The sequence below is a fragment of the Chiloscyllium punctatum genome, chromosome 6, assembly GCF_047496795.1.
Source record: "Chiloscyllium punctatum isolate Juve2018m chromosome 6, sChiPun1.3, whole genome shotgun sequence".
Taxonomy (NCBI): domain Eukaryota; kingdom Metazoa; phylum Chordata; class Chondrichthyes; order Orectolobiformes; family Hemiscylliidae; genus Chiloscyllium; species Chiloscyllium punctatum.
In genome coordinates, this window is record NC_092744.1 from 35325614 (window position 1) to 35613971 (window position 288358).

Genomic DNA, 288358 nt, shown 5'->3' on the forward strand with positions numbered 1-288358 from the left:
TGCCAATTTTTCTATCATATCATACCAGTTCAGTTAACTTGCATTTCCCTTCACCACTCAATGGTTATGTTCATAACATCACACGCTGTGTAATAAATGCACTGCAAATAGTCAAAGAAAACCATCAGCAACAAGCAAAGTGACCCTGAGTAGTTGAGTCCAAGATTCAAACAGGCAGAAGTGGGGAAAGGAAGGCTGAAAACAAAGTCACAAATGAGTTAACAGATTCAGATATCCCAGGTACATACATATGTAAAAATAGTGATGTAGTTAAGTGCGTTTTGGCTGGTTTCAATGTTCAGAAATACCATAGATGACCTGCAAAGTTCAAATTGACACTGAAAAGATAAAACACATGTTTATTGATGTTTGAAACTAGCCATTTGGATACAAAACTGGCTTAAAGGTAGAAGATAGAGGGTGGTGATGGAGGGTTGTTTTTCAGACTGGAGCCTGTGACTAGTGGAATGCTACAAGGATCTGTGCTGGGTCCTCTATTTTTGTCATTTACATAAATGATTTGGATGCCAACATAAGAGGTACAGTTAGTAAGTTTGCAGATAACACCAAAATTGGAGGTGTCGTGGACAGCGAAGAAGGTTATCTCAGATTATGACAGCATCTTGATCCAGATGGGCCAATTTGCTGAGAAGTGGCAGATGGAGTTTAATTCCGATAAATGAGAGGTGCTGCATTTTGGGAAAGCAAATCTCAGCAGAACTCATACACTTAATGGTAAGGTCCTAGGGAGTGTTGCTGAACAAAGACCTTGGAGTGCAGCTTCATAGCTCTTGAAAGTATAAGGAGAGTCTGAACAGACTAGGGCTTTTTTCCCTGGAGTGTCAGAGGCTGAGGGGTGACCTTAGAGGTTTACAAAATTGAGGGGCATGGATAGGGTAAATAGACAACGTCTTTTCCCTGGGGGTCACGGAGTCCAGAACTAGAGGGCATAGGTTAGGGTGAGCGGGGAAAGATATAAAAGAGACCTAAGGGGCAACTTTTTCACAAGAGGGTGGTACGTGTATGGAATGAGCTGCCAGAGGAAGTGATGGAGGCTGGTACAATTGCAACATTTAAAAGGCATTTGGATGGGTATATGAATAGGAAGGGTTTGGAGGGATATGGGCCGGGTGCTGGCAGGTGATACTAGATTGGGTTGGGATATTTGGTCAGCATGGATGGGTTGGACCGAAGGGTCTGTTTCCATGCTGTACATCTCTATGATTATGTATTCTGTGATAGGAATTTAGTGTGCCACTTACAATATCTCCTCACGATATGTGCACAGTATCTCCTTCTCATGAACAATGTCCATTCCCTGACTACAGGTCGACGAGGATGAGGGTGGCTGTACTTTCTAATTAGAACTCTGTAGTTAACATATTAACGTTCCACAACTCCCTTAGCTTCAGTGTGAGCTAACTCTGTTGACTTGCTTATCTCTGGATCTGCTTGCTGTGCCTCAATGAACAAAGAATGTTAAACACGTTATTCATTTCCTTAAAGAAAGTGTTGGCTACTCTAACATCTGATTGTGGTATTGCTTTGACCAATGGACTTTGTTTTTAGCCATTGCTCTGGTTTCCACAGAAAGTGCTCCTATTACTGTTCCATTCTTTAACCTCATTCAAACGTTCTATGAAAATAAACAACGCTATAACTTTCACTCTAGCCACATCATCAGCCAGGAGTGAGTCAAATCCGTTCACAGGTAATTTTTGGAAAACAAGTCACACTCTGATTGTACTTTGTAAAATGGAACCCGGATACACCCTTCACTTATACTGTCTATTAACACTAGCTTTCAATGTACTCTCTTGAAGAAATTCGATGCCTCCAGCAAAAGTTTTTACAGCTGCTGTGTCTCTTCATATCATTATGGATTTTGCTGCATCACTTGAAGACAAAGGAGTTATTTTTCCTTTTGATAATCCTTTATATATCCCTCAATAACCTTATTCACCTCTCCTGCACTGTCAGCAGTTTCCCTCCAGTTGCCTGGTTGTAGTTAAAGCTATAATTTTATTTGTGGTATTTATTTTGTTAGTTCCTCTTTAGATTCACTTTTACAAACGCCAAGAAGTCTCATGAAACTTTCAGTATTCAAAACAAATTATTATTACAATGGGAACAAATAGGTATTCACTTTAGATTTACTTTTACAAACCCCAATAAGTCTGGGTGTAGGTTTGCTCGCTGAGCTGGAAGGTTCATTTCCAGACATTTTGTCACCCTACTAAGTAACATCTTCAGTGGGTCTCAGGCAAAGCACTGCTGATAATTCCTGCTTTCTACTTATATATTTGGGTTTCTTTGGTTGGTGATGTCATTTCCTGTGGTGAAGTTACTTCCTGTTCCTTTTCTCAGAGGGTGGTAGATGGGGTCTAACTCGATGTGTTTGTTGATAGAGTTCTGATTGGAATGCCATGATTCTAGGAATTATCATGCATATCTTTGTTTGGCTTTTCCTCGGATGGCTGTGTTGTCCCAGTTGAAGTGGTGTCCTTCCTTATCTGTATTTAAGGATATTAGTGAGAAATGACATCACCAACCCAAACATATAAGTAGAAAGCAAGGATTAGCAGCAGTGCTTTGCCTGAAAATGTTACCCAGTAGGGTGACGAAATGTCTAGAAATGAACCTTCCAGCTCAGCGAGCAAACCTACATCCAGAAACTCAACCTGAGCTACAAATCTTCTGAAAACCCCAAAACGTCTCATGGGCTTCCCATGCAACTTTCAGTATTCTAAACAAAGTTGTCTCCCATTATTACAATGGGAACAAATAGACATTCAATTTTCAACTCTATCCTCAGTCCCTTCATTTCTAATCTGAGGGGGATATCTTGAGGTGGTCATACTTGTCCTTCTTTGCCCTGGATACTTGCCTTCCTTTCACTCTCCCAAACTCTCTACTTCTCAGGTTATTGGAGATGATGGAAAAATGGTTTAGATTTGTGGATGAGGTCAGCCATTCTGACAGTTGCAACACTCTCACTTTCAACGTTGGTACTAATTACAAAGGGTTCTCAAGTTTGTCTCTTTAAATGTAATTGAATCCCTGTTAATTCAAATAGACCTAGTACGCCTTGCATTTCCACTGAACACATGCTTTACCAATATTTTTACTACCTCTGCTGTTTTGCTCTGGCAGGGAGTTCCACCTTTAATTTATTTGCAACTGCTATTAAACTGGCTTTTGTCAATTCCTGTAAATTCACCAGGGTGAGGTAAAGGTAAAGTCACCTTACACAGGTGCTCTCTCATAATAAAAAGACAACTGGTGGTGAGTTTAATTTGAGGGTTCACCACACCTCAGGCGAAGTTGAGAAAGTGGAACTTTCAGTGGTAACCTCAGCGAGTGCAGGAATTGAACCTGCGCTCTTGGCACCACTCAGCATTATGAATGAGCTGGAACTGTCATGTAGACAGGAAGTAGCAAATTGGATGAGGTAATGCAGCAACTGCAAACTTCCCTCCAAACTGTACACTATCATAACTTGGAAAAATATCACCATTCCATCACTCTTACTTGGTCAAATACATGGAACTTCCTTCCTGATGGCACTGTGGACGTTCACTGTATGAACTGCAGATTTTCAAGAAGATTACTGGTCAACTTCTCGAGGGAAATTAGCAATGGGCAACAAGCACTGGCTTTGCCAGTGATATTTACATCCCATGAAAGAATAGAATAAAAGATGTAAAAAAATTATGGAATACAATAAATGGTGCAAACGCTAAACAATTTCTATATCTTTCAAGCCTCATGACGATGAAGAGAGATATTAACAATGAAATTCAACATTGTCTACAGTAGTTGAGATTATGTTGCTGGAAAAGCACAGGAGGTCAGGCAGTTTCCGAGGAGCAGGAAAAGCGATGTTTTGGCCTGGAGCCCTTCATCAGGAATGATTCCTGATGAAGTGCTCCAGTCCGAAACGTTGCTTTTCCTACTCCTCGGATGCTGCCTGACCTGCTGTGCTTTTCCAGCAATAGACTCTCAACTCTGATCTCCAGCATCTGCAGACCTCACTGTCTCCCATTATGTACGGTATACCAGCCCAGCCTTTGGCCTTCTGAGTAACGGAATGTTTGATGACATAGACCTCAAATTCAACACCAAAGTCATGGTCTATGTGGTAATAGTGTTACCAGCCCTTCTGTATGCATTGGAAACTGGGACAATGAATAGTAGACATCCTAAATCCCTAGAGAACTTTGTATGTGCAAAAACCTGCAAATCCACTTTCAGGATAAGTGTTCCAATACCCATGTTCTCTCTCAGACCAATATTGTTTCTGGTTAAAGTCAATCAATCAGCTGTGTCGGTTTGCCACATCATCGTGTGCCTGACACTCGGCTTCCAAAACAAGTTCTCTACCGTGTGATCTGTATGGCTAGCATTTATTAGAAGGACAGAGGAAACACTTCAAGGATGATCTCAAAGTCTCCCTGAGAGGAGAGGGATACTACAATATTTCCTACCCCCCCCCCCCCCCCCCCCCCCGACCCTGATTCAGAGGAATCTCAAGCCCAAGACCACCAACTTAGACTAACATTGCAAAAGTGCCAACAATGATAAATATGTATAACATATTATTAACATTCCTGGATGTGGATTTTTTTTTAAAATAAGGCAGGTAGATTTTCATTAGTTTCTGAAGGCTTTGTTTTAAAAAAGGTCAAGAATTTTGCACTGTCCCAAGTACAACATTTCTAAGAGGTCATGCGATTTCAGTCAACAGTCTGGGAGAACCATAGAATCCTGACAATGCAGAAAGAGGCCATTTAGCCCATCAAGTCTTCACCAACCCTCCAAAGAGCATCCCACCCAATCCTGTAACTCCACATTTACCGAGGCAAATCTACCTAACTTGAACATCCTTAGGCACTATGGGGCACTTTAGTATGGCCAATCCACCTAACCTGCGCAACTTTGGACTGTGGAAGGAAACCAAAGAACCTGGCAGAAACGTGCAGACACGAGGAAAATGTGTAAACTGCACACAGGCAGTCACCCAAGGCTGGAGTTGAACGTGCGTCCCTGGCATTTTGTGACAGAGAAACATATTTAAGATAATTAGTTCAGTTTTGAATTTAGAACTGAAGTTTCAAAAACTCAGTTCAGAAGAACCTGGAGTTCATTTCAGAAGAGAACAGATTTTATCCTGCTATGGGAATCAAGATTTTATTTGAGTTGAATCAGTCACCTCTCGCAGTCACGGTTTCTAGTTTCTGGAGCATCTAAGATAGAGAATTTGGATAAAAATCTTCAACTTGTGAGAACTGAAAAAAATTAGACCATCAAATATGAGAAGCTCATACTCACGTATCTGGAAAGAAATTGTAGAACTGTCAACACAGTCCAAGTAAAAGAAACTGAGGAAAGACCAAGAAAGGCTTAAAAAGCTGAGATAGAAATGATAATTCTCTGGGATTTAGACTGTAATGGATAACTTTGGAAAACTGGGTGAAATTTTGTTTTGATGTTCATATTAAGGCTTTTCTGTTTTCTAGCTTTATTTTTAATGTAATAAACTTGTGTTCTGTTGTCAAAGAACATTTGCAGCCTTGGTTGAATATGTTCAGTGACTAACTACCAAGCTGACCAACTTCAGAACATAAACATATAATCTATCATAGTCTTTCCAGGGCACTTAGCTTGGAGCAGCAGTCAGGAAGCCCCACAGCAGCTTCTGGGAGGCGTGGAGGGAAACAGTAGCGGGTAAGCTGCAGAAAGACTGCTAGAATTGAAAAGGTGAGAGATTTAACAAACAATCCAAGTCTTTTTTGATATATCATTTCAGTTGCATCGCACTAAACTTTTGCTATAAATTTTGTGTCTTATGATCTTATACTCCACAAACACTTGATGAAGGAGCAGCGCTCTGAAAGCTCGTGTTTCCAAATAAACCTGTTGGACTATAACCTGGTGTTGTGTGATTTTTAACTTTGTACACCCCAGTCCAACACCGGCACCTCCAAATCATGTTAGAATCTTCAGTGCGGATCCTCTTGACATCATAACTTAAAAAGGGGAGAAACGCTCTGGATTGGTGAATACTGGGCACCTGACAATTACTGGTTAACCCTTTCTTATCCTACAGATTTAGAGCAGTGGGAACTGAGTTACAGTTAACCATTTCATAATTTTAGCGATAGGGTAGGAAATCTAACAAAATAAGTCTAACAATTCTAGTCTAAGGCATTAATTGTAAATTTGAGATAGCAAGAGAGACTAGCCAAGTGGAATATGCAGCTTGTCAGCTGTTGGTGAGTCCTCGACTCTGCCAGTGTCCTAGATGACCACATGTGCAAGAAGTGCTCCCAGCTGCAGAAGCTGGAGCTCCAGGACTTGCAGCATGACCAGCAGTTGGAGACACTGTGCCACAGTGAGGTGGTCACACCACAGCTCAATGTACTAGAGGAAAAAAAGGGAATTGATGACCATCAGACAATCCAGAAAAAACAGGCATGTGTAGGAATCTGCTGGGGTCCCACTCACTAACCGAAATTCCATTTTAACAGAATATTGATGAAACAGAGACACTGAATATCGATGAAACAGAGACATGTCATGCTATAGGAAAGGAAACAAGTCACTGTGAGTTCAGTTGTGTTGAGTGTCAAGAAAGTAAGGCAAGGCTGGATGGTCTTTACATTAATGCGAGGTACAGGTTCTTTAGACGAGACGGGGGGTGTAGAAAGGGTGGTGGTATAGCACTATTAATTAAGGATTCAATTACTGCCATAAGGAGAAATGCTATCTTGGAAGGATCCTCAAATGAGGCTTGTTAAAAGGCAGAGTTGAAAAATGTGGTGCTGGAAAAACACAGCTGGCCAGGCAGCATCTGAGGAGCAGGAGAATCGACGTTTCGGGCATAAGCCCTTCTTCAGCAGTCCTCACTTTCTCCTTGTTAAGAGGGCAGACACTTTACTGGGAGTGTATTATCAGTTCCCAAAGAGTCAGTGGGAAATAGGGGAGTAAATATGCAGACAATTCAGAGAGATATGTAAGAGTAATAATCAGATAATCATACAAGGTGATTTAAAATTTCCCAACATAAATTGGGATTATCATCATGTTAAGGGATTAAAGGGGGCTGATTTCTTGAAATGTATCAAGGGGAATTTTTTTTGTATCAATACATAGAAGACCCAACAAGAAACAGCACAGTGCTGGATCTGATTCTAAGAAAAGAAACCAGACAAGTACTTGATGTGACAGTGGAGAAATATTTTAGCGATAGCAACTGTAGCACAGTACAGTTCAAATTTGTTCTGGACAAGGAACAGACGGCCTGCAAAAGATGGGGGAAGGCATATTTTATTAAAATAAAACAGGATCTGGCCACAGTTGACAGGGAACAGCTCCGATGAGTAAGTCTACAGTGCAGCAACTGTAGGGAGCATTCAAAAAGGAGCTGGGGAGAGTACAATTCCAACGTATACCCATTAGAAGGAAATGTAGGAGTAATAGTTTCAGAGAACCCTGGGTGTCCAAGACAATTCAGGGCTGGTTTAGGAAGAAGAGAAGGGCTTTTTTCAAATCCAAAGGGAGCGATTTAGCTGCAGCCTGAGAGAAATACAAGAAGCGCAGGAGGGAATGTAAGAAAGTATTTGGAAGACCAAAAAGAGGACATGAGAAAGGACTTATGAACAGGATTAGGTAGAATTCTAAAATATTCCACAAATATGTTAAAGGGAAGAGATTAACCAGGGAAAGAATAGGGTCTCATAGAGACCAAGGGGCGTACCTGTGTGTGAAGTTGCAGGATATTGGAAGGATATTAAATTAAATTACATTAATACTTCTTTTCAGTTTTCATTCTAGAGAAGGAAACATAGGGATGGAATTCACGAAAAAGCACTGTGAGGATCTTGTACAGTTTGACATAAGAAATGGGGAGGTATTCAAGGCTCTGTTGGGATTAAAAACGGACAAATCTCCTAGTCCAGATGAATTGCATCCCAAACAGCTGTGGGAGGGAAGGCTGAAATATTTAGGGCTCTGACACAAATTTTTCATTCCTCTCTGGCCACGGGGCAAGTGCCAAAAGACAGGATGGCTAATATGGTTCTACTTTTCTGGAATGGTGATAGAGATGAACCAGGAAATTACAAAGCAGTGAGTCTCACATCAGTGGTAGAGAAACTATTGGAGAAAACTCTGAAGGAGTGTATTAATACCCACTTGGTAAGGCATGGGTTAATTAGGGCTAGTCAGCATGGCTTTGCCAGAGGGAAGTTATGCCTAGCAAATTTGTTAAACGTTAATGAAAATGTGATCAAGTGTGTGGATGAAGGAAGTTCAGTTGATGTAATTTATATGGATTTTAGCAAAGCTTTTGACAAGGTCCCACAAGGAGACTGATTGAGAAGGTTAAAGCACATGAAATTGATGGAAACCTGGTGAGATGGTTCAGAAACTGGCTTAGTATTAAGACACAAAGGGTAGTGGAAGAAGGCTGTTTGAGTGACAAGAGACTTGTGACCAGAAGTGTTCCACAAGAATTAGTACTTGGATCCTTATTGTGTGTTAAATATATAAATGATATAGATTAAAATGTGGGGGTAATGTTAAACAAATTTGCAGACGCACAGTTATCGGCTTTGCTGTTTGAATTCATGTATCGCTGGACATCGGAGTGCATCTGGGAAAATTAACAAACAGTGAAATTCACAACTAATCTTGGAGGAACTGTTGGGCGAAGTTCACAGCACAGAATCAGATAAGTTAATTGTTGTTTTAAGTCTGTCCAAGAGAAAGGCTGCAGTAGTGGGTACAGTGGATTCTTTCTTGATTATATGTTTTTGGAGATAAGTCTCTTGATTAAACTTAAAATATAAGCCATAGCTATTAATTTATCCTGGGGCAGTGTTTGTAAAGGAATAAGACTGTGTTATTTTCTTGGTCTCCTTCACAAAAATAGATTGAGGTTATGAGTTGGGAGTAATGCTGTGGCTATACAGGACATTGGTTAGGCCACTTTTAGAATACTGTGTGTCATTCTGGTCTCCCTCCTATTGGAAGGATCTTGTGAAACTTGAAAGGGTTCAGAAAAGATTTACAAGGATTTTGCCAGGGTTGAAGGATCTGAGCTACAGGGAGAGGCTGAACAGGCTGGATGGTTTTCCCTGGAGTGTCGGAGGTTGAGGGGTGACTTTATAGAGGTTTACAAAATTATGAGGAGCATGGATAGGATAAATAGACAAAGTCTTTTCCCTGGGGCTGGGGAGTCCAGAACTAGAGGGCATAGGTTTAGGGTGAGAGGGGAAAGATATAAAAGAGACTTAAGAGGCAACTTTTTCACGCAGAGGGTGTTACGTGTATGGAATGAGCTACCAGAGGATGTGGTGGAGGCTGGTACAATTGCAACATTTAAGAGGCATTTGGATGGGTATATGAATAGGAAGGGTTTGGAGGATATGGGCCGGTTGCTGGCAGGTGGGACTAGATTGGGTTGGGATATCTGGTCGGCATGGACGGGTTGGACCGAAGGGTCTGTTTCCATGCTGTACATCTCTATGACTCTATGACTAAACCAAAATTGATTGGTTAATAATGAAGAAAATGTTTGTAGTTTAGAAGAAGATATAGTTGGGTTGTTCAGATCAGCAGACAAGTGGCAGATGGTATTGAACCCTGATAAGTGTGAGGTGATGCATTTCGAAAGAAGAAACAAGATGAGGGAGTATCTGATGAATGACAGGATACTGGGTAGCTTAGAGGAACAGAGTGATCTTGGGGTATTTATTCACAGATCCCTGAATTGGCAGAGCAAGTGAAGAGGATAGCTAAGGAGGAATAAAGCACACTTGCTTTCATCAATTGTGGCATGAAGTGTAAGAGTAAGGAGGTAATGTTGGAGTTGTACAGAACTTTGACTAGGCCACAGCTGGAGTACTGTGTGCAGTTCTGATCACCTCACTAGAGGAAGGATGAGACAGCACTGGAGGGGGTATAGAGGAGGTTCATCAGGATGTTGCCTGGAATGTAAAACTTGAGCCTTAACTTCAGTAAGGCTTAACTGGGCCTAGCAAGTTTTGAGAAGATTTGTAGCTCAGGTTGATGTTCTGGATGTAGGTTTGCTCGCTGAGCTGAAAGGTTCGGTTTCAGACATTTCGCCACGATACTGAGTAACATATTCAGCAAGCCTCCGGATGAAGCATTGGTGGTATGGTCCGTTTTTTTAATGTGTTTTGGTTTCCTTGGGTCGGTGATGTCATTTCCCGTGGTGATGATGACATCACCACTGGAAATGACATCACCACTGGAAATGACATCACCAACACAAGGAAATCCTTCCATAAATAAAAAGCGGGCTCACTGATGATGTTACCTAGTATGGTGAAGAAACTAGTAAACCGACATCCATAATCTAGTCCCATTTGCCAGCAATTGGCCCGTATTCCTCAAAAACCTTTCTATTCATATACTAATCCAGATACCTTTTAAATGTTGGAATTGTACCAGCTTCCACCACTTCCTCTGGCAGCTCATTCCATACACACCATCCTCTCTGTGAAAAAGTTACCCCTGAGGACCCTTTCAAATCTTTTCCCTCCCACCCCAAACCTATGCTCTCTAGTTCTGGACTCTCCCACCCAAGGGAAAAGACCTTTTCTATTTACCCTATCCACGCCCCTCATGATTTTATAAACCTCTATAAGGTCACCCCCGGCCTCTGACACTCCAGGGAAAACAATCCCAGCCTATTCAGCCTCTACTTATAGTTCAGACCCTCCAACCCTGGCAACATGCTTGTAAATCTTTTCTGAAACCTTTCAAGTTTCACAACATCCTTCCTATGAGAGAGAGACCAGAATTGCACATCCAAAAGTAATCTAACCAATGTTTTATACAGCTGCAACATGACCTCCCAGCTCCTATACTCAATGCACTGGCCAATAAAGGAAAGTAGAAAAGACCGAGGGGACATGATTGAGGTGTATAAAATTATGAGTATAGATAGGGTGCAAAAGGGGCAGTTGTGATCCCTCTGGTTGAGGGGTCAATCACGAGAGAGCACAGTTTTATGTTAAGGGGCAGGAGTTTCAAAGGGTATTCAGTAAAAACCTTTTTCACTCAGCGGCTGGTGGGAATGTGGAATGGTCTGCTTGAGAAGGTAGTAGAGGTTGGAAATCTTACAACCTTTAAAAATACTTGGATGTGCACTTGAAACATTCAAGGATATGGGACAAATGTAGGAAATTAGGATTAGTGCACTTTTACTGGTGGTTATGGTGGTGCAGACTTGATGTATGGAACAAGTCAGGTTTCATTCTGGGATCTAGCTTGCTCAGTATTGTCATCAGTTGAGATTTAACAAAGCTGGGCTAAAGTGAGTACTGCAGATGCTGGAGATTAGAGTCAATAGTGTGGTGCTGGAAACGCACAGCCAGTCAGGCGGCATCCAAGGAGCAGGAAAATCAATGTCAGGATGCTGCCTGACCTACTGTGCTTTTTCAGCACCACACTCTTAACTATAACACAACTGTTTTAAGTGTATTCTCCAAGCACAGTAAGTGCAAGGTGCTGTGAAAATGCAAATAACCCATCCATTTTTGCAAATATCACCTGCCCATCTGTTGCAGTGTTTGTGGGTCCAGTATTGGACCTTAGTCACAACAGTGGAATAGCAGAAAGTCATCTTGATCCCAAGAGACTACCTAAGAAGAAGACTAAGAATTTGAGAAGACCAGAGGAATTTTTAAGCACACATTGACAGGTTGACAAGGTGGTTTAGAATACAGATAGGATACTTTCCCTCATTAGTCCTTCCTGAAACACTCTTATCCCCCATTATCTTCTCTAACTCATGAACTTGGAATCAGTCCTTGGAATCAGCGGAAAGGTAACACCTACTCCGACATTCCTGATGAACCCGTTCAGATCAGTTTTCCCTCGTGTGAATCCAAGGAAAGCGATGGGACTAGACAGAGTACCAGGCTGTGCACTCAGAGCATGCGCAGATCAACTGGCAGAGGTCTTCTCGGACATCTTCACCCTCTCCCTGCAGCAGGCCACTGTCCCTGCCTGATTCAAGAGGGTCGACATCATCCCTGTGCCTAAGAAGGCTCGTGCAGCATGTCTCAATGATTATTGTCCAGTGGCCCTAACCTCAATGGTCATGAAGTGCTTTGAAAAGCTGGTCATGGCATTAATCAACTCCAGCCTCCCCACTACTCTTGACCACTCCAATTTGCCTATCGGACTAACAGATCCACGTCAGATGCCATATCACTTACCCTTCACTCCTCCCTAGAACATCTTGACACTAAGAACAGCTATGTAAGAAGCCTACTCATTGACTACAGTTCAGCCTTCAACACTATTATCCCCTTGAGACTGATTAGTAAACTTAGTTATCTCAGACCAAGCCCCACTCTCACAATCAGTGAAGACAAGGGACAATATTTCATTGTCACGAACACTCAACACTGGAGCCCTCCCAAGGGTGCGTACTTAGCCCTCTACTGTACTCACTGTATAGCCAGGATTGCGTCGCCAAATACCAGACTAATGCCATTTACAAATTCGCTGATGACATCACCATAGTCAGTCAAATCTCAGATGGCGACAAAACAGACTACAGACAAGAGGTGGAAGACCTGAAAAAATGGTGCACTGAGAACAACTTAGTTCTAATTGCCGGCAAAACCAAGGAACTCATTATTGACTTTCAGCGGGATGTTCCTCATGCCCCTCCTGCACATTAACAGCACAGAGCTGGAACAAGTGGAGAGTGTCAACCACCTGGGAGCGGTCATCCACAACAAGCTTTCTTGGACTCTTCATGTGGATGCACAAAGGCCCAACAATGTCTCTTCTTCCTCAGGCAGCTGACACATAACGGCGAATACCCTTGCCAACTTTTATAGGTGTGCTAATGAGAGCATTCTGTCTGGATGTATCACTACTTGGTATGGCAACTATACCATTCAAGATCAGAGACGCTCAGAGAGTGGTGAACTTGGCCCAGACAATCACAAAGGCCAACCTCTCATCTACAGAATCTTCTAACAGCAGTAGGGTAGAAACTGTTTCGAAACCGGCTGGTGCGTGCTCAAGTTTCTGTACCTTCTTCCCGATGGTACAGGTTGTAGAAAAACATTGCCAGGGTGGGATGGATCTTTAAGAATGCTGGTGGCCTTTCCTTGACAGTGGGCCTGATAAATATACTGAATGGACTCACAAACTCTTAACATTCGCCTGTACCTGTATTTTTGTTTTTGCTGCTGTTTACATATTATTTACTATCTATGCTACTTAACTATGTGATCTGCCTGTATTGCTTGCAAGACAAAGCTTTTCACTGTGCCTCAGTACACGTGACAATAAGTTCAATTCAAATTCAAATTCAGTTTGTGCGTTCAAGTCCCACTTCATGACTTGAGCGTTGAAAAACGAAACCTAGCCTGACATCCTAGTGCAGTCCTGAGGGAGAACTGCATTGTCAGAAGTGGAAGTCCTTGTGTTGGATCACACACAAATGCAAGTTTCCCTCCAAGTCACACACTATCCTACGTAGCCATTCCTTCATTATTATCAGTTTAACATCCTGGAACCCTTCCTAACAGCAATAACTGAAACATATGGCCTGTAGATGTTTAAGAAAGCGTCTTACTCTGTAACAGACAAAAAATATACATCCGAGAATGGAGGCCTGGGAGAGAAGTTCATTGTGCGCAAACTCAGAAGGAGCTCGCAGCCGGGAGGAAATGCGCATGCGGCGACTGGAGGCTAATGGTGGCCATTGCGCAGGCGTGTGTTGTGCCTCTGACACTGGATGAAATGTCTGCCGGGCTTCACCTGTCTGTTCAATGTGGTAACTCTCACTTCATCTCAACTAACTTCTGGAGGCAGTATGCCAGTGAGTCTGGTCAGCGGGAATTGAATTGCTCCTGAATATGAACAAGGATCTCATTCGCCAGTCGGTGGGTTATCACGGGCCTGCCTTGTTATCCCTTTTGAAAAGTGAACAATACGAGAACCCAGACATCCAGAGCATTTCGACCGAGTTCCTGAAAACAGCGATTCATCACAGGTATACGGTCACGGTTTAATTAACCTTCACCATCCCCTCTCCTACTTCAGCCAGCAGTGTTGCAGGGAATCCTTTGCTGTCAATCATAACTCAACTGCAACATAAAGTGCTAATCATCCAAAATGAACCCCTGTAGGCCTGAGTCTGTTTATTTTGTCCCTGTTTGTTGGAAGGAGTTATCATGGTCGCGCAGCATCAATTTTACTTCGCGAACGTCTTTGCGATCGTCCACAGCAGTTCATTTATCCCCTAGTCCTGTTGGATTAATGACATTTTAAAATTTTTTACAATATTACCTATTATAGTGAATGACAGACTACTGGAATAGGTTTCGAGTCAATACTATATCATCATAAACTTAGCTCTCGGTATTTGGCCGCTGCGTTTTTGCCGTGAAGTTGGCCCGCATGTAGGAAAATTTGTAGTTTTTTTTCCCCTCGGGCTGAACTAATATATAAGGAAAAAAAACGCATCGTCCGGAAAGGGCTGTGTGACTCAATTGGAAGGTTGACGTGTGTCAGGAAGCGTGTTCCAGAGATGTTATGGCACACCTCTGGAACAGATAGGAATTGAACCTGGGCCTCCTGTCTCGAACGTAGGAACTTTAGCACCATGTATTCTTTGTGATTATTTGAGACCTCTTGCTTTAATCAAGTACATAAACAGACTCCGTAAACCAGAAACTGACGATAATATGTTTAGGAAGTGAAATAATGTTGATATTTGACCAGAGCTATCAATAATACATACTGATTTGGTAAGTTCAAAGTTGCCCAAGCTGTGTCAGAACATAATGCTACTCTCTCATTAGGTGGACAAAAGGTGGCGATTTAACCTAAGAATCACTATGCCTCAATAGGTGGGAATTGAGAGGGATAGTACTTGAGGGTAACCTCAGTTGGGGTGGGAATTGAACCTGGAGAAAGTGAGGACTGCAGATGGTGGAGATCAGAGTCGAGAGTATGGTGCTGGGAAAGCACAGCAGGTCGGGCAGCATCCGAGGAGCAGGAAAATCGATGTTTTGGCCATAAGCCCTTCATCAGGAATGGTGGGCATAAGCCCTTCATTAAGAATTCTGATGAAGGGCGTATGCGCGAAACATCAATTCTTCGGCTCCTTGGATACTGCTTGACCTGCTGTGCTTTTCCAGCACCACACTTGGCTGGGAATTGAACCTATGCTGTTGGCTTCATTACATTGTAAACCAGCGGTCTAGCTAAGTGGCCCCTCTGTCTTTCTTTCTCTTGCACTCAGTAGTTAAATTCTATTTTATTCTTAAGATTTAAAATGGCAGAGGAACTAGTGGTTGGGTTAATAACATGTATATGACAAAGGAGATACTTTTTTTTTAATCAAAACACATTGGGATGGCAGGCCAAGTGATGGTGTCACAATTGCAGCATGTGGGATCTCCTGGATACGTGTGTGATCCAGGGCACAAACAGCTATAGTTTGCAGCTTGAGTGGCTTTAGCTCGGAGTTTGAGCCAAAGTGGCAAAATTACGGAGCAGTTGTTTCGGTCAAGGAAAAGAGTGTGACAATAAGTGAGGCAGATAAAGGGATCTGGTGTGTGGGAACTTCATCCTTTGCAATTATCCAACATGTTTGAGGTTCTTGGATGAGTAAAGGCTGCAGAGTGGTTGAGCTAACTGACCATGGCGCTGTGCTACAACGATCAATTGAAGTGGGGGTGTAAAAAGGAATGTATGTTTGTGGCAGACTGCATTGTAAGGTGGATTGACCGCTACTGTTTTCTGCAATAAGGAGAAAAGTAGAGGATAATCATATGATTTTATTCTGTATATGGACTAGAAATATCAGCAAAAGAGTCTTGTGAGGCGTTCATAGATTTTGGGATATGTTCTGGAATCAAACAGAGCCACTATTCTTGACCAGGTATCGTACAAGATATGATTAATTAATGTTCTTGTAGTGAAGGTGCTCTAAAGCAGCAGCAATCATAACATGATTGAATTATACATTCAGTTTAAGTGAGAAGATTGGATGCAATGACTCATATTTCAACCTTAAAGGCAAACGTAGGAATATGAAAGCAGAGCTAGCTAAAATTAACCAGCAAATTGGGTTAATGTTCAAACCAGTGCAGGAGCAGGTATTTAAGGGGCTATTTCAGAATTCACAGAACAGTTATCGTGAATGAGAAAAAATCGTAAGGGAAGGACCCACCATTCTTTATTCTAGTCTCCCATTTCTGCCTGTCTCTGCACACAATCTTTAGAGCACTCATTAATCTAAGGTTGTGGATGTGAATTGGAAGAAATCTAATATTTGCTCATGCTTGGGGTAATGTTCCTTCTCTGGTCCAGATGTTTGATTTGTGTTTGCATCTAGGACAAGAAATACACAACTGTTGTCATTACAGCACGAGAGTTGCTTCAAGTCCTCTTTCTAACATCACACTGCACAGTCATTTTGTTAACATTGTAGTACCTAAGCATTAGTTATCGGTAGTTTGAGAGTGAAAGCTGCATCTTGTTCTGCACCCCAATATCACTGAACATTTTTTGCATCTTTACACTATTTTCATGTGTGTTGATCGGTGCATCTCTGCTGCAGCTCATCTTATCAGGATCTGGTTGAAGTCTTTTTATAGTCAGTATATTCAATTGTAATTTTTTTTGCCATTGAACTTCAAGTTCATGTGATGAGCTGTCCCTATGAGTCACATTAGATTCTGTTTGTGGCTTGCGATGGCTTCTTTCTCAAATTTCCAATTTAATAAATTATTAGATTATTTACAATCACTAACACTCCAGGAGGGTCATTGACTATTTCATTCTGTCTGCATTGTTACTCTCGAAGCACTAGAAATACCAAATGAAATGTGCAATATTTTCCTTTAGTTATTCAGACTGGGTTTCTTGCAGTTGGAGCATCACTGCTCTCATGCTGAACATGTTTCATTTGTAAGCCTGTACTTTAGCGTTGATTTTCCTGTTGGACCTTTTGGAAATTATTCTTGTTAGGCCTGGACTTCCTTCATCATAATGCAAAGCCTTATTCATTCTTACATTAATACAATCTTGCTGATGCTTGACAAGCTCCTGTATGTATCATAAGTTTTCTTGTGTGTTTCTCTTGTTGCAGCAGATATTCTCTTCTGGTTGGAACCCAGAATCATGACTATTATATCACTAAGATCATAGGGTCATAGAGCATGGAAACAGATCGTTTGGTCCAACCAGTCCATTGCCAAACATAATCCCAAACTTATCTAGTCCCACCTGCATGCTCCTGACCCATATTCCTCCAACTCTTTCCTTTTCATGTACTTATCCAAATGTCTTTTAAAAATTGTAATTGTGTCTACATCCATCACTTCCTTAGGAAGTTCACTCCACAGGCAAACCACCCTCTGTGTAAGAACAAAATTGCCCCATGTCTTTTTAAAATCTCTGTCCTCACCTTAAAAATCTTTCAATTGCCAAACTTTGCAACACTCCTCTAGATGTCTGTGCAGTCAATGTTCTCCCTTTCTGCCTCAACTCTTGTGTTAAATATGAACAGTTCGTAAGTAACATGAGTAGAGCATTCAAAATTGGACAAAAGAGCTCAAACTCAGAGTGGCACTAGGCTACGCTATTAAAGAAAAAACACTTCCAAACAAATCTTATGACCCTTGATATTAAAAGGTCCATTACCTTACTGACATTAAAGTGAAAGCATTAAAGGGAGTAAAATTTTGGTATGCAGTTCAGATGGAGAAGTGTGATTGACATTTGGGGAAAAATCCTTGACTTTGTGTTCTTGCAAATTCCCTTTCCTCTTAAAAAATCCTTGCACATGTTATCTCCCAAATGTGTCACAAGCCACATCCTTTGACTTTGACTATGACGACTTAAGCGTCCTAATCTTTGACAGCATTCGCTGACACAGTTGATCTCATGATCTTTCTGTAAAACTGTGTCTGGTCCCATTCTCATGATTACATTCATCGCCACAAAATTACCTGTAATGAGTTCTTTCTTTTGATTCCCCCAAAATCCATCTTTTACCCCCTCCTGTTTTTCACCTGTATGCTACCTATCATCCAAAGGCATGGTTTCAGTCACCAGATGAGTGCTTGCAACAGCTAACACCTCTGTCATTCTGCGGACATGCAACCTTGCATGAGTTGATGCTTCCACTAATAATGCACCAGAAACAATCATAGAGTCAGAGGGATGTACAGCACGGAAACAGACCCTTCAGTCAAACTTGTCCATGCCAACCAGATATCCTAAATTAATCTAGTCCCATTTTTCAGTAATTGGCCCATATCCTTCTAAACCCTTCCTATTCATATAGCCATCCAGATGCCTCTTAAATGTTATAATTGTACCAACCTATGCCCTCTAGTTCTGGACTAACCCAACATGGGAAAAATACCTTGTCTATTGACCCTGTCCAATCCCCTCATAATTTTATAAACCTCCATAAGGTCACCCCTCAGCTTCCGACTCTCCAGGGGAAATAGCCGCAGCCTATTCAGCCTTCTCACTATAGCTCAAACCTTCCAACCCTGGCAACATCCTTGTAAATCTTTTCTGAACCCTTTCAAGTTTACAACATCCTTCTGATAGGAGGGAGACCAGAACTGCATACAGAATTCCAAAAGTGGCCTATCCAATGTTCTGTACAGCTGCAATGTGACTTCCCAACTCCTGTACTCAATACACTGACCAATAAAGGAAAGCATAATAAATACCTTATTCACTACCCTATCTACCTGCGACTCCACTTTTAAAGAACGATGATTCTGCACTCCAAGGTCTATTTGTTCAGCAAGACTTCCCAGGACCTTACCGTTAAGTGTATAACTCCTGCCCTGACTTGCGTTTCCAAACCACAGCACCTCATACCTATCTAAATTAAACTCCTTCTGCCGATCTTCGGTCAGGTGACCCATCTGATCAAGATCCTATTGTACTCTGAGGTAACCTTCTTCGCTGTCTATTACACCTCCAATTTTGGTGTCATCTGCAAACTTACTTAGTATACTTACTATGTACATATCCAACTCATTTACATAAATGACGAAAAGCAGTGGACCGAACACCGATCCTTGTGGCACACCGCTGGTCACAAGCCTCCAGTGCGAAAGGCAACCCTCCACCACCACACTCTGTCTTATACCTTCAAAGCAGTTCTGTATCCAAATCATTAGCTCTCCCTGTATCTCATCTGATCTAACCTTGCTAACCAATCTATTATGAGGAACCTTGTCGAGCTCCTGACTGAAGTCAATGTAGATCATGTTCATCCCCCTGCCTTCATCAATCCTCTTTGTTGCTTCTTCGATAAACTCAATCAAGTTAGTTAGACGTGATTTCCCATGCGCAAAGCCATGTTGACTATCCGTAATCAGTCCTTGCCTTTCCAACTACATGTAAATCCTGTCCCTCAGGGTTCCCTTCAACAACCTGCCCACCCTCAATGTCAAGCTCACCGGCCTGTAGTTCCTTGTGTTTTCCTTACCATCTTTCCTAAATAATGGCACCACATTAGCCAACCGCCAGTCTTCAGGCACCACACCTGTGACTATCAGTGATACAAATATCTCAGCTAGGGGCCCAACAATCACTTCCCTAGCTTCCCACAGAGTTCTCAGGTACACCTGACTAGGTCCCAAGGATTTATCCACCTTTATGCATTTTATGACATTCAGCACCACCAGCTTGTAATATGAACATTTTTCACATCGATTTCCCCACATTCTATATCTTCCATGTCTTTCTCTACAGTAAACACTGTTGCAAAATACTCATTTAGTATCCCCATCTCCTGCGGTTCCACACAAAGGCTGTCTTTGAGGGGCCTTAATCTCTCCTGAGGTACCCTTTTGTCCTTAATGTATTTATAAAATCCCTTTGGATTCTCCTTTACCCTATTTGTCAAAGCTATCTCCTGTCTCCTTTTTGCCCCCCACCCCCCTCGATTCCCCTCTTAAGTATCTTCCTACTGCCTTTATACACTTCGAAGGATTCACTCGATCTATCCTGTCTATACCAGACATATGCTTCCTTTTCTTTCTTAACTGAAACCTCAATTTCTCTAGTCATCCAGCCTTCCCTACACCTACCAGCCTTGCCTGTCGCCCTAACAGAAATGTACTGTCTCTGGACTCTCATTATCCTATTTTTGAAGGCCTTCCATTTTCCAGCTATCTCTTTACCTGTGAACATCTGCCTCCAATCAACCTTTGAAAGTTCTTGATTAATACTGTCAAAATTGGCCTTCCTCCTGTTTAGAACTTTGACTTTTAGATCTGGTCTATCCTTTTCCATCAATATTTTAAAACTAATAGAATTATGATCACTGGCAAAGTGCTCCCCCACTGACATCTCAGTCACTTGCCTTGCCTTATTTCCAAAAGTAGGTCAGGTTTTGCAATTTCTGTAGTAGGTACAACCACATACTGAATCAGAAAATCTTCTTGTACATACCTAACAAATTCCTTTCCATCTGAATCCTTAACATTGTGGCAGTCCCAATCTTTGTTTGGACAGTTAAAATCCCCTACCATAACCGCCCTATTTTTACAGCTAACTGAGGTCTCTTTACAAACTTGTTTTTCAATCTCCCACTGACTGCTGAGGGGGTCTATAGTGAGGACAGCATGGAACAGGCTGATATGTTTGAACAGTTTGATGTTAAGAAGGAGGATATGCTGAAAAGTTTGGAAAACATAAGAATAGGTAAGTCCCCTGGGCAAGAGGGGATTTGCTGAAGGTTATGACAGGAAGTGAGAGAAGAGATTGCTGTGCCTTTGGTGATGATCTTTGCATCCGCACTGTCCACTGAAATAGCGCCAGATGATTGGAGGGTGGCAAATGTTATTTATTCCCTTATTCACGAAAGGGAATTGGAATAATCCTGGGAATTACAGACCTGTCAGTTTATGTCTGTGGTGGGCAAATTATTAGAGAGGATTCCGACAGACAGGATTTATGTTTACTTGGAAAACCATAGTTTGATAAGAGATAGTCAATATGGCTTTGTGAGGGGTAGGTAATGCCTCACAAGCCTTATTGAATTCTTTGAAGATGTGACAAAACAGATTGACGTAGATAAACTGAGAGAGTGTGTGGGTGTGAGTATAAAGGGGCATAAGTCTTTGTGAGGGTGCATGTGAGAGTGTGGGAGTTCATGTGTGAGCATATAAAAGAAAGATTGTCTATAACAGAGGGTCTGCAGTGACTGTATGGTGTGTGTGTGTGTGTGTGTCCGTCCGGCGCTATTCCAGTGGACAGTGTGGATGCAAAGATCATCACCAAAGGCACAGCAATCTCTTCTCTCACTTCCTGTCATAACCTTCAGCAAATCCCCTCTTGCCCAAGGGACTTACCTATTCTTATGTTTTCCAAACTTTTCAGCATATCCTCCTCCTTAACATCAAAGACACTCTCTCACAGATACTCATACTCCCTGCGTGCACACGCACACATGGAACAGATGTAGCGTGACTTTGATAGGTATGTCCCTGTCGGGCAGGGGAGAAGTGATAAGGTAAGGTATGGGAACCGTGGTTTACTAAAGAAATTGTATCTCTTGTTCAGTGGAAGAGGGAGGCCTATGCGATGTTGAGACGCGATAGTTCAGATGAGGTGGACAGTTACAGATTAACTAGGAAGAATTTAAAGAGTTAAGATGAGCAAGGAGGGGACGTGGGCAGTCTTTAGCAGGTAGAATAAAGGAGAGCCCTAAAGCTTTCTATAGGCATGTGAGGAATAAAAGGATGATGAGGGTAGGAATAGGCCCAGTCAAAGACAGAAGTGGGAAGTTGTATGTGAACCCTGTGGAGATCGGAGAGGTGAGAAACTAATATTTCTCATCTGTTTTCACTCAGGAAAAGGAGAATATTGTAGAGAAGAAGACTGAGATACGGGCTATTAGACTAGAAAGGATTGAGGTTAGTAAGGAGGAGGTGTTATCAATTCTAGAAGGTGTGAAAGTAGATCAGTCACCTGGGCTGGATTCTGGGAAGCTAGGGAGGAGATGGCAGAGTCTTTGGCCTTGATCTTTGAGTCGTCATTGTCTACAGGGTTAGTTCTAGAGGACTGGAGGATTGGAAATGTTGTGCCCTTGTTCAAGAAGGTCAGTAGAGATGACCCAGGTAATTATAGACCAGTGAGCCTTACGTCTGTTGTAGGAAAGGTTTTGGAAAGGATTATAAGAGACAGGATTTATAATCATCTAGCAAGCAACAATTTGATTGGAGATAGTTAACATGGTTTCGTCAAGGGAAAATCGTGTCTCACAGACCTAATTGAGTTTTTTGAGAAGGTGACCAAACATATGGATGAGGTTAAAGCAGTTGATGTGGTGTATGTAGACTTCAGTAAAGACTTTGATAAGGTTCCACATAGTAGGCTATTAGAGAAAATGAGGATGCATAGGATTGAGGGTGATTTGCTGTTTATCATTTTTATAAATGACTTGGACGCAGGCATAGGTGGATGGCTTAGTAAGTTTGCAGATGATACTGAAGTCATTGGAGTGGTTGACAGTGTGGAATAATGTTGCAGGTTGCAGGAGGACTTGGGTAAGCTGCAGAATTGGGCTGAGAGGTGGCAAATGGAATTCAATGCAGATAAATGTGAGGTGATTCACTTTGGGAAGAATAACAGGAAGGACGAATACTGGGTCAATGGAAAGATTCTTGGTTGAGTGGATATGCAGAGGGATCTTGATGTCCATGTACGTAGATTCCTCTGGAATATTGTGTACAGTTCTGGTCACCCCGTTACAGGAAGGATGTGGAAACATTGGAAAAGGTGCAGAGGAGATTTACCAGGGTGTTGCCTGGTCCGGAAGGAAGGTCTTATGAGGAAAGGCTGAGGGACTTGGGTCTGTTCTCATTGGCGAGAAGAAGGCTAAGAGGAGATTTAATAGAGACATATAAGATGATCAGAGAATTAAATAGGGTGGACAGTGAGAGTCTTTTTCCTAGGATGATGACGTCGGCTTGTATGAGGAGGCATAGCCTGCAAATTGAGGGGTGATAGATTTAAGACAGATGTCAGAGGCAGGTTCTGACAAAACAATGCAACAGCTTATAAAACAGTAATTACTGCTCCTGGAATTTGAGGTAATCACCTCCAACACTTAAAATACCTCAAAAAAAGGAGCAGCTCTTGGTGCCACAATTTTTTTCTGTCCTCCATCTTGGATTACCCAGAATCCTCAAGCCATTATCTTCATTCATTTCACCAACTTTATTCCCTAGTCACCATTTAGATCTTCCTCCCCTGCTATTCTCTCAGATGAGACCAGAATATTCAAAATGTTGGTATTCTATTTGACCCTGAGCAGAGTTTCCATTCATCCCTGTGCTTGCTTATCAATTTCACTGCTAGTTTGCCAAAAGTCCAGTCTAAAAATTCTCATCCTCATGTTCAAGTCCCTGTATTGACTTGTGCCCCTCTAACCTTATAATCTTCTTAGGCCCCTCTCTGTTCCCTCAACCATGGCATCTTGTATAGTACCCATTTCCTTTGCTCCACTACTAGTTGCTTGCCTTTACAATCAAAGCCTTTGGCTCATGAATTCCTTCCAAAAATCAGTCTAACTCCCAGCTTTTCAAAATGGTTTTTAAAAGACTGACTGTTTTACCAAACAGTTTCCTCAAGTATTGATGTGTTACATTGTGCACTCGAAGCACCATAGCATACAACACCACAGGCCAAGTAGTTACGTGCTTGACAACCAGCAACACAATGGCCAGTGGGCCTCCTTCCATGCTGGTGAAACTGTGAATTTAATCAAGCATCCTAATATTTCCTTGACTTTGTGTCAATTCACCACAGTAGAGGTACAATGTAAATGCAGCATCCTAATTACGAACTGCAAACTAAACTATGCTGTGGGCAATGTGATGAAAATAGTTTCCATTCCATTTTTACCTTAGCACCATGTAATGCAATTTATTATTGTGATTCTAATATTTTTTGCACAAATTGTATGCTTTTGTAAGTGCAAAAGCTGGGAACAGTTATCACAACTATGTCTACTTTCAACTATTCCAATATATTAATTTTAATTATGTTGTCCCTCTGAGCCCAGATCCGTCATTGGATGATGCTTTACTAAAGGCTGTTGGAGATTGACTTCATCAAAAGTTTACTTTCATCTATCAAAATGTGTTTGCTATAAATATTTTTAGTTTTTATTTAACATTACCAAAGTTAGTACATCATCTTTCAATTGTAGTTACACATTTTGGTGGTTAATTTGTTTTCTGTGACCCTATTTATTCAAACTTAGACACAGATACCCATCGCCACCAACTAATCAACAGTTCTCTGACCTTGCACAAATTGACAAAGGTAAACATCAATGTATAACACCCATTTACTGTAACTGACTCCAATCCATGACAGGGGCCCAATCTAAAGTGGACACCAATCCAAAACAAGGATATGGTTAGAAGGAATAAATGAAAGATTAATCTGAGTTGTATTTTAAGGAACATCGTAAATGAGAAGAACAAATATTCGAATTTAGAAAAGGAATGTTAGTACATGAAATCTGAACAATGATTATCAGCAGAATGATGCAAAGATTTAATAGAATTTAAACTTTTGAAATATTGTGTGCAATTCTGGTCTTCCTCCTATCGGAAGGATGTTGTGAAACTTGAAAGGGTTCAGAAAAAATTTACAAGGATGTTGCTAGGGTTGGAGGATTTGAGCTATGGGGAGAGGCTGAACAGGCTGGGGCTGTTTTCCCTGGAGCGAATGGCGGCTGAGGGGTGACCTTATTGAGGTTTACAAAATTATGAGGGGCATGGATAGAGTAAAGAGGCAAAGTCTTTTCCTCTTTGGGTTTGGGGAGTGCAGAACTAGAGCACATAAGTTTAGGGTGAGAGGGGAAAAGATATAAAAGAGATCTACGGGGCAACTTTTTCAGAGGGTGGTACGTGTTTGGAATGAGCTGCCAGAGGATGTGGTGGAGGCTGGTACAATTGCGACATTTAAAAGGCATCTGGCTGGGTATATGAATAGGAAGAGTTTGGAGGGATATGGGCTGGGTGCTGTCAAGTGGGACTAGATTGGGTTGGGATATCTGGTTGGCATGGATGGGTTGGACTGAAGGGTTTGTTTCCATTCTGTACATCTCTGTGACTTTATGACTGTATAAAATCATGAGGGGCATGGATAGGATAGGATAGATAGATAGATAAAGTCTTTTCCCTAGGGTGGGGGAGCCCAGAACTAAAGGGCATAGGCCTAGGGTGAGAGAGGGATGATATAAAAGGGACCTAAGGAGCAACTTTTTCATGCAGAGGATGGTGCATGTACGAAATGAGCTGCCAGAGGAAGTGGTGGAGGCTGGTACAATTGCAACATTTAAAAGGCATCTGGATGGGTATATAAATAGGAAAGGTTTGGAGGGATTTGGACCAAGTGCTGGCAAATGGGAGTAGGTTAGGTTGGGATATCTGGTCGGCATGGACAAGTTGGATCAAAGCGTTTGTTTCCGTGCTGTACATCTCTTTTGAGGCCCTGTACACTGACTAAATCACAATTATAGGCTGTGTTTCAGAACTGGGAAACTAGGAGTCTACGTGGTGCTTTTGATCCTTAACCTTGTGAATATTTCTGCATTTTTTTATGTGCATGTTATCTTTGCATACTAATGGAAGCAGATTCATTGAAAGTGCTATTTCCCTTTGAGTGGTTGCTGATGTCAGAGGTTAGATCGGTAAGTATCAATATTTACAAGATGTTCCACAGAGCACAAGATTGAACAAAATTGTAAATTAGACTTTGAAAAACAAATATCGCAGGTGCGAGAAACCTCTGTAATAAAAGTAAACAGTTTTGAAAGTATTCAGGTTGGACAACGGTTATGGAGAGAAAAACAGGATTATTGTTTGGATTGAATGTTTTTTTAATCCGAGCTGGGAACAGTCAAAAATGTCCTAGTTTTTGAGTAAGTGGTGGATGAGACAAGGTTAAAATCGGCATGGCTGATCAAACACAAAGGGAGTTGAAAGTAATAACAATCTGTAGGTTGAGAGAAATCTTGGAGAAAAGAAAAGTAGACCTTCAAAATAGGCATCCGTAGGCTGTGAATTAGATGCTAATCAAAAAGGACGTGTTGGAAATCATTGTTTAGAAAGTTCAGCTGTACTTGAAAGGAAACATCTATATTTGAATAATTTAATAAATACATCAACAAACTTTACCAATGACTTGTTTGTAGTTTCATTTATGTGTGAATATAAAAGGATCAACTAAGCTAGTGCACCCTTGTAATTGTAAAACAGTTTATTTTGGCCTGATAATAGATGATATCTTCCATATTGAAATGCCTAGAGTCATAGAATTGTTCAGTGTGGAAACAAAACTCTTTGGTCCAACTCATCCATGCCAACTAGATATCCTGAATTAATCTAGTCCCATTTTCCAGTTTTTGGTCCATATACTTCTAAACCTTTCCTATTTGTGTACCCATCCAGATGCCTTTTAAATGCTGTAATTGTACCAATCTCCACCACTTCCTCTGGCAGCTCATTTCATATACACACTATCCTCTGCATGAAAAGGTTGCCCCTTAGGTTCCTTTTAACTCTTTCCTCTCACCTTAAACCTTTGCCCTCTAATACGGGACTCCCCTGCCTCAAATAAAACAACCTTGGCTATTCACCCTATCCATGCCCCTCATGATTTTTTTTAAACATCTGTAAGGTCACTCTTCAGCCTCTGATGCTCCAGGAAAATAGCCTCAGCCCATTCAGTCTTCCCTATAGCTCGAACCCTCCAATTCCGGCAACATCCTTGTCAATCTTTTCTGAACCTTTTCAAGTTTACAACATCCTTGTCAATCTTTTCTGAACCTTTTCAAGTTTACAACATCCTTTCAATAGGAGGGAGACTAGAATTGCAAACAGTATTTCAATAGTGGCATAACCAATATCCTGAACAGCCACAACATGATCTCCCAACTCTTGTATTTGATGCACTGACTGACAAAGGCAAGCATTCTGAATGTCGCCTTCACTACCTGTCTACCTGCAACTCCATTTTCAAGGAGCTGTGAATCTGTACCCCAACTCTCTTTGGTTGGCAACACTCCCCAGGACCCCATCACTAAATATATAAATATTACCTGGTTTGCCTTACCAAATGTTACACCTCACATTTATCTAAATTGAATTTCATCTGCCAATCCTCAGTCCATTGGCCCATCTGATGAAAGTCCTGTTGTAGTCTGAAGTAACCTTCGCTGTCGACTACACTTCTAGTTTTGGTGTCGTCTGTAAACTTACTAACCACACCTCCTATGCTCACATCCAAGTTACTAATATCAATGACAAAAAGCAGTAGACCCAAGACCGACCCTTGAAGCATACCGCTGGTCACACACCTCCAGTCTGAAAAGTGATTCTCCACCATCATCCATCTTCAAGCCAATTTTTTATTGAAATGGCTACCTCCACCAGGATTCCATGTGATCTAACCTTACTAATCACTCTACCATGCAGAATCTTGTTGAATGTCTTGCTGAAGTACACGTAGAGGATCATCACTGTGCCTTCATCAATCATCTAGTCAGTTCTTCAAAAAAACCCAAGTTAGTGAGACACTATTTCCCATGCACAAAGCCACATTGACTATCCCTAATCAGTACTTGCCTTTCTAAGTAAGTCCTGTCCCTCAGAATCCCTTCTAAAAACTTGCCTATCACTGACGACAAGCTCATCAGTCTATCGTGCCTTGGCTTTCCTTTACTACCTTTCATAAATAATGGTACCATATTAGCCAACCTCCAGTCTTCTAGCACCTCACCTGTGGCTATGGATGATATAAATATTTCAGCAAAGGACCTGCAATCAATTCCCTCGCTTCCCACATAGTTCTGGATACACCTGATCAGGTCTGGCGGATTTATCTAGTTTTGTCTTTTAAGACCTCCTCCACCACCTCTCTTTAATCTGGACAGTTTTCAAGATACTACTGTTTATTTTTCCAAATTCCCTAGCCTCCATATCCTTCTCCACAGAAAAATACTAATGCGAAATATTCCTTTACTATCTCACCCATCTCCTGCGGTTCCACCATTAGATGGCTGTGTTGATCTTTAAGGTGCCCTATCCTTTACCTAGTTACTCTTTTCTTCATCATGTATCTGTAGAATCTCTCTGGATTCTCCTTAACCTTATTTACCAAAGCTATCTCACGTCTCCTTTCTGCCCTGTTGATTTCCTTTTTGAATATATACATACTGCCCTTCCTCCCCTTCAGGATTTATTCAATCCCAGCAATTTATACCTGACGTGCATCCTTCTTTTTCCTTGATCAGAGCCTCAATTTCTCTAATCGTACAGCATTCCCTACACCTTCCAGCCTTTCCCTTCCCCTAACAGGAACATACTGTCTTTGGACTCTTATTATCTCATTTTTAAAGGCCTCCCACTTTCCACACGGCCCATTACCTCCGAACAGCCCCTCCAAATCAAGTTTTGAAGGTTCTTGCCCAATACTGTTAAAAATTGGCCTTACTCCAATTTAGAACTTGAACTTTTAGATTAGATCTATCCTTTTTATAACTATTTTAAAAATAATTGAATTATGATCACATGCTGAAGTATTATTTAATGCAGTTTAAGGGTACATGTGGAATTGTTTTTATATTTTGTATTATTGTGCTCCGGTTACTTTTTCAAATGAAATTGTTGATCTCAATCAGTTTGAATTTTATGGTACACCAATTATAAATCTTTTAGAAGCAGTACATTATGGATAATTGGACCACATCTCAATATTGAGAATAATTGTTTTTAATGTCCTGTACTATTTTTTTGCAGAAAGGATAGAAGAATTGATAACATTGCTATACAGCAATTTGTTGCAAGAAAAGCAGACCTTCTCTTTGCCCCATCATGGAAGTCAGTGGCCAGAACTGATTTGAATGATGAAGACACTGAAGGTGGTGATCATGTAGCAAGTACATGATGTTGTCTAGAGCAGTGTCCTTTTTCATATTTCTTGAATTTTTCTTAAAGTTTAAACATTTGGAATATTTCTTCCAATTTTGTATAAGAAATGCATACCAATTAGATTAATATCTTAATTACTAATCTTTTCCACTTAAATTTTCTGTAGGATTGTTATTCTTTGTTCTTTCTTTAGCTCTCCTCCTTCCAGGTTCTACAAGTCTTTTTATTTGAAGAAAGTTATACCTCTGCCTTTATTGTCTTGAGGCAAATGGCAGGTTGTTGTAATAATATTCTAAAACCATCTCTGAGAGCAAGTTCTAGATTCAAGATCCATCTCAGAAAGTTGAGCACAGAATCTAGGCTAGCACTTTAGAGGTACAAACTTTCAAAAGAGACAATTGCCACATCAGTTGGACATAAAAGATCACATTGGCAATAGGGGAGGCACTGGCTTAGTGGTACTATTGCTGGACTGTTAATCCCATGCGATTCACTAATGCCTTGGAGGGAAAGAAATGTCATCCTTACCTGGCCTACATGTGACTCTTAATTAGGGATGGGCACTAAATGCTGCCTAGCCAGTGATACCTTCATCCCGTGAATGAATTTTAAAAAAACTTCAAGAAGACTAGGGAAGCCATGGTCAACATTTGTTCCTCAGCCAACACTTAAAAACAGATAATCAAGTCATTTATTTGGTTACTGGTTTTGGACTCTTCTATGTGCAAACTAGCTGGCATATTTTCTACATTTGGCTGTAAATTGCAGCCAAACGTACAGTTGTGTGAAAAGGAAATGTTGAGGTTGTGAAAGATGCAATATAAGAGATATTTGTTTATTTCCTTTCTCAAGTAGTTTGAATGGAAAATACTCTTGGATTTATTGCTAAGATTAAGGCAATACAACTTGCTCTAAAACACTATGATTTAGGGCAGCACAGTGACTCAGTGGTTAGCACTGCTGCCTCACAACGCCAGGGACCCGGGTTCGAATCGCACCTCGGATGACTGTCTGTATGGAGTTTGCATATTTTCCCCGTGTCTGCGTGGGTTTCCTCCAGGTATTCCAGTTTCCTCCCACAATACAAAGGTGTGCAGGTTAGGTGCATTGGCGGTGCTAAATTGCCCATAGTGTTAGCTGCATAAGTCAGAGGGAAATGGGTCTGGGTGAGTAACTCTTCGGAGGGTCGGTGTGGACTTGTTGGGCCAAATTGCCTGTTTCCACACTGCAGATAGTCTAGTCGAGTCTAGTCTAATCTAATCTAGACTTAAAATGGCCCCTTCTAGAGGAAGATATGCAAAAGACACAATTGCATTTGTCATTCTTGGGTAACCTGAAGAGAAGTGAAACAAGGATGGATTGAGCAGTTACTGTAATAGTTCAGATTTAGAATGTTAACCAAAATTTGAATTCCAACATTTGAAATAAATGTTGGGCTCATTATCACCTAAAACGGTTGGCATTCTACTATGGTTAAGTATGTATTATGATAGAACCCCAATCTCTGTATATCCTGAAATCCTTTTTTATCTTTTATAGACTATTATGCAATTATGCCTCCTATAGAGCAGCTGATGGAAGTATCAAGTGATGACAAAAGACAATACTTTTTCCGTGATATTGAACGTGGGGATGTAGTGATTGGACGAGTTACATCCATTCGTGATTTTGGGTTCTTCGTAATATTGATTAGCCTTGGAGGAGACCTTGTACGGGACATCGAATCATTGGAAATAACAGTACGATATTGTAACATGGGTTATTGTTAGAAATAATTAACATTTTTGGAAATTATACAAATTAATAAGTTGTAACTATACATAGAACAATACAGCGCAGAACAGTCTCTTTGGCCCTCGATGTTGCGCCGACCTGTGAACTAATTGAAGCCCATCACCCTACACTATCCATCATCATCTATATGCTTATCCATGGACTTTTTAAATGCCCCTAATGTGGCTGAGTTAACTACATTGGCAGGCAGGGCATTCCAGACCCTTACTACTCTCTGAGTAAAGAACGTGCCTCTGACATCTGTTTTAAATCCTCTCAATTTGCAGCTATGCCCTCTCGTACAAGCCGATGTCATCATCCTAGGAAAAAGACTCGCACTGTTCACCCTATCTAATCCTCTGTGTATGACTCTATTAAATCCCCTCTTAGCCGCCTTCTCTCCAATGAGAACAGACCCAAGTCCCTCAGCCTTTCCACATAAGACCTTCCCTGCAGACCAGGCAACATCCTTATAAATCTCCTCTGCATCTTTTCCAATGTTTCCACATCCTTCCTGTAATGGGGCGACCAGAACTGTACTCAATATTCCAAGTGAGGCCACACTAGCGTTTTATACAATTGCAGCATGACATCATGGCTCCAGAACTCAATCCCTCTACCAAACAAACGTAACACACCGTATGCCTTCTTAACAAAACTATCAACCTGGGTGGCAACTTTCAGGATCAGTGTACATGGACACTAAGATCCCTCTGCACATCCACACTACCAAGAATTTTTGCATTGACCCAGTATTCTGTCTTCCTGTTATTCTTCCCAAAGTGAATCACCTCACATTTAGCCGCATTGAACTCATTTGCCACCTTTCAGCCCAATTCTGCAGTTTATCCAGGTCCCCCTGCAACATTTCTCCACACTGTCCACACATCCACTGACTTTAGTGTCATCTGCAAACTTACTAACCCATCCACCTATGCCTGCATCCAAGTCGTTTATAAAAATGACAAACCACATTGGTCCCAAAATAGATCCTTGTGGCACCCCTCTAGTAACTGCACTCCAGGCTGAATATTTTCCAACGACCACCACTCGGTGCCTTCATACAGAAAGACAGTTCTTAATCCAAACTGCTAAATCACCTTTAATTCCATGCCTCTGCATTTCTTCAATAGCCTACCGTATGGAACCTTATCAAAGGCTTTGCTGAAGTCCATGTACACCACGTCAACTACCCTACCCTCATCGACCTGCTTAGTTACTTTCTCAAAAAGAGACATGTCCTGCCGTTGGCGAAACCATGTTGACTATCTCTAATCAAATTGTTGCATGCTAGATGATTATAAATCCTGTCTCTTATAATCCTTTCAAAACCTTTCCTACAACAGACGTAAGGCACACTGGTCTATAATTACCTGGGTCATCTTTACTGCCCTTCTTGAACAAGGGCACAATATGTGCAATCCTCCAGTCCACTGGTACTAAACATGTAGACAATGACCATTCAAAGGTCAAGGCTAAAGGCTCCACCACCACCTCCCTAGCTTCCTAGAGAATTCTCGGAAAAATCCCATCCAGCCCAGGTGACTGATCTACTTTCACACCTTTGAGAATTGATAACACCTCCTCCTTACTAACCTCAATCCTTTCTAATCTAATAGCCCCTGTCTCAGTCTTCTCCTCTACAATATTCTCCTTTTCCTGAGTGAAAACAGATGGGAAATATTTGTTTAGCCCCTCTCCGATCTTCACAGGGTTCACACACAACTTCCCACTTCTGGCTTTGACTAGCCCTAGCCCTATTCCTAACCAAGTCATCCTTTTATTCCTCACATATCTATAAGAAATGTTCTAACTTGAGTATGTCGGATGGATCAGTTTTTGTCCAAGGCGTGCAGGAGGTTTTCCTGACACAGTGTGTTGAAGGGATGACAAGAGGAGAGGTCACAGTGGATCTGGTACTGAACCAGGCCAGGTGTTTGATTTAGTGGTAGTTGAGCAATTTGGAGAGAGTGACCATAATTCGGTTTGACTGGCCCTATTCCTAACCTAGTCATCCTTTTATTCCTCCCATATCTATAAAGCCTTAAGGTTCTCCTTTATTCTACCTGCTAAAGGCTGCTCATGTCCCCTATTTGCTCTTCTAACTCTCTCTTAAAATCCTTCCTAGCTAGTCTGTACCTCTCCATCGCCTCATCTGAACCATCTTGCCTCAACGTCACATAAGCCTAGGTGAGTGAGTTTTGCAGATGCTGGAGATTAGAATTGAGAGTGTGATGCTAGCAAAGCACAGCAGGTCAGGCAGTATCTGAGGAGCAGGAAAATCGACATTTCGGGCATAAGCCCTTAAGCATCCCTCTTCCGCTTAACAAGAGATACAATTTTTTTAGTAAACCATAGTTTCCTTACCATATCACTTCCTCCCTGCCTGACAGGGGCATATCTATTAAAGACACGCAATGCCTATTTCTTAAACCAGCTCCACATTTTTAATTGTCCCCATCCTCTGCATTTTGCTGCCCTATTCTATGCCTCCTAAGTCTTGCCTAATTGCATTATAATTGCCATTCCCCCATCTATAACTCTTGCCTTGTGGCATATAACTATCTCTTACCATCGCTAAACTAAACATAACCGAATTATGGTCACTCTCTCCAAATTGCTCAACTACCATTAAATCAAACACCTGGCCTGGTTCAGTACCAGATCCACTGTGGCCTCCCCTCTTGTCCCCTCTTCGACACACTGTGTCAGGAAACCCTCCTGCATGCCTTGGACAAAAACTGATCCATCCGACGTACTCGAGTTACAACATTTCCAGTCAATGCGAGGGAAGTTAGTGTCCCATAATGACCACCCTGTTCCTTTCACTCTTGCCCAGAATTGATTTGCCAATCCTCTCGTCCACATCTCTGGAACTTTGCAGAGGCCTATAAAAAAAAAATCTCCCAACAGTCTGATTGCTCCTCTCTTGTTTTTAACCTCAGCTCATACCACCTCAGTAGACGAGTTCTTGTCAAAAGTTCTTTCAGCCACTGCTATACCGTCCTTGACTAACAAAGTCACACCTCCCCTCTTTTACCACCTTTCCTGATCTTAATGAAAGATCTAAACCCTGAAGTCTGCAACATCCATTCCTGACCTTGCTCTATCCATATCACAGAAATGGCTACAACATCAAAGTCCCAGGTGCCTATCAATGCAGCAAGCTCACCCATACTATTCTGGATACTCCTGGCATTGAAGTAGACACACTACAAACCAACTTGCTGTCTGCCAGGTCACTCCTGTGACCATGAAATCCCCTCCATGTCTTCCCTACTCTTATCCTCCTGTGTACTGGAACTATAACACAGGTTCCCATCCTCCTACTGAGCTAGTTTAAACCCTCCCAAATAGCACTAGCAAATTTCCCTCCCAGGATATTAGTACCCCTCTGGTTCAAGTGAAGACCGTCCTATTTGTTGAGGTCCCACCTTCCCCAGAATGGGCTCTAATTATCCATAAACCTGAAACCCTCCCTCTTGCATCATCCCTGCAGCCACGTGTTCAGCTGATATCTCTCCCTGTTCTTCGCCTTGCTATCATGTGACATAAGTAACAAACTAGAGATAACAACTCTGTTTGTTCTAGCTCTCAGCTTCCACCCTAGCTCGCTGAAATCCTGCCTTACACCCCTATCCCTCTTTCTACCCATGTTGTTGGTACCTATGTGGACCATGATTTGGGGCTGCTCACCCTCTCCCTTCAGGACCCCAAAGACACGATCCAAGACATCATGGACCTTGGCAGCTGGGAGGCAACACACCAACCATGAGTCTGTTTCATTCCCAACAAACCTTCCATCTGACCCTCTAAGTATTGAGTCCCCAGTGACTAATACTCTCCTCCTTTTCCCCCTTTCCCTTCTGTGCAACAGGAGCAGACTCTGTACCAGTAGAGGGATAAGAGAAATTTTGAAACATACTTGAGGGATAAGAGAATTTTCACAAAGACGTTACCAAAATTGCTGCCTGAGAAAATAATAAAACTTGCGTTGAAAATGAATCGGTTTCTTATCTTGTAAGCAACTGGAAATATAAAAGAAAGTTTGATAAAGAAACAAATCTTTTTTTTTCTTATTTATGTTTACCTCAGCTTGTGAGCAGCACAATCCAAATTGAATTACCCAAGTCATGCAGAGGCTTCTCATTTTTATCTGTTGTATAATGTCCATCCAAAATTCATTACTCTTTGGCCTACAATTAATTGAGTTTTCTTTACAAAGATTCAAATGTTTGAAGCCTCAGGACTGATCTTTAAGTTAACGAAACAAGCTTTTAATTTGCCCCCCAAAATTTTAAACATATGCAAAGAAAATTGCACGATGTATTAATTAGGTGTTAAATTATTACAGGCGCTTTGTCCCTTAAGAGATGTTCCTTCACATGGAAAACATGAAGATCCTATGTCTTACTTTCAAGTAGGAGATCTCATAAGAGGTAATGAAAGTCTTTCTTTTTTCGGGAAGTTGATGTTGACTTAAATGTGTTTCCAGTTTCCTCCATGTATTCTCTCTTTCTTTAATTTTTTTCAGCTGCCTTAAAAGATGTTGATCGTTATCATGAAAGGCTTGCAATAACTTTGCATCCTTCAGCACTTCCAACTCATCTTTCTCATTGGAAATTAGGTGTCATTAGTAGGGAAGATCTTCCTACTTATTACAGGTACAGATGTTCAATATCTAACTTCACAGTAAATGATAGTTAAGAGTGCTGATAACTAATGTTCCTATATACGTGTGTATGAGAGTTTATCATCTTAGTGAGATTTTACTTGGGTTGTTGTTACTGTGAAACTCTCTAATTGTCATTAGAATTCCAGTATTAAAATTTTAAACATGTTGTAAATAATGAAAATTGAGATACTTCATTATTAGCGAGTTTTGAGAAGATTTGTAGCTCAGGTTGAGGTTTTGGATGTAGGTTTGCTCGCTGAGCTGAAAGGTTTATTTCCAGATGTTTCGTTACCTTACTAGGTAACATCTTCAGTGGACCTCACGCGAAGCAATGCTGAAAATTCCTGCTTTCTCTTTATATGTTTGGGTTCCTTTGGGTTGGTGATGTCATTTCCTGTGGTGATGTTATTTCCGGTGGTGAAGCCTCTCCATCCACTCTACCCAAGAATTCCTGAAGACCATCAAAGACACTAAGATCGAAGAGGGTGAAATAATGGTCTCCTTTGATGTAACAACCCTGTTTACTTCAAACAACATTAACCTGGCCAAGCAAACACTGACTACACTATTAGAAGACCCAAAGACACATACAGCAAACACAACTAACTTCATCAACAAGAAGAATATCATGAAGCTAGTGGACCTATACCTTACCATCCACTTCACCTTCAATGCCAAAACTTACAGACAAACCAATGGAACACCCATGGGATCTCCGATATCAGGGTTCTTAGCAGAGGCAGTAATGCAGAGACTTGAAGAAACAGCTCTGCCAACTATCCAACCCAAACTCTGGGTCCGCTTCGTGGATGACACCTTTGTCATCATTAAGCGAAACAAGTTAGAGGAAACCTTCAAGACCATCAATATTACCTTTACTGGCATAAAATTCATTACAGAGGAGGAAAACAACAACAAACTGCTATTCCTAGGTGTCACAGTAGAGCAAACAGCCAATAGGGAGCTTCAAACCAGTATCTACAGAAAAACAGCACATTACAGACCAAATATTGAACTACAGAAGCAATCATCCCAACATCCACAAACGAAGCTGCATCAGAACATTATTTCAACGAGCCAACACACACCGCAGCACAGAGCAGAGGCAAATCACCTATAACGTGTATTCAAAAGAATGGGTACCCAATGAACACAATCTGCCGATTTCTCAGCAACAAACCCAAACAAGCAGACAAAACACGTCCAGAAACCCTAGCTACTCTCCCCTACATCAAAGACATTTCGGAAATGACTGCCAGACTACTCGGACCCCTTGGCACCATGGTAGCCCACAAACCCACCAACACACTAAAAGAGCAGCTAATGAATTTGAAGGACCCTATACTGACAATAAGCAAAACTAACGTCATTTACAAAATACCATGCAAGGACTGTAACAAGCACTACATTGGACAAACAAGCAGAAAACTAGCCACCAGGATACATGAACACCAACTAGCCACAAAAAGACATGACCCTCTCTCACTAGTATCCTCACATACAGATGAGGAAGGACACTACCTTGACTGGGACAATACATCTATCCTAGGACAAGCCAAACAAAAACATGCATGAGAATTCCTAAAAGTATGGCATTCCAACTGGAACTCTATCAACAAACACATTGAGTTAGACCCCATCTACCACCCCCTTTGAAAAGGAACATGAAGTGACTTCACCACAGGAAATGACATCACCAACCCAAAGAAACCCAAACATATAAATAAAAAGCAGGAATTTTCAGCATTGCTTTGCATGAAGTCCACTGAAGATGTTACCTAGTAAGCTAACGAAACATCTGGAAATGAACCTTTCAGCTCAGCGAGCAAACCTACATCCAATACTTCATTATTAATTTTGAGATTTCATATTTACAAGCTTGTGGACAATGGCTAACTTGAAGAACTGAACAAATACCTAGACTTTTATTTTTAAAAGGACATTGGTCCTATTTATAACTTAGGGATGTAACATGACTTTAGTACTTGCCTGGACTTGTTTACTGGAAAGCACAACTGGTTTGAATATTATTTGGACTCCTGTTGGGATGCTGTCTTCTGAGTGAGAAGCTACCCAGCTCATTCCCTATCTTTCTTTTGGAGGTGGATGGGGGGAGCAAAAAAAACCTTTTGGAGATTCCGGTGTGAGAACTGAAAAGCCAATGCAGCTGTATCCTGAAAGACCTCTGAATTCTTGACAATTTCTGGATGAACTGTATCTGCAGAGGTCCCAGTGACAACTGCTTGTGTTTAGTGTTGCTTGTCTGCTGTGTGAGGACACGAACTGAGAATCATGTTGAATATTTCATACTTTATACATTTTTTTACAAGCACTAATTTATTGGCCAAAGTGTCTCTTTTCCCCAAAATTAATCTCTGAAGTGAAAGCTCTTTGTTTTTCCTTCTAGTTGGCTTGTCATTTGGTGTGCACAAAGTAGATTATAGGGTAAATATTAAAGCTTTCATATTTCAAACTGTGTTTATCAACTTTATATTTTTGCCAAATAAGCTCTGTTTTCACATGAAATTAACCTAGTTGATGGACCATTATTTTGGTCTGAATCTCATATAAAGTATGTGATTGGACATTTTGGTTACTGGGCAAAACATTTATATTTATGTTGTGACTAGTAGAATAGTGGGATGAAAGAGAGAGAGAAAACTGCACTTCTCCATTTGGAGACAGAAACCTCATGTTATTGTTACTCAAATAGTAACACTGAGACCCAGGTAACTTCCAAGGTTCGAAACACACCATGGCAAATGGTGGAATTTGAAATTGATGATAAATTTGGAATTAGAAATTCAGTGATGACTATTGTCAATTTACCTGATTGACTAATATCCTTCAGGAAAGGGAACTGACATCTGGTCTGGCTACATCCAACTTTAGATCAACAGAAACATGGTTGACTCTTAACTGCCCTTGTCGCAACATATTCCCTTTCTCCAAGGGCATCTTAGGATGACTATGTACACTAGCCCAGCCAGAGACAGCCACATCCCAAGAGTGAATAAAAGAAATCCTCAGTTGTGACATAAAACTTGGGACTTGAGGGATAACCCAGGACCAGAATTATGTAATTGGAAGTAGGGTAATAATTGAAAAGGATAAAATTCATGTTGCCAGATTTGTGTGGGTCAAAGTAAAACTTGTGCTACTTGCATGCAATTGAGTATGTACAGCAGCCTGGAATAGATGTTTTTTACTTTTTGAAGGAATTGACTGCTGCGCAACTGCTGAGTGTGACGAAACACTCACAGTTAAAGATTCCACCTAGGAAACTTGAAATTCAGAAACTATTAGATGGAAATTTGAAGATTTGCAGTGACAAAGCTAGAACAACAAGTAGAATCCATAGAAAAGTTTGCACTGGCACCAATTGGAAAGGAAGAAGCTAGAGTGAGCGTTTGAGAGGAAAAGGAGTATATATTTCAGTAAGTGGAAAAAGAGGCAGCATATTTTGAGCTGAAACTTGAATTGCAGAGAGAAAGAAAAGGGAGAGGAAATGTTTTCCACGTTTTTTTTTAAAAAGGCTGTTTCTGACTCCAAAGAAAATTTTAATCAAGAAAGAACTGACTCAAGCCCAAGACTTAGTGGAGAGCATCAGCAAGCCCGCCTCAGATTTGATGAAAGGGGACACTGAGGCATTTTTAAAAAAGATGATTTGAAACAAATGTCATGGCAAAAAGAAAACTTGATACTGACTGGCAAACTTTGAGATTTATGGCATACTTTGCAAAGAAACTTAGGTAGATTGAGTCAAAAATCACACAACACCAGGTTATAGTCCAACAGGTTTAATTGGAAGCACACTAGCTTTCGGATAGCATCAGGTGATAGTGGAGGGCTCGATCGTAACACAGAATTTATAGCAAAAATTTGCAGTGTGATGTAACTGAAATTATACATTGAAGAATTGATTGTCTGTTAAGCCTTTCATCTGTTAGAATACAGTGATAGTTTCACTTCTTTCATTTGTAAATCACAAAACCCTTTTTTTTAAAGTTGCATTCTCGGGTTAGCTGTTAACAATGGTGACAGCTAGACAATATGTTGAAGGTAAAAAGTGTTAGCCCCGTGTGTTCTCTGTCTATGACCTGATGTTTAGATTGATTCCAATCTAAAAAGTGAGAAACAGAGTTTTACATAAATTCATACAGTTTTTGAGCTCAGAGTTCTACATGAATATGTAGTTTTTAAGCAAAGTGCAATGTAACTCTGCAAGTACAAAAAAGTTCACCCCACAATATATATGTGTGCATGTGGTTCTTCGTCTGTCTGGGGTGGGGTGTGTGTGTGTGTGTGTGTGTGTGTGTGTGGAGAGACACACATGCTTTCATTATTAGAGGCAGAATGATGAGATCTAATGAAGTTAATTGCAGAATTTAAAGAAGTGTATAGGGGCAACTCTGGGTATGACTTTATCCACATTTAATGTAGGTGTAAGAGAATCCTCTCCCTTTAAACAGCATCTTTATCACTTCAGTCCAGAAACTATTCAAAGGAGGCATAGTATTCCGGTCATATTAATACACAAGCCTGCATTCAGTAACAAATGCAATCTCCTGATAGAGGAATTGGGTGGAAGACCATTGATAAGTTGGCAGTGCCAGACTTTTTTACCAAAACACATTTATCATGGTATTCTGGCAGGTTTCCTTTAACCCCTGGAGCTAAAAAAAATTGTGTCTTTTGACACCCAGATAATCTTTTCTAATACTAGGTGTTTCCATTTGAGCAGAAAAATGCCAAAGCAACTTTGCAGAAAAAATGAATCAATTGTTAGGTCATGCTCCCAATCACATGATTGACCTTAATGTGCTGGTGTGTGATGACATTTAGAAGTACCACTTGGTACATTGGAAGCATTATTGATAGAAATTTGCAATTGTTTTAATATAAAGGTTACCAAAGTGAACTTTAAAAAAAATGTAAAAAAAACCATACCTAAGCCTTTGTTCAAAGACAGCAAAAGTACAAACATGAATTGATTTCCCTGCCCCTAAGACAAAGTGAGATGTTATAAGCTTTTTGGGGGTGTGTGGTGACTAATGGAATTTAGTATCAATTAAGGAATAGCTGTATGGTGTGGCTGCAAAGGAAAGCCAAGGTATTGTGGTCAGGGAGTGCCAACCATCTTTTGAGAGGGCGTAAGCAATATTGATTTTTTTAAAAGCTGTTAGTTGTTGCAAATTTGACAAAGACTTTCAAGTTTGTGGTTGATGCTCATGGCTTAGGATTAGGTGCAGTCCTACATAAGGTGGGTTGGGCATAGAGAAGTGTGATACTTTTCCAAAAATCTAAATCTGCATTAAAGATAGTCCACAGTGTAAAAAGAAATGAGAGTTTGGTCAGGTTCTTAAACATTTTGAAGCATATGTCCATCATAACAACAGAGAGACATTGGTGTATACCGATCATAATCTTGCAGTCTTTGTGAGAAAAATTCAAAAACCAGAATGCTGAACTATTTCAGCATAGTTCACATTTGCAGTCTTAGGTTAATAGAATCATGCATTATAGCCCTTTCAGTCCATTAAGTCTACTGCCAAAAGTCCTATCAATTAAAAATGATCAACGTTGCAAGGAGACCATGTAATTGCTGAGGCTGTATATTGACTTAGTTTGCTTTGAATTAAGAGTACCATAGGTTGTACTGGATAAAACGAGTATAGTTAGGTGTAAAGAATGAAAGAAAATGTGTGAATATATATTTCTTTAAAATTTGTTTTCTTTACATCTAAAAGTGACATTTCATTTATTTCATGGATGGACTCATGAAAATACTCCATAATTAATTTTCCTGAGGCTTCATGTTTAAAAATTATGGACTGTAGTTCATTTGAAGTGTTGAGGAGATTCCTGAACTTTTTTAAAATAAAAAGGATATTGGAACCTTTTGTTTTCTGAAGGATACTTCTTGACACTCACATGTCTTTAGCTAATTGTCTGGACTTGTTTACTGGAAATCATAAGCTTGGATTCATGGTTTTATTCTGAATATTGCTTGGGTCTCAATTTGGTTGCTTGCTGATGAGAAGCAACTGAACTCTCACTCTACCTTTTCTGAATAAACCTTTTAGGACTGTTCAGTGTAGGACTTGCAAAATAAATGCATCTGTTCGTTTGAAAAGCTATTGAACTGCCTATGATTTCTGGGCAAATTGCCTGCAAAAATCCCAGTGACAACTGAATGTGTTATGTGACCTGCACATGTGCCAGGATGCTGACTGAAAACCATCTAGAAAGCTTCCTATGTTATCAATCTTTTTCTTCAAGAGCAAAATTAATCTTTAGAGAGGAAGTGTTTTAGTTTTTCTTGAATTGTTGTGTCCATGCTTACGGTGGTTTTGGCCGGGGTGGGGGGGGGGGGGGGGTCCATTTAAAACTCGAAATAATTTTATTTTATTGTATCAAACTGTTAATCAGCTTTACATATTTGCTAAGTAAGTCCTAACATCATAATAGATCAGTTTTATTTATTAAAGAAACTTGGTTGATTGATTTTTAAAAAAATTCTAATCCTAATGTAGCTAAGGTATATAACTAGCCTTATTGATAATTGTGAGTAATGGGATGTGAAAGAGAGAATACACTCCTCCAACCTTGGAGTAATGGATGTGTCATTACTCAAGTACAGAATGTGTCATAATTTCCCAGGATGTATCGTATCTTGCCTTACAATTCTTTTGTCGATTGATTCTTTCCGAAAAGAAAAGACTTTGCACAAAGTAAATGGAAAGAAAATTGCAGGGTATGATTTCACCATTTACTGTAACAAACCAACCAAAGTCAACATAATTCAACAATAAATGGGTGACAAATATTTAAACTAAAAAGGTATATTTTTGTATAATTCGTTGATGCAACTCAGATATGGCCCTCCAGTTACAAGTGCTGTCATTATTTCTCACACAAAACTTGTGACAGAGTCATAGAGATGTATAGCATGGAAACAGACCCTTCGGTCCAACCCATCCATACCGACCAGATATCCCAACCCAATCTATACCCACCTGACAGCACTCGGCCTATATCCCTCCAAACCCTTCCTATTCATATACTCATCCAAATGGCTCTTAAATGTTGCAATCGTACCAGCCTCCACCACATCCTCTGGCAGCTCATTCCATACTCGTACCACCCTCTGTGTGAAAAAGTTGCCCCATAGATCTCTTTTATATCTTTCCCCTTTCACCCTAAACCTATGCCAGGTAGTTCTGGACTCCCCGGCCCTGGGGGAAAGACTTTGTCTATTTACCCTATCCATTCCCCTCATAATTTTGTAACCCTCTATAAGGTCACCCCTCAGCCTCCGACACTCCAGGGAAAACAGCCCCAGCCTGTTCAGCCTCTCCCTATAGCTCAAATCCTCCAACCCTGGCAACATCCTTGTAAATATTTTCTGAGCCCTTTCAAGTTTCGCAACATCTTTCTAATAAGAAGGAGACCAGAATTATTGCAATATTCCAACAGTGGCCTAACCAATGTACTGTACAGCCGCAACATGACCTCCCAACTCCTGTACTCAATACTCTGACCAATAAAGGAGCGCATACCAAACCCCTTCTTCACTATCCTACCTACCTGCGACTCCGATTTCAAGGAGCTATGAACCTGTACTCCAAGGTCTCTTTGTTCAGCAACATTCCCTAGGACCTTACCATTAAGCGTATAAGTCTTGCTAAGATTTGCTTTCCAAAAATGCAGCACCTCTCATTTATCTGAATTAAACTCCATCTGCCACTTCTCAGCCCATTGGCCCATCTGGTCCAGATCCTGTTGTAATCTGAGGTAACCCTCTTCGCTGTCCACGACACCTCCAATTTTGGTGTCATCTGCAAACTTACTAACTGTACCTGTTACGCTTGCATCCAAACCATTTGTGTAAATGATAAAACATAGAGGACCCAGCACTGATCCTTGTGGCACTCCACTGGTCACAGGCCTCCAGTCTGAAAAACAACCCTCCACCACCACCCTCTGTCTTCTACCTTTGAGCCAGTTCTGTATCCAAATGGCTAGTCCTCCTTGCATTCCATGAGATCTAACCTTGCTAATCAGTCTCCCATGGAGAACCTTGTCGAATGCCTTTCTGAAGTCCATGTAGATCACATCTACCGCTCTGCGCTCACCAATCCTCTTTGTTACTTCCTCAAAAAACTCAATCAAGTTTGTGAGACATGATTTCCCATGCACAAAACCATGTTGACAATCCCTAATCAGTCCTTGCCTTTCCAAATACATGTACATCCTGTCCCTCAGGATTCCCTCCAACAACTTGCCCACCATCAAGGTCAGGCTCACTGGTCTATAGTTCCCTCGCTTGTCCTTACCATCCTTCTTAAACAGTGGCACCACGTTAGCCAAATGGTTAATCTGTGTTTCTAACCCTGCCTCCATTGTGTTGGATTTCATATTTCCCATTCAATTAATTCAGCCCTTGACTGAATTGACCAGTAGATATATTCTGTCTGAATTCCTATAATACAGTGAATACCAGCAAGGTGCACATCAATAAACTCACTTTGGATGGCACAAAATTTCTAAAAACGATCATCCTTGCCATGTTTTAAGTGGATTGGTAAACCCTGGTCCCACCTTAACAGTGGCAGTGGATATTGTCAATTCCCCAATCCTTCTCGTCAGTGCCTTCTCGTTCCCAGCTAGTAATGGCAATCTCTGAGAACAGAATAGAGACATGCTTTATAGTCAGGATCTTTTCAAAGATTGCGAAACCAGAGGACTGTTTTTGCAGAGAGCATTGCTTGTTTCTACCTTGCACGAAGTTCCAGTATTCTGAACTGCCAAATTAAAAAAAAACATGCTGACCCCCAATCTGCTGCACTTAACTTTGTTTACCCCTTGTTTCATGGCTGTTAATCCTCAGAGCAATTTCAGGTCATATAGGCCCTTAATGAAACCTAATAATGTCTTAACAGATTAATTGTCTTTCCAAATTCTCCGAGCCCACTTTCTTGTTTGGAAGATTGCTCAAAAGGGAATAGAGAGTTTCCCAGCACATGGATCATTATGCATTTACTTAGTTGAACTGGATTGGAGTTTTAATTTATCTTTTAGTTCCTGCTCAGAATTCTTCCTATGGTCTTCACAGAGGCCTAAATTTTCACTTGCCATATTTTAAATTGCAATCCTCCACTGTAATAGCAGGATGGTGATGAAAAACATCATTGTATGGCTTTTTAAAAAGAGATCTAGATAACTTTATTTTGACTAGAAAAACTATCTCTTTGTTTGACTGGCTTTTCCATCATCATTCAATCCCTTCAAAGCATTCAGTTGAGTTTTGCAGAATAAACATTTGATACCTAATATTTAGAGATTTGCAAAAGACAATCTCAATTATTCAGCACTGTTAATCAGAGACTACTAAACACATTGTACTCTTCACAGCGTACATCACTATTATAAAATAGCAAATTCTCCAAATTGGCATGAAGTTGCCAAGGGAAGTATGTTACTATGGCATTAACTCTTCATTATTCTCAAAACCAAGTCTGCACTTTGTACCTCAGTTACATGAAAAAAGATTTGGTATTTTCGGTAAACGTTCCTGACTCTTTGGACAATGCATGAAAATCTGCTAATCTGTTGTTGTTACAGGGCTAATGAAATGCAGCTATGGTTCAAGGTAACTGCACTTGAATATTTCCCATAGTTCAACTAATGACTAAATACTCTGATCTGGCCTGTTATGACAGACTCAATAGTACTTTATACGTAGTTTCTCCAATCAATCCACGTAACTTGAAATCCATCACAAAGTCTTTTCCCTGGCTGGGAGAGCCTGAAACTAGAGGGTATTGGTTTAAGGTGAGGGGGTGAGATTTAAAAGGGATCCAAGGGGCAACTTTTTCACATCGAGGATGGTATGAGTATGGAATGAACTGCCAGAGGAAGTGGTGCAGGCTGGTTAAATTCTAACATTTAAAAGGAATCTGGATGGGTACATGAATAGGAAAGGTTTAGAAGGATATGGGCCAAATGCTGACAAATGGGACTAAATTAATTTAGGATATCTGGTCGGCATGGATGAGTTGGACCAAAGGGCCTGTTTCTGTGCTGTACATCTATATGACTCTAATTAGGAAATCGTTTTCATAAATCTTTTCTGCAACCTTGTGAGAGCCTTCACATCATTTTTAACTTGTGTTACTCAGCTGAAACCAAAGAAATGCTGGAGAAACTAGCAGGTCTGGCACCTATGGAGAGACGAATCGAGTTTACGTTTCAAGTCCATATGACTGTTATCCAGAAATTCTTCAGATCACTGTTCTCTACCTCTACTGAGGCCTCATCCATTTGACTCACCTGATTCTCCATAACCAGACCAAGCAATATCATCATCCTTGTTGGGTTTTATTTCTATATAGCAGTAGCTTTCACAACTTTGAGAGATTAAAAGTGCTACAAAACCAATTAAGTTACTTTAAGTGTACTCACTGATATGATGTAGGAAATATTGCAAACAATTAAATTTGACTGTGACAGGAGTACTTGCATTGAATACGTCATTTGCTTCCCTTGTTTTGACGTTTAATGGGCACTTGATATGCTTTTCTGCTTATTTATTCTCTGTCAAATGAATATGTCAGTATTGATGACCATGTTTTGTGCTGAATTCCTACCACTGCATTTACATTTTTAAAATATTTTGCTCTCTGTCTGCAGGCGTCTTTCAATGCTAGGCAATCATGTTGCTGAAACATATGATACAATTTTACACCAAACACTTGGATTTGCTAATCCATCAACTGTTGAATATTTGCTGGGCAAACTTGGAATTAGTGAAATTGAATCGCCATCTTTGATGAGAGGGTTGCAGAGGTGAGATTTTGAGTTTTAGGAGTGACAATGTCTCTTCTAACTTGATCAGTTTAGAATTAGAGCTTTTTATAGTCTCTGCTGTTTAATGATCTTTGATCTTTAAGTTCAACTTGACTGAAATCTTAATTTTGCCTCTTTATCAGTGTCTAAAGACAAAGTGGTTGATTGTTTAGATTTTTATTTATTTGAGAAAACACTTTAATGTTAAAGATGCGATGTAAGGATCATCCAAGGTGCTTCCCATACTTGATGTAAGGAAATTAACAAAAGCCCATGGAAGCAAAATTGAACAGATGGGTTTTCATAGCATCATAAAATCATAGATGACAGAGAAGGTCCTTCAATCCACAATTCTGCACTGCCAAAAATATACTACTAACTATACTAGTCATTCTTTTTCTGCACTAAACCCATAGCCTTGAATGTTATAACATTTCAAATATTCATCCAAGTACTTTTATGAAGGTTAAAAAAATCACACAACACCAGATTATAGTCCAACAGGTTTAATTGAAAGCACACTGGCTTTCGGAGCACCGCTCCATTATCAGGCAGTTCCAAACCATTTATAGAGGTTGTGAGACTTTCCACCACCACTATCCTTCCAGGCAGTGTCTTCCAGATCCCTAGTGCCCTCTGAGCGAAAATATGTTTTCCTCAATTCCACCCTCAACCTCCTGCTTTTAATTTTAAAATTATGCCTTCTTGATATTGACCCTTCCAATAAGGGGAACAGCTGATTCCTATTTGCCCTGCCTAAGGCCCTCATAATCTTGTACACCTCTATCTGATTTCCCATGCAGCACCCTGCCATCCTTCTGTGCTCAAGAAAAGCATTCAAACTTATTCAGCTACCCTTCTTAGCTGAAATACTCCAACCCAGGCAACATCCTGATGAATCTCCTCTGTACCCCCTCCAGTGCAATCACATCCTTCCTATCGTGTGGTGACCAAAACTGTCCACTGTACTCTGCTATGACCTAATCAAAGTTCTGTACAGCTCAAATCTAACCTTCTTGCTCTTATAATCTGTGGCATGAATGATAAAGGTTAGTGTTCCATATGCATTCTTAATTATCCCCATTAACCTATTCTGCTACCTTTAGGGATGTGTGGACAAGCACCTAAATATCCCTCTGTTCCTCTGAGTTTTATAGTGTCTTGCCATTCATTGAGTATTCCCTTGCCATGTTCTTTCTTCCAAAATGCATGACCTCCCATTAATCAGGGTTAAATTCCATCTGCCACCGGTGTGCCTAGTTGACCAATTTTGCCAAGATTTTAAATAAAGCTTAGGCTGGAGTTTCAGGGAATAAGACCGTAGCAATAGGTGAAGCTGGTGCCATTCTTGCAGAAAACTATAGGAGAGAGGGTGGAAATGTCAGTTGATATAAGCTTGTTGGAGTTGCAGAACAAAAATTGGAGAACATCATGGAGAACTTTGCAGAGTAAGGTTTTAAATGTAATGTGCTGAATGACAGAGAGAAAATGTATGTCAGTGAGAGCAGTGGTCAGTGCCAGGGACCCGGGTTTGATTCCAGCCATGGGTGACAATGTGGAGTTTGCATGTTCTCCCAGTGTCACCTGGGTTTCTGCCAGGTGTTCTGGTTTCCCCTCAGTCCAAAGATCAGGTAGATTGTTCATGGTAAATCTCCCTGTAGTGTCCAGGAATGTGCAGGCTAGATGCGTTAGCCATGGTAAATGTGGGGTTATAAGGATAGGGTGTGAGGGCGGATGCTCTTCAGACTGTTGGTGCAGACTCAGTAGGCCAAATGGCTGCCTCCTGTACAGTAGGGATTTGATGGTTCTATGAATGTGAGAACAGAATGCACTTGATGTAATTTAGGGCACCGTGATGTATATGGATAATGTATTCAGCAAGGATAGGATTAAAGTTAGGTCTGTGAACTAGCAAGTTATTTCAAAAGTGAGAAGATTTATTGTAGTATTGATAAGCTTTTTTACATTTTTCAAAATTATTTTTAATCAATTTCCTTTTGGTGACAAGTTCCCTAGCCCAATTACTCTGAAGTGTTTAATGTGTGCTTTATTTGTACTTAATTTTAACACTTAATTAAACACTTGTAACACTTAATTTTAATTGTACACTTTAGCCTAGCACCAATGAAATGTTTTGTCAAACAGCCAATGTAATGCAATAGCAAGCTGTCTGATTTTAGGGTTTTTTGCTAGTATGGGATTGTGTTCAATGGTGACCGAGTTTAGTGGGTGGTGAAAATAGCCTGTTTATTGAGCATCCGCAGTAGCACAGTTCTAGGCAGCAATGCAGTCCAAAGTATTGTTTAACAGTAGCACAGGTTTTACATTTATTAAAAGTTTAGCACTATGGTATCACATAATTGTATCTATTGTACACAAGTTTTTGTGACATCTGTCGTAGGGAAGCAGGAGATGGCTTAAGCACTTGCTAAATGCTCGCTGTTATTCCTAATGGGATTTGAATGATTGTCTGGTCTGACCTTGCATAATTAAGAGGTGTTAGTCTTTTTGTCTTTAAAGTTAGCAATATTAGTAAAAATACTAGATCAAAATGATCTAAATGAATGAAATTATGCATGTACTGAATAAAAATATAGAGGATATTAAACTGATCTCCCATAGCTGGGTCATGAGATTTTATTTACTGTTGCTGGTTTTGACATTCTTACACATTCTTCCATGCAGATTCATGGAAGTGTTGTTTTGATAATATGTTTCTTAAAGGGGGTAGCAGCCCTATTTAATATGTATTTAAAAAGTACATACTTGTGGAGGAAACTATTAGATGTTCTGCAACCTATTCAGGTCCCGAGAGGCAGTTACTCAGGGCTAATGAATATTAAAATCTTTTCATAGTTTTGAGTTATGGAGTCATGATTGCGGCGATAGTATTGTTCTATGTAGGTTACAATAGTAACACTTATTCAGGGCTAAGACCGACAGAAACAGATCTAAACACTGCTTGCAACATTGGGCCGATAAGAATTGAAAGATGTAGAGAAACATTAATGAGTTGGAATGGATGTTTAATTTAGTTTATCTTCTAAGATTAAAATGTACTACAAAACCGTGGTTTTATGAATGAGTGAATGGACATGCGAAGTAGTAAACATAGTGTGCTTGTGAATGAGTTAGTTAAGAGAATCATCATAATAGCTCAAATCAAGAATATTGAATTTAGTGGGGACAAACATTGGGGTTTGTCCTGTTGATCTCTCTTTGGAAATCTAGCCAAATTCCTCTGAAAGAATAGCACTATATTACAGTCCTTGATATCATGAACAATAATTTCTGTTTAAGGAAGTGACCAATCAAAGATAGTCAAGTATGTTTTTCTATATTAAAACCATACACCATTTACTTGAATGGTCAGCTGTAGTTCTGCATCTTCCTATTTGTCTCCATTTTGAGAGTTAATGTCCAAGATTTAATGGTATTAATGATGGACAAGCTGTTAGCGTTTGTCACTGTTATTCATCTGAATCTGACAGTATGTAGCTTGTACATGCACAGTTAAGTGTGGAAATCCAAACGTTGCTGTCATTAGCTCAGATTTCTAATAGTAATGATGGCAAAGCTCAGTGTTTGCTAATCTTTACTGGAACTGTCAGTCACTTCTATGGTTGCACATTTGCAGAATTACTTAAAGATGCAGAATTTGTTGTCAGATTGTACACATCTATGGTGGTAGTGCTGATTAGTTCCTGCTCAGACTGTAATTAATGAAAATCAATTAAATTAATTGATAAGAGTTTGCACTGTTAATCTAATTTCAAAATAAAACTTCTGAAAACTATGTACTTTGTTGAATGAGCTTAGCTGGGTTTGAATGGTGTGTGAATATAATTATAGCAGAAAACACCCTTGATAGAGTTAAAAAGCCGGTTTTATATTTGAAGAATGTCATTTACAGGTACATTATTTCATATTTTTAAAACAATTTTTATTCCTGCATAACTGTTCTGCAGGCAATCTCTTTGGTTGAATTGACACTTAATAAATGGTAATTATTCTTCCTTTTTGCTTGTTTATGTCTAGAGATAAATTTGAAACTTCTACTGATTTATACCTCAGTTATTTTAGAAGCATTTAGGTTCACGCAATGGTGTAGCTTCTGACAAAATGTTGCTGTGTTATAAAATAATATGGCCATTGCTCTCAAATATAAAATTTATTGATCCTTTTCTTTTAACAGTAAAAACTTTAGAGGGGATGATTATGCTGCAGCCTTAAGGAAAAGACAGTCTGCATCTTGGGCATTAAAGTGGTAAGTACTTTGGACAAATAATAAGCATTTGGAAAAATGGGGTGGGGAGAGAACACTTTCAGAGCCTCTCCCAATTTATTTTATGAATATTTCTTCAATCATTCTTAGTCGAAGACACTCATTCAGATTTTATTTGTGGGTTGGGTCTTTTGTCAGTTCTAGGGTCCATTATCTGCAGTAAGCTCTGCTACCAGTGACATTAGTGGGTAATAGAGTTCTCTGATTTACTTCTTGGGCAGATTGGGATGGGATTTCTGCATCTACCCTGTCAAGTCTCCTAAGAATCTTGTATATTTTAATAGGTCTCCTCTTATTCTTATCCCTTGGAAGCGGCCTTGGGTTTGGAAAGTGCTGTCTGAGGATCTTTGGTGTGTTTCTGCAGTGCATCTTGCATATGGTATCCACTGCTGTGACTGACTGTCAGTAGTGGAGGCAGTTACCTAATGTTGTGGATGTGGTGCTAATCAGGTGGTTCCGTGCAATCGAGTGGTTTCCTCTGCCATTTCTGGGAGATGGCTAAGAGTGTGCTACATCACTGTGGATCTGGAGTCACATAGAGACTAGACCCCAGAAAGTCTGCAAACCTGGATGGTTTTACTAATTATATAGTGACTGCTAACTTTTTATTCCAGACTTATTTAACAATATAAATGTAGAGTTACTATGGTGTGATTTGAAGCCATCTCTCTGGAACAGTAGTCAAGAAGTCTGGATTACTAGCCCAGTAAAATAATGATAGCACCGCCCATTCAGGGATTTGAGCCCATAATCTAATCTGACAATCCAGTTCTGAGCTGAGGGAGTTCTGTACTCTGAGCAATGTTGTCTTTTGAGTGAAATGTTTAACTTTGTTCAGGTGTCGGAAAAGATTCTGTGCCACAAGCTTGCAGAACAGCAGGCAGTTTCTCCTAGACTTTTAAGAAGGTTGAATTGGTGTTGAAATGGAAGCAGTGGAGATTAATGAGAATGATATTGGGCCTTAAAGAGTTAAATTGCAAGGATGAATTGCATCATCTTAGTTTGTAGAGGCTAATAAAATCATGAGGGGCATGGATAGGGTAAATAGATAAGGTCTTTTCCCTGGGATGGGAGAGTCCAGAACTAGAGGACATAGGTTTAGGGTGAGAGGGGAAAGATTTAAAATGGCAGGAAGGGCAACCTTTTCACGCAGAGGGTAGTGTGTGTAAGGAATGAGCTGCCAGAGGAAGTGGTGGAAGTTGGTACAATTAAAACTTTCAAAAGGCTTCTGGATTGTTACATGAATCGGAAGTTTCAAGGGATCTGAACCAAGTGCTGGCAAATGGTGACTAGATTAGATTAGGATATCTGGTTGGCATGGACAAGTTGAACCAAAGTGTCTGTTTCTGTGCTGTACATCTCTATGACTCTATTCAACCTGTCCTCATAAGGCAGTGCCTCCATACTTGGTATCAGCCTAGTGAATGTTCTCTGGACTACTTCAGTTACCAATATGTCTTTTCTTGGATAAGGGTCCCCAAACTATTCACAATATTCCAGTTGTTGTCTGAGAGTATACAGTCCTCTCTTGGTTTATGATGTTTTTCTTTTACAAAAAGAATTATCTAACAGTTGGAACTAGACAAAGTTATGAAACAAAATCATAACACAACAGAGATTCTTATAAAACATTGAAACATAAGTTTAAGAGCTTCTGACATAAACTTGAGTCAAAAGTCACACAACATCAGGCTGTAGTCCAACAGGTTTATTTAAAATCACAAGCATTTGGAGTGGTGCCCTTTGTCGGGTGAAGTGACAAGAGCACCCAGGCACAGACTTGATAATCAGAAAGATCAAACAATCATACAAATGGTATGAGTGGAATGTTGACAGGCCGAATAATAGATCTCTGCAGATGATCAAGAGTGTCAGATGGCATGAGTAAATGTCAGCAGCTGAATAACAAATGAACAAATAATTACAAAAGATTAAAAATAAGGTGGTGCTGGAGATAAATCAAATGACTGGAATAACATGCTAGGTGTAGGAGATCATTCTGAAGGTCTAACCAAAGGAAAAAGTCATCCAAAACAGTACACACTAGTTAAGATAGAGAGATCAGAACAAGTTATAAAGCTAATGATGTCAATACAGGATAGTAAGGAAGATTTTACAGAACACTATGGTGGGTCAAATGTAGTGTGACATGAACCCAAGATCACAGTTCACGCCATCTTTGTGCATACGGAACTTAGCTATCAGTTTCTGCTTGGCGATTCTGCGTTGTTGCGTATCTTGAAGACCAACTTGGAGGATGCTTCCCTGAAGATCGGAGGCTGACTGATCTTGTGCACCCCAGTCCAACATTGACACATCCACATCTAAACTTGAGTGATTCACGAGCTGTGCAATGTAAAGTTGTCATTTTGCAAAATACAATAAGTATTATTTGACTCCTGCCAGTACAATTATTTACAAATTATTTAGCATCTTGTGAAGTTTTAAGGGTAGTTGACCATTTACTTGGTGATGGCATACATTCCAGAAACAATTGCAGCACTGCACAAACTTTAATGCTTTTGAAATTGACAGTAAGAAAATTACTAGTTAGTGCTTATGCCAGAACTGTTGTTCTGATATTTAGAGTTAGTATTCATGTAGATATTCAAAATGCCCATGAAATGCATTAGCATCATTGGTGTCAAGTTACTTGAATTATGTGAAATGGTTTGTGGAAATAATAAATATTTGATTCCCTACTGACTTAGATTTGTCCTTCTTTCCCTATAGTGTCAAGACTGGGGTGGACCATTTTAAAGCGGGACGCCATGTTGATGCTATGAATGAGTACAACAAAGCCCTAGAAATTGACAGTAATAATGTTGAAGCTCTTGTGGCTCGTGGTGCTCTGTAAGTTTGTGATAGACTGTACGCTACTACAGTAACATTAGTTTGTCTGTACTAACATTAATATTGTCCAGTTTTTTTTTGTTAGGAGACATCAGATACAGATCCTTATGGTGGTTCAAAGAATAAATGTACCATGTAGTGTTGTGCCAAGCCACACAGTACCATATTTAATCAGTCGTCTGTCTTAAGTCAGCTAATCTTGGTCAGAATGACACAAGTGGGAATTTTGCAGTTAGAAATGATGCCTCTGCTTTAACTGGGCCAGATTTCTGCTTTTATTTGCTATCTAATTAGTTTGTTTGAAGTATGTACATAAGTAGAAATGAGATTTGGGTCAGCTGAAATGATTTCACCATTCAGTCTGTTGGCATTGCTGCCCATGCTTTTACTCCAATGGTAATCTAATAGTAGTATTGTAGGGTTACTGGAAAATGTACAGCCTTGCCTAGCCAAGGCAGGGTAGAAGTAAGAAAGAGAAACTATTACAATTTTTCTCATAGCTTGTTTCTAATATTTCTATCTGTGACGTGAAAACATATCTTGCTATGAATAACCTTGGAATTTCCCTCACAATGTTTACAATCTCTCCAGAATAAGTTTGATTTATGCGTGGTGTGTATAATATCATGCATGATATCAAACTATCATAGAATCCCTACAGTGCAGAAAGAGGCCAATTGGCCCATCAAGTCTGCACAGACCCTCTGAAGAGCATCCCACCCAGAAACCATCCCCCCCCGCCCCCCCCGACTCTATCTCTGCAACCCCACATTTACCGTGACTAATGTACCTAAATTGCACACCCCTGGATACTACAGCCAATTTAGCTTGGCCAATATACCTAACCCACACACCTTTGAACTGTGGGAGGAAACTGTGGCACCAGATGGAAACCCACATGGACACAGAAAGCATGCAAACTCCATGCACAGTGACCCCAAGACTGGAATCAAATCCGGGTCCCTGGTGCTGATGAGGCAGCAGTGCTCATCACTGAGCCACCGTGCCGCCTTTGGTGTTAGGATTTTGTCATTTGGCGAAATAGCTTTGATTAAAACTCTAGCCAGTTGAAATTGGTGCTGTGTCACTAATGTTAATTGGAAGGTCCAAAAATGTAGAGACTCTGCTTTTCTTAAAAAAAAAAGCAATGTTAGCAATGTGAGAATAGTCAATAATTTACTCAGTAATAACCATTAAACTGTATTTTGTTAACATTTCTTTGCCATTTTATTTTAGTTATGCAACAAAAGGAAGTCTAAACAAAGCTATTTCTGACTTTGACATGGCTTTGGAGACGTGCCCAACACACAGGAATGCAAAGAAATATCTCTGTCAAACTCTGGTGGAAAGAGGAGGCCAGTAAGTGAAATACTTTGAAATAAAACAAAACATACTAGTTAATTTCTCGTGGCATTATACTTAAGAAGTCAAAATCTAGAGTAGGTTTTTCTGCGAATCAGTCTATACGGCTGGAAGGATTAATTTGACTGCAGCATGGATTTAAAATGAGACTGTGGTATAGTAATAATATCACTGGACTAATATTCTTAGGATGCAAGCTAATGTTCCACCATGACAACTGGTGTAATTTGATTTCAGTGCGTACATTTTGGAATTAAAAAACTAGTCTGTTAGTGATCACCAAGCATTTGATGATCATCATAAACGTAAAATCTGATTCACCATGTCCTTTAGGGAAGGAAATCTGCCATTTTCACCTGGTCTGACCTACATGTGACAGTATAGTTGACTCTTAACTACCCTCTGAAATGGCCCAGGAAACCAATCTGTTCAAGGGCAGTTAAGATGGGAAATAAATGCTGGCCTTGTCAGTTATACCCACATGTTGTGAAATAAAAAAGATGTTTCCATTTTGAACATCCGTGCAATTTTAAAAGTTTATTGCTTCAATTTTATATGCTTTAGAGTTAAGTAAATCAGCTAGTTTGACAAATCTAGAAGTGGAATTAATTTCCGCTTTGGAGCTTTTCTGTGGTGGACCCTGAGTACATGGTAGCTATGTTTTTAAGAAACTATGTGTTCCAGTGCACCATGACTGGCAAGTATAATTAAGATGAAACAAATTTCTCTGGCAGTTTCCATTATAAATGGAGGTTTTTAAATTTATGATAGTTGGCAGTGGACAATGTTAACATTTGTATTTAGCTTTTTGCATAGTTAAGATAATTTTGATTTGAATAATTAGCAAAGAGACTAATTTCTTCTCAGACCATTTGTTGGTCACTGAAACTCTGATATAGTGACGATAGAACAGTTCGAGTAAATGATTTTGTTGCAGTATTCCTTGCTAATGGTAACTCAGCTGACGTTTTTCTTCAACACATTGATAAAATGTGTCAATATAATCTGTTGCCAGTTTCACTTTGATGTCATTTGTAACAGACTTTCTCTTCTGTGGTCTGTTTGCATACATGAGCTTTTCCTGCCTCTTTTCAGATGTTCCCCCCCTTTCTCCCCTTGCTGGCACAGTTGCTTCCAGGTATTTCCTTCCACCCTATGTCCCTGGCATTGAAGTGACACAGTCTTGCCCCTGCCTTCTGTTCTTGCCTTGGGACGGGTAGCTGTTGTTCAGATGCTCATCACTCTTAGTGCCCCTTCTGAGCTCTCTGAGGTCCTTAGCTCAATCTAATAAGGGGTTAATGAGTACAAGTAGCCCTGAGACTTAAACTGCTATTTGCACTGACGATATCTAGCACTCAGTGGTATTCGTTCTCCTGCATAGGGAAACAATGTCTTTTGCGTCTACCCTGTCAAGTTCTGCAAGAACCTTCAATAAGGCTGGCTCCCATTCTTCTTAACACCAATGAGTACAGGCCCAATTTCCTCATCTGTCCTCAAAAATAAGCCCTCCAAGCCCAAAATCAACCTGGTGAACCTTCTCTGAACTTATTGTTACAATATGCATTTAAATGCTTTGTAAATATTCCTCAGTATTTTTCATGATCTAAAGTGTTCAAAGATGCAATGTGTACCATAAGTTTCTTAAGGTGGTGGCAGATATTTTTTAAATTTTGAAATAATAATTGTTATTTATTTACATGTTAGCTTGTAGGAAAATATAGAAACCAAATGCTTTGCATTATACTGAGAGAAGCTCACCTGTGCTCCAGCTCCATGGAGTTTCTAGCTTGCATTTAGTGCCTCTTATGAGGTCTGAAATATTTTTGACCAACAACAAAGATTCTCTCTTGTAGAATCTTGCCACAGGTCCTTCTCATATAGGGTTCTCCAATGTGAGGAGGTGATGGCCTAGTATTATCACTGGACTGTTATTCCAAAGACCTAGAGCAAGTTCTGGGGACCAATGTTTGAATCCTAACATGGAATTTGAGTTCAATAGAAATCTGGAATTAAGAATCTAGTGATAACCATGAATCCATAGCTGATAGTCAGAAAAACCTATCTGGTTCACTCATGCCCTTGAAGGAGGGAAACTGCCCTTCTTACCTGGTTTGGCCTTCATGTGACTTCAGACCCATAGCAATGTGGTTGACTCTTAATTGCCCTCTGGACCATTAAGGGGGTGGCAATGAATGCTGGCCTAGCCAGCAACTCCCTAATGAATAAAACAAATCTTTGGCTCTTTCATTTGTTGACTGTCTCTTTGAGCTACCTTCTTGAAGCTGTGCTTGGAGTCTTGTTCCAAGCTGACTAGAATCTGCACTGTCCTTAATATGTTGTTTGATAGATTTGTGCCACAGTCACCTTGTGAAAGATACATCAGTCACAATGCTGCTGCTTTTCTCCTTTGGAATCTGAAGGACCTGACTGACTGGTTCAGTTTGGTAATAGATAAGAGTCCAACAGGAACGGGTTTTGCTTAACAAGATGTAGTTATTTACATAGTAATAATCAGACACAAATATATAAATTAGGAGCAGGAGTAGGCTATTCAATCTTTCAAGCTTGCTGTGCTGTTAATATGATCATGGCCGATCATCCAACTCAGTATCTTGTTCCTGCTTTTGATCCCTTTAACTGTAAGAACTATATCTGATTCCTTTTGAGAACATTCAGTGTTTTGTCTTCAAACTGCAATTTTCTTGAGTTCATCCATCGCTTCCAGTTTCTGATTTACAAGTGTTTCTGGAATATTACCTGTGTCACCTACAATGAAAATTGTTGTAAAGTATTATTCCTTTCACATGCCATATCCTTTATTTCCCATTATTAATTCGTCAGGCTCACTTTTCATAGGACCAAAGTTCATATTCTTAACTCTTTATCATCTAAATATCTAGATACTCTTACTTTCTTTTCTATTTCGAGCAAATGTTCTCTCATTCACTAATAATTCCTTGTTTTCGTCATCGCTGTTTTTTATTTCTGTTGTCTCAATTTTTCCAGTCTACTATCCATCTTTGAGTGTTTTATGCTGCACCTTTAAATTTCTTAACTGTTTAATTAACCACAGATGGTGGTTCCTCTGCTTGGACATTTTCTTCCACATTGGATTATATCTGTTCTGTGTATTCAGAAATGTTCCTTTAAATGTTTGCATCTCAGTTGACAATCTTTTTATCTCACTTCTGAGTTCACTTGGCTGTATCCATTTTCATACACTCATAATAACCTTATTTAAGTTTGAAATTCCATCTTGGGGCTCGCTTTTCTCTCTCTCAAAGTAAATGTAAACTATTATAATCCTGCTACCTGCGGGTACCTTCTTGACAAGATTGTTAATTCTTTTGATGTGCCAAACCAGATTCACGATAATTTGATTTCCAGTTGGCTCCTGAATATGCTGTTTTAAATTCCCCATCTGTACTACCTTTCTACATCTAATTTTTGTAGTCTCTATTTGAACCTCCCATGATTATCACTGCACCTTTGTGAAAAGCCTCCTTTATCTCTGTTTAAACCCCATCCAGCTTTATGTTTGCTATTAAGTGACCTTTGTACGACTCCCACAAGTGGCTTCTTGCCTTTAATTTTTCTACGGAACTGACTAGTTGATTTTAATTTTTCTTTTCCATATCCAAACCTCCATCCTACTACTTGGGTATTCTTCTCTGTTGTACTAAACCATAATTAACACAGCAATCTTTCTATCTTGCCCTAATGTTCCAAACGTTTCAGTATTTAGGTCTGTGTTATTCTGCAACCATGTCTTTGTAATGGCTATCTGATTACACTGAATTATTTATATTTCTTCTGAGCTCATTTGTTTTATTTTGAGTGTCTCCTGCATTCTATTCTGAACTTTTATTTCTATGCTTTTACTTTTGTACCTCTCGCCTTAATTGTTGATTTAGTGTGAGATTTGTACTCTCCAGGTGCATTCTGTTTATTATTTCCTATGTTAACACAGTTTTCTCTGGCCTTGGCTCTTAACTCATTTGAGATGTGGGTGTCACTAGTTGGGCCTGCAATAATTGCCCATCCGTCGTTGCTGTCGAGAAATGACAGTGAGTTGCCTCCTTGAAACGCAGCAGTCCACATGCTGTAGGTAGACCAATAATGCAGCAAAAACAGTTGTTCCAGGATTTTCACTGTGTGACTTTTAATGAATGACTATATAGTTCCAATCAGGATGGTTTAGAGTGGAGCTTGAAGGTGATGGTGTTTCCATGTATCTTCTACCCTTGTCCTTCCAAATGGTATTGGTTGTAGATTTGAAAGGTACTGGTGAATTTCTACAGTGCATCTTGCAGATGGTTTGCTTTATTGCCACTAAACATTGGACGTTAAGGGAATGAATGTTTGTGGATATGGTACCAATCAAATTGGCTATTTTGGCATGGATAGTCGCTTGCTTCCTGGGTATTGTTGACGCTGCAATTATCCAGATAAGTCCAGGGAGTATTGCATTACACTCTTGACTTATGCCTTGTAAAATGTGGACAGCTTTGGGGAATAAGGAGGAGAGCTACTCACTGTTGGATTCCTAGCCTCTGAACTGTTCTTGTGGACACAGTATTTATATATATATGTATATATATATATATATATATATAGTATTTATATAGAACATCCAGTTGAGTTTCTGGTCAATGGGAGTGACCAGGACATTTATAGAGGGTTTTTCTGTGATTGGATAGACTGAGTTCTGTAGGGGTTCTTTATTCTGTTTTTTGTGTTTCTTTGTGTAATTTGTGAATTAATTTTGTCTGTTTTAAAACCTGACAGCTACCTCACTCCGGGTAATGTTCACTGTATATTTACTGAAACAGCTTGCAAAGTTATGGTCTGGATTGCCTGTTTAAGAATGTTTTGAGTAGTCTTGCCAAGTCAATAACACCTGGCATTTGTATGGCATGAATGTTACTTGGCAGTTGTCAGCCCAAACCTGGGTAGTGTCCAGGTCTTGCTACATTTGGACATGGACTGCTTTAGTTACACATCTTTTCAACTTTGATTCCTTGCCTCCAGGATTTATTTCAAAACTCTTTCTACTTCCCTAGTTATGTGGCTCACTAGAATGATTGCTGTGTAATCTCCAACAGTACAGCCCACTTTACCCATTTTTGATGCCAGTGACCCACAAAGTGGAGCCAATTTCTGACAGCAGTCTGTGAGAAACATATTCAGTTCTCTGATCTTTCTTGCCCTATGACAATTTGCTCATGTTTAAGTAATAATGCAACGATTAGTACCATTTGAGGTCCTGCTTTTTAATTTGGTGACTAACTCCTCATACAGATTATACATAACCTCTTTCTATACCATGTCTATGTTGTCTGTACCAACATGGACTGCACAACTAGATTCCATCCCTCTCATTGTGAGTTCCTTTATGTCCTAAACCCTGCCACCAGGCAAGCCATTCAGCCTCTGGACTCTTGTTCCTTTAAGCAGAGAGCAGTGTCAAACCCCTCACTCCATTGTCTCTGACTATCATCAAATTCCTTTTTTTCTCCTTTTCATTGGTATGATAAACATATTTATTGTATAAGGCATTGGCCTGAAAGGGGTAACTCACAAACGTTTGGAAAAGCTCTATGCACTGATAGGTAAAGTATTTGTGTCTGGAAGGAGCAAGTTAGCTTTAAGTAGTTGTTCAAGGTTATAGTTCAAAGTTAGTGCTTCTGTAGTGTACATCCAGGAAGCACAGAATTGTTTGCTATCTCTTTTAAGATAATATTGTTTCTTACTTAGTATTAATGTAGTTGACCAGATTGAAGTTATGTAATGTGTTATTTTACAATTATTTACTCCAGCTTCTGCCAAAGACTTGATAGCAGTTACTCCTTTACCACCTAATACTAATAAGCTCCATAGACTAGAGTTATAAGCAAGTTGGTGGCATTAAATCCACCAAAGGAGGTCCTAGCAGAACCAGGTGCTGGCTGCAGGCATCTCTTAAACAATTGTAACTGAGAAAGAGGGAGAGCGAGATGGTATGTCCTTCTCCTTTGATATCTAGAACTGTTCTCTCACCCAAGTTGAGATAACATCATCATATTGGGCAGTATTTCTTGGACTCCTCAGCATTAACTGTTGTCTTAAATACTTTTTATTTCGTGATGTATTTTATTCTGCAAGTTATTTCAGAAAGCACAATGCTGTACATTTGTAGTACAACATTTCAACTTGCATATTAGATTTTTCTCAACCAGGGACAACAGAGGATCCCAGCTTGGGGTTAAAATCGATTCCTCTGGAATCTGATTCATTAAAGTCACAGTTTTTGGTAATGCAACCATAAACTTATGTAATGACTATCTGTGCCAAGAACGTAATGTGCACTTGAACTAATGATTCAAATTCCCCAGCCTTCTGGGTTTTGTATAATTGCAGCATAATGTCTGTATTCTTATACTCCAGCTCTTCAGATATGAAGGCCAGCATTTAATTAGCATTCTGAACTATTTTCTGCACCTGTTCATGGCATTTTAAAGAGCTGTGCACCTGAACCATTACATCTTGATGGACATGCGCTGTATTTAACTTTGTGCCTTTTTAAAAAAAAACTCTGATCTGTCCTTTTTCAGTTCGAAATGGATAATGTCACACTTGTATTAAAAATCCATTTGCCACAACTTTTCCAATTTACCTAATCTGATGATAACCTGTTGTAACTTTATGTTGTCAACAACATAATGCAGTGCTACACAATTTAGTATTGTCACCAAATTTGAACGTTTACTATTGTATCAGTATCTAAGTCATTAATGATTGTTGTGAATAATTGACCCAATACAGATCCCTGTGGGACACCACTAGTTGCCTCCTGTCAATTTGAGTACTTAACCATTATTTGAACTCTGTTTTCAGCCACTCAACAATTTCCTGTCAGTAAATTATCCTCAATTCCATGGGTTTTCACCTTAGCTGGCAGTCTTCTATGTGGGACTTTATCAACAGCTTCTGGAAGTCCACATAAACAACATCCATTGACCTATCTCTGTCCACCACCTTTGCATTCCCTTTTTAAAAAAAAACTAGAGGTTTGACAGGCATAATCTGCCCTTCAGATTGATTGGACTAACTAAACTGATAGTAATGTGACCGGAGGAGGATTTCCTTGAATGTATGAGGGTGGTTTCCTCAACCAATACATCGAGGAACCAACTAGTCAGCAAGCCATCCTAGACTGGGTATTGTGTAATGAGAGAGGATTAATTAGCAACATTGTAGTGTGAGATTATTTGGGAAATATGATATAATTCTTCATTAATATGAAGAATGACACATAGTTTTGTTGGTATGAGGCATGCATTGCTGAGAATATGTTGGCCGAGGATACTTAAGAGGTTGATGGAGGATAGGCAATGGCAGACATTTAAAGAACACATGAATGAACTTCAACAACTTTACATTCTCATCTGGCCTAAGAGTAAAACGGGAAGGTAACTCAACCATGGCTAACAAGGGAAATGAGGGATCATGTTAAAGCCAAATAGGAGGCATATAAATTGGCCAGAAAAGCAGCAAACATGAGGATTGGGTGAAATTCAAAATTCAGCAGAGGAGGACAAAGGGTTTAATTCGGACTAGAATATGAAAGCAACTTGCGGAAAACATAAAAATATAAAACATAAAAACTGACTCCGAGAGCTTCCATAGATATGTAAAGGGAAAAAGACTAATGAAGACAAATGTAACTCCCTTGCAGTTAGAATCAGGTGAATTCATCATGCACAGCAAAGAGATTACAGACCTGTTGAAAAAAAATACCTTGGATTTGTCTTAACTAAAGAGGACACAAATAACTTTCTCAAAATGCTAGAGGGCAGAAGGTCAAGCATGAAGGAGGAACTGTTGGAAATCCTATTAGTCAGGAAATGGTATTAGGAAATTGATGGGATTAAAACCTGATAAATCCCCAGGGCCTGATGCTCTGCATCCCAGGGTACTTAAAGAAATGGCCTTTGAAATAATGGACACATTGATCATTTTCCAGCATTCTGCAGACTCTGGAAGAGTTCCAGTGGACTGGAGGGTAGCCAATGTAACCCCACTCTTCCTTCTTTTTAAAAAGAAGCAAGGAGAAAGAAAATGGGGAATTATGGCTGGTTAGCCTGACATCGATGGTGGGGAAGATGCTGGAGTCAATTATTAAGGATGCAATAACTAAGCATTTGGAAAGTGGTGACCGAATTGGCCCAAGTCAGCATGTATTAATGAAAGGAAAATCATTCCTGACAAACCTTCTGGAATTTTGTGAGGATGTGACCAATAGAATGGACAAGGGAGAATCAGTGGATGTTGTGTGTCAGGCCTTTCGAAAGGCTTTTCACAAGGTTCCACATGAGATTAGTCAGGAAAATTAAAGACTATGGTATCAGTGGTAATGCATTTTCATGGATAGAGAACTGGTTGGTAGATAGGAAGCAGAGAGTTAGAATAAACAGGTTATTTTCACAGTGGCAGGCAGTGACAAATGGGGGTGCCACAGGGTTCAGAGCTCCAGCTGTTGACAGTATACATTAACAATTTGGACAAAAGAATTAAATGCAATATCTCTGAATTTGCAGATGACACTGTATGCTGTGAGAAGGATGTTAAGAGGCTGCAGGGTGACTTGGACAGGTTGGTTGAATAGGAAAATACTTGACAAATGCAATATAATGTGGATAAATGTGAGGTTATCAACTATAGTGGCAAAAACTGGAAGGGAGACTATTATCTGAATGGTGTCAGTTTAGGAAAAAGTGAGGTGCACTGACAGGTGCAGTAGGTGGTGAGGAAAATTACTGCCATGCTGGCCTTCATAGCATGAGGATTTGAGTATAGAAGTAGGGATGTCTTGCTTGAGTATTGTGTGCAGTTTTGGTCTCCCTAGTCTGAAGAAGGACATCCTTGCTCCAGCGAAGGTTCAGTAGACTGATTCCCAGGATAGGAAGATTGACATATGAGAAAAGCCTGATTGACTGAGCTCGTACTCACTGGAATTCAGAAAAATGAGGGGGGATCTTGTAGAAACACAGAACATCCCGATAGAACTGGACAAGCTAGATGCTGAAAGAATGTTCACGATGTTGGGCAAGTCCAGCACTAGGGGTCACAGTCTAAGAATCAGGGGGAAGCCATTCAGGACTGAGATGGGGAAGAATTTCTTTGCTCAGAATTCCAAAAATTCACATCTCCATCCCACAGAAAGCTGTTGGGTTCAGTTGGTTACATGTATTCAAGAGGGAGCTGGAAGTGGCACTTGTGGCGAAAGGAATCAAGGGGTGTGGAGAGAAAGCGAGAGTGGGATACTGAAAATGCATGATAAGCCATGATTATACTGAATGGTGGTGCAGGCTTAAAGGGCCAAATGGCCTACTTCACTTATTTTCAGCGTTTCTTGAATCCAAGTGATCAGTTATCCTATCCTTGATGATGGACTCCAACAATTTCCACACCACAGATGTCAGAATAACTAGTCTGTAATACTTTGGTTTCCCTCTGTCATCTTTCTTAAAGAGTGGAGTGACATGAGGAAATTTCCAATCCAGAGGTATAATTCCTAAATTTAGGGAACTCTGAAAGAGAATGGTTAGGGCATTGGCAATGTGCTCTCCTACCTCCTCTAACACCTGTACAAAAGAAAATCTTGATCCTCGCCTCATCGTCATCTTCTGTAGAGAGAGAAAAGAAACAGAATGCAGATGTACAGCAAGCGGTCAAACTAACTATATTTACATCAAATAGGGAATGCTGGAGGAACTCCTTTCTGACTGTATCTGTGGTTAGCGAAATAGTTTATCATTTTGAGAACTTTATTCCGCATCTTTACCTGCACAATACCACTCTAAATACATCAGTGTTTACTAACATTTTGTGATCAGGAAAGAATTTGAATGTGATCACTTCTGATGGCCCTTAAAATAATCTTTCAACAGATTAGAAGAAGAAGAAATGCTGGCAAATGCTGAAAATTGCTATAAAAAAGCCTTGAAGCTGGATCAGACTTTTGGTGAGGCAGAGGAAGCTTTACAGAAATTAAGAAAGCACATGCAGGTGATTTACTAGGTTCAGTATGAAAACAATTTTGCTATTGATTTTTACCTCACTCGTACATGAGAAAGCTACAGGATATTCCTTTATTAACTAGAAGAAGTGATACACATACATGGGCGATGTGCTCATGTGCTGGTAATGAGCACTGATAGGCCAATACCCACAACACTAGTGAATTCCAGAATTCCTCTTGGGCCATTTGTGGTGGTGAGTTTTCACTTAATGATACAGGAATATGGTACAATGTCTGTTAATATTGTTCTTGAGCAGTTTTTCAAAATAAGCTTTAGTTGGGGTTTTCTTTTTAAAGTGATGTTCGGATTGCTATATAATGACTCTTTAATGCAAGCCCCAATCTTTAAAGTCAGATGTCAAACTGTGGAGACTGCGCTAACGTTTTCTGAAATATTCTGCCTCATTTGGGGGCATTTTTTTTTCAATTTAAAGGACATGATTTAATGTTATAATCTTAAAATAACTATTTAACAGACTAAATACCTTGGTGATTTTCTTAATCTTTGTTCAGCACTTCCTTTTTCTTTCTTAAAATCGATATTTGTTATTTTCCTGTGTGCTTCCTTTGTTCGGGATTGTGATCAAATGTTTTCTTCGTGTTTGTTTTCGAAGTTTCTCTGGGGTTTCCTCTTCAGAGTAGTGGTCTTTTCCCTATTGTCTCAATCAGTGATAACCATTGGCACAAATCAAACTAATATTTATGAAATGAAATAACTGCTATTTAGTCAGAAATGAATGATTTCTATTTCCTTCCCTTATCCATACAACATTTTCTTTTTACAACTTGAGGATTTGTGTGATTCAGCAGAAATTTGGTTGAGAATATTCTGACCTAGACATGTTCCTAACAAATCTCTGGAAAAGGTGAAATTTATTGATTACAGAGATTAGCACTATTTCCTTTTTTTATACAGAAAACTTTGACGTTATTCTGTGGTGTACTACAACAAACAACATGTTTTTGGTTAAAACCATAAAACTAAATTATGTAGATGCTGTTTATCCCAAATTAATACTTTAATGGCATTTAAGAATATTTTAAGTGCCATTAACTTAATATATAATTAATTATCTATACAGCAATTATTTTAAGATTTATGAAAAATTAACTTTATTTTCTAGGAGAGATTTTTTTTTGCAGCTCCATTGGTTCTCTTGTGAGCTACAGATGTGCTAGTGTTGCTGCAAAGTAGTTTGTATCACCCAGCTATTGGTTTAGAAATTGACAATCCTGACCTTTATAAAATTTGGGTTGCTATTTCACGGAGCAAAGCCAAATTTGAGGACAAATGGTGAAAATTAACCCTGGTCATTGGGTAAAATGCATGGCCTGAGTCTAAAATGCCTACTTACTCTTGGTAGAATGAGGTGGACTAACTAAAAGAAATTGAAAAAGTGGTATTTTACTTTGGGAGAAGTGTGATCAATTATGGTTAATATAATCTATGCCAGAGTTCAGATTAGTTTAAGAATTACTCAACATCTCGCATTAATGCAGGTTTTATACTTTGTATTGAAATTCACAAGTTTTCATCTTGAATGCGTCTAAAGATCTATTGAATGTATTTTTTTTTCAGAAGTTAATTGAAGGCTGAACCAGTCAGGTTTATAAAATTGAGATCTCATGTTGTAGAATTTCCAATTTAATGCCTATGCCGTTATAGATACACATCATATTTCTTAATGTACAAGTATCTTGCAAAATTGTGAAATTATCTATTTAAAAATTCCCTTTTCAAAATTGTATTTCTAGTTTTTGTTTGTTAACAATGAGTTTCAAGATGGGTATGCTACTGTTCCTTGAATGTTGTGAGGCCTCTGTATTGCTGTTTGCTGTTTGTTCTTCTGTCTCTTGACCTATTCTTTGTGTTTCTAAACCTATTTAGCTCCAGACTGCAGTAACTTCCTCCTCTTGAATATTACTTTTAATGTGCATGATTTATAAAAAATATTTAATTTCAATGAAATCAAAGAACATAAACTGAATACTATAGTTTGCACTATTGTCAGCATTTCTGTGAACATTATTGGTGGTTATAGCTTAATAGCACTTTTATTTTATATGACCTGCTTTCTGTTTACAATATGCTCAGTAAGAATTTTCTTGCATTACTGATTTTTTTTTTCTTTCTTGTTTTGTTTTTATATGCATCTCCTTTTTGGGGCCTCGGCTGCTGAAATTCATTACATACCACACCTGACCTGAACTGGATTCTGCTGCACAATCCTGGTTTGTACTTTGGTCATTGGGGAACAACTGGTAATGCATGGTGACTTTGACGGTTTCAAAAAAAACATATCTTTTGATAAATTGTATAAAACCTTTGAATTGGTCTTAACTAAATTTGTGAATATCCAATAATTCTGTTGCTTTGCTACTTTAATTAAATTTTGTTATTCCAACCTTGTGTTTATTATTTCCGTTTCTTTTGGATTTACCAAATTGGTTGTCTCTATGTTTCTGTTTTGGCTATACATGCTAATATGCTGTTTTGTTTTTTTCTATTGAAAAATAATCCTGACATACTGCTGTCTCCTTATCCATGATTTGTCCTGATCTCTCTGCCTTCTAATTTAATTTTTTTCTGATATTGCAACCACTTTAATTGAAATCAATCATCTTTTTACCATTTCTTGTGTTCCCGATTGTTGACAAAACTTAACCAAATTTTACACAACATGCATTTGTTTTTTGATTCTAAACATGACAAACTTTTTTAATCTTTTAAAACTGCTCATGCCACATGGTTTTCTGGATAAAAACGTGATCAATGGTGTTGCTGACTGAAAACGCAATGTAATTTTTGCCGTAATTTCCTGATGTCTGTGTATAAAAGAAATCAATTGAAAAGAAAGAAAAGGAAATTAGAGAAGAGAAAAAAGTCGAGGTGTCAAGTGCAGAGAAATTGCGTAAGCTGTTAAAAGAAGAAAAGAGGTAATTTTCTCAACAGACCAGAAGTGCAGTTGTGTGATGCCATGCGGGAAATTGAGGTAAACTGTCACCTTGCTGGATCAATAAAGGTGGGGTTTAAAATCTACAAAATACCGACATTTCAATTTCAGTTTAGTAACTCAGATAATTGCGATAACTGATAGATGTATTTTGTGGGGTTAAATATAAATGTTTACAGAAGTGACCACATGGCTGCAATGAAAAGATTGGGTGTTGGAGTAGATACTGCTGTAGTTCAGAAATTCTTAAACCTTTGCTTGGTTGTCTTGCAAGAATTTGAATTCCAAAGTGCTTCTACTAGTTTAGTTTAGAAGGAGGGAAATCGGAATAATTCAGTTTGCTGTTTGTTCTTCTGTCTCTTGACCTATTCTTTGTGTTTCTAAACCTATTTAGCTCCAGACTGCAGTATCCTAGACTTTTATTTTCAAACCAGCTTTACAATATATTTTCTGTCCTTGGTGCATATTTGATCTTGAACAAAATTGGATATCTTTCTCCTTTTGTTTTGGGACTAATGAATCTTCTTTGTTTTCTGTATCCCAAAAATGAAATTATATTGATTATTTCCTGTATATCACGATACATTGAATAATTGTAGAATTATCAATTTTACCGATGGTGGCTTGGCTTTCAGATTTGTTGGAGGTGATTCTTTTTTAACCAGGTCTTGCCATCTTGAAGTCTATCTTACATGGTTCCGCATTACAGAAATGATACAATTCTTCGAAAGTCCAACTTGTTTGGTGAACATCATCTCAGTTTAGTAGCAGCTACTTTTTTTTAATACTACTTTCTTTTATCTAATGAAAGTATTTTCTATCTTTGAAACAGTAACATATATTGAATGAAAATTAATCTTGATCTTAACATTGCTTTTTAAAGACAGCAATTTTATAACCTATATATTTCTTTCAAGAATGAAGAAAAGAAGAAAAAGGTCAACTTCTTCATCTTCAAATAATTCATCAGAATCTTCTTGGTCTACTTCTTCATCCTCGCCCGAACGTTTTAGGAAACACAGATCAACAAAGAAGCGACGAAGAAAATGTTCGGATTCCTCACGCAGTCTGAAGAGGCACTTAAGTAAGAGTTCCTGTGATGAGAAAATTCATCATTCTTATAGCAATAAGAAGGAATGGTATACTCCTCCAGCTGACACTTCAGCTTCCTTTCTGAATCAGAAACAGGAAGTGGCAAAGTTGCTGGAGAAAAATGACAGGTCAGTAGACCACTGGTCAGACTTCACGGAGAAAAGAAGGTGCTGTTCAATTTCTTCATCATCAGTTGAAGTTTTAGATCATCTTGGAGGTAGGTCTGAAGAAAGCAGAGATTCTTTATATCGTTCACAAACTCATGATAGTTGTAGCCAATATGATAAATGGCACAAAGCAGATAAAGGCAGAGAATTGTGTGAAAAAATATCAAATGAGCAAGACAAACTTGGGAAACGGGTTCAACAAGGTGAGTTTGAAAATGAATATGGGAGGAAAACATATGATAAAAACAATAGGAATGATTGTGGATGTTCAGGGTTAGAATATTCACATTTGTCAGCTGACAACCACCATGAAAGGAACAATTCCTGGTTAAGTAATTCTAAAAATAAAGATAAAAGACATGATTTTGGAAGAAGTGGAGATGGTAGACAGGACTATGTACATGAAGGTGGAACTAGCTACAAGGACTGGAAAGGTACAAGTGAAAGTAGACATTATAGGGATAACAAAAGGGAGAACTCCAATGTTAATACTCTTAATCATAATTCTACTCCAGGAAAGGCAGTGAAAAATATGCCACAAAATCTGCTGGAAATATTCAATCAGATTGCAGAGTTTGAGAAAGGGAAGGAACACAGCGGGAAATGTAAACAGAAAAACAAATAAGTTGCCGTTGTGAAAGATATTTCATAAGTCCATTGTCTGTTATCCCTATGTAAGAAAGAAGATTGGATATGTTTTAATAAAAGTAGGAACTATAAATCCACCTAGTTTTTAAGATCTTACATAAAGCATGAAGTATTTGAATCCTTTGCATTGCATACATATGTTTTCTCATTCATTGTGTTTTCTTAGTCCATTATGTATTCTTTAAGTTGCTTAATAATTTCTTTACGTATTTATGTTGTCAGCTATTGCAGTGATCATTAGGAAAAGGTTAGTATTTGTTCTAATTATACATCTGCATGCTTTCCTTTTCAATTGATTTTAAATGTGCTATGTTTGTGTTGAATTGAGTTCTCAGGTTAGTACAGGGTATTGTTAAAATGTAGCTATTATGCAATGACTGACTGGCATATGTGGGGGATGTAAAGTGCAAGAGATGAGCAGCAATTATGGCAAGTCAACTGCAGCTGTGAATATTTTATATAAGATTATTAAGCATTATCCAAATGCAAGCTGTACTGGGAATTCCCTTGAAATTCAAGAAGCCAGGTGACAAATCAATTTTTGTGGGGATAAGGTGGGTGATATTCTAGGTTATGAAAGGAAGGTATATCTGTTACTGCTTATTTTTTAGAATTGGGTAGTGCGAAATTGTAATTGTACTGTGTGTAATTCAGATTGGAATAATTGGCATGATGCACTTTTAAAGTCTACTACTTATTTGTGTTCAGTTCACTCTGCAAAAACATGGGATGGAAAAATCTCCATCATGGTTGGGCTATCTATGCTGGGATGAATGAAAAGGGAGTTGACAGAAAAGGGAGAGGAAATTTAAAAACAGGCTGATGTCTTAAACATGTTTTGTCATTTTCTATTGACATGCCACCAGTTTTGATTATGATTTTGCACCTGTAACATGAAACTGTTATGCTGCATTCTGTTAAGTAAATACCTTAAAATTACTAAACCTTGTATTAGTACATATACTTCAAAATATATCAGTCATAATTTATCATTAAGTTACAGGTGTTTTTTTCATTGCCCTGCAATGTCATACTTCACTTTGGGTGGATTAACTTTATTGTATTAAATTATAACAGTCTTGAGATGCAGACCATACTCTGCCATTGTTAAAACTTTACTTGCCAAAATGGAGTGTTAAATCAAAGTAACACTTAATGTGTGCTAATAACAACAACCATATAAAATAAATGATCAAAATGTCTATTTGTCTTTCATTTGCTGTTCATTAGTATCTTGATTTTTAGGACCACTTGAATGATGTATACCATGGTATTGTCATTTGGAATATTTTGAAGTACGTAATAAAACCAGTAACATTGAAATAAATAATCGTGCCAAAGAACACAAGGGCTATTATTTTCTATGTTCCTTGTTAACCGTAGAAATTCACTTCACTGTTTTTCAGTTGTGATATTACTGGTGATTGCAAACCGAATAACACTTTTACAATTTTTTTTCATAATGAGCCAGAATGTGATCAGTGTTTACCAGGTAGTTGTAATACAAACAGGCCATTCATCCCATCAACCCCATGCTAGTGTTTCTGCAACATGTGATCCTCTTCATCCCTTCCACCTGAACTCATTGAGATTTCCTTCTGCTCCTTTCTCCCCTGCACCTACCTGAATATATCTGTTATTCTTTTTAACCAACCCTTGCAGTAGCAAGTTCCACGTTCAACCCACTCTCTGGATAAAGATGTTTCTCCTGAATTTCCTGATAGATCATTAATCGTCATCTTAATACAAGATCGCTAGTTCTGGTCTTGCCCACAAATGGAAATATTTTTGCCATATCCAAAATTTCAGATCATTTCATTAACTTAAAGACCTTTGTCATACCATGCAATCATGAAGAAAGCAGCTTGTCGTAAGTTCAGCCAGATCTTGGTGCAGTGAGGAAAAGAATGCTGTTGCGTTACACAAATAGACTAAGCTAGAGAGGGAACCAGAGGCCAGCAACAGGATGTGAGAGCTGAAGCCTGGAAGCATGAATCACTTGGGCAGATAAATGAGTAAATGGTGAGTTTTACTTTTTTGTTTGATAAAGTGAACCAGTAGTTTGAATTGTTACTGGGCAAGGTATAAGTATGCTTTAAATTTATAGCTGAACTAAATAAGGCAATTAATGTAACTGCAGATAATCATTGAGTGTTATTAACTAAACTTAGCTAAATTAAATGCAATGAAGATGGTAGAGCAGGTGATGTAGTACTGCAGTTGTAAATATATGAAAGTTTGTGGACATTAGTGTGATTCACAGCAATCTAATTTGGAGCAAGTTTCTTCAGCTTAAGAAACTTTGTCTCGGAGTTGACAAGCTGGAGGCTGAACTTCAGACACTCCTTCAGGGAAGGGAGAAACTATCTGAATGCTTAGTTCCAGAGATAGTACCACCACTTGTCCTGATGCCATCTTTAGTCAAGAACAGGAGGGTGTGACTGAGAGTCAGATAGGTACGGAGACTGAGAAGATAGAAATGGAGGAGCATCAACTCTTGCAAGTGTTAAACAAGCTGTTCAAGGTTCTTGAAATCACGGTATTATGACAGGGGATGAAGTTAATAGGGAATGTAGTTTATGGTAAGGAGCAATATAGTCAGGGAGAAAGGTATGGTGCTTTGTAGCCAAGAATGAGAGTCCTGAAGGCAATGTTGATTGTGGTACCAGGGTTCCGGACATCTACTGTGAATTGGAGAGGAGCCTGCAGTGGGAGGTGGAGGACCTAATTGTTATTGACGTAATGACATAACCAGGAATGAGCTTGGGGAATATAAGCAAGATAAAATAAAAAGCAAAGCCTTCAAAATAATCTCTGGATTTTTACCTGAGCCATGAGCAAATTGGCATGGATTAAAGAGATGAATGCATGGCTCAAAGACGCGTGTAGGAGACAAAAACAGAAATTGCTGGAAGAATGAGCAGGTTTGGCAGTATCTGTGGAGAGAAAGCAAAGTTAATGTTTTGGGTCCAGTGACCCTTTTTCAGAACTAATATTAGCTAGGGAAAAGTTGGTGTATGTGTTGAAAATGGGGTGGGGGGAGTATGGAAGGAGTAAACGATAGATGGAGATGAAGCCCAGAGACAGAGTAAAATAATTGAGCAGACAAAAGAATGGGTAAAGGGCAGCTTGGGAGAATCAATAGCTGTTAATTCAGACCCTAAAATTATTGAACTCAATATCAAGTCTGGGAGGCTGCAGCATCCCCAAGTTGAAAATGAGATGGTGTTCTTCCAGCTTACCCTAAGCTTTGCTGGAGTACAGCAGCAAGCCTGAGGCAGAGATGTTGGCCAAGGTGTGTTGAAGTGGCAGGTGACAGGAAGAAATACTATACAAATCTGCAAAGACTAATGGTTGGTCAAAGGCTTGAATATACTTTAAGAACCAGCAAAAAATGACTAAAAAGGTAATAGATACAGATAACAGAGAGAACGCTGGCTAGTAATATGAAGACAATTCCACACACAAATGACCCTCAAAATATTTTTCCTCCATTTCAAGAGCAAGCTGTTTTATCCATAAATTGCCCTCTATTTCTGGAATACTCGACAAGGAAAAACATTCATCTATAGTATCTACATATCTTGTCCATTCAGGATCTTGTATATTACCTATCTTCTAAATTCCAATGAGTACATGCTCAATTTTTTCAATCTTTCATAAGGTAAGCCAAGTCCCAGAAAATGGAATGAGAATACATGGGTGCTTGAGGATGCATGTGAAAATGATGGATCAAAGGACCCCTCTCTCTGCTGTAAAATTATAAGTTTACTTTTTTAAATGAACTAAAATTGTTTTGTACCATGTTAGCACAACATGGAGTTAAAAACCAAACTTAAAGCTATTTTTGGTTCTGTCCACTTTAGAAACACAGCTTCCCAACAATAGTAGAGTCATAGAGACGTAGAGATGTACAGCATGGAAACAGACCTTTCAGTCCAACCCATCCATGCAGACCAGATATCCCAACCCGATCTAGTCCCACCTGCCAGCACCCGGCCCATATCCCTCCAAACCCTTTCTATTCATATACCCATCCAAATGCCTCTTAAATGTTGCAATTGTACCAGCCTCCACCACTTCCTCTGGCTGTTCATTCCATACCCGTACCACCCTCTGTGTGAAAAAGTTGTCCCTTGGGTCTCTTTTATATCTTTCCCCTCTCACCCTAAACCTATGCCCTCCGGTTCTGGATTCCCCAACCCCAGGGAAAAGACTTTGTTTATTTATCCTATCTATGCCCCTCATAATTTTGTAAACCTCTATAAGGTCACCCCTCAGCCTCCGACGCTCCAGGGAAAACAGCCCCAGCCTGTTCAGCCTCTTCCCCTTAGCTCAAATCCTCCAACCCTGGCAACACCCTTGTAAATCTTTTCTGAACTCTTTCAAGTTTCACAACATCTTTCTGATAGGAAGGAGACCAGAATTGCACGCAATATTCCAACAGTGGCCTAACCAATGTTCTGTACAGGCGCAACATGACCTCCCAACTCCTGTACTCATTACTCTGTCCAATAAAAGAAAGCATACCAAACGCTGCCTTCACTATCATATCTACCTGCGACTCCATTTTCAAGGAGCTATGAACCTGTGTTCCAAGGTTTCTTTGTACAGCAACACTCCCTAGGACTTTACCATTAAGTGTATAAGTCCTGCTAAGATTTGCTTTCCCAAAATGCAGCACCTCACATTTATCTGAATTAAACTCCATCTGCCATTTCTCAGCCATTGGCCCATTTGTTCAAGATTCTCTTGTAATCTGAGGTAACCCTCTTCGCTGTTCACTACACCTCCAATTTTGGTGTCATCTGCAAACTTACTAACTGTACCTCTTATGCTCGCATCCAAATCATTTATGTAAATAAAAAGTAGAGGACCCAGCACCAATCCTTGTGGCACTCCACTGGTCACAGGACTCCAGTCTGAAAAATAACCCTCGACCTTTGAGCCAGTTCTGTATCCAAATGGCAAAGTCCACGTAGATCACATCTACTGCTCTGCCCTCATCAATCCTCTTTGTTACTTCTTCAAAAATCTCAATCAAGTTTGTGAGACATGATTTCCCATGCACAAAGCCATGTTGACTATCCCTAATCAATCCTTGCCTTTCCAAATACATGTACATCCTGTCCCTCAGTATTCCCTCCAACAACTTGCCCACCACCGAGGTCAGGCTCACCGGTCTATAGTTCACTGGCTTGTCTTTACTGCCCTTCTTAAACAGTGGCACCATGTTTGCCAACCTCCAGTCTTCCGGCACCTCACCTGTGACTATTGATGATACAAATATTTCAGCAAGAGGCCCAGCAATCACTTCTCTAGCTTCCCACAGAGTTCTCGGGTACACCTGATCAGGTCCTGGGGATTTACCCACCTTTAACCGTTTCAAGACATCCAGCACTTCCTCCTCCATAATCTGGACATTTTGCAAGATGTCACAATCTATCTCTCTACAGTCTATATCTTCCATATCCTTTGCCACAGTAAATACTGATGCAAAATATTCATTTAGTATCTCCCCCTGCGGCTCCACACAAAGGCCGCCTTGCTGATCTTTGAGGGGCCCTATTCTCTCCCTAGTTACCCTTTTGTCTTTAATGTATTTGTAAAAACCCTTTGGATTCTCCTTAATTTTATTTGCTAAAGCTATCTCATATCCCCTTTTTGCCCTCCTGACTTCCCTCTTAAGTATACTCCTACTTCCTTTATATTCTTCTAAGGATTCACTCGATCTATCCGACATATGCTTCCGTCTTTTTCTTAACCAAACCCTCAATTTCTTTAGTCATCCAGCATTCCCTACACCTACCAGCCTTTCCTTTCACCCTGACAGGGATATATTTTCTCTGGATTCTCGTTATCTCATTTCTGAAGGCTTCCCATTTTTTAGCTGTCCCTTTCCCTGCAAAAATCTGCCCCCAATCAGCTTTCGAAAGTTCTTACCGTCAAAATTGGCCTTTCTCCAATTTAGAACTTCAACTTTTAGATCTGGTCTATCCTTTTAGAGTCATAGAGATGTACAGCATAGAAACCGACCCTTCAGTCCAACCCTTCCATGCCGACTAGATATCCCAATCCAATCTAGTCCCACCTGCCAGCGCCCAGCCCGTATCCCTCCAAACCCTTCCTATTCATATACCCATCCAAATGCTTCTTAAATGTTGCAATTGTACCAGCCTCCACCACATCCTCTGGCAGCTCATTCCATCCACATACCACCCTCTGTGTGAAAAAGTTGTCCCTTAGGTCTCTTTTATATCTTTCCCCTCTCACCCTAAACCTATGCCCTCTAGTTCTGGACTCCCCGACACAAGGGAAAAGACTTTGTCTATTTATCCTATCCAGGCCCCTCATAATTTTGTAAATCTATATAAGGTCACCCTCAGCCTCCGACGCTCCAGGGAAAACAGCCCCAGCCTGTTCAGCCTCACCCTGTAGCTCCAATCCTCCAACCCTGGCAACATCCTTGTAAATCTTTTCTGAACCCTTTCAAGTTTCACAACATCTTTCCGATAGGAAGGAGACCAGAATTGCACGCAATATTCCAACAGTGGCCTAACCAATGTCCTGTACAGCTGCAACATGACCTCCCAACTCCTGTACTCAATACTCTGACCAATAAAGGAAAGCATACCAAACACCTTCTTCACTATCCTATCTACTTGCGACTCCACTTTCAAGGAGCTATGAACCTGCACTCCAAGGTTTCTTTGTTCAGCAACGCTCCCTAGGACCTTACCATTAAGTGTATAAATCCTGCTAAGATTTGCTTTCCCAAAATGCAGCACCTCGCATTTATCTGAATTAAACTCCATCTGCCACTTCTCAGCCCATTGGCCCATCTGGTCCAGATCCTGTTGTAATCTGAGGTAACCCTCTTCGCTGTCCTCTAAACCTCCAATTTTGATGTCATCTGCAAACTTACTAACTGTACCTGTTATGCTCGCATCCAAATCATTTATGTAAATGACAAAAAGTAGAGGGCCCAGCACCGATCCTTGTGGCACTCCACTGTTCACAGGCCTCCAGTCTGAAAAACAACCCTCCACCACCACCCTTTGTCTTTTATCTTTGAGCCAGTTCTGTATCCAAATAACTAATTCTCCCTGTATTCCATGAGATCTAACCTTGCTAATCAGTTCCCCAATGGGAACCTTGTCGAAAACCTTACTGAAGTCCATATAGGTCACATCTACTGCTCTGCCCTCATCAATCTTCTTTGTTACTTAAAAAAACTCAATCAAGTTTGTGAGACATGATTTCCTACGCACAAAGCCATGTTGACTATCCCTAATCAGTCCTTGCCTTTCCAAATACATGTACATCCTGTCCCTCAGTATTCCCTCCACATACTTGCCCACCACCGAGATCAGGCTCACCGGTCTATAGTTCCCTGGCTTGTCTTTACTGCCCTTCTTAAACAGTGGCACCATGTTTGCCAACCTCCAGTCTTCCGGCACCTCACCTGTGATTAACGATGATACAAATATCTCAGCAAGAGGCCCAGCAATCACTTCTCTAGCTTCCCACAGAGTTATGGGGTACACCTGATCAGGTCCTGGGGATTTATCCATCTTTAACCGTTTTCCATCACTATTTTAAAACTAATAGAATTATGATCGCTGACCCCAAAGTGCTCCCCCACTGACACCACAGTCACCTGCCTTGCCTTATTTCCCAAGAGTAGGTCAAGTTTTGCATCTTCTCTAGTAGATACATCCATATATGGAATCAGAAAATTGTCTTGTACGCATTTAATAAATTCTTCTCCATCTAAACCTTTAACACTATGGCAGTCCCAGTCTCTGTTGGAAATTTAAAATCCCCTACCATAAGCACCCTATTATTCTTACAGATAGCTGAGATCTCCTTACAAGTTTGTCTCTCAATTTCCTTCTGACTATTTGAGGGTCTATAATACAATTGCAGTAAGGTGATCATCCCTTTCTTATTTCTCAGTTCCACCCAAATAAGTTCCCTGGATGTATTTCCGGGAATATCCTCCCTCAGCACAGCTGTCATGCTATCCTTTTTCAAAAATGCCACTTCCCCCTCCTCTCTTGCCTTCCTACCTCGCCATTTGTATCCTGGAACATTAAGCTACCAGTCCTGCCCATCCCTGAGCCATGTTTCTGTAATTGCTGTGATATCCCAGTCCCATGTTCCTAACTATGCCCTGAATTCATCTGCCTCCCATTGAAATAAATGCAGTTTAATTTATTAGTCCTACCTTGTCCCTGCTTGCCCTAGATCCTTCACCAGGAACTTTCATCACAAAATGTACGGTGTTTAATTTTCTAAAATGCATCTTTTTTCATATTTTTCTGTGTTGTAGTTCTACTTCATATAACTGTTTGAAAGTTTAGTTGAGTACTTGTTATTAAGTCACTTGGTTTGTGTATGAGATAAGATGAGAGAAGGGTCATATGTGTGTTTTTGCCAGTGTTCAATTATCAAAACTAAATTTTGAAATTATTGAATGAGAATGCTTAAAAGTTCAAATGTGAAACTAGTTTTAATTAAGTTTTGGACATGAGGGAGGTTCTAAGAAAGACAACAGTGTTTCTTTGCTAACATTTTGAGTCTCGACGACCCATCATCAGATCTTCAGCTCTGATGAGTCATGTGGACTCAAAGCTAGCTTGCTTTCTCTTCTTCGATGTTGCTGGACCCACTGAGATCTCCAGAATTTTTTTATTTTCAGTACAGATTTCAGCATCTGCAGAAATTTGCTCCAAGTGTTTCTTTTCTCAGTCTATTTTATAAAAAGTTGATTCCAAAACTAATAACCTTTGAGAAAAACAGTCAATAATGAAGTTGAGGTGGGAATTTGAAAGAAGAAGTGAGAAGTGGAAGAGTTTGATTGATTACAGACAGGACTGGGTAGGAATGCTTGAAGGAATCTACACAATGTGATGATTTTGCAGTACAAAGACAGTGTTCAGCTTCTACCACAGCAGGGTAAAAGTCATATGAAATAAGACAGACCAGTGGCATGCTTGTGTGGGCCTTGGGAGTGGTGGCAATGAGGTTTAATGGAGCAGCAACAGCAGAGAGGTCATTGGAGCAGACAGACAGTGGAGGATTTATTGCTTCAACAAAATCAATGTGTGATATCACAGGACAGCAAGTAGACATAAGTGACTGGATATTACTTTAAGTCCATACGTAAGCTTGAAAATGTTACATAGATAGTCAATAGCTTAAACTTCAAAACTAATTATCTACAATATCAGCACCGTTAGTAGAGCAGACTTTATTAACATCAGATCAAACAGCCAAATGATTGCAAATCTTTCAATTGTGGTTATTTGTGCATTCAAGGTGTATTAATAATCGGGGTAACCAAGTGAATCCCTTCCCCCACATGGAGCAAGTGAATGGCATTCCCCCCAGTGTGTACTCGCTGGTGTTCGTAGACCTGCTGACTAAGTGAGTCCTTTCCCCCAGACAGAGCAGATGAATGGTCTCTCTCCAGTGCGAACTTACTGATGGCTCTGCAGTTTGGATGACTGAATTAGTGCCTTTCAGCATAGTGGTTCAGTGTTTAACACAACGGCAGGGGCCTGGGTTCAATTCCAGCCTCGTGCAACTGTTTGTGTGGAGTTTGCACATTCTGCCCATGTCTGCTTGGGTTTCTTCTGGATGCTATGGTTTAGGTGGATTGGATGTGCTAAATTGCCTCTTCGTGTGTAGGGTTGTGCAGGCTGGGTGGATTAGCCTTGGAAAATGCAGGGTTACAGGGATAAGAAAGGAGTGGGTCTAGGTGGGATGCTCTTTGAGGGGCAGTGTGAACTTGATGGACTGAATGACTGACTTCCACACTGTAGGAATTCTATTCTAGTCTATGATTCTATTGTATTCTAATTTGTTTTGACTTGATCGAGTTAGTGGCTTCTGGATGTTTGTCTGACAAGAGGAATAGCATTTTTTCTAGTAGAAGTAATGGTTAAATAAAAGCAAGGATCTGAATTCTGTTCAGCTAAGGTATACCTAGAGAAGTCAGACTCATAGTTTGCACATCCTGCATTATGTGGAAAATCCTAGATACCCCAAGCAGTTTGACCATTTGCAGGAGGTGTCTCCAGCTGGAACAGCCCAATCTTTGGTTCGATCATGACCAGTAGCTGGGGTCATTATGATGTATTCACGAGGTTGAGAGGTAACGGGCACTGCCAGGCAAAGGGAACCTGACAGCAGGTAATTAGGGAATCTTGCGAGTGACTTCAAAATTACCATTCTCCAAATTACTCTCTGTGCTACACAGTGTAGGAGTGGAAGTATAAAACAGACCAATGTGTGACTGGAAAGATGGTGCAGGAGGGTGGGTGGAAAGACTGGGACCATTCTTGGGGAGGTGGACCTGTACAAATTTGGAGGGATTGTATCAAAATGAAATTAACATCCTCATGGGATGATTTGTGGTGGATCTAAACTAGATTGATGGGGGCTGGGTTCCTGACAAGTGGTTCAGAGAGAACAGGTGCTGAGATGAAATTAAAAGTTAAAATGCTCATGAATGAAGACAGAGGAAACATTAGGCTAGGTAAGAAATCAGTTTAGTCAGATGTAACAGGCTTGAAAGGCTAAATGACCTACTCCTGTTTGTCGTCTGGAACTCTGCACCAAACCAGATTCAACATCAAAATGAATATACCAGGAAGACAGATTAATCTTTCTTTGATGTAACTAATAAGAAAGAGCCTGGTATGTCTATGATAACTATGTTTAGGAGTATTTAGTTTAATGTACAACAAATAGTTTGAAGTGGAAATCTCGACTTTGCGTAGACTGGTTAAGGAGAAGGCAAACTTAACATGGTCTTGAACTATGTGATTAAAAACTCATCAGATCAACCTTTCCACAAATTTTGTCTTTCTGCATTTACAAAAATACATGTAAACAAAGGTTGCAAGTCTGTCTTTGCTGTTCCAGTTCATGCGTACTCTCATCTGAAGGTAATGATTCTTCACTTGGATTTATTTCTAAAGGAACTGTTTCTACTTGATATTTCATGCAAGTGGCCACACTGCATGCTAGTCTAAATAGTAAATGGAGATATGCCGGTCAGCAGAGGGACACTATAACTGATAATTCTGTCCTCCTCTGAAGTTAATTTTTGGTTTTCCAGAAGGATCAACTCAAGAGGAATTGGGAGGAGATTTTTTTTTCCCCTGTTTCTTATCACCACCCAGGTCACCATAGGCTGGGGGATAATTCTGAGTGGACTCAGAAGGAGTAGGATTCCATCTTTGCAGTACAATATGACAGTAGATTAACCTTCCACATAAAGTTTGTAATCGTGTCACCAAGAAAATATCAGTTTATTTCCGGTTTCCACAAGCTATGATATGTCATTTGTAATATACGTTTCTCTTCGGAGATCATGTTCTTTGAAACTTGAGTCCCCTTTGTGAATCATTCCTACTTGGGTTATAATGGTAGTAGCATTGAAAGGAATTTCTGGACTGATCCCTTCATAAATCCAGCTCACAAACTAATTGAAAGTTGCAATTATACCCCTAATCTTTCTTTGAAAGTATATTTGTGACCATACAATTGATTTGCTATTTCCTGTTCTAGGGTAGTTTATAGCTATTTACTGATAATGAATTGGTTTCTAAAATAGAAAAGAATAAGACCATAAGATGAAAGAGCAGAAGTAAGTTATTGAGCCTGCTCTACCATTCAGTGACATCACAGCTGATCTGATGGTCTCTAACTCAACATTCCTGCCTTTTCCGCATACCCTTGATTCCTTTACTGATTAAAAAGCTGTCGATCTCAGCTGTGAATATACTTAACAGCACCACCTCGACAGCCCTCTGGGGTAAAGAATTCCACACATTCAATACCTTCAGAAGAAATTCCTCTTCCCTGTCATAAATGTGTGAGCCCTTATTCTGAGATTATGTCCTCTGGTCAACTCCCACAAAGGGAAACAAACTCTCCGCATCTATCCTGTGAAATCCCTTAAAAAGCTTGTATGTCTCAAGACGTTGCCTCTAGTCCTTATAAATTCCAATGAGTTCCAGCCTAAACTACTCAGTCTCTCCTCATAAGACCGTCCCTACAATCCCTGTGTTAGCCTAGTGAACTTCAGGACTGCCTGCATTTTTACTATACCTTTCTTTGGATAAGGAGCCCAAAACAGTTTACTGTATTCTAATGCCATTTTTTGTTCATAAAACCTCCCTATTTTTCTACTCTGTTCCCTTTGAAACACAGGCTAACATTCCATTTGGCTTCCCTATTGCCCACTGAGCTTGGATGCTAGCTTTTTGTGATTCATACACTAGGATTCCTTTTGTAGCTTTCTGCAGTCTTTCTCCATTTAAATAATATTCAGCTGCTCTTTCCAAATACATAACCTCACATTTTACCACGTTATTCCGTCTGCCCTGTTTTAGCTAACTAATGTAATTTGTTTCTATCCCCTTGTGAACTCTTGGTGTCATCTTCACCAATTGCCTTTCCACCAATTTTTGTCATCAACAAACTTGGCCATTTTACATTCACTTTCCTCATCCATTAACTTGTATTGTAAACAAGATCCCTGTGGCACTCCACTAGTGGCAGGTTTCCATTTCTGAAAATGCTCCCCTTGTCTCCTCTTAGTTAGTCAATCTTCTAATATATTACTTCCAACGCAATGGACTCTTAACTTATGTAATGTGTTGTAGCTTATCAAACACCATCTGAAAATCCAAATATCTTCAATCTATTGCTTGCACTTTACCAATCCTGCTAGTTCCCCCCTCAAAGAAGTTTAGTAAAGTTACCAGGCATAATTTCCCCTTCATGAAGCTGTGATGACTGTGCTTGATCGTATATATTTTTGAATGCTATGCTGTTACGTTCTTTGGGAAAATGCCAAAGGTATATTACAATGTCAGATGTTATGCTAACTAGCCTCTGGTTAAACATTTCCTCCTTTTAAGTCAAGTTGTAATGGATTAAGAATTGTTGCTATTAAATAAAATTGAAAACCAGTTTTGAACATTTATTTTAAATCTCTAAACATACTACACGTTACTATAGTTCTAATGCACACTGTGGACTTTTGAAGTGTAATATTCAATTCTGTGTATAGGATATTGAAAATGCACCATTTAATTAATGCACCATTTAATGCACCAATGTGTCGCATTTAATTTAAGATCTCTTGGTAAATCATAACTTCTCAACTTTGGAATCAGTTATTGGCTCTTCTGGCTGTGGCTGCTAGAAGATCTGCTTTTTACACTACTCAATCGACTTCTTGTGGATGATGCACTATGCTTTGGTGAAGGTACAGATAGATTTAGATCCAGATTAACTGTAGCTACAGTATTTTGGCTTAGTGAGCTTCGAGAAGAGCCAAGGGTTCTGAAAAACAGAAAAGAAATGCATTTATCCATTGATTACCTCTATGTCCATATTAATCTAGTGCTAACTATATAAGTCACTTTCAATGGTCCAAATGTTTTTCAAAATATAAATACATAGCTATGTCCTTTGGGATCCAAATCTTCTTCTGAATCAATAAGTGAAATTAAGACTTTGTTTTATTGTACATCAATATAATTTGAATTGTATATGGCATCAATCTTTGTACTGGGCGTCCTATTTCAAAATAATGAGCATATGTTCTGCAGAAAGAATATTTTTTAGGAAGATGTGTTTGTCAGTATTATTGAGACAGTAACAAAGGACCCAGGTTCCTTTGCATCAAATTCAGTTCAGACTAGTTTTGCTCATCAACTTGTCTTCACTGTTTCAGAGTCTACACCATCAAACATTTCCATAAATAGTCTTGCACGAAGCAACCCTCCAAGAGGATGTTTGGTTCAGGAAATGAAACGGGAAGTTCTTCTGAGTTTATATTAATATAAAGGCAGCTTTGTTTGCATTTAACCTGATATATCATTATGTGAACTGCACAAATTCATCAAACACAAAAATCCTGGCAACGAACAAATACTGGCACATATTGGAGAAGTGCAATCTGGGAAGGGGATTGGATGCTTTTCTTTACAATAACTAACATTTTGGCTACCAAGTCATTTTACTTATTCATGTTACAGCCTGCAATCATGAATTTGTTTTTTTTTGAACAAGCTGCTTTCTTCCTTGGATGTAAAATCATGGAAGTCTCAAGGTTTGGCAAGCAATCTTATTGAAATTATATTGTGGATAACTTAAGTTTAGGATTGTTGTGACTTCTGAATCAAAAATTACGGCTTCAAGACTTAAATCTGGATGACACAGTATTGGGAGAATGTGGCATTGTTGGAGCTGTAGCCTTTTCACGAGGTGTTAAATTGAGGTTTCACTTTGGATGGATGCTTCAGTGATTGAGGAACAAGTTGTCCAAGCTGTAATTAACCAAAAGCCTGCTGGAAGGAGAGTTTGTGGAGTTCTCTCAATTTTCCCTTTACTTTTTTCACAGACAACAACATTTTTGTTTTATTCAGCTTTGACATATAAATACCAAACTACTACTAAGTGTTATGTGGAATACTAACCAGTTCAATTCTTCATGCCTGCAATGCAAATGTCATTTTTCCTGTTGATAACAGTTCAGGACACAGTAGAAAGTATTCCTGCACTTTACAGAAAACTTGAATACTTTTGCAATTTTTAGTGAATTATTTTGATAAAATCTTTAATTTTTTCAGTACATTTTTCAGACAAATCTTCTAGAAGTCAGATGATCTCTGGCTTTAAAAATTTGGTTCTGCAGCTGACTACCAAGGTACAGGGAGTGCTCAGAATATTCCAGAGTTCGTCCTTCAGGATGTGGGAGGTGGAATATTTGGCTGATCAGATTTTGGCAACATTCAAGTTCAGACAGAGCCTCTGTTGTATCCTCTGGATTGAATGGGAAGATCAGTATATAAATGCTAGCATTCTTTTGAAGTCAGATCCAGAACGGTTCAGAGAAAATCCTATAATAATGACTGACTGACTGAACATTGCCTAAGACACTGAAAATGGAGGACGATGTGCTCAAATTTCTAATGACCAGTGTTCTGGGGATGACGAAGAATGCACTTCAGAGACTCTCTGAAGCTCTCCCTGAAATACTACAGTATTGACATTAATGGCTGAGAAACCTGTTACCAGTTGCTGAGGATGGTTACAAGTTGTCCGTCAAGCTACATTATGCTTTCAGTCTCAGCATCTTAAGGAAGCAATCTGACTTTGGATAAAAGAAAACAAATCTTGCACTCTGGAGCTTGCGACCTAATGGGATGTCCTGCCGTGTGTGCCCAAGAATCAGCTTGTTTAATCCCATGAAGACCACTGGCAGAAAATCTCAAACCCGACCATACAATCCTCATGTATGTAGAGCATAGAACGTTACAGCGCAGTACAGGCCCTTCGCCCCTCGATGTTGCGCTGACCTGTGAAATTAATCTGATGCCCATCGAACCTACGCCCTTCCATTATTATCCATATGTATGTCCAAAGCCTGTTTAAAGGCTGTTAACATCGGCGAGTCTATTACTATTGCAGGCAGGCCGTTCCACCCCCTACTACTGAGTAAAGAAACTACCTCTAATATCTGTCCTAAATCTATCACCCCTCAATTGAAAGCTATGTCCCTTCATGTCAGCATCACCATCTGAAGAAAAAGGCTCTCACTGTCCACCCTGTGTAACCCTCTGATTATCATATATGTATCAATTAAGTCGCCTCTGAACCTTCATCTCTCCAATGAAAACAGCCTCAGTTCCCTCAGCCTTTCCTCGTAAGACCTTCCTTCCATACCAGATAACATTCTCGTAAATCTCCTCTGAACCCTTTCCAAAGCTTCCATATCCTTCCTATAATGCGGTGACCAGAACTGCATGCAATACTCCAGGTGTAGTCTTACCAGTGTCTTGTACAGCTGAAGCATGACTTCGTGGCTCTGAAACTTAATCCCCCTATCAATAAACACCAACACACCATATATGACTTACTAACAACCTGGGTGACAACTTTATGCATCTGGGCACAGAGATCTCTCTGATCATCTACACTGCTAAGAATTTTACCATTAGGTCAGTACTCTGCATTGCTGTTACTTCTTCTGAAGTGAACTGCCTCTCACTTTTCCTCATTAAACTCCATTTGCCACTTCTCACCCCAGCTCTGCATCTTATCTATGTCCTCTGTAACCCATAAAATCCTTCAGCACCATCCACAACTCTGCCTACCTTCATGTCATCTGCAAAATTACTAACCTATCCTTCTATGCCCACATCCAGATTATTTATAAAAATGACAAACAGCAGTGGCCCCAAAACAGATCCTTGTGTTGCATCACTGCTAACTGAGCTCCAGGATGAACATTTCCCATTAACCATCAACTTCTGTCTTCTTTCAGCCAGCCAATTTCTAATCCAAACCGCTAAATCACCTTTAATCCTGAAACTCCATATTTTGTGCAATAGCCTAGCGTGCAGAACCTTACCAAATGCCTTACTAAAGTCCATATATACTACATCAACCACCTTCTCTTCATCCACCAGTTTTGTCACCTTCTCGAAGAACTCAATAAGGTTAATGAGGCATAATCTACACTATACAAAACCATGTTGACTATCCGTAATCAAATTATTCCTTTTCAGATGATTATAAATCCTTTCTTAGCGAGTTTTGAGAAGATGTGTAGCTCAGGTTGGGGTTCTGGATGTGGGTTTGCTCGCTGAGCTAGAAGGTTCATTTTCAGGTGTTTCGTCACCATACTAGGTAATGTCTTCAGTGAGCCTCCGGATAAAGCACTGCTCGTGTTTCCTGCTTTCTGTTTATGTCTGGGGTTCCTTGGGTTGGTGATGTTATTTCCTATGGTGATGTCATTTACTGTTCTTTTTCTCAGGGGGTGGTAAATGGGATCCAAGTCAAGGTGTTTGTTGTTAGAGTTCCAATTGGAATGCCATGCTTCTAGAAATTCTCATGCCTGTCTCTGGCTTATACTAGGATGGATGTGTTGTCCCAGTCGAAGTGGTGTCCTTCCTTATCTGTATGTAAGGATACTAGTGAGAATGAGTCATGTCGTTTTGTGGCTAGCTGATGTTTGTGTATCCTGGTGGCTAGTTTTCCGCCAGTTTGTCCAGTTACAGTTCTTGTAGTTTTTTATAAATGATATTAGTTTTGCATGTTGTATCTTCTCATGTCCCCTCCTGACTCTTCTTAGCACTCTCTTCAGATCTTTTCAGGCTAATTTATAACTCTCAAGACCCTGAATTGAGCCTTCACGCCTCATCCTCACATAAGTCTTGTTCTTCCTCTTGACAAGAGCTTCAACCTCTTTAGTAAACTCTCGACAACTACATCCATGCCTGATAAGTATGTACTTAACAAGGAATCGTAGCTGTTATTTGAATAAGCTCCACATTTCAGAGTGTCCATCACATCCTTCCCCATCCCATGCATTCTAAATCTTGCCTAATCGCATCATAATTGCCTTTCCCCCAGTTATAACTATTTCCCTGCAGTATATACCTTTCCCTGCCCATTAAGGTCACTATCGCCAAAGTGCTCACCTCCCTCCAATCTAACACCTGGCTAGGTTCATTCCCCAGTATCAAATCCAATATGGCCTTGTTGGCCTGTCTACATACTGTCAGAAACCCTCCTGCACACATTAAACAAAAACTGACCCTTCTAATCTACTTGAACTACAGTATTCCCAGTCAATACTGGGGAAGTTCCCCATAACAACAACCCTGTTACTCTCACTCCTATCAAGAATCATCTTTGCTATCCTTTCCTCTACATTTCTGGAACAATTCGGAGGCCGAGAGAAAACTCCCAACCGGGTGACCTCCCCTTTCCTGTTTCTAACCTCAGCCCAAACTCCCTCAATGGATGAGTCCTCAAACGTTATCTCAGCTGCTGTAATACTACCCTTGATTAACAATGCCACATACCTGTCTCTTTCACCATCTTCTCTGTTCCTGCTGAAACACCTAAATCCCGGAATCTGCAAGAACTTTTCCTGTCCCTCCTCTAGCCATGCCTCTGAAATAGCCAAAACATTGAAATCCCAGGTACCAACCCATGCTGCAAGTTCACCCACCTTATTCCGAATGCTCCTGGCATTGAGGTACACACATTTCAAACCAACATCCTGATTGCTGGTGTCCTCATGCGACCTTGTAAACCTATCCCTGATCTCACTCTCCTCAACCTCCTCTACACTGGAACTACAATTCAGGTTTCCATTCCCCGAAAAGCATTAGCAAATTCCCCCTTCCCCAGGATATTGGTTCCCCTTTGGTTCAGGTGAAGACCATCCTGTTTGTAGAGGTCCCACCTTCCCCAGAAAGAGCTCCAGTTATCCAAGAATCCAAAACCCTACCTTGTGCACCATCCCTGCAGCCACTTGTTCAGTTCCGCTCTGTCCCTGTTCCTCATTTCACTAGCATGTGGCATGGGCAACAAACCAGAGATAAAACTCTCTTGGTTCTAGCTCTAAGCTTCCACCCTAGCTCCCTGAATTTCGGCCTTAGATCACCACCTTTTTTCCTACCTATGTCGTTGGTGACTATGTGGACCACGACTTGGGGCTGCTGCCCCTCCCTCTCAAGGATCCCGAAAACACGATCAGTGATATCACTAACCATGGCACCTGGGAGGCACCACACCAATCGTGAGTCTCTCTTGTTCCTACAAAACCTCCTAGCTGTCCCCCTAACTATGTAGTCCCCAAGACTGAAGCTCTGCTCCTCTTCCCCCTTCCCCTCTGAACAACAGAGACAGACTCTGCGCCAGAGACCTGTGCCATATTGATTACCCCTGGTAAGTTCCCCGCCCCCCAAATAGTATCCAGATGGTACATTTGTTGTTGAGGGGAACCACCACAGGAGATCCCTGTACTGCCTGTCGGTTCCCTTTCCTACCCCTGACGGTAACCCATCAACCTTCTTCACATGGCTGTGGAGTAATTACCTCCCTGTAACTCCTCTCAATAACCCCCTTCACTTCCTGAATGATCTGAACTTCATCCAGCTCCAGCTCCAATATCCTAACACAGTTCTCGAGGAGCTGGAGTTGGGTGCACTTCCCACAAATGAAGTCAGCAGGGACACCATACTGCAGGAGGTACGTTCACCTACCCTAACCTCCATTCGCGCTATTCTATATTCTCAAATAGACTGCTGGAAAAAAAAACAAATGAAACAATAAAGAAAACACATGTCACCTTACCAACCGATGCATAGAACGTTTGGTTAGAGGAGGAGGATGGGTGGGAGACTGTACTGAGTAGTGTTTCAGATAAAGCAACCACCCAAATATGTGACCTCTCTGACTGCGTCCAGGAACTGAAGAAAAACTGACGAAAAGAAATTTAAACAGTATACTCACGAATCCCGACAGGCTCCACTGTTCCCTGGAGACCTCGTGATTTAAGTGGTCTTGTGATAGTATCAACACCCTCCCAAAAAGTTAAGGGAGTAATTGGTGGTGCTGGCTTCACTAAGTTAAGAAAATGGTTTGTTTATTTTTCTCTAGTTGGGGTTGTTGATGTCTCGACTTTTATAATTTGAAAATTACCTGAAAATTCAGCCCATGTCTAGGTGACGTCCGTAGCTGCTATTTGCAATGTTGTGCTGCAGCTTTATTGGTAAGTTTTTGAATGGAATGAAACACTAAGCACTCCAACTTATTATTGAAGTAGCTGCACATGGTTGGGTTGAGAGAGTTTTGTCAAGAATGCATGCAGCCATATCCTAGACTGCACAAACAGTTTAATTTTCCTTCAATAGCAACTCAATAGCTTGTTTTGACTGCCAATTAATATCTATATTGCTTGGCCTCTTGTTGCCATATTCAATTGAATGCCATTTTGATGGTGAGGGTGACAATTCGCACCTCTCGGTTGTTTTGGACTTATTTTTCATATTTAAATAAAGACTTGAAGTCCAATCAAATGAATTGATGAATAGGTGTTGCCTGATATAGACATGTATTAGAATACTTGCTAATATTTCTTTATTTTTATTCTATTCTTTCGTCAGCTTTGTTTTGGAGCTGAGAACTGAGATAAGGTGAACTTCGGACTGTAGGAGGTATCAGCTTATGTTGAAAGGAAAATAGACCAAGTAAACTTATGTTTATTTGTGAGGCTAGGCCTGGAAGTTAATTGCAGATTAGTTCCTGATCAAAAGTTTCTGCTGATGTTTCATCACCAAGGAAGAGCATTGTGTTTAAACAGATAGTAGAAGTTGACTACAGAGGAACTTCGATTATCTGAATTTTGGATTATCTGGCAAGTTCACAAGCTCCAGATGCTTGGCTAAACTGTGTTATCCGGCATTCAATTATCTGAAAAAGATACTCCCCACCTGTGTTGTTCGGATAATTGAAGCACCTCTGTCTTATCAAGATGGGTACTTGGGAATTGGTTGCAGTAAATCTAGAAAGAAATGGTAACTAGGACCTCTAGAAGAGACGGTCAGTCTGTCAGGATAGGGTCAGAGTTTGCTTTGGTTTTGGACTGTGTTTTTTGTGAGATGGAATGTGTCTATTGATGCTACAGCATGAATATTTGAAAGTTCCGTGATTAACCTCTCTATCAGCTCTTGGAAGTTCATAAAATAGAAAATTAAGTTATAAGTATTCCTACTCTTATCTGTGAGGTGGAGCTACCAGTGTTGAACTGGGGTGTACAAAGTCAGAAGTCATGTGACACCAGGTTATAGGCCAACAGTTTATTTGAAGTCACAAGCTTTCAGAGTGCTGCTCCTTCATTAAGTGAAGTCACTTCTCCTGATGAAGGAGCAGTGCTCTGAAAGTTTGTGATTTCAGATGAACCTGTTGGACTATAACCTGGTGTTGTGTGATTTCTGACTTTGCAATTGAGTGAACTGGAAAGGTGACCCTGATTGACATTTTCATGAAAAAGTCAACCAAGAAGCTATCATCTGTCTTTGTGGAACAATGCATTGTGAAAGCCACTTAAGTACTGGCTGGGCATTCTGTGCCAGTTTCATTATTTTCTTTTATTCCTGAATTTATTTTTGCCTTTTATATGAAAGGGGCTAAAAATAAAGACGTTTGAGCTTATAACATAGACCAGTTAGATTGCCTTGTTTAATTTTGTTTGGCTGAAGTTACAATATTGCTAAGAAATTGCCAAGTTTTCTTTAAAATACAAACCACTGTTGGAATTGGTTATTCAGAGTCTGTTTAGGAAGCATTAAAATCAATTGTGAGGGTGTTTGAAGGTCTTAATTTGACTGTGCTGTGAATACACAGGTAGAAAGGCTGATTTGGTTCAGCTATCTGCCTCCATGTTGTAACACTTAGCAAAATTTTAAAGATTGTACAGGCACAGAGGAACATGGGAGTGTATGAGCATCTACCTTTGAAGGTGACAGGCAGGAAGGTTGAGAGTGGTCAGCAAAGTTTAGGCTTCATCAGTAGAGATATTGAATATAAAAGGAAATGAGATATGCTGAGTCTTGGTTGGTGCCTAATCGACAGCTTTATTGAGCATTATGTTCCGTTTTGATTAAAGCATCTTTGGAAAGACCTCAAGGTCCTTGAGAGGGTATTGAGGAGATTTTACCAGAATGATTCCAGGGACATAAGGAGTTTTTAGTCACAAACTTAGGCTGGATAGGCTTGATTCTTTTGGAACAAAGGATAATAAGGGAGATTTTATAAAAATGTACAAGATTATAGCAGGGTTAGATATGATCCCAATAGCTTGGTCTAAAGGGAAACTGACTTAAGATTTTGGACAAGATGTGCAGGAGGACATTCGGAGGAACCTTTTTTAGCAAGTGGTAACAACCTGGAAGTTGCTGTCCCTAATGTGTTGGATGCAAAAACAGTGATTTGAAGAGAGTGTTGGATGAGCAACTGGGGACATAACGTTGCAGAGCTTTAGGGATTCCCTGGGGGAATTGGACTGCATTGTGCTGTGGTGAGCTGCATGGACTGGATAGATGTCCTGTGCCATAAATGATTCTCTTTAAATCACTGCCAAAGTAGATTCCTTGTTCCATTGGTACTGATTATTAAGAGAAAGCTGTTAGGTTGTATTGCTTTCCTGTTCTTCATGTGTCTCGGCAGCTTTAATTTCTGCCACAATAAATAGGATTTGATGGGAAGTTGGGGGACTTCCTCAAAGATGTCCTCATTGACAATTGGTTTAGGAGTTCTTTGAAGTTTTCTTTAGTGGAGGCTCATGTTTTCTTTCTCTCCAAAGGGTTCCATCTTTATTGTGCACTAGTTTGAAGCCAAGGATGTTGGGTTAAGTTTATATTGCCTTGGTGACAGTGAGACCATTGGTGTCATGCAGTTCATTGGCTCTTTCAGTTCTCCACTGGTTCTCTATTTCCCTTGTTCTTGTTTCTAACTCTGCCTTTGATGATGTCTTCGATAATTAGTCATTCTCGATTAGCCATTCTTGTGTTTCCTGGTCTTGCAGCCAATGGCTTATTCACGGAGTGAGATGATGGCTCTCTTCAGTTTTCTGCAGAGTTCCTCCACTCCATGAAAATGAACTCTTTGGAGATTTTGGTGAAGGCATTGTTGAAAGCTTGCTGGTCTTGAAGTTGATCATCATCGAGCTTTTTTCTGAAGTATTTGTGCATCTTCAGCTGCTTCTCATGGCATTTGACGGACATTGAGGAGTGAATGAGCCAGTACTTTGTCCAGCAGTTAGCTGCATTGTTCATTGGTTTGAGAAAGAAGATATCCCTTTGGTTTCGGGATTGAACAATGACTGAGTTGATCATGTGCTCTGATTGTGGATGCCTCAAGGAAGCCTTCAACTTATCTTTTTGAGAGAACAGTGTGTTGAACACCACGTGGTGTTCTGCACATTTGGTGAGCAGGAGAATCTATGTGAGTTGTGCTCTTGATTCTTCGTTTTCCACTGGTTCCTTTCTACAGTTGGGCATCTTTGCTAACCCTAGCATTGAAGTCCCAAAGGAGGGTGATTTTATCATCATGATGTTGGTGAGTATGGTATCCAAAGTGGAGTAGAAGCTTTCCTCAGACTAATCCAAGTCGTGAAGGGTTGGAGCATAGGTTCTCACGATTGTTGCCTGCTAGTTTTTGACAAATTATAGATGGTGAGAGGTATTATGAGGCAATTGCTGATGTCAACAGGGAGCTCCAAAAGTTGGTTGACAAGTTTGTTCTTGATAGTGAATCCAATTCCATGGGCCCTGGGGTTAATGTTAAGAGTTTTTGTCTGCAGAAGGTATAACCACCACCTTCATCCCTCAGCTACCCTTTACCAGCTCTGAGTTTCCTGCAGGGCAGCAATATCAAATCTGAAGTGCCTGGGTTCATAGGCAACAAGGGCAGTTCTTCATTTTGAATGAATGCTTTTCTCATTATCCACTCCAGGTTCTGAAATTGAGTTTGATTTTCTCCATATAGAAACCCAGTGTGGAATATCTTTTCATGCGGAAATGCTGTTGCATATCTGCAGATGCACAGTTCTTGTCAAAAGAAAGATTGACTTCCAGTGGCAAGGAAACCTTGACAACTAGGGATCTCCCTACAGCTGCAGACTTCAACTGCCGTTGCAGCTGTTGATTTCACACTAATACCTTTTGCTTGGAGCACCTTTGAGGACTAAGTTTTGCTTAGCATTTTGTCTGATTCCTCCCTTCCGACCTTATTGTCATGGAGTTGAAAACTCCTGATTGATTCTGAGAGCAACACAATGAAACACTTGAGCCTCTCTATCACATCAATGTGGCAATCCTCAGATTGGAGCTACACTTATGTAGACAAGTAGAGAGTATTCCATAATTTTGCTGACTTGGATCTTTTAGATGGTGGACAGGCATTGTGAGACAGGAGGTGAGACATGTTGCACATAGAACATAGAACAATACAGCACAGAACAGGCCCTGTAGCCCTCGATGTTGCGCCGACCTGTGAATTAATCTAAGCCCATCCCCCTACACTATTACATCATCACCCATCTACGGACTGTGTAAATGCCCCTAATGTGGCTGAGTTAATTACATTGGCAGGCAGGGCACTCTGAGTAAAGAACCTGCATCTGACACCTGTCTTAAATCTACCACCCCTCACTTTGCAGTTATGCCCCCTTGTACAAGTTGATGTCATCATCCTCAGAAAAAGACTCTCACTGTCAACCCTATCTAATCCTCTGATCACCTTGTTCATCTCTATTAAATACCCTCTTAGCTGCCTTCTCTCCAGTGAGAACAGACCTAGGTCCTTCAGCCTTTGCTCATAAGACCTTCGATCCAGACCAGGCAACATCCTGGTAAATCTTCTCTGCACCTTTTCCAGTGCTTCCACATCCTTCCTATAATGGGCAACCAGAACTGTACACAGTATTCCAAGTGAGGCCACACTACTGTTTTGTACAGTTGCAGCATGACATCACTGCTCCGGAACTCAATTCCTCTACCAATAAAACCCAACACACCTTATGTCTTCTTAACAGCACTATCAACCTGGGTGGCAACTTTCAGGAATCTTTGCACATGGACACCAAGATCCCTCTGCACATTCACACAACCAAGAATCTTTCCATTGACCCAGTATTCTGCCTTCCTGTTATTCTTCCCAAAGTGAATCACCTCACATTTATCTGCAATGAACTCCATTTGCCACCTCTCAGCCCAATCCTGCAGTTTACCCAAGTCCCCTTGCAACATTCTTCCATATTGTCCACTACTTCACCGACTTTAGTGTAATCTGCAAACTTACTAACCCATCCACCCATGCATGTGTTTAAGTCATTTATAAAAAGGACAAACAGCAGTGGTCCCAAAACAAATCCTTGTGGCATACCACTAGTAATTGGACTCCAGGTTGAATATTTTCCATCAACCACCACTTGCTGCCTTCTTACAGAAAGCCAGTTCCTAACCCAAACTGCTAAATCAGCCTCAATCTCATGCCTCCGCATTTTCTCCAAAAGCTTACCATGTGGAACCTTATCAAAGGCTTTACTGAAGTCCATGTACACCACGTCAACTGCCGTTCCCTCATCCACATGCTTGGTCACCTTCTCAAAAAATTCAGTGAGGTTTATGAGACACGAGCTGCCCTTGATGAAACCATGTTGATTATCTCCAATCAAATTGCTGCTTGCTCGATGATTATAAATCCGATCATAATCCTTTCCAAAACTTTTCTTACAACAGACGCAAGGCTCATTGGTCTGTAATTACCTGGGTCATCTCTACTGCCCATCTTGAACAAGGGCACATTTGCAATTTCCAGTCCTCTAGTATTAAACCTGTAAACAATCATGACTCAAAGATCAAGGCCAAAGGCTCCACCATCTCCTCCCTAGCTTACCAGCGAATCCTCAGAAAAATCCCATCCGGCCCAGGGGACTTATCAATTCTAGGTGTGAAAGTAGACACTACCTCCTTACTAACCTCAATCCTTTCAAGTCTAATAGCCCATATTGCAGTCTTCTCTACAATATTCTCCTTTTCCCTGAGTGGAATCAGATGAGAAATATTCATTTAGCACCTTTTCTGATCTCCACGGGGTCTACACACAACTTCCCATGTCTGTCTTTGACTGGCCCTATTCCTCCCCTAGTCATCAAATATTCCTCACATACCTATAGAAAGCTTTAGGGTTCTCCTTTATTCTACCTGCTAAAGGCTGCTCACAAAATCTCCTTGCTCTTCTTAACTGTCTCTTTAAATCCTTCCGAGCTAATCTGTAACTGTCTATCGCTTCATCTGAACTATCTCGTTTCAACATCACATAAGCCTCCCTCTTCCGCTGAACAAGAGATACAATTTCTGTAGTAAACCACAGTTCTCTTACCTTATCATTTCCTCCCTGCCTGACAGGGACATACCTATCAAGGACACGCAATATCTGTTCCTTAAACCAGCACCATGTTTCGATTGTTGCCATCCCCTACATTTTGCTTCCACATTCTATGCCTCCTAAGTCTTTCCTAATCGCATTATAATTGCCCTTGCCCCGTTGGTAACTCTTGCCCTGTGGCATGCACCCATCCGTTTACATCGCTAAACTAAACATAACTGAATTATGGTCACTCTCTCCAAAGTGCTCAACGACCACTAAATCAAACACCTGGCCTAGTTCATTACTAAGTACCAGATCCAGTATGGCCTCCCCTCTTGTTGGCCCTTCGACATACTGTATCAGGAAACCCTCCTGCATATGTGGAAAAATACTGATCCATGTGACATACTAGAGTTATAGCGTGAAGGGCTTTGCCCGAAATGTCAATCTTCCTGCTCCTCAGATGCTGCCTGACCTGCTGTGCTTTTCCAGCACCACTCTAATCTAAACTCTGGTTTCCAGCATCTGCAGTCCTCACTTTTGCCTTATAGCGTTTACAGTCAATGTTGGGAAAGTTAAAGTCACCCATAATGACCACCCTGTTCCTTTCACTTGTAGTATGTAAAAGGCTGTGATCGACAGATTTTTAAGCAGTAAGAGCTTCCAGAGTTATAAGGAAAAGGCAGGAAAGTGGAGTCGATTATCAGATCTCATTGAGTGGTGGAGCAGATTTAGGCTGAATACCCTATATCTGCTCCTATATTCCATGGTTTCACTATAACCTTTGGCCTGCTGTTGTAATCAGAGTATTTATATTTTAATTTTTGGTTATGATGATACCAATAATACAGACAGGATAATAAAAAGTTCTGCAAATCAGTATGTGGAACTTGAAACCAAATTAAATAGTAGTACCTCCAATGTAGTAATATCTGTATTGTTACCTTAGCTAAGTGCACAATGGCATGGGAAAATAAGATTAAATAAATTATAGTGTATCTCAAAGACTAGTGTGGGAGAAGTGGCACCAGTATTGGAGAAAGTGAGAGGATGGGGCTATACAGAGGGGACTATCTACACCTGATCAGCATTCCAGCAAATGGCATAACTAGGAAAGTATAGAGGATTCAAAATAAATACTGAGGGCAAGTGATCAAATTTGGGAAGATATGAGAAACCAAAGAGTAGAGTCAAGAAAAAAGAAATGAAAATGATAAACAAACTGACAGGCGTAAAGACCATTTAAAAAAAATTTCTTCATTTTGGATTGTGGATCAAAATGAAAAAAAGAGTACTGCTTTAAACCAAGGACTGTGGAAAGAGTTGCTGCACCTTTAAAAAGTTAACTGGTCCTACAGTTATCTTGACTAGAGATCCTCACACTGTTTTGGTTTCCACATTTAAGAAAGTGTATAAAGTCACCATAGTCCCAAAGGTCCATAAGCCTACTGTCTCATGAGAGAGAGAGGTGACTGGTGGTTTAACTCAAGGCTTGACATGCCTTGTGCAAGATTGAGAAGATGGAATCTTCATGGCAATATCAACTGGTATGGAATTGAACACATGCTGTTGTTGAACCAGCTGCCCAGCCAACTGAATTAACTGACTCTCATGCACTTAATGTATATGCTAGTATTGAAGGCAGTCCAAAAATGGTTTACTTGGATGAATAGGTGACATTCAAGAATTGTTAAACAGGTTAGGACTTCATGCATTAGAGTTTATAAGAATAAGGAGGTTTATTGTAGCATAAAAGATTGAGATCGTTTTATTCATTCACGGGATGACAGCATCACTGGCTAGGCCAGCCTTTATTGTCCATCCCTAATTGCCCTAGGGCAGTTGGGAAGCAGGCACATTATCCTTCACTACTAGAGGGATGGAGTTTAAAAATAGGGAGGTTATGTTGCAGCTCTATAGGGTGCTGGTAAGGCCACAGTTGGAGTACTGTCTACAATTTTGGTCTCCTGACTTGAGAACTGATGTACTGGCACTGGAGGGGCTGCAGGGGAGGTTCAGTAGGTTGATTCTGGAGTTGAGAAAGTTGGCGATTGAGTAGACTGGGATTATACTTAGTGGAATTTCGAAAAACATGGGGGGGGGATCTTAAAGAAACATATCAAATTATGAAGGGAATTGATAAGACAGAAGTTGGAAGGCTGTTTCCACTGACAGGAAACTAGAACTGGAGAGCAGAATCTCAAAATAAGGGGGAGCAGATTTAGGACTGAGTTGAAGAGCAACTTCTTCACCCAAAGGGTTGTGAATCTGTGGAATTCCCTGCCCAATGAAGTAGTCGAACATTCCTCATTGAATGTTTTAAAGGCAAAGGTAGATTTTTGAACAATAAATGAGTTAAGGGTGAGTGGGTGGACAAGTGGAGCTGAGTCCACGAAAGGATCATCCCTGATCTTACTGGATCAAGGGTTACAGGGAGAAAATGGTAGAATGGGATTGAGAAACTTATCAGCTTTGATTGAATGGCATAGCAGACACAATGGGCTGAATGGCCTAATTTCTCCTGTGTTTTATGGTCTTATGAATGGCTGAACAGGCCAGATGGCTTACCCCTGCTCCTATTTCTTATGTTCTTAGGTTACATTGCTATGAGTGTGGAGTCGCATGTTCCTCAAACCAGGTAAGGACAGCAGAATCCCTTTTCTAAAGGACATTAGTGAACCAGATGGTTTTATTGTCATCATTAGATTATTATTGAATTCAAATTCCACAATCTGCCATGGAGGGATTTGAGCCTAAGTTCCCAGATTCATAGTCTAGGCCATTGCCTACCATACCCTGAACTCCCTTTGGGGTTAATATTGAGAAGCTTTTTCCACTAGAAGGGAATTGCAATTTTTGAGACATAACTACATAACATGGGTATGCTATTGATGGAAAGGAATTTCTTCTTCCAGAGGATAGAGCATATCTGGAATTCTGTTCCCCAGAGAGTTGTACAGACTAAATTGAGAGATCCTCAATATTTCTTGCGTTTGTCTGAATTTATTTTGGCGGATCTAAGAATTGACCTTTACGACAGCTGCATGTTTTTAAAAATGAAAAGAAAACAAAAGCAGTTGTTCACTGTTGGTGATTGGCTGGGAAAATAGTCTAATTTAGTTACTAATCGAAGGAACACTGGATGATTTAGTACTGCATGTGTTGCAGCTGGTTGGATGTTGGATTGCTCAATCAAGTGAGGGCTAGTGCTATCCAGCCAAGCTCTGAGATTGTTAATTAAAAAAGGATAAGGAGGGAGAAAGTGGATTCTGACTGGTCCTGGACTGGTGCAGAGTGATTTTGGATCTGGCTTTCTATTCAGTTTAAAAGAAACAATTTTGAATGTCCTGAAAAAAAATCCCAGTCTGCAAGAAATAGTTGAATAATTCTACAAGTCTACTGAATCTATTCATATTCACTGGAAGGATTGGCATGAATCGTTTGAAACTCTAAGTTGAACCGGCAAATAATTCCTTTTAATTCCCTTTATAATTTATCCCTTAACTATGTCTGCCTGTCTATCAATGCGTGAGTGCAAGTTATTAAAGAAGGTTGGGTTGAAATTATAGATATTAATTAGTGCCTTTTTTGTTCAGCTTTGCCCTGCTAAAGTTATATTAATAATAGATTTTTTTGGTTTGTTATAAACTTTGTATCCAAGTTCTGTTTTTGTAAAATTTAGTTAAGAGCAATTGGACAAACTTAGAAAGTATTGTGAATCCAGTGTTGGCAAAAGTGAGGAATGCAGGTGCTGGAAATAAGAGTCTATATTAGAGTGGTGCTGGAAAAGCACAGTAGGTCAGGCAGCATCCAAGGAGCAGGAAAATCGACATTTCGGGCAAAAGCCCTTCATCCTAATGAAGGGCTTCTGCCTGAAATGTCGATTGTCTTGCTGTGCTTGGCCCTAATACTAGATCATTGAAAATATTTAAAGAGGTGGTGGATGACCCTCAACTCCCCTGATATTTCAAAATCCTATGAGCAGTGGTACAAAAGAGGGGTTGAGGCATTGGAAAGATCAGCCGTGACCTAATAAATGATGCAGCAGGCTCAAGTGGCTGAATAACCTAATCCTGATCCTATTTCTTGTATTCTAAAACTTGAAGACTCTGTGTCTGAATGCACATAACTTTCAAAACAAAATGAACTGATAACACAAACAAAACAATCAGATGGCTATTACAGGGACATTGATATGGTTTGGAACTTGAATGTTAAAGGGTGCAGAATATTTAGTAAGGACCGGATTCAAGGAATAAGTGGGTGACTCTATTAGCTCATGATGCTATTAGTACACTAGTGAGGAATAACCTATGTTCAGGAAACCAGGAGGTAGAAGTAGCTTGGATAAAAATGAGAATTGAGAAAGGTAAGAAGTCATTTGTGCAAGTGGTGTCCAGGCTCCCTAACACAGTAGGCTAAGAATTGAATGATAGAAGTAATAGGAGCTTGTCAGCAATGGCAGTGATAATTATGAGAGAACTTAAATCTGTGTACAGACTTGAACAATCAGCCTAGATAAGGCATTCATTGAATTACTTGAGGTGAGCTTGTTAGCATATTTTTGGATCAAAACCGAGTAGTCTTTCCTTTACTTTTAAGTTTTGGAACAAGCCAGGGTTCATTAATCATTCCCCTTCCTCCGTAACAGCGAACCTCACTTCTCTTGGGTGGACAATACAACCAAGACAAACTGAATATGGAAGGTGAGTGAGGGGGAGTTAAAAACACAAATGTGCGAAGAAAAGGTTGTGATCTTCCTCCGAAGGAAGAATTAATGCAGAATTAATAGTAGGTGTGATGACTTGATCGAGTGAGACTGCACAAATCAGATCTTCATTGTCAAGTTAAACTTGAGAATTTAATCCTTCCTATCTCAGAAGGTGAGTTGGCCTTCTCTCCAAATATGCACAAATTTGCATTTCATTGCCACAACTTGCTGGAATCTTCCACTTGACCCACCTACCTTCTCTCCCACTTATACAACCTCACCTGCCTGGTACTCTACCCTCTTACCCACAAACCTGTCACCTTATATTCTCAACAATTTACGGTACACTCGTTTCTTTCAGTGGTCATCAAAGTTGCTTTAGGATTTTTTAATATTTTATTTAGCTGTTACTGTAAAAAGTGGGCAGGAGGAGGCGTATCTGCACTTCTAATGCTGAACCTACACAAAGTAGATTCTGGCGAGTTTAGTTATGATGGAGACACTGAGCAAGGCCAGACTCAAGATATCTGGCCATAAAAGTCACTGATAAATGAGCAGTCTCTAACTGGACCATTTTTTGGTTGGATCCACAAGATGTCTGTCCTAAATTGAAGTGAAGTATAGAAGTAAAGGAATCTTGAGGGAACAGATACAGAAACCCCTATAAAGGTAGTGATAAGTTAATACAGCTTTCCTTTTTATTAAATAAAGCACAGCAAGGATTTCAATTCATTTCTGGAGGAATAACATTGAAAAACTGGAAAGGCATTTGAGGCTTCTGTATTGTGTAATGCAAAGAATATAATGCAAAGAATACCACAAATGTTGGAGGTGTAAGATGCAGAAGGATGTGATCAGAACTAATACAACTATCAAAGACTAGCCAGTTTTTTTTTCTCAAAAGAGAAGACTAAGTAAAAAAATAAGGGCCAATATAGAAAAGATGTTTTAACTTGTAAGGGATTCATTAACGATGGAGCTATAAACACAGGTAGCCAGAAATAAATTTTGGGTAAAATTTATTTATCGATAGGGTGGAAAGAATATTGAATATGTTACTACAGTTGAGGTAAAGAACATAAATGCTTTGTAGGGATACCAGATAAGCACATAATGATTTAAAAAAAAGCAGAAGGCTATGCTGATGGTTTTAGAACAAGGGTAGTGAGAGGAAACTCCTATGTAACATAAATGCTATTACAGATCAATTGGGCCAAAGGTCCAGTCAGTTTCTTGGCTGTAGATGTAGAGCAACATCATGTGCTTGAAGAATTTCCACCTCTTCCCTCATTCCCTCCCTCCCCACTCAAAAAAAAACCTTAATTGCAATCATGGACTTGATATAACAAACTAGTATTTACTATAAAATTAGTAAAACTACTAAAATTAGTATTTAAATAGAATTTTTTTTGGTTACAGCATGTTTGCCTAATGTTTCACTAGACATGCTTATTTGTATAACACTAACCTTGTTGATGATGCAGAACTGTGAACAGATGGTGATCTTGAACTGTAATGACTACTTGGTGATGTTGGTGCACTTGGTAATGGTAAACCAGCCTAATAAAATAATTGGCAGTTAGGCTTCATTAACCTCAGATGTATCTTAATGGTAGATTTTTTTTGTGAACAGACTTTCTATCACATTGTACAGTTTAAAACTTGTATATTGTGACAAATAATTACCAAACCAAATTATATTATGGTCAGAAGAACTGACTTGTGATGTTGGAAATAGAAAAAGCCATAGCTGTAATAGTTTGGAGTCGTCTCTTAACTGCTACATTTGAATTTCAAAGGGAAATTATTTCATAATTAATAATTAAAGTGCACATCTGTATGGTGTTAATACATTTAAAACAGATTTAAGCCCCAGTCTTAAACGCAACTGAGAAACATAAGGATTCATACCACTTGCTCTCAAAATCCGACATGATGGATTAACTTGTCTTACCTGGTCAAAATAAAGTTGAAGATCTGAAGCCAAGCTCGGACAAGCGTCCATTGCATTAGCCAATAGCTTATTCAATGACTTGTTAAAGTCTCGTAGTTCACGAAGATCAATATCTTGCTCCTCTTGGGTTTGTCCTGGGCTTTTCTTGGCAGAACGGATATCTCTGACTACTTTAGAGCACTGGTATGAAAATTGATTCAACATCAGATGTTTTTAATCTGACAAATGTATTGTCTTGAATACATAGCTACAAAAAACTTTGATTTATCATTGGTGGAAAATGTTATTACAATTACTTAGAGTCATGGAGGTGTACAGCACAGAAACAGATCCTTCGGTCCAACTCCTCCATGCTGACTGGATAATCTAAATAAATCTAGTACCATTTGCCTGCATTTGGCCCATATCTCTCAACCCTTCCTATCCATATACCTATCTACATGCCTTTGAAATGTTGTAATTGTACCAGCCTCCTCCACTTCCTTTGGCAGCTTATTTCACACACACCATCCACTACATGAAAATGTTGTCCCTTCAGCCCCTTTTAAATATTTCCCTTCTCACCTTAAACCTATTCCCTTAAGTATTGGACTCCCCTATCCTGGAGAAAAGACTTTGGCTATTCACCCTGTCCATGCCCTTCATGAGTCGAGAGTGTGGTGCTGCCAGGTCAGACAGCATCTGAGGAGCAGAAGAATCAACATTTCGGGCATAAGTCCTTCATCAGGAATGAGGCTATGGGCCAGAGGGCTGAGAGATAAATGGGAGAGGGGTGGGTCTGGGGGGGGGGAAGTGATTGGTCAGAGAGGAGGGTGGAGTGGATGGATGGGAAAGACAATGGACAGGCCAAGAGGGCAGTGATGAATTGGAGGCTTGGGACTGGGAGAAGGTGGGGGGAGGGGAAATGAGAAAACTGGTGAAATCCATGTTAATCCCATGTGGTTGCAGGGTCCCAAGGTGGAAGATGAGGCATTTATCCTCCAGGCATAGGGTGGTTAGGGTTTGGCGATGGAGGCGGCCCAGGACCTAGATGTCCTTGGTGGATTGGGAGGGAGAGTTGAAGTTCAGCCACGGGTTGGTGGGGTTGTTTGGTGTGGGTGTCCCAGAGATGTTCTCTGAAAAGATCTGCAAGTTGGCATCCTGTCTCCCTGATGTAGAGGAGACCGCATTGAGTGTAACAGATACAGTCAATGACATTTGTTAATGTACAGGTAAATTTCGGATGTGGAAGGATCCTTTGGGGCCTTGGATGGAGGTAAGGGAGGAGGTGTGGGCGCAGGTTTTGCATTTCCTGCAGTGGCTGGAAAAGGTGCTGGGAGTGGGAATCATGCCCTTCTTGATTCTATTAACTTATATTAGGTCACCGCCTCAGCCTCTGATGTTCCAGGGAAAATAGCCGCAGTCTATTCAGCCTCTCCCTATGGCTCAAACCTTCCAACCCTGGCAACATTCTTGTAAATCCTTTCTGAACTTTTTCAAATTTCACTGCAGGGAAACCAGAACTGAATGCAGTCTTCCAGAAGTGGCCTAACCAATCTTCTGTAAAGCTGCAACTTGACCTTCCAATTCCACTGAGGATACTCAGTGTACTGACCAATAAAGGCAAGCATGCCAAATGCCACCTTCACTACCCTGTCTACTGCGACTCCACTTCCAAGGAACTATGGAAGGTTCCTATTCCTCAAGGTCTCTTGGTTCAGGAACACACCCCAGGACCTTACCATTCAATGTACAAGTCCTGCCCAGATTTGCCCCATCAAAATGTAGCACCTCACATTTATCTAAATTGAACTTCATCTGCCACTCCTTGGCCGCTTTGCCCATCTGATCAAGGTTCCATTGTACTTCTTCGGTGTTCACTACACCACCCTTTTTGGTGTCACTGCAAACTTACGAACCATACCTCCTATATTCACATCCAAATCATTTATATTAATGACAAAAAGCAAAACTTCCCTGTAGTGAATTAATTATTTTATCAGGAAAAAGTTGAGAGAAAATTAGAGAAAAAAAGAATTGTAGGACAAGCCTTTGTCATATGAAATGTCACAATGAAATGAACAGAGATGGAAATTTTGAAAAGGTTTTGACAGTTGCCTTATTTTTCAATTTGATAAACAGCTAGAATTCTCTTGCTTTCCTTGTCTGTTTAGTGTCTAGAAGCACTGCATTTTCCAATAAAAGATAACCTAAAAAATATTAGTTGAGCTAGTTATTAAATTATTTGATATTTAAATATGTAATCTATTTTCATTTAGTCAGTCTCCAACGTTGCTACTAGATAAATCTGATCATCTGTTGTAAAGTACTATTAATAATTAGCAAGGTTTAAAGAGCCCAAAGAACTACTAATTGTCAAATATAATTGGTTCAGAGCATGGAAGCAATTTAAAGAAATGTGGTATTAATACTATGCTAAAAGTAAAACTTAGATATACATACGTGTTTTGTCACTCTTTCCAACTTGAGTTTCTGATCATCCAGCTCCTTAATGAGATGCTTGGTTTTGTCATGTTGCTCGTCAGCCATTGCATGAAGTGCTGATTGTTCTCTTAATAGATTGTCGAAGGTGTTCATCATGCACTGATAGAGAAGTCAAAAATTAATCTTTTAATTTTGGGGGAGTGGAGGACAATTTACAGAAAATGTTCTCCATATATCCAAAATGTTTATAGCTTTCTTAGTGATAAGGGGATTATGCGTTGTGATTTTTATTCATTAATGACTTGAGCATGATTGACAAAGCTACCATTTATTGACTGTCTCTCGTTTTCCTTGGGATGCGATACCATGCGATTTTGAATACAAGTGAGTGATTTTCTTGGCCACTTCAGAGCACAATTAACATTGGTATGGGTCTGGAATCTCACATTGGTCAGACCAGATGAGGATGGCAGATTTCCTTACCAAACAGATGTGAGCAAACCACATGTGTTTTGAATTTCTCAATTCCACAATCACCATTACTGATACCAGTTTGTTTTTTTTAAAATTCCAGGTGTATTTAAATTTAAATTCGTCAGTTGCCATAGTAGGATTTTAATTCATGATTGTCTCATTCTTGAATCTGAGACATTTGCAAATACAACAAACATGAATAGTTGGTGATCAAAAGTTTGAGTTCCTGAAGAGGTAAAAAGGTTGAATGCAAATTTTCATATTTCTTAATTGATATTGTTCATTAACAATATTGCCTAGAAAAGAATAGTCTGTACTTACTAAGTCCAAAATGAGAGGGCATAGGTTTAGGGTGAGAGGGGAAGGATATAAAAGGCTCCGAAGGGACTTTTTCACGCAGAGGGTAGTGCATGTATGGAATTAGCTGCCAGAGGAAGTGGTGGAGACTAGTACAATTGCAGCATTTAAAAGGTGGAACCTGTACATGAAGGATGGGTTGCACCTGAACTGGAGGGTTACAGATGTCCTGGGTGGGAGATTTACTCATGTGGTTCGGGAGGGTTTAAACTAGTTTAGCAGGGAGATGGGAATCAGAGCCACATATCTGAGAGGGGGACAGTTGGAGATGGGGCAGTGACAGGATGTAGTGAATCTATCAGCAAGGTTTCTCACTCGATGAAACAAAGGGATCGGTTAAAGTGTGTCTGCTTTAACGCAAGGAGTGTCAGAAATAAGAGTGACGAACTTACAGCATGGATTAGTACTTGGGACTATGATGTTGTGGCCATAACAGAGACGTGGGTTTTACAGAGACAGGAATGGTTGCTTGCTTGATGTTTGAGGGTTTAGAACGTTTAAAAAGAACAGGGAGGGTGGAAAAAGAGGAGGGGGTGTAGCATTGCTAATCAGAGAGTGCATCACAGCTACAGAAACAAAGGTTGTTGAGGAAGGTTTGTCTACAGAATCAGTATGGATGGAGTTAGGATCAGCAAGGGAACAGCCACCGCATTGGTGGTTTTCTACAGACCACTTAATAGCAGTAGAGAGATTGGAGAACTCATAGGCGAGCAGATTCTTGAAAAATGCAGATATAGCAGGGTTGTTGTTATGGGCGATTTCAACTTTCCCAATATCGACAGAAACCTCCTAAGTGCAGATGGTTTGGATGGAACCGTTTTTGTCAGGTGTGTTCAGGAGGGCTTCCTTACTCAGTATGTAGACAGACCGATGAGAGGAAAGGCCATTTTAGATTTGGTGCTCGTCAATGAGCCAGGACATGCTGCAATTATATAAAACGCTAGTGTGGCCTCACTTGGAATATTGAGTACAGTTCTGGTCGCCCCTTTACAGGAAGGATGTGGAAGCATTGGAAAAGGTGCAGAGGAGATTTACCAGGAAGTTGCCTGGTCTGGAGGTAAGGTCATTTGAGGAAAGGCTGAGAGACTTGGGTCTGTTCTCATTGGAAAGAAGAAGGTTAAGAGGGATTTAATAGAGAAATACAAGGTGATCAGAGGATTAGATAGGGTAGACAGTGAAAATCTTTTTTCTAGGATGATGACATCAGCTTGTACGAGCGGACATAACTATAAATTGAGGGGTGATAGATTTAAGACAAATGTCAGAGGCAGATTCTTTACTCAGAGAGTGGTAAGGGCGTGAAATGCTCTACCTGCCAATGTAGTCAACTCAGCCACATTAGGGAGATTTAAACAATCCTTGGATAAGCACATGGATGATGATGGGATAGTATAGGGGGATGAGCTGAGAATAGTTCAAGGTCGGTGCAACATCGAGGGCCGAAGGGCCTGTTCTGCGCTGTATTGTTCTATGTTCTAATAAGAGAATGATCAGGGAGAAGGTAGGGCCGATTAGGGATAGCGAAGGGAACTTGTGCGTGGAGTCTGAGCAGATAGGGGAAGCCCTAAATGAGTTTTTTGCTTCGGTTTTCACTAAGGAAAGGGACCTTGTTGTGAATGAAAACTTTGAGGAGCTGGGATACAGGCTTGACCAGATCAAGATTGATGAAGTTGATGTGCTGGAAATTTTGGAAAACATTAAGATTGATAAGTCCTCAGGGCCAGACCAGATTTATCCTAGACTGCTCCGGGAAGCAAGAAAGGAGGTTGCTCAGCCGCTGGTGAGGATCTTGGCCTCCTCACTCTCCATGGGAGTCGTACTGGAGGATTGGAAGGAGGCGAATGTTGTTCCTCTTTTCAAGAAGGGTAATAGAGAAATCCCTGGCAATTACAGACCAGTCAGTCTTGCGTCTGTGGTCAGCCAAGTTTTAGAAAGAATTCTGAGGGAGAGGATTTATGACTATTTGGCAAAGCACAGTGTGATTAAAGGCAATCAGCATGGCTTTGTGAGGGGCAGGTCATGCCTCACAAATCTTATTGAGTTCTTTGAGGAGGTGACAAGACAGGTCGAGCAGCGGACATGATGTTTGTGGACTTAAGCAAAGCATTTGATTAGGTTCCCCATGGTAGGCTCATTCATAAAGTCAGGAAGTATGGGATACAGGGAGATTTGGCTGTCAGGATTCAGAATTGGTTGGATGACAGAAGGCAGAGAGTGGTTGTAGATGGAAAGTATTCTGCCTGGAGGTCAGTGTTGAGTGGGGTCCCGCAGGGCTCTGTTCTTGGGCCTCTGCTCTTTATAAATGACTTGGATGAGGAAGTTGAGGGGTGGGCTAGTAAATTTGCAGATGACTCAAAGGTTGGAGGTGCCGTCGATAGTATCGAGGGCTATTGCAGGCTACAGCGCGACGTAGACAGGATGCAGAGCTGGGCTGAGAAATGTCAGATTGAGTTCAACCTGGATAAGTATGAAGTGATGCATTTTGGAAGGTCAAATTCGAATGCTGAATATAGGATTAAAGACAGGATTCTTGGCAGTGTGGAGGAACAGAGGATATGGGTGTGCAAGTACATAGATCCCTCAAAGTTGCCACCCACGTGGATAGGTTTGTGAAGAAAGCATATGGTGTTTTGGCTTTCATGAACAGGAGGATCGAGTTTGAGCCAAGAGGTTTTGCTACAGCTCTACAAGTCCCTGGTGAGACCACACTTGGAATACTGTGTCCAGTTTTGATCTCCCTACTGTAGGAAAGATACAGAGGCTTTGGAGAGGGTGCAAAGAAGATTTACCAGGATGCTGCCTGGACTGGAGGGCTTGCCTTTTGAAGAATGGTTGAATAAACTCGGACTTTTCTCTCTGGAGAGGAGGAGGAGGAGGAGGAAGAGAAGAGACCTGATAGAGGTGTACAAAGTAATGAGAGGAATAGATAGAGTCAATAGCCAGAGACTTTTCCCCAGGGCAGGATTGATTGGTATGAGGGGTCATAGTTTTAAGATATTAGGAGAAAAGTATAGAGGAGACATCAGAGATAGGTTCTGTACGCAGAGAGTTGTGAAAGCATGGAATGCGTTGCCAGCAGTGGTGGTGGAAGCAGAGTCATTAGGGACATTTAAGCGACTGCTGGACATGCACATTGATAGCAGTGAGTTGAGGGGTGTGTAAGTTAAGTTATATTTTACATATATTTTACATTAGGATTAAACCTTGGCACAAAATTGTGAGCCACAAGGCCTGTTCTGTGATGTACCTTTCTATGTTCTAAAAGACATCTGGATGAGTATATGAATAGGCATGGTTTCGAGGGATATGGGCCAAGTACTGGAAAACACCTGGTCGGCATGGATGAGTTAAACCAAAGGGTCTGTTTCTGTCCTGTACGTCTCTATGATTCTAAAACAAGAACTGCAGATGCTGGAAACCCAATGCCACTCAATCCCTCCCCACAACTCTTTTTCCAGCACAGTAATATGATCATTGGAGCTGATTGCCCCTCTTGTTTGGAAATGGAAGAAGTTATCATTTTGCTTCCAATTTCCACCCTGATCTCACCATATTTGACTCTTCTGTTCCTTGACATCTTAGTTTCTATTTCTGGCAATAGGCTGGTGAATGATATCCATTATAACCCTGCCAATTACCACAGTTACCTGGACTATACATTTCTCACACTTTTATTCTTGTAAGGACTCCATTCCAATCTTCCAGTTTCTCCATCTCATTTGTTCTGATCATACCACCTTCTGCAGGGGCACCTCAATGTCCATCTTCCTAAACCAAGGAATCTCCAGGACCATGGTTGATAGGCTCTTAGTCCAATTTACCTTCTGCAATTCTGCCCTGACCCCTTCTCTTCACTCCCACAACAATGATAGGGTTCACCTGGTCCTCCACATCCTTGGAATTTTAGCTGCTATTTCCGTCACCTCCAGTGGGATGCTGTGACCAGACACAGTTTTCTCTTATTTATCAGCATTCCACAGGGACTGTTCCTTCCAGCCACCCTGGTCCTCAACATTCCCAGCACCACCCACACAGCACCTTCACATGCAATTGCAGAGGGTGTAGCACCTGTCTGTCTTCCTCCTCCCTCCTAATATCCAAGGCCCCAGACATGCAGCAATTTACTTACACTAGACGAGATTTAATGAAGTGCATTTGCTGCTCATAATATCGTTGCATAGAATCACAGAAACCCTACAGTGCATGTGGAGGCCATTCAGCCCATCCAATTTGCACAACCCACTGAAAAACGTTCCAACCTATCCCCATAATCCCATATTTACCATAGTTAAAAATCTAGCCTGCACATTACAGGGCGATTAACCATGGCCATTTCGCCTAACATGCATATCTTTTAGACTGTGGGATGAGAACACACAGGAAACCCAGGCAGAAATGGGGAGACCATGCAAACTACATGCAGACAGTAGTCTGAGGCTGGAATTGAACCAGGTTCCTGGTGCTGTGAGGCAGCAGGTGCTAACTCCTTTGCCACGATGCCACCCTTAACCCTCTACATTGGGGAGACAAAATACAGACAGGGTGACCACTTTGCAGAACACATACTAAAAAAATGACTCCAAGCTTTTGGTTGTCTGCCAATTCCATTGTGTTTCCTGGCCAACATTTCTATTTTTTTCCTAGCTGCGATCAGTTCTGACTAAGAATCATCTGACTTGAAATGTTAACTCTGCTTTCTCCCCACAGACACTGCCAGAACTCCTGTTTCACCAGCAATTTCCATTTTGTTGTTGAGTCTTAAAACTTAAGTTTTCCTTCAACTGACACGTGTTTCACCATATTAAGAGGGGCATTGGGATCATAAACTAGTGTACAAAACCAAAAGTGCATATCTACTGTTTGGAGGTCAGCATGAAACATTCATTTTCCATTTAATAATCAAACCGAAAATAAAAATTCAGCATATTGAAATGAATGTCCAAATACTTAGAATTTTAAGCTTAAGAATAATAATGCCACTTTTCTGCTGTTATGGTCAATACCAGAAACAACTCTCAAATAATTGATTTCATATTGAAATTTTAAATCTGTTTCCTTAACATTCATGGAAATAATAGTTCTGGTTGCTAGTATTACTCATTTTTTAAATGATCTGTTTAATCAACGACATCCTCCAACGGGGAAACCACGAATGTGATCAGTTTTAATAATAATTTGAATATTTTACAAATTTTAATAAGGAATCATTTATCTGTCCAGTATTGTTATGAAAACAATTTATCTGAATTATAAAACAGCACAGTTTAATCTACTTTCTAATGTTTAGAACATAATTATTGTAAATATTTACCTGAATATCCTCTTGAAGCTCTCGTATTTGCCTGCGCTTGTATCTGTACTTGTCATCAATGGCCCTTTTTTGTTCCTCCAACTTTAATTTATTCTCAAATTCTTCACCTATCAAGTTGTAGATAAGAGTACATTTAAATTATTTGAAAGTGTTTGAATTCACTAGATTTTGAACTTTGAATTTTCTGTGTTATAACGCAGTAGATAGAAGAATTTGCTCAATTCTCCATAAAAGACATAAGAGGATGACCTTACGGTACTAATTTACTTGTTTACCAGTAAAAATGGCTGGAAAGGTTAGGACTGATGCACTCGGGAGCAATTAATTTTTTAACTTTGTGATAAATAATGTATTCTTCAAGAAGAGTAGTGTTAGATATTTGAATAATTAAGTTTTTAACTTGTTATGGCTGTCTCTGTTTTGATCGAGAAAGAAAAAAATGTATATTCTTTATTTTCTTTTCAATTTAATTTTCAGTTGCTGCTTCATATTTCCTTTCTTGGGCTCTGCATGTTTCAGTGAGCATAGTTGGTCTGGTTGGTCACAGATGCCATGAATGAAAGGAAATTGGATGAAAGGAAATCTGCACTTAAGGCCCAGTCAAAGCTTTTTTCCAAACTTATCGCACAAGGAATAGCAAACATTTTTCCTTCGTAAGTGAAAAATCTGGTCAATGACTACACTTCAAAATTACTTAATTGGCTCTCCTATAACACTGTAGTTGCATTCCTGTGTGACTCTGTGTTATAGAAAATCATACAATAGGAATAATGGAGCCTATGGGAAAAACAGGATTGGGGCGAACCAGTAAAATTCGAAACAAAAATAGTAGTTAGCCTAACACAAACGATAGCACAGTCTCAGTACATTTTGACCTGTTGTAACTGACCTGTTGTATGGACCTGTATAGAGCAATTCATGAGAATCTTCAACTGATGACTCTCAATTGGCATCTATACCTGCTGGCTGCACTACATTCTAACCAGTTTTCTAATCCCATCCAGTGGTAACAAGTGAAATCCTATAATGAAACTTGCCTTAATAGATCAACAGCTGATTCTTCATTTCTTTTGCTGTCAGTTTCACATTGTGATGCTTGGGGATGTCTGTCACCTTATCTCACAAAATCAGTGTTTTTTTTTTACCTACCCCACCCTTTGGTGCACCTTTTACACATTCTAGCACCATCATATGTGCCATTTCCAAAACAACTCCCCATTCCTGGATATCCCAAAATTGACCAACATCCGTGGTACAGCACTATCTTTAAAAAGATATTGCACCCCAGACGAGCTGTCATTCTGGAGCTGCTGTGCATGATTCCTGACATTGGCCCTGGACCTGGCAAACAATGGAAAATTTGTGCCTCTGTTTGTGGCCAGGGACATGGAGATGCTGCTGATGGGGATGGGGTGATGCAGAAGCAGGACATCCTTTTCTCCCAGGCTACCAGAGGATGCCGTTCTCCTGGAACCTGGACCAAGGTTACCATTCAGACCAGTGCAGTCTCAACTATCTGAAGGAATGCACAGAATGTAGGAAGCTTCACTCTATCAGTGAAAGTGCCACCATCTTCTCGTTGACACCTCATACGCCATCTCTGCTACTGTACCTACATTTCCTGCAACATCTTCCCCCTCTCAACCTTGCTAACAGTTGACCCTGACTAACCCTGAATCTCTTCTGCACAGCCTACCCAGCCCCTCTGGACATATCTGCACATGCACCTAAAGTAACAGTGTGCCACCCACCTTTCTCTCCCTCATCCTGACATTGACCACCCTGAGCAGCTGACTGACCATGTCCCAGCTCCTGTATTGTTTTTTTTTTGTGGTTAGTTACCATAGTGATTAGTCACTGAAACAGATTCACTTGAGTCTGCAGATATTCTTTAATATCTGGACATATTTTTAAACAAAAATAGATTTTTTTATAAAAGCTCTTAATACAAACAACAAAGCCAAGTTTTGAACTGCTCCTCAACGCTGTTCTTTTACTGTTAGTCAATTCCAGTGAAATTTCACTCTTGACTCAACTCTTTTAAGTTTACAAATTAACAGATTGCTCCCAGCTTCTTGTCCTCAGGCTGTAGACATTTTCATGATGCTTTTCCAAGTCCACCAGCACAAATACTTTGCACTACCTTTCATGGAAAAGTGCAGAAGCTGACTGATCACGTGATGCTGATGCGGAATTTAGTCTTCTGTGCATCGTGACACCTAGTGCCGGTGATGAGAATCACGTAACAGCAAATGATAGTTCACTTTATAAAGTTTGTGTTACAGACAAATCACATTTAATAAATGTGCATTATAGGAGAACCACCTGTGCTTTGGGCAACCTAAGATGATAATTGCTATACAAATAAAAATATATATAAATTAAATCCGATGACAACTCTGGGGCTTTTATCCAATTTTTACTATTTGAAATATGACTGTTATCTCTTCCCACAAAGAACAGCAGATTGGATAATTCTGACATGGAGAAAGGCAGTTTTTAAAATTGTCTGTGGAATATTTGTTTTTTGTACGAAGCTAAAATGCACGTGCTTTTTCCAAGTCATGTTATTATACCAAATATTTCTCATCAAGATGGATAACATTAATTTTGTTGCTTTTATGCCATGACAAAAACTTACACATTTTCTATTTTAGTGTGAAATAGATGGCACAACTCATCCTTCTCAACAGGCCATCTGGTTGCCATTACTGGAAGTTGAATTTACGCACCAGATCATTTTGAAGTATAAATGAAGTAGTATTCCTGAATTACTGATAGAATACACACAATGAAGCTCAAGTACTTTCAATAACTACAGGTGGTTCTGGGATAATGTGTGTTCTAGCAGGACAATTTGGCTATGACATCGCTGAAGGATTAGGGAATGGTATTTTCTGGGGCGCTGACCTCTGTTGACAACAGCACGATTCCAGTGGGGATAGGTTTACATGCTTCGTTCTGCATGTACTGAACTCTCTGTGCCATTCTGTGCTTGTGACATCAGTGCTGGTCTTCGTGTCATTCTGCGCATGCGCTGATGTCTGCGCTGAAGTCTCTGCACCATTCTGCATATACGTGGTGTCAGTGCCCATCTTCATGTCATTCTGCGCATGCGCCAATGTCAGCTGCCGACAGAGCAGCTTTCTGTGAGAGGTATTGTACAGAGAACAGTTTTCTTACATTTTTAAAATGTACTGTGTTAAATTTGCACCTATTTTGTTAACAAATATGATTTCAACCTTCATTCAGGGTGAGCTATACTTTGCGTTAAACTTTTGGGTGATTTTTGAGCGATCATGAGTGATATTTTTTGCTAGTCTGCCCCTAACCCCACTTTTTCAATGCAACTGAGGTGTTATAGGAAAATTACCTGTACTGAAGAAATAAAAAAAAATACAATTGCAAGATAGAAATCACTGTAGATTGTGTGTGGATATACTGGTTATGCCCACAGTTGTGTCATGAAACAGATGTCCCATTGGGAGGTCTGAGACTGACCAAACCAGGCCTTGAATCTTATTTAATTAATTCAGATGAACTGCTGATATCTATTGCTCTCCAGTGGCAGAGCACACATTTCCAGTTCCTAACTCTGGATCACAAGTTAAGACCCTCTGGTATGTCATAGGTGTGGAAGACTATCCCAACCTGGTAGCTATACTTGCACATGCTATGGATCTGAAAGGAGCAAATCTTCTAACTACATGTCAAGCTTTAGAAATGTTTTAACTTCTATTTCAGTGTTAGTTTTCCACACCTGCTCAGCTCAAGACAGCCAATTTCTTAAATGGATTCTAAAACAGGAATAAGATCCATCATTTACATATCTAAATTAACCAATCCAGTTTGTGGTTGCCAGAAATACAGCAAACATTTTACTAACCACCACTTACGGGACCAGGAGTGTGTTGGTTGATTAAATATTCTGTATAATCAAAGGGATGCATAACTGCAGTAAACCCTAAGCGAAGTTTCGTGACATCAACATTCCTCAAAAAGTCTATGCGAAAAAATCAACACACCTACTAAAATCTGTTAAAACACACAGTAAGTAATAGAAACATAATGCAGGGATATACTATGGAAATTAATATGACAGCTGTATAATTAAATTAATGGAGCAATGCATAGAATCTTGTGACAGATGAGCACAGGCTGAAAATAATGGTAGCACAGTATGATAGGTTAGTCAAATCATGTGATAAAGGAGCAAATGTTAAAGACAATGATGGCATAATGTGATTGGTCTTCTACTTTACACTTAACCTTTGTGGCAGAAGATGATCAGTTTAGAAAGACAATATAAGCTAATATGATCGGTTATGCTAATGACTCGAGATCCGTGCAGCAACTAGGAAAAAGTATAAAAGTAGTGAGCATCAAGAATCTGGGGCAATCAGGAAGTCATTTTCTGATTGTTACAGCTTTTGTTTGCAAATAAAAGTTTAACTTCTTGAGGAATTCTCTACGTCTCCTGGTGATTCTCACAAAGTATTGGGTACGACCTCTCCACAACAAATTTGGCGCTGCAAGCAGGGTCGGAAAGAGCCCTACCTGAAAAGAGGCGACAGTCACAGGGCACTTCGCAGTCCACTGGGGATCCTCCCGAGCCTGACAGAATAAGGATTGGCCACCCACAAAAGGAGATAAGTGTGTTGCTGATAATTTGGATTAAATTTTAGTGAGTTTTGGGAAGATTTGTAGCTCAGGTTGAGGTTCTGGATGTAAGTCTGCTCACTGAGCTGGAAGGTTCGTTTTCAGACTTTTCATCACCATACTAGGTATCATCATCTGTGAGCATCCAGTGAAGCACTGGTGGTATGGTCCACTTGTTATTTGTGTGTTTAGGTTTCTTTGGGTTGGTGATGTCATTTCCTGTGGTGATGTGGTGGACAAGGAAACCTAAACACAAATAAAAAGTGGGCTATACCACCAGTGCTTTATCAGAGGCTCACTGATGATACCTAGTATGATGACAAAAGGTTTGAAAATGATCCTGCCAGCTTAGCAAATTAACTTACATCTGGATTAAATTCTGTTTAATGAGGGAGGTCCTCTCAGCAGAAAAGCTGCTGAGAGGTCTCTCTGATGCAAAGAATCCAGTAATAAATTGAAATTTGAGGAGACTCGGAGGATTGATCGAGAAAACTGCACAGTGGCAATAAGTAGGAATAGAAAATATAAATTGTCTGAAATAAAATTCCATGTTGTGTTGGTAAGTCCTTCTGGATATTGCCTCACAGATAACAAGGGTCTGAACAGACAAGGCAGGAAAAAAAATCCTCGTAAATACTGTCTCTGAACAAACGAGGTAAGAGACCAAATCCTGCAGATACTGCCCAAGGACAAGTAGGGGTCTGCTTAGGCAGGATAGCAAGTTCTGCAGATACCACCCTAGGTAGGAAATAAAACAGTCCGCTCCTTGCGGTGCCCACCTCTCCCTGAAAATCTCAAGGGTGTTGTTGGATACAGTGTGCTCCTTCTCCAGGAGTGTCCCTTGATAAAGGGAACGGTAGAAATAGAAGGAGAAATTGAATGGGTTGAGGACGAGAATGAGAAAAATAAATTGAACCAGAGAAGGGAGGAAGTGAAGGGGTTAATCAAGGAAAGACAGGACGAGAGATGGAGGAAATGGGAAAAACAAAAATACGAAGAGAGGGTGTGGAGGAGGAACTTTGATTACTGCAGACAGTATGAGAAAAGGAAGAGTACGAGGACTTTCTGAACTCAAAAAGGAATGTCAAAAGGGGTGAGAAGAAGAATGACCCATGGAAGGAACAAAGGGGAGTAGAAAAGCAGGCAAAGAGGAGGGCCCAAATGGGACCAGCAGGGGATGGATGGGAAAAATTTGAGTTTGAATCAGAGTCAGAATCTGAAGAGAACTCAGTATATGGGAATGATAGCAGGGAAAACAAACTCCTGTATGAAAAAAGAATGATGCCATTGCTCATAAAAGGGAGGGAAAGGACTGTGATGGCACTGTGAAGTTTTCACCCAGCAGCATTTAAAGAGCAAAGCTATAAAAATAGGAAAGCAGGGCGTGCCGTTGCAGATTAGAAAGAACAGATTTCTGGAGAAATGGTACAGTATGCCAGGAGCTGCTCCCCCTGTGACGCTGCCAGTAAATGAGGGACATTAATCCAAGGACTTGGAACCCATGGTAAAGCAAGCAGAAATAATTAGTGATTGGCGAATGGCGGCACCAGTGATCTGGAATTCTGGAAATAGTAACTATGTTAGAGTTGCAGTTTGTGTAGACTTGGTGAGAAACCCAAAGGAGGCTGAGGTGACTCCATAGTGGAGAATGCCAATGATAGTTGGACAGGATGACCACCAAAAGGATAAACAGTTGAATGCATTGCCAATTATTTTATGGTCCCGATATGATACAAATGTGGGGAGAATGAAGTCAGAAAGTCCAGAAGAAATAAGATTAAAACAAAAAGCAATTCCACTAGAAGACCACAATATCCCTTAAAACCAGAAGCAGAGGAGGGAATAGCAGCAACGATACAGGAACTGCTGGAAGCAGGAGCGCTGAGGGAAATGAGCAGCCCATGTAATACTCCGCTGTTGCTAGTCCTAAAAGCAGAAAGGTCCAAATGGAGACTTGTGCATGATTTGAGAGCAGTAAATGAGGTGGTGGAAAATTTGGCCGATAGTAGTCCCAAACCCACATACACTATTGATTAACGTGCCTCAACAGGCAGCTTTGGTTTTCGGTTGTTGATTTGTGTTCTGCTTTTTTCAGTATTCCACTGGCAATGCATTGCTGGTACTTGTTTACTTTTACATATAGGGATCAGCAGTACACTTATATTAGAATGCCGCAGGGGTTTAAGCATTTGCCACATGTATTTAACCAAGTTTTGACATCAGATCTAGAGAGTATGCTGTTGGAGAGTACACTAATTCAGTATGTTGATGATCTGTTAGTCTGCTCAGAAAGTCAGGAACTATGTGAGCAAGACACTATTTTCCTTCTAGAAAAATTGGCATGTGGAGGTCACAAGGTGTCCAGGAAGAAGCTACAATTTTACAAACAGTACTTCGAATACTTGGGCAGACTAATTTCTAAAGGAACTAAGCTGATTGCACCAGATCAGATTGAGGCAATTACTAAAGCCCCCAGAGATATTAGGACAAATGATGTATTTTTGGCAATGGCGAGATTTGGTTCAGACTGGATTGGGGAATATGTTAAAATTATGGCTCTACTGAGGAAAACAGTGAAGGAGGCCGGACATTCTAACTTGAGGAATGTTTTGCAGCGGAATGAGGAAGCTGCAACAGCTTTCAACACCCTTAAGTAAGCACTGCAGTCGGCTCCAGTGATAAGCCTTGCCTAATTATGAAAAGCTTTTCCACCTTTTACATGTCCAGCAGATAGGAAGATTATGTTGCCGTAGTACTTACAAATGAGACGGGCGTAGGGAAACCTAAGCAAACTATTGCATATTATTTCACCAGACTGGATGAAGTGGCTCAGGGATATAGTCATCACTGTTATATATTGTGTCGAGATATACGTTTTTTGCCTGTTTATTAAGAGTGCTGGTTGATAAGGTGCTGGTTAAAACAAAGTTTGCTGTACCTGAAAAATCACTTGAACTAAATTAAGGTCAGAACTATTTAGGCATCCTTGGAGACTTAGATTTTAGGTACTGGAGACACCACTTAAAATTTGATGTTTTTGTCTCCTTTCTGTGTTCTAGAATTGGACAAAGTAGGACTTAACTTTTCACCCTATTTTCAGGGAATTGCTGTCTGGGAAAGTAGTTACAAAATAACATATTATCTTGACGATGTTTTCCAACTTCTTGCAATTATTTTCATGAGATACAATATTTGCAAAAGCAAGTGAAAATTTTGCATCTATTCTACAATAGTTTAGTTTAAAGATAACAATCGCCACTGTCTTCAGCTATGGGGAGAAGAAACATACTTGTTTCTGACACCCTGTTGAAAGATTTTTGGTATGTCGCATTTTGATTGTTGAGCAGCTGCAATGTGTTCTCCAGGGCTCTTAGTTCTTTTTCACTTTTGGAAATTTTAGCATCAAGCTCATCCCCCTGACTTTGAAGTTCCTCTTTCTCTTGTGCAGCCTAAATGCATGAAGGTAAAAAGGAATGAAAAATAAACTGACAATATCACATTATTAAATCTCTAAAATGACTTGAATGTTACCATGGGTGTCATTTGTCATGCAGTAATAGCCCACAAACAGCAAGAAGTTTTGACCATTTATTTTGCTTGGTGATATTTGTTGGGGAATGAGTGTTGACAAAGATTTTAGAAAATTTTGGGATTGAAGTAGTTTTGAATATTATCCTGAAACACTGGAAGTGGCAGATAGAGACCTCACCCTATTGCTTTATGGCTGGTATGTCTTATGCTGCTCATTTTCAGAACTACATGAAACTGTCAATCTCCAAATGTCAGAATAGGGATTGGAAACCACGATATTCTACAATCACCGAAACTAACAATAGAATAAGAAGGTAAAGGTAAAGTCTCCATTGTCCTGAAAAAGATGACTGGTAATGAGCTTAACCTGAGTGTCTCTATACCTCAGGCAAAGGGTGAGGTTGAGAAAGTGTGACCAAGACAATAACATTACAACTGCAACAGGAATTGAACCTGTGCTGTTGGCATCACTGCAATTTAAACCAGCCATCCAACCAATTGAATAAAACTGGGTATAGTGTATTTGGATTTTCAAAAAACAGTTAAGATCTCACACATATGGATCATGAGATAAAGTTAAGACTTATGGGATTGTACTGGTATATTAGCATGGATTGAGAACTGGGTAAGGGATGGAGTAAGAATAAACTCGAACAGAAGAGCAGCTTATGTTGAGCAGAATACTGCAAAAATCAGATTTGGGCCTCAGTTCTTTATGATCTATATTAAGAACTTAAATGAGGGGTTAGAGTTATGTATCCAGATTTGCTGATACAAAGTGTGGTGTGGATAACCAGTGACGAGGATGCAAAGAGGCTGTGCAAGGATAAGTATAGATTTGGATGAATAGGAATATGGTAGATAGAATACAGTGTGATGAAGTGTGAAGTTATCCACCTTGGGAGGAAAGATAAAAAAAAACAATGTTTGTTTGTTTGTAAGTGATTGACATGTTTATATTGTGACAGTACTATGGCTTTGAGGTGTATTTTGTCCTGGGTTTGTTTGTGATGAGAGGTTGAGACAGAGATACCAATAAAATAAACAGCTTGTGATGCCTTGGATTTTTGTTTTGTATCCAGAACACAATGCCTTACGCTTGCCTTTAAAAATTAGAAAACATTGGGGCTCAGGCTAATTTCTTCCTATATTTTGATGGGGGTTAATCTGGTCCATAGCAATATTCAAGAGTGACCTAGATGTACTTGTACACGAGCCACAGAAAGTTAACACACAGACCAAGAAATTAGAAAAGCAGATTGTATGCTTATTTGTTATAAAGGGTCCAGGGCTAGATCCTCAACCACTTCAAATCTCTATCAGTGATTTCGATGAGGTCACCAAATAAATGGCAGCTAAATTTGCTGAAATTACCAAGGTAAGAGCATAAGTTGTCAAGAGGAGGTGGAGAGTTTTTCAAGGACTATAAACAGGTTAATGTTTGGTATAACATGGGAAAGTGTGAACTTGTCCATTTTGGCAGGAAGAACAATTAAGCAGCATATGATTTAAATGGAGAGACATTGCAGAACTGAATGATACAGAGGGATTTGTACATGAATTATATGAAGTTAGTAGGCAGGCACAGCAAGTGCTTAGGAAGCAAATGGATTCTTGTCATTTATTGCAGGGGAGTGAAGGATATTCAATAAATGAACCTGGACAGCATCGACGTAGACACTGGAAAACACAATAGCAGAAATAGTCTTGTTGACCCACAATGTTGTCCTCACTGATATTTGGGGGATAGTGCCAAAATTGGGAGAACTGTCTCATAATTGTCAAGCAATGGTCTGACATAATCATACACATGGAATGATAACTTTTTACAAGCAATTTCCCATACTCTACCACCACCAGCCCACTGGCAGGACAGATCCAACAGACGAGGTGGCACAGTGCTGACAGCCAAGCTAGAATTGCCCTGAGCATCCTCAACATTGTTTATAGTCCTCATTAAGTCTTATGGCTTCAGAGTAAACATGGCAAGGAAATCACCACCTGATTTTTAAAAATTCATTAATGGGATGAGGGTGGCACTGGCTAGGCCAGCATTTATTCCCATCCCTAATTTTCCAGAGGGCAGTTAAGAGTCAACCACTTGGCTATGTAAGCCAGACCAGGTAAAGATGGCAGTTTCCTTCTCTAAAGGACATTAATGAACCAGATGGGTTTTTCCAACAATGCATTCATGGTCATCGTTAGACTCAATTCTAGATTTTTGCTGAATTCAAATTGCACAATCTACAGTGGTCCTGGAACATTACTTGGGTCTTTAGATTAACAGTACAGCAATAATATCACTAGGCCCTCGCCTTCCCCCTGTACCACATACTATTTTCCCTTGGCTAATGAATAGGTACTCTGAACAACACTTAGAGGCAGCACTGAGGATGGCAAGGGCATAAAATGTATTCTGGGTGGAAGATTTCAATGTCCACTACTAAGAGTGGCTTGGTAATAGCACTGCAAAATATGTTGCTGGAAAAGTACAGCAGGTCAGGCCGCATCCAAGGAGCAGGAGAATCGACGTTTCGGGCATAAGCCCTTCAGGAATGGGGGTGCAGTGAGAGAGGGACTCACTGAAATCCTTGTAGAGGGAGGAAGAGAACTTCTTTAAGGAAGGCATCCTTGCAAGAGGATTCGCAGTGGGTTAAAATCAACTAGGAGAAAGTGAGGACTGCAGATGCTGGAGATCAGAGCTGAAAAATGTGTTGCTGAAAAGGCGTAGCAGGTCAGGCAGCATCCAAGGAGCAGGAGAATCGACGTTTCGGGCATAAGCCCTTCTTCAGGAATCATTGGTAATAGCACTACTGATCGAGCTGGTTAGGTCCTGCAGGCCAAAGCTGCTAGACTGGATGTGTAGCAGATGGTGAGGGAACCAACAAAAGGGAAAAATCTACTTGATCACATCCCTACGAAATTGCTGGCTACAGATACATTTGGGAGCACGGCATTGACAGTTGAACGTTTGATTTTGGAGGTTCTTATTTTTGTAGGGTGATTGAAACTCCTTTGACCTGATTTCATTTCAAACTGGTCTGTAGTACTCCAAGTGAGATTTTCTTCCTTTCTTTGCCTGCAGTGCAGAGGTGCTTACAATGAGATATCCTGAATGTACCCAGCCTGTTTTCTCTTCTGCAGAGACTAAAATTCAGGATCAATGTTTCAGAATAAGACATCTCACATTTGAAGTTGAGATGAGAATTTTCATTTGAGGCTCATTATGTTCCACAGAAGGTAGTGGAGGACAGGTCCACAAATTTATTTAAGGCTGATTTTGACAGATTTTGGCAAGGCGTGAGAGTTTAGGGATATGGGTTGTGGGTAGGAAAGTGGAGATAGGACTACAAGCAGATCAGTCATGATCTTATTGTGGAGTAGGCGTGAGGGGAAAAACGGCCTATGCCTGCTCTTAAGTTCCCTTCCTAGAAGGGCAGGGATAGCAGTCATGAGGGAGATGATGGCAGAGTGATATTGTTACTGGACTAGTGATCCAGATAATGTTTTAGGGACCTTGGTTTGAATCCCACCCCAGCAGGTTGTGGAATTTGAATCCAATAAATAGTCTTGACTTCAAACTCTAATGATTACTATGAAACCATTGATGAGCATTGTTGATTATTGTTTAAAAAAAACCATTTGGTTCTCTAATGTCCTTTAAACTACCCTCCTTACTTGGGGCAGCCCACATCCACAGCACTGCAGTTGACTCATAAGTGTCCTCTAAAGTGGTTTAGCAAGCCCTCAGTTCTTGTAACCACAAAAAAGAAAAGTTAAAACGACCACCTGGCTTCAATTAAGTCATCAGAAATGACACCAGCAAATGCCACCCTGCAAAGGCCTCATTACTAACAGCTGGAGCCTTTTCTAATGGAGAAAGTGAGGACTGCAGATGATGGAGATCAGAGTCAAGACTGTGGTGCTGGAAAAGTACAGCAGGTCAGGCAGCATCCAATGAGCAGGAGAATCGACGTATCTGGCATAAGCCCATCCTGATGAAGGGCTTTAGCCTGAAACATCAATTCTCCTGCCCCTCGGATGCTGCTTGACCTGCTGTTCTTTTCCAGCACCATACTTTTGACCCTTTTCTAATGGACAGCTGTCAGTGGAGTCAGTGCAATGGCTGCTTGGGCCTGCACTACAGGGAACATTTGCTTGTTGAGATTTGGATCACCTGATGTTCCTAGTTACATCACAGTGATTGCTTGATGGATATTCTCTGGGGGTCTGCAATGCCTTTTCTTGCTGACTATCTCTCTCTCTCTCACTCAATGGGGTTGCTATGGTGAATCAGGCTTGCAGTTGGTAGGCAAATGTTGGGGAGGTTTTGTTAATTGATTCTTGCGATTAAAAGTATGGTATAACATCTACAAAAACTCACTCGCCTTTGAATCTCAGTATGTGCAATTAAGCTCATTTCAACTAGAATTGTGATCAGTTAGCCTTGTTCCCTTGAATAAGGAGGGTAAATTCCAATTTCTGTAGGGATGATAATTGGTACTTTACAGGCACAAATAGTCTTCAGTGCTTATGATTCAATTATCTGAAAGCATTATAGAGGCCATGAAATTGAACTTGAACAAGGAGTCAACAACTTCAGGAAAGAGAAATAACTTTACAAACACAGTAAAGAAAGTAAATTCATCAGAATTGTTTATCATAAATAAATGTTCTTCCTTTTAAAGTGTTTATTTTCTCACTGCATTGAAATGCTAAGATGGGTAACTATGGCAAGATCCATTCAGAAATTAGAGAAGCATGTATGATTTCTTAACAGCAATAATATTAATATTTAATTTTTCCATCTGCTGTAGCTGAAACATATTAAATTACCTTAATGACATAATAAGCTTGAGATCGTTCTTCTTCACCCTCGGCAGGTTTCATTGTAACCATAAGAAGTTCATATCTTTTCTTCATTTTATCAATTTTTGATAACCTTTCATGTAATTCAGCACTGAAAAATACATAAAGTATGAAGCAATATGTGCTAAACACAAATACATTTGACCACTTTAACATTTTTTTATTGCAACTATGTATTTACCCATTTAGTTTGTCAGTACATTTAGAAAGTTTACTGTTTCTGAAGTGACTACTTTTCCAAGTTCACAAAGTATCTAAAACAGATGAATGACTATAGGAATAAAATAGAAAAACTGAGGTATCTAGAATACTTTTTAAAAATTACTTATGGGATGTGGATGAAAAAATTCAGACTCTGGATATTGAAAAAAACATTGTGAAATTTCCTCCTGAAGCTTTAAATGGCAACTTCAGAACCTCATCCTTTAGTGCAGTCAGCTTCTTTCCTTGCAAAATCGGCACTTCATTAAAGCCCCCATTCACCTTATTGATCCATCATTTCCAGTTCTCCTTCTCTGAGGAATGAGATGGTGCAAACATTTAACATCTAAATCAGAGTGGGTACATGGCAGGTCATCAAATGCTTTTCCTGGCTATTATCCAATCGGTGCTTTGCATCAGTATCACTGCATGCTCATTTGCTGTGATCATCCTTAACACTTTGTCATGAAAGTCGACATTGCCAAACCATCAGCCTCTGTATCACTGTGCCTACTCCTGATTTATGCTCCACTTCAACCCTTTGACACTTTACTTTGGAACTCAGGGACATCCATGACTTGCATGCTTCTGCAATATTGCTTTACATGCAGAGACATGTCTTCAGCATCTTATGGCTGTTAGTTTGCTTTTTATTTGAAGGTTGCCAGCATCTACATATCACTCTGCATTTTTAGTGCTCAATAACTATGGCTCACATTGCTTTCTTAGCGTACAGGGTTGTCAGCAGTTTACATAACAAACATACTGTATATGTTTCAACTAAATAACCACATGGTATAAAGAACATGGTATAAAGAACATCTTGTGGCACAGTGGTAGTGTTCCTACCCCTGGATCGAGAGGCCTGTGCTCAAGTCCTACCTGCTCCAAAAGTGTGTAATTACATCTCTGAATAGGTGGATCAGAAAATAGGTCAAATTAGAAAGTTATAAAAAATGTGTATTTTCATTCTTCTGTATTTTGAATTGTAGACTGAAATGAGAAACGAACCATCCTAAAACAAAGGATTGCTGCATGTATTGAAAGCAAGTAACCGGACACTCATTGCAAGCATTGTTTACACAGCTGCTTGTTCAAGTACCATTTAAAGTGGAACTGAGTGATGAGCTGAGGCTGAAGATTGGTTACAATGGAGTTGGCAACAAGAAGCTGATTTCTCTTTGGATTAGTGACTAGCTATTGATGATAAATGTCTTCTGCCTGCTGGTAGCTATGAGATTGGTACTAAGGAAGCTGAACAGTTTGGGCCAATGAACAAGATAGGAAGAATCCATCCGACCTTCACCAGCCGTCTCTGTTCTTTGTAGTAAAAGTCACTTTAAGGTTGAAGAAAACCAGAGTAGCTTCCCTTCAGCAGTTGGTATACGCTGTGACTTTACATTGATATGTCAAGCACCTTTTATAAGTGAACCGCCCACCATGTGCCTCTCGAAAACCAGTGGAAGCATCCAGGTAAGGATAGCTACACAAGCCATATTCTGACCAATATAAGAATCATTGTAGGAACCAATTAACTGCCTTACCAGTCATTCTGTCTGTCCATAACTCCCAGTTTTCTTTTCAATTTCTGTCTGTATGTGAGGGGGTGTTTATAACTAAATTAGTTTTAATTAGTAGAATTACTTGCTAGTGATTCATAATTGTTTAATTGTAAAATCTAATTACTTGTAATAAATTATAATTTCATTAATTTCAGAAACCTAGTTTATACATTCTGTCCACCTCATTCTGAAAGTCATGTAAATTGAAGAATATTTGCATAATTTATTTACCTTTGATGACACTAGGAATAGCAGGGCTTGGATTCTGGCATGCTACCACAGCAAGGCATGACAGTACAGAGATCAAAGGAAAGCATTTCTTAATGGAATTAAGGAATATAATGATTATTATCATCCACTTCATTTGCCTATCACCTTCCAAGCCCTACCCCCTCCCATTTATCTCTCAGCCCCCTTGGCCCCGCTCAACACATGCCTGATGACGGGCTTATGCCCGAAACATCGACTGTACTGCTCCTCGGATGCTGCCTGACTTTGCTGTGCTTTTCTAGTCCAACACATTTTGACTCTGATCTCCAGTATCTGCAGTCCTCACTTTGTTCAAGGGGTTTTATGGTCAGTTGGGAGGTATTGTGACAATTAGTCAAGGGACTCATTTGACTTCAGCCTAAGGGTTTGGAAACTCTGGCTGATCCTGGTAGAGTTCAGCCAGTATCTGACAAAGACACTTACTTGGGATAATCATTTCCCATAATAATTTGCTCTCCTCTACTTAGATATGGTCTCTTCAGGTCCAAAAAGGTTTAAATTCTGGTTGTGATGGCCCTTTGGTTTCCCCCATTACCACCAATTTTGGCAGGACTGGATTTTTCTGTGTCTATAGTCTGATATTATCAGCTGTGACTGGAAGAGTGTCCAGAAAATTCAAAATCATAATGGACTTTTCCAGTGACTATACCACCGAACATCTGATGGCATATCTGCCAGCGGTTGATGGCTCAATGCATCCGCATTTGGTACTTGGCTTCCCTGGTGGTGTTCCAAATTGTAATTATAGAACCCACTGCTGAATTCAGCCTGAAGTTATGAGCAGTACTGCCTTGTCCTCTTTACGTAAACCTAGCAAGGGTTTACAGTCCATTATTATTATAAATTTATGTCTGTAAAGGTATTAGTGGAACTTCCTGACTCCAACTATGACCACCAAACATTCTTTCTCTAACTGGGCGTATTTTTTAGCCAAAGTCCTGTGAGCATAAGTTATCAGGCATTCCTCTCCATTGGGCCATTTAGGAGCGAACACTAATACGATGCCGTACGTTACATGTCAACATCAGATCTCATTTGGGATTGTACACCTTGGAGGGTGATTGCTGTTCCTTTACTTCCCTGAAATCTTCAGCTTGGCTACATGACTATTTCCAAGGCTAATTCTTTCTTAAGAGTGTCAGCAAAGGTGCCAATATGAAGACCAGATTATGTATAAGCTTTCCATAATATTTCACCAGCCTAAGGAAAAATCTAAGCTCTGGTCGAGATATGGGAGCCAGGACACCTTTGATTGCCCTCACTTTATCTTCCAACAAGTGTAACCAGCTCTTTTCAATTTTCTAGCCCAAGAAGGTCACTAGGATTGCCTGGAACTACTACCCTTCAAAGTAGTTTGCCCAACTGGGAGAAATGTCTCAGGACTATGTCCAAGTTCTCTAAGTGCTCCTTATTGGTCTTCCCTGCTGTCAGCATGTTATCTAGATAAAAGGCAACCTGGGGTAGACATTATAAAATTACCGCTGAAAAATTGCACAAGCTGATGATACCCCAAATGACAGTATCTTATAATGGTACAGATCCTTGTGGGTGTTAATTGTAGCATACTTCTGGAAATCCTCATCTAACCAGATTGCAAGTTTGCATGGCTCATGTCCAGCTTTGTGTATAAATCCTCTCTGTGAGTGATTTATCCAGCTGCAAAAAGCAATTTACCGTTTGTTTAAGATCCCCATGAAGATGAACCGACTCATTCGGCTTCACAGTTGGTACGGCTGGTACTGCCATTCCGCAAACTGGATTGGCTTGATGATTCCTCCACTTGAACTATTAGTATCCGAGGATAAATGATGTGGGGGAGAGGATTTTTCTGGGCAGAAGGGCAAATCTCATAGTGACTCACTGGAATAATTCTAACACACCAGTGTAACATGAATGTGGTAATTGTATGACATACATTTGGATAAGGAGACATCCTTCAGATCTCCTTATTGAAGCATATTAATGACCTCCTTGTGAAACTTCCATGCCATACTGTGTCATGGCATAACACGAAAGTTCACTATGATGAATGTAAGCGGCAAGTCATTCCTTCATTAAAGTTTTCCTGACTGCAAGTACATGCTTATGCATTTCATAAGGAGATTGGCATGACTGGAGTCCTTGGTACAACTATGAAAACAATGTAAAAGAAGACAGTAAATACTACTACACCAACAAGCCCAGAAAGAACAACAATTTCCAAAGGTTGTCATATAGCCTCCAAAACAGAAAACAGAAAGTGCAGATCCACCAAAGAAACATAGGAGAATGATGAGACCCAGCATCCTAGTCATTTTCTTCAAATCTCTGAAAGGTGTTGGAGGCACTGATTCAGGATGTTCCACGCTGTCATTTATTAAACTATTTGCGGGAGAAGGACTTGAGCTTAGAAGACTGGGTGGCATCCCATCTCTGCCACAGCTGCTCTGAAACTTTATGCCTGAGGCTTATTTCCAGGAACAACTTGGGACATGTATAGCATCTCACAAACTTTAACACATAAACGCAAAAAGGATGAAGCTGATGCCATTTTGTCCCAATCACAGTTCTTCATATCCTTCCACTATTATGAGGAAAGTTAAGCAGTTCAAGTAGCAGGACTTCCCCGAGGTGCAAAGCACTGCTGACTGCTTTCGTGTTGCACTCAGAGTGCCCTATCACCAAATTGCAGAGTTCACAAACAAAAAAGGCTTCCATGCCATTAATGTTCATATTATTGTTGATTTTGGAAGTCTGAACCAGATATTCTGGGAGTTGTCATGATTCTCACATGCTAGAGAACTAAGTGATTTTTCCTGCCTCCTTCCAAGGTCCTCAGCTTCTACACGGATAACTGCTGGGAGGCAATGGCACATCGCTTCCAAACATGGTTTAGGCACCTTTACAAAACCCTCAAACTGATGCAAAATGAAGATACAATACTGTTCATGCATCCACCAGGGCCATGGAACAGACCATAGATTTCCTTACAATGAGGTTTCACTGCCTGGAATTCTCCAGTCTTGAGCTAGGCTTGGACTTTGTTGAAATGTTTAAGATTCTGTTTGTTGTATGCAAGCAGCTCTTGATTAGTACAAAGAACATGGAGCCATTTCAAGTTCTGCAGTCACTGATCTTTAGTGTTGTTGAATGTGTCTCATTATCCGTCTGAATATACACTTGATATGTTCAGGTGATCCCAGTTGCAAATATCTATACATCACGTCTTATTGACCGGTAGGGAAATGTAGCAGTGAGAGGAGGAACCAACATCACATGATGCTACACTTAGGTAGCTCTTAATGCTTGTGTGAAGATATTATATGTGAGTGTTGTACAATAATTTTTCTCAAGATAACCAGCAGGCTGACACAATTAACATTTGACCATTCCATTATTAGTAACATTTCAATCTTTAAGAATACATGTAAACTGCTGAGTTGCCAAGGAATGCTCATTCATCTTCTAGGACAGCATTGAAAGCTCAAGCACCAATGCTCTGTTTAACTTTCTTGGCAAACCTTTATGCAATGAGGCACAGTAAATGTGAGCTGCTCATTTGTACATCTCCTATGCTTTGATAGCATTGTGCTCCCTTAAAAAGCTGATACACAGAATGAACATTACCCTCATGAGATGTATACATTTACCAATGACTCTGTATCCTCATTCACAAGGCAGGCTAGGCTGAAGCATAATCCCTCCGCATTGTGTTTAGCTTCAGTGTTGTGCATGTTAAAGTATAACACATTGGCTGCAATCCTCAGTGTCACAATTTAAGGATCCTGATATCTGAGGCTATCTGCAATCAAGGAGTCAGTTGCTTGTGAAATATCAGCAATACTTTATCATGACAACTTGCTTTATCCTTCGGATGTATGAGGTGTTTGCTAATTTTTCACATTGGTATGTTTTGATCAGGTCTGACAACATAAAGTATATTACAGTAGACATTTTATCAGTGCAAGTGAAGATGTATTTGCAAAATTGTAATATTATATACAATCAATGATGTTTCACCTGTGCCATCCATGCACCCTCAATGAGTGTTCTTCGTCCACTGCTTCCCATTACATCTAAGTGCAGTCCAAACATCCACAGTGAGATGGAGAGAGCTTGTTCTTTGGTCAGCCTTCTTTGCTTGGAAGACTTGGGCAGTCATCCCAAGTGTCTTTGGGTCGAGAGGACCGAGGTCTGCTGAGAGTTTCCTGACAGCTCATCATCCCTGTTCAGGGTTTGGGATCACAGGCAGGGAGAGGCAGGGTCAGACACTTCTGGAAGGTACAGAGGCTCCTCCTCCCTAAAGATGCCTGCCTGCACCTCCCTGTCATCCTAAGAGGGCCATTTGCAGTGAAATCAAGGTCCCTTATCCCCTTTTTATCTTGCCATTGACGCTAAGCATTAACAGCTGGAATGATGGAGCGGAGGTACTAAAAGTGAGGTAAAAGTTCCTCGTCCCTTTTTTTTGCCTTGTCACTGATGCTGAGCAACTATGGGTAGAGGGATGGAGTACAGGTCTGAGTGCATATCCAGCAGATACTGTTGGAGCCGGTTTTCCATGTCAGTCACCAATCTGTCTGTGGAGGCCGTTAGATGCATGCAAGTCGGAGCCGGCTTAGTACAGATAACATTAGTGGTCCCCTCTGTCCTTCGATTCAACTAGCCAAGTACCTCTGACAAATTTATCGTTTTTGTACCTGTTTGTGAATTTTGACAAAGCAATTAATGACTCAGAATATGAGATTATCTTAAATCTATGGCTAAGCAAATATTGAGTCTTTAGCAGTTCTTGACCAGCTGCAAAGACATGTCAGTGACGTGTTCACCAGATTGTGCACTTGAATCTAGTTTAGAAAGCATAACAGCGATTGGAGGTGCAGGTGAAACCCTTGCCAGTGTATTCTCCTGACAGTTCAGAGGCTTCTTCCTCATGGAAGTTTGTTGGGGTGCCTCTAGTGCCAGGATAAGAGAAGAGAGAGAATTAGTTGTCTCAGATGGATAAAAGCTTGGGTAGAGTAAGAATGAGTGAGGAATGGGTGAGCAGAGTAGGAATGAGTGAGCACCGGAACAGGGCACAATGATATGTGCTAGGCTGATGGCCATGAAGGTTTCCATGTCCACACATTAGCCGTTATGTTCTTCGCTGGTTAGATCATATATCTTCACCTTGCTTTGTATGAGGAGCCTGATTAACCCCTGCCCCCAAGATTACCAATGGATGGAAGAGCAAATTAGTGGTAATGCAGGAGCTGGACTAGTAATGAGGTGTCTCCAGTGAATGAAGTAAGGAAACACAAAGGGCAGGAAAAGTTAATAGGTTGAGAGTCATTGAGTGGAAAAGATGCATGCAACAATGAAAGTTGTAATCCATGAGCCTTGGTGACATGAATGTGCAGTGGCAGAGATTGTGCAAGTAGTGGCTGTATGAGTGTAAAGTAACAGAAAGAAGTTGGTGGCACTTACCCTTATGGACTGAAGATCATTGACCTTTTTCCTGAACTGCTGGATATCCCACTTCATCTGGGACACAAGTAGTAAGTGCAGCTGCAACTTAGGCCCAGGCTGGCCTGATTTAGTGGCATGGCATCCTGTATTGGTCAACAGCAAATAGGAGTGCTCTCCTTGAAACCAACCTATATACCAGCATCTCCAGGTTCCTATCTGCGAAGTGGGGAGCAAGCTTTACTTTTCTATGGACCATGCCCTCAGTAATAATGGTCATGCACCACAGTGTACAGTGTGAGGACTATTTCACAGTCGTAAATGAACTGATGTGCAACTGGCTTTTAATTACAGAGCCATTGGCATGATTGCTGAAGTTTCAAGCAAAGGTGAGCATGTCAACTTTTCCTTTCAAGAAAGGCTTTTGAATCCAGTTGCACAATTAATTAGATGAATAGCAGAAGATTGCATAGCTCATTGGTTCAGTTGAGCAAGATCTTGCTGCATTTCCAGATAACTACATTGACTGTCCACTATACCACCAATCTTGGTGTCATCTGCAAATTTACTAGACATATCTCCTAAATTCTCATCCAAATCATTTACATAAATGACAAATAACAGTGAACCCAGCAGCAATCCCTGTGGCACACCGCTGGTCACAGGCCTCCAGTCTGAAAACAACCCTTCACCAGTGGGCGGCACGGTGGCACTGTGGGACAGTGGTTAGCACTGCTGCCTCACAGCGCCAGAGACCCGGGTTCAATTTCCACCTCAGGCGACTGACTGTGTGGAGTTTGCACATTCTCCCCGTGTCTGCGTGGGTTTCCTCCGGGTGCTCCGGTTTCCTCCCACAGTCCAAAGACGTGCAGGTCAGGTGAATTGGCCCTGCTAAATTACCCGTAGTGTTAGGTGTAGGGGTCTGGGTGGGTTGCGCTTCGGCAGGTCTGTGTGGACTTGTTGGGCCAAAGGGCCTGTTTCCACACTGTAAGCAATCTAATCTAATCTAATCAAACCACCAAGACTGTCTTTGACTGTCAAGCGAATTTTGAATCCAATTGGCCAGCTCTCCCTAGATCCCATGAGATTTAACCTTACTTGAGAACCTACCATGCAATACCTTGTCAAAAACCTTGCTAAAATCCTGTAGAAACATTACCACACTGCCCTCATCTACTTTCTTGCTCATCCCTTCAAAACACTTGCTCTAATTTGTGAGAGACAATTTCCCACAGAAAAAGCCATTCTGACTATCCCAAATGAGTCCTTGTCTCTCCAAATGCCTACAGAACCTGTCTCCCAGAATCTCCTCTGACATCTTACCCACCACAGATGTCAGGCTCACCGCCTACAGTCCCCAGGCATTTTCCTGTAGCCTTTCTGAAATAATGGTACAACATTAGCTATCCTCCAATCTTCTGGCACTTCACCTGTAGCTGTTGATGTATAAACAGCTTATAAGGAGCGACAGAATATGTTGAGACTTTTTCCTCCTGGTGAAGAAGACTGGGGGATTATAGAGGTCTATAAAATCATGACAGGTATAAATAAGGGAGGTAGCTAACATCTTTTCCCAATGGTAGGGGAGTCTAAAACTACAGGACAGAGATTTACGGTGAGAGGGGAAAGATACAGAAGGGTCCGGGGCAATTTTTTTCATACATAGTATGATGAGTGTCTGGAACTGGCATCCAGAGATAGTGGTGGAAGCAAGTACAATTTCCTCATTAAACATTTAGACAGATGCACAAATGGGATAGGTAAGGAGGGATTTGGACCAAACGCAGGCAAATGGGACTAGTTTAATTGTGAAAAGTGGGTGGCATGGACAAGTTGGGCCAAAGGAACTGTTTCCATGCCGTAGACCTCTGTGACTCTGAGAAAAATCGCTTTGAGTCATGCTGGGTGGGATACCTCACTTGAAAAAATACTAACTGAAAATGCAAACATAAGCCATGCTGACTCACTACAACAGCAACTCAGTAAGACACATCACCTTTTCTCAGTAGTCCTATAAACTAACTTCCCTTCAGAAATTCTGAAGATTAGATCAGAAAAATAATCATAAAAGACAGAAAGAGAAAAACACAAGATATTAACAGAACCATAAAAATAAGCAAAGGAAGAGAAAAATTGAGATAACCACAACAAGTCCAAATATCCAGAGAAAATTCTTAACTAGAGAGTATTTAGAATGTATTACATACGACCACATGCAGTAGTTGAGACAACAAGAGTGAATCCATTTAAGAGGAAGGTAGACAAACACAGGGAAAAATTAGTTGCCTTCACGCACCACCCTCTAAGTGAAAAGGTTAAATTAAGTAAGGTGGGAAGGTCATGTGGAGTCTAAGCACCCAAAACGGACCAGGTGGTTGAATGGCCTGTTTCTGCACAGTATCTTTGTAGTCCCAGCTTTGAACTTTGACTTCACCTTTGCTGGTTTTAAAAATGATAACTGTACACAGTGGATGTGTTTATTTTTTAAGTGTGTAATATCTTCAATGCTATTTATTTTGTGAATATTGGTACATCAAGCCAAATTATTACAAGTTGAAAATTCGGTGTGCAGCTCAACTTATTAAAGTGTCAATATCTCTCATGAAATGAATCGAGGATCAGGTGGGAGAAGGAGATAATCAATGAAGGGCTGATAACTTATGGCTTTCAATGAATAGAATGCAGTGTTAAATAATTAATTTCCAAAGACTTGGCAGAACGATCAAACTTCCTGAATATTAGATCAAAACAAATAAGATGTTAACAGTCAGCTGAGAATGCAAAGAAAATAATTAAGTCAAGTGTTGTATCATGTCTGGATTATATATTAAGTAGAGTCATAGAGATATAGAGCACAGAAACCGACCCTTCGGTCCAACTTGTCCATGCCGACCAGATATCCCAACCTAATCTAGTCCCATTTGCCAGCACTTGGCCCATATCCCTCTAAACCCTTCCTATTCATATACCCATCCAGATGTTGCAATTGTACCAGTCTCCACGCACTACCCTCAAAGTGAAAATGTTGCCCCTTAGGTACCTTTTATATCTTTCTCCTCTCACCCTAAACCTATGCCCTCTAGTTCTGGACTCCCTCACCCCAGGGACAAGACTTTGTCTATTTATCATATCCATGCCCCATTAGATTTTATAAACCTCTATGAGGTCATCCCTTAGCCTCCGATACTCCAAGGAAAACAGCCCCAGCCTATTCAACCTCTCTGTACAGCTCAAATTCTCCAACCCTGGCAACATTCTTGTAAATCTTTTCTGAACCCTTCCAAGTTTCACAACATCCTTCCTATAGGAAGGAGACCAGAATTGTATGCGATAGTCCAAAAGTGGCCTAACCAACATCCTGTACAGCCTCAACATGACCTCCTAACTCCTATATTTAATACTCTGACCAATAAAGAAAAACATACCAAACCTCTTCAATATCCTATCTACCTGCGACTCTACTTTCAAGAACCTGCACTTCAAGGTCTCTTTGTTTAGCAACACTCCCTAGGACCTTACCATTTAAGTGTATAAGTCCTGCTAAGATTTGCTTTCCCAAAATACAGCACCTTGCATTTATCTAAATTAAACTCCATCTGCCACCCCTCAGCCCATTGGCCCATCTGATCAAAATCCCGTTGTAATCTCAGGTAACGTTCTTCGCTGTCCACTACACCTCCAATTTTAGTGTCATCTGCAAACTTACTAACTATACCTCTTATGCTCACATCCAAATCATTTATATAAATGACAAAAAGTAGTGGACGCAGCACCGATCCTTGTGGTACTCCGCTGGTCCCGGCCTCTAGTCCGACAAACAACCCTTTACCTCCACCCTCTGTCTTCTACCTTCGAGCCAATTCTGTATCCAAATAGCTCGTTCTCCCTGTATTCCACGAGATCTAACCTTGCTAAGACACCTCCCATGGGGAACCTTGTCGAATGCCTTACTGAAGTCCATATATATCACATCCACTGCTCTGCCCTCATCAATCCTGTTTGTTACTTCTTCAAAAAATTCAATCAAGTTCATGAGACATGATTTTCCACACATAAAGCCATGTCGATTATCCTTAATCAGTCCTTGCCTTTCAAAATAAATATAAATCCTGTCCCTCAGTATTCCCTCCAACAACTTGACCACCATTGACATCAGGTTGACTGATCTATAGTTTCTTGGCTTGTCATTACCACTTTTCTTAAATAGTGGTACCATGTTAGCCAACCTCTTGTCTTCTGGCACCTCACCTATGACTATCGATGACACAAATATCTTAGCAAGAGGCCCAGCAATCACTTTCCTAGCTTCCCACAGAGTTCCAGGGTACTCCTGATCAGGTCCTGGGGATTTATCCACCTTTATGCACTTCAAGACAACCAGCACTTCCTCCTCTGTAATATGGTCATTTTCCAAGATGTCACCATTTGTTTACCTACATTCTATATCTTACTCGTTTTGCAACTCTCCCATCTCCTGCAGCTCCACATAAAGGCAGCTTTGCTGATCTTTGAGGGGCCCTATTCTCTTCCTAGTTACCCTTTTGTCCTTAATGTGTTTCTAAAAACCCTGGATTCTCCTTAACCCAATTTGCCAAAGCTATCTCATGTCATTTTTTTGCCTTCCTGATTTTCCTCTTGTTTACTCCTTATACTTTTCTAAGAATTCACTCGATCTCTCCTGTCTATACCTGACATATGGGCTTTCCACAAAGACCGTTCCGCCTGTGACTACTTGGTCAGATCCACATCCCCAACAACCCACCTTTCCCTGCCACTGCAGGAATGGCAAAACCTGCATCCACACCTCCTCCCTCACCTCCATCCAAGGCCCCAAAGGAGCCTTCCACATCCATCAATGTTTTACCTGCACATCCAACAATATCATTTATTGTATCCGTTGCTCCCGATGCGTTCTCCTCTACACTGGGGAGACTGGATGCCTCCTAGCAGAGCACTTTGGGGAACATCTCCAGGACACCCGCACAAATCAACCCCACCACCCTGTGGCCCAACATTTCAACTCCCCCTCCCACTCTGCTGAGGACATGCAGATCCTGGGCCTCCTGCACTGCCACTCCCTCAGCACTCGATGTCTGGAGGAAGAATGCCTCATCTTCCGCCTTGGAACAAATTCAACCCCAGCGCATCAATGTGGATTTCACAAGTTTCTTCATTTTCCCTTCCCCCATCTCACCCCAGCTCCAACCTTCCAGCTCAGCATCACCCTCATGACCTGGCCTAACGGCCTATTTTCCTTCCCACCTATCCACTCCACCCTCCTCTCTGACCTATCACCTTCATTCCCACCCCCATTCACCTATTGTACTCTATGTTACTTTCTCCCCACACCCACCCCCTCTCATTTATCTATCCACTCTGCAGGCACCCTGCCTCTATTCCTGATGAATGGCTTTTGCCCGAAATGTTGATTTTTCTGCTCCTCGGATGCTACCTGACCTGCTGTGCTTTTCCAGCACCATTCCGCTGGCTCCAAAGTGCTTCTCCACTAATACTTCAGTCACCTGCCCTGCTTTATTTCCCAAGAGTAGGTCAAGTTTTACATCTTCTCTAGTAGGTACATCCACATACTGAATCAGAAGTTTTTTTGTACACACTTAACAAATTCCTGTCCATCTGAACCCTTAACACTATGCCACTCCCAGTCTATGTTTGGAAAGTTAAAATCCCCCACCATAACCACCCTATTATTCTTGCAGATAACTGAAATCTCCTTACAAGTTTGTTTCTCAATTTCCCTCTGACTATTAGGGGGTTTATAATACAATCCCAATGAGGTGATTATCCCTTTCTTATTTCTCAATTCCACCCAAATAACTTCCCTGGATGTATTTCCAGGAATATCCTCCCTAAGTACAGCTGTAATGCTATCAATGATCAAAACACCACTGCCCCTCCTCTCTTGCTCTCCTTTCTATCTTTCCTGTCACATTTGTATCCAGGAACATTAAACTGCCAGTCCTGCCCATCCCTGAGCCATGTTTCTGTAATTGCTACGATATCCCAGTCCCATGTTCCTAACCATGCCCTGAGTTCATCTGCCTTCCCTGCCAGGCCTTCTAGCATTGAAATAAATGCAGTTTAATTTATCAGCCCTACCTTGTTCCCTGCTTTGTCCTGGCCTGCCCTGACTGTTTGACTCGCTTCTTTTCTCAATTGTACCAGTATCAGATTGGTCACTTTCCCCACTATCTCCCTGCCAACCCCCCCCCCCCCCCCCACCAACTTACTAGTTTAAATCCTCCCGAGCAGCTCCAGCAAGTAGTAATAATCAAATTTGTACAAATCACAGGAGTCAAGTGAATGCACTCTTTTTGAAACCAGGAATCCAACACAAATTCTTCCATGTTTTAAACTACTTTTGGATATAAATACAACAGATAGCTGTTATTTATCTTCGTATTGTGAAAGTAAACACTTCAGAAAATTGAATGAAGCATGCAAATTTCAAAGACTACATACCTAATACCTTGCTGTTCTTGCTCAATGTGCTTGATCTGCACTTGAAGTACATCCATGTGAATTTTGATTTCTTCAGTCCTCTCTTTCATTGCTGTCTCAAGTTGAATTTTTCGCTTCTCTAAAGATAATACATCATCTGCTTTGTTATGCAGCATATCGTGCAGACGCTCAACTTCTAACTTTAAAAGGTTATCTTCAATCATTAAATCCTAAAGAACAAGTAGAAAAGTCATCATTGCTGTGAAAACCATTTCATTGTTCATGAGCAGAACAAACATAGCCAAATCAACCCATACAAAATACTTGTTGTCCCATGATTTAAAATTGAGTATTTTATGACAGCAATTTGTTTTTGTCCAACAATATGTAAAACATACTAGTAACTTCAACTCGAGCCACAAAAATAAATACAAAAAGTATTATAAAGTCTAATAGTAGAAGTTTTTATAAATGCTCTAAGTATTGACAAAAAGATATATTTTTAAAGTTTTCTGCTTTGCAAGGATCAGGTCAAATGCAGGAATACCAAATTTCAAACAATCACAGTAATTTATATTACAGGAGATATGGGAACAGACAATTTGACAAGTTATTTGAACTGACAAAGGGAAACCATAGCCTGTACAAATTTTTGCTAATTTAAGAAGGGTGCAAGACTTAAACATATTTCAATCACATACATTCATTCTGTGTATGAATGTATGTGATTGCTTCTGGCAAGCATAAATGAGCCATGTTACAATTTTGACTAATTATTTTAAATTGGTTGTTCGTGGAGCTATTAATATGATCATGATTGTTAAGCAGGTCCGCCCCAATCACAGGATCACATCTAACAACAGCATGATATGTTTTGCATTTTTCAACCTCAGGCTAGTTGATTGTGGTTCATACTCTGCATTGTAAACAACTGAAGCAAGAAACCTTTTGATCCATCATCCAATTTCTTCCATCTTGTGGAAGGATATGGTGACACTGGAGGCAGTTCAGAGGAGGTCCACCACATTGATCCCAGGGATGAAAAGGGTGTCATATGAGCAGTGATTCACAAGGAGGGGGAATCCTATTGAGATATATAAAATGCTAAATGAGATCAATAAGGTGGACACTGAACAGATGTTCGCCCTTGTGGGACAGTCTCAAAAAAGAGGTCATAGATATCAAGTGAGAGGAGGTAGGTTCAAAACTGAAATGAGGAGAAACTACTTCTCTCAGAGGATTGTCAATCTATGGATCTCACTGCCCCACGTGCACTGGAGGCAGAATCAACCAACAGATTCAAGAAAGAAATAGACACGTTTCTGATGAAAAGTGGGAAAAAGGGCTATGGAGAATCAGGGATGAGATGATAAAATCAGGCATGATCGTGTTAAATGGCACAGCAGGCTCAAAGGGCTGATTTTTAAAAATTCACTCACAGGATGAAGGTATTCTTGGCTGGGCCAGCATTTATTGTTCATCCCTAATTTCCAAGAGGACAGATAAGAGTCAATCACATCACTGTAAGTCTGGAGTCACATGTCAGCCAGACCAGGCAAGGACATTAGTGAACCAGATAGGATTTTCCTAATAATCGTCAATGGATTCATGGTCATCATTAGACTCTTAATTCTAGATTTTTATTCCCTTCAAATTCCACCTTCTGTTATAGCGAGATTCGAACCTGGGTCCCCAGAACATTACTCAGGTGTCCAGCTTAACCATCCAGCAATAATGCCATTTGGCCATTACCTCTCCTGAATTGCCTATTCCTGTTTCTAATTCCTATGTTCCTATTGCTGGGGTGTATGACCTACATACCTGACAATTATAGGACATAGAACATTACAGCGCAGTACAGGCCCTTTGGCCGTCGATGTTGCGTCACCCTGTGAAACCAGTCTGAAGCCCATTTAACCTACACTATTCCTTTCTCATTCATATGCCTATCTAATGACCATTTAAATGCCCATAAAGTTGGCGAGTCTACAACTGTTGCAGGCAGTGTGTTCTACGTCCTACTACTCTCTGAGTAAAGAAATACCTCTGACATCTGCCCAATATCTATCACCCCTCAATTTGAAGCTATGGCCCATTGTGCTAGCCATCACCATCCAAGGAAAAAGGCTCTCTGTCCACCCGATCTAACCCTCTGATTATCATATATGTCTCAATTAAGTCACCTCTCAATCTTCTTCTCTCCAACGAAAACAGTCTAAGTTCCTCAGCCTTTCCTTGTAAGACCTTCCCTCCCTACCAGACAACATCCTAGTAAATCTCCTCTGAACCCTTTCCAAAGCTTCCACATCCTTCCTATAATGTGGTGACCAGAACTGCACGCAATATTCCAAGTGCGGCCGCACCAGAGTTTTGTACAGCTGCAGCATGACCTCATGGTTCTGAAACACGATCCCTCTACTGCTAAAAGCTAACACACTGTATGCCTTCTTTACAGCCCTATCAATCTGGGTGGCAACTTTGAGGGATCTATGTACATGGACACAGAGATTTAGATTAGATTACTGACAGTGTGGAAACAGGCCCTTTGGCCCAACAAGTCCACACCGACCCGCCAAAGCGCAATCCACCCAGACCCATTCCCCAATATTTACCCCTTCACCTAACACTATGGGAAATTTAGCATAGCCAATTCACCTAACCTTCACATTTTTGGATTGTGGGAGGGAACCTGGAGGAAACCCACTCAGACATGGGGAGAATGTGCAAACTCCACACAGAGGGTCGCCTGAGGCAGGAACTGAACCCGGGTCTCTGGCGTTGTAAGGCAGCAGTGCTAAACACTGTGCTACTGTACTGCCCAAGATCTCTCTGCTCATCTACATTACCAAGAAACTTACCATTCGCCCATTACTCTGCATTCCTGTTACTCTTTCCAAAATGAATCACCTCACGTTTTTCAACACCTCTCAGCCCCGCTCTGCAGCTTATCTATGTCCCTCTGTAACTTACAACATCCTTTAGCACTATCCACAACTGTACTGACCTTAATGTCATCTGCAAATTTACTAACCCATCCTTCTACGCCTCATCAGGTTGTTTATAAAAATGACAAACAGCAGTGGACCCAAAACAGATCCTTGCGGTACACCACTAGTAACTGAAATTCAGGATGAACATTTCCCATCAACCACCACTCTCTGTCTTCTTTCAGCTAGCCAATTTCTGATCCAAACCACTAAATTGCCCTCAATCTCATGCCTCTGTATTTTGTGCAGTAGCTTACCATGGGGAACTTATTAAATGCCTCACGGAAATCCAATACACCACATCAACTGCTTTACCCTCATCCATCTGTTTTGGTCACCTTCTCAAAGAACCTGATAAGGTTTTTGAGGCACGACTTACCCTGCACAAACCCGTGTTGACTATCCCCAATCAATTTATTCCTATCAAGATGATTATATATCCGATCTCTTATAATCCTCTCCAACACTTTACCCACAACCAAAGTAAGGCATACTGGTCTATAATTACCAGGGTTTTCTCTACTCCCGTCCTTGAATAAGGGAACAACATTTGCTATCCTCCAGTCTTCTGGTACTATTCCTGTAGACAATGCTAACATAAAGATCAAAGCCAAAGGCTCAATAATCTCCTCCTTGGCTTCCCGGAGATTCCTCAGATAAATCACATCTGGCCCAGGGGATTTATCTATTTTCACACTTTCCAGAACTCATTCTTATGCAATATTGTTAATTAGTAGGTCAAACATTTTTTGTACTATTGTCAGCATCCTGTTAATGGAAAATAGCACTTATGTAGTTTCTCTTTTAAACATTCAAATTCACAAGCTATTTAACTACTTGGGAGCCATACACAGGCAGGAGGCCTTTGTCATTGAAAACTGGTCACCATTTCACAGATGAAACAGTTACTTGTTGCCAGATTAATATCCATTTGTATACTGCTGCCTGGCTACAGCTAGGCTTTCCCCACTGCTTGAACTAACAGCTGTGGAAAGAGCATTTATGAGTGTCAAGTAACATGTATTTTTCTAAAAATGGTGCAATAGGTCCTCAATAATGCTTGATTTATTTTCCCATCTCAGTCTACAATCAAAAATACAGAAAAATTAATTTTTAAGAAAGTCTTTACAGTATTTCAAAGCGGTCTTGTTTTTCAGAATTGTGCTGTTAAGTTTAAAAATTACCAATGTCAGAAGACTGTTAAATAGAGAGTAGTGGTTGAACAATTAAGTTTCTGACTCTAGGGAAGTTATGCAGTGATGTTCTCCATAGGTTGTTATTTGGACAGTACTCTTTGATAAATGTTTGGCAAGTCCATATCTCATGCTAATATCTCTTCTGCTACTTAGCCATGTAGGGAGATTGAAATTTCACAATTAGTTTAATTATAATCCCTCAAAGTATATTAATCAATTAACCTAATATTCTATTATTCTGCTGAACTGTAACCTGTGTAGATCTTATTAGTTTAATCTGGTGTGATTCTGCTTTGCCCTACTTGATGAAGAAATGCACCATGGGATTTTGAACAAAGTGAACATAACACACAAATGAGTTAATTATAGGACAAATGCCGAGAAGTTCCTTTTTTGCTTATTTTCATTTCATATTGTAAAACTTCACGGAAATTGAAGTAATTCTTGTCAAACCAGGACAGCAGCTTTGTGAAAGTACTGTGGTTTTTACTTTACAGTTCAGGTTCGGGCACAAGGTCAAAACTCAGTTTCTCTCTCCAACACCTCTGAGTCATCTGCTTCCAACTGAACTAATGTGACTCTTAATTTCAGTTTAAAACTTTGCATACACCTTGCTCACTACAAGCTGCTGCTCCTGAACTCCAAGTCACAACCCACAGTATGCTCAATGATGTTATTACATTCTGAGTAGGTGAGATTCATTTCTAAAACAAAAACAAAATTGCTGGAGAAACTCAGCAGGTCTAGCAGCATCTGTGGAGAAAAACACAGTTAACACTTCAAGTTGATGAATCTTCATAAGAACTGTCAGCAGTTCGGAGGTTAATTTCTAGTTTTTTTAAATTGCAAAAATACACCTTATTCATAGAAATAAATCTTTGGTACCTGTACAGTTACTGGAGCCATTCATATCTATACTCTCTTAACTTACAGAGAACAAATTAAGACTTTGATGTTCACCATTCTCTATATTTGCAGTCAACCTCTTGGCATTTAGCTGTGGCATCAGCCTCAGCTGAAAAGCTGCCCCAAGCTTCAGCAAGTCCCTCAGCACATTGTCCTGGACCATAGAATATGCCAATCTGCAATACTCAGTCAGGGTTAACTCCTTCAAATAGAAGACCAACAAGTTTTGGGCAGACCAAAGAGCAACTTCAGTTGATGGTCGTCTAGGTGTGTGTCCAGGGGAACAGACCATAGAACTCGGCGTCACATGTCACGGAGCTGCTCAGGACGAACCTCGACACACACCACTTCATTCCTCTCCAGACTTTCTTTGCATAGGCACATTCCAGAAGGAAGTGTGTGACAGTCTCATCCTTTCCATATCTGCTTTGAGGGCAGCATACGGTGGCGCAGAGAGTCCGGGCATGCATAAAGGATCTCACAGGAAGTGCCCATCTCACCACCAGCCAAGTAACATCTTGGTGCTTGTTTGAAAGTTCTGGTGATGAGGCATTTTGCCAAATTGCTTTGACAGTCTGCTAGGGGAGCCACTTGACAGGATCCGCCCTCACCTCCCGTTGGGGCTCAAGGATGCTACGTGCTGACCACCTCTTGATGGATGTGTAGTCAAAGGTGTTTTCCTTCACAAATTTCTCCACCAAGGACAGGTGATATGGAACGGTCCAACTACTTGGAGTGTTCAGTGGTAGCGAGGCCAGGCCTATCCGTTGCAACACCGGGGACAGGTAGAACCGCAGTGCATAGTGACACTTGGTGTTTGTGTAGTGGGGATCCATGCACAGCTGATGCAGCCACACACACAAAAGTGGCCATCAGGGTGAGGGTAGCGTTGGATGTGATTTTTACTCCTTTTGTCCGTATATGGTGTCCCATCAGACATGGTCCATCTTCGATCCCTACATGAAGTGAAAGATGGCCCGGGTGACTGCTTCGGGAAATTGGCCAGACTTGTGCCACCTACAACAGAGAATACCTCATACCTGATGACCAGGTTTTTACCCACCATGGAGAGAGACTAGTGCTCCCATCTGCCCAATTTCTGCCTCACCTTAGTGACACACTCTTCCCAAGTCTTGATGCAAGTCCCAGTCCCTCTGAACCAAATACGCAGCACCTTCAGGTGGTCTGTCCTGACAGTGAAGGGGATAGAGGATTGGTCGGCCCGGTTTCCAAAGAGCATGGCCTCACTCTTACCTCGATTTACATTGGCCCCCAAAGCCCTTTCGCACTGGTCACAGATGCACATGAGTCTGTGCACTGACAGCGGATCCGAATAGAGAACAGTGATGTTATCCATATACAGGGAGGCCTTAACCTGTAAGGCCCCGCTGCCAGGAATAGTCACCCTTCTCAGGCTGACATCCTTCCTGATAGACTTGGCAAATGGCTCTGCACAGCATGCAAACAAAGGAGGCGAGAATGGGCAGCCCTGCCTGACTCCATATCTGATTGGAAAGCTTCCTGATTCCCACCTGTTGACTGAAACTGCACTAACCATGTTGGTGTAAAGCAGTCAGATCCAGTTGGAGATTCCCTCCCTGAAGCCCATTTTGGAAAGAACCTCTCTCATGTATGTGTATGATATCCTGTCAAAGGCTTTCTCCTGATCCAGGCTGATGAGGCAGGTATCACTCCTCGGTCCTGCACATAGGTGATTGTATCCCTGAGGGGCATAAAACTCAGCGATCTTTCTATTCTAACTGGTTTGGCTGTGCTTTACCATATTGTGAGAATTTTTGACTTTAAAGGGTTAAATGTGTTCACTCTCAACTTATTAAACCTTTTCAAAGCAATGGTGTATACAATAAAAAAAAGCTATGAGGAGATTTATTGTAGAAAGAGAGGGTAAAAGAAAATAGCAGCTGTATCCTATATTGGCTTTTTAAAAATTCAAGTGTCTTAGAAGAAAAACAATTACATTTGACTAAATGTAATCTTTATAACAGAGTTAACATGTTAAGTGTTTACATTTGCAACTGTATATTCCTTTAGAATTTTATTACTTAAGACTATTTGAATAGATGGTTGAATGTGTCAGAATATCTCACTACTTGACCTTTTAGACACTGTTTATTATGCACATATACTTTATAGATACACTGCTTCACTTTTAAATATGGTCAATTTTGTAATTTGTCTGTATTAGTATCGATGGATTTTTTTTTTGTAGTAGTGTTATTTAGTTTTAAGGTAATATGCAACCTTTCCATTTGGTTCTGAAGAAGACAGACCAGACTTGAAACATTAACTCTGTTTCTCTTTCCATAGATGCTGTCAGATCCACTGCATTTTTCTAGCATTCTGTGCTTGTTTCAGATTTCCAGCATCTGCAGTATTTTGTCTTTTTTTCATTAGAGAGCATGGAGTTGTACAACATGGAAACAGAACTGTTCTTTGTTTTAAAAGTAAAAACAACTCAATCCAAGCATGCACAACCACAGATGGGAAGAAGGAGTCATCTAACAATAGCTTATAAAAAAAACAAAGTCATTGATATGTGCAGTGATTTAATGAGGAACTTGCACTACTAAAGCAAAAAACCTGAGATGATGAGCTCAGAGAATCAATAATGAAGGCCTGCTCCCATTTCTTATGTTCTTATGTAAGTCAAGTTTTGACTTTGTGTACCTTTACTTTGCATTGATTCTGATCTGTGTTTTACATGAAATAACGGACTGTTCAGATAAAAAGGTAAATTTCAATTTAAATAGTTGATCCAAAATGAACATAACTAACATTCTCTGCAAACATATGGGATCATGAAGCAATTGGGTTCTAAAACAAGGATGACTGGACCTAAAACGTTAACTCTGATTTCTCTCCACAGATGCTGCCAAACCTCCTAAGATTTTCCATCAATTTCTGTTTTTGTTTCTGATTTCTAGCATTGCAGTTCTTCTGATTCATTATTTTCTTCAAGAAAACCCCACTGCATGTCAGGAGAATGTTCTTGGAAACCATGCAAACAATGATCTACTTGTAAATGCCAAACTGCATTTGCATATTACAATTCAGTGTGCACTTTCTACTTGTGTAGGTGCTTGCTTTCCATTTGTGTGGTGACACACAGTATTTTAGAAATACATATATACTTATGGATTATGAATATTGGACAGTGGAACTGTGTGCACATTACTGGATTGAGAAGGCATTTATCATGTGATTTCTTGGAAAAAGTCATGAATGTTGAAGAACTATGGGCTATTTGTTGTCACTGGAAAAGCAAATTTTAGAAAAAGAGATAATCTGAAGCTTTCAAAAATAGACAAGAGATTTGTCTTTATGGACATATTGGCTTGATAAACAAATTCAAAGAAGAATCCTAAGGTCTGTGTGACTGCCAACTTGCAACAGCCTCAGGAGTATTGTTTTCTATTTGGCCACAGACTTGGGAACTATTGCCGGTTAGAAGAAAACTAACAGGATGGAAAACTTCTTCCCCCTCTCCCTTTGAGTAAAAGCTAGCTCTGAAAGAAATCATGTGAAGAGATACCTTTGTAAAGTATTTTCTGGAAATCACGGAAAGTTACAAAAATCATTATCTTTGATATCCTCAAACTCTGAAAGCTGAACTGTTAGTCAATCTAAAGACCTGAGTCGAAAAGACCTTCCTCCTTAATTGAAGACTCTGTTCATTCTGTATCTGACAGGAACTTGATCTCATTGACAGGGAACCAAATGAACTAAAATAAACTCATCCTACCCTTTTAATTTGGACCCTAGATCTGCTGGGATGTTGATTCTTTTCCTTTTCCCCCAACCATTATGCTTCTGCAGACCTGTCTTAGCCGATTTGTGTGTATGTGTGTTTAGTAGATATAGTTTAATTCTGTATAGCAGCTTAGTTGATAAAAAATTTTGCATATTTTCTAAATTTTACTTCAAATAAATTATTTTCTGATTTTATTTTCTAGTGAAATTTTCTTTTGTTCCGGGTAACAGTAATAAAGAGAAGGCCATTATTAATTTTTTGCGATTAAATATTTATACTTTTGTAACAACTCATGGAGTAGTAGGGCATAATTACCCAACGCACCCCTCCTGTCAGACCAAACAACAGTGAGAACCACATGAGTGTCTTGGCTCTTTGTTTCCTTGCTCTGAGAACATTTTCTATTTTGTAAGTCAATGTAGCTATTTGGGTACTAGGATCACAATTTACAGGTTTATGCAAACATTACTATTCCCTTTTCCAAGTGCCAAATGTTCACTGCCTTCTAATCCCTTTCTTGATTAAAAGAACCATTACATCTTCATATGGCTTGTGTTCTATGCATGATTACATCTATCGAAAATTCCTGCCATAGTATTTCACTTTCTTGTCATGTCATGCATCATGTTTTGGAATTTTCATTTGTTTCACATTATGTCAAGCCTCCTTTCTATTATTGTATTATAAGTTATAGCTTGTTGAAGTTAATATTTTCTTTTGAAGTTTTGGATTCACATGACTGCTACATGTTGGAATCAAAAGCTATGCGAAACATCTAATCCTGACAATAGAAACATATCGTTAAAAAAATTATTGTGGTAAGCTTTCATGTCTTGGTATTGAGAATATCTCATCCTTCTGAATTAAAAAAAATACAAGGGTTCATACATAGGCATGCACAGTAGCTGTGCTTCTTTCACCCCATGGGAGTCATCCCATAAAGATGCACATGTTACCTCTGTTGTATGGCCTTCTCAAATTACTGTGTTTTATCAGCAGTTGCAGGCCTTAATGTCTAAGCAACATTTCCCTCCAGGCATAGGCATTTTCTGCATTGGCTGCATTCTTCATAGTATTACCATAATGACTAACATTTATAAAAGTCAATTAGCTCTTCACTATTTGACAAGACTGAAAGGACTATAATTATTAGCAGCCTATCATAATGTGCTAATTAAATTGCACTTTTGGAAGCCTTTTCTATTATTTTACTGAAGTTGCAATGATTTTGGAAAATATATGGGTTTATATGACAGCAAAACAGAATGCCAAGCTATGAATTTCCTTTTGCCTTGTAGCACTCTTGAATCACATGGAATAAAGTCAGTGTCATCTCAAGCCTGCATTAATGCTTGACATTGAGTTGGTTGTTCTAAGGTGTAAAAGTAACCTGAGTAACTCAAGATTTTTGTGACTACTTTCTTCAAATAAAATTGGAAATTCTCAATGATGCCAAGTCACAAGCACATCAGTGACGTCTTGTTATACAATTGTACCATGCTATAGTGTTTAAAATGTAAATAAAATTACAATATATGCTGGGAGAGATAAATCTCTCCTTATTGCTCTATGATGAACAATCAACCTGTTATATTTCTGAGGATTGTTAAATAGTGCACCTGATGTGCTCACACAAAAATACCATCAACATGTCTCCTGTCCCACCATGGGGGCTGAACATCCTTGACCATTCCTACACAACCATCAAAGATGTCTACCGCTCCATATCCTGTCTACACATTGGAAAATCAGATCACAGCGCTATGTTCCCCCTCCCAGCCTACAAGCAGAAATTGAAATATGAGGACTCAGTATGGAAAATAATGCAGTGCTGGTCTGAGGCAGCGGAAGAGCTTCTGCTTGGAATTGGTGGACTGATCCACAAACAAGAATTCAGTGGTCAACCAAGGTGAGTATGCTACCATCAACATGGACTTAATTAGCAAGTATGCAGAGGACTGTGTGCCAACGAAGGCCATCCGTATGTTCCCCAACCAGAAACTGTGGATAAACTAGGAAATCCATTGCCTATTGCAGACAAGACGTGCAGTATTAAAGTCAGATTACTTGGTCCTTGACAAGAAATCCAGATACAACCTCTGCAAGTCAATTAGAAATGCCAAGAGGCAATATCGAACTGAGTTAGAGACCCAAACTAACCACAAGGACATCCGACGTCTGTAGTAAGGCCTACATGACATAACGGGCTACAAAATGAAGCAAAACAGAATAGCAGGTGAAAATACATCTGTCAAGCAGAAGGTTAATGAAACAATGTCACTTGCCCCGATAGCCCTGGGTAGACCTGTGCCTTCAGTCACTGCTGCAGACATCAGATTGACATATGGAGAGTGAACTCATGGAAGGGGACTGGCCCAGATGGAGACACCGGCTGCGCGTTCAAATCCTTTGAAGACCTGCTGGCAGGTGTGTGTGCTGATATCTTTAACCTCTCCTTGCTACAATCTGAAGCCCCCAGCTGCTTCAAGAAGACCCGCATCATCCCGTTTCCAAAGAAAATACATGTAACTTGGCTCAATAACTACTGCCCAATGAATCTGACCTCCATAATTATAAAGTGCTTTGAGAGGTTAGTCATGGCCTCTCAGCCTGCTTCAATTCCTTGCAATTTGGCTACCAGTGCAACAGGTCCATGGCAGACGCCATTGCTGTAGCCTTACACTCATCCCTGGAACATCTGGATAATAAGGATATCTACATAAAAGCTTCTACTTATTGACTACAGCTCTGCCTTCAACACCACAATCCCAACCAAACTAATTTCCAAACTGTGAGACCTAGACCTCTGCAATTGGATCATTGACTTCCTGACCCATAGACCGCAATCAGTGAAGGTAGACAACATCTCCTCTTTGACAATCCTTAACACCAAGGCCTGGATGCATACTCGGCCACCTACTTTATTCTCTGTACACTCGTGATTGGATGGGCAAATTCCGTCCGAACTCTATCTGACAACACCACCATTGTCGGCTGGATATTAAAAAAATACAAAGTAGAATACAGGAAAGAGAGAAAATGCTTGGTTACAAGGTACATAGATAATAATCTCTTTCTTAATGCCAGAAAAACTGAAGAGCTGATCATCAACTTCAGGAAGAAAGGAGGAGGACACAACCCTATCTACACAGATGGAGCTGAGGTGGAGGTGGTCGAAAGGGATCTAATTCCTAGGAGTGACAATAACCAACAATCTGTCCTGAACCACCCACATTGACGAGATGGTCAAGAAGGCACAATGCATCTTCTTTCTCAGAAGGAAATTCAGCATATCTGCAAGGACTGTCACCATCTTTACAGGTGCACCATAGCAAGCATTCTATCTGGGTGCATCACAGCTCAGTATGGCAACTGCTGTGCTCAGGACTGTAAGAAACTACAGAAAGTTCTGAACACAGGCCAGGCCATTACGCAAACTAACCATCCAGCCATTGACTCCAACTACACTTGTCATTGCTGCGGAAAGACAGCCAACATCATCAAAGACTCCTCCCACCCTCGTCATAATCTCTTTCAACCTCTTCCATCAGGCAGAAGATAAAAAAGTTTAAACATAGGCACCAAGAGGATCAAGAACAGCTTCTACCCTGCTGTTATTAGACTTCTGATGGGCCTCTCAAATTTCAGATCTGATACTGATCTTGCCTTTTGTACACCTTCTTTGTATTCCAACACTGTTCAATCACCCTGTGAACTTTGTGTCTTTGTATCTTATGATCTGCTGTACTACATGAAAAACAAAACTTTTCACTGTACTTAGGCACATGTGACAATAGTAAATCAGATCAAATCAAATAATTTAACAATGTGAAGCAATATTTTTGCCTACTTACATTGAATCTTTTGTATCCATGAAATCACGAATCTGCCTATCCGTGCCAAAAAACAGTAACAACAAAAATCAACGTCCGTGGGCGAGGGTTGCATATCCATAAATTTTAACCTATTTTAACTTACTTTTAAACAAGTTCCACATTTGCAAATTTTATCATTCACGGGGGTTCTCAGGAATAGAACTCTCATGGATATGGAGGAATGACTGTATATCTTACTTGTTCAGCAAGTTTGTTCTTTTTTAGCTCCTTTTCTCCAGTGTCAATGTGGAGATGGATATCTTCGATTTTACTGGTCAAATCCGTTTTCTCTTCTCTGCATTTGTCCAGCTGTCTTCTCAAATGATGTGTGTCATTCTGCAGGGTGGGAAACAATTGTAAACTGAGAGAAATATGTGCATGTAATGAAAAGTGTTGGGCCAATCTACAACTTTTAAAATTTTCAGTCTTTCAAAAACAATCATTAAACTGGAAAATGACTTTTAAAATTTGCTAAAGTTAATAACTAAAAATGCAACAGGTTTAATTGGAAGCACTAGCTTTTGGAGCGCCGCTCCTTCATCAGGTGGTTGTTGTCAGTGCTAGTGCTTCCAATTAAACCTGTTGGACTATAACCTGGTGTTGTGTGATTTTTAACCTTGTCTAATCAAGTCTTGAGATAACAAAGACACAAATGAAGATTTCAACAGCAGATCAGCTGAGATGAGGTGAAGTCAAGAAATGTTATGGAGATGGAGATGGGTAATGATGAGGAGGATATTTCATGTAAAATTATCTTGAATTAAATATGGAACTGAGGTTGCAAACAGTTTGGTTCAACGGTTGGGGAGAAATCTGGATTTGACAGATAGGCAACAGAGTCATGATGTAATCATATTTGATTTAAATATGTTTTTGATATGGTGACGAATCAGAGGGATTTGTCCTTTAAAAGGTAAGAGACGATTCAGTTGTCTCGTACTCTGTATTGGTTCAGATGCAATTGTCCTTTCTGTAGTGGTTATGTTCTCCTTAATTGTATTTAATAATATGAAAATATTATGAATGCAAGCAGTGGACATTGTGTTGTGATTCTCTCTCTGATCCATAATTTGACATCTGGGATTTTTAGATTATTTTCCTGGTGTATACTGGAAAAGTATGAGTTCATAATGACATCATTTGGAACTCCATCAACAGAAAGGAGAGGTCTTTGATCCCCACCATAAATTCTCTTCCTAGCTGGTTCCTTCATCATTAGTTATCCAATATTCTGGAACTCCCTCTGTAACAGCACTGCAGGAGATTCTTCTTCACATAGTAGTGATTCAAGTAAGTGACTCACCACCACTTTCTTTAGAGCAATTAAGAGATGCTGCCCTTATAAGCAAATCCACCATATTGGATGAATAAAGATACTATATTGATTTTATTACTTGCAACTTCATCTGTTACTGTTCATTCAGTAACAGCACCATCCTGAAGACTGCTTTAGAACAATCAGCAGTCAGGATTTAAATAACTGAAAACAACAAATGCTGGCGATTGCAACAAGTCAGACAGAATTCATGAAGAGAGCAAGTTAATGTTTCGACTCTAGATGGCTCTGATAAAGAATCGTGTAGACTCAAAACATTAGCTTGCCTGGTCTCCATGGATGCTGTCTGACCCATTGTGATCACCAACATTTGTTTTCAGTACAGATTCCAGCATCTACAGTAATTAGCTCCTTCTGGGGTTTGAATTATTTTGTTCTGATCAATTATTCAAAGAATATTGATAAGGTATTCAGCATAGTCTTATGTCACACTTCATGTGTATAAAGGAAATGTTTGACTATGACAAATGGGGGGTCCATTACAAGCAGTGAAAATTTATAACAGGGAATAGGGAAATGGCAGAGAAGCTAAATGATTAATTTGTATATTCCCCTGAAGAAGACATGAAAATCTCCCAGAATTAGAGATGCAAGTATCTCAAGAGAATGAGGAGCTGAAGGAAATTAGAATAACTACAGGAACAGGAAGAGGCCATTTAGCCCTTCAAGTGTGGTTTGCTATTCAATATGATCATGGCTGATTATCCAACTCAGTACCCTATTCTTGCTTTTGCTCTATACACTTTGATCCTTTTAAGCTGAAAAACGGCATTTGGTTGTACTGGAGAAATTAATAGGGCTGAAAGTTGCTAAGTCCCAGGGACCTGATAGCCACATTCCAAAGTGTTCAAGGATGCAGCTATACAAAATGCTGTTGCAGTGATGAGATTTCAAAATTCTATAGATTCTGAATTGCTGCAGATTGAAGCTAGCAAATGTGACTGAACTATTGAAGAAGTGAGTGGGTGATCTGTTTAGCCTTCTATCAGCAACAGTGAAAATGGTACAGTTAAAGGATATGATAAATGGAAACTTAGTAATGATCTGGTTGGGCATAGTCAGCATGGATTTCCAAATAAAAAATGGTGTCTTATCAATTTGAGTTTTTTGAGGATGTTACTATCAAAATGATAAAGGGGAGTTGATGGGTCCTGCACACTTCAATTCTCAGAAACCCTTTTGATAAAGTTCCTCACAGGAGATTGTTTCGTAAAATCAAAAGTACATGGGATGGTGAGTAATGTACTACCATGGATTAAGAATTGGCTAACAGACAGGAAACAGAATGATATAATGAACAGGTCATTCTCACATTGGCATGCTGTGACTACTGGGGTATCGCTAGGATTAGCACTTGCAGCCCCAGCTGTTCACAAGAAATATCAATGATTACGCTGTGGAGACCAAATTAATGTTTCCAAATTTGCAGATGATACAAGGTTAAACAGGAATGTATGTTGTAAGGAAAACATAAAGCAGATTCAGAATGATTTGGACAGGGCTTAGTGAGTAGACAAGAGCAGGGCAGATAGAGTAAAATGTGAGGTTATCTACTTTTGTAGAAGGAGCAAAGCTTGGAAAGTGTGATTTCCAAAGGGATCAAGGTGTCCTTGTCAATAAGTCACTGATGCAGGTGCAGTCATCTAAAATGAAAGCTTTTGGAATATTAGTCTCTGTTGCAAGAGGATTTGGTTACAAAAATAGTGAAGTTTTGCTTCAATTATATATAGATGTGGTTAGATTGCATTTGGAATACTGTGTTCAGTTTTGGTTTCCTTACCTCAAGGATATTATTAATGGAGGGTTAGGGTTAATGTTGAAAATGAAGATCAATGAAGGTTCATCAGAGTTGTTCCTAGGATAGTAGCAATGCCTATGAATAGATCTGGGGTAAACTGGGCTTGTATAAACAAAATTTTAGGAGAATGAGAGGTGATCTCATTGAAACCTACAATATATGTAAAGGGATAGAAAGGGTAGATGCAAATAAGATGTTTCCCCTCAGTGGGAAACCCAGAACTGGGGGGAACAATTTTTATAATAAAGGTGATGCCATTTAAGACTGAGATGAGGAGAGGCTGTCTTCATCAGAGTTGTGAATCTTTGGAATTCTTCACTCCAAACAACTTTGGCAGCTCAGTCTGAGTACTTTTAGAGATTTCTGATTTCCAATGACATATTGGAAATAGTGTGAGTAAAAGGCAGTGAAATGTTTGATCAGCCATGATTGCATTGAATGGCAGCATAAATGGCCTACTCCCATTCTGAAATCCAAATTTCACTGTATAGCATTATTTATCTATGTTTACCAATCCATTCTAATGAAAAACATAATCAAAGCATGATTTATTCAAATAGCAGCACAAATTTAGACACTTAAGGAAAAGGGGAATGAGATAAAAATTTGAAAGATAAAGCATTAAAAAAATCTTATTCAAGTTAAATTTGACAAAATGGGTGACAGTGAACAAACATAGATTAATTACTTGGAGTTTCTTCAGCTGTATATTCAATAGGTTCACTGTGCTTTTCTTTTCTTCCAGATTTTTTGAGAGTTCTGCTGCCTTTTCTCCAAGCAACTCATTTTCATTACTACTCATATTACCTTCTAATTTAGCTAACCTTCGCTCCAGCTGCTGAATTTGAAAATCCTATGAATAGAAAAGATATTTCAGCAATCAGTCAAATGTTAAGTATTTTTCTCCACTAAGTAGACATTCTGTTTTAAAGCTTAAATATTCCTAAAATTTGGAGCAGCCTTTCAATTAATTGCAAGATGATGTGTCAGCCAAAGAGATATGATGATTCATTGGTCTGATTCATAACTGATCCAATTCAATATTTTATATGTGAAATGGAGCAAGGACAGCTGGATGAGAATGTCACTGATGTAAAATAGAACATGCCTGTGCTTTTTGTATTAGCATCAAGCAAACACTATCCCAAGCAAGGCGGATTGCAAGCAAGGCCCACCTTTCACCACTCTTCTATAAAGAAGAGCAAAGTGTACTTTGATGCTATCTGCAGGCCTGAATTTAAACTCTAATCACAGATCAAAAGACAACTTTTGAAATCACTGTACTATCTGATTTATTAATCAGATGTCCAATCATTCACAAAAAAAGGACCTGTGGTTCTGAACAACTCAAGTAAGCTGTGCAATGAATATAAAACTGATTTTATCTTGGTAAGCATGCCTATAATTTACTCAACATTTTAACAGAATGTAAAAGTAAGCTACATTAAAAATTAAGTCCCCATCTCAAATTCAAGTTTACTAGACTATTCATTCTCTGCTACCCTCAGCTTTCATTATCACTTATTCAGCTTTATTTCTTTCCTGATTTGCCACCCATAATCCCCTCATTTATCAATCCATTTCAAAATTCTCTCTCTGAGCTCCTTCTCTATCACTTCTCCTTTACCAACATCCTGGTGAATCTACTCTACCCCTCCTCCAGTGAAATCACATTCATCCTATTGGCTGGTGACCAAAACTGTACACAATACTACACCTGTGGCCCACAGTGCTAACATGACCTCCCTGCTCTTACAATCTATGCCTCAACTGAATGAAGGCAAATGTCCTGTATGCCGCCTTGTAGTGATTGGAACCAGGTGAATCCCGTTAACTATGAGATCCTTGATTTGGGTTATTCATCTGGGCCAATCAGGTCATCCTGGCTGACCAATATAAACAGGGGATTCAGAATCTCCTCAATTCATGGACTGACTCTGAGCTGTCTGGCCACATATAAGTAAAGGGTGATTTAGTGACAGTTATTTCATGCCTCAACTAGCCTATTAACCTGTCCTCCCACCCTCAGGGATCTGGAACAAGATTCTCCCTATACCATTGGTATCACTGTGTACACAATCTCTGTCCTTTGAGTTGCCTTTTGAATCATTGCGATCCTTTCAGGATTGAATCATTTCAGGAACACCGACAATAATGCCGTATTTCTTCTCCTGGCTTACAGGCAAAAGAGCTCAAGCAGGAGACTCGTGGATACAGGTCCACTGTTGGTTGGAGGAGGATAGGATCAATTCTGGTGCTGTCTGAAATCGGCTGACTGGGCCATGTTCAAACAGTTCACAGGTACCTTCGACACGTACACCACCGCTGTCACAGATTGTATCAGCAAGTGTGTGGAGGACTGCATACCGAGGAAGTAAATCCAGGTGTACCCCAACAGGAAACCCTGGATGAATCAGGACATACAGAACCTTCTAAAAACCAGGCATGAGGCCTTCAGATCAGGAGACCCACTGAAATATAAGGAATCCAATTATCACTTTCACAGAGTCTTTAAGACAGCCAAGGACCAATACCGATCCAAACTAGAGACCCAGACAGACACCTATGACTATGGCAAGGACTGAATGACATCACAGGTTCTAAGAAGAGACAGTGCAAGATGGAGGAGGAGAGTTAACACCTATTCCGACAAGTCCTGACAAACCTATCCCAACAGTCACTGCACCAGAGGTCAGGTTGGCTTTCCTTTGTGTTAATCCAAGGAAAGCAATGGGACCAGACGAGTACCAGGCTGTGCATTCAGGTTATGCATAGCTCAACTGGCAGAGGTCTTCCTTGATATGTTCAAACTCTCCCTGCCTGTTTCAAGAGGGCCAACATCATCTCTGTGCCGAAGAAGGCTCACGCAGCATGTCTCAATGACTATGCTCAGTGGCCCTAACTTCGGTGGTCATGAAGTGCTTTGAAAGGCTGGCTATGGCATTAATCAACGCCAGCCTCCCCACTACTCTTGACCCACTCCAATTTGCCTATTGGACCAACAGATCCATGTCAAATGCCATATCACTTGCCCTTCAGTCCTCCCTAAAACATCTTGACATCAAGAATAGCTATGTTAAGAATCCAACTCATTGACTACAGTTCAGCCTACAACACTATTATCCCTTCGAGACTGATTAATAAACCGAGTGATCTCGGACTAAGCCTCACTCTCTGCAACTGGATCCTCAGCTTCCTGACCCACAGGCCACAATCAGTGAAGATTGTGGATAATATTTCATCCTCACTAACACTCAACACTGGAGCCCCCAGTGGTGCGTACTCAGCCCCCTACTGTACTCACTATATAACCATGACTGTGTTGCCAAATACCAATGCCATTTACAAGTTTGCTAATGACACCACCATAGTTGGTCGAATCTCAGATGGTGACGAAACAGACTACAGATGAGAGGTGGAAAACCTGGAAAAATGGTCTAACTTATCTATGCCGCTTAACTCTGTGATCTGCCTGTATTGCTCGCAAGACAAAGCTTTTCACTGTGCCTCAGTACATGTGACAATAAATTTAATTCAATTCAATTCAATCCATGTGGTACGGTAGATCCACAATGCTGTTAAGGAAAGTGTTCCAAGACTTTGACCCAGTGACAATGAAGTAATATGATTGTATATTTCCACTCTGGATGGTGAGTCACTTGGAGAGGAACTTACAGGTGACGGTCTTCCTATAGATCTGCCGTCCTTGTCCTTCTAGATGGTCATGGTTGTAGATTTTGAAGGTGCTGTTTGAAGCCTTGGTGAATTTTCAAAATGTATCTCCTGTTGTGCATTGGAGGTGGAGGAAATGAATGTTTGTGATTGTGGTGCCAGTCAAGCAGACAGCTTTAACTTGAAGAATGTCAGGTTTCTAGTATGTTGTTGGCGCTGCACTCCTCCAGGCAAGTGGGGAGTATTCTAAAGCACTCCTGACTTGTGCCTTGTAGATAATGGACGAGCTTTTCGGAGTCAGGAGATGTGTTATTTGCTGCAGGATTCCTGGATTCCTACTAGGCATACAAACAGGCAGAAAACTAGCCACCAGGATACATGAACATCAACTAGCTACAAAAATACGTGACCCACTCTCACTAGTATCTATACACACAGATGAGGAAGGATATCACTTTGACTGAGATATCACATTTCATCCAAGGACAAGCCAAACAGAGACACGCACTAGAATTCTTAGAAGAATGGCATTCCAACCAGAATGCTATCAACAAATATATCGACTTGGATCCCATTTACCAAATGCGAAAAAAAAAACAGGAAATGACATGACAGAAAATGACCACCACAGGAAATGACATCACGAACCCAAGGAAACCCAAACACATCGATAAAAAGTAGGCCATCTCACCAATGCTTCACTGGAGGCTCACTGATGATGTTGCACAGTATGGTGATGAAATGTCTGGAAATAAACCTTGCAGCTCAGTGAGCATACATACATCCATTCCTCCATGTTCTTGTCGGCACAGTACTTGTATAACAAGTCCGGTGCAGTTTCTGGTCATGGTAACCGCCAAAATGTTAATAGTGGGGGATTTAGTGTTGATCAGGTCATTGTTTAGATTAAATTCTCACTTGTTGGAGATTGTCTCTGCCTGCCATTTGTGACGCCAACTGTTTCTTGGCACTTGTCATCTCAAGCCTGGACATTGTCCAGGTCTTGTTTAAAGTGCACACAGACTGCTTCAGTGTCTGAGGTGTTGCAAGTGATGCTGAACATTGTGCAATCAACAGTGAATATCCTTACTTCTGATCTTAAGGAGGTAAGGTCATTGAAGCAGCTGAAGATGGTTGGGCCTATAAACAGCATCCTGAGAAACTCGGGCTCTTGTGGTATAGTGGTAGTGTGCCTCCCTCTGGGCTAATTGATCTGGGTTCAGATCTACCTGCTCTAGAGGTGTGTAGTAACATGTCTGGGCAGATTAGTTAAAACTTTCTACCCTGAGGAACGAGGGTTCTTTTTGTGTATTGATAGTGTCTCTACCTCTGGACCAAGAGGCCTAAGTTCAAGTCCCACCAGTTCTGGAGCTGTGTCATAACATCTCACTACAGGTTGAATAGAAAATATCTATTTACTATCGTGATATAATTGACAGCTGAGGTGAATGACCTCAAACAATCAACTTCCTACTCCAACATTTTCAAGTGAGCGTTCAGCTGACTTGGCCATGGGGTCTGGAATGTGTTTACTACATCTCATTTCCTCTCTTGTTTTAAGCTGCTGCTTGAAGTCTATCGGTTTGATCAAGCTGTTTGGTCCTATGTCTTAATATCCCCTTCAGTGACTCAGGGTCAAATATTCTGATTGATATTGCTTTTGCTCAGCATCTTGGGACACTTTACAATGTTAAGTGTGAAATATTAATGCCCATTGCTATTAATACACTACAAAACTGTTTGATTTTAGTTAAATAAACATGGTTTTGTTGTACGATATGGATAGAAATGTCATAATAGCATAGTGGGAGAGTATTCCAAAGTTGTAGATTTGCATGTTGCTGGGAGCTTTGTTCTACATTTTAACCATATCATAACTCAATGAACAATATTTGACACAGGCACTGGATGACCCACAGAGGAATGCATTCTATTTTCAATTCCTGACTATTTCATGATTATGGACACAAAATTTAACATGCAATTTTATAAACTTAATGGAACTGATGAAAATTTAAGGTGCAAGTTAAGTTGAGCTAGTATGTAACAATATTTTAGTTTTGAAACTTAGCTCTTACAACAAAAAACAGTATTTTGGAACAAATTTTAATACTTCTTCAAAGAGAAATTGATTAAAGTAATGAGGAGGTAGATTCTTAGAATGTGATAACATGGGTTCAGCCATACTTTACTGGATGTTATTACACAGAGCCATAGAGTTATAGAGTGTACAGATGGAAACAGACCCTTCGGTCCAACTCGTCTGTGCTGACCAGATATCCCAACCCAATCTAGTACCACCTACCAGCACCCGGCCCATATCCCTCCAAACCTTTCCTATTCATATACCCATCCAAATGCCTCTTAAATGTTGCAATTGTACCAGCCTCCACCACATCCTCTGGCAGCTCATTCCAGACACGTACCACCTCTGCGTGAAAAGGTTGCTCCTTAGGTCTCTTTTGTATCTTTGCCCTCTCACCCTAAACCTATGCCCTCTAGTTCTGGACTCCCTGACCCCAGGGAAAAGACTTTGTCTATTTAATCTATCTATGCCCCTCATAGCTAGTTCTCCCTGTATTCCATGAGAACTAACCATGCTAATCAGTCTCTCATGGGGAACCTTGTCAAACGCCTTACTGAAGTCCATATAGATCACATCTACTGCTCTGCCCTCATCAATCTTCTTTGGTTCTTCTTCAAAAAACTCAATCAAGTTTGTAAGACATGATTTCCCACACACAAAGCCATGTTGACTATCCCGAATCAGTCCTTGCCTTTACAAATACATGTATATCCTGTCCCTCAGGATTCCCTCCAACAACTTGCCCACCACCGAGGTCAGGCTCACCGGTCTATAGTTCCCTGGTTTGTCTTTACCGCCCTTCTTAAACAGTGGCACCATGTTTGCCAACCTCCAGTCTTCCGGCACCTCACCTGTGACTATTGATGATACAAATATCTCAGCAAGAGGCCCAGCACTCACTTCTCTAGCTTCCCACAGAGTTCTCGGGTACACCTGATCAGGTTCTGGGGATTTATCCACCTTTAACCGTTTCAAGACATCCAGCACTTCCTCCTCTGTAATCTGGACATTTTGCAAGATGTCACCATCAATTTCCCTACAGTCGATATCTTCCATATTCTTTTCCACAGTAAATACTGATGCAAAATATTCATTTAGTATCTCCCCTATTTTCTGAGGCTCCATACAAAGACTGTCTTGCTGATCTTTGAGGGGCCCTATTGTCTCCCTAGCTACCCTTTTGTCCTTAATATATTTGTAAAGATCCTTTGGATTCTCCTTAATTCTATTTGCCAATGCTCTCTCATGTCCCCGTTTTTCCCTCCTGATTTCCCTCTTAAGTATACTCCTACTTTCTTTATACTCTTCTAAGGATTCACTCGATCTATCCTGTCTGTACCTGACATATGCTTCCTTCTTTTTCTTAACCAAACCCTCAATTTCTTTAGTCATCCAGCATTCCCTATACCTACCAGCATTCCCTTTCACCCTGACAGGAATATACTTTCTCTGGAGGCTTCCCATTTTCCAGCCGTCCCTTTACCTGCGAACATCTGCCTCCAATCTGCTTTCGAAAGTTCTTGCCTAATACTGTCAAAATTGGCCTTTCTCCAATTTAGAACTTCAACTTTTAGATCTGGTCTATCCTTTTCCATCACTATTTTAAAATGAATAGAATTATGGTCGCCGGCCCCAAAGTGCTCCCCCACTGACACCTCAGTCACCTGCGCTGCCTTATTTCCCAAGAGTAGGTCAAGTTTTGCACCTTTTCTAGTAGGTACACCCACATACTGAATCAGAAAATTGTCTTGTACACACTTAAGAAATTCCTCTCCATCTAAACCTTTAACACTATGACAGTCCCAGTCGATGTTTGGAAAGAACTATTAGAAATATATTTCATTGTAACATAAATTGTAGCATTCTTTTGATCCATATTTTCTTTCCAATTATTTTCATCTGCCTTGTACTTCTTAAGCTCTTTAGACTGCACACAAATCACATGATGCATGTATTTTATTTTTCAGTTCTGATTAGTTCGGGCATCAAGTAGAATTTCAATTGCAAATATTTCCAACTATGACAGAACTGTTTTCTAATTACTAATGAATTATGTAGGAGTATTCATCTAAAACAGTAAATAGAGTATCTGTGAAAATAGCTGTAATATTTGGCATCACTAAAGTAGTACATCAAAGTAATAGAGATTGTAGTGTTTCTGTTTACCTGACTGTAAATTACTTCCTGCTGCTTGATGCTTTCATGGTCAAGTTTGTCAATTTGACTTTTGAGGTTTCGGAGTGTTGTCTTATTTCCTGATATTTGGTTTGCAACTGTTCTCACTGTACTATTCAAGGAGTTCAACTCCTCACTCTTCTTAAATTTCTGGTCTTTCAGGTACTTCATCTGATCTTGAAGCTCCTATTAATAAAAAGTGGAACAATTAATACAACACAACAGAAATTATCTGTTAACATTTGTAGGATGACTCACTGCAAGAATGTAATATAAACAGTCTCAAATATTATCATCTCATTTATTCCACAGGCTTCATTCTTGTATACCCCTTTCCAAGTTTATTTAGCTGGACCTAAGGGAACAATATGGCCTACTCTCTCAACCGGTATGACAAAATAGTCCTGGCAAGATGTGATCAGTGATCAGACTCCTGATTGATGCCTATACACTTCTTCCATCATGTTAGCCCTACTTCTTGGATTTGTCACTACTGAGCCAACAGACTGACCATCACTCACTGCCTGGACCCCAAAGGCAGAGGCTTCCTGATCGAGAACAGCCTGACTGGATGCATGATTGTGGCTAATTCCCTTGACCCCAAGAATGAAAAGCAATAACTTGATTTATTGGGCTGGGATCCCCTGACTGATGGGTGCCCCTAAGAACTTCAATGCGGACTACTCTGTAAGATATAATTTGGAAGTGCCGGTGTTGGACTGGGATGCACAAAGTTAAAAATCACACAACAACAGGTTATAGTCCAACGGGTTTATTTGAAAGCACTAGCTTTCGGAACGTTGCTCCTTCATCAGGTGGCTGTGGAGTATAAGATTGTAAAACACAGGATTTATAACCAAAGTTTACAGTGTGATGCAACTGAAATTATATATTGAAAAAGACCTGGATTGTTTGTTAAGTCTCTCATCTTTTAGAATGACCATGTTGGTTTCGGTTCTTTCATTTGTAAATCCCAGAACCTTTTTCAAAGTTTCATTCTCAAATGAATTTAACAATAGGTGCCATGTCAGCTCAGATAATGCATTGAAGGTGTGAGATGCCCTATGGGAGACTGTTCCCCCAATGTTCAGACTGATTTTATTTCTAACAAAGGGATTTACAGAATCTTACATGGATTCATGCAGTTTTTGAGCAAAGTAAAGTGTAATTCTGCAAGTAAAGTTTCACCCCACAAACTTATATGCGTGTGTGTGTGTTTGTTTGTGGGGTGCATGAGTGTCTGTGAGAGAGTGTGTATGTGTGCGAGTGTAAAGGGGGTACAAGTCCATGAAGAGGGTGTATACGAGAGTGTGTGTGTGTGTGTGTGTGAAAGAGAGAAGAGAGAGAGTGTGTCTAGTGCAATGGGGTCACCTGTAATGTGACATGAACACAAGGTACTGGTTGAGGCCATCCCCATGGGTACTGAACTTGGCTATCAGCCTCTGCCCAGCCACTTTGTGTTGTTGCCTGTCCCGAAGTCTGCATTGGAGGATAGTCACCTGAAGGTCCAAGGTCGAATGTCCCGGACCGCTAAAGTGTTCTCTAACTGGGCGGGAACACTCCTGTCTATTGATTGTTGTGTGGTGTTCATTCATCCATTGCTGTAGCCTCTGTTTGGTCTCGCCAATGTACCATGCCTCAGGGCATTCTTTCCTGCTGTGTATGAGATAGATAACATGGTGGGTGGTGTCCCCATCTGTAATGGGGGTATTCCGTGTCGACACTCTGACACGTCTTTCAGTGTCCGCCATGACAGGGTTGCAAAGCGTTGTCCTGAAAGCCGGGAAGTTTGCTGCGAACAATGATCTGTTTGAGATTTGGTGGTTTAAAGGTGAAGCGTGGGAATGGTCTTGGTGAGATGCTCATCCGCATTGATAATGTGTTGCAGGCTGCACTGACACCTGAGGTGACTGGCAGAGAAATTTGCTAGAACTGCTTGGCCGGGGGGGGGGCAGGACGCAGGGAGATAGTGAGGAAAGAGATCAATCTGAGACGGGTACAGCTGAGAACAGAAGTGAGTCAAACAGTCAGGGCAGGCAGGGACAAGGTAGGACTAATAAATTAAACTGCATTTATTTGAATGCAAGGGGCCTAACAGGAAAGGCAGATGAACTCAGGGCATGGATGGCAACATGGGACTGGGATATCATACTATTTACAGAAACATGGCTCAGAGATGGGCAGGACTGGCAGCTTAATGTTCCAGGATACAAATGCTACAGGAAGGATAGAAAGGGAGGCAAGAGAGGAAGGGGAGTGGCATTTTTGATAAGGGATAGCATTACAGCCGTGCTGAGGAAGAATATTCCCGGAAATACATCCAGGGAAGGTATTTGGGTGGAACTGAGAAATAAGAAAGGGATGATCACCTTATTGGGATTGTATTATAGACCCCCAATAGTGAGAGGGAAATTGAGAAACAAACTTGTAAGGAGATCTCAGCTAACTGTAAGGATAATAGGGTAGTTATGGTAGGGGATTTTACCTTTCCAGACATAGACTGGGACTGCCATAGTGTTAAAGGTTTAGATGGAGAGGAATTTCTTAAGTGTGTACAAGACAATTTTCTGATTCAGTACGTGGATGTACCTACTAGAAAAGGTGCAAAACTTGACCTACTCTTGAGAAATGAGGCAGCGCAGGTGACTGAGGTGTCAGTGGGGGAACACTTTGGGGCGAGCGACCATAATTCTATTCGTTTTAAAATAGTGATGGAAAAAGATAGACCAGATCTAAAAGTTGAAATTCTAAATTGGAGGAAGGCCAATTTTGACAGTATTAGGCAAGAACTTTCAAAAGCTGATTGGAGGCAGATGTTCGCAAGTAAAGGGACGTCTGGAAAATGGGAAACCTTCAGAAATGAGATAACAAGAATCCAGATAAAGTATATCCCTGTCCCTTTCACCCTGGTGGATATAGGAAGGCTGGTAGATATAGGGAATGCTGGATGACTAAAGAAATTGAGGGTTTGGTTAAGAAAAAGAAGGAAGTATATGTCAGGCATAGACAGGAGAGATCGAGTGAATCCTTAGAAGAGTATAAAAGAAAATAGGAGTATACTTAAGAGGGAAATCAGGAGGGCATAATGGGGACATGAGCTAGCTTTGGTAAATAGAATTAAGGAGAATCCGAAGGGTTTTTACAAATATATTAAGGAGAAAAGGGTAGCTAGGGAGAGAATAGGGCCCCTCAAAGATCAGCAAGGCGGCCTTTGTGTGGAGCCTCAGAAAATGGGGGAGATACTAAATGAATATTTTGCATCAGTATTTACTGTGGAAAAGGATATGGAAGATATAGAGACTGTAGGGAAATAGATGGTGACATCTTGCAAAATGTCCAGATTACAGAGGAGGAAGTGCTGGATGTCTTGAAACGGTCAAAGGTGGATAAATCCCCAGGACCTGATCAGGTGTACCCGAGACCTCTGTGGGAAGCTAGAGAAGTGATTGCTGGGCCTCTTGCTGAGATATTTGTATCATCGATAGTCACAGGTGAGGTGCCGGAAGACTGGAGGTTGGCAAACATGGTGCCACTGTTTAAGAAGGGCGGTAAAGACAAGACAGGGATCTATAGACCGGTGATCCTGACCTCGGTGATGGGCAAGTTGTTGGAGGGAATCCTAAGGGACAGGATGTACACGTATCTGTAAAGGCAAGGACTGATTCGGGATAGTCAACATGGCTTTGTGCGTGGGAAATCATGTCTCTACAAACTTGATTGAGTTTTTTGAAGAAGTAACAAAGAAGATTGATGAGGGCAGAGCAGTAGATGTGATCTATATGGACTTCAGTAAGGCGGTCGACAAGGTTCCCCATGAGAGACTGATTAGCAAGGTTAGATCTCATGGAATACAGGGAGAATTAGTTATTTGGATACAGAACTGGCTCAAAGGTAGAAGAGAGAGGGTGGTGGTGAAGGGTTGTTTTTCAGACTTGGAGGCCTGTGACCAGTGGAGTGCCACAAGGATCGGTGCTGGGCCCTCTACTTTTTGTCATTTACATCAATGATTTGGATGCGAGCATAACAGGTACAGTTAGTAAGTTTGCAGATGACACCAAAATTGGAGGTGTAGTGGACAGCGAAGAGGGTTACCTCAGATTACAACAGGATCTGGACCAGATGGGCCAATGGGCTGAGAATTGGCTGATGGAGTTTAATTCAGATAAATGTGAGGTGCTGCATTTTGGGAAAGCAAATCTTAGCAGGACATTATACACTTAATGGTAAGGTCCTTGGGAGTGTTGCTGAACAAAGAGACCTTAGAGTGCAGGTTCATAGCTCCTTGAAAGTGGAGTTGCAGGTAGTTAGGATAGTGAAGAAGGCATTTGGTATGCTTTCCTTTATTGGTCAGAGTATTGTGTACAAGAGTTGGGAGGTCATGTTGTGGCTGTACAGGACATTGGTTAGGCCACTGTTGGAATATTGTGTGCAATTCTGGTCTCCTTCCTATCGGAAAGATGTTGTGAAACTTGAAAGGGTTCAGAAAAGATTTACAAGGATGTTGCCAGGGTTGGTGGATCTGAGCTACAGGGAGAGGCTGAACAGGTTGGGGCTGTTTTCCCTGGAAGGTCGGAGGCTGAGGGGTGACCTTTTGAGGTTTACAAAATTATGAGGATCATGGATAGGATAAATAGACAAAGTCTTTTCCTGGGTGTCTGGGAGTCCAGAACTAGAGGGCATAGGTTTAGGGTGAGAGGGCAAAAAATATAAAAGAGACCTCAGGGGCAACTTTTTCACGCAGAGGGTGGTACGTGTATGGAATGAGGTGCCAGAGGATGTGGTGGAGGCTGGTACAATTGCAACATTTAAAAGGCATTTGGATGGGTATATGAATAGGAAGGGTTTGGAGGGATATGGGCCGGGTCCTGGCAGGTGGGACTAGATTGGGTTGGGATATCTGGTTGGCATGGACGTGTTAGACTGAAGGGTTTGTTTCCATGCTGTACACCTTTATGACTATGACTCTATTGTTAAAGTTCACTTGAGAATGAAACTTTAGAAAAAGGTTCTGGGATTTACATATGAAAGAACTGAAACAACATGGCCATTCTAAAAGATGAGAGACATAACAAACAATCCAGGTCTTTTTCAATATATAATTTCAGTTATATCACACTGTAAACTTCTGCGTCTTACGATCTTATACTCCACAACCACCTGATGAAGGAGCAGTGCTACGAAATCGAGTGCTTCCAAATAAACCTGTTGGAGTATAACCTGGTGTTGTCTCAGTTTTAACTCCATTAAGATAGGCTGCTTGATTGCTGCACAAGCAGTGTGTTTGCTGTGCAATTGGTGAATGGAGTAGGTATGTTTTCCCAATGTCTAGCTTGTTCACTAAGACTGGTAAAAAGGTGGGCTGACACTAATAAAGTGAGTTGAGGCATTGACCAAGTGTTAATTCCCGTTGACTGGTATCTCACTGTTGCTTAGTGAAAATTGTGCCATACAAAAAAGATGGGAGGGAAATGATCTTGACTTTGTGGTGAGCCATATTGCACCTCTTGTCTAATCCTCGTCTAAATACTTCCAATGATTTAGATCCACAGTTCTTTTGGGAAGAAAATCCCAGAAATTCAGTACTCTTCAGGAAAAGTTGCTTCTCAACTTTAATTGAGTGTCACCTTCTTCTATAACTATGTCCCATAGTTGGAGATTCCCCCACTAGTGAAAATATCTTTGTAACAGCTACTCTGTCAAACCCATTCAGAATCTTGTATGTTTCAATAAGATCACTACTAAATCTTGTAAACTCCAATGAATAAAGGCTTAAACTTTTTAGCCTGTCTTGATAAATCCATCACTTCATCCCAAGAATCAGCCTACTGGATCTCTTTTGAACTGCCTCCAATGTGAATATGTCCTTCCTTAAACAGTCGGGACCAAAATGGTTTACTGTACTCCAGGTGCAGCCTCACTAATACCCTATACAGTCATAACAAGGCTTCCCTACTATTAAAATCCAACTCCCTATTAAACAAAGTTTAAAATTTCATTCATTACCTTAATTACTTGTTGCATGTGCATGCTAACTTTTTATAATTCATGTACAAGAACACCTGAATTGTCTGTGCACTTCGTTGGAGTCTCTCTTATTTTAGGCTAACTGACCTATGATTTCCTGCTTCTGTCTCCCTTACTTCTTGAACAGGAGTGTCATGTGAGCAGTTTTTCAATTGCTGGAACCCTCCTGGATTTCACTGAGTTCTGGAATATTTCAACAAATGCCTCAGTGTCTTGGCAGCCACTTCCTTTAAATCTCTTGGACACTGGCTATCAGGTCCTGCAATGTGTCTAACTTCAGTACCATTAGTTCAGCAAGTACTTTATCTCTTGTCATAGAGACTTTGCTCTAGGTAGCACCTTATCTATTACCTTTGCGATATTTATAGTGTTCTCCAGTGTTGAGAACACTATGCTAAGCTGCTCATGAACCCTCAACAAAACCTCTTTCCTTATCCTACCTATGTCATTGATACCCACATGGACCACAATAACTGGATCCTTCTTTCTCACTCCAAGTTCCTGCCCAGCCCAGAAGACATTCCCTGATCCTCGGCACTAGGTATGCAACATTGCCTTCAGGACACTACCATTGCTGAAGAGAACAAAATCTCTCAATATAATCATGCCATTCCCAACTACATTCCTGTTTTCTCCCCCCACTTGAAATGCCACTCAGTACTATGATGCTTTTGGTGGGTCTGCGCATCCTCCCTTGAAGTTTGTGACCTCTTCAACACTGGCAATGGCAGGTATTCTTTTAAAGCTAAATTCTATATTCTAATACCTGTTCCCCTCAGTCACACCCTCCTGGGCATGACCACAGATCAATTTGATGACCAGGTTTACGTTGTGACAAAATATTTGGGACTCATTGGTCTGTGCACTTTTGAATGTGGATATAGTGAAAGCAGTCAAGAATAAAAATAGATACCAGGTTTCTTATAATAAGATCGCATTTGAAACAGCTAAAACCACTTCGAGTTTGAAGGAATATCCATAAAAATTTACCAGATCCATCACAGTCTGGGATGTTTTTCCTTTCACTGGCACAGTTTTGAATACAGTTCCACTTCTGAAGGGCTTTGAAACAGGCTGCACAGGTTCCTTGGTGTTCTTTTGGCTCTATCCCATCAGTTAAACCCTCTTCTCTGTTGCAATTAATCTCCCTGAGAATATTGGCTTCAGCTCTGTTCAGATGTAGCTTGTGAAAACTTTTCCCTACCGAAATATTTACCTACCTCATCTAGTTGTTCCTATAATTCTTATTCTACCTAGCTTCTGATTTCTTCCTTACATTATTAATTTGAACATGAATTGTAATATTCAGATGATATCTTTATTCCCCTTACCTTGGCCATTCAAGAGTTAATTTGTTTCACAAAATCAATCATCTTCATTCACTATTAAATTTTTCAACTTACCACTCCATTCCTGCACTCAAATTCCTCTTCCTTAGGAAATTACTTTTGCACAAAGTTAACATGCAAGTACAACAAGCAATTGTAAAAACAAATAGCATTTTAGCCTTAATTAAATAGGGATTGGTTAACACAATTGGTTGGGTCATAGTCATAGAGTCATAGAGATATACAGCATGGAAATGGACCCTGAATTAAATAGGGACTGGTTGAGACAGCTGCTTGGGTCATAGTCATGGAATCATAGAGATGTACAGCATGGAAATAGACCCTTTGGTCTAACTCGTCCACGCTGACCAGATATCCGAAATTAATTGGCATTTGGCTCATATCCCTCTATTCCCTTCTTATTCATATAACCATCCATATGCCTTTTAAATGGTCTGCCAGTTCATTCCAGACACACAGCACATTTTGTGTGAAAAGGTTGCCTCTTAGGTCCCTTTTAAATCTTTTCCCTCTCAACCTAAAGCTATTCCTCTAGTTCTGGACCCTGCGACCCCCACCCCAGGAAAAAGATCTTGTCTATTTATCCCTACCCATGACCCTCATAATTTTATAAACCTCTGTAAGGTCACCCCTCAGCCCTCAACGCTCCAGGGAAAACAGCCCCAGCCTATTCAGCCTATCCCTACAGCAGTCTTTCCGATGTTGTCTTAATAGTGTCTCCAGGTTTTATCAAGATCAGAATAATCAGCAGAGACATGCTTACATCTCTATGACTCTATAATTACATTTCTTGCTTTTTGTTCAGTTTTGTTACAGTTATTCAATATGATTTGTTGGTAGCACAATACAAAATGTATCAGTGGGTTTGTGACAACTGTCTCAGAGTTTTTATATCAGTAGATGGATATACAAGAAAAATATTGAAATTAAATATGATAGCATTTATTAAAAAGTCTAAATCATACACTAAAAACCTTCAAATTGCCCAGAATTTTCTCACCTTTACGTTGTTTTCTTCATTTTTTAATGTTTTCTCCAACCTAGTCACTTGTTCCTCAGCACTCAACATTGTTTCAGTTGCAGTCTTGAGCTTTTCCTGAAGAGCTTTGTTTACTTCTTTACAATTCATTAACCTACAAGTTATATCAAACATTTATGAAATGTGACCTACATAAACAATTTCAACTACTCATATGGTGTTACCTCGTGTACAAATAAAACAGGCAATGGACTTCCGAAGCATTCTTTCTTTTACCGAGGAATAAAACTGAAAATTCAAAATTCTTTACACTGTTATTTCAGATTCAACTTTATTGTATGGTGTTATCACAAGAAAAACAATGTTGCATATTTTATATTTTGTATTTAATAGATAATTCATGATTTTTTTTCTTAAAGCTGTTAACTTGTTTGTTCTAGGTTCTATAAACCTTGAAAATATTTTATAACTCAAGCATGTTTATTATTCATCTTCCAAAGTCAAGCAATTGTCGAGCAAAATATGGTCCACACAATAGGACAAAATGTACTCACAAAAGCATTCTTTTTGACACAGGATTCACTATGGTTGCCTGGAATTTAATTTCTAGTTGGTAGCGTATAAAGAATTGAGAATAAAGGAATGACCTTTGTTGCTGACTTCAAGAAAAATATTCATTGTACAGACTAAAGTTGTAAAATAGAGTGTGTCCTGATGTCAGGCTGTTATTACTGTTAATGTCTAAGGATAAAATCTGTTTTTTGCTTCCAAATGAAGTCATCACCTCAACAATTAAATGTAGTGTGAAGGAATTGGTAGGATAGTATTCTATCTGTATATTGAGACTGGCTTGGAGTTTTGTTAAGATTTTAAAGAAAAGGCAAAATGAACAGTGAACAATTTCAATACATACAATCAGAAATAAGGTAATTTATATCGGGAAGCAAAGAAATGGCTGACCAACCAAGTACTTTGGTTCTGTGTTCACAAAGGAGGAAACAAATAATATACCAGAAATGTTGGGGAACAAAGGGTTTCATGATGTGGAGGAACTGAAGGAAATGAAATTTAGGGAAATGGTATTGGCAAATTGATGGGGATTGAAGATTGATAAATCCCAGGGCCCGACAACCTACATCCCAGAGTATTTAAGGAAGTGGTCCTAGAAATAGTCGATGCATTGGTGGTCACCTTCTATAGACTCTGGATAATTCCTCCAGACTGGAGGACCGCTAATGCAATACATCTATTTAAGAAGGGAGGCAGAGAGAAAACCAGAAACCATGGGGGGGTTGGGGGTTTTGGTGGTGGGCAGATGCCACAGTTCATTATAAAAGATTTAATAGCTGAGCATTTGGAAACCAGGGACAAGATTGGATATAGACAGTGCATATGGATTTAGGAAAGGATAATTATGTTTGACAAATCAACTGGAATCTTTAAGGATGTAACTAGTAGTTGGACTTTTAGAAGGTTTTCAACAAAGTGCCACATAAGAGATTATGTAAAATCAAAGCATATCGAAATGGGGAGAGTAACATAATGAGTTGGGTAGAAAACTTGTTGGCAGGCAAGAATAAGAATAAATGAGTCATTTTTCAAATGGCAAGCAGTGAATATTGGGGTGCCGTAGTAATCAGTTCCAGGACCCCAGCTATTGACAATACATATTGATGATTTGGATGAGGAAACTAAATATAGTATCTCCAAACCTGACAACCACCTGATGAAGGAGTGGCACTCTGAAAGCTAGTGCTTCCAATTAAACCTGTTGGAATTTATTGTGTGATTTTTAACTCCAAACCTCCAGATTACACCATCTGGGTGGAAGTGGATGTAGATTTGCTCGCTGAGCTAGAAGGATTGTTTTCAGATGTTTCGTCACCACACTACGCAATATCTTCAGTGAGTTTCCAGATGAAGCACTGGTGATGTAGCTATCTTTCTATCTATGTATTTGGGTTTCCTTGGTTTGGTGACGTCATTTCCTGTGGTGATATCATTTCCTCTGGTGATGTTATATATCTGGGGATGATATAACACACTAGCTGGGAGGTTGAGCCATGAGGACGATGCAAAGATGCTTCATTTAGAGAAGCTGAGTGAGAGGGAAAATGCTTGGCAGATACAGTATAATGTGGATAAGTGTAAAGTTATCCACTTTTTGGTAGCAACAACAGGAAGGAAGACCATTAGCTAATTGAAAAAATGGAATATTCAGTGTAACCCTGGTGTCCTGATAGACTCGTACCTGCAGGTAAACATGCAGTTGCTACAAGCAGTGAAGAAGGCAAATGGTATTCTGGCCTTCACAGTGAGGATTTGAGTTCAGCAGCTGGGATGTCTTGCTGTAATTATAAGGGGCCTTGGTGAGGCCACACCTGAAATACCATGTGCAGTTTTGGTCTCCTTATCGAGAAAGGATGTTGTAGCTATAGGAGTGCAGCAAAGTTTTGCAAGACTGATCATGGGATAGTGGGGCTGACTTTTGAGGAGAGGTTGAATAAGTTAGGATTATATTTGCTGGAGTTCAAAAGAATGAGGGAGGATCTTATAGAAACTTGTAACATTCCAATAGGATTAGACAGGGTAGATGCAGAAGGGATGTGGAGGAGTCCAGAACCAGGGATCACAGTCTAAGGGCATGGAGTAAACCATCCAGGAATGAAATGTAGAGAAATATCTTCACTTAGAGAGTGGTAAGCCTGTGGAATTTGCTACTACAGCAGGAGTTGGATATTGCACTTGAGGCTAAAGGGATCGAAGGATATGGGAGAAAAATCAGAACAGATTATGAAGTTGGATGATCAGTTGTAATCGTAAAGAAAGGTGGAGCAGGCTCTGAATGGCTAACTCCTACTCCTATTGTCTATGTTTCTATAATATTCTTCAATCCTGTATAATACAAAAATATGAAAGAAATGTCTCTTTCTTTGTTGAAGCAATTAGCTTTGTAATAATTTTGCCTCTTTTTTTCGGAGTTAACTTTTATGCAGTTATTCTACTCAGTTAACAGTGGTCATGGATATAAATTGAAATAGCGTCATTCGTATTGTTAACCTGTGTGATATCAAGAAACTCTGATGGCACAGGATGTAGCAAAATCTATAGCTCTGACAATATCCTATCCCCTGTAGTACGAAAGCCTTTTACTGCAGAATGAGCTGAAACCAAGCTATGCTGCTCTTTGTACATGAATCACACAGCATGCAATAATTAGGAAGACAATTGGAGTGTTAGTCAAGGGGAATAGAACATGAGAATAGGCAATTTCTGAACCGTTGGTGAGACCACACCCAAGGTATTGTGTACAGTTTTTGTTACCTTGCTTATGAATGCAGTTAAGGCAGAATTTACTAAGTTACCTCTTGAGGTGGAGGGGTTGTGTTATGAGGAAATATAGGCATGTTAAGTGTATATTCTTTGGACTTTGGAAGAATGAGAGGTAATCTTACTGAAAAATACAAGATTCTGAGGGAATTTGGTAACATAGATACTGAAAGAATGTTTCCCCTCATTGTATAATTTAGAACTTGTAGCTAGTTTCATAATAGGATGTCTCCCATTTAAGATGAAGTTGAGAAGAAATTTCTTCTCCCATTGATCCTTAATCTTTGTAATAACTATCTGAGAGGGCAATGGAGTTTTAGTTGTTTAATATTCAAGTTTAAGTTAAACGTATTTTTTGGTACTGTGGTTTCAGAAACTGTTTTTGGATGTCAAGGAGAGTTGGTTACATTCTCTACAACAGAATGAAAGGTTATGTGGAGTAGACTGGAAACTGGAGTTACATGTACAATGATTAGCCATGATCTCATCGAGTGACTGAGTATGCTTGAGGGACCAGCTAGGCTATTCATTATCCTATTTTCTTACTTTTTTAGTCCCAGTACAGCTACAGCACAGAAATCTACCTAGATGTGGAAAATTGTGATGGCATACCCTGTTCACAAGAAGCAGGGCAAATCTAAACCAGCTAATTACTGTCCCGTTTGTCTGCTTTTGATCATCAGTAAACTGATGGAAGGTGTGGTCAACAGTCTATCAGCTGGCACTTACACAGAAGTAACCTGGTCACTGATGCTCAGTTTGGATTCCTTCAAGGCCACTTTGTTTCTTACCTTATTATTACCTTGGCTCAAACATGGATGAAAGAGCTTAATTCAAGGCGTAAAGTAAGAATGACTGTTGCTGACATCAAGGCATCATTTGACTGTGTGGCATCAAGGAGAAATTAAAATCAATGGGAATTAGTATAACTCTCCATTGGTTCAAGTTATGCCTAGCATAAATGTAGATGGTTGATGCGTGTCATTACTAGTGGATTTCTCCCAATTAGAGTCCTCGGCCCAATCATGACCTCCCTCCACTACAACCTTCCCTCCATCATAAAGCCACAAAAGAGAATGTAACCAATTCTCCTTGACATCCAGTAACAATTTCTGAAACCCCACTACCAACATCCTGGGAATTACCATTGACCAAAACCTTACCACCCATATGTATAGTATGACAACAACTCAATGTTCACCTCCCTAAAAACTATCCATTATTTACAAGGCAAAAATCAGGAATGTGATTGAATATGCTTCACTTGCCTGCATAACTGCCAAGAAAGATCACCTCAGGCCAATCAATTTGATCAGCACTAATTCTTGCCTCAAAGTTTACTTCCTTCACTGCCAACACACAAAGTCAATAATTTGTACCATTGACAAGATGCAACACGGCATCCCACCAGGGTTCATTTGACACCACCTTCCAAACTCAGAACCTTCATCATTCTAAAGGACAAAGGCGGTAGATAAGTAGGAACAATATGCCCTGCAATTCCCCTTTAAGATACACACCACTCTCACTTGGAAATATACTATTTCGTCACTATGTTTAAATCCTGGAACTCTCTTCCTAACAGTACTAGAGGTGTCCCTATACATTAGGGACTGGTATAACAACACGAGACTGCAATGGTTCAAGAAGGCAAGTCGTTACTCCCTTCTCAAGGGCTATCAGGGTAGCCTGTTAGGGGTGGTAAAAAATACTTGCATTTTGCCAAGGCTTACATTTCATGAATTTTTTTTAAAAACCCTGCATTTATATAGTCGTTTTAACATACAGAATGTGCTTTATATATTGATGTGTTCAATCATATATGACCACAAAGTGAGAGATTAGGAAGAGTAACTGAAAGTTTCTTTGAACTTGTAGAAGTTTATAAAATTATGAGGGGCATAGATTGGGTGAATAGCTGAAAATGTGTTGCTGGAAAAGCGCAGCAGGTCAGGCAGCATTCAAGGAACAGGAGAATCAATGTTTCGGGCATCAGCCCTTCTTCAGGAATCCTCCTGTTCCTTGGATGCTGCCTGACCTGCTGCGCTTTTCCAGCAACACATTTTCAGCTCTGATCTCCAGCATGTGCAGTCCTCACTTTCTCCAAGATAGGATGAATAGCCAAGATCTTTCAGCAGAGTCCAAAACTAAAGGGCACAGGTTGAAGCTGAGAGATGAAAGATTTTAAAAGGGACCTAAGGAGCATCTCTTTCATGCAGAGGGTGTTGCATGTATGGAATTAGCTGCCAGAGGAACTGGTAACAGCTGGTACAATTACAACATTTAAAAGGCATCTGGATGGGTATATGAACAGGAAGGGTTTAGAGGAATATGGGCTGGGTGCTGACAAATCAACTCTCATTTCACAGGCTGCCTTGATCCCCTACAATTTGCCTACTGACACAACAGGTGCACAGATTATGCTATTTCCCTAGCCCTGCACTCATCCCTGGAACATCTGGAAAAGAACACCTTTATCAGACTCCTGCTCATTGACTACAGTTCCACCTTCAACACCATTATCCCCTCCAGCCTGATCTCAAAACTTCGAGACCTTGGTCTCAACTCTGCCTTCTGCAACTGGATCCCCAGCTTTCTGACCCACACATTGCAATCAGTGAAGATAGACAACTACACTTCCTCCATGGCTTCAGAAAGAAAGGAGGAGAACACACCTCCATCTATATCAATGGAGCTGATGTTGAGAGGATGGAGAACAACAGGTTTCTAGCAGGACCAATAACCTACAACCTGGACTGGACTTCGCACATGGATGCGATGGTGAAGAAGACACAACACCTATTCTTCCTCAGAAAATTTGGCATGTCCATAAGGACCTTTACCAACTTTTACAGATGCATCATTGAAAGCATATTGTCCAGCTGCATACCGGCCTGTAATGGGAATTGCTCTGCCCAAAACTACAAAAGGTTGTGTGCACAGCCCAGATCATTATGGAAGTCAATCTTCCATCCATGGATTCCATTTACATGGCTCGTTGCCGTGGAAAGACTACCAATATCATCAAAGTGCCATTGCACCCTGGTCAGGTAGAAGATTCAGAAACTTGAACACACACACCAGCAGGTTCAGGAACAGCTTCTTGGTGAGCTTGCTAATGTTGATCTTAGCGAGCATTATGCCCTGTGTAACAACTTGTATGCCTCGAAATTTTTATTTCACCCTATGATCTGTGAGTCCTTGCCTACTATGATCTGCCTGTACTGCTCTCAAAAAAAGCTTTCCATTGTACTTCCGTACACATGACAATAAATAAATCAAATCAATTCAAATGGGACGAGATTAAGTAAGGATAACTGGTCGGCATGGACAAGTTGACTGAAGGGTCTGTTTTCATGCTGTACAGCTCTATGATTCCAAGTGTTTGAAGTTGTAGCTACATTGACAATGGTGAAGTGACTCAGTGACAGGGCTTCAAGAATAGGTCCAAGATGACTAACTGTTATCACCAGTGGTGGAACAAAGGCCAAAAGCATACAAAAAAATCAAGATTGAAAAAAATGACTTGGAGGATTATAAAGCTGGCACAGATTTCAGAAGCTGTGTGCTCAGTTACAGGTAATGGATGAGGATTTTTAATTAAATATGCCCATTAATTTTAAGAGCACAAAGTCAATGAGTGAGGATTGGTGGATAGCCAGATCAGACCCTCGTCCAGGAAAACATACATACATAGTTTTGGACATTCCGGAGTTGAGAGGGGGTGGAAGATGGGACATGTAAGAAAGCCTTAAATTAGTCAAGTCTGGAGCTGAAAGACATCTTAATCTTTAAATCAAGGTTTTTGAGCTGGGCAAAAGTTAAAACCACTGAGTGTACAAATATATGATTGATGGTATTTACACATTTATTAGGATGAGTTCTATATTCATTTGTACCTCAAGGATCACTGACACTTCCATTTAACAATCAGAAAATGTGATAAGTAATTTAAAAATGCAATAAGCAACATTTTTGAATGAAGAAGTAAATAGATGATTACACCAAGTTAAACACTTACTTGTTGGATTTGTCCACGTTTTGTCGCTTCAGATCTGCTATATGGCTTCTGACAGTTTCCAGATCAGTTGCAGTCCTGTCCACTCTGCTTTTTAGGGTTTCAAGCTGTACATATCATCAAAATAAACTTCAGTCAGAAGATCAGCATCACAATAGACATTTTAAAAATTGCCATTAAGATTACAACGGAGAATAGATACTGAAAATGTGAAAAAAATTATTTGTGTACTCTTCAAAACTTGGATGATGTAGGCTTGATTCCACTGCAGTTTAGAAGAGTATGGGGTGATGTGATTATAGTTTATAAGCTTCTGAATAGCCTTGACAAGATGGATGTTTCCTGTTGTGGATGAGTTCAGAATTAGGAGACACTGTTTTAAAATTGGGGGATTCTCTTGAAGGCAAATGACCAAAATTTAAACTATAGGCATTGAAAATCTGAAATATGAACAGAAAATACTGGAAATTCTCATAAAGGAATATATATGGAGAAGGAAATACAGTTAATTTTTCAGATTGACATTCTGATAGTCTATCATCGATGTTAACTCTGTTTTTCTCTCCTATGATGCCTGAATTGCTGAATATTTCCAATATTTTGTTTATTATTTTAATAAAATTTGGTTAGGTTTTCTCAGAGTTTAAATTGCAATTTTTGCTAGCATATGCACATGCAAATAAGCAGCAGAATTGGGCCATCCAGTTCTTCTAGACCGCTCTACCATTCAATAAGACCATGGCTAATTTGTTTGAATTTCAAATTCCACATTCTTTTCTAACCCAATAACCTATTACAGGTATTTCCATGCCTAACAAGAATCTATATATCTCCACCTTAAAAAATATTCAATGGCCCCACCTCTATCAAAATTGCAAAAGCTCTGAGAAAAAGCACATCCCCTTATTTCTGACCTTAAACAGAGACCCCCTAATCTTAAAACAATGTCCCCTAATTTTGAACTCATCCACAAAAGAAACTGTCCACCTTGTCAAGACCATTCAGAATCTTATAAACTACAATCACATCGCCCCATACTCCTAAACTCCAGTGGAATCAAGCCCAGATCGTCCAATTTTTCCTCTTAAACAAACCATTTATTCCAAGTTTTAATCTGTTAAACCACATCCGAACTACTTCCAATGCATTTACATTCTTTCTTAAAGAAGGTGATCAAAATTGCACATAGTTTTTGATATGTGGTCTCGCTATGTATGCCCTGTGTAACTGAAGCATAACATCCTTACCTTTATGTTCAGCTCTTCTTGTCATAAAGGATAGCATTCAAATAGTCTTCTGAATCACTTATTGTACCTGAATATTGATTTTTTTCACTCATTTATCACAATGCTGAGATCATTCTCTACCTCAACATTCTACACGTTTTACGTGCCAAAATGAGCAACTTCACTTATTCCCACATTCTACTCCATCTTCCAGATTTTTGCCCTTTCACTTAAAATATCTATGTGTGTCTGCATCCTTGTTAACCTTAAGGGTATTGCTAATTTTCGTTTGTATGTTTGCTGTTTCAGTATAAAAGCCCCATTCGGTAAACAATGCCAAATGATGCTTCATTGTACTGAAATATTAAAATTGTTCTTGAAAGGAATATGTTTCACAATATCTTTGTCATCTAAAGCATAGACGTTCTGTTATGGTAAAGCATTTGTATCCTTCCCAAATTCAATGTAATTAATTATAAGTCAACTGCAATCAATAGTATAACTTCTGATTTGCAGCACACACTGAAAATGTTGGACAGATATCTGCAATAAAATATAGAAGGGGCCAACATGGAGAATCACACCAGTATTGGTTATCTGAAAGGGGGATTCATTTGGTTCTGCTCCAACCAATGATGTGAAATAAATGTCTAGTTCTGTCTTTATTCCTTAGCTAATCTTAAATTTATTATCTTCCATATTGACTCACCGATGGTAATTTTTTCTCCCTATTTACTACTTATTATATCAAAAGTCATGATTTTGCACAGAACTATCTAATCTCTTTTTAACCTTATCATAGGATCATTGAATGATTAAACATTCTTTGAACCTGTGTTAGCTCTGTGGAAGAGCAACCTAGCTAGCCACACTCACCTCATTCTGTGGCTCTGCAACATTTTGCCTTATGGTGCTTTTTTAATTCCCTTTTGAAAGCTAATATTGAATCTGTCTCCACCAACCTTTCATGCACGCCATATCATAACATAAAAATAAACTTTTCCTTATGTTGCTTTTGGTTTTTTTAACAATCATATTAAAACTATATTCTCTGGCTCTCTACCCTTCAGCCAGTAGGGATAATTTCTCTGTATCTACTCTGTCTATATCTTTCATGATTTTGAATGCCTCTGTCAAATCACCAACATTTCTTCATAAGAAAAACAACCTATTTTCTGTAGTCTATCCATGTAACTGATGACCCTCATTCCTGGAATCATTGTCATAAGTTTTGTTTGCACCTGCTCTAAAATCTTCACATCCTTCCTAAAATGCAATGTTCAATATTAAACATTGTTAATGATATCAACTGAGATCATAACATTTACAACAGTCTGAGATTATGCCAGTATGCTCGCAACATTTGTAGTTTTTGATCCTGTGATGAGTTTCTGGTCTTGAATTATCACCATCACTAAGATTGCCTATTTCCATGCTCATATATTCCTACCTCAGTTTACCTCCGTTCAGGTCAGAAGATGCAACAGTCGGTGTAAAGGTAGATACAACAAGCAGAGAGACTGTGAGGAAGGGTAGACTAAAATGGCAAGAGAATGGGAGTCCAGGCAGAAAGGCAGAAGGAAGCAATGCAGAGACCAGAACAAAGGTTACAAAAGAGAAAAGTAAAATTGGGCGACAGAATAATTTGCAAAAGACAGGGAGATTGCTAGATTCTAAAGAGACAATGAGCATAAGGACATTTTATCTGAATGTTCATAGTATTCAAAACAAAGTCAATGAACTTGTTGTGCAAATCAGTAAAAATGGGTATGATTCAGTTACCAGTACAGAAGCATGGTTGCAGGATGGTGATGACTGAAAATTAAATATCCAAGGGTATCAGTTAATCAGGAAGGGTAGGCAGGAAGGTAAGGAAGGTGGGGTCGCACTCTTAATTAAGGATGAGATCAGGGCGATAGTGAGAGACAATATAGGATCAAAGAAGCAAATTGCTGAATCCATTTGGGTGGAAATCAGGAATAGTAGAGGGAAGAAGTCATTTGTGAGAGAAGTCGAGAGGCAGTTGAGGAATAGTGGAGAACTTTCAAAGAGATTTTTCACGGTGCTCAAGGAGAATATATTCTGGTCAAAAACAAGGATAGCAAGGGTAGGAAGAGCCAGCCTTAGATAACCAAGGAAATAAAGGAAGGCATCTATTTAAAGGTTAGGCTATAAATGTAGCCAAGAGTAGTGGAAAACAGGAAGATTGGGAAAACTTCAAAAAGCAACAAAGAACCAGAAAGCAAACAATAAAGAAAGGAAAGATGGATTATGAATGTAAACTAGCACAGAATATAAAAACAGAAAGAAAACATTTTTATAAATATAGGTGGCTAAAGTGGATGTAGGTCCTTTTCAAGGTGAGAAAGGGTAATTAATATTGGGTAATGCTGAAACGACCGAGGCCTTGAATAACTATTTTGTGTCAGTCTTCACAGTGGAAGGTGTGTCTCACATGCCAAAGAATGATGTTAAGGATATGATGGGGTGTGAACCTTAATTTAATTGTTATCACTAAGCATGTAGTATTGAGCAAATTTGAGGGTCTAAATGTAGATAAGTCCCCTTGTCCTGATGGAATGTATCCCAGGGTGCTGAAAGAAATTGCAGAAATTATAGTAGATGCATTAGTGGTAATTTACCAAAATTCACTGGATTCTGGGCAGATCCTGGTGGACCGAAGACAACGAATTGTCACACCACTGTTTAAAAAAGGGTGTAGGCAAAATGCAGGTAACTATAGCTCAGTTAGCTTAACATGTGTAGTCAGGAAAATGCTGGAGGCTATCCTTCATGAAGAAATAGTGAGACATCTGGATGAAAAGGGTTCCATCAGGCAGACACAGCATCGATTCAGAATTGGAAGGTCGTTTTAGGCAAACCTACTGAAGTTCTTTGAGAAAGTAATAAGTGTGGTGGATGGAGGGGAACAGATGGATGTTGTTTGCTTGGATTTCCAGAAGGCGTTTGATAAGGTGCTGCATAAAACACTCATTTATAAGTTAAGAATGCATGGAATTGCGGGGAATGTACTAGTATAGACAGAGGACTGTTAACCATAGAAAGCAGAGAGTTGGGATAAATGGTTGTTCATCTGGTTGGAGATCAGTGGTGAGTGGGATGAGGGGTCGGTGTTGGGTCCTCAACTGTTCACAATATATATAAATGATTTGAAAGGGGAGACCGAGTGTAATGTATCCAAGTTTGTTGATGACACTAAATTGAGTGGAAAGGCAACCTATGCAGAGGATGTGCAGGTCTGCAGAGATATTTAGATTGGTTAAGTGAGTGGGCAGTGAAATACAATGTTAGTAGATGTGAGGTTATCCACTTTGGAAGTAAAAACAGTAGGTCAGAGTATTATTTAGATGGTGAAAGATTGCAGCATTCTGTTGTGCAAAAGGATTTAGGAGTGCTCACACATGGATCGTTAAAAGTTGATTTGCAGGTGCTACAGGTAATCAAGAAGGAAAACGGAATATTGGTTTTCATTGCTCGAGGGGGATTGAAGTTAAGAGCAGGGGAGAGGTTCTACTGCAATTGTACAAGGTGTTAATGAAGCTGAACCTAGAGTATTGTGCGCAGTTCTGGTCTCCTTACTTGAGGAAGGATCTACTGGCTTTGGAGGCGGTGAAGAGGAGGTTCACCAGTTGATTCTGAGATGAGCGGGTTATCCTATGAAGAGAGGTTGAGCCACCTGGGCCTGTACTCACGAGAATTTAGAAGAATGAGAGGGGATCTGAGCGAAACATATAAAATTATGAAAGGGATGGCTAAGATAGAGGCAAGCAAGTTGTTTCCATTGGAGCAGGAGAATCAACGTTTCGGACCCGACTAGGGGACATGGCCTCAGGATTAGGGGGAGTAGGTTTTGGACAGATGAGTAGGAACTGTTTTTCCAGAGGGTAGTGAATCTACGGAATTCTCTGCCCAAAGATGCAGTAGAGACAGCTTCATTGAATATATTCAAGCCACAGTTGAATGGGTTTTTGTATGCTAGGGGAATTAAGAGTTATGGGGATAATGGAAGTAGGAGGAGCTGAGACAATGGATAGATCAGTGAATGAATGGCGGAGCAGCCTCGACAGGCCAAATGGCCTACTCCTGCTTCTATTACTATGAAATACCCGCTGAAACCTCATTCACATCTTTATTGCTTCTCAACTCGACTATTCCAATGCACTCCTTGAATACCTCTCACAATCCTCTGTAAATTTAATATCATCCAAAACCTTGCCATCTGTGTTAAATTGCAGCAAGTCACATTCCAATATTATCGCTTTGCTTACTGACCAACATTATCTCTTAGTCAAGAGAGTTGAGTTTAAAATTCTCATCCAAGTTGTCAAATTGTTCTATGACGTTGTTCATCCCTGTCTTGGTACTTTCCCTGAGATAGCTGCACTTCTCTAATTCTTGCCTTTTGTACATTCCAAATTATAATTGATCCACCATCAATGGTCATGACTTTAGTTGCCTGGGTCCCAAGATTTAGAATTCTCTTCCTACACCTCTCTGCCTCCCTACCCCACTTTTCTCCTTTAAGACATTCCTTCAAACATACCTGTATAACTAAGCTTGCTAACATCTGATCCAATACCTCCTTAGGTGGTTCAGTATCATACTTTGTTTTACAATGCTCTGATACACTGAGACATTTCATTATGTTAAAGAAACATTATAAATATGAGTTATATGCCTTAGTGGTCATGAAACTAATTCCTGGGGAATACCTCTGCATTCATTTCTATGTTCTGGTGAAAACAAAATCCTTCATCTTCCCTAATAACCGAAAACTCATTTCTTAAGTCAGCTCGGCAATTTCTTTCTGTATCCTTTGTCATAAAACATTGGAATAGAATTAGCCACCTGGCCTATTGAATCTGCTCCGCCATTCAATCATGGTTGATATATTTCTTAATCCCAATCTCCTGCCTTCTCCCCATAACTTTTGATCCCCTTGCTAATCAAGAACCTATCTATCATTGTCTTAAATACACTCAATGACATGGCCTCCACCACCTTCGCAGCAATAACTTTCAGAGATTCACCACCCTCTGGCTGAGGAAATTCATCCTCATCTCAATTCTAAACGTTCGTCCCTTCACTCTGACGATATGTCCCTAGGTTCTAGTCACTCCTACCAGTGGAAACATCTCCACATCCACTCTATCAGGCCTCTCAGAATTCTACACATCCCTCCTCATCCTTCTGAATTTCACCGAGTACAGGCCTAGGCTTCTCAACCTCTCCTCACGTGACAAGCCCTTCATTCCTGGAATCATTCTTGTGAATTTCTTCTGGAACCTTTCCAAGGCCAGCACATCCTTCCTTAGATACAGGGTCTAAAACTGCTCACAATATAAATGTAGCCTGATCAAAGCCTCTAGTGGTACATTTTGGTTGCAGTATTCTAGTCCTGTCAAAATGAATGTTAACATTGCATTTACATTGCTAATTACCAACTGAACCTGCATGTTAACCTTAAGGGAATCTTAAACTAGGAATCATAAGTCATTTTGTGTTTCAGATTTCCAAAGCCTTTCCCCATTTAGAAAATAATCTATGCTTCTATCCTGCTGACCATAGTGCACAACCTCACAATTTGCCACATTGTATTCCATTTTCCACTTGTTTGCCCAATCTCCAAGTTATTCTGTGCCCTCTCTGCTTCCTCAACACCACTAGTCCCTCATATCTTTACCAATCTTTGTGTCATTTGCAGATATTTGAACAGGTACATGAATAGGAAAGGTTTAAAGGGATATGGATCAAACACAGGCAAATGGGATTAGTTTGGTTTGGGAAACTTGATCGGCAAGTTGGACCGAAGGGTCTGTTTCCATATTGTAAGCCTCTACAATACCCTCAATTTCTTCATCCAAATCATCAGTGTATAATGTCAATAGTTGTGATCCCAATACTGACTCCTAAGGAACTCTACTAGTCACTGGCTGCCATACTGAAAAGGATCTCTTAGTACCCACTTCCTGCCTTTTGCCATTCAGCCAATGCTGTATCCATGCCAGTAACTTATCCCTAACACCATTCGCTATTGTTATTTAGCAGCCTCCTATGTGGGACCTTGTCAAAGGCCTTCTAGAAATCCATATAGATCACGTTCACTGCCTTTCCTTTGTCTAACTTGCTCATTACCTCCTCAAAGAATTCGAATAGACTTGTCAGGCATAATGCTCCCTTGACAAAACCATGATGACTCAACACTATTTTACCATACACTTCCAAGTACTGTGCAATCTCATCTGCTCCGTCATTAGCATTATCAAAGCCAATAAAAAAATTCACATTGTGATTTTCACTATTGAATTATAATTGTCATTATTATGTAACATAATATCATTGAATTGTTATATTACTAAATTTATGCTGTTGTTACAAATTATTCCTATTGCTTAGGGCTCTCATAGAAAGCCCTATGAATGATGCAATTTATGGAGCTATTAAGATATTGAAAGTTGGATGCTCCTAAAGAAACTGTTGAAGCTATAGAGTATCATTCTAGTAGACAGTGAATTGTTCCTATAGTTTCTTGTTATTTGTTGTGACTGTACTTTGATGCCAGTTTCATAATCCAAATGTCTGTTTGTTTCTAAAGGCAATAATTTTCCAAATAAAAAAGATATTTTGATGCTCAATTGCAAACCAGATAAATTTCTTCCAAAATATTTGGAATACAATATATGAGAAATTTGAGATATAACATGAAGAAAGTAGAATACTTAAAAAGGAGAAAGGTGACTTTGGACCTATGGTCCCTAAAGGTCTCCATCATACACGATTCCTTTTGGGTATAGATCTGTTTTAAACTGTTGAAAATTGATTACTACAATGGTAGAAGGGAAACAAGATGAGGCTTAGACTTTCCTCATCTAACAGTCTTTAAACTTCTTTTAAAGTAATATAGGTGTTACAAATGTAAGTTTTTATAAAAACGTTGTGTTTTGGAACTGCAGCTTTAATGTAGGAATTTTCGGTTGACATCAAGAATGAGTGGACCTACAAACTGACCAAAATGGTTCTGCTAATAGTCTCCATGTCATTAGGAGGTGTTAGAATACCTTGTTTCAATGATATTTTGTCTATTTAATTCTAAGATAGAATGGAATGTTAGGGGTTCTAGATGAAAGTTAATTAGCATTTCTATGTGGATTCAAGATCCATGATATTCACAGTAATGTGTTTTGAGAGGAGAAGAGTTTACAGGAAACTACATGGGATTGGGCCCGAGGTTTTCCTAAAAATTTGTCCAAATCTCACAGACAAGTTAGTTTAGTTTGTGTAAGAGACCGACTGAAAGAAAGACAGAGGAGAGCATGTGAGAAAGAGAGGCCTAGACTTTCGGTTTTGAAATCGAAGTATGGTTGCGAGCATCTTAATGCCGTATCAGCTAATGTTTGAGCGCATCCTTGTTTAATCACATGCTTCTAAGTTGATTAACTACACAAGTGACGTTTGCAGAAATTAGTCAGCAAATCACATTTGGAGAGTTAGTTAGAGGTTCTTATCACTGACAGAACCTTCTGGGATGGAAGATTCTGGTGCCATGCTTAAAGGCCACCTGGATGGTACTTGATTTGCTGCAAGCCTGAAAACTCCAAGAAGCCTGTAGTGGTCATCCCCCAGAAGCACAAAAGTGGCTTCAATTAGGAGAATCTGTCTCTCAGGATACTGATGCTGCTTTGCAGATCCTGTTGAACGAAATCAGCAAGATAAAGTATATCCTGTACCTTACACAGATGGCACTAGGATGCTATTCCATCAGATCTGTCAAGCCTGGGACATCACAGTCAAGGTCAGTAGCACTTGTCCAAAAAAAGGTTTGCCAAGCAAACACCACAAGAACATTTATGATCTTCAGTTGTTCACAACGATAAATGGCACCATCTTCCCTATGCTACACTGTACTCAAAGAACAAAGAACAAAGAAAATTTACAACCCAGGAACAGGTCCTTTGGTCCTCCAAGCCTGAGCCAATCCAAATCCACTGTCTAAACCTGTTGCCCAATTCCTAAGTATCTGTATCCCACTGCTCCCCACCTACTCATGCACCTGTTCAGATACATCTTAAATGAATCTACAATGCCTGCCTCTACTACCTCTGCTGGCAATGTGTTCCAGGCACCTACTACCCTCTGTGCAAAGTACTTTCCACGTGTATTCCTCTTAAATTTTTCATCTCTTACCTTGAATGCGTGACCACTCACTATTGAATTCCTCATCCTGGGAAAATGCTTATCTCTATCTACCCTGTTGAGACCATTCATGATTTTGTAGACCTCAATCAGGTCCTCCCTCAATCTCCTTTTATCTAATGAAAACAATCCTAACCTACTCAACCTCTCTTCATAGCTAGCACCTTCCATACCAGGCAACATCCTTGTAAACCTCCTCTGCATCCTCTCCAAAGCATCCACATCCTTTTGGTATCCTAAATGCAACTGAACCAAAGTCTTGTACAATTTTACCATGACCTGCCAGCTCTTATACTCAATACCCTTTCCGATGAAGGCAAGCATACCAAATGCTTTCTTGCCCAATCTATCCACCTGTGCAGCCACCTTCAGGGTACAATGGACCTGAACTCCCAGACCTCTCTGCTTATCAACTTTACCTAAGGTTCTTCTGTTTACAGATTAGCTGGCTCTAGAATTAGACTTCCTAAAATGCATCACCTCACATTTGCCTGGACTGAATTCCATCTGCCACTTCTCTACCTGTCTCTCCAGTCTATCTATATTCTTCTGTAGACTCATGGGAATCACTCAGTCTAATTCTGTCACTGCACACGCATCTCACAAAGAGTCTTATCCTGCGAGCCTCAACGTCATATGCATGATATTCACTCAAGCTCAAACCCACCTCATCTCTAAAATTACTCACCCTTCCTACGTACTGCACTGTTAAACATGCCTGCAACTACTTATGTGCCCATTCTCATCCCACTCAGTACTTACCTTTATCTCAATGCAGGAAAAGCTGATGCTTAAGCATGTGAAGAGGGCCAAGACTAGCAGGGATGGATGCTAGAAGAAATACGTCAGCCCCAACACGGAAATCCTCTCTTGGTACCCTTCACCTTGAGTGAGAGAATTCATCATACTCAATTTGATGGCTTGTAGTCCAAGAACTGTGTGCCTTGGTCAGTGGGAAAGTTAGGTTTTTGGTGCATGTGACTTGCTCCATTGACTCTTGTTAATTGGGACAAAGAAAGATAGCAATCAGGCCACAATGTGGCTAACTGCAGCCTAATTTCTGGAGTGAAAAGGAATTGATTCCTGGACTTGTGCTGGACAAACCACCCAACAGACCGTGGCCACCCCCCCACCGAGACGAGAAATGGCCCAGCTGCTAAACAGACAGTGGCAGTATTCCTGGTCGAATAGTGTCCATACTAACCCCATTATCCCCATCTCCCCTTTCCTCCTCACATATTGGCATCCCCTCCTCACATAGTCGCTCGTGTAAGCTGCAGGTACATGCAACACTTCTGACATTTTCAAAGTACCATGTGTTGCTGTTGTTCATATTGATGTTTCACTGTCTCAGGCAAAAGTGAGAGTAGTAGAGCATGAACCTGTTGAGAAGTGGAGGCAGTAACAGAAATAGACTGAGTGTGAAGTGTCAGAGAGAAGATGGTGACACTTTTACTGGCAGAATGAGGGAGGTCATTGACCTTCATCCTATATTGTTGTGCAATCTTCCAGATCGCTGAGACTTGACTGACCTGGATGGCAACCTCGAATCAGACTAGCATAATATTCTTTACTGCCAGTCCTGGGAGATGAGGATATTCATCAGGACCTCCAGGTCCCCGACCAGAAAGTAGGGTGCCAATTTCCCCTTGTCTACGATGTTAGGAACCATGTAGGACTTATCTGGACTGATAAGTTTTTATCTAGCAGAACAGTAGTCTTCTAAAGATGATGCCACCGCCAGAATATCGCAACAGTGGTAAGTTGTTCAGAGCATGGCGATAAGTAGAATGGGGTTAGAATCAGGCGAGAGAGGTACCATTGGGGAAGGGTAGATAGTTTATGAGATGGGTTTGGCCAGATGTGGAGAGAGATCTCAGTAGACCTCATGGAGAGAAATTTGATGAAATTGACACCTGGCCATAAAAATAAAGATTTAGCCCTCTATTATTTTGACAGCACAAATGCACTTTTACATTATATGCTTTCTGCCCCCTTAAGTGGATGTATCCACCTGCCCTATCCTAATACTAAGTCAGAGGAGATCCAAGCACCAGTCTGGCCCATTCTGTTGCCCTCTGCTATTAAAGGAGTTGGTCGATGGCCTATGCAAAATTGTTCTATAGAAACTCCAAAAATCAGCTGGACTTGCCATATATGTGCTCAGTATAATTTCTAATTCTTCTGCCACAGTTACTGTAGTATGGCTCAGAAGCATACAAGACTTTTAGCATCATAATTTTCTCAACATATCTCTTTTGTACAAACAAGATATATTTTAACTAATCAGACAGCTCCTTGTAGCCAGAATGAAGAAGTTTGCTCATTCCATAAATAGAAACTTTGAAAATGCAGCTTTTTATATTAAATTCACATCTTGGTCCGAGGTTTTCGCTTGTAATTGTAAAATATTACGTAATTACCTCACTTTGTAGTTGAAGCCGATTTGTTTCATGCCCTTGATACTCTAATCGAAGTTTAGCCGAGAGACGTTCATTTATAGAAATCTTTTTTTCAAATTCTTTATTGTTTTCAGTTTCATTCTTGAGAAATTGGATTTTCTCATTGATAGCTGCTTCTTTATCTCGTATTTCTTGCTTCACCTCTGCTAACGACTGTTAAAGATAATTTTGTTTAGTGTTATGCAATCATCAATATATTTTCTAACTAAGTTCAAATCAGTATTATGCAGAGATTTGTTTCTGATATTTTTCATGCTCATGCAATTAAATGAAATTACAGTCAGAGGAACTAACTAGAGAGTCAAGACTGTTTTATCTTACTGAGAGTGGGCTGAACTATTCCTTTGACTATAATGAAGGTTCAGCTGAAAGTGACGAAAAGTGTTTTTTTTGAGGAAGCTCATAATGAAAGTTAAAAGTAAAAACATAATTTTACATAATTGTAAAAGAACAGAGCTTTTTGACTCACATTTTAAAGGAGATAAGTACATCAATATGATACTTGCCATTGGAAAAATATAATGAACAAAGATTTGCTTTATGAACTTTAGATAGAATTGCAAATGCATCAGTTATCAATGGCTTTATAGACATATTGCTGCATTTATTTCATAGGATGAAATGAAAAAAAAATGAACAATATATAGGGGAACCTCAATTATCTGAATACCAATTATCAGAAAATCGGATTGTCCCAAGGAGATATCAAGGTCCCGATAGAAATATTACATCAAAGACGTGTTTCCAACAGTGATTGCGTCTTCTGTTAGTGATTAAACAGGCACCGTCTCCAAGTGACTGACCTCCCACCCTCTCTCTCTCCGAACACTTTCCCTGGAGTTCTACAGAGAGGTGTAACCTAACCTCCCCCCCCATACCCTCCCCCCCAACTTCCCAGGAAAAATCTCTCCAACAATGTCCTGTGCAGGGCAAACATGGAACCTGTCAAAACTTTGCAGTAAAAACTTGTGTATGTGGCTGTGTCTGTGTGCTATTTGGAGACTTACCCCACAAAAGCAACTGCAGCAGTCTTGTTGTTGGTGTGCAGTCCGGATGCCCCGGAGAGGGGGGGTGGGGTGGCGGGGGTCTATGTTGGGGATGGCAGGCTTGCGTGCTTTGTGCTGGGGGGCGGGGATGGACCGGGTTGGGGGGGGCGGGCAGCGGGGTTGGATTGGGTTGGAGCGGAGGTGAGGTTGGACCGGTTTGGGGGTGGGGCGGTGTTGAACAGCATTGGGCGGGGTTGGGGGTGGCGGTGTTGGACGGAGTTTGGGGGCGGGTTGGGCGGTGTTGGATGGGGTTGAATGGTGCGGAGGGCGATGTTGGACAGTGTTGCGGGCGGGGGGGCAGGGTTGGACTGGTTTGGGGGCGGGGTGGATCGTGTTGGGGGTGGGGGGCAGGGTTGGACCATGTTGGGGGTGCGGTGCTGGATGGGGTTGCTGGTGTTGGGGGAGGGTTTCGCACACTGTGTGCTGCTGTTAGTCTCCTGAACGGGGAGCAGACTTTAAAACTCCGAGCCCCAGAGGAAAGGCATTTAATCGACTTTCCGAATAACTGATTATCCGAACAAAATAGTGCCCGCCCATTCATTCGGATAATCGAGTTTCCACTGTATATCATTTCAATGATTATAATTTAGTGTTGCATAGGATAGTTTCTTGAAAATCAGCTCTTAGTACTCATAAAAAATTACAATGAAGGTAAGTATAAATATGAGACAATCTGGTTCATTCTTCTATGGAATGGTACAATACCTCCAAACTGGAAGTATGCCATGATTCTCTACAGGATAAAAATCCTCATGTTGACTATGGGCTCAGCTTTTAAAATATTTCTTAAAATGAAAAATAAACTTTTATAATGTTTAAAAAGTTAAGTGCATTCTTCAAACTTGCTGTTATTAATTTAAAACAAATGGAGAACTTGACACCATCATGTGGCTAAAAGGTATATTGCATTGGACCTTGTTTTTAGATAAACATGTTGAACTACTTATAGCAAGCGTGTTGGCATCATGATTTTCCCAGTATAAGGTGGATAACAAAGGAAAAAAGCATATTACCTGCATAATTTTGAAAAACAGGACATCTTACTTATTGTCTGTTGTCATTTTTAAGAGATGCATCTGGAAGCTCATCTCTGAGGCAGACTCACTTTGTGTAAGTGGCTGACTGAAACAGCTGTACATGACTCGCTGAAATAAGGCCAGCTTTTTAAATGGGTCAGTACCAAGTAAGCATGTGTTAAACTGCTGAAATATTCAGCATACTAAATATGTTATAAGCTGTATTTATGTATTTGATCCTTATGAAAATGGTAAAAGCTAACAGCTCTTAAGGAATTCCAAACAGAAGTTTAAAAGTGATCTATAAATACAGAAAAGTGACATTAGACAACTATTTTGTCATTTGAACCAAGACAATATTGGTTCAAGAGACTGTCCACTGCTTCAATAAGCAGGGAAGATATTTAAATTTAATAATCTGCAAAACCAAGACAATTGACTACATTGGCTAAGGCAGCAAATTTAAATATTTAAACATGATGATCATTTTTACTGACAGCATTGAGCTATTAGCAAAGAGTCTGGTACATGCCACAGCCAGTCTCTGTCTATTTTCCATGTTTCTCTACTGCAAAGACCGGGGAACTTGCCAAACTAATATGGCAACCCCGAGGCTGCAGTCATTTATAAATCATCTTAAAAATTGAGGGAATACTGAACTGTACTAAAAAATCAAATTACAAATGTGGAAATGAAGTTCCTTACCAAAGCACACTGGTCCATCTCCTGATCTCTTTTCTGCATCTGTTCAATAGTATCCTGCCATTGGTGGATTAGTTCTTGCCTCTCACTGTGGGATCTACGAAAATCATGTGCTATTTTGTCCAGTTCCATCTAATTGAAAGAAACAAGTTTTAAAATTTGCTTTCTATAAAAATCTGCTATGTGTAAGTTGCTATTATACATTAATGTGAATGATTCAACTTAATGTAAATGTAATGCAACATTGTATTTAGCATACTCTTAACAGCAAATATACTGCACACGGAATAAGAACAGAACTTGTAATACAGTTCTATGTAGGGTCTCTAACCTGAGCTGCCATGGTTTCAGTCATTTCATTGTCAAGTAATTTACGCTTTTTATTTGCTTCAATAGTCATCCTCTCCATCCGTACTGTAATATCCTGTAATAAACAGAAATAGTACCAAGTAAATTTGTTTTAAATGCAATATTTCTTTCCCTTCTGCTCTGGAATCACTAACTTATATTGGAACATGATGTGCAGATGCTAGTGTTGGACTTGGGTAAACAGACACTGCCTTTTTCCTGATGAAGGGCTTTTGCCCGAAACGTCGATTTCGAAGCTACTTGGATGCTGCCTGAACTGCTGTGCTCTTCCAGCACCACTAATCCAGGAATAAATGAATGACGAGAGTTAAATTAGGGCCAATCAAGGATAACAGTGGGAAGTTGTGTGTGGAGTCAGAGGAGATAGGAGAAGCACTAAATAAATATTTTTCGACAGTGTTCACTATAGAAAATGTAAATGTTGGTGAGGAAGATACAGAGATATTTGCATCTAGACTAGAAGAGATTAAGGTTCACAAGGAAGAGGTATTAGAAATACTGCAGAGTGTGAAATTAGACACGTCCCCTGGGCCAGATGGGATCTATCCTAGGATCCTCTGGGAAGCAAGGGAAGAGATTGCCGAGCCTTTGGCATTGATCTTCAAATCATCCTTGTCTACAGGAATAGTGCCTGAGAACAGGAGGATAAATGTGGTTCCCTTGTTCAAAAAGGGTAGTAGAGACAACCCTGATAAATACAGACCAGTGAGTCTCACTTCAGTTGTTGGTAAAGTGTTGGAAAAGGTTATAAGAGATAGGATTTATAACCATGTACAAAAGAATAATCTGATCAGGGACAGTCAGCACGGTTTTGTGAAGGGTAGGTCGTGCCTAATGAATCTTATTGAGGTTTTTGACAAAGTGACCAAACAGGTAGATGAGAGTAAATGTGGTGTACATGGATTTCAGCAAGGCATTTGATAAGGTTCCCAACAGTAGGCTATTATACAAAATGCGGAGGAATGGGATTGTGGGTGACATAGCAGTTTGGATCAGTATTTTCTTTCAGCAAGCCAATTAGAGGGTTGTAGTTGATGGAACATGTTCATCTTGGTGTCCAGTTACTAATGGCATACCACAAGGGTCGGTGTTAGGTCCACTGCTGTTCGTCATTTTTATAAATGACCTGGATGATTGCTTAGAAGGGTGGGTTAGTAAATTTGCGGATGACACTAAGGTCGGTGGAGTTGTGGATAGTGACGAAGGATGTAGTAGGTTGCAGAGACACATAGATAGGATGCAGAGCTGGGCTGAGAAGTGGCAAATGGAGTTTAATGTGGACAAGTGTGAGGTGATACACTTTGGCCGGACTAATCAGAATGCAAGGTACTGGGGTAATGGTAAGATTCTTGGGAGTGCAGATGAGCAGAGAGATCTCGGTGTCCATGTACACAGATCTCTGAAAGTTGCCACCCAGATTGACAGGGTTGTTAAGAAGGCATACAGTGTTTTGGCCTTTATTAATAGAGGGATTGAGTTCCAGAACCAGGAGGTTATGCTGCAGCTGTACAAAGCTCTGATACGGCCACACTTGGAGTATTGTGTACAGTTCTGGTCACCGCATTATAAGAGGATGTGGAAGCTTTGGAAAGGGTGCAGAGGAGATTTACTGTTATGGAAGGAATGTCTTACATGGAAAGGCTAAGGGCCTTGAGGCTGTTCTCGTTAGAGAGAAGAAGGTTGAGATGTGACTTAATAGAGACGTACAAGATAATCAGAGGGTTAGATAGGGTGGATAGGGAGAGCCTTTTTCCAAGTATGGGGACGGCAAACATGAGGGGACACAACTTTAAAGTGAGGGGAGATAGGTATAAGACAGATGTCAGAGGTAGTTTCTTTACTCAGAGAGTAGTAAGGGTATGGAATGCTTTGCCTGCAACAGTAGTAGATTCGCCAAGTTTAAGTGCATTTAAGTCGTCATTGGACAGGCAAATGGACATACACAGAATAGTGTAGGTGGGCGTATGACAGGGCGGCGCAACATCGAGGGCCAAAGGGCCTGTACTGCGCTGTAATGTTCTATGTTCCATGACTGACCATACCAAAGACAGATTGAAGAAGGAATTGATGGATTCCTTCTTCCTTATGAGAGTCTTTGCAGTTCACAGACATGATGGAGTTAATCAAGAGAAATCCTCCATGAAACTCTCCAAAATTGAGACTTGTCTGATTTCTGGTAAAATTCACCCCTATTTTTTTCATAGCCAGAGAGGGTGTTCAACATTAGTAATGTCATAGTATGCTGTCAAGAAACGAGTTAAAACTCTTTCAACAAGGTGTAACTTTTACGAAGATTTTTACATTGAGAATAAGAGTGTAAAAGTAAAAGATCATGAACATTCAAATAATCTATGAAGATTTCAGTCTCCGGCTCCTAATTTGGCTGGTTGTATGACTTTGACAAAAGAGTGCTATTGAGGAGCAGGAAACTATTGGTAGTAACGTCCAGATTTCAACAATTAACTTCACGTGTGGATGCCAGAAGATGACAATTTCACCATGTTACAGCAGTTATAACTGAAGGAGGAATTAGCTGATTCCTCCCCCTTTCTATTTTTGACTCAGTAAAACTAGTTGTAACACTCTCACCTCCTGTCACAGTCATCATATCATCACCCACTTGGCAGGATATGTTAACTCCCAAGTCTCACTACTCCTGAGATGACCACAAAAGTTACAGAATTAATCAAAGTTGCAAAGTCCCCAAATTTACCTGTTTAATGGTATCAGGTTAATAGAAAACACTATGCAGATTCCTGTTCTAAATAACAATGATTATTTAGAACAAATAAATAAATTTTAGCTACAAGTAAACAAAACAAAGAACTATCATTATATAACATATATTAATTAATTAAAACTCTAACCCTCGTTTTAAACAGCCAACCACACAGACACAGACCAAATGGACCAAAATTGGTGTTATGGTTAGAGGAAAACAAAACACTGGAGAAACCAAGTTCAGTAGCATCAAACCACAGCACTTGATGAGATGTTCATTTTCCTTCTCAAAATGTTTTGTTCTACAATCTCCTCCAGAATCTTTCACTTTTTAGCTAGATGTATATGGGGATAGCGAGACTAATTATAAAGTCTTTTAGTTATGAGTGAAAAGCCGCAGTATACAAGCAACTGATGGGAGAAAATAACTGGCTTTCTTCAGACTTTGGTTACTTTTACTGTATAGATACAGAGACATAGCCTGCTTCTTCATCTTCTCTCCCTCTGAAGTGTTCACACACAACAGTTGTTGAGTTGCCTAGAAACCAATCAGAGTTGGCGGCAAGCTGATGTTCTCTTGCATCCACAACTGCACAAATCAATCAGCACTCTGTTGCTAGCCAAATTTCATTCCACACAATGAACCTGGCACTGCTCTATCATATCTTACTTACCCCACTGCTTGTAAACCAATAGTGAAAACAAAATTTACCCTGAGTTCCAGCAACTTGTTTTCAAAAGTGCAGCAATTCCTTCCAATGTCCTTGGTTTAAACAAAGCTTTTCCCATTTCAGTTCATAATTAAAAATAAAGAAAATATTTTACAATCTGTAAATCGCTCATGTGTTTATTTTAGTTCACAATTACGTTACTTCCTAAGGTTTATGAAAATTGCTATGAGAAAGTATATTGTCGAGTAAATAAACAGAAACAAAACAAAGCATACCCTGATTTTTCCTTCATCTTCTTGTGCATATTTTTGGATGATGATTGCATCTTCATCTGTTTTAGTTGACTCTTCCAGCCAGGCCTCCAAAGCTTGCCTGTCCCAGTTCAATTGGCATTTCAAATCCTCAATTTTCTGTGTGTACCTATAGATGCTATTCTATAAAAACAAATACAATTATACATATTTTCTTCAGTTTCATGCTAATGTGACTTTGCGCTCACAGTAATGACTACTGTTCAAATATGAAGTGGTGCTTAGTTCACAGTATATTAGAAATCTGCAAAGTGATAATTCAACAAATTATCTAATTTGTGTAAAACATAGTTGTGTTGATGATTAAGAAAGAATGAGTCCACCTTCCTGCTTTTCCATTTTTGTCCAATTGGCTCAATTGTTATCTATCAAATAGGAATCAGTGACTCACTAGAAAAAAGCTTCTAATGTTCCACAAAATTTATTCTTGGCCCTTCTTATTTCTCCTCTACATGTTGTCCCTTGATGACGTCATTGAAAAGATCAGCATTAGTTTTCACATGTAGACTAATGGCACTCAGATCTACCTCTGGGCTCCTCCATTGTTGTTGAATTATTAGACTGCATATTCAACATCTATGACTGGATGGTCAGAAATTTTCTCCAAATATCAGGAACTCTGAAGACATTTTCGGTTTCAGCTCCAGGTATATTCCCTAGTTACTATGCCGTCCCTCTCCCAAACAAGATTAAGCCTGGCCATTTGAAACTACAAAATTAGCTTCCTAATTCATATTTGTGCTATTATTGAAACTATCTATTTTCATCTCTGGAATTTTGTCCATGTTGCAGATTATTTTCCACTGAAATTATCATTCATGTCTCTCTTCTCTCCATACATGATGATTCCAACACTTTTCTGGCCGCTGTGCCACATTCTAACCTACACAAACTTCAGGTTAACAAAAGCTTTGTTGCCTTGTGTTCATCCCTCCCCCCCCAACCTCCCCCCCCCCGCACACACACACACACACACACACACACATACACAAACGTCTCATTTACCTATCAGCTCTGTACTCACTGATCTAGACTGATTCCTGAACAAAACCGTCTTGTTTTTAAAATTCTCATCCTGATTTCCAAAATCTCACTTTGCCTCCAAGATTCTGATCTCTTGAGCAACTGTGATTTTAATAGCTTCATCATTGGTTAAATATCACACAACACCAGGTTATAGTCCAACAGGTTGAATTGGAAGCACTAGCTTTCGGAATGCTGCTCCTTCATCAGGTGGTTGAGTGACAATCCTCTGCCCTGCCCCCTCCCCGTTTTCAAGGATGCTGTAAAGATATCTATTAAAGCCCCAGCTATTTCTTCTCTCACTTCCCTCAGTAACCTGGGATAGATTCCATCCAGTCCTGGGGACTTGTCCACCTTAATGCCTTTTAGAATACACAACACTTCCTCCCTCCTTATGCCACCTTGACCTAGAGTAATAAAAGATCTATCCCTAACCTCAACATCCATCATGTCCCTCTCCTCGGTGAATACCGATGTAAAGTACTCATTAAGAACCTCACCCATTTTCTCTGACTACACAAATATCTTTCCTCCTTTGTCCTTGAGTGGGTCAACTCTTTCCCTCGTTACCTTCTTGCCCCTTATACATGAATAAAAGATTTTGGGGTTTTTCTTAACCCTGCTCTCTAAGAATATCTCATGACCTCTTTTAGCCCTCCTAATTCCTCATTTCAGATTGATCCTATATTCCCGATATTCTTCCAAAGCTTCGTCTGACTTCAGTCGCTTAGATCTTATGTATGCATCCTTTTTCCTCTTAAATGGTCCCACAGTTTCACCTGTCATCCATGGTTCGTTCCCTCATCTTGCCATTTCGATCCCTTATTTTCACAGGAACAAACCTCTCCTGAATTCTAATCAACCTCTCTTTAAAAGTCTCCCACATATTGAATGTGGATTTCTCTTCAAACAGCTGCTCCCAATCTATATTCCCAACTCCTGCTGAGTTTTGGTACGGTTGGCCTTCCCCCAATTCAGCACTATTCCTTTAGGACCACGCTCGTCTTTGTCCACTGAAACTTCAACCACCTGGCCAAGCTTACTTCCTAACACCGGGTCCAGTACGGCCCCTACACGAGTTAGACTACTTACATACTGCTCCAGAAAACCCTCCTGGATGCTCCTTACAAATTCTGCTCCATCCAATCCTCTAACACTAAGTGAATCCCAGTCAATGTTGGGAAAATTAAAATCTCCTATCACCACCACCCTATTGCTCTACATCTTTCTATGATCTCTATCTCTATATTTGTACTTCTATCTCATGTTTGCTATTTGGAGGCCTGTAGTACAGCCCCAACATTGTTACCGCACCCTTCCTATTTCTGAGCTCTGCCCATGTTGCCTCACTGCTCAAGGCCTCCATAGTGCCCTCCTTCAGAACAGCTGTGATATTTTCTTTGACCAGTATTGCAACTCCTCCGCCCCTTTTATCTCCCTATCTATCCTGCCTAAAGCATCAATATCCTGGGACATTTAGTTGCTTCCCTCAACTAAGTCTCAGTAATAGCAATAACATCATACTCCCAAGTACTAATGCAAGCCCTAAGTTCATCTGCCTTACCTACTATACTTCTTGCATTAAAAAAAAATGCACCTCAAACCACCAGTTCCTCTGCGTTCATCCGCTGCTTACTGCCTACTCTTCCCCTTAATCACGCTGACTTCATTATCTAGTTCCTTACAGGCTTTAATGACTACCAACTCCTGTCCACTAATCTCCTCATTTCATTCCCATCCCCCTACCACATTAGTTCAAACTCTCCACAACAACACCCCCAAGGACATTGGTTCCAGTTCGGCCCAGGTGGAGACTGTTCAATTTGTAATAGTCCCACCTCCCCCAGAACCGGTCCCAATGTCCCAAAAATCTGAACCCCTCCCTCCTGCATCATCTCTCAAGCCACACATACATTCTTAATATTTTATCATTCCTACTCTGACTCACACATGGCACTGGTAGCAATCCTGAGATTACTACCTCTGAGGTCCTACTTTTTAAACTTGGTTCCTAACTCCCTAAGTTCTTTGTGTAGGACCTCATCCCAGTTTTTACCTATGGTATTGGTGCCTACATGCACCTTGACAACTGGGAGGCAACATACCATTCGGGAGTTTCGTTTTTGACCACAGAAACGCCTATTTACTCCCCTTACAATTGAATCCCCTGTGACTATAACACTTCCATTCTTTTTTCCACCCTTCTGTGCAGCAGAGCCAGCCACGATGCCGTGAACCTGGCTACTGCTGCCTTCCCCTCGTGAACCATCTCCCCCAGCAGTATCCAAAACTGTATACCTGTTTTGGAGGGAAATGACTCAGGGAACACCTGCACTGCCTTCCTGCTCTTTCTCTGCCTTTTAGATTAGATTAGATTACTTACAGTGTGGAAACAGGCCCTTCGGCCCAACAAGTCCACACCGACCCGCCGAAGTGTATACCACCCAGACCCATACTCCTACATTTACCCCTTCACCTAACATTACGGACAATTTAGCATGGTCAATTCACCTAACCTGCACATTTTTGGATTGTGGGAGGAAACCGGAGCACCCGGAGGAAACCCACGCAGACACGGGGAGAATGTGCAAACTCCATACAGAGAGTCGCCTGAGGCGGGAATTGAACCCGGGTCTCTGGCGCTGTGAGGCAGCAGTGCTAACCACTGTGCCACCGTGCTGCCCTTACTCTTAGTCACCCATACTCTTTGTGCCTCAGCAATCCTAATCTGCGGTGTCACCAATTCACTAAACATGCTATCCACAACCCCCTCCGCATTGCATATGCTCCAAAGTGAGTCCATCCGCAGCTCCAGAGCCATTATGTGGTCTAACAAGCGCTGCAAATGGACACACTTTATGCACGTGAAGGAGCCAGGGACACTAGCTGTGTCCCTGAGCTCCCACATTAAGTAAGTGGAGCATAACATGGGTCTAAGATCTCCTGCCACTTTTAACTTTAAACTTTACCTAAGTTGAGACTAAAGTTACGTAAAAGGAAAGAGAAGTTTTTTTTAACCAACTTGCCACAATCATTATCTTATCAACACACCACACAGTCCTTTATTCTTGGTTTCGAGGGGGGACAGGGGACGGGTTGGAAACACTACATGGGTAGTGTCTCGGGTTCAGCCAATGCCCAAATATATCAGCTTTTTAAACCATTTGCTTACCTTCCTGGCAACCCCCGATCCTCGCTCTCGCTGCCCTCAATGAAATTAAAAGGGAGACCGCAGACTCCCGAGGGAAGCTTTTTAAACGGTTTGCTTTGCCCCCTAGTGCATGTAAATTAATAAACTGGAAAACACAAATGATTTAATGTTGATGACTAATAGGTGAAAATTGCCACAGGTGATTTGGTGGTGGGAAAAGACGTTTGGTTGTGTGTGATAAAACTTCTGGATGTAAACAAAAAAAACAGAAATAAAAAAAGAAGAGAAAAAAGAAAAAGAAGAAATGACATAATTTGAATAATCACACAGTGATTCGATGGCCTTATTGGCACTTACCTCCATAACATTTTTCCTCTCTCTCAATAAAGTAATGTCATTTTCAAGCCGCCGAATCTCTTGTTTAAGACGTTCCATCTCCCGCTCTGCAAGATGCTTGAACTGCTGTTCACTTTCAAATTCTTTCTCTCGTGCCTTTTGCAGAGACTTAAAGAAAAATTAATAATACTGTTTCAATAATTTTGTCTGCTTCATAGTAAGAAAAACACAGTTAACGTGCTAAAGGACTGAGTGAATGATACTAACAATCCAACATGTTGGGAATATTAAACTTATTTCATTGTTTATATTTAAAAAGACCCCAGGTAACATCTCATGTAATACAGGAGATGTTATATACACTAAGGCATTCTGGCAGCATCTGTGGAGAGAGTTAAAAATCACACAACACCAGGTATAGTCCATCAGGTAATTCATCAGGACAATCACCTGATGAAGGAGCAGCGTTCAAAAAGCTAGTGCTTCGAAATAAACCTGTTAGACTATAACCTGGTATTGTGTGATTTTTAACTTTGTACACCCCAGTCCAACATCTGCATCTCCAAATCTGTGGAGAGAAACAGATTTACTGAATTTACTGATTCACCAAACAGCCTGACAAAAAGAGAGTAGATAGTCAACTTGGCAATGTGCATGGACAAGATGGAACTGTGTGATTTCCTCAGGGACTTTCTGAGGAAGAGCCAATAAAACCTAACAGATGAGGAAGCTGGCCAATTAAGAGTCATAATGCCAGTGGGATACTGTGAAGTGCCATTTTTAATGTTCAGCATTGAGTCAAGTTTAGTTATGGGTTACAAAGGAAAGAGGTTATACCATGAAAGCTGCAGAGAAATAACTTCATCACCATGAAGGGTAACCTCAATTAGTGACATCAAACTGAAGTACTCCTGTGAGTAACTAAGTTGAGGAAAGACATCTTAGGCAAACTTTCACAAAACTTGACAATGGGTGGAATGATACAACGGTTTGAGTGACATGGGCTATGGTGAGAAGTGTGGCAGAATTGAGTGATAAGAGTAGTGAGGATTATCTTGGCTTTAGGAGCAACTTATATCATCTTTCATGCTTTTCATAAGTGGAGAAAGATGAGGACGTTGATATGGGTTGATTGCAGTCATCATTCAATGATTGTAAATTTGTTGCTGATTGAATACATTCAGAATGTGCTCACATTTGTGGCAGACGCACAGCAGCACATCACAAGACAATGAAGCTTATTTGGTTGCCAAGACATCGAAGTTTCAACAACACCACATGAGTGTTCACAGTCATCTCCTGCATAGAACCTTGATGCATAACTAATGAGGTGAAGAAATGAATGAGAAAGGTCACCAGAACTCATGGAGGGAAATCCTCCATAAATCCTAAAGCATGGGATGGTTCAGCAATCATTTAGATGTGAGAAAAGGGATAGTTTAAGCTCTGGAAACAGATCATTATGAAAGCAGTTTCTTGGCAAATGCAATTCTGCAGAGTTACTTCTGCCCTATTTTCCATTGTAAGGAAGCTAGATATGTACAGCTATAGTTCCAAATGAGTATGATCTTTATAGAATTAGCAATGCAAACTTATAAAGGTGAACAGCAAACCTTAATACAAATAAAACAGGTAGTGTAGTGGTAATGTCATTGGACCAGCAGTCCAGACTCTCAGGGGGATGTAGGTTCGCATCCAGGATGAGAGATGGTGAAATCTGAATTCACTAAGAAAAATCTGGAATTAAGAAGAAGCTAGTCTAATTGCAAGCATGTAACCGCCGTTGTAAAAAAATCGGATTCACTAATATCAGTTAGGAAAATCCACTATCTTCTCCTGCTCTGGCATACTTGCTGTAAAATTCGGTTGAGATTTTGGCCTCGTTGGCTGACTGGCATTTATTGCCCATCCCCAATTATCCTTTAGAAAGTGATGGTGAGCTTTATTGAAGCATTGCAATCTATTTGGTGCAGATACACCAACAATGTTGTTAGGAATGGAGTTGCAGGAATTTGACCCAGCGACATTGCCATGCCAGGACAATGAATGGCTTAGAGAGGAACTATCAGATGGCAGTGATTAAAAAAAAAGCAGTGTGCTACCCTTGTCCTTCTAGCTGGTACTAGTTGTAAGGTTGAAAGGTGCTGTCAAAGGAGCCTTATAAATTTCTGTAATGCCTCATGTAGATTTTTGTCCTGGATCCTGGCAAGCTGCTTGAGTGTGTTTGGAGCTGCAATCAACCAGGCAAGTGGAGAGTATTCCATCAGACTCCTGACTTGTATCATGCTTTGAGGCACCAAAGCACAGGCAATGAATCTCTCCAACAAGAGAAAATCTAACCATCAGTGGCATTTCCATGATTGAATCCTCCACTATCAACATCCTGAGAGTTAGCATGACTAAAAACTGAACTGGACCAGAGCCTACAGTGACTATAAGAGCAGGTTATCGATTAGGAATCCTGCAGCGTGTAACTTACCTCCTGACTTCCTGAAACTGTCTATACTCTATATGGTACAGGTCAGCACAAATGGTGACTAACATTGTATAATCATCAGCAAATATCTCTACTTCTGACCTTATGATGAAGGAAAGGTCATTGATGATGCAGTTGAAGATGGTTGAGCCCAGCACATTACCCTGAAAAACCCTAAAGACATGTCCTGGAGTTGAAATAACTGACTTTCAAAAATCACTATCTTTCTTTGCACTTGGTATGACTCAAAACAGCAGAGTTATCCCTCTGATTTCAATTGACTGCAGTTTTATTAAGGTGCTTATTAAGGTACCTGGTCAAATGCACACTTGATATCAAGGGCAGTCATTCTAACCTCACCTCTAACTTTAGCTCTTTTGTTCATGTTTGAGTGAAGACTGCAACTAGGCCAGGTGATGAGTTGCCCTGGCGAACCCAAACTGAATGTTAATGCACAGTTTATGCTGAGCAAGTTCTGCCTAATAGCAGGATTGATCATTCTTTCTATCATATTGCTGACTTTCAAAAGTAGACTGATAGGGCAGTAACTGGTCAGATTAGATTTGTCCTGCTTTTGTGTGTACAGCATAGCTGTATTTTCCTGTAATTCTTTACATTGCTGTGCAAATGTTATAGCTGTACTGCAACAATTTGATTAGGGACACATGAAGTTCTGCAGCACAATGGGACAGACCTGTAAGGACGGTAGAGACAGAAATCCTCATAACATTTAATAAGTATTTAGATATGCACTTGCGTTGGCAAGATATTCAAGGGTATGGGCAATTGGTGAAAATTGGGATTAGCGAGTTTGGAGATTGTTTCTGATTGGCACATACTTGATGAGTCAAAGGGTCTTTTTCCATGCTACAAATCTATAATGTTATAAGTCTTCAGTATTAATGCTGGAATGCTAGCAGTGCTCAGAGCCTCTGTAGTATTCAGGGCTTTGTGTTGCTTTTTGGTGTCGCATAGAGTGAAAACATTGGCTAAGACTAGCATGGGGACACAAGGGACCTCTGCAAGAGGCTAAGATATATCATCCACTTAACATTTTTTAGCTCTGAACTAGGTGTGGCCAGACTGAAAAGCTTAGATCTGATCGATTGGTTGCTCGTCTATCACTGCTGCTTATGCAGTTTGGCACATAGATAGTATTGCGTTGTAGCTTCACCATGTTGTCACACAGAAACAAAAGCAATAGGAGCAGAAGAAGATAATTAAGATTCTAGAGTCTGCTCAATCACTCAATAAAATTATGATGCATTTTGAATTACAAAACCCTCAAATGTAACAAGAATGTATCAAATTCAATTTTAAAATAATCCAATGTTTCTGCCTTCATTGCCTTTAGAGGAAGAAATTTCCAAGGTGTACAACTCTGACAGAAATAATTTCTTCTTATCCTTAAAGGGTGATTCTAATTTTAAAAATGGGAATTGGATTTGGATTTGGATTGCCAATAAGATGAAACATCATTTCGACATCCATCTTGTCAAGACCATTCAGGATGTTATATAATTTTTACAAATCCCTTCTCACTCTTCTAAACTCCACTGGAAACAAGCCCAGCCTGCCTGACCTATTCTGTAAAAAAAACAGAAAACTTAGGTATCAAGCTATTAAACTTCCTCTGCACTATCTTCAATGTATTTACACACCTTCTTAAATAAGGAGATCAAAACTGGCATTTGAAATGTAGTTTTGCAAGCACCTTGTTTAACTGAAGCATAACATCTTTTACTTTTACATTCCTCTGATATTAAAGGACGTCATTCCATTAGCCTTCTCATATACTAACCTATATACTAACCTTTTTTGTCAATCACACCAGAACAGCTAAATCCCTCCGCACCTCTAACTGCTGTATCACTGAAGATTAAGCAACACTGTTTATTTTTTCTGCCAAAGTGAACATCTTCAAATTTTCCCACATTAAACTTCATCTGCCAGATTTTTGCCCACTCACTCAACCTATCTATATCTGTCTGAAAGTTCTTTATGTCTTTTTCACAACATATTTTTCTACTTATCTTAGTGTTATGTATGAACTTAGCTACCGTGCCCTTGCTTCCCTCATCAAAGGAATTGATAATAAATTGTAAAAGGTTGAGGCTGTAGCTCTGACCGCTGAAGGTCTCTACACGTTACATCCTGCCAATCAGTCAGGACTATTTGTTCATACTCTCTGATTTCTATCAGTTAGCCAATCTTCAATCTGTTAATACGTAATTCCCGACAAAATGAACATTTATTTTTCCACAATAACCTTTGATGTGCATCTTATCAATGCCTTCTGAAATTCCGATATAGTCCATCTACAGGCTTCCCTTTATCCACAGCACATGTTACTCCTTCAAAGAACTCCAATAAATTGGTTAAATATGATTTCAGACCTCTTCCTGATGAAGGGCTAATGCCCGAAACATCGTCTCTTCTGCTCCTCGGATGCTGCCTGACCTGCTATACTTTTCCAGCCCCACACTTTTTGACCCTGACTCTCCAGCATCTGCAGTCCTTACTTTCTCCTAAATATGATTTCACTTTGACAAAATCATACTAACTCTTCCTGATTACTTCCTCTAGCTCATTTTTAGGGATGCCTGGTGCTGCTACTGGCATGTCCATCTGCACTCTTCCTGATCACCAAGCTTGAAGGTAACAAAATGGGGGTGGGGGGGTATGGTTTATATTGGGTCACCAGATTGTAGATAGTGTTTGAGTATTATTCTACTGCTGCTGATGGCTCACAGTGCCACATCAATGCCCAGTCTTCAGTTACCACATTTATCTGAAATCTATCCCATTTAGCACTGGGTCATAGAGTCAGAGAGATGGACAGCACAGACATGAACCCTTTGGTCCAGCTTGTCCATGCTTATGAGATATCCAAAATTCATCTACTCCCATTTGTCAGTATTTGGCCTATATCCCTCTAAACCCTTCCTATTCATATATCATCCAGGTGCCTTTTAAGAGTACCAACCTCCACCACTTCCTCTAGCAACTTATTCCAGACATGCACCACCCAGTGCATGAAGACATTGCCCCTTAGGTCTCTTTTAAATCTTTCCCCTCTCCCCTTAAACTTATACTCTCTCATTTTGGACTCTCCAGCCTTGGGGAAATGAGCTTGGCTAGTCACTGTCTCCATGTTCCTCATAGTTTTATAAACTTCTACAAGGCTATCCCTTAGTCTCTGACGCTCCAGAGAAAATAGCCTCAGCCTATTCAGCCTCTCCCTATAGCTCAAACCGTCTAAACCTGGCAATATTCTTTAAGATCTTTTCTGAATCCTTTCAAGTTTCACAACATCTTTCTTACAGCATATGTCACACTACACATTGGAGAATATCTTCAGTGTGAAGACAGGGCTTCATCTCCACAAGGACTGGAAGGTGTAACTCCACTGTAACTTTAACTGTCATGGATAGATTCACCAACAGCAGGCACATTGGTGAGGTTAAGTATGTTTCTTCCTCTTGTCTTTTATCACCTGCCATAGACCTAATCTAGCAACTATGTTCTTTCGGACTCAACCAGCTGTGGCACTGCCAAGCCACTTATAGGAATGGGCATTGAAGTTCCCCATCAATATACACTCTGTTGCCTTGGCACCTTAAGTTCTTCCTTCAAGTAGTGTTCAACTTGGAGGAATACAGATTCATTAGCTAAGGTAATCAGCTGGAAATTTCCTTGCCTACATTTGACCTGATGCCATGAGTCTTCATGAGGTCTGGAATCAATATCGACAACTCCCAGGTAACTCCCTCCCAATTGTGTACCACTGTGCTGCAGCATATGCTAGGTTGGTCCTACCAGTTGAGAAGAACATACCCAGAATTGGCAATGGTGTTGTCTGTGACAATGTCTGCAAGGCACGTTTCTGTGTATATGACTGTCAGGCTGTTGTTTGATTTGTCTGTGATAGTTTCCCCAATTTTGGCATAGCATGGGCTCTTGTCAGCACTGCCAATCCATTTTACCCACTTTAGATTAGATTAGATTACATTACAGTGCGGAAACAGGCCCTTCGGCCCAACAAGTCCACACCGACCCGCCGAAGCGCAACCCCCCCATTCCCCTACATTTACCCCTTTTACCTAACACTACGGGCAATTTAGCATGGCCAATTCACCTGACCTGCACATCTTTGGACTGTGGGAGGAAACCGGAGAACCCAGAGGAAACCCACGCAGACATGGGGAGAACGTGCAAACTCTACACAGTCAGTCGCCTGAGTTGGGAATTGAACCCGGGTCTCTGGCACTGTGAGGCAGCAGTGCTAACCATTGTGCCACCGTGCCGTCCACGACTCAACCAGCTCTATCAGGAGTTCCTATTATCAGATTTCCTTTTTCCAAGGTTTACCATTATCAATCCCTTTGTCTGCCTAACTCTGTTTCTCTCTGGGCTCCCGTCTCCATTTTTTAACTTACTCCTACCCCCCCCCACCACCCAACCCCCAGTGCCTAGTCAAGGGTTGGTGGTCTTCCTTTTAAGCAGTTTTATTCAATTGAGAGGCTTGCTATGCCATTCCACAAGCCAGAAAAGACTCAAACAAACTGCTGTGTATGGAGCCACCCACAGGCTAGACGAGGTAAGGATGGCAGATTTCCTTCCCTAAAGGGCATTACTGAATAAGATGTATTTTTACAATAATTGACAATGGTTTAATGGTCAACAAGAGATCTTTTTTAACCCAGATCTTTTTTCATTCAAATTCCGTTGTCTGGTATGGTGGGATTCGAATCTGGGTGTCCAGAGTATTTGTCTTACCAGTCCAACGACAATGGGTTGAAACCTGGGATTGGGTTGGTACCTGGGATTTCGATGTTGTGGCCATTTCAGAGATATGGGTAGAGCAGGGACAGGAATGGTTATTGCAGGTTCCGGGATTTAGAAGTTTCAGTAAGAACAGAGAGAATGGTAAAAGTGGTGGTGGTGTGGCACTGTTAGTCAAGGATAATATTACAGTTGCAGAAAGGACTCATCCACTGAGGTAATATGAACTGAGATTAGAAAAAGGAAAGGAGAGGTTACCCTGTTGGGAGTTTTATATAGGTTTCCAAATAGTTCCAGAGATGTAGAGGATAGGATAGCAAAGAAGATCCTCGATAGGAGCAAGAGTGACAGGGTAGTTGTTATGGGGGATTTTAACTTTCCAGGTAATGACTGGCAACACTATAGTTCGATTACTTTAGGTAGGTCAGTTTTTGTCAAATGTGTGCGGGAGAGGTTCCTAACACTGTATGGAGATAGGCCAATAAGGGGCGAGGCCACATTAGATTTGTTACTGGGTAATGAACTAGGTGTTAGATTTGGAGGTAGCTGAGCATTTTGGTGATAGTGACCACAATTTGGTTATGTTTACTTTAATGATGGGAACGGATCGGTATATACTGCAGGGCATAAGTTATAGCTGGGGGAAAGGCAATTACGAAGCGATTAGGCAAGATTTAGGTTGGGGAAGGACACTGCAGAGGATGGGCACAGTTGAAATGTGGAGTTTATTCAAGGACCAGCTACTGTGGGTCCTTGATAAGTATGTACTGGTCAGGTAGAGAGGAAGTTGTCAAGTGGGGGAGCCGTGGTTTACTAAGGAAGTTGAATCTCTTGTCCAGAGGAAGAAGAAGACTTATGTTAGGATGAGATGTTATCGCGCTTGAGAGTTACAAGTTAGCCAGGAAAGACCAAAAGAGAGAGCTAAGAAGAGCCAGGAGGGGACATGAGAAGTCATTGGTGGATAGGATCAAGGAAAACTCTAAGGCTTTCTATAGGTATATCAGGAATAAAAGAATGGCTAGAGTAAGATCAGGGCCAATAAAGCATAGTAGTCGGAAGCGAGTTTTGAGAAGATCTGCAGCTCAGGTTGAGACTCCAGATGTAAGTTTGCTTGCTGAGCTGGAAGGTTCATTTTCAGACGTTTCGTTATCATACTAGGTAACATCATCAGTGAGCCTCCGGTGAAATGGTCTCCTTTACGTAAAGCCTTATTCACATCCACCAACATCAACCTGGCCAAGGAAACACTGACTACATTATTAGAGGAAACAAAGACACATACACCAAACACCACCAACTTCACTAGCACGGACAATGTCATCAAGCTAGTGGACCTATATCTTACTACCCACTTTACCTTCAACAGCAAAACCTACAGACAAATCAATGGAACACCATGGAATCTCCAATATCAGGGTTCTTAGCAGAAGCAGTAGTGCAAACAGCTCGAACAAACAGCTCTGTCAACCATCTAACCCAAACTTTGGGTCCGCTATGTTTATGACACCTTTGTCATCACTAAATTAAACAAATAAAGGAAAACTCTAAGGCTTTCTATAGATATATCAGGAATAAAAGAATGACTAGAGTAAGATCAGGGCCAATCAAGCATAGTAGTGGGAAACGAGTTTTGAGAAGATTTGTAGCTCAGATTGAGGTTCCAGATGTAAGTTTGCTCACTGAGCTGGAAGGTTTGTTTTCAGACATTTCGTTATCATACTAGGTAACAGCTTCAAGACCATCAATAAATACCCTTACTGGCACAAAATTCACTAAAGAGAAGGAAAACAACAACAAACTGCCATTCCTGGATATTGCAGTAGTGCGAACAGCCAATGGGGAAATCCAAGCCAGTATCTATTGGAAAACAACACAACCGGACCAAATACTGAACTACAGAAGCAATCATCCCAACACCCACAAACGAAGCTGCATTAGAACATTATTTCAACAAGCCACCACACACTGCAGCACACACTACGAAGAGCTGAGAAATATCATCTATGCAGTGCATTCAAAACGAACAGATACCCAATAAATACAGTCCACCAATTTCTCAGCCACAATCCCAAACAAGCAGACAAAACATGTCCAGAAACACTAGCCACTCTCCCCTACATCACAGACATCTCGGAAATGACTGCCAGACTACTCAGACCTCTAGACATCATGGTAGCTTACAAACCCAATAACACACTAAAACAGCACTTGAAAAATTGAACTTGAAAAATCGTACACACAACAAACAAAACTAATGTCATTTTCAAAATACCTTACAAGAATTATAACCAACATGACATTGGACAAACAGGCAGAAAACTAGCCACCAGGATTCATGAACAACAACTAGTCACAAAAAGACATGACCCATTCTCACTACTATCTTTACATACAGATGAGGAATGACACCACTTCGACTGAGAATACACATCCATCCTAAGACAAGCTAAACAGAGATACACGTGAGAATCCTTAGAAGCGTGGCACTCCAACCTGAACTCTATCAACAAACACATTGATTTGGATCCCATTTACCATCCCTTGAGAAAAAGAACAGGAAATGACTTTACCACAGGAAATGGCATCACCATCCCAAGGAACCCGAAACACATAAATAAAAAGTGGGCCTTAACATCGGTGCTTCATCGGAGGCTCACAGCTGATGTTAACTAGCATGGTGACAAAACGTCTGAAAATGAATCTTCCAGCTCAGTGGAGTCAAAGAAGATAGGGGAAGTGTTAAACAAATACTTTTCGTCAGTATTCACACTAGAAAAAGACAATGTGGTCAGGGAGAATACTGAGATACAGGCTACTAGACTAGATGGGATTGAAATGCAGAAGGAGGTGATGTTAGCAATTCTGGAAAGTGTAGAAACAGATACATCTCCTGAACTGGATGGGGTTATCCTAGGATTCTCTAAGAAGCCAGGCAGGAGATTGCTGAGCCTTTAGCTTTGATCTTTATGTCGTCATTGTCCACAGGAATAGTGCCAGAAGATTGGAGGATAGCAAATGTTGTTCCCTTGCTCAAGGAGGGGAGTAGAGACAATCCTGGAAATTATAGACCTGTGAGCCTTTGGTTGGGGGTAAAGTATTGAAAAGGATTATATGAGATAGGAGCTATAATCATCTAGAAAGGAATAAGTTGATTAGGGATAGTCAATACAGTTTTATGAAGGGTATGTCATGCCTCACAAACCTTACTGAGTTCTTTGAGAAGGTGACCAAACAGGTGGATAAGGGTAAAGCGGTTTGTGTGGTGTATATGGATTTCAATAAGGCATTTGATAAGGTTCCCCAAGGTAGGCTATTGTACAAAATACGGAGGCATGGGATTGAGGGTGATTTAGTGGTTTTTATTCAGAAATTGGCTAGCTGAAAGAAGACAGAGGGTGGTGGTTGATGGGAAACATTCATTCTGGAGTTCAGTTACTAGTAGGGTATCTGTTTTGGATCCACTGTTATTTGTCATTTTTCTTAATGACCTGGATGAGGGCACAGAAGGATGGGTTAGTAAATGTGTGGATGACACTAAGGTTGGTAGAGTTGTGGATAATGACTAAGGATGTTGTAGGTTACAGAGAAACATAGATAAGCTGCAGAGCTGGGCTGAGAGGTGGCAAATCAACTTTATTGCTAAAAAAGTGTGAGGTGATTCACCTTGGAAGGAGTAACAGGAATGCAGAGTACTGGGCTAATGGTAAGACTCTTGGTAGTATAGGGGAGCAGAGAAATAGTGTCCAGGTACATAGATCCTTAAAAGTTGCCACCCAGGTTGATAGGGTTGTTAAGAAGGCATATGGTGTGTTAACTTCTATTGGTAGACGGATTAAGTTTCAGAACCATGAGATCATGCTGCAGTTGTACAAAACTCTGATGTGGCCACATTTGAAATATTGCGTACAGATCTGTTCACTGCATTGTAAGAAGGATGTGGAATCTTTGGAAAGGGTTCAGAGGAGGTTTACGAAGATGTTGCCTGGTATGGAGGGAAGGTCTTACAAGGAAACACTGAGGGACTTGAGCCTGTTTTTATGAGAGAGAAGAAGTTGAGAGGTGACTTAGTTGAGACATATAAGATAATCAGACGGTGGGATAGTTTGGACAGTGAGAGCCTTTTTCCTCAGATGGTGATGGCTAGCACGAGGGAACATAGCTTTAAACTGAGGGGTAATAGATGTTAGACAGATGTCAGAGGTAATTTCTTTACTCAGAGTAGTAGGCTCGCCAACATGGTCATTAGATAGGCATATGGATGAGAATACTGGATTAGTGGTGCTGGAAGAGCACAGCAGTTCAGGCAGCATCCTGAACTGCTGTGCTCTTCCAGCTCCACTAATCCAGTATTTGATTTTCAGCATCTGCAGTCATTGTTTTTACCCCATATGGATGAGAATAGAATAGTGTAAATTAGATGGGCTTCAAATTGGTTCCACAGGTTGTGGCAACATTGAGGGCCGAAGGGCCTGTAGTGCACTGTAATATTCTATGTTCTAATGCCACTTTGCCATGGCTTCTTCCCATATTCTAGGCTGATAATATTTTGGTTGACACTTAATTGCCCTCTGAAACAAAGTTGAGAGTCAATTAGTTCAAGATCAACAAATGCCAGCCTTGCCAGCACTGTCCAAATCCCATACAATAAAGAAATAAATGTTTGGCAGGAGCTGTAATTAAAATCCAGACCTTTACAATCTGGTCGGAGTCTATCTGTAAAGGAACCTTGCAAACTAGCACTATACATTATACATTGGACAATGGCATTATACATTAGACCATCTCAGTCAGCATGAAATATTGCTGGAATAGTCAGAATAACTTAATCTTTTGCCATAATATATACCAGTACCTGTGTATTAATTAACTCCTGATGAACATTCTGCAGATGCATTGTCATTGCATGGATGCGGTCCTCAATATTAGTCAGCTGGCTTTCAAGGTTATCTTTTTCCTTCTGCTTCTTTTGTACCTATAGTGATAAGATCAGAAAGTATAATTTAATGTCTTACATTGTGTGAATGTGTGAAATATTTTCTTGGTGATGCAAATATTATCAATCTGTTTAACCGATATTACTGTATAACTTGCTGCTACAAAGCAGCATCTGAGCCAGTTCAGCAGACTAAAAACATATTTAGTGTTTCTTGTAATCCAACTGAATTTAAAATGTGACTAACTTTAGCATTAATTTAAATACGATATTTAAACTAAATTTACATTACAGACTGTGTTTCTTTTGAATTTCCTGCAACATATGTATCATCAATGAAAGAATAATTACACTTCAACACATTTGCAGTTTTATAATAGGCAATAACTGAGAACAACTACTTGAATGAAAAAAATGGCCTCTTGATTTAGTCTGCAGCCTTAGCATGGTTGACTACGCTACCTTTCTTTCATGCCTCTCCATTGTTATCCAGCTACCTGGGTCTGCACTTATCTGGTATCATTCATTTTTTAGCGTACTGCTTTATTTGGTAACCTAGGCCCTGAATATTGAGGTCCCATTCAGATTCACTGAATTTCCTCCACTCATAGCTGTCTATTTAGAAAATCACCTGCAGTCGCATCTTCTTCTGCTCCTGTACCATTACCATGATCCATGCCTATTTCTCATCTATATTTTGTCCGTTGGTGACATTGTCTGAAAATATAGCACTGTTTTTCACATGTAAACTGCTGACATTCAGAAAGAAATACTTGACTTTATGTAGCTCCTTTTTATGACTTTTGGATTTATCAAGGCACTTTACAACCAATTTTGCATTGTAATCACTGACGTAATGTAAAAATGTCTACCTAATAGGAACAAATTCCCAGAGGCAGGAGTGTAATAATGTCTAAAAAAAATCAAATGTGTATGATACTGATTTAGAGATAAGTATTTGTCAGGACACTGGATACAACTTTTTCAAAATAGTGCCATAGTATCTTTGACATCTTCCTAAGGTATACATCAGTGGTCAATTTCTTATCCAAAGAACAGCAACTCTAACAGTGTATTGTTTCTTTGGTACTGCACTTTTGAATGTTAGCCTTGATTTTTACATTCAGCTTCTGGAGTAGGACTTGAATTTGAAATTTTGTGATGCAAATGTGGGCATGCCATAAACTGGCCTGCAGACAGTCCAGGTCTTCCACTGCTGATGGATTATCAGACTGCTTGTCCAATACCTTGTGTAATATTGGGAAGACAGAAACCATTGTCTACACCCCAGTTTCAAACTCTCCTAGCTACCAAGTCAATTGTTCCTCCTGTCTGACGCAGACCACACTGTTCACAATCTTAGTACCATACTTGACCCCAATATCTGGTTTCATTCCTATCTCTAAGTGATCAATCAAACTTCCTATTTTCATCTTCATGACATAATTGGCCCCTCATCAACCTTTGCCTCTGCCTTGATCTGCTGCTAAAACCCTGGTGCAAGTCTTTCATACACCTGTCGGTCTGGCAGTGTCTGTTCAGAGAGAATCAATGTTTTGTGCTGTGAAGAAGAGTCACACCGAACTTGAAGGTTCGACTATTTCTTTTTCCACAGATGCCTCCATACCAGATTTTTTCCAGAACTCTTTGTGTTTGTTTTAGATTTCCAGTATTTTGATTTCATTTGATACCCCGATTAGAGTCATAGAGATATACAGCACGGAAACAGCCCCATCAAACCAACTCACCTACACCAACCAATTAAATCCTAAATTAATCTTGTCCCATTTGCCAGCATTTGGCCTATATCTCTCGAAAACCTTCATTTTCATATATCCATTGAGATGCCTTTGACATGTTATAATTGTACAAGCCTCCACCACTTCCTCTGGCAGCTCACTCCGTACATGTACCACCCTCTGAGTGAAAAAGTTGCCCCTTAGGTCCCTTTTATATCTTTTCCCTCTCACCCTAAAACTCTGCCCTCTAGTTCTGAATTCCCCCAGCCCAGGGAAAAGACTTTGTCTACTTATCCTATCCATGTCCCTCATGACTTTGTAAACCTCTCTAAGGTCACCCCCTCAGCCTTTGATGCTCCAGGGAAAACTGCCCCAGCCTGTACAGCCTCTCCCTATAGCTCAAAATCCTCAAACCTTGGCAACATCCTTGTAAATCTTTTTTGAACCCTTTCAAGTTTCACAACATCCTTCCGATAGGGAGGAGACCAGAATTACACGCTATAGTACAAAAGTGGCCTAACCAATGTCCTGTACAGCTGCAATATGACCTCCCAACTCCTGTACTCAATAAAGGAAAGCATACCAAACCCCTTCTTCACTATCCTATCTACCTGCGACTCCACTTTCAAGGACCTATGAACTTGCACTCCAAGGTCTTTTGTTCAGCAACACTCCCGAGGACTTTAGCATTAAGCGTATAAGTCCTGCTAAAATTTGCCTTCCCAGAATGCAGCACCTCACATTTATCTAACTTATAAAAATTGGAATCCTTATTTTCCAGTCCATAGCGTTGCCTCACTACTGAATCCCTTTCTGCAAACTGAGGCCTTCTAGTCCATTAATTCTGCATCGACCCTTTGGAGAGCACCTCACCTCCCAACCCTATTCCCATGGCCCTGCATTTACCATTGCCAACCCACCTAGCCTGCACAACTTTGGATTGTGGAAGAAAACCCATGCTGACAAAGGAAGGACATACAAACTCCGCAAAGACAATCACTCAAGGTTGGAATTGAACCTAAGTCTCTGCTAAGCTGTGGTATTGTGTGCAATCTGCTAAATGTTAGATGCCCAAACTCCTAAAATATCTGCTTTAATAGGAATAGTTTCGCTGTAAATGTCATAGTATTAAATATTTTCACATCATGATACAATCATACATCAAACACTGTTTAGCTGTTAAATAAATTCGTTGGATATAAATTATATAAGTTATTTTTACTAAGTTTTATTCAAACATGATTTTGTTTCTCGAGGTGATAAACACAAATCTCATTCTGCTTCCGAAAAATAAATTAACGTTAGGCTGTACATTACTTTTAGTAATAGTGGTTGAATATACGATGAGAAATATCTCTAATAAAAAGGCAGTGGATATACAGATCGTTCTGTACCATGAACGGCTCGGGTATCAGGTATAGTCTGACAAAGCGCTGAAGTTGATGTTAACACTTTAGCGGGGGGGGGGGGGGAAGTACTTTAAAAACTACGGTTTTGTTTCCTGCCGAATTATAGTGGGTGTCAGGCTCCTTCTGATAAGTGCACATTTGTGGACGGAAACTAGTGTGAGATTCAAGTAAATCGCGAAGTTTTAGTGATTGATATTGTATTTCATGAAAGGAAAGCACAACTGAATCACAAAACCAAAATCGAAAGTAGAATTTCACCCTCATTCGACAAAGGAGGGAAACAAGCTATTTTCAAGAATGAATTACGTTGTATTTTAACTAAATGCACTGACGGGGACTCTCGTCCCTGGGGCCACCAGTTACCTCATCTTCCAAAGACTTGTTTTCTGCATTTGCCACGGGTATAGCGAAGCCATCGTCCCAATTTATTTCGCACAGGACATTACTCGTCATTTTCCACACTTTATTTCAACGAAAATCGAGTCTTATAGTAAAACAATTCAAGAGGGTCGACGTTGCTGTGTCGGAGCGGGACTCCCTGGGTTACCGTCAGCGCCCTTAGCAACCGCGTTAGAGACGGAGAGTTTCCGGTTGTAATCAGACGCATTTCCGGGAGGACGGGAAAACCGCTGGAGGGCGCTCTGACTCCGTCTGGAGGTGGTGGAAGGTAAATTGAATCGTGTGTTTTTTTTTCTGTTCGCATTCGTTTTGTGATTCATAACGGAGGAGTTACTATGGAGATTCGATTTATTGTGTTTTTTTTAAAACCCAAAATGTCTCTCTGTCCCCGCAGAAAGGTGAGAGACAGTTTTTCAACCCCTACCACTCACTGGTCTGGGGGGCGGTAATGTTCAGAAAAGTGGAATGCAAACCACTTTCCAGGGAAAAACCAGAGCAGCCATCGATCAGGAATTGAGTAGAAAAATCAAAATAGGCAAGGAAATTCTATTCTTATGAAGGAAAGATAAAAAAAAATGCATTGGAAACAATTCAGAGAAGGTAAAAATAAATCTTTCATCAGTGGGTAGGCTAGACCTCTGTATGCAGAAATGCAATGAGTAAGTGGTAATGTGATTGAGGCATATAAGATTCTGAGGGGTCTTGACTGGGTGCATGTGGAAAGGATGTTTACTCTTGTGTGAGAATCCAGAGCTAAGAGACCAGCAACTAGAAATTTTCTTTCCCACAGAATTTAGAAGACTCCCAAAAGGCAATGTGTTTGAATATTTAAGGCAAATGAAATAATAATCTGGGTTAGGCTGGAATGTGAAGTAATTAGATCGACAGTAATCTGATGGAATAATAGAGCAGACTTGAACGCAAAGTGACCTATTTCTGCTCCCAACTCTCGTGTTCATAATTTTTAAAAATTCATTCTCAGGATGAGGGCATCGCTTGCCCATCCCTAATTTCCCAGAGGGCAGTTAAGAGTCGATCACATTACTGTGGATCTGGAGTTACATGTAGGCTAGACCAAGTAAGGATGTCAGTTTCCTTCCTGAAAAGACATTAGTGAGCCAGATGAGTTTTTCCTGACAATCGATTCATGGTTATTGCTAGATTCTTAATCTCAGATATTTATTGAATTCAAATTCTACCAAGGCAGGATTTGAACCCAGGTGCCCAGTATGTTATCTGAGTTTCTGGATTAACAGTTCACCAATAGTACTATTAGGACATCGCCTCCTTTTAAATATTGAAAAGGCTTCTGGATGGGTATATGAATGGGAAAGGTTTAGAGGGATATGGGCCAAATGCTGGCAAATGGGACGAGATTAATTTAAGATACCTGGACTGACACGGACGAATGGGACCAAACAGTCTGTTTCTGTGCTATACATATTGAAATAATAGGGTTATACTTTAAATAAAAATTAAGATCTAGCAAGCACGACGCTTTGGGGTGGCACAATGGTACAGTGGTTAGTACTGCTGCCTCAGAGCACCAGGTTTGATTCCAGCCTCAGGTAACTGTCTGTGTGGAGTTTGCACTTTCTCCTCGTGTCTGTGTGGGTTTCCTCCGGGTGCTCCAGTTTCCTCCCACAATCCAAAGATGTGCAGGTCAGGTGAATTGGCCATGTTAAATTGCCCATAGTGTTAGGTGCATTCGTCAGAGGGAAATGGGTCTGGCTGGGTTACTCTTCGGAGGGTTGGTGTGGACTGGTTGAGCCGAAGGGCCTGTTTCCACACTATAGGAAATCTAATCTAAGCATGGGAATAACATATTACAAATAAACTAGCAAGGATTTGCAAATATAAGTCGGACCACTATGTGCCATTTATCAACTTTAGTGCTTTTTTTTCCTTCTGTGCTTCTAGGGCGACATGATATAATGGTAATTGCACTAAATTTAAAAAAATGGTATGGAGTGATCCAGTAGTGCAGGTTAATGCTGTCATGACCTGAGTTGAAATTCCATTCCTGCACCTGGAGGAATTTGGATTTAGTTAATAAAGTAATTCTGACCATAAAACTCTCAACCGTTGTAAAAACCCATCTGTTCACTAAAATCCTTTAGGGAAGGAAATCTGCTGTGACCCCAGACAATATTGCAGCGAAATGCTTGGTTAGATGGGTACAAGTCAAATAACATTCAAAAGCTCTCTGAAGTTGTATAGTAAATCACTCAAATGTGCCAAATTGCTACAGAAAAATAAAAAAAAACACCCAGTTTTTTTTTTCTAAGGCACTAGAAAAGACAATGGCATGTCATTACCATGGCAAAACAGGGCCAGTCGACCCTCTAAAGCCTATGTAACTAATAATGAGAGGCTTGTGGCAAATCGCAATGGTTATCCCCAATATCATAGATGACGGTCTTCAACCAATTAAGTTCATCGCATGTGATGTTAAGAAATAGCTAAGGGTATTACAAAGGCTATGACTCCAACAACTTTATGGCAATATTACTAAAGACTTGTCATCTAGAACTCGTTGCACCCCAAGCACGACTGTTCCAGTACAGATACAAACTGGTATCTATCCGACTATGTGGTAAGTTTCCCAGTTGTATCCTGTTCCCAAAAAGCAGAAAGAATCCAATTCAATCAATTACTGGCCGATCAATCCACATTTGATCATTAGGAAAGTGATGAATTAAATCAGCAATGGTGTTGTTAAGTGGCATCTGAAAAGGAGTGAGCTGCTCATTTTATGTTCAGTTTGCATTCTGCAGGGCCACTTGACTCCTGGTGTCATTGTAGCCTTGGTCCAAACGTGGACAAAAGAGTTGAACTTCAGAGGTGAGTTGAGGTGAGTTGAGGGGTTAAATTAGACCGAATATAACATCAAAGACCCTGACAAAAACTGGAATCAATGGTAATTGAGGAGAAAGTGCTGAATTGGTTGGAGTCATACCTTGCATACAGGAAGATTGTTATGGTTGTTGGAAGTCAACCATCCCAGCTCCAGGATGTCACTGTATGTGTTTCTCAGGGTAGTTTCCTACTCCTAGTCACCTTTTGTCTCATCAATACTCTTCCCTCCATCATAAGGTCAGAAGTGGGGATGTTCACTGATGATTGATTGTGCAGTATTTAGCAGCGTTCACAGTTTCTCAGATAATGAAGCAATTTGTGTCTTCATGCAGCCAACTGGACAACATTCAAACCTGGGCTGACAAGTGCCTGGAAATGATCGTGTTGTTGGCCATTTGTATAAACAATTTGAATGACAGTATAAGAGATATGGTTGGTGGAGTTTGTGGATGACACCAAAATTGGTCGTACAGTGGACAGTGAGGAAGATTGTCTAAGAGTACAACGGGATTTTGATCAACTGGGCGAATGAGATGAGGAATGGTAGATGGAGTTTAGATAAATCAGACATGTTGCATTTTGGTAAGACAACCCAGGACAGGACTTCTACAATTTACCATAGGGACCTGGGGTATGTTGTCAAAGAGAAATCTAAGGGTGCAGGTATGTACTTTCTTGGAAATGGTGTCACAGGAGACCAGGTAGTGAAGGTGGTGTTTGGCACACTTGCCTTCATCAGTCAGAGCATTGAGTACAGGAGTTGGGGGGGGGGGGGGACATCATGTTACAGCTGTACAAGACATTGCTAAGGCCACATTTGGAGTACTATGTATAATTCTGTTCACCCTGCATGAGTAGGGATGTTATGTTTCTGGAAAGGGTACAAAAAAGATTTATAAGTATGTTATGGAGATTGGAGGGTTGAGTTACAAGAAGAGGCTTGATAGCAGAGAAAAACTTTCTAGCCTGTATCGGAGGCTGAGGGGTGACGTATAGAGGTTTATAAAATCACGAGGAGTGTAGATCGGGTGAATAGCCAAGATCTTTTCCCCGGAGTAGGGGAGTCCAAAACTAGAGGATTTAGTTTTAAGGTGAGAGGAGAAAGATTTAAAAGAGATCTGAGGGGCAATGTTTTCACACAAAGGATGGTACATATATAAATCAAGTTGCCAGGGAAAGTGGGTGGAGCCAGGTACCGTGATAACATTTTAAAAGCATTTGGATAGGTACATGGATAGGAAAGGGCCAAACACAGACAAATGGGACCAGTTCAGTTTAGAAAACCTGGTCGGCATGACGATTTGGGCTGTTTCCATTCTGTATGACTCTATCTACCATCAATCTAACCATCACTGCTAGAATGGCATTACCCTCACCAAATCCCCCATTATCAACATCATGCAGGTTACCATTGACCAGGTATTGAACTGGAGCAGACATATACATACTATGGCTGCAAGAGCATGTCAGAAGCCAGGAATTCTCCTCCAAATAACTCCTCTCATATCGCCCCAATGTCTATCACCATTTACAAGGCATGTCAGGATTGTCAGGATTGTGATGGAATTCTCTCCACTTGGTTAGATAGGTACAAGTCAAATAACATTCAAGAAGCTTGACACCAATCAGAGTAATAATTTCCACTTGATTGGAACCCCATTCAACCTCTTCAACATACACTGTATTCACCACTGATGCACAATGGCAGCAGTGTGTACTGTTTACAGAAGATGCACTGCAGTAACTCACAATGGCTTCTTCAACACCATAAAATGCATGAGAACATCACTACCTGAAAAGGTTCCCTCAAAGATGAAAACCATTTTAACATGGGGCTTTATCATATTTCCTTCACTGTGCAGGGTAAAATCCTGGAGTTCCTTTCCTAACAGCATTATGGGTGGCCTGACACCACAGGGACTGATGTAATTCAAGGGGTAGCTCATCACCACAGTGAGAGGTGATGGCCCAGTAATATTAGCATTGGGTTGTTAATTCAGAGATCCAGATAATGTTTTGGGGATCTGGGTTCAAATCCTGTCATGGCAGATGATGGAATTTGAATTCAATAAAAATCTGGAATTAAGAGTCTAATGATGACCATGAAACTATTGTTGAATGTTGGAAAAATGTATCTGGTTCACTAATGTCCTTTAGGGAAGGAATGTGCCATCCTTGTCTGGTATACATGTGATTACAGACCCACAGTAACATGGTTGACTCTTAACTGCCGCAGTTAGGGATGGACAATAAATGCTGGCCTATCCAGCGACATCCTCATCCTGTGAATGAATACTTTTTAAAAAAATCTCCAAGTCAATTATAATAACTGTTAGAATAGATATTGGCCCAGCCAATACCACCCACATTCCACACAAATAAAAAAGAAGTGCTGCAAAACAAGCCATGCCCTGGCCAAGCTGTTTCACTATGGTTACAAGACTGGCATCTGTGGAAAATTGTCCAGCTAAGTCTGATCCCCAAACAGTAGGACAAAGTACAACGTGTCTAATTACTGCCCCATCAGCAAAATGAATGACAGTCTTCAGCTGATTCATTTCACTTCACCTGATATCAAGAAATGGTAGGAAGTGCTGGATTCTCAAAGGCTATGGGTCCTGACAATATTACAGCAATATTACTGAAGACTTGTGCTGCAGAACTTGCCACTCCCCCAGGCCAAGCTCTTTCAGCAAAGTTACAAAATTAGCATCTATCTGACAATGGAACATTTCCCAGGTATGTCCTGTACACAAAAAGCATAACAAATCCAAGTCAGTCAATTACTACCTCAACAATCCATTTGCGATCAACAGTAAAGTAATGGAAGGTCTCATCAATAACAGCACCTCCTCAGAAACAACTTGCTCAGTAACGCTGAGTTTGGGTTCCACCAGGGTCACTCAGCTCCTGACCTCATTACAGCCTTGGTTCAAACATGGATAAAACAGCTGACTTCTCAAGATGAGGTAAGAATGACAGCCCTTGACATTAAGGGCATATTTGATCGAGTGTGGCATCAAGGACCCATAGCAAAACTGGAGTCAGTGGGAATCAGGGGAAAACTCTCCGATGGTTGGAGTCATATCTGGCACATAGGTTGTAAGTCAGTCGTCTCAACTCCAGAACATCTCCTACAGTTCTTCAGGGTAGTATCCTCGACTCAACAATCTTCTGCTGCTTCATCGATGACCTCACCATCATAAGGTCAGAAATGGGGATGCTTGCCAATAATTGCACAATATTCAGCATTGTTCACAACTCCTCAAATACTGAAGCAGCCCATGTTCAAATGAAACAAGACCTGGACAATATTCTGGCTTGAGCTGACAAATGTCAAGTAATATTTGCACCACAGAAATGCCAGGAAATGACCATCTCCAATAAGAAACAATCTAACCACCGCTTCTTGACATTCAACAATATTACCATCACTAAATCCCCAACTATCAACATCCTTGTGGTTACCATTGAACAGAAACTTAACTGGACTTGCCACACAAACAGAGTGGCTGCAAAATCAATTCAGAGGCTAGGAATACTGTTGCGCATAACTCACTTCCTGACTCCCCAAAGCCTGTCCACCATCTACCAGGCACAAGTCAGGAGCATGATGGAATACTCTCACTTGCCTGGACAGCTGCAGCTCCAACAATACTCAAACAGCTTGACACTACCCAAGACAAAGCAGTCTGCTTGATAGGCATCACATCCACAAGCATCTGTTCCCTCCACCACTGACTGTCAGTAGCAGGATTGTGTAGTATCCTCAAGATGTGCTACAGAAATTCACTAAAGATCCTTACACAACACCTTCTAAACCCACAACCACTTTCATCTGGAAGGTGACCTTGTAGATGTTTACAAAATCATGAACGGTATAGGTAAGGTGAATGGCAGACGTCTTTTCTCAAGGGTGAGGCATTTCATGACTAGGGTGCATATTTTTAAGGTGAGAAGAGAAAGATTTAAAAAGATACGGGGGCAATGTTTTTACACACAGAGTGGTTTGTGTGTGGAATGAACTTTCAGAAGAAGTGGTGGATGAGGGTGCAGTTATAGCATTAAGAGATATTTGAATAAGTACATGAATAAGAAATGTTTGGAGGGATATGGGCCAAGCACAGGCAAGTGAGACTAGTTTGGGATTATGGTCGGCATGGACTGGTTGGATCGAAGGGTCTGTCTCCATGCAGTATGACTTTACAAGGACGGATACATGGAAGCATCACCACCTGCAAGTTACTGCCCCGACTTGGGAATATATCACCATTCCTTCAGTGCTGCTGGGTCAAAATCCTGTAATTCCCTCCCTAAGGGCATTGTGGATCATGCTGCAGCACATGGAGTACAGCAGTTCAAGAAAGCAACCACCTTCTCAAGGGCAACTAAACGCTGGCCAGCTGGTAACTCCACACAAATGAATAATAAAAAAAACACAATGCAGAAGGAATGGGTGATAATTATCTCCAGAAAAAGCAAAGAAAACAATCCCCCTTGAAATTCAATGGCATTGACATTGCTGAATCTCCACGATCAACGTCCTGAGGACTGAACTAGAGCAGTTATGGAAATATTATGGATCAAGAAGCTAGAAATTATATGATGAGCTACTGATTTCCCGTCTCCCCAAGTCTGTTCACAATCTACAAGATACGAGTCAGGAGTCTGATAGAATACTCTACACTTGACTGGATGAGGGTGACTCCCATGACACTTAAGAACCTCAACACCATGCAGGACAAAGCCTCTCATTAGGTTGGTATCCCAATCACAACCTTCGACATTCACTACCTATGCCATCAAAGCACTTTGTGAAAATGTACAAGATGTACTGCAGTAACTTGTCAAGTTTTCTTCAACAGCGCTAAACAAACAATCTCTACCATCTCGAGACAAGTGTAACAATCAACAAGCATACCATCTGCAAGTTCCCCTCTAAGCCACACAGCATCCTTACTTGAAACTGTATGATTGTACTGTCACTGAGTTAAAATCCTGGAACTTTCTTCCTAACTGTACTAAACCCAATGGATTACAACAGTTCAAGAAAGTGGTCCATAACCACTTGCATAAAGTCAATTAGAATGGCCAACAAATGCTCATCTTGCCAATGATACATATGGTCTATCAAAGAACTATAAAAATCCTTTCTATTCCATTCTATACTTGCTACTCCACCTGTTGCATGCCATCCCCATTCTAACACATTTCCAGTATTTGGCAGTAATGCACTAACGTGCTCCAACCCACTACAAACACACCTCCCTAGACCCTACTTTTTCTCATAGACCAGTAATTCTTTTCTGTTCAGGTGCTTGTTGACAGCTCTTGGAAGTCAAGCGTGTGGTGCTGGAAAAGCACAGCAGGTCAGGCAGCATCCGGGTTACAGGAGACTCAACATCAGGAATTCCTGATGAAGGCTTATGCCCGAGATGTCGATTCTCCTGCTCCTCTGATGCTGCCTGACCTGCTGTGCTTTTCCAGCACCACACACTCGATTCTGATCTCCAGCATCTGCAGTCCTCACTTTCTTCCACAACTCTTGAAAGCCATGATTCAGTCCACCTCCACTGCACTCTCAGGCTGTATATTCCAATTGTAACCACTTGCTGCATAAAAAGATTTTTGTTCTGTTGGATTTGATTCTTTGTCAGTCCCCTTAAATCTGTGACCTTTCTTCCACAGGAAACAATTTCTCCCTCTTTGCTCTGTCCACATTTCACACAGTTTTGAACTTCTCTAACTTGTTCCAGGCAGTAGCAAGTAATGTTGCACATATTGACCAATCTGCTAATCTCTCCTACATTCGTCAGATGATAGACTTTCTTATTTCAGAAAGCAAGCTCATACATTTCTTCAATGACAGCAGAAAGTAAATGAATAAGCAGTTGTCTTCCTGGTAATCATTCATATCTACCAAATGTAACAGGGAATAGATTGCATACATAACGTGAGGATATCTCTTCATGAGCTTTAACTATCCTTTATCTCCATCCTTTAACTACAACTATTGATGAACATCCAGCTTGCCAGCAACTGTAACCTGAGTGTACGGACTTGGCTATGCTTTCCCAGGAAGGTTCACAATGCTCCCATATTGCCAGAGTTTAAGTTTCCCAGGAGTAGTAACCAGTGCCTGTTGGTCTGCTGGTGGACAAAGACTACCTGTCTGTTGACCCTAGAACAATCCTGACACTACCATGCTGCAACCAGAGCGACATGCGAGGACAAAGAAGAAATTAGCACTTTAAAATAATGCGTTGGATGGCAAGATCCTATGGAAGAGCTCTTCAACGTGACTTAGAGAAAGTTTCCAATAAGCTGCTTGAATGCTTGTGCTACACAATATTGCCACTCAACATGACCGTGGTATGAAGATTGAACATCAGAAAGCTTGCTATGATTCTGAGGGAAAAGATGCTGAAAAAGAAAGGAGTAACCTTCAGACCAACGAGTAGGCAACTAACTTACCTGGCAGCAGTTTGCATAAATTTCATACCTCACCGCAAACCCCATTATCACCACAAACCAAATCCTTGAAAAGTATTCCTCTTCAACATAGTTTCCTCTTATTTCACACTCCTCCAGATAATATTTGCACACTTGCAAGCTGAAAACTGTATTTGGCAACAAACAGTAGTAAATATTAAAAATCCCAAAGCATTATTTGAAAAGAACAAAGGAGATTTTTGGGCCATTGTCTTTTCATTAACCACCAAAATAAAACTGGATTTTCATGTCACTGGTGTCTTTGGAACTGTGTTTGCCAACCAAACTAAACTTCTGAGTAATTCATTGACTGTAAAGTTTTCTGAGGATGTGAAAGATGCCAAAGAAATACAAATCCTTACTTATGTCCCTTAATTATTGTACTAGCAAGTTTAGTGTACTTGCCAATCATGCTATTGTGTATGTGGTGCAATTTCTCAGCTAATGAACATTATATTTTTGTAAAATTTCCATTGTTTTTCTTCTTATCATTTGCCTTTTTTATTCTTTGAATGTGGTTGTCACTGACTGGCCCACATTTATTGCCCATTCCTAATTGTCCTTGAGAAGGTGGCTTTTTAAAGTGCTGCTGTCCATTTGATGAAAGTGTACCCATAATGTCATTAGAGAGGAAATTCTTCGATTTTGATCTCGTGCCTGTGAAGAAATGTCAGTATATTTCCAACTCAGATGGTAAGTGGCTTGGAGGGGAACTTGCACGTGGTGGTGTTTCCATAGATCTGCTGCCTTTGTACTTACCAAATGGTAGTGGTCGTGAGTTTGGAAGGTGTTGTCAAGAATCCTCAGTTTACTTTTGCAGTGCATCTTGTAGACGGTACCCTGCTGCTACTGAGCCTCAATATATTAGATCAAGTGGGCTCTTTGTCCTGAATTGTGTCAAGCTTCTTGAGTGTTTTTTAGAGGTGTACTGGTTTAGGCAAGTGGGAATTATTCCATCATACTCCTGATTTGTGCCTTGTAGTTGGTGAATAAGCTTTGGTGAATCAGTAGGTAAGTTACTCACTGCAGGATTCCTATTTAGGGCCTCTGTCCTCCTTTTGTAGTCAGTATTTATGGCTAGTCTAGTTCAGTTTCCAGTCAATGGCAACCCCCAGGATATTAATGGTGGGGGATGCAAGAATGGTAGTTCCATTGAAATGTAAGTAATGATGGTTAGACAGTCTTGTGTTGGAAATTCTCATTGCCTGGCACCTGTATGGTGTAAATGCTACTCACCACTTATTAGCTCAAACTTTGAAATTATCCAGGTTGTGCTGTGTTTGGATATTGACTCCTTTGAGTCTTTGAGGAGTTGCAATTGATGCTGAATGTTGTCCAATCATCAATAAACGTCATCACCTCTGACCCCATGATGATTGGATAGTCACTGATAAAGCACCTGAAGATAGATGAGCCTTCTCAAGACAAATGTAACCTCTTTTGTTTTCAGAGTTATAAAACAAAGAATTAACAATTAACCCTCCCTGTTACAGATTCATCTGGTGATGAATAAAAGCTAGTTATTCAACTTGATCTCAATAATTATTCAATTGCCTGCATCTTAATTTGCCCCAAGTACTGTTCATCCATCAGATCAAAGCCTGGTGACGCACACTGGCTTTCAATCCCGGCAGAATATTAAAAAGCCTTCTCCAACCGAATAATTCTTTGAGATATTATTCTTCTTTAATTCTGGCATTTTGTGGATGCTGATTTCATTTGCTGCACTATTGGTGACCTTGCTTTCAGCTACCTTGGTCTTAAGTTTTGGAATTCCCTCCACAATTCCCTCTGCATGTACTTTACATATTACATGTTGTACGCATTACAAAAAGCAAAAGGAATGGAATCAGTGGAAAAAAATGTTGTTGAAGTAGATGATCAGCCATGATCTCGTTGAATGTAATGCAGGCTTGAAGAACTGAATGGTCTACGCCTGCTCCTTTTTCTTATGTTCATAAAAATGTCTCCATCTCTCTCTACCGATGTCTCATTCTTTAAGGTGCCCATTAAAACTATCACAAAGACCAAATGTTCGTTCATCTATTCTGATATCTTTTTCTCTGGATAGGTATCGAAAGTTTCATTCATAATGTTTTTATGATTACTTCAAAGTTTTTCTTTATACTAAAGGTACCTTATAAGTGTAGGTCATTGTTGCTTTGGGCTCCATCAAACTTTCTTTTCCTCTGGATGTGATAGAATCAATAGAGGCCAAGAAAGAATACACATTCTAACAGATAAAAAACAAATCATACGGTACTGTAGATACCATTGACCATGGTATTTTGGCTGAGAAGCATAATTTAGTTTCATGTTCTGAACATAAAACAGCGGAAGAATAGCTCATGTTCTGTATTGACATTTGAATGATTTCTGGTTAAATCTTTTCATATTACTTTCAATATGTTAAGATTATTATCCAGCTTTTTGAAGAGAAGTGTTCAAGTTAATTTTCTCCCCCCCACCCCCTTGCAACTGTGTGTTCAAATTAAGCTTAATGACATTTTCATGAATGAATTTGGTATAGTTCTTAGGGCTAAAGGGATCAAAGGGAGAATGTGGGAACCTGGGCAATGAGTTGGATGATCAGCTAACTTTAATTCAGTTACTTATTAAAAAATCTCACAATCAAACACTGAAACAATTATTTAAACTCTACTGCATGTAGCAACCAAAATAAGACCCCTCAAGTAATCAAGTTCAGCCTCACAACCCCACTACCTGATTAATGGGGAAATTTAGTGACAATACCGAGCAAGCTATCTGTCTCTGATGTCTAGAGTTCAATCCTTGTGCAATGTTGTTTTTCAGGGTTCTGCTCCTGAGGAATTCTGGAATTGAATTCTTATGTAATTTTCTGTGCTTCAAGTTTATGGTGTGATGTTATTGATGATCCTTTAGCTTCTTTGGAACTTTCAACTCTGCAGCTTGCCTTCTTATCAGAAGTAGCTTCTTTGTTCCTTGTTGCATTTGGCATTGACTGTCTGAAGATCCAGCTTTCGTGTAATTAACTTCTTAAATTCTTCTGTAGGGCAATCATTTGTCCTTGTGGCATAAAATAGCCATTTGTAAAGCAGCTGTTGAAACAGCTTTGACTCCTTCTTCTCGCAGACGTGGCTAATTGTTTTCAATTCTTATATCACAATTTGTCCTTTTCCCTTAAGAGTTTATTCCAGATAAAGTTATTTTTGCTTCTTTCAATCTATGAGCAGTTATTAAGGTCTGAAGTTTATACTATCACAATATCAATAGTGGAGTAGGCTTAGGGGTGAATGGCATACTCCTCCTCCTATTATCTTTGTCTACATGTTTAATTCAATTCAATTCATAATTTATCTAATAACCTTATCTGGTGGAAGCATAGCTTTGAGGCACTTATTCAGTATTATAGTTATTGGAGTTATTTAACCCTGTACTTGAATTGCTTTATCTTTGAAACTATTTGGATAAATTTCCCTGCTTTTGAACTTAAGTCCTTCGTTTATGAAGTACAGGAATGTCTCTATTAGTAAAAATTCAGCTATCAATTTTTTTTCCAGTATTTCTATTCTTCTTTACGTTTCATTTTACTCTTTTTAAAAATTTAACTGAATTACAATCATGTAAAGTTACAGTACAAGTACAATTATTTTATCTCTTTATTTTTTAAGGGGTGACATGGTGGCTCAGTGGTTAGCACTGCTGCCTCACAGTGCCAGAGACCCAGGTTCAATTCTAGCCTTGGGCAACTGTCTGTGTGGAGTTTGTAAATTCTCCCCATGTCTTCATTAGTTTCCTTCCACAGTCCGGTGATGTGTAGGTTAGGTAGAGTGGCCAAGCTAAATTTCCCATTGTGTCCAGGGATATGTAGGTTAGGTGGATTAGCCATGGAAAATGCAGGGATATACGGATACAGGAGGGGGGTGAGTCCAGGGGAGATATTCTTCAGAGAGTCAGTGTGGACTTGTTGGACTGAATGGCCTGTTTCCACACTTGTAAGGATTCTACTCTCTTCATCTTATTACATCCATTCCAAAGCTTCTCTTCAGAAAAATTACTTAATCTAACCCATATTCCTTCTCACTCCAGGGCTGTTTACGTTCCTCTATTTAAAACAATTCACTAGCTACTTCTTGAAGAATTTGTGAACTGTACTTCAACAGAGATTTCTAAAATATAAGTCAACATTTTAATTTCCCTCTCTGTAAAAATATTTGAGGAGAAACTGGTGTGTAACAGTAGCAGCATGCTTACAGCTGTTTGTGAAGAACATGGCCCTGTGTATTAATATATGTGGCTTCCATGCAAGTTCACCACACTATAAGCCTCATTGACCATCTTAAATTTGTTGTCAGTGTAATTCTTAGCACACTCAGAATTACTTAGCAAATGTTGTCTGATCACAAAAACACATCTGATCCTGCTTACTGTGTTTTGAGGTTTCCAAGCATTGGCAGTTTGGGTATGTTCACCTTATCTGTTGTGAACAGCTGAAGGGACATGCTGTTTTATATTATCTGCCAGTCTTTGGATCATATAGCCCACATTTCTAGCATTACAGCACCATCCTGCTTGCCCAAATGAATGTTGTTACCATGGGTTCCCCTCTGGACCCAACTCTCTCAAACAACTTCCTCTGGTTCCATGAGAAATATTATCTTCGATGGAATGACACCTAACCCCTGACAATATGTAAATGACACATTTACTATATTTTAGTTCACAGCTGTATCTGCCTCCTTACATGTTTCAGTGGAATCCATCCTGCATACAAATTCACCTTTGAAATGAAGAAGTCAACCAACCCCCTTTCTTTGATGTACTAGTTGTAAAATCGGTCATGGTTTTTCTTCTACTGTCTACTGCAAGCCTATCATCACTAGTGAATATATGCATTGGGATTCCTAAAGCTTCTATATGATTGGTCTGATCTACAACCCTCATAAATAGAGCTTGAGCTATTTGGTTAAATTTGTTACTGAAATAGGGCACATCAAAGTCAACCTGCCAGACAGTGGCTTCCCTGATCAGATTGTTTACTGGTCATCTTGCAAACTCATAGGTGCATCTATGACTACCATCTTTGGTCCTGAAGATTCTAAATCAGCCAATCTTGGTCTGATGTCTGCTGCAGTCTCTCAAAAATTCAATCAATAAGTAAAGTTGATTATTTCATGCTGCTATGGTGTAGTAGCAACACAAGTGATGTTTACAGTATGCTGCTGTCAAGGCAAAAAGACATTCTACGTATCATACAGATGTGTAACAGTATAAGAATTTCAGTGCTGATATGATGATAGGTATGCTCCCAAGCCTGATGGAACATATAAAACAGCATATGCTTTGGTTTGTTTTCAACATACAACAGATAGAACATACCTAATCAACCGATGCTTGCAAAATTCAAAGACCAACAGTAGAGGTGATTCCATGATTGGACAGCATTTGCTACATGATCCCCAGTGTGCAAAGAATTACGGTGACAACCAATTTAAGATTGTCAGTGGGATTCGTAGTGTGGTGCACTTGCAAGAGCTGTGTTATTTGCAGATAGAAAGAACATGAGCAAACGTTGCGCCTGTTTCATCTCTCAAAATAGTTGACAAAGCCATTCACTGGTTCATTCCTCAGAGCAATGCCTTGACCAATTCAAGTAAACCCATCTGGTTTAAATTTAAACAAAGCTTGCTTACTAACTATCAGTCACCATCTAATTGGTGTATTCTCCATGGCAACACTTCTACTAATTAGTGTTGAATTATCAACCAATTGGGGTTCTCTTCCCATGCAGTCTAGAATGTAGTTCCTCTTTGTATTGATGCTTTTGTGAATGTCCTGATGAGTTCAAGACGAGAAGCTTCACACACACTGTATTTTTTCAGAAATATTCAATTTCAGGATGAGCAAATGAGTATCATAATCTTTTCTGAAAACGGTCACAGTGTAACGACTAAGAATCTTCATTTTTAATCTTGGAACAATACTGATGAAAGGAAACTAACGTAGAACATTTATCTCGGTTTCTGTTTCGACTGATGCTACCTCACTGGAGTATTTCTGACATTTTCTGTTTTTTCCAAACCACAGAATGCTGGATTTTGATGTGCCTATTTTTCTATTACTGAAATATATTTGACTTGCACACTTTCCATCTACTGTTTAAGACCATAAAACCATAAGACATAGGAGAAGAAATTAGGCCATTCAGCCCATTGAGTCTGCTCCTTCATTCAATCATGGCTGATTCTCAACTTCATTCTCCCATTTTCTCCCTGTAACCCTTGATACTCCATAACCTATCTATCTTAGTCTTAAAAATATACTCCATGGCCTAGCCCCCACAGCTTTCTGTGGAAATGAATTCCATAGATTCACTCACTGGGTGAAGAAATTTCTCCTTAACTCCGTCCTGAAAGGTCTTCCTTTTACTCTAAGGCTATGTCCTCGGGTCCTAGTCTCTTCTACCAATGGAAACTTCTTCCCAACATCTACTCTGTCCAGGCTATTCAGTATTCTGTATGTTTCAATTAGATCTCCCCCCCCCCCCCCCCCCCCCCCCCCCCTTCATCTTTTGAAACTCCATCAAGTATGAACCCAGAATCCACAAGTGTTACTCACATGTTAAGCTTTTCATTCCTGGGACCATTCTCATGAAACTCCTCTGAACATGCTCCTGGGGCAGTACATCCTTCCTGAGATATGGGGCCCAAAACTGCACATAATACTCCAAATGTGATCTGACCAGAGCCTTATGAAGCCTCATAAGTCCATCCCTGCTTTTATATTCAAGTCCTTTCAAATAAATGCCATCATCGCATTTAGCTTCCTAACAACTGACTCAACCTGCAAGTTTACTTTGAGAGAATCCTAGACTACAGCTCCCAAGTCTCTTTCATTTCAGACTTGTGAATTTTCTTCCTATAGTCCATGCCTCTATTCTCCCTATCAAAGTGCATGAGCTCATACTTTCCCACATTATACTTCATCTGTCACTTCTTTGTCCACTCTCCTAATCTGTTCAAATCCTTCTGCAGGCTCCACAACTCCTCAATGCTACCTGTCCCTCTACCTATCTTTGTATCACCTGCAAACTTAGCCAGAACACCCTCAGTCCTTCATCTAGATTGTTAATGTATAAAGTGAAAAGTTGTGGTCTCAACACTGAGCCTTGCAAAACACCACTTGTCACCAGCCGCCATCCTGAGAAGGACTCTTTTATTCCTATCCGCTGCTTTCTGCCAGACAGCCACATTTCTATCCATGCTAGCACCTTGCCTCTGACACCATTGTCTCTTAACTTCCTCAGTAGCCTCCATTCGGCACCTTGTCAAAGACCATCTTGAAGTCCAGGTAGTTAACATCCATTGGCTCTCCTTGGACTGTCTTGCTCATTACTTCCTCAAAGAATTCTAGCTGAATCGTCAAGCATGACCTCTCCTTGCTGACTTTGTCCTATTTTACCACACACTTTCAAGTTTTCAGAAATCTCATCCTTCACATTGCTGGTCTATGCAGGTGGCAATAAATATCTCTTGGCAATAAAGTTAAGGAACACTTGGCCATGGTGAACCTGTGACTGGGGTGGGGGTTGGGATGGATACAGTGGGAGTGTGATATTGAACTGTAAGATCACTGTCGGGAGATGATGGTATGGCTAAACGTTAAGAGCTGGCCAGTGGAAATAGGGACCACAATTAACTTGGACACATGACAAGTACCTCTAAACCTGTGAAATCCTGATGGCTAGTCACATAGGATCTCCAGTTCTTTTTGATTATTTTTCTTCTTCTTTAATCTATAAAAACTGCATTTAGCTTAGCTTTTTTTTTCTTTTCATGATCCTTTTCTTTCACTTTTCCTTTTTATTTACCTGAAATCCAATTATACCCATCTTTTTCCAAAAAGCTCAATATGCATTTGGTCTATTAGTTGCTTAAATTCATTGCTTCCATTTTCTCAGTACAAATATTTTCCCTATAACAGTGCTTCTTTTCTGTATCTGAGCAGTAAAATAATAACCAAGAAAGAATTTTTCAAAACTACTTCTCCTTTCTGAAGTATTTTTTCTGTTCCATACTAGAATCAGAGAATTATCAATTTCCCAATGTGCAGAAAGAAGCCATTTTGCCCATTGAGTCTGTACTGAAGAGTATCCCACCCACACCCAGCCCCACCATCCTATCTCCATAACCAATCCTAATTTTGATACTTAATGCTCACAATTTTTAAATGATAATTAATACTTTTCTTCTCCATCCTTCAATTTTTTAAACTTCAATTTCATTTCATTGCTTAAACTATACTGCCACTATTGTGAGTCATCCCTTCAAGTTTATCAAAAGGGGGTATATCTAAACCACTTCTTAAATAAGTTTTCATTTTCCAATCCTCTGACACTATCAAATTTCTACAACTAACCTATTTCATTATTTTCTTCCTCAAACTCTTTCTAAAGTTATACAACCAGAAAACGTAATTGCCTCTCTTCATACTATCATCTATCTCTATTCTCATTTCTTAAATTTGCCTTCCATGGTCCTTGGATGCAGTTTAGTGTAAAAATAATTGAATACTCATTTTTTGAGTTGATGTTCCCAGAGGCCTCAGTGAACTGATGTAAAATTGTACATTTTGCAAAGAATGATAGCAACTGTTTCAGGTTATGAAACCAGCTGTCTTTTCATGCAGTTTTAAGTTGAGTCAAGGAGACATAACTGACCTGTCTGAATCCTTTCCTTAATCTTTGCCTTATTATACAAATAAAGAAGTGAACACCAGTTTTTACTTTCAGTTTCTAACTCACTGCTCTGACCTGCTTTTTATTTACAATACCACCCGTTCTTTCTTGCAAATTAAAAATATTCTGAAAAATGACTTCACATTTTAGGCAAATTATAAGTTGTATCTTTGGAGAATTTAAACCATTGATTGTAATTTTTTGGTATTCATTCCTTTTTTCAAGTTTCATTCCTGAAATTAATCTTGTCATTGTACCTAGTCAGTTGAATACTGTCTTATACTTCACTGGCACTCATATGTTATTTAATACTTCAAATACTTACAAAATATTCATGTTTATGAGTACAAAATCTTAACACTGAACTTTAACACAGGGATTTGGAAAATTAAATTATCTTATTTCCATGAACATACCCTTCCAACTGTCTGAGTAAAGATAATGTCTTTTCAAAAACTTAATGCTATACACATTTTTTTGTCGTACTTTTGGCAGACAAATTTCTAAGACTGGAGGTGTCTTCAATTATTTGGCCAAATTTTTTTTTGTGTGAAGCAATGGTGGGAAGGTGGTGCAAGTTCATTTATTTAATCAGGAACTTGGCAACTCTTTGAAAATGTGGATTCATTTTCATAACTATCTTCCAAAGTCTCTCGAGTACACTAAGGTAATGTGCTAAAGCATAAGAACTTCTATTAATGCCACCCACCTAAAAAGATAATATTTTAAAGCATGAATTTATCTGACTGCAGATTATATTTCAATTAAATACTGCATTGAACTTTAACAAATTTGGTGACAAATGGATGCACACCTGATTCCTTGCTAAAATTTTCAGATTTAAGACTAATTTCGAAGAAATCAAAGTGGAAAAAATTACAACAATGACGTAAAGCCACACATAAATGCAAAGAATTTCAAGGGAGCAGTTTTTTTCTAAAACGCTGACTCCAGCAGTCAGAGCAACGGGTTGCCTAAATCCAGCAGAGATAGGAAGAATTTTCTAATTTGCTTTTCCTCTTTTTTAATAATAGCTGTGCATAAGTAATTTATGAAAGGCCAACCAGGCAGTTTGCAACAGAAAATTAAACTCATTTTATCTGAAGGCAGGTGGATTTCTATACATCATTAGCATGCATAGAATTTGCACAATGTTATTTTTAGTTCTGATGGAATGTAACCAAATAATATGAGTTTTGCTTATACACGAGTGAAATTTTTAGATAAAAGTGGCTGCCTATTGCAATTTTCTGCAAACGGAAACTAATTCCATGAAGCTTCTTATTACAAGAAAGACTCATTTCGTTTGCATTAGAGACTGACATAAATGACATTAGAATCTTACCAATACGTATTCTGAAATGCAGTCTTTAATATCATTTGTGAATCCCTCAGCAATATCAGCTTTTTTTACTTCCTACCTATCAAACTAAATGTAAATGTCATTTATTTAATATTATTTTCTAGTGTACTGAAGAGATTTTTCACTTTTTAATGGTCAGCACTATGCTTTTTTCTATTAGTATTATACAGCATGCGTACTCAGTTTCATTATAGTATAGGTACACACTAAGGATTATTGAAGTTAAGAAGAAGGTTGTTATTTTGGAAGACACTAATGTTTGTCTTTCATTAATTTTGGACAATAATTATTTTACATATTTTCTTAGTATTTGCAAGTATTTTGTCTTAATCTGCCAAATTACAATAACCATGGACCTGATCTACAGCTGCAGCTCGTGCTGATTTAATATTTATTATGATTATGATGAAGAAAAATTTATAAGTCTAATTTTGATAAAGTATTCAGTGACAGGGAATTTTATTAACTTGCTATTTTTAATGCAGTTTGGTTTTCTATATTCTTAGTCTTATACTATGTGCAACCTGCACAAAGACTGTTTATATTTTTGGAAATAAAACTACCCATGAAAATAATTCTAGTAATTGGGACTGGCAGAACAACACTTATATCATAGGGCACAGGATGTAGTGTATAAATATAGAATGTAGCTGTATGTCAGCTTTGAGTAGATTAGAAAAAAAATTTAGAAATGTTATCATAATATTCAGTGCAGCAAATTCAGGACTTTTGTTGCCCAGTTTTAACCACACTGTTGAAGATCCTGGTTAATTCTGCTGATTTATGGAAATACTGTATCAGTATCACCAGAAGCATCAGGAACATCTAAAAAGCTTATTATAAGCTTTAGCTGAAATGGTATGAGGTTTGAATTTCTGCAATGATCATAAACTGCAAAGAGAAATCCTAATTCAGCAGAAATGTAGCATCTCTAATCATAAAACTTTAATACTGCAGCATCAATTTTAGAGGATTGGCTTGTGCAATTTACTGTAACAAACATAGACGTCAAGGTATAGCTGAAGAACTGATATAACAAGACTGAAAATGTGGCAGATCCATTTATGGTAGAGGCACTCTAAAATTTTCTGCTCTATTAAATGTATATGTATTCTTAATTAACCATATACAAATTCAGCAGTGTTATCCAGTTATTGCCTGCTATTTAATTAATATTAAATTACTATTTCACATCAATTTTTATTGTGGAGAAAGAAATGGAGGCTAGAGAACTCCGGAAATAAATATTGATGTTTCGAAAACAAGACGAATTGTTGGAGGTCTTCGAAAATAAGAAAGTGGATAAGTCTCTGGGATCTGATGTGTACTATCCCAGGTCTTTGTTGGAAGTTAGGGAGGATTTTGCGGGCCCTTTGCAGAAATACTCGTGTCACCTATAAATACAGTTGAGGTGTCAAACAAGTGAGGAGTGGCTAATGTTATGCCCTTGTTTAAGAAGGGATCTGAGAATACTGTAGACCTGTGAGTCTGACTTTGTGGTGGGTAAGTTGTTGGAAGTGATTCTGAAAGATAGGATTTATATGCATTTGGCTCATGCTCGAAACGTCGATTCTCCTGCTCCTTGGATGCTGCCTGACCTGCTGCGCTTTTCCAGCAACACATTTTCAGCTCTGATCTCCAACATCTGCAGTCCTCACCTTTCCAAATGCATAGGAGAAAGTAAGGAATGATTAGGGATAGTCAGCATGGTTTTGTATGAGGGAAATCATGTCTCACAACTTGACTGAGATTATTTTTGAGGAAATAACGAAGAAGATTGATGAGGACGGAGTGGTAGACATTGTTTACTTTAGTAAAATTTTGACAAGGTTCCGCATGGTAGACTAATTAGTAAAGTTAGATCACATGGAATTCACGGTGAGCTTGCCAATTGGATACAAAATTGGCTTAATGGCAGGAGACAGAGAGTGATGGTGGAGGGTTGTTTTTTAGACTGGAGGCTTGTGACCAGCAACGCTGAGTCCACTTTTGTTTTCATTTATGTAAACAACGCAGATGAGAATACAGAAACCGTGGTTGGTAAATTTGCAGATGACAATTAGATTGGTGGTATAGTGATTAGTGAAGAAGGTTATCTAAGATTACAAAGAGGACCTATTAATTGGGTCATTGGGCTCAAGAGTGGAAGATGGAGTTTAATTTGGATTAATGTGAGGTGTTGCACTTTGGTAAAACAAGCAAAGGCAAGACTTAAACAATTAAAAGTAGGGCCTTAGGTAGGATTGTAGAACAGAGAGACCAAGAGATTCAGGTACACAATTCTTTTGAAGTTTGCATCACATATAGATAGGGTGGTTAAGAAGGCATTTAGCATGCTTTCCTTCATTGCTAGGATCTTTAAATATGGGAGTTGGGACATTATATTAGGATGTTCAGGCTGTGGGTGAGGGTGTTCTGCAGTACTGTGTCCAGTTCCGGTTTCCTTATTAAAGGAAGGATATTATTAAGCTGGACACGATTTAGAAGAGATTTACCAGGATATTGCCATGAATGGAAGGTTTGAGTTATAAGGAGAGGATGGATAGGCTGGGACTTTTTTCACTGGAGCACAAGAGTTTGAGAGGTGATCTTAGAGATTTTGGATAAGATGACTGACAAGAGTTTTTCCCTAGGATGGGGGAATTTCAAGATTGGGTCACATTTTTAAAGTTAGAGGAGAAAGATTTCTCAAAAATACATGAAGGCAATTTTTTTACATGAAGTGGTTCATGTGTGGAATGAACTTCCAGAGGAAGTGGTGGATGCGGGTACAGTTATGATGTTTGACAGACATTTAGATAAGTACATCAATAAGAAAGTTTGGAGGGATATGGGCCAAGTGCAGGCAGATGAGACTAGTTTAATTTGGGATTATGGTTGGCATAGATTTGTTGAACTGAAACATATGTTTCCATTCTATATGACTCCCTACAATTACAAACTAGGCTGAAAATATAATGATTATAACTTAATGAAATTTTCCATGCACATAAATGTATAAAGTTTGGGAGAAGATTTGTAGCTCGGGTGCTCGTTGTTGTGGTTCTGTTCGCTGAGTTGGGAATTTGTCTTGCAAACGTTTCGTCCCCTGTCTAGGTGACATCCTCAGTGCTTGGGAGCCTCCTGTGACGTGCTTCTGTGCTGTTTCCTCCGGCATTTATAGTGGCCTGTCTCTGCCGCTTCCGGTTGTCAGTTCGAGCTGTCCGCTGTAGTGGCCGGTATATTGGGTCCAGGTCGATGTGTTTGTTGATAGAATCTGTGGATGAGTGCCATGCCTCTAGGAATTCCCTGGCTGTTCTCTTGTTTGGCTTGCCCTATAATGGTAGTGTTGTCCCAGTCGAATCCCAGACGACAAGCAACATGAATTTGACTGGGACAACACTACCATGATAGGGCAAGCCAAACAGAGAACAGCCAGGGAATTCCTAGAGGCATGGCACTCATCCACAGATTCTATCAACAAACACATCGACCTGGACCCAATATACCGGCCACTACAGCGGACAGCTCGAACTGACAACCGGAAGCGGCAGAGACAGGCCACTATAAATGCCGGAGGAAACAGCACAGAAACACTTCACAGGAGGCTCCCAAGCACTGAGGATGTCACCTAGACAGGGGACGAAATGTTTGCAACACAAATTCCCAGCTCGGCGAACAGAACCACAACAACATAAATGTATAAATTCTTGTTGTAAGTTTAGAGACTTCTGTTCCAATTTGTGGGTCTAACCTATGGTATCTATGTTCCTACTAATTCTACCTACCTTTCGGAACTGTTATGGTTACAAACACAAATTTTCTGTTTTTGAATGATTAAGACCAAAAGTATTTTAAAAACATTTTATTAGTTTTGAATAGTCATTGGCAAAGGTAGAGCCCATTGGTGGTAAAAGCATTTGGAGCAACACTAAACTTAAAAGTTACATTTCATGAAAGACATAATGTGTAGCACTTTGACAAAAATATTGTACCTTATATGACTGTTGTCATAAGTTTCCTGGACTTATTACTAAGGTTAATAATAATAATGAGGTTAACTTATTACTTGAGGACCAGTATCACTTCAGGTCTTAAAAAATATTTTCAGTCTGTCTACCTTGAAAGGAATAATTATTTTTTCCAATAATTTTCATATAAAGTAATTAATTCCTTTCTATTCACCTCCATTAAGATTTCTTTTGCAAAGAAGTGGTGCAGTGGCAGCATGCTACCATTGGGCAGAAACCCAGGCCTCAACTCCTTAAGCACTTGTTCTCCATGGAAAATATGTTCATAACGTGACCAAACAAGTTGATTGTTAGCCTGTAAATTATTCGCAGTAGAGATGATGGTTGGTGGTAAAAGTGGGAGACTTTTCTGGTCAATCATTCTGCAGAACGCATTATCCAAGAAAATGTTGCCAAATTATGGATATTAAGAAGGACCAGTTTATTCCTGATGAAGGGCTTTTGCCCGAAACGTTGATTTTCCTGTTCCTCAGATGCTGCTTGACCTGCTGTGCTTTTCTAGCGCCACTCTAATCTAGACTCTGATTTCCAGCATCTGCAGTCCTCACTTTGCCAATGCTAGTCCATGGCCCAACCCAGGAAAAGAGGTGGGAGGAGGGAAGACAGACAGACAGGGTGGAATGGTAAATTACTATGTTAGGGGCGGCACAGTGGCTCAGTGGTTAGCACTGCTGCCTCACCGGGTCAGGGACCGGGGTTCGATTCCAGCCTCAAGTCTGTGTGGAGTTTACACATTCTCCCCGTGTCTGCATGGGTTTCCTCCGGGTGCTTGGGTTTCCTCCCACAATCCAAAGATGTGCAGGTTAGGTGAATTGCCCATAGTGTACAGGGATGTGTAGGTTAGGTGCATTAGTCAGGGGTAAATATAAGATCACTGGATAGGGGAATGGGTCTGGTTGGGTTACTCTTCGGAGGGTTGGTGTGGACTTGTTGGGCTGAAGGGCCTGTTTCTAAGGATTCTTCTAAATTACGGGATTACTCTGCTTCAGAACTCTGAGTAATCATTAAAATATAAGTGATGTGTTGAGTTATAGTGTCATTATGATCAGGAAATATGTGTATTTATATTTCATATGTGTTGTTAGCTTCCACAGCATTGCCAGATAACGTTTTATCTGGTTATATATGAATACTGTTTATTTTTTATTTAAGGTACTATAGTGGTATTGCTTCCTTAAGTTTCAACATTACCTCCACCTGGCAATTTGTAAAATTAATCCAACATTTACAGAAATGACGGTATTGCTTTCATCGATATCAATAAAAAATATAAATATACATATATGGTATTATTTGTAATGTGATGATATTTACATTTAAAATAACTCTCCATCAAACTCTACTAGACTTGACTTTAGAATGTTTGTATGATTTCAACAGTGGGTTTTCAAAATATAAAAAGTTTTCTGCAAGAACATGCCTAACTAAAATGAGTACTTAGAGTCATAGAGTCATAGAGATGTACAGCATGGAAACAGACCCTTCAGTCCAACCCGTCCATGCCGACCAGATATCCCAACCCAATTTAGTCCCACCTGCCAGCACCCGGCCCATATCCCTCCAAACCCTTCCTATTCATATACCCATCCAAATGCCTTTTAAATGTTGCAATTGTACCAGCCTCCACCACATCCTCTGGCAGCTCATTCCATACACATACCACCCTCTGCGTGAAAAAGTTGCCCCTGAGGTCTTTTATATCTTTCCCCTCTCACCCTAAACCTCTAGTTCTGGACTCCCCGACCCCAGGGCAAAGACTTTGTTTATTTATGGATTAGTGGTGCTGGAAGTTCAGGCAGCATCGAAGGAGCAGCAAAATCAATGTTTCTGGCAAAAGCCCTTCATCAGGAATAAAGGCAGAGAGCCTGAAGTGTGGAGAGATAAGCTAGAAGAAGGTGCAGGTGGGGGTGGGGAGAAAGTAGCATAGAGTACAATGGGTGAGTGGGGGAGGGGATGAAGGTGATAGATCAGGGAGGAGAGGGTGGAGTGGATAGGTGGGAAAGGAGATAGGCAGGTAGGACAAGTCCGGACAAGTCATGGGGAAAGTGCTAGCTGGAAGTTTAGAACTAGGGTGAGATGGGGGAAGGGGAAATGAGGAAACTGTTGAAGTCCACATTAATGCCCTGGGGTTGAAGTGTTCCGAGGCAGAAGATGAGGTGTTCTTCTTCCAGGCGTCTGGTGGTGAGGGAGCAGCGGTGAAGGAGGCCCAGGACCTCCATGTCCTCGGCGGAGTGGGAGGGGGAGTTGAAATGTTGGGCCACATGGCGGTGTGGTTGATTGGTGCAGGTGTCCCGGAGATGTTCCCTAAAGCGCTCTGCTAGGAGGTGCCCAGTCTCCCCAATGTAGAGGAGACCGCATCGGAAGCAACGGATGCAATAAATGATATTAGTGGATGTGCAAGTAAAACTTTGGATGTGGAAGGCTCCTTTAGTGCCTTGGATAGAGGTGAGGGAGGAGGTGTGGGCGCAGGTTTTGCAGTTCCTGCGATGGCAGGGGAATGTGCCAGGATGGGAGGGTGGGTTGTAGGGGGGTCGTGGACCTGACTAGGTAGTCACGGAGGGAACGGTCTTTGCGGAAGGCGGAAAGGGGTGGGGAGGGAAATATATCCCTGGTGGTGGGGTCTTTTTGGAGGTGGCGGAAATGTCAGCGGATGATTTGGTTTATGCAAAGGTTGGTAGGGTGGAAGGTGAGCACCAGGGGCGTTCTGTCCTTGTTACGGCTGGAGGGGTGGGGTCTGAGGGTGGAGGTGCGGGATGTGGACAAGATGCGTTGGAGGGCATCTTTAACCAGGTGGGAAGGGAAATTGCGGTCTCTAAAGAAGGAGGCCATCTGATGTGTTTTGTGGTGGAACTGGTTCCCCTGGGAGCAGATACGGCAGAGGCGGAGGAATTGGGAATACGGGATGGTATTTTTGCAAGAGATAGGGTGGGAAGAGGTGTAATCCAGGTAGCTGTGGGAGTCGGTGGGTTTGTAAAAAATGTCAGTGTCAAGTCGGTCGTCATTAATGGAGATGGAGAGGTCCAGGAAGGGGAGGGAGGTGTCAGAGATGGTCCAGGTAAATTTAAGGTCAGGGTGGAATGTGTTGAAGTTGATGAATTGCTCAACCTCCTCGTGGGAGCATGAGGTGCCTCCAATGCAGTCATCAATGTAGCGGAGGAAGAGGTGGGGAGTGGTGCCTTTGTATTTATAGAAGGTCAACTGTTCTACGTAGCCAGCAAAGAAACAGGCATAGCTGGGGCCCATACGTGTGCCCATGGTTACCCCTTTGGTCTGGAGGAAGTGGAAGGATTCGAAGGAGAAATTGTTAAGGGTGAGGACCAGTTCGGTCAAACGAATGAGAGTGTCAGTGGAAGGGTACTGTTGGGGACGTCTGGAGAGGAAATCCGTGCCCCTCATAATTTTGTAACCCTCTATAAAGTCACCCCTCAGCCTCCGACGCTCCAGGAAAACAGCCCCAGCCTGTTCAGCCTCTCCCTGTAGCTCAGATGCTCCAACTCTGGCTACATCCTTGTAAATCTTTTCTGAACCCTTTCAAGTTTCACAACATCTTTCCGATAGGAAGGAGACCAGAATTGCATGCAGTATTCCAGCAGTGGCCTAACCAATGTCCTGTACAGCCGCAACATGACCTCCCAACTCCTGTACTCAATACTCTGACCAATAAAGGAAAGCATACCAAACGCCTTCTTCACTATCCTATCTACCTGCGACTCCACTTTCAAGGAGCTATGAACCTGCATTCCAAGGTCTCTTTGTTCAGCAACACTTCCCCTGGGATGTTACCATTAAGTGTATAAGTCCTGCTAAGATTTGCTTTCCCAAAATGCAGCACCTCGCATTTATCTGAATTAAACTCCATCTGCCACTTCTCAGCCCATTGACCCATCTGGTCCAGATCATGTTGTAATCTGAGTTAACCCTCTTTGTTGTCCACTACACCTCAAGTTTTGGTGTCATCTACAAACTTACTAACTGTACCTCTTATGCTCACATCCAAATCATTTATGTAAATGACAAAAAGTAGAGGGCCCAGCACTGATCCTTGTGGCACTCCACTGGTCACAGGCCTCCAGTCTGAAAAACAACCCTCCACCACCACCCTCTGTCTTCTACCTTTGAGCCAGTTCTGTATCCAAATGGCTAGTTCTCCCTGTATTCCATGAGATCTAACCTTGCTAATCAGTCTCCCATGGGGAACCTTGTCGAACTCCTTACTGAAGTCCATATAGATCATATCTACTGCTCTGCCCTCATCAACCTTCTTTGTTACTTCATCAAAAAACTCAATCAAGTTTGTGAGACATGATTTCCCACGCACAAAGCCATGTTGACTATCCCGAATCAGTCCTTGCCTTTACAAATACATGTACAACCTGTCCCTCAGGATTCCCTCCAACAACTTGCCCACCACCGAGTTCAGGCTCACTGGTCTATAATTCCCTGGCTTGTCCTTACCACTTTTCTTAAACAGTGGCACCACGTTTGCCAACCTCCAGTCTTCCGGCACCTCACCTGTGACTATTGATGATACAAGTACCTCAGCAAGAGGCCCAGCAATCACTTCTCTAGCTTCCCACAGAGTTCTCGGGTACACCTGATCAGGTTCTGGGGATTTATCCACCTTTAATCGTATCAAGACATCCAGCACTTCCTCCTTTGTAATGTGGACATTTTGCAAGATGTCACCATCTATTTCCCTACAGTCTCTATATCTTCCATATCCTTTTCCACAGTAAATACTGATGCAAAATATTCATTTAGTATCTCCCCCATTTTCTGTGGCTCCACACAAAGGCTGCCTTGTTGATCTTTGAGGGGCCCTATTCTCTCCCTAGTTACCCTTTTGTCCTTAATATATTTGTAAAACCTCGTTGGATTCTCTTTTACAACAAAAAGGTGAAATTTTGCACTTGAGAATCACAGAATCCCTACAATGTGGAAACAGGCCTTTCGGCTCAACAAGTCTTTTATTGTGCTGTGGGAAATGGTGCAAGATGTGAAAATTGTTTCTGATTTTCCCCTGAAGGTTCAAACAGCGAGTTTAGAATCTCAAGTGGTGCTACCTTATTTCCACACATATGCACCCAATTATTAAACCCAACTCACCATGGTTTTATGAAATTCACCTCTTTTCCAAGAAACTAGATGGCACCTAGTTCTGACATGAAGGGCAAAGAAGTTACCTGATAACAGTAACTCATTGCTTGTTTCTTTGGGCCTTCGTCCAGCTTTTTTCATTGCAACATTCTTGCATGTTCCACAGACACTTTTATTCTCCACATTTCATCCATATGAGTCAATAATGGCCAACCATTGGTATCATGTTATCCTGCCTGTTTTTGAACCAAGTCATGAATGAGTTGAGCCGAAGGGTTTGTTTCCGTGCTGTATATCTCTAACACTTACACCACTTCAGGACTTCACTTTGTAGCCCAAGGACAATGACTACTTGCGTGCTTCTACCAGGTTGCTGTGCTCACAAGAACGTACACACACCTACTGTATCTCAGAGATGCATCTTATGGCTCATAGCTTAATTCTTTAGCACTCACTGACTTTCTGCTTACTTGGAGGAACCATCCTCTGTCTTTCATTGCTTTTTGGCATTTAAGAGAGGTAGCAGCTTGTCACAGTTCTGAACTTTGAACAATCAAGAGGGTGAAACCTGCATCTGTACTGCAACTATGTTAATGTTATACCAGCAGCTTACGCGGGAAATATACTGTACGTACTTCAACCAATGTGGGCAAGTCGAAAGGGAAATTATGGTCACTCAGGAAGTACTGCCACATTCAGCCTTGGGGCTCATCTGATTTCAGTCTGGCCAGAGGGTGGAATGGCATTCTACCCTAAAATGAGAAAACGTGGGTGAATTGAATATGAAGGAAGTCGAGCCTTGCTGAGATTAATGTGCAGTGCCAGAATTAGAGAGAGTGGATGCTCTATGAGTGAGAGATAGCAGAAGATGGTGATTTTTAAGCTTGCAGAGCGCAAAAGATCATTAACCTCTCCTTGCACTCTTATGCATTGCATTTCAATTGAGAAGCTGCACTGACCTGGATCACTATCATTCTCTGGCTGGCTGAGCCTCCTTTGATGATCATTAGGTCATAGCTCAACCCTCCTCTCCATCATTCCATCCACAAGCTTCCCCAGGTCCCTTCAGTAAATCAAGGAACTAATTTCCTGTTCTGACCACTTCCTTTCTGACAATCGTGCAGGATCACAGTGTGAAGGGCAGTTCTTGGCTTGCAGCATCTGAAGTGATGTGTGGCTGGCGTTTAAATATGTCATTAACAGTGTGAATGTTGCAAATTCCCAGCAGTGGCAGTTGTTTCCACCTGTCCTGCTATTTGATTCCACAAGATGGATGTCACAAAGGGAAGATACATAATTAATGAGAGGAAGAACTCAAGATTTTTTGAGAAAATTCACCATGGACCATGATAGAACAACCACCATAAATCTCACTCTGAAATACATTTTCCAAACAAATGGAAAAATTCAACCCTGAAGCGTTTCTTAAAATAGTAAACATCTTCATATATCTTCAACTTTTCTTTACAACTAGTAACAGAGTACTGAAGGTTTGTGACAGCTGTACGTCACTGGAGAGATGGTAACAGAGTGGTAATGTCATTGGGCTACATCCAGAACCTCAGGTTAATATTCTGAAGGCATGGATTTGAATTCCCCTATGGCAAATGGTGAAATTTAAACTCAATGAAAATGTGGAATAGAAGCTCATGGTGACTATATAATCCCTGTCAATTGTCATGACCATTTTATCACTGACAATTGTCAAAGAAATTAATGTTCACTGATGTCCTTTAGAGAGAGAGAGGTCTGCCATCCTCACGTGGTCTGGCCCATGTGTGACTCCTTACCCACAGCAATGTGGTTGATTCTTAATTCACCTCTGGGCAATTAGGGATGAGTAATAAATGCCAGCCTAGTACAGCGATTCCCTCTTCCTATGAGTAATAGAAAAAGAATAATCTGGCAAGTTCAGGGAGTCTTAAACATATTTGTTATTTTCCAAATATTTTACTTTCCATCTGGTCTCATCACCTATTTTTCCAAAAACCACTTAACTCCGAAGATAAATACTTTGAGTTACGTCTGAGATATTTCATGGGGTAAAGTGATATTGGTTATTCCAAACCAGTCTGAGTGCCATATTTTAGCCAAGCTTATGATAATTTCCAGGAGATAGCGCTACACTTCTCCATTTAATGAAGGATATAGATCAAAAACAAGTTTTTGGATTTGAAGCACAGGTCAGTTATCATATGCTTAAATTAGGATTGGACTTGAGGGGCTGAATAGCCTATGCCAGTTGACGTAAATGTATATGAATACTTCACATCATTGGGAGAGGACAAAAATGTTCCTTCTGTTCTCCGAGTCATAGCCACATGCAAATTCTGACTTTTTTTGTGCCCAGTTAGAAGAGTATTTTTCCTGTAGGTTTTTGTGTTTATTTGCATGTCGGCAGACATGAAATATTTCAAAAACTATTACAATAAGGCAATGTTTTAAAAGGTGATTTTTAAGTATTTTTGGTTGATGATATTCCTTGATATATTTCAGACTGACAATTACATGTAATTTGGTTAATAAAGCTGCAAAAGTTCAGTCACAAAAGAATTCCTAGCACCTGTGCGTAAGCTGATTTTAAACTACAAAATGACTTCATTGGCATACATACAAGGAGCGAATGGTCTGTTTCTGTGCCATAATGTTTCTGTGCATGTCGTGTTTCAAGATAACAAAGCAACTCCCTGATGCTGAATACCATATAGTAGAATTTCAACAATCTTCCAGTTATAAAAACCATCTAATTTTTATTTTCTTTGCAATACTCGTTTGAGGCACTGGGGTAAGTTCACAATCAGTCTGCATCTTTGACGTGTGCCTCCAAAGCTTTGATTTGCCTCCAATGATTTCCAAAGCTTTTTGTGGCTGAATTGTTCACACTTGAGTGAGATGAGGTGAAAATAGATATTAACCAGTTTTGACAAATACCATGAAAACAGACTGAACACGGTCATGATCAAATGTATTTACTCCAATCAGAAAAACTTGGCTTCACATAAAAATACAGAACAAGATATATTGTGGCAATATATTAGATCATAATGACAGCCTGATTTCTAGCTATGATCTTAAAAGCCTGGATATTGTGTCTTTTTCTGTTTCTCTGCATTTACAAGCAGGAAAGAGTTCCTAAGTCACTCAGTGCCATTTAGGATTAGAGAGTTCCCTATACAGTTGGTTTGAGGTTGTTATTACCAATGGATGCATTTAAAAAAAACACTGCCTATTACATTAGTTTGTGAGGAAACAGCCTAATGTCTAGCTAATTTGCAATATTATCTCAACTATAATAAACCTGTATCAGTGTACCTTATGGAGAAATTATAAATATGTTCCAAATCATGACAGTCTTTTCAAATGGCCATAAGGAGCCACCATGCATTATTATCTCCAGAATTCTGTTTCCACAAGTCAATCATCTACAGAAGTACATTTAAAGAGTCAATTTTACTCCGGCTTTCTCAGTTTATATGGAAAACTCACGTTTCTACCTGACCTCATCACGAAACACGGTTTTTTTGTGTCATCTTCAAATTCTTTGAAAATTTATAGTCCTTGGTTCGCCAGTTAATAAATATAATTATGGTCATTTGGAACTGAAAGCCAGAGACCTCATTCTAATGACAAGAATGGGATAATTTGCATGGCTGATTTTCTGAGCAGTGCATGAAAAGTTCTCCATAGATAGTTACCTCTAAATCTGTCTAATGTGAAGCAGAATTCTCTTGCAATATAAATGGGTTGAAGAAATTAAAAATAAAGTCTTCCATTCCCACCACGGTTATTTAAACTAGCATAGGTAAGTGATCCTCTCGAGGATTGAATACATTACTCTAGGACTTCTCTGATGCTCTCTTGACATGAAAGAGGAAAACAGAAAATCCATTCAATATTCAGCCAGAATGTTTGGTGAAATTCAGTACCATGGCATCGAGTCTACAGGGCTTCCTAACTATAAATGTGGCTTGCACAGGAATTTCCCAGGAATTTCAGGATCTTTCTCCAAAACCTACAAACCAAAGGCATTTAATGTATTTTAATAGTTTATTGAATTTAACTAAGGATCATCTTGGTTAGCCTTTTCTTTGTCTTTTGTAGAATCACAAAAGCCTTATTGAGTGGGTGAAGGGAGAGGAAGATTATTGCTCGGTACTCAAAATGAGATTTTTTATCATGTTGACAACAGTTTTATATGACCAAGAATTCCCTAAGTTAAATGCCTGTAGCCTCTGGACAGTCTGTTTACTCTTTATGGGAGTTAATAATATCCAAATTACTCAGTAAATTACCATATTATTCCATAACCCTCTTCTGTCCCACCATCTGAACAACTACCATCTTAACTGCATTGAAACTTATTTAACAATTTCACCAAATTCGTATGCTGTTTGTTTCACTCTTCTAAAAGTCCTGATTTTACTGCACAATTACATGTTATTGTGAAAATGATCACTGTACTATTTATGCATTTCTCCACACTTTAATAGTTACTGTAATACTTTGAAAGGAACTTAGCACTGAATTGGGAAGCCATGGGAACCACTGCGCCCAAAAGCAGTTCCAACCCAGAGTACCATAAGTAGGGTAAGGGATTCCCATTCCAGAGGTAGCATCAATCTGATCCACAACAGTCATCCAGACAACTGAGCAAATTGGCCCTTGAGTTCCACATGTCTTTACTTAATATGGCAGACCAGGAATTAATGTTGTTCTGATCTTCTGCGATTGAAAGGATTTGCATGTTGATACTCAAACTATTTGACTGTGTTAAAATCTGCCAACCAATCAGATGCCAGGAACTCTCCAGTATCAGCAGCACCACTTGGAGTGATGGCCACTGCTGGTATTGTAGTGGAGCTTAAAGATCAAGGATGTCCTCCTATAGCTATCTCCGTTGCTGCCAGTTAGTCTCTCCATTGAACACAAGACACCTGAGAAGGAGAAAGACTCCCTGCTCCTGGTTGAATACCATTTGCAACAGGCTTCGAACATAAAGTAATCCATCATTGTCCATTTAAGTCCCTCAATTGACTTCTGAATGGGAATAGTGACCTTATCCATTCTAATTCTGGCTTAATTGGTGGGAGAGGTCAGACTTTCCACACCAGACCTTCTTGTCTTATGTTATAGCCTCCCCAGCACCCAGCTTAATCCTGGAGGGGGGATTCTGCATATTGTCCTTTTATAATCAAGTGAGAAAAAGTAGTTATTTCCCGAACTTGTTTGACTGCAAAGCATTTTTGTTTCATTCAAGATAGACTTGCCAATTTAGTGATTATTAACTGTCTATATGCTGTGGCTACAAAAGACACAAACAGATGTCTTTGAGGTTTTGGACAAAATTTTATTATACTTAAATCAGTTATAAAGAAAGCAATACAATACAGCAAAGCATATGCATGTACATAAATATGCAATGACAACATTGACACAGTTGAAAGATGTTGATTGACAATTTATCTGCTGTTCTGGAGATAGCAGCTGCTCAGTCATGTACTTAAAAAAGGTCTCTAAACATGGCATGATCAAATAATCAAACTCAGCAGACAGGATTAAAACATTCAAGTTGAATAAAGAAAGAGAGAGGGCGGGAACTTAGCTGAAGCTGAAAATTATGGGGGTGGGTGGAGAAGATGGATTGACCCTGGAAGGAAAGCCATCTGCAAACTCACTGGAAGCAAGTTCCATGCCCATACGTTGCTATAGAGAGGCTAAATTCCTTAGTTGTGGGACTTCTTCCCCTCACTGGAGAGGAAGTCCAACAATTGAGGGGTTGCTGGCCAACCTGGTTGGTCAGAAGCTCCATCAGTACTAGCAGCACATGAGCTCTGTCGTGACCTGCTGTTGACATTGCATGCAGGCCCACATGGAGGCTTGATGGAACTTGACTCAAGGTAAATCTAGGCCAATAGGTTTTGGAAGGGGTGGAGGTGTTTGCAAAGCAGATGGATGGATGGCAAGGAGGTGAACTGTCTTCAAGTCCCTGATGCACAAAAGGCTCTCTTGAAGTCAGAATCATCCTCCTCCCTGCTGCTTTATAGAATTCTGGAAATTCTGATGGGATTACATTCCCATCAAGTATTTTAACAAGCTCTATTGACTTTTCAATAATAATTTATGTGAGATGTTTTCTTCTGCTTTCTTGGTATTATATAGTGGCCAGGTGGGTGAGAAGGTGGTGGCCCTCATGCTCTGACTTTATTACATGCCCACCCATTGAAAACACTCTTGTCAGGACACACAATATCCAGCTCAAATCTTGCCTCATACAGCTTCTAATTTGCCTGTATGATGTAATTTGCCTATATATGATGTGGAGGTGCCAGTGTTGGACTGGAGTGGACAAATTTAAAAATGACACAACACCAAGTTATAGTTCAACAGGTTTAATTGGAAGTACTAGCTTTCAGAGCATTGTTTCTTCATCAGATAACTAGTTGGGCAGGATCAAAAGGCACAGAATTTAGAGCAAAAGATCACAGTGTCATGCAATTAAAGTGATATATTGAACAAATCTAGATTGATGTTAAGTCTTTCATCTTTTAGAGTGGGCTGCAGGTTTTGGTTCATTAATATGTAAATCCCAGAACTTCTTTTAAGTCACATTCTCGAGATAACTTTATAACAAAAAAGGTGACATCTCAACTGAGAAAATGTATTAAAGGTGTGAGTGTGTGCATGAAAGTGTATTTGCATGTGTGCGTGAATGTGACAGAGTAGAAGTCTGTGAGAGGGTGTGTGCGTGGGTGTGAGTGTGATTGGGTGTATATGTGTGTGTTTGTCTGAGAGATAGCGTGTGCATGAGAGAGGGTCTGCATGAGTGTATGAGTATGTAAGAGTGTGTGTGTGTATGTGTGCTTGTGTGTATGTGTGAGAGTGTATAGTGTATTAGGGTCACCTGTAGTGTGACATGATGAAGGGCTTTTGCCTGAATCGTCGATTTTCTTGCTCCTCGGATGCTGCCTGACCTACAGTGCCTTTCCAGCACCACAGTCTTGACTGTAGTGTGACATGAACCCAACGTCCCGGTTGAGGCCATCATCTTGGGTTCGTGTGACACCTGTACACTACACTATACACTCACACACACGCAATCACACCAACACACACACATGCACTCTTACATATTCACACACTCATGCACACACCCTATCACGGGCTTATACTCCATCACATTCATGCACACATTCTACCAACCATGCAGATACGCAAACACGCATTCTCCCATGCGCACTCACATGCACTCGCTCTAGCGTGCTCGCTCGCTCGCTCGCTCTCTCTCTCTCTCTCTCTCTCTCTCTATCCCCCCACCTCTCACTCTCTTTCCCCCCCCCCCCCACACACACACACACACACAGATCTATGGGGTGATTTTGCATTTGCAGAATAGTATTTACAGATACATTCTATTTTTGCTCAAAAAGCCCACAACCTGCAGGCAGTCAATCCATATAACATTTTATAAATTCCTACTTTGGAAATAGAACCAGTCTGACTCAAGATTGGGATACAGACAGACTCTAACCTACCATCTTTAATACATTGTCTAAGCTGAGATGTCATTTTTTAAAATAACACCTTAAGTTATAAACATAATAAGAACAGAAGAACTAGGAGCAGGAGTTGGCCATCCGGCCCTTCGAGTCTGCTCTGCCAATCAATAAGATCATGGCTAATCTTTTTGTGACTTAGACCCTCTTACCCATGCTTTCACTGTATCCCTTAATTCCTTTATTGTTCAAGAAAAAATCCACCTTAACTTTAAAAATGTTCACTGAAATAGCTTCAACTACTTCACTGGATAAGGAATTCCATAGATTAATAACCCTCTGGGTGAAGAAGTTCCTTCTCAATTTAGTCCTAAATCTGCTCCCTCTGATCATGGCCTAGCTTTTGCCCTTTTGTCCTAGCTTCACCTGCTAGTGGAAACATCCCCTCTAATTCTACTTTATCTATTCCCTTGAAATTTTTTTATATGTTTCAGTTCTCCTGAATTTCAATGAATATAATCCCAGTCTACTCAGTCATTTCTCATCAGTCAAGCCCCTCAACTCCAGAATCAACCTAATGAACCTCTGCACCCCCTCCAGTGCCAGTCCATCCTTTGTCAAGTAAGGAGACCAAAACTGCACACACTTCAGGTGTGGCCTCACCAATACTTTGTACAGTTGCAACATAACCTTTCTGCTTCTAAATTCTATCTTGTTAGCAATGAAAATGTGATTTGAGAAAAGTTTATCTCAAGAATGTAACTTAACAGAAGTTCTGGGATTTACATATCAATGAACCAAAACCTGCAACCCATTCTAAAAGACATAACAGCAATCTAGGTTTGTTCAATATATCATTTTAATTGCTTGATACTGTGATCTTTTACTCTAAATTCTGTGTCTTATGATCCTGCCCCACTAGTTACCTGATGAAGGAGCAGTGCCCTGAAAGCCAGTACTTCCAAATAAATCTGTTGGACTATAACCTGGTGTTATCTGATTTTTAACATAATCTGTTGATAATACAGGTGCTTAAACACAAAGGATTAGCTGGCTTGTCATATGGCTTTTTCTCCGACTAGCTAGCTACCTATGGTGGTGGTATAGTGAATTCTAAATGGTATCTGGGTAAATTCTTTTACAGCCCATTGTTCCATTGTCCCATTGTTGGTCTTCAGCCTGTTCAGCTTCTAGGTAATTGTTTGAATGTTTTGTTTGAGATAGGAAGTGGCCTCTATTCATACTCCTTCAAGCCAATTACCCCGAGTCATGTTTTACAGGCGGTCTCCATTTTGATGGCATTGGAATGCAGAAGGCATTGTGCTGCAAATGTTTGGTCATCTTTGACTGTGATTTTCAATTATTGAAATGTAGATTTCGTCTTAAAATTTCAATTATTGGTTTCATTTTCTATGAAGCATGGCTTTAGTCCTTTATGATGCAATTTACTGTTTGGAAATTCAAGTAGGTAATGTCCACAAGATCTACTTGATTTGGTGCTCTAGTAACCTGCTTTTTTGTAAAAAAAACACCAGCTTTGTCAAACAGGACTTCAGTTGTCTGGGTGATGAAAATGTACTGTCATCCTTGTGCACTATACTTGATCTTTTACAGCATTTCTAATGTGCTCTCCATTGATGACTTCACCACAGATTTTGAACTCGCTGGTCCACAGCTAACAGAACTTTTCTTTTATCCTTTTTCAAATAAGGGAATTATTTTGTATAACATCTTTAAGAAATTGAATAAAATAACTTTAATTATAGTAAGCAAGATAGCCTTAACTTGTTTGAATTATCAAGCATATTTCTAATCTATTAAACAAGATTGTGATTTTTCATGTAGAATTTTACCACATTGATATGTACTTGTTTGATGTATGAGTGATAAACGAAAGAGCTGAGACTGAAATTCCTCAGATCGTAGGAACATTGAAACATTCATTAAGTTGTGGCTAATCTGTGCCCCAGTTTACCCTGTTCCATTATCCCATGTATGCATACCAATCAAAAAGCAAGTGAATAGTTTTGAAATTTTCCATTGGTTCAGCATTCACAACCATTTGAGAATCAAATTCCAATTTCCATTGTCTTTTATGTGGAAAACTGCTTCCTGATTTCACTTCTAAATAACATAGTTCTGACTTTGAAATGATGTGCCTTTGTTCAGAGTTACCCCATCAGAGGAAATAATGTCGCTATGTTTATATTATGTCAATCAAGTGAATCTGCATTCTACATTCTCCAAAGCTAATGTATCTTTCCTGGAGTTTGCTTCTCAAACTACTCCTGCTGTGATCTGCTGAATGGCTTGATATAACTTCCACACATTTGTATTCTAATCTGCTTGAGCTGGAACCTTATTCTTTTTCCATTATTCTTTTGATTACATTTTTCAGCTAATGCACAAGCTTTTAATCATTTGTGTACAGTTATTTAAATTCCTCTGTTTTTCTAGAACTCCAAATCTCCTGTCATGAAGAAAAGATTTTCATCTCAAGGGAATGAACTCACACTTCCTTCCTATGAAGCCCAGTAGCACAGAAATATGGTGAGAAGCAAACCTTTGCTCCAGTCAATTTAAACAAGGCCAATATACTCCTACACCTGAATGCATACATTTTGAAGTCCTACTGAGTGGTTAAAAAAAAAGGTGCCTCTGGTAACCAGTGTTTGGGGAAGAAGCTGGTCAAATTAACTTAAAAGATTACAAACCTGTTGGTGCAAGGTTCTTTTACCCAGTGTTTTCTGATAGCAGTTTTCTGGGCTCCTGATGATGAAATCCCAGGCTTGGACATTATTGTAGCCCTATGTCTATCCTCCATGGACCTGAATGCTAATTTGTTTTCTAGTGTCCAATTTGCTGGAATCATGAAGATACGGGCTGCAGGCATTTCAGTGAGAGATGCCATCCAGTGTGTCCCACTTACATGACCAACTGGGACACATTCCTGATAAAGAACTTATACTCGAAACATTGACTCTCCTGCTCATCGAATGCTGCCTGGCTGGCTGTGCTTTTCTAGCGCCATGCTTTTTGATTCTGATCTCCAACATCTGCAGCCCTCCCTCTCTCCTTCTGTACATTGGGCCAACTCCAGACCTAAATGGAAATCCGTCACCACAGCTTATCAAAGAATGTGGCAACTTTGTTTTAATACAGAGTTATCTCATTTGAAGTCGGTGCACCAATTGCTGGCTGCAGGGACATGCAAACTATTTTGCCTTCATTTCAATGGAATCAGTAAGTTGCCAGCAATCAATCAATGCAAATAGATAATAATCTGTTCAGAAAAATGGGAAATATCATGACTCCTTGCAGTATCATTTAAATGGCCTTTGAGGGGCAATTCCACTTAAAGGAATCTCTCCATTCACTTATGCATGTTTCCTGACTTCGCAACAGCACCCTGATCCCTTGTCCCACTCCTGTCTCACACAGAAACTTACTTTCAAGTTTTTATTCTAGTCCTTGATATTTGGGTCAAATGTGGACAGTGCAAGTTTTCTGTGCTGATACATGAAATTGTTTAGGGTCCGTTTAAGTAAGTCTTTTCTGGGGGCAGCAGCTGCACATTTTAAAAAAGCACTCAAAGTTGCCTAGGTTTTGGGTTAGTAAAGGGATTTTGAAATCTGCTTTCTCAAAACTGCTTTTCATTCCATTTTCAGAAGTCTCACGATACCAGGTTATATTCAACAGGTTTATTTAAAATCACAAGCTTTCAGAGTGCTGTTCCTTCGTCAGGTGAAGGCATTCCATTTTTCATCGTTAACAGGACAGTAACAATATCTAATGTTTTTAAATTCCCACCTAACCTCCTGCACAGTGCTTAAGGACATTTTGGGTACTGTCTCAAAGGTCCAATTTTCTCTCCATTTAGACTTTGAAAGATTGAACAGAACTTTATGATCCTCTGCTGATGGATTTGCAGACTAGTGTGGCAGAGATGGTGGAGGACCATAAAATTCTGTAGGTGGCTTTGTCATAGAATTGTGAACAGGTCAGCGGCTAGGAGGCATAGGGTAACCAACTTGTTCTGATCTGAATTTGAAACTCCTAGATAGCTAAATTAATGGCAATGTAAGGACAGCTTCCAATCCAACTGTACCAGCCCTTAATCCTGAGGGTAGCTCTTGTGACACAGTGATAGTGTTCGACCTACAGAAATTCAGCCTAACAGAGGAATTCATCTTCCAGTCAATTAGCGTAGCAATTGCTTAAATGTCAGCAGCTGTGCTGAAGTTGATGGTTACACATAGTCCATTGAATTGTTCAGGTGATGAGATGGAAAACCCACAACATCCAGAAAATCCGTCCAGTTATGATATTTGTATTACTTGATGCTAGATCACAATTTCCATCGATTAAATTGCACCAATATTATTTAGTCCAGCTTAAGTGATTTTCAAATAATTTTGGAATTTTAATATTTTTCTGATCAAAACAAAGTAACAATACTTGATTCGTAACGTATTCCTGTTTTGGATATTAGCTTTGAAGGAGGTTCTGGCTGTCATAAATCATGATGAGCCTCAAGGAACTTTCAATACTGTTTAAAATCCAAACATGCAATTATTGTTTTGACATAACTTACTCTAATAATAGAAACTAATTAATACTTATATTTATTGCCCAAGGTTATTTGTATTATTTTCCAAAATCATTAGTGCTGTTCTTTAGTCTTTCAGGAGTCAAGGCCTTTATTTTCCTGATTAGAGTGGTGCTGGAGGTCAGGCAGCATCCGAGAGTAGGAAAATCGATGTTTCAGGCAAAAGGGGAGAATGGACAGGTCATGAGAACGGTGCTGAGCTGGAAGGTTGGAACTGGGTTAAGGTAGGGGGAGGGGAAATCCCAGATCAGCACAGTCCTCATGACCTGTCCCATCTGTCAATCTTCCTTCCTACCTATTCGCTCCACCCTCCTCTCCAACCTATCACCTTCACCCCCACCTCCATTTACCTCATGCACTCTCAGCTACCTTCCCCCCAGCTCAACCCTCACCCATTTATCTCTCCACCCCCGAGGGTCCCAGCCTCATTCCTGATTGAGGGTTTTTGCCTGAAACATTGATTTTCCTGCTCCACGGATGCTGCCTGATCTGCTGTGTTTTTCCAGCACCACTCTAATCTTGACTCTGATTTCCAGCATCTGCAGTTCTCACCCTCAACTCTTATTTTCCTGTCCAGTCAGGAAATTGGTATTGAGAATTTTCTAAGCCCTGATCCTATCCAAGTGAAAGGCAGTCACAGGTCGAATCTTCATGTGGTGGCCTGCTATTTAGTTGGAAGTGAGTTCAATTGGCAATTGCAAGAGACAGAAGGGCAGCAGGAATGATTTAAACACACCAAGGCAACAATTACTATGACTAACTCACTGCATCATACTGGGAGCAGGAGAGACAGAGGGATGTAACCCAGAACAGGGTTGTCTCATACTTTGTTGATGCTGACCTGAAGGTCCTCCTCAAAGCATTCAAGGAGCGGAAGGAATGCCACCAATCCAAATCATAAAATTCGAGAAAGAAGTGACAAAGACCAGGACGAGACAATGAGTGATGTTATGAAGGCCTTAATTCAGTGCAGGAAAAAGGATTTGCTTTGGTGGGCTGAGTCCTCGAGGATATTCAGTCTCTAGCAGACACACCAGCTGTGAAGCCTGTGGCTGTATGCTGCTCCAGAACATGTCAAGAACCTGTACTAAAGATAATTATGACCCCTCAGCAATGCATAAAGTGAAAATGCTGTTGAGCAGCACTGACACATGCAGCTGTTTATGTCAATGAGCTGTTGACATTGTCCATAGAGAGAGTGCCTTATGTCCCCCTCTCTGTTGTATTTGCAGTAGAAACAGATTCAAAATGTCTGTGAAAACACTCAAATAGGAGAAAGGGTTCCAACTTATATATTGTTACCATCATGGAAGAGTGAGCCATGGAGATCACCAGACAGTCATTAGACAGGGTAGATTCAGAAGAATTCTCTGATGGCGAGGGCGTCCAGACCTTAGTCACAGTCTAAGGATACAAGGTAAAACATTTAGGATTGAGATGAGGAGAACTTTCTTCTTCACCCAGAGACTGGTGAGTAAGTGGGATTTGCTACCACAAAGCATTTAACACATAAACATTGTGTGATTTCCAGAAATAGTTAGATGTAGCATGGGGGTCTAACAGCATCAGAGGATGTGGGGAAAAGTTGGATGATCAGTCATAGCCACAATAAATGGCAGAATAGGCTCAATGGGCCAAATGACCTACTCCTGGTGCTGTCTTCGATGTTTCTTTGACGTCATAAAAAAATCTCATTCACTATTGGCCTTGAGGGAAGGAAACCTGTTGTCCTTGCCTAATCTGACCTATTTTTGAATACAAATCCACAGCAATGTGATTGACACTTCTTTCTCTGAAGCAACTCAGGCCAGCAGACAATGGGGGATGGGCAATAAGTGTTGACCCAGCCACTGGTATTCACATCCAATGTACAAATAAAACAAAACTCTATAGATAAAGGGGGAGGTGATAGGGCCAGGAAGGGAAAGGAGTAATGCATGAGGTGGGTTCATCAATACTCAGAAAAATCCTGGCTTCGATGCGCAGACAGTGTAATTGGTGTATTACGGTCTCTGGTATGTAGATCCAATATGCCTGAGGCTGCAGCGGTAATGTGGGGACATGAAGATTTACATAGAGAGGTTGAGTGGAAATGCATTGAAATTCAAAGCCAGTGGAGTTTACAGGAAGGCTACCAAGAAAGGAATTTGTATATTTAGAATAGAAAAGCCCTTATTGTCACATGCACTCGAATGAGCGCAGTGAAAAGTATGTAATGTCGCCTCTCAGGGCCATCTTAGATGCAGGGTACCAAAGTACAGATACTTTAAATGTTATTACTGAATTGAAATAGTAAAGAAAAATGGCTAGCATGGGAATACAGAGTTCAAATAGTCCAGAATGAGAATAAAAAGTGTCTTTAAAGTACACAAGTTATAGTCATTTTTATACAGTCTGTGCCTGCCAGACTTCAGAACATGAGGCCTGCTTACCACATGCTGGCCACCATCCAGGGCTTGGCCCCTCCAGCCTGCGCTTACTCTATTCCCCACCTGGGCTCTGATCTGTGACTTGCTTCCAGGACTTGGCCCATGTTTGCTCTGCTGCCACTCTGGGTTCCAGCCTGAGAATCGCTTCCAGGACTCAGCCTGTGCATGCAATGCTGCTGCGATTTACTTCCAGGACTCGGCCCACAAACCGTCCTCTCCCGCTCCAGCCATGACTTGTTTCTGAGACTCAGCCTGTGATTGCTCTGCTTCTGCTCCAACCATGACTCGCTTTTGGGACTCGACTTGTGACTCACTTTCGGGACTTGGCCTGCGATAACTCTGCTCCTGTTCCGGCCATGACTCATCACCTATGCCTGGCTGGTCTCAGACTCCATTCTCCATTCCCTCTAGTTAAGGTATTTTAAGAAGTTAAAAGTTGGGACTGCAGGAAGAGGGGAGACAAAAAAGAAAAGGAGGAAAAGAAGCTGACGAGCAAAGGAGCTCTGGCTGGAGCATCTTACTTTGCCGCCGTCTTAACTAGAAGAGATTGGGAATTCAACAAGGGTAAGAGGCTGAACCCGACACTCACTGCGTGAAAAACAACTGTTATTTCCTTCCATGCTGTAAATAATAAGTGTGCAATGGAACTGAAAATGACTGTGACCATACCTGGAGTGGACAGGATCAGTACTCTTTGAGGGAAGGGGTTCACTTTCGAACGACGTGAGGTCCTTTAAATGGCAGCAGCATTACTCAGACACCCAAACAGAAAAGGAAACCTGTCGACACTACATGTGATGTGAATCTTCGGCGTTCACCTTCTGTGTCAAAATCTTGGTCAAAAGTACTCTTGGTGGCAGCTTGCAGCATCAGGAATCAATTCCACTAATTGCTGTTATACACAAATGGTCTGGAAACATTTACCCACTTGACAAATTTGTAAGAATCTTCCAAGTTCCTGTATCCTGCAAATGGAGCAGGAGCTGCTACTTTGAACAATAAAACAGCATGTAGTACTAAGGATGGCTGGGGTCTCCATCTTTAACCTTGTTGTAGCAGTTGGCCAGACATTCGCTGACATCACCTGATGGTGACAAGCTAATTTTAATTGATAATATATCTACAATTAAGTGTCACCTGTGCCATTTTTGCGCCTTTTCATCTTCTTTATTTCCTTCCCACTGTGTCATGATATAGTCCTCGGGTTTGTTGCAGTGGAGGGAGCCTGTTGACCTTGGAGATTTGGTCAGGTCATACCAGGCTATTTGTGGTGAGAAGGGCTGGACATCCTCAGTGTGTCCCGACGAGGGGCAGCTGCATCCTCTTTGGCTTGACTGACTGTGACAGGCTGCGTGTCGGTGGAAGGCCTGGCGACTTGTGTGGATTCTGTCGGTGATTCCTCCTCTAGCTGAATGCCTACTGGTAGCACACTATCACCTTTTAGGAAGGGGCACCTGGATAGAAGCCAGGATCCTTTGTTCCCTTCAGCCTTGCTGTTTGTGCTGACCTCCAATAACTACAGTGATGGATTTAAGGAGTGCTTGCAGTGCTGGACCCAGCTCTCAAGAGCAGCTGCCACCCTGTTCATGGAGGATGCTTGCATGACTGAGGAAGCATGGTTGAAAATGTTTTGCTGGAAAAGCGCAGCAGGTCAGGCAGCATCCAAGGAACAGGAGAATCAACGTTTCGGGCATCAGCCCTTCTTCTGAAGAAGGGCTGATGCCCGAAACGTCGATTCTCCTGTTCCTTGGATGCTGCCTGACCTGCTGCGCTTTTCCAGCAACATATTTTTAGCTCTGATCCCCAGCATCTGCAGTCCTCACTTTCTCCTGAGATATGGTGCCAACAGCATTAATGCAATACTGCAACCTTTGTGTCACTTGACTCAGTCCCTTGGAAAACCTGCCTGTTGTTCCTGTGTCTGCTTGTGCATTTTGATTAAATTGTTAATTGCTGACACCATGAGGTCTCTTCTACGAAAGGCAGAATGGTGCCTTGTCTCTGGCAGTCATCTAATTGTCAGCAATTTGGGTTGTTTCTTCATCAGCCAGCTGTAGAGATGCAGCAATGATGTGTTCACCCCACAGCTGATCCTGACTTTAATTTAGCTGAAATATCCACTAAGGTGTCAGTATTGATGCTGCTGAAGTTTGCAGGAGGCAGTCTTACCAGCACGTACTGTGAGGTATCAGTGCTGTTTTCCTCAGAGGTGAGGAAGTGGATGTCTTGCAGGGCCAGCCTCTTGGCCACCATGCTGTCCTGATTCCATTGGCATTTGCAGGAGACAAAAGAGAGAATGGGGTATGAAGAAGGGTTAGAAGTTCAGACATGTTAACAATATATGCACCTTGGTAGTAATGGGAGGGTTGCACATGAATGGACAAAGATTCATACTTTGTTGGGACCTGGAGGTTTTAGGATCTCCATGGGCACAGTCAGGGGGCCAGGATCCCCTCTTCGTAAAGGGTAAAGAGCTAAATGTCAGGCACACCACTACCCATCTTGGCACGTTTAGTCCTTTTATGGACCATTTTCATCTGAAATATGACAGTGAATGGATTGACTGAGACGAAAGTGGGAGACACAGCTATTAGTGTTGGTGCAAGTAGAGGAAAGGTGATGAGGTATCCCAAGTGAGTGAGAAGGGTGTGCAGAGATCATACAGGATTTGTAGTGAGGAGTGATTTGGTGATCTGAGTGAGTGAGGGAATTTTTTTTATTCATTTGAATGTGGGTGTCACTGGCTAAGTCAACATTTACTGCCTGTCCCGAGTTGCCCTTCAGGAGTTGGTGGTGAGCTGCTACCTTGAACTGCTGCAGTCCATGCTCTGTAGACAGACCCATAATGCTGTCAGAAAGGGAATTCCAGGGTTTTGATCCAATGACAGAAAAGGAATGGTGATATATTTTCCAAGTAAGGAAAGGGAACTTGCAGGTGGTGTTCCCATCTATCTGCTGCACCTATTCTTCTTGATGGTAGTGGCCATTGGTTTGGAAGGTGCTGTCTCAGGAACTTTGGTGAATTTCTGCACAAATCTTGTGGATTGTGCACATAGCTGCAACTGAGTGTCCATGGTTGAGTGACTGAATGTTTGTGGATGTGGTGCCAATCCAATGGACTGCTTTGTCCTGGATGATATCAAGCTTCTTGAGTGTTGTTAGAGCTGCATTCATCAAGGCAAGTGCATTGTGCCTTGCAGATAATGAACAGGCTTTGGGTAGTCATGAAGTGAGTTACTTTCTGCAGTATTCCTATCCTCTGACCTGCTTTTGTAGCCACTGCATTCATATGATGAGTCCAGTTCAGTTTCTGGTCAATGGTAACCCCCTGGATGTTGGTTTGGAGGATGCAATAATAATAGTGTCATTGAAGGTCAAGAAGCATTGCTAATATTGTCTCTTATTGGAGATCATCATTGCCTGGCATTTGTGTGGCATGATTGTTACTTGCGATGTTGCATACAATAGTGATAATGGTAGACCATCAGTCTTGGTGAGAAGTGGGTGCAGTCACTGAGTTAGAGTGAGTGTGAGGTGACAGAGCTAAAATGGCAGCACTTTCCCTGATGGTGTGGAGAAAGTCATCAGTCTTCATGCTGCACTGCTGATCGTTTCTCAGACTGTGGAGAGTGCACTGACTTGGTGGCAACCTCAGACCAAAGTTTCAATGGTTATGGGTTCCCTCTAAGTTTGCCGCATGATAGCGATGATGGTGCTTTGGCTGGTGAGATAAAATGCCCTGTAAAATTTTGAAGCCAAACTCCTCCATGCTCCTCAACAAATGTAGAAGATAGTTAGGCCAGCTGCAGTACCCGACATCTGAGTGTACGTGCCCATATGCAGTATCTTCTATGCTGCCCCAAACCTCTCACCTGAGATCTGAGTTCCTTACCTGGAATTGTTAAGATCAAGTATAAGTTCATTAGTGCTCTTCTGTTTGTTGCTCTCTTTCTTCCTCCTTGTACTCCCTTGGCTGTTCAGGTGTCAGTTTGTGGATGTCTGAAAACAGGAAATTCAGAAATATGAGTCTCATGAAGGGTTTCACGCTGTGAGGCTGAAAACATTTTCTCATGCGATTTTCCAAAACCCATCTCATTATCTATCCAGAGAAAGTATATTCCTGTCAGGGTGAAAGGGAAGGCTCGTAGATATAGGGAATGCTGGATGACTAAAGAAATTGAGAGTTTGGTTAAGAAAAGGAAGGAAGCATATGTCAGGCATATACAGGATAGATCGAGTGAATCCTTAGAAGAGTATAAAGAATGTAGGAGTATACTGAAGAGGGAAATCAGGAGGGGAAAACGGGGACATGAGATAGCTTTGGCAAATAGAATTAAGGAGAATCCAAAGGGTTTTTACAAATATATTAAGGACAAAAGGGTAGCTAGGGAGAGAATAGGACCCCTCAAAGATCAGCAAGGCAGCCTTTGTGTGGAGCCACAGAAAATGGGGGGGATACTAAATGAATATTTTGCATCAGTATTTACTGTGGAAAAGAATATGAAAGATATAGACTGTAGGGAAATAGATGGTGACATCTTGCAAAATGTCCACATTACAGAGGAGGAAGTGCTGGATGTCTTGAAACGGTTAAAGGTGGATAAATCCCCAGAGCCTGATCAGGTGTACCCGAGAACTCTGTGGGAAGCTAGAGAAGAGATTGCTGGACTTCTTGCTGAGATATTTGTACCATCGATAGTCACAGGTGAGGTGCCGGAAGACTGGAGGTTGGAAAATGTGGTGCCACTGTTTAAGAAGGGCAGTAAAGACAAGCCAGGGAACTATAAGCCGGTGAGCCTGACCTCGGTGGTGGGCAAGTTGTTGTACATGTATTTGGAAAGGCAAGGACTGATTCGGGAGATGTCAAAATGGCTTTGTGCGTGGGAAATCATGCCTCACAAACTTGATTGAGATTTTTGAAGAAGTAACAAAGAAGATAGATGAGTGCAGAGCAGTAGATGTGATCTATATGGACTTCAGTAAGGCGTTCGAGGTTCCCCAAGGGAGACTGATTAGCAAGGTTAGATCTCATGGAATACAGGGAGAACTAGCCATTTGGATACAGAACTGGCTAAAAGGTAGAAGACAGAGGGTGGTGATGGAGGGTTGTTTTTCAGACTGGAGGTCTGTGACCAGTGGAGTGCCACAAGGATCGGTGCTGGGCCCTCTACTTTTTGTCATTTACATAAATGATTTGGATGTGAGCATAAGAGGTACAGTTAGTAAGTTTGTAGATGACACCAAAACTGGAGGTGTAGTGGACAACGAAAAGGGTTACCTCAGATTACAACAGGATCTGGACCAGATGGGTCAATGGGCTGAGAATTGGCAGGTGGAGTTTAATTCAGATAAATGCGAGGTGCTGCATTTTGGGAAAGCAACTCTTCGCAGGACTTATACACTTAATGGTAAGGTCCTAGGGGAGTGTTGCTGAACAAAGAGACCTTGGAGTGCAGATTCATAGCTCCTTGAAAGTGGAGTTGCAGGTAGATAGGATAGTGAAGAAGGCGTTTGGTATGCTTTCCTTTATTGGTCAGAGTATTGAGTACAGGAGTTAGGAGGTCATGTTGCGGCTGTACAGGACATTGGTTAGGCCACTGTTGGAATATTGCATGCAATTCTGGTCTCCTTCCTATTGGAAAGATGTTGTGAAACTTGAAAGGGTTCAGAAAAGATTTACAAGGATGTAGCCAGGGTTGGAGGATCTGAGCTACAGGGAGAGGCTGAACAGGCTGGGGCTGTTTTCCTGGAGCGTCAGAGGCTGAGGGGTGACTTTATAGAGGTTTACAAAATTATGAGGGGCATGGATTTCCTCTCCAGACGTCCCCAACAGTACCCTTCCACCGACCCTCTCATTCGTTTGGCTGAACTGGTCCTCACCCTTAACAATTTCTCCTTCGAATCCTCCCACTTCCTCCAGACCAAAGGGGTAACCATGGGCACACATTTGGGCTCCAGCTATGCCTGTCTCTTTGTTGGCTACGTAGAACAGTTGATCTTCTGTAATTACACCGGCACCACTCTCTACCTCTTCCTCCGCTACATTGATGACTGCATTGGCACCACCTCATGCACCCGCAAGGAGGTTGAGCAATTCATTAACTTCACCAACACATTCCACCTTGACCTTAAATTTACCTGGACCATCTCTGACACCTCTCTCCCCTTCCTGGACCTCTCCATCTCCATTAATGACGACCGACTTGACACTGACATTTTTTACAAACCCACCCACTCCCAGATTACACCTCTTCCCACCCTACCTCTTGCAAAAATGCCATCCCGTATTCCCAATTCCTCCGCCTCCGCCGGATCTGCTCCCAGGGGGACCAGTTCCACCACAAAACACACCAGATGGCCTCCTTCTTTAGAGACCGCAATTTCCCTTCCCACCTGGTTAAAGATGCCCTCCAACGCATCTCGTCCACATCCTGCACCTACGCCCTCAGACCCCACCCCTCCAACTGTAACAAGGACAGAGCGCCCCTGGTGCTCACCTTCCACCCTACCAACCTTTGTATAAACCAAATCATCCGCCGACATTTCCGCCATCTCCAAAAAGACCCAACACCAGGGATATATTTTCCTCCCCATCCCTTTCCGCCTTCAGCAAAGACCGTTCCCTCCGTAACTACCTGGTCAGGTCCACGTCCCCCTACAACCCACCCTCCCATCCTGGTACCTTCCCCTGCCACCGCAGGAACTGTAAAACCTGCACCCACACCTCCTCCCTCACCTCTATCCAAGGCACTAAAGGAGCTTTCCACATCCATCAAAGTTTTACCTGCACATCCACTATTATCATTTATTGTATCCGTTGCTCCCAATGTGGTCTCCTCTACATTGGGGAGATTGGGCACCTCCTAGCAGAGCGCTTTAGGGAACATCTCCGGGACACCCACACCAATCAACCACACTGCCCTGTGGCCCAACACTTCAACTCCCACTCCCACTCTGTCGAGGACATGGGAGGTCCTGGGCCTCCTTCACCACCGCTCCCTCACCACCAGATGCCTGGAGGAAGAACGCCTCATCTTCCGCCTTGGAACATTTCAACCCCAGGGCATTAATGTGGACTTTCCCCATGACTTGTCTGGACTTGTCCTACCTGCCTATCTCCTTTTCCACCTATCCATTCCACCCTCTCCTCCCTGACCTATCACCTTCATCCCCTCCCCCACTCACCTATTGTAATCTCTGCTACTTTCTCTCCACCCCCACCCTCCTCTAGCTTATCTCTCCATGGTTCAGGCTCTCTGCCTTTATTCCTGATGAAGGGCTTTTGCCTGAAGTGTCGATTTCACTGCTCCTTGGATGCTGCCTGAACTGCTGTGCTCTTCCAGCACCACTAATCCATAAATAAACAAAGTCTTTGCCCTGGGGTCGGGGAGTCCAGAACTAGAGGGCATAGGTTTAGGGTGAGAGGGGAAAGATATAAAAGAGACCTAAGGGGCAACTTTTTCACGCAGAGGGTGGTATGTGTATGGAATGAGCTGCCAGAGGATGTGGTGGAGGCTGGTACAATTGCAACATTTAAAAGGCATTTGGATGGGTATATGAATAGGAAGGGTTTGGAGGGATATGGGCTGGGTACTGGGAGGTGGGACTAGATTGGGTTGGGATATTTGGTCGGCATGGATGGGTTGGACTGAAGGGTCTGTTTCCATGCTGTACATCTCTGTGACTCTATCTGTGCACCATACCCCCTTGGCTCCATACTTGTACTATTCCAACCCTTACTCTATGTGGAAGTACTCACTACTGTCAGTGCTGTCATTGAAAGGATATTATTCACCTGAAGCTGCCCAGTATATTTATTTCTCCCATCCATAAGGCTAATTGGGATCCGTTACCTGTAACCAGATTTGAGTTTGTCATTGGCAACAAATTAGGAGATAGTTGTAAATAATTAAATGTAACCTATTTTCATTAATATTTCATTTACTTTTTTAAATATAACATGTCATTGTCTATTGAGTAGAAAAAAAGGGACTTCGTAAAAATCATTTATCTTGACCGTATCAAGAAGATGCTTCTATCAACATTTAATATTTAAAGTGAGATAGAGATTATGCAACAATATTTCAGTTGTGTTAGATATTAGCTTTTGCATTGAATGTGAACAACTATCTTTTAATTTTTTGATGGGGTAGTTGTTATTAGATTAAATGGGCTCTGAGACTTTGAAATCACAGCTAATTAATTCACTTAGTTCCTGAACAACAATAAGCCAATAGACATATTTATAACAAAACTGAAATGAAGAGTTTTCATACTCCAAGCATATTACATCCAAAATTTTAGTACAGTAGTATAAAGACTAAAATCTGTTTTCCTTTATTATATCGATGAAGCAAGCTGTTGATTGTATTTCAGCAAAGTTGTCACTTGTAGTCTTTTCAGGAACAAACAACAAATTGATTATTATTTAAGAATTACAACTGTGCAATGCTGTTATTTCTGAATTAGTTAGGCAGATTTTTACCATTTTGATTATTTTTATTTTGGGGCATAATCATGCTTTTATTTTGTAAAGCTGACAAAGGTAATTAAATTGGTACATTACAACATGTTTAACTTACTGTAATTTCAGTATTGCTTCAGCAGAATCATTTTATTAAGTGTTTTGTACACTGAACTATAAAATGCCATTTAGACTAGGATATACCTTTATTTAGCAGTTTGAAAAGTAAATTCAAGTTATTATTTCTTTTACGGTTTCCTTTGCACTTGTCACTAACATAATTAACTTGAAGATTGAAATAAGTGACCTAAAAGTTACTGAACAGTAACAGGATTTTTTAAAGTCGATCTTTTCCTATAATATAACAGAATTCATGCTTTTCAGTATAATCAAGCACCACTAGAAAGAATATCATTTATGGCAGGTAGCTGAAAAATGTCATTAAAATATACTCTTGGCATATCAAAATTATGCATTTTGAACGGTTAGCACAACCTACAAAAAGATGAGGACAGGCTCATCTCATTAAAGGAGAAGAAATAGTGGAATTAGCCAGAATCTAATTACAAGCCGCGCTATCTAATGTAAAAACATGTCTGTTTTTTCACTCTCATTCATTTTGACTAGTAATTAGTTTTGGCCTCTAAAATGCCACCCTTTAATCATCCAAACACAGATGTGATTTGCTGTGCAATTTAATCTTGCTTTAATGAAGAACTAATGGACGCATCACAAATTACTTTCTCTGTTGGAAAAAAATTCTATTTCCTGCTTTCAAAAGATCAAGAGTATCTTTGATAATAGCTTGAGCAGCCCTGGCAGCTTTGCTGCACCAAGCAAACAAGCTCTTTTACTCTGCTCACAATTCAATAGAATGAGGCTACAATTAGCAACAAAGCAGTGAAAACCCACCACCGCAGCAGAAGTGCTTTCCATGTCTCAACCCCAGCAACTATTGCCTTGTTAGAGCCAAGGCTAAGTGTCAGTAATGAACAATGCACCATGATAAATTACTCCCCTAAAACAGCTGTACTGCTAATTTTCAATTATACCTATAAATGGCTTGTAGATTGGGGAAAAATGAAGAATGCACCAAGGAGAGAAAACATTATTACATTCAGACTATTTGTCTGCTTCTTTTCTAACAAAAATGCATTTTAAGTTACAGCTAACTTGCAAAGTTATTATTGAAATTTACTTTATGTTTGGGAAAATTGAGTTGATAATTCTTTTTCCTTTCTGTATTTTAACAATTTACATTCATCTTCATCTTTTGAAATCTTGTGCACTTTGTTTATAAAATGTTTATTCGAGAATTACATTAAGGTCTTAGCATGCTTACATATGTACTAGGAAGCTGTTTTTTTAAGGTTTGAAGCCAGTTGTTGGTTCTTGATTACGGCTATCCATTTCTAAACTAAATAGTGTGCATCACTGTAAAAGTTACATTGAGCTAGATTTCTTGTGAATTATTAATTCCGTCCAATAATTGTTTAAAGTTGTTTAATTCTGTGTAGAGCATGGTGTTTTCACTGTTTAACATATATGTAGTCTTATATTACAGTGTCGCAGCTACTACAATTAAAAAGTACTTAATTGACTCTAAACCACTATAACATGTCCAGTGGTCATGAAATGTCTGATGTAAATGCAAGTATTTCCTTTTCCCATTTTGGGTTGCTTCACCAGCTGTTGCTGTATCTGGTCGTTTCCCTGCTTCCAGTACGCTCTTCTGCTCTGTTCATTGAGTGAGGTTTGGTTATTTGGCTTAATGATGTTGGAGGAATGAGGGGTATGTTGGTTGTGAAGTTACAGATTGTACTGGCGTACAATTCTATTTCTGTTAGTGGCTCTGAGTAGTGCCATACAACACCGTTGTGGACGTTCATGTGGGAAACACGTGAGCTCTGTGTAGTGGTTACTCTTACCTAAGCTTTCATGGACAGATGCTTCTGAGGCAGGTAGATTCAGATGTCATTGAGAACTCAGCTGGCTTGGTTGGTGGTAGTAGTCTGAAGTTGGTGATTTTCTTTGAAATCCCACACACAGAATATGTTCTTCACTTTTTGTTTTTATTGCTCCATTCTAACAATGAGGTGTACAAATTCATCAACTGACATAAGAATTGTCAATTGGATTCAATATGAGATGTTCCTTGCAATATTTACCTGAAGTTATGAAAGTTTATAGGATCTAGACTCATTGCTGAGTATTCCCAAGACAACTCTTATCTTTCACTGTATATCACCATAACCCTATGCCTGGCAGATCTGCTTTGCTGATGTGCCACACCATGTCTGTGTAATGAAGGCGTCTGGGATGCTGGCTGATGGGTGTGTCATTGTGAGTATATTTATATCAGTTCTTTGCAGAAATACTCCTGAAACAATGTTTTCAACTTTGGCACCAATGAGGAGAGCTTTGCAGGTTCACTGAGCTGGATATACGTTTCTTTCTAAGGAAAGAAGATCCCTTCTGTCTTAAGATATATATCTTAAAACTGTGTTTCAGCTGTATTTTTCTTATATCAACTACACGGTCACTTTTCGTATTACAGCTTTTCATTAAAATCACATTCGCACTCTGGCGATGGCCTAGTTGTATTATCGCTGGACTGTTAATCCAGAGACCCAGGTAATGTTCTGGGGACTCAGGTTCGAATCACACCATTGCAGATGGTGGAACTTGAATTCAATCTGGAATTAAGGATCAAATGATGACCATGAATCCATTGTCGATTGTTGGAAAAACCCATCTGGTTCACTAATGTCCCTCAGGGAAGGAAACTACCATCCTTACCTGTTCTGGCCTACATGTGACCCCAGACCCACAGCAATGTGATCGACTCTTAACTGCCTCTGGGCAATTAGGGGATGGGTAATAAATGCTGGCCTAGCTAGCGATACCCTCATCCCATGAATGAATAAAAAAAAACTCCAGTGGCTGGATTTGAACTTACACACTCTGGATTATTAGTCCACATCTCTAAATTTCTAATGCAAGTTCATAGCCACAACATTATTTTGCCTATTAATAGAATGATATATTTTTCTTTCTATTTGTTTCTTATTGTCTCTGTGTTTTCTTCTGCTCATTTTATGTTGATAATAATGTGTGATATTATTTAATATGATGTAGAAAGAAACTACGGAGATCTGCAGCTGCTTTCAATTTAATAAAAGTATGAGATTGTATAATAGTAAAGGATCTTGTTAAATTGTGGGGCCCTTAAAAAACAAATTTCCCTACCATTTACTGTGTAACATGAGATTTCAGTTAGTAACTATTACAGAGGGTTGTGTGGAGTCATTGCGCTGAATGGTCTGCTTCCACTCTGAAGGGATTCAAAGATTCTATGAAAATATTAAATGAAGAAAGGGAATACAGCAGATTAGTTGTGATGTCACTGGACTGTTAATTTAGGAACCCAGACTTGTGCTGTGGGGATATGGGTTTGCGTCCATCATGGCAGCTGGTGCAGTTAAAATTCAGTTAATGAACCTGAAATTAAAAGTTGGTGAAACTATCGCTGATTGTTGAAAAAGGCATCCCAGTTCAAAAATGTCCTTTAGGAAATCTGCTGGTATTACCCATTCTGCCGTTCTAAATCTGCAATAATGTGATGGAGATTGGCTAACGTGGTGCCACTATTTATGAAAGTGGTTGGAAGTGCAAGGCAACTACAGACTGGTGAGCCTGACATCAATGGTGGGCACGTTGCTGGAGGGAATCCTGAGGGACAAACTTTACATGTATTTGTAAAGGCAAGGACTGATTAGGGATGGTCAACATGAGTTTGTGCATGGGAAATCATGTCGCACTTATGTGATTGAGTTTTTTTGAAGAAATAATGAAGAGGATTGATGAGAGCATAGCAGTGGATATGATCCAAATGGACATCAGTTCATGTCAACAAGGTTCCTCGTGGTAGACTGGTTAGCAAGGTTAGATCACCTGGAATACAGGGAGAGCTAGCCATTTGGATGCAGAACTGGCTCGAAGGTAGAAGACAGAGGGTGGTGGTGGAAGGTTGCTTTTCAGACTGGAGGCCTGTGACCAGTGGAATGTCACAAAGATCTACTGCTTTTTGTAATTTATATAAATGACAATAATTATATAAATGATTATATAAATATTATATAAGTGAATATAGGAGGTATAGTTAACAAGTTTGCAGATGACACCAAAATTAGAGGTGTAGTGGACAGCGAGTAGAACGGGATCTTGATCAAATGGGCTCATGGGCTGAGAAGTAGCAAATGGAGTTTAATTTAGATAAATGTGAATTTTGGAAAAGCAAATCAGGATAGGACTTATACACTTAAAGGGAAGATTGTGGGGAGTGTTGCTAAACAAAGACACCTTGGGGTGCAGGATTATAGTTCCTTGAAAGTAGAGTCGCAAGTTGAAAGGATAGTGAAGAAAGTGATTGGTATGCTTTCCTTTATTGGTCAAAGCATTTAGTATAGGAGTTGGGAGATCATGTTGTGGCTGTATAGGACGTTAGTTTGGGCACTTATGGAATACTTTGTTCAGTTCTGGTCTTCTTCCTATAGGAAGGATGTTGTGAAACTTGAAAAGGTTCAGAAAAGTTACAAGGATGTTGCCAGGGTTGGAGGGTTTGAGCCTAAGGGGGTGACTGAATAGTCTGGAGCATTTGAGGTTGAGGGATGACCTCACAGAGGTTGATAAAATAATGAGTGGCATGGATAGGGTAAATAGACAAGATCTTTTCCCTGGGATGGAGGCGTCCAGAACTAGAGTGCATATGTTTAAGCTAAGGGGAAAGATATAAAGGGGACCTAAGGGGCAATGTTTTCACGGTGGTGCGTGTATGGAATGAGCTACCAGAGGAAGTGGTGAAGGCTAGTACAATTACAACACTTAAAAGGCATCTGGATGGGTGTATGAATAGAAAAGACTGAGCAGGATATGGGCCAAGTACTGGCAAATGGGACTAAATTAATACCTGGTCAGCATGGACGAGTTGGACTGAAGGGTCTGTTTCTGTGCTGCACATTTCTATTATTCTACGGTTCATATCTGCTCTCTGGAATGGCCGAGCAAGTCTTTCAGTTCAAGGAGAATTTGTGATGGACAAAAATAAAAGAAAGCGTCTTGTTGGCAATACAAAAATAAAAGAAAGCTCTACAAGCATTTCAATCTCACCCTATTATCCCATCAGTTTAATGCAGTTCTAAAAATTTGTACAGCAGAAAATAAAACTCCTGATTTTGAACATTAGACTTGTTAGTATATAAGAAGAAGATGTGGGAAATTGTGATAATATAGGCCAATACTGTCTCACCATGCCATGTCAGGTAACACTGGCAAGAATTTCAACATTGCCAAAAATAGGGGAAACAGTCATTTATCCATGTACACTGTTACGATCATACAATATCGTCATGGATTAAGGACAGAACACAGACTGTGTAAATCTGAGATCATGTAGCTGTGTGAATAATTTGTGTGTTAATTCAAGACAACAACTCAGTCTTTGTGGTATATGTTAGAAGAGATTACATAAATGAAACACTCACATTATATCATCCTACCAGTGGTGTTTGACCTAAGAAAACACAACATTGTGATGGCACCTAGTAATGATGGATAGTCAGTGGTAGTTGTGAAGACTCTTTGCCCAATCATAATTAATTATCTACATGACTTACCCCAAAAGGAATGGACAAACTGTGCTAAATGCTGAAATTGACACAGATGCAAGTGCAAATATTATCCCTTTATACATCCAACATGAAATTTCCTGAGAAAATTTAATTAGTGCAATGAAATTAACTAATTATGTCTCTTGCATTGGCATAATCTATATTGTCAAATGGTTCCTTAGAATGGACACATGAAACCTTTTGCATTTTGAAACAATAAGACTAACTAAATGCCTATTCAAAAAGACAAAAAATGAGTTACAAAGAAGTTTTGGTTTCTCCAACTTTTTATCCCCATACATTCCTAATTTTGAGACAAGTCTCTCCTCTTTGGGATCTTATTTGTAAAGACACACCATATCCATGGCAGACTTTTTTTCAATCTCTTTAGAATGCTTTGTCAGTTAGCAAGGGTTCACTCCAATATTATGATCCCTCCAAGCTTACCACATGGAAATAGGTAGATTCCAAAAAGGCATCAGACTGTGTCTGCTATAGGGTGATAAGCATCTTTGATCCTACCAACCGCAAATGATATGCTGAAAATTACAAGTGCACCTCAAAGACTAATGATTACTTGTGAAGATCCAAGCTTTAGAAGCACAAGCAAAGTAAATATTTTTTGAGTTAGAAAGTAATCTCAACACTGATCGTATTTACTTTGGTCACAGCTAAGCAACTATAACTGAAGATGACCAATTTCAACACCTCAAAAAGATCATTAGGTTGCATTCAACAGGTCCTGACCAAGAATATTTATTCTGGCCATTCTTTGATGAATTAAGACTTTCCATGATATAATTTTCAAAGGACAACAAGTAACAAGTCCATAATATCAATGTCAAAACAAGATGAAACATGAAAATGCCACTCATTGACACTCAGTAGTGTTATTACCCACTGAATCCCTCACTGTCAACATCCTGGGGGTGAGCATTGACCAGGTACTCAACTGGGCTCGATACACAAACACAGTAGCTACAAGAGCTGGTTGGAAGCTAGGCAGTGAGTGACTCACTTCTTGACTGCCGAAACCCTGTCCACTATTGACAAGTCAGGAATGTGATGGAATACTCCCTACTTATACAGATGAGTGCAGCTCCAAAAACAGTCAAGAAATTTGACACCATCCAGGACTAAGTAGCCTGCTTGCTGGAACACATCCACAAGCACCCACTCCCTCCACCACCAATGCTCAATAGCAGCAGTGTGTATTATCTCCAAGATGCACTGCAGCAATTCATCAAAGATCTTTAGGCAGCACCTTCCAAACCCATAACTACTTACATTTAGCAGGACAAGGGCAGCAGATACATGGGAACACCACCTGCACATTCTTCTCCAAAGTATTTACCATCCTGACTTGAAAATATATCACTGTTCTTTCAGTGTCACTGGGTCAATATCCTGGAATCCCTGCTCTAACAGCATTGCACATCTAACTACAGCACATGGACTTGTGCAGTTTAAGAATGCAGCTCACCACACCCTTCTAAAGGGAAACTAGGGATGGCCAGCCAATGACATCAGCATCACATGACTGAACAAACAAAAATCAATTATGTCCTAGGCAAAAATAAAGCAAGAGATTGCCACGTGAATCCGTCTATTGGCCCAGCACCAAAAAGAACATTGATCAACTGACCATTCACGTGAAACGCATCAACTTCTCAGCATGTATGAGAGCCTTTCATTCCATGTGAAATTCCCTCTGAGCGATGGTGCAAGATTACTTCTGACATTTTGGATGTCTAAGGACAATTAAATTCTGATGACTGACTAGTTCACTAAATTCTCTGTTGTGTGACAAATGAAAGGTACCACAAGTGCAATCACTGTTGACACATTGACTACCATAATCAGTATATTCAGTGTTCTATAACAAAATGTCTGACAGTTGTCCCATGTATTCTACTGAACTTGACAAAGCATGTGCAGAATATGGGATATCCAACATATGACTTGTTTCCCTCATTACGTTTGGTCCAGTGGTCTCGCAGAACACATTGTGTTATAAAATATGTGACGGTCCAAATCAAAATGACTTAACTGTTTTAAAAAGCTATGTTAAATCCATATGCTGCTACTCAAGGCAATGGTTTACCCTCAGCTGCAGCTATCAAGTTTGGAAGACAGATCCACATATGGAATGCACTGTTTTAAAGGATAGTTGGGGCTTTAAACCTCAGAATCTTTAAAACATACGTGGATGAGCACTTAAGACATAACATTAAGGCTATGAGACATGTGCTAAAAAGTGGGATTAGTGTAGACAGGTCAGCACAGACCTAATGGCCAAAGGACCGCTTCTCTGCCATGATTTTATGACAGTTCTTACCTCCTATACTCCCACAACCGAATCACTTTTGGATACAGAATTAGCTCGCCCATTGAAGACAGACAGTGGTAGCAGATGGAAAGTATTCAGCCTGGAGCTCACTGACCAGTGGTGTTCTGCAGTGATTGGTTCTGGTACCTCTGCTTTTTGTGATTTTGAGAAGTGACTTGGATGAGGAAGTGGAAGGGTGAGTTAGCAAGTTTGCTGATGACACAAAAGTTGGTGGAGTGCTGGATAGTGTGGAGGGCTGTTTTAGGTTGCAATGGGACATTGACAGGATGCAGAGCTGGTTTGAGAAATGGCAGATGGAGTTCAACCTGAAAACGTGTGAAGTAATTCATTCGAATTTGAATGTAGATTACAGGGTTGAAGGCACGATTCTCGGCAGTGTGGAGGAACAGAGGATGTTGGGGTTTGCGTCCATAGATGCCTCAAAGTTGCCACCCAAGTTGATAGGGTTGTTAAGAAGGCATATCGTGTGTTGGCTTTCATTAGCAGGTGGATTGAGTTTAAGAGACGTGAGGTTATGCTGCAGCTCTGTAAAGTCCTGGTTGGATCACACTTGGAATATTATGTTCAGTTTTGATTACCTCACCTTAGAAATGATGTGGACGGTTTAGAGAGGGTGCAGAGGAAGTTTACCAGGATGCTGCTTGGAGTGGAGGGCATGTCTTATGAAGAAAGATTAAGGGAGCTAGTGCTATTCTCATCAGAGTGAAGAACGTTGAGAGGTGACTTGATAGAGGTGTACAAGATGATGAGAGGTATAGATAAAGTGGAAAGCCAGAGACTTTTTCCCAGGACAGAAATGGCCGTCACGAAGGGGCATAATTTATGCACCACTTATACACCATGTATTATTGGAAAAAAGGAAGAAAATTGTGCAAGATCATGATCAATTAACAGACAGTTATCCTAACTAGAAACAAATGAAAATATAAGAGCTTAAGATTTTCCTATGAGCACGAGGGTTCTGGCAAAATAATACTTGCTGGATCCAGCCTAAGTCATATGACAGTGTCATGTGTCAAATCTTGCAAGAAATTGGCAATATATCTGAACTTTATATAATCAATCACCCATCATGCATGATGACTATTCAGATATGGAAATTATCAGATCAGATGAGAACACATCTATGACGTATGTTTCAGATCTACCTGTGATAACAGACAGCACACCACTGAGTGAAGCTACAAGCTAAGTTGTGACAACTGTGTAAGGACTCGACCTGACATGCTACACATCCACCAAGGCTTGATTTTAATGTGTGGAGATAATATATTTGTACACGTTTATCAGAAAAGGGGAAATGTATTATTGCACAGATCCTATATCAGAGAGGCTGCATACCCTTAAGACAGTTAGATGACATCATGCATGTAATGTTTTAGTAGAATCAACACCTCACCTTCACAGCACAGTGCAACAGAATCATTGTAGTCAGTCAGTCAACCAATTGTAGTGTTACAGGGAGAGCACATAGGAAATACTCAGACAACATAAAACTGGCAGTAATGTTTGACCCAGGAAACAACATTAACAACTATAGGACTTTGTTGTGAAACTATGTCATGCTTCTATTTGTCATCAAGGTAAATATCTAAATTTGAGGCAGTTGTGCCAAACCAGCTGAGAATAAAATATATTCAGGCAAGCTGAAAATCACAAAATTTTATAGAACATTACTAATATATCAAGCTTAGAGCATGATGATCTGGATGCAAATCAAATTTTACAATCTAAAACTTGATATAGGGGTGGCAGCCTCATGGTATAATCACAAGGCTACTCATCTAGAAACTCAGCTAATGTTATGGGTTCAAATGCCAACACAGTAGATGGTGGAATTTGAATTCAGTAAATATCTGGAATTAATAATGTAATGGATCCACTGCTGATTGTTGGAAAAGAACATCTAATATTCTTCAGGGAAAGAAATCTGGCATCCTCATCAGGTCTGGCCTACATGACTCCAGATCCACAGCAATGTAGTTGACTCTCAACCGTCATAGCAAGCCACTCAGTTGTAACAATTGGTATGAAGTCTCAATAGAGAAATGGAACTGGATGGACCACCTGTTACGAACCCAGGCAAAAACAGCCTTGTCAATGCTGCAAAATCTTCCTGGGAGTTAGTCTCACAGATTGGTCAACCAACAGCCTGACATAGTCAAACTCATGGAATTATACCTTACAGACAATAGAACATAGAACAGTACAGCACAGTACAGGCGCTCCAGTCCTCGATGTTGTGCTGACCTTTTATCCTACTCTAAGATCAAACTAACCTACATATCCTACATTTTACTATCATCCATGTGCCTATCCGCTTAAATGTCCCTAATATATCTGACTCAACTATCACTGCTGGCAGTGCATTCCAGACACCCACCACTCTGTGTAAAGAACCTACCTCTGACATCTCCCCTAAACCTTCTTCCAATCACCTTAAAATATGTCCCCTCGTGATAGCCATTTCCGACCTGGGAATATGTCTCTGACAATCCATTCTATCCATGCTCTTGCCATCTTGTACACCTCTATCAAGTCACCTCTCATCCTTCTTCACTCCACTGAGAAAAGCACTAGCTCCCTCAACCTTTCTTCATAAGACATGCCCTCCAGTCCAGGTAGCATCCCGGTAAATCTCCTCTGCACCCTCCCTAAAACTTCCACATCCTTCCTTTAATGAGACGATCAGAACTAAACACAATATTCCAAGTGTGGTCTAACCAGAGCTTTATTGAGATGCAGCATAACCTCATGGCTCTTAAACCCAATCCACCTGCTAATGAAAGCAGACACACCATACACCTTCTTAAAAACCCGATCAACTTGGGTGGCAACTTTGGGGTCCATGTCCATGGGTCCCTTAAGATTCCTCTGTTCCTCTAGATTGCCAAGAATCCTGCCTTTGACCCCATGTTTTGCATTCAAATTTGACCTTCCAAAATTAATCACTTGACACTTTTCCAGGTTGAACTCCATCTGCCACTTCTCAGCCCAGCTCTGCATCCTGTCAATGTCCCGTTGCAACCTACAACAGCCCTCCGCACAATCCACAACTCCACCAATCTTTGTGTCATCAGCAAACTTACTAACCGACCCTTCACTTCCTCATCCAAGTTTTTTATAAAAGTCACAACAATCAGAGATCCCAGAACAAATCCCTGCGGAACACCACTGGTCACTGAGCTCTAGGCGGAATACTTTCCATCTACCACCATACTCCTGTCTTCTGTGTACCAGCCAATTCTGTTTCCAGACAGCCAGATTTCCCTGTATTCCAAGCCTCCTTACTTTCTGAATGAGCCTACCATGGGAACCTTATCAAATGTCTTGCTAAAATCCATATACACCACAACAACTGCTGTATCTTCATCCATGTGTTTTGTCAAATCCTCATGACCTGCCCCTCACAAAGCCATACTGACTATCTCTAATAAAGCTATGTTTTTCCGAATAATCATAAATCCTGTTTTTCAGAATCCTCTCCAATAATTTGCCCTCCACCAATGTAAGACTGACTGATCTGTAATTCCCTGGGTTATCTCTATTCCCTTGAACAAGGGAAAAAATATTTGCCACCCTCCAATCAGCTGGTTCTACTCGAGTGGACAATGAAAATGCAAAGATCATCACCAAAGGTGCAGCAATCTGCTCTCTAGCTGAGGCATTGCCTGGATTTGCATTACCAAAATGCAGTACTTATATTTATCTAAATTAAACTCGACCTGCACTCTTCGGCTCATCTGATGAAGGTTACTCTGAGGTGTTGCTGAGACACTACTTCCTATGCACAAAGCCATGTTTGAGTATCCCTAATCAGTCCTTGCCTTTCCAAATACATGCGAGCCCTGTCCCTCAGGATTCCTGTCAACACCTTTCTCCCCACCGATGTCAGGCTCACTCGTCTATAGTTCCTTGCTTTTTTTTCTTATTACCTTTCTTAAATAGTGGAACTATGTTGGCCTTCTGGCACCTCACCTGTGGCTATCAATGATACAAATATCTCAGTAAGGGGCCCTGCAATCACTTCCTTAGCTTTCCACAGAATTGGAGGGCAGACCTGATCAGGTCCCAGGCATTTATGCACTTTTATGCCAGTTATGTGGATGTAATGTACAGTTACATTAGTAAGCATACAATCCAAATAACATATAAATTTGTTACATTATAGCAATGTAAATAGTGTAATAATTTTCAGATAGCTTGTTGAGAAGCAGCAGTTTAGATATGATTTATTAGAAAATTAGATAACTTAAAGTTTACACTTGAGACAATTGGAGATGGTTCACTGATAGAAGAGGAAACAGGCCATGGAATTTGTTAATCTCAGTAAAGTTGTGAAGGCAGCATCCCGCTCTCTAGCTGAGGTGTTAGGGAACTCTTCGCTGGGTCTCTTCCTCCGTTTTTTTGATCCATCCTCCATCTAGAGAAAACCGACGGCTGACTGATGAGGACTTTTTGAAATACCCTATTTCTAGGGTATTTCTATTTGTGGCAATCAATTTTCTAAATCCCTTTGGCTGATGACTGCATGGGATCTTTACCAACACTGTGCTGTTAGTGCAGTATTTCCCAGGTCAGGTATCAGATCTTTCGGTGAGAAAGCATTTCGGTGATAGTGATCACAACTCCCTGACTTTTACACTAGTCATGGAGAGGGATAGGAGCAGACGGTATGGTAAAGTATTTAATTGGGGGAGAAGTAATTACAATACTATTAGGTAGGAACTGTGGAGCATAAATTGGGAGCAGATATTCTCAGGGAAATGCACAACAGAAATGTGGAGTTTGTTTGGGGAACACTTGCTGCTAGTGCTGGATAGGTTTGTCCCACTGAGGCAAGGAAAGGATGGTAGGGTGAAAAAACCTTGAATGACAAGAGATGTGGAACATTTAGTCAAGAGGAAGAAGAAAATGTTCTTAAGGTTGAGGAAGCAAGGATCAGACAGGGCTTTGGAGGGTTACAAGATAGCCAGGAAGGAACTGAAGAATGGACTTAGGAGAGTTAGATGGGGCATGAAAAAGCCTTGGCAGGTTTTATGAAGGAAAATCCCAAGGCATTCTATATTTATGTGAGGAACAAGAAGATGACCAGACTGAGGGTAGGGCCGATCAGATTTGTGGAAGGAACTTGTGCGTTGAGTCGAAGGATTTAGGGAATATCCTTAATGAGTACTTTGCTTCAGTATTCACTAGTGAGGGAGATATTGTTATTTGTGTGGACAGTGTGAAACAGGCTGATACACTCAACCAGGTTGGCGTTAAGGAGAGGATGTTCTGGAAATTTAAGAAAACATGATAAGTCGCTTGGACGAGATGGGATATACCCAAGTTTACTGCGGGAAGCGAGGGGCATGGATAGGGTGAATAGACTACGAATTTTCCCTGGGGTGGGGGAACCCAAAACAAGAGGGCATAAGTTTAAGATGAGAGGGAAAGATTTAAAAGGGACCTAAAGGGCAACGTTTTCACATAGAGAGTGTGCGTGTATGGAATGAGCTGCCAGAGGAAGTGGTGAAGGCTGATACAATTACATTTAAAACGCATCTGGATGGATATATGAATAGGAAGGATTCAGAGGGATATTGGCTAAGTGCTGGCAAACGGGAGTAGATTAATTTAGGATATTTGGTCGGCATGGACAAGTTGGACTGAAGGATCTGTTTCCATGCTGTACAGCTTTATCACTGCACTGGTTCCACTGGACTGATAGCATGACTAAAGATGAGATAGGGTACCCTTATAACAGAATGTCATATGTTATGAGGTCATGTAACTTGAAGGTATACTGCCTGTCAGGTGTGGGATCTATACAATAATACAATAAATTATCTAAGCTGTTTTACAGTCACTTTGTTTTTATTCCTAGACTTCAGGAAACAAGTGAATGCGAACTAAATTTATAAATGAGTTAAAATATTACTCTAGTTAAGTGGTTAGCATTTGTTGAAAGGGACTTTGCCTCTTTGGAGGAGTTTATACAAAAGCACCTGAGTAACTTCAGTTAAACATGAAAGGCAGCAACTTGAAGCCAATTTTGTGATGTAGTGACATTATCACCTGCACACCTCTAGGTGAACATTCCACCAAAAATGATAAAAGCAAAGCAGTTAAAACAATGAGCATCACCAATGAGTTTTCAACAGTATTACCATACTGAAATAATTTACAGCCAAGCTGCATGTTCCTTTTGTCCTGACCAAAGTGGAACTAGTGCACTACTGCCTTTCTTTAGTTCCACAACTCCTTGAATTGCAACATAGTCTTAGTTCTTGAAATTAAATTAGATAGGGATCGAGATGCCCAAATGGCTGCCATTCTGCCATGTGTAGATGGGTATCCGTAAGCAAAACAGATGTCTCCAGTTCTTTGGCATTTCAGTTTGCTCAGGAAAGACAGAAGTGTGAATTCTTCTGAACACTGTTCAAGTGACAATCAGAATTCAGATGAGAGACCAGCTCGAGGCAGTGCACTGGACCTGAAACAGGATTTCCAGAAAAGAGGAGAGAAGAGCTGGGAAGCCTTTTTTTCTTTCCTAATTTGGAGGTGCTGGTGATTGACTGGGGTGTACAAAGTTAAAAATCACACAACACCAGGTTATAGTCCAACAGGTTTATTTGAAAGCACTAGCTTTTGGAGTGCTGCTCCTGATGAAGGAGCAGCGCTCCGAAAGCTGGTGCTTCCAAATAAACCTGTTGAACTATAACCTGGTGTTGTGTGATTTTTTTTTTCTTTCCTAGGCTTACAACCAACTGAAAAATTCAAACAGTCTCGAAAGCAGAAGCTGCAACCTAACAGTCATAAACCTCTGCTTGAATTCTGTGTTTATGACAATATGTGATTTTCCAAAAATGCCTTGTTTCCACTATCCTTTCATGTACACTTTTACATGACCAGAACTAGGAATAGGAGTAGGCAAATCAACCCCTCTAGTCTGCTCCCTCATTTAATACAATTATGGCTGATCTCAGCTTGGCCTCCAACTGCATTTTCCTGCTTGCTCTCCATAACCCCTAAACCCATTGCTAATTAAAAAGTTGTCTGTCTCCTCATTTTGCTCAACGTCCAAACTTTGGGGTAATGAATTCCACAGAATCATGACCCTTTGAAAGAAATAATTTCTCTTCATTTTTGTCTTAAATCTGTTATCCCTTAATCTGAGAGTATGACCTCTCATCTAGATTGTCCTGCAAAATGAAAACATCCTCTCTTCATCTACTCTGTCAATCCCTCTAGCATCTTATATACCTTAATTAGATCTCCTCTCATTCCTCTTCAACTGTTGAGAGCATAGACTTAAATTGTTCAATCTTTCTTCATGAGTCGAACCCCTCTCCTCTGGACTCAAGTGAGTGAATCTCCTCAAAACTATTCCAATGCAAAGAACCATCCTGTTGTCCACAAGCTTCCTCCTCAAGTCCACAAAAATATTAAACATGAAGCATCTTCATAAAACTTCATAGAGACTTTATTTTTGTTGAATAGCATTGTTGTAATGGTCATCAACTATTAACTATTTAACACTAAAATTTAGCAATTTCACAACTGTGGTCTTAATTCTACCTATAAACAGAATAAATTGCACTCATGAAAAGGAAATGGTAAAATTACTCACTATATCAAAACAATGACTCCTTGTTAGGTATTTTGGTTTGCATTGAATCTGTTCATGTAATATTAGAAAATGTAGTCCTTGTGGAGCTACTTCAACAGTATAGTCTGTAGATGGCAGCAGTGGCACTGTATATTTTTATGCAGAGACAAGCTTCTCTGTCTTCGAACAGCCTGCGAATAACATAAATAGTTTAACAAAATTAGTTATTTCACCATGTCTATTTGAATGCAATGAATGAATATTTAGAACAATTTAAATATTAATAATGGCCCAGAATTTACTATCAAAATAATGTTATGTTATATGCCACTCATCATTATCAATGCATAAATTATGCAGTAACTTGTAGCAAAGACATACCTGTGAATTGAACTGTCAGGAAATTTCTACCATTGTGCTCACACCATAAAAATAACATTACATACTCAACCATTCCATAAATTTCATACGGTTACCATGTTTACAATTTAAGAGTTCGTTAAATCCTGCACTGTAACTAGTACTTAAATATGAAAGATTTTACAAAGGGGATTTATATTCGCAATGCTATGAGCATCTCCAGTCCAGAAACAGTAGAGCTTAAATGTTAACAGTCTCTCTTTTTTTAAATTAAAATTTAAATTTTAACATGTTTATTTTTCTTTGCTTTCTGTCTCCTTTTTTAAATCTCTAGCAATGCATTCTTTCTTTCCCTCCTTGAGCTGAATCTTACATTCTTTTGGCTAAGTCTGAGTCAAATTAGGCTCTGGCAAGGATTGCTGCTAAAAGACCTAGCAAAATGTCTTGCTGTGTCTTACCAAACCCTCGTCATTAATGACCTCTCCTGCCTATGGCATCCACATTGCCAATTCTAGCCCCATCTTATCATGTACCATTACCAGAACAACTTGTCATTTCGCAGATATCCACCAAACGACCAGAATCACTTGCTTGTGCACTATCTTTGAGAGGCCACTGTGCACCCAGACAAGTTTCGGCAATTCAACATTGTTCCTCACATGTAACATCGGAGCAGCTACAAAGCCATGTTGCCAATAGCATATAGACAGCATGGCTGACATTCCTTTGTACATATATTCCCATTCTCTCCCATAAGTCGCTGTTTAACAACTATGGCACACACTTTACATATTGTGCCATTATTATAGCTTAAAGAGGTGTATTTTGTCCTTTTTTTGTGAAGAAAGGTGAGACAGAGGTGCTGAGGACTCTGCTCCAAAGCTAATAAAGTAAGTAGCTTGTGACGCTTCGGAGTTCTTTTTAAAGTTGGAACAATAGAAATAGCCTGAATGGCTGGGGTCAAATTTTCACAGAACCAGAATTTTTAGTTTTAGCCTTTAGGAGCAGTTGCTGATAGCTGGATGTAGAAGCTATTTTTCCTCTCTGTTTTACAGCTAAAGACGGGGGTGTCCTTCCTGCTGCTAGAATTCCATGAAACAATTCATTTTGCTAAATTTGCTTTTGCCAAGCCTGTGTTTATGAAATGTTACTATATTGGAACAGTTACTTAGTAGTTAAGTAATCTATTATTCCATTAAGCTTTCCAATAGAGTTGAGTTATTCCAAATTATTCTTTCTTTTGATGTTGTTTAACTACAACATATGAATAAAGTGCGTTTTGCTTCGAGACTAGTAGTTTGACCAATCGAGTTGCATCTGGAACGTAAACCCCGCCATTCACTTAGTAAAATAAGAAGTTAGGGTCTATGCTTAGTGGTAACCTGCACCTCGTCATTATCCAATAGGGGAAAATCACAGACAGGCAAGCATTCAGACACGTCCAACCATGAATTTTCATTGATAGCCAGAAAAAGGCACCTCCTCCCTTGAACCCATCCCTCCTAATGCAACAAGTTCAGAATCCCCTGGTCCTCACCTTCCACCCCACCAACCTCTGTATACATTGTATCATCCTCTGCCACTTCTGCCACCTACAAATAGACCCCATCACCAAAGATATATTTCGCTCCCCACCCCTATCAGCTTTCCGGAGAGACCATTCCCTCTGCGACTCACTCGCCAGATGCACCCCCACCCCCCACCACAGGCACCTTCCCCTGCCGCCGCCGGAAGTGCAAAACATTTTCCCCCCTCACCTCCATCCAAGATCCCCAAAGGATCCTTCCAAATCCGACAGAAATTTACCTGTACCTCCACCGATGTCATCTACTGTATCCGTTGCACCCGAAGTGGTTTCCACTACATCGGAGAGACAGGATACCAATTTGTGAGTCGTTCGAGAGAACATCTCTGGGACACCTGCACTAACTAAACCCCATCGCCCTGTAGCTGAACACTTCAACTTCCCCTCCCACTCCATCAACGACCTGTAGGTCCTGGGCCTTCTCCATCGCCAAACCCTTACCACCCGACGCCTGGAGGAAGAATGCCTCATATTCTGCCTGGGACCCTGCAACCACACGAGATGAATTTGGATTTCACCAGTTTCCTCGTTTCTCCTCCCCATTCATTATCCCAATCCCAAGCCTCCAACTCAGCACCACCCTCTTGACCTGTCCATCACCTTTTCCATCAATCCACTCCACCCTCCTCTCCGACCTATCACCTTCTCCCCCACCTTTATCGACCTATCACATTCTCAGCTACCTTCCCCCCCCTCCCCCCCCCCAACCCATTTATCTCTCAGCCCTCCAGCCCACAAACCTCATTCCTGATGAAGGGCTTATGCCCAAAACGTCAATTCTCATGCTCCTCGGATGCTACCTGACCTGCTGTGCTTTTCTAGCACCACACTCTTGACTGCTCTCCAGCATCTGCAGTCGTCACTTTATCCTCCACAAAGCAAAGCCAGGTACCCATTCTGATTTCTGTGTTGAGATTTTCATTTAGTTTGTTTGAAACCGTAGGAACCGGAATTTTAGTCAGTTGGGCCATTAACGAGGTGTTTTACAAACTAGATTCTTCTTAATTGGCATGTTTGCCATTGTCTAGCAGGAAACTCGATTTGCTGCTCAGCAAAAGCATAAACAATGGTGCAAGATGCTCCAGCTCTCGAGATAGGCCTTACCCAACTCTTGACGATTCTGTCATAAATCTCACCATAAATAGCCCACATAACTCCAATGCCTATATGGTCCTACCCTGTATTTTTCCTTTCTGTGCCAGCAACCCAGTGCCTGATTTGACATTAATTCATCAAATCAGATGCAATTAATGATGTAAGCAAGTGTAATGATACTGGCAAGGCAAATTTCATTACTTTATTTCTCATAACTTATTTTGTATGGTACAATGTCATTTTTGCAAAATTGCTCCTTCTAAAACTTACTCACAGTACAATCGCAGCTAGATAGAAATCACCGTTTCAGTTGTTTTTAGGGCTACACTCTAAACTTTCCTGCTGTAACAATCAATAAGCATTTGGTGTATTGTGTGGACCATGCATTCAACTAAAAATGTACAAAATTAGTGAGTTATTATCGTAGAGGCTAAAAGAGTCTCGATTAAATGGGGGAACTGGGTGGAGTATGGTACGTTTTGGCACGGCCGTTTGGGCACCAAACCTATTTGGTGCCAGCCCATTTGGCGACAGACGCTTTGGCGCTCGGAAATAAATGTTGATTGATAGAACTTTAAAAAGTTTTAAAACTGTAACTTTATTGAAAAATAAAAACATTAAATCTGTTAATCACTAAAATTGAGATAAACACAAACAGATAGACACGCTGATCTTTGGATAATGAAGTATGGCGATTATGGATGCGAGAACTGTTGATTGACTATGATGACCGGGTGCAGTCTGATTCATGACTGACTCTGAAGTGACACTGTGTGGGAGGGGCTTAAACAATTAGTTTACCAGGTGTGCTGAATTCAAATGGTGTGTTGGAAAGGTATTATTAATAGGAGGGAAACTATTGACTCCAGTAAAGGTTGTTGCTAGGGTATCTCATCAGTTTGGTGGGGCTCCCCTTCTCACAGTTTTCAGTCTGTGGTCCCCTTAAAATGTGCCAGGGCCCCCATTGAGAATGGCTGCTCTATACCCTCGGAGAAAGTGAGGACTGCAGATGCTGGAGATCAGAGTCGAGAGTGTAGTGCTAGAAAAGCACAGCAGGACAGGCATCATCCGAGGAGCAGGAGAATCAACATTTTGCTTATAAGCCCTTCATCTAGAAAGGCTCTAAACTCTATAAATAAAACTTAGAGTACTGCATACATTATTAGCTGCACTGTCCATTTGTCCTGTCACCTTTAATGACTTAAGCATATTAACATCCAGGTCTCTCTTCTCGTGTTGACCCCTTAGTGTTATGCCCTTTGTTTACACTCTGTATGTTCTTTCTACCAAAGTGTGTCACCATACACTTCTTTGCATTGAATTTCATCCACTACCTATCTGACGATTTCAACAACTTTTCAATGTTCTTATGACGTTTTGTGTTGTACTCCTCACAGTTTATAATGCTTTCAAGTTTTAAATCATCCCCAGATTTGAAATTGTTCCCTGTAAAGTGAGGTCAAGATCATTAATATACATTCGGAAAAGCAAGGGTTCCAACACTCACCTCTGCAGAATTCCACGACAAACACTACACATTACACTAAATACACAGACAGTTCAAATAATTTGTCTTCTATCTTCTATCAGTCAGGCAATGTTATAGTTATGTTATTATTATCCCTTTTTTTCCATAAGATCTAACTTTGCTCACATGTGTGTTGTTAGACACCATATCAATGATGGGCTTATGCCCGAAACGCCGATTCCCCTGCTTCTCAGATGCTGTCTGACCTGCTGTGCTTTTCCAGCACCACACTTCCATCACAAACCATATCAAATGCCCTTCAGATATTGCTTGTAAACATTGCTAAAGAAACTCAACCCAGGTCTGGCAGCATCTTTGGAGAGAAAGCAGAGTTCAGGGCGGCACGGTGGCTGAGTGGTCCGTACTGCTTCCTCACAGCACCAGGGTCCCATGTTCGACTCCAGCCTTGGGTGACTGTCTATGTGGAGTTTGCACATTCTCCCTGTGTCTGCGTGGGTTTCCT

The 288358-nt window shown here is 40.4% G+C and overlaps 2 protein-coding genes across 6 annotated transcripts; one reads left to right on the forward strand and one right to left on the reverse strand.

Moving 5' to 3' along the window:
- The first annotated feature begins 13745 nt into the window (after positions 1–13745).
- ttc14 (tetratricopeptide repeat domain 14) lies at positions 13746–70925 on the forward strand. 3 transcript variants are annotated; one of them, XM_072572431.1, is made up of 13 exons: positions 13746–14053; positions 28869–28990; positions 30540–30739; positions 35128–35212; positions 35308–35437; positions 46144–46299; positions 50495–50566; positions 53318–53437; positions 54674–54796; positions 64732–64849; positions 67702–67799; positions 68482–68575; positions 68734–68924. In XM_072572431.1, exons 1-13 carry the CDS (start codon positions 13917–13919, stop codon positions 68776–68778), a joined length of 1500 nt encoding a protein of 499 aa, XP_072428532.1. In that variant the 5' UTR covers positions 13746–13916; the 3' UTR covers positions 68779–68924. The 3 variants fall into 3 exon arrangements, with proteins under 3 accessions (XP_072428532.1, XP_072428530.1, XP_072428531.1); XM_072572429.1 differs by lacking the exon at positions 68482–68575 and having other exon boundaries at positions 68734–70925; XM_072572430.1 differs by lacking the exons at positions 28869–28990; positions 68482–68575 and having other exon boundaries at positions 13905–14053; positions 68734–70925.
- On the reverse strand, positions 64413–216323 carry ccdc39 (coiled-coil domain 39 molecular ruler complex subunit). Of its 3 annotated transcripts, none has more exons than XM_072572427.1 (20): positions 216144–216323; positions 212552–212671; positions 200460–200606; positions 195893–196051; positions 192188–192280; positions 191860–191988; positions 189054–189245; positions 177194–177297; positions 169864–169996; positions 161482–161676; positions 154246–154410; positions 150622–150759; positions 137709–137917; positions 123742–123865; positions 118664–118823; positions 110716–110822; positions 104592–104732; positions 102150–102329; positions 101664–101755; positions 64413–64467 (listed from the first exon to the last, which is right to left on the reverse strand). In XM_072572427.1, exons 1-20 carry the CDS (start codon positions 216231–216233, stop codon positions 64461–64463), a joined length of 2685 nt encoding a protein of 894 aa, XP_072428528.1. In that variant the 5' UTR covers positions 216234–216323; the 3' UTR covers positions 64413–64460. The 3 variants fall into 3 exon arrangements, with proteins under 3 accessions (XP_072428528.1, XP_072428527.1, XP_072428529.1); XM_072572426.1 differs by lacking the exon at positions 64413–64467 and adding an exon at positions 82701–83091; XM_072572428.1 differs by lacking the exons at positions 64413–64467; positions 154246–154410 and adding an exon at positions 82701–83091.
- Between the last annotated feature and the right edge of the window lie 72035 nt (positions 216324–288358).

What these genes read in the sequence shown, in the direction of transcription:
- ttc14 (XM_072572429.1), top strand. Translation starts at nt 13,917, where the DNA reads ATGAACAAGGATCTCATTCGCCAGTCGGTGGGTTATCACGGGCCTGCC. An exon ending in GCATCTTGGGCATTAAAGTG is followed by an intron (nt 50,567 to 53,317) that starts GTAAGTACTTTG and finishes CTTTCCCTATAG; the next exon opens with TGTCAAGACTGGGGTGGACC. An exon ending in CTTGTGGCTCGTGGTGCTCT is followed by an intron (nt 53,438 to 54,673) that starts GTAAGTTTGTGA and finishes ATTTTATTTTAG; the next exon opens with TTATGCAACAAAAGGAAGTC.
- ccdc39 (XM_072572426.1), bottom strand. Translation starts at nt 216,233, where the DNA reads ATGACGAGTAATGTCCTGTGCGAAATAAATTGGGACGATGGCTTCGCT. An exon ending in AGAACAAACTTGCTGAACAA is followed by an intron (nt 137,918 to 150,621) that starts GTAAGATATACA and finishes CTTGTTCTTTAG; the next exon opens with GATTTAATGATTGAAGATAA. An exon ending in TGGAAAGAGTGACAAAACAC is followed by an intron (nt 102,330 to 104,591) that starts GTATGTATATCT and finishes TTTTCATACCAG; the next exon opens with TGCTCTAAAGTAGTCAGAGA.